Genomic DNA, 288,358 nt, shown 5'->3' with positions numbered 1-288,358 from the left:
GGCAAACATCCTACCACTAGCGCCACCGCTCTAACCCCTGCTTCTTTATTTCTTGAAGTGTTCTTTACATATTGAACTTCAAAATGCATATTTTCTACATTAGGATACAGAACATCTATTTGGCATAGTTCCAGAAAATGTGTAGCAAACAGTGTAAATGTTTTAAGCTCAGTAGAAATTCAATAACCGAATAACAAATTCTAATACCTTCTTCTGTATTAGTACTTCTGCCAAGTTCATCAATTAATATGAATGACTTGCCATTAGCATTATGTAGAATGTATGCTATCTCCATAAAAAAAAAAGAGGATGGAAACCTTATCAACTATATTCTCAGACCACGAGGTACTGAAAACAAGTTAATTACAAACAGAAATGGATAAATAACTCTAAATAACTCTAATATCTGGAAATTAAACAGCTCACTGTAAATGACGCTAGTGAAGTCAGATTCCAAGATGTACAAGTCACTGGTGAGGTTGGATCCCAGGCAAGTAGAGTACTCACAAAGAAGCATCCACCAGCCACTTCAGGAGAATAACTTCTGACATGTATATTTGGAGGGGCTCAAACTTTTGTATTTCTGTAATGGCTTTGAGAACATATGAATTATTGCTTACTAATTAAAAAAAGGAGAGACATGGAAGTGAGTTGTTCCTATTGAATGGCACACAAAGGACTTTGGAAATAGTTGCTTATTTTTGCTTGCCACAGCCCTGGGATCTTTTTGCTTTGTAGCAATAAGTGACAAATGAAATTATTTTACACCAGTCTCCCCAAACAGATGGAAAGACCCATCAAAAGTACACTTTCTTAGTTCACTGATGTATTCTTAGCACATTGTACAGAATGTGTGTAATGAATATGTTGAAAAAAGAAGTGATTAAATGGAATGGTATATGTGGAAACATTCAGCACATTACCAGCAAGTAGTTGGCATTCAGCAGATAGTTTATTAAAATGGGCTAGGTAACATTTATTAGAAGATGTCCCTAGCTCTTTTTTAGACTTTGGAATATCTGGACTTTATAATTCAAGTTTATGTGTATTAGAAATGCCCCACAACCTACACTCCACTGTGTATTGACTCTGCAATCTGATTCGTTTGCCTGTAGGAAATTTAAGATTATTAAGAAAAATAAAAAATAAAGTGCAAGTTCAGAAAGTTCTTTGCTTGTATTACTTTGTTTTCTAATTTTAAATCTTATTAGTTTAAAGTGATAATAAAAAAGCCATTTGGAGACAGGACAATATTATCACATCTGGAGAAACTTAATAAGATCAGGACAAAGGCTCTATTCTCTTCGTGATACACATATGCAGTTCTCATTAGCTTTCATACTATCTCGAGGAAAATATTAGAAAATGTCATGCATCATAAACATTCTGCACAAAGGGGGTCAATTAATAGGCATATGTAGTATTAATGCATATGTTAGCCATTAGATATGATAAGTGTTCCCTAACAGCTTATGTTCATGGATAATTAATGCTCACCAATTTCCATAACACTTAGAAAAAACATAAATACAAGCGCAAATGGTTAGAGAATTTTGAATAATCCCACATAAATTTGAAAATATTCTGAAAATTTATATATTCAATATTTTGTTGATTAAATAAATACTTAAACATAAACATGTAATTCTAGTCAAGAAAAGCTGTATGGATATAAACATTTTATATATATGAAACAATAGATATCGACTATTTCCTCAATTCTCTCCTCTCTCCTCTCTCCTTCAATCCTCTTCTCTCCCTTCCTCTTCCTTCTCCACTAATCTTCTCCCATCCCCTCTCCTCTTTTCTCCTTTTCTCTCCACTTTCTCTCCTCTTCTCCTCTCTCCTTTCCTTTCTTTTCCTCTCCTTCCCTTTCTCTCATTTTTTTTTTAATTTTGGGCTATATTCAGGAAGTCTCAGAGGCTATTCCTGACTATGTTTAGGAGTGAACCCTGTTGGTATATGGGCATATGTGTGCTGGGGATCTAACTGGAGTCTTCTATGTACATGAGAAGTGCTTTGCCTCCTGTATTATATCTACCATATTGTTGAGTATTTTCATGTTTTCCTAATACCAATGCTTATTTAATCCTTTCTATTAACACAGAAACAAACTAAACTCTGTTCTCTAATAAAACAGAAATTCATGCATAAAATATTCTGTTTTTCTCATCCATTCATTTTGGGTCACTTAATGCATTATCCACTGGGCTTCCAGTATTATCATTTTTCAATGCATATGTGAAGGAAATATGACCACAAACTTTGATTAGCCAGTGTACTTTTGGTGAAACTGGAGTAGTGTTATATATATAAGTAAATTATAATATATATTGTCAATATTCATGGTTTTTTTTTTGCTTTGAGTTTGTTTTTTGTGTCATATTCAGTGATGTTTCAGGATAGCTCCTGGTTTTGTGCTCAGGGCTAACCCCTGGTGGTATTCAAGGGATACATACAGTGCCTAAGATGGCAGCATCCAAGATAAACTGCTTTAACCCTTGACCTATCTCATGCATTTTGCATTTGATGTAGTGTTTAACTTTATTTGTCTTAAAATTACCTTTGCTTTTCTAACACTTTGCTCACTTGCCATTTATTTAAAGTACTACAAACTCCTATTGGCAGCAAGCACAAAAATGCAGCATTCCAAACCTCCAGGGCAGAGAATTGTCTGCCAAGCTGTGAAGAGTGTGGCTGGCAGGCATTTATTGTAGCTGATTCCTGGATCATTCACAACAGACTTTCCATTGAGGTTCTACTTTTTTTTTTTTTTTTTTTTCTGGGAGATTCACAGCCAATTCCATGAAAGATGTTGTTCTCCTGTCTTGGCCATTTCCAATCTAAGTAGTACTTTTTTTTTTTAGTAAAAAATCATCCTCTTGAGCAGAAAATGCTTTATAATGTCTGTGTCACCATCTGATAGCCTCACCAGCCTATTTCTTCCTCTTCCTTTTTTTTTTCTATCATGTAGGCCAACTTTCAATGAGCCTTTTCTTTTCAGTGTCTGCCTTCCAGAGAATCCAAATGGCACACCGAATTTCCCAGGACAAACACAAATAAACTTGGGATCCAATTAGAGATAAGAATGATTCATTATATTAGCAAACAGTGATAACTATACTCTGAGTTAGAGAGAAGGAAGAAAAAAAATGAGAAAGGGAAATTAGTTCATTTTTGAAGACATAAAAAATATGGTGTAAAGAAATCAACAGAGTAAAAATTAAGACAAACATTACTAACAATAAACAAAATATTTAAGTAAATGGTATTCCATGCACTGCTAAAAAAGTACCAAGATTGTAAATAGTGTGGTAATGTATATAATGCTCATATGTGTATTAAGAGGATATGCTTTTGTTAAATAAAATTAAATTGATATGCTATTTACGTGGAATTATTTAACAGGCATTTAGCTCTAGAGTAAAATTTGTCGTGTTCACATAAGTAAAACTACTAGTCTGTGTTTACATAAGGACCAGAGATATTGCTTCATTATTTTAAGTCAAGGTTTTGGAAATATTCATTAAAATGGAATTTTTTCTGAAAAAATTATGTAAAACTTATGAAAAACATTCTATAGGCCATATTTTGAGAAACACCACATACTTAATGCACATCTCTCTTATTTTGAGGAAGATATAGAAATGCAAAAATAGAATATCTAATGGTAACCTGGAAAGAGTAACAATGGATATAGAAAACATAATGGGAGAAAATGCAACAAACCAAGTTAGCACATGTTTGAAGTTACTTTAAATAGCTTCAAATATTTTCATACAAAATCTCTTTCTTGTCATGCATTTGCAATAGCTGGCACCATGTGGACTAATTTGAAACATGTACACCACCACAGTTCATGTGATGGAATAAGAAAAATAGTTGACTGATTAAATGTGCTGTTTTCAGAAAAATGCCAGAATGAAGCCTTAACCTAAAGGTTGCTGGGGTAGATTTCCAATAATCATTTTTTTCATGGCCAAATTACAAGAAAAGAGTGTGTGTGACCGTGTCTTTAAACATGTTTGTAGGTGACAGAAATAATTCCCGCACAGTTGAGCTTTGGAAAATATTTAAATTTGCTACTTATTTCAAAAGAAATAAGACTAGTGAGTTAGCTCAAAGAACTGAGCCCAGGCTTTGCATTCTGGATGCTGGTACCACATGGTTCTTCAAGTTACTGAAGGAATAACTCCCAAGTACAGAGTACTCCCATGAGCACTGCCTGGCATGGTTCCCCCAAATAAAGAAACAAAAACAAGTCTCCTAATTTATCATTAAGCAGAAATAAAAAAAAAAAAAACTTGCACCTACTTTGGTTTGCATTAAAGGTTTTTGCTCTAAAATTTATGAAATTCACTCATTTTTTTTTGTATTTATCTGATAGGATCTTAGAAAAGCATTTACTCATTTCTCATTCTTTCACTCTTACCCATCTCCTGTTTTCCACTGCTCTCTGCCCGTCCTGCTATGATAAACATAATAAACACTTTTTATTCTCAATTTATATGGGGTCCACATACAATTGTGCTCAGAAATTTATCCTTGTTCTATGTTCAGGGATTATTCATAGTGGAGTTTGGTTCCTGGAATGGAACCTAGCTTAGCCACATGCAAAGCAAGCCCCATAGTACTACTGCTGCAGCCCTTGATTTTTTTAAATTTTTTTCTGTTTCTCTTCCATTTTCAAAAGCTATACCCCTTTTTGAATAAAGTCTTACGTACTGAACTAACTTTTAAAAGATGTTTCTTTTGGGGCCGGAGAGATAGCGTGGAGGTAAGGCGTTTGCCTTTCATGCAGAAGGATGGTGGTTTGAATCCCAGCATCCCATATGGTCCCCTGAGCCTGCCAGGGGAGATTTCTGAGCATAGAGCCAGGAGTAACCCCTGAGCGGTGACTGGGTGTCACCCACCCCCCCCAAAAAACCCAAAACAAAAAGATGCTTCTCCTTTGGTTTCTATGTCTATGTTTTCACTACTCTTCCCTACTATTTTCAGGTGTGTGTTACCTGGATCGACAACATTTACTGAAAGTTACAATTATTTATTATTTCCTTATTTTAGTTCATCTTAAAGTTATTGGTGTGGGTTTATTCTATTCTTTTTTTGTTTGTTGTTGTTATTTTAGTTAGTTTGTTTTGTTTTTGAGCCACATCCTGTGACGCTCAGGGATTACTCCTGGCTCTGTACTCAGAAATTGCTCCTGACTTGAGGGACCATATGGGACGCTGGGGGATCAAACCATGCTGGGGATTGAACCATGTCCATCCTACGTCAGCTACGTGCAAAGCAAACATCCTACTGCTGTGCCACCACTCTGGCCCCTCTATTCTTGTTTTTTCTTTTAATTTAGAAATTTTAAAATTTTTACTCATACTGCATCCTCTCCCTCTACCCCTTCCTGAAGGAAAGGAAGAACAATGATCAATGGCAAAAGGCAGTTACAGAAGCAACACCTAGCGCCTGCTTCACGCTCAGGAGAGTATGCTCTAGCTCCTCCTTGTGGTTTCAGGTGCTCTACACACTCAGAGAAACTTCTCTAATAACATATAGAAATGATCCCTGAAAAGTATAGTCTTGGTTTATTCTATTCCGATGGTGTCCTCAACACCAAGTCCTGTGAGTAGTGGGTAACAACAAATGGTGGGTGAGCTCTCTGGTAGGTAATGCACTCAAATGATAACTTGGACCTTTAATGGCCAAGCCATATGCAGATGGTGGCCACTAATAAATAAATGACAGATGTGCAGACATTTTCAAATATGTCCTTGTGGAAAAAAGGGTGATCACTACTAACTGACCTATTTCTGAGAAGAGAATGTGCTATTTGTTAAGACAAAAGAGCTCAGATAGTGACTGGGGAGGGGGTTCCTCCAAAGAGGGGTATATAATATGTTGCTCAGGCATTAAACATGTTCAGTTCACAAAAGCACTGAGCCTAGAGAAGATAGATGAAAACTGTGGTAGGTGAACTAGAAGGAGAGATAACACAGAGAAAATACTGTCTGTATCTGGGTTGGGCAAAATTTTAGGAGTGATATAGTTCTGACCAAAAGAGGACACAGACAGTGGTTGGGAGTTGCAATCTTTTTTTTTTTTCTGCCTTAAATCTATTTATTTTTTGTTTAACACTTATTTATAATTTAAATTTTTTTTAGTTACAATTTTGGTAGCATGGTTTTACAATAATTCATGATTTTTATGAACAAAGTTATCACACCTTCATCACTAACAAAATGTGCCCAGGTCTTTACTCCTTCTCTTACATTCCTTCCAGTCCATCTCTCCTGCTCCAACTCCATTGCCTGGTAATCAATCTCAGGCTGGTCTTCTGGTCTTCAGACATCAAGCATTTGCCTTCATTTGATCTTGTCTATTCTTGGACTTTGCTTCTCTATAAAACAGGTGGGTGATCTCTTCTGGACTATAAGTGATCCATTCTATTCCACAGTTGGGTGTCTACCCAGTGCTGAAGTTCAAAAGGCACTACTGTGGTGACAGGCTAGGAAAGTTCTAACTTTCCACTAAGAATTCTAATAACTCTGCTATAGCATGTGAAAACTCAATGGTCTGTGACCCTCAGGACCCTCTGGAGTCTAGTGAGGAAGGTCTTTATTCCTGACTTTATCTCTATTAACATCTCTTAGATGAGGAGACCATGGGGTCACTCTCACAGTCTCACCAAGAGACCTCCTACAGTCCTGTCTGGCCCATTGACCTACAGATGGAGGAGCTTCAGTTTTGTGGGTTTTTTTTAGTTTTTTAGTTTTTTGTTTGTTTGTTTGTTTTATTTTGTTTTGTTTTTTGGCCACACCCGGTGATGCTCAGGGGTTACTCCCGACTATGAGCTCAGAAATCACCCCTGGCTTGGGGGACCATACGGGATGCCGGGGGATTAAACCGTTGTCCGTCCTAGGCTAGAATGCGCAAGGTAGATGCCTTATGCCCTGTGCCACCTCTCCGGCCCCTGTGGTTTTTTAAATTAAAACAATGAATGAAAGGCATTTAGATATGTTGTAAAGACATTTGTACAACTCAGGAGCCTACTCACAATAGTTGTCATCTGAAATGCCATCTGAAAATGAGAAAGATGCAGAAAATTCAAAGAAGCAAAGATTTGGGATTAAATAGACACAAAGATTATGAGTGGGTCCTAGAGATGGAGGGAGGTATAATCTTAACTCACACGTAAAAGGCTTTTGTTAGTTGAGAATACATCTTTGTAAGGCATAACTACTATGATACATGTAGGTGAGTATTTGTAACGTTTCTGATATATGAAACCTCTTTCTACAAATTAGGTCTACTGAAGGATTGGTGGGATGGAGTATGAAAAAAAGTAAATGTTCATAAAAATCTCAGTTTGGTTACTTTGAAACTTAAAAGGGTAATATAAGAACTGAAAATAGGGATCATCTAATTCCTTTGAGGAATAGCATAACTCTTATTGCCCAAAGGGTTTTTATATACTTCAAGGAATAATTAAACGTTTACTACTAGTGCTAGTACATTAGTAAAAGACTATAATTTAATCTGAAATTAACAGCTGGAACATGAAAAAAAAAGTCTGTGTACATTTTAACCCTTTCTTTCCCTTTGGGGATCTGTACTATGCCTATTTTCTACTTAAACTTGCCAGCTAACTCAGTTGGAGTTATTCAGTGCAAGCTTGAATCTGTTCTTGCATAAGTGTGTGCTGCTATGTGATACAAGGCTACAAGTAAAATTAGATAGTTACTTTTAGCACAGTATTGTAACACTGAATTAGTAGCTTTTCTTTTAAAAACAAAAAGTAATTGCAATCTGTTAAGTTTTCCCATTAGCTGCTCAGTAATAGCTATAGGGTGAAATGGATTTAGGGGTAAAGTATGATCCCATGCACTAATATTCATGAGCTTTGTAGGAATATTCACACTCTGCCCTTAGCAATAGGAAATTTTAATGAACACATTTGCAAAGTTGAAGTACCTGTGTCTTTGAGTAGGAAATGTCAAAGCAATTACATGACAAATGAATTCTGTAGTTCATCAATGTGTTGGAAAGTCTATCCAGTGACTGCAAATTACTACAGTAATTGCTTTTACACTAAAATTGAATCTGAGCTCTTAATTAATCAATCAATCATCTAATCAAGTTTTCTTTATTTTTATGGATGTGTGGGATAAGTTAGAGGAATCAAAAAGCCAGTTCAAACAAATGTACATAAGGCATTTTAAACTATTAGGTAACTTATTAAGGACTCACTAATTTTAGGTCTCAGATGAATTTTGTTTTAATTAAACCTACATATATTTCTGATTTTGTTTTTGTTGTTGTTTTTGGGCCATACTCAGCTGCACTTAGGATTAACTTCTGATTCTGTCTTGTATTAAATAATTAATGATGGTTCTGGATGGTGATGGATGGTGAAGGATGGAGGTGGATGGAGGCCTTTGTCCTTAGGCCCCGGCCACATGGCTTCATTCCCCATGAACTGGTGGGTCTGGGGTTCAGGAAAGCGACGGGTATTGAACTCAATCACTGTGCTATTGCTCTGGTTCCATTTCTGAATTTTAAGAGGCCTTGGAAATAGAGAATAAGATAAACACAAACACAGTCTTTAATATCAGATCTGATATTATTAATATCTAGATTCTTATTTTTTGTTCATCTTATATCAAGTCTTCCTGATTTTTCCTTGTTAAAATTCTTTTACTTGCCCATTTATTTTGCTAGCTTGGCTGCTAATTCCCCTTTCCTCAAAGACATGTTTCACTTTGAAACATGTGAAACATGTGAGCTTTTCATTGCTTTATTTCTTTATATAAGTTTGTGTATTGGTTCTATTCATACTGATCTCATCAGGACAGAAATATTAAATCAGAGTCACAGAAAACAGGAGTGTTTGGTATTGGAGTCACACTATGTGGTTAACCCCTGGTTAGCAAGAAAGTTCTAGATTCAAGTCTGATGAGGTCCCTAGTTTTTCTCATTCTATATCTCTGAGAACAGGTTTATCCACTTGCCTTCAAATTCCATGAGCCTTCAATATGTTTACAATTATTTGTTTGGATATATAATTTAGAATTGGTGCCTTTAAGAATAATAGTCACATTTTCAATAACACATAAAACCTTAAACAGGATTATTTTTACTTATTAAAAGCACTTTAATATGTGTATATAAAATATTATATTATATAATATATGAATATATGTTATATTAAATATATAATATATAACATATATAATTAATATATATTATACACCAGGTATTGCTCAGAGCGTTACTCCTGGCTCTGTGTTCAGAAATCACTCCTGGCAGGCACAGGGACCATATGGGATACCAGGGTTTGAACCACCATCTGTCCTGGATCTCCTGGATCGGCTGTGTGCAAGGCAAATGCCCTACCACTATGCTATCTCTCCAGCCCCTAAAAGTACTTTAATCTTATAAACATATACCAAAATGTTCCTCTCTTTGGAAAGATAAGGAAATTGGGCTAAAGTGATGACATATTATTACATATTATGTATCCTTGAGCAAATTTTTCATCTCTTTGAGTCTCATTTCTTTAATTGTTAAGAGGACCATAATAGAACTCTCAGGTTTTTCAGATTGCCAAAAGTCATATTGTGGGAAGATCCCAATCATCTTCTCAGTGGACCCAAAGCATTAAGACCAGCATGTCTCCATCTGAGGAATTCAGAATGAAATGGGTAACTGTGAGCACCACACATAGAATTTTTTTTACATTTTGGGAAATAAATCTTGATAATAGTATTTTATCCCTCAAAATTATAGTTAGAAAATTCAAATCAAAACAATGAGATATCATCACATGCCCGTGGTACATATCAAAAATTTAGAAATAATCAGTGTTTGCAGGGTTGTGGCAAGAAAAGAACACTCATTCTCTCTTGCTGAGACTGTCATCTGGTTAAACCTCCATAGAATTAAACATGAAAAATTAAAAAAAAATAGGTCTAGAACTACATTGTGATTCAGCCATAACACTTGTTGGCCTCTATTCTCAAAACATGAAGACATTAATTTCAAAATATTTATGTATTCCAAAAGATATATGTCTACCAAAAGATATATGTATATATGTTCATTTATGCACTTAGTACAGTAGACAAGGCATGGAAACAACCTAAATGCCGCAACTATAGATGAACATATCAAGAAGTTGGGTATCATATAAGTTTTGGCCTTATGGATAGAACTTGATATCAATCAGAATGAAGGGGACAGATATAGAACAATCTTTCTCATTTGTGTGACTTGGAGATACACAGTTATATGTCAACAAAGATTCAAAGGCAGCATAACATAATTCACACAATTGAATTTGGGGGAAGTGAAGGGTGTTGAGGTCCTGGAATGTACACTGGAAATTGGTATGGTGTTGGAAATATGCCCATGAGAAATCATTATTAATAGTATTGTAAACAAAAAAGGAAAGTCTAACATTAAATACATTTTCTAAACTTAGAGAATAGCTGTAATTAATTTGGTGATTTCTTTTTTTTAAAAAATTTTTATTGTGGTAGTTAATGTGAATTACATTTCTCTCACAGTAATATTTGAGGCATATAGTGACAATGAGTTAGGGGCATTCCCACCACCAATGCTGTCCTTCCTCCACCCCCTGTTCCCCACGATGCATCCCACATCTCCCTTCTTAACCCCCCATAATGCTAGTGCAATGAAGTGATTTCTTCGTTGGAATAATTAATTTAAAATTTAAACAATGTGCTTATAAAAATGCTAGCTTTTTGTGTGAGTGATGAAATGTGCTTGTGAGTAAATTCTTTGGTATCTGCTTTGATATTTGTTTTTGGGATTATACCTAATGATTCTTAGGTCTTACTTTGGCTCTGTGCTCAGGGATCACTCCTGAAAAAACTCTGGTCACAATATTTAGTACAGGCATTAGAACCATGGTTGGCCAAATGCAAGGCAATCACCTTAAGCTCTCATGACATCACCAGCCCTGGATCTGTTATTTTTTAAATAAATATGGATAATAAGAATAACAGGGTAATCTTAGTGATCACTCCTATTCTGCTCTATTATCTTTATACCATCTTTTCAGAAGATATTTTCTAAAATATTTTCATTGTTCTTAATACTTTCTTTACCTTTATTTAGAAAAGTTAAAAGATAAATATTAAGTGGTAATAAAACAAGGATATAATAACTATAAAGAGTAACACAGTGGATATTTCCATTCCCAATATTTCTTTTATGGTTGTTGGTATATGCTAAGCAAGTTTAAGGTAATGAAATTGTAATGAACTTACTAAATGAAGAAGTCTTTTCAGTCTGCTCATGAGAAAAAAATTGCAACTAATTTGACAGAATTGAGATTGGCTGTATTTCCCTCCTTTCCCCAATCTCTCTCAATTGCTCTTATTATTGGTGGCTCAATATCCTTTTGTTCCAAAACCACTATAAACATTAAAACCTAGGCCTATATAAAATGATAATATTGTCAAAATATATAATCTGTTTCTAGAATTATGAAAAGATCTGTCTTTCATCTTCACTTTATAGATTAAATAAAAAAGAAAGAGCGGGATTTTGAAAGAAATGAGTTAAAGGAGGATATGTTAAACACTTAAAGGGAAATCTTAAGTAGACTTTTTTGAGAAACTTTAGAGAAGGGTCAGAGTAGTCATGCATAATTCCAGATGAGAGATGGTTCTATTTCTTAGAAATCAAGGATCCCACAGTACCCAGGATGAAAATTACATGGTAAAGCAATGACTCCAATTTCCTCAAAAATGTACTTGAAGATGTTCCTTCTGAAAATGTGGACTAGATCTAGTGAACATGAATGTCTTATTTAATGCTTGAGGCCTTTGCTTATTCTGAAGAGATCATTTTTGAAACTTTGGAAGCTCTTACAGTTATATAGGCGAAAGCTCTAGAAGCTGGATGTAGAAAGGATAGTGATCTCTGCTAAAAAGCTCTGATATGGAACCTCAGCACAAATTAATTTTCTCCTCTGATTAGTAACATGATTTTTATGACCAATATCTTATACTACTCCCTAAACATTGACTGAAATCACTGCTGAAGCTGACAGAATTGGAAGTACAGAACTCCCACTCCTTACCTCAACAAAAATCTTTAGTCAGCTAGATTTGCTTAATATTAGTGTTTCCAAAAGTGGGTGATACTGCTCTGGGAGGCACATTATAACCATTTAGTGGTATGAGTAGTAGCCTGGGGTGCATCATGGAGGTGCCTTGTGTTTTCTCCTTACAAAGGGAGATAAATTTTGAAGTTAACTGAGAATTTTTGAACTTTTGCTAAGTTTTGTTACTAGATTCATATCTGATTTTACAAGGTCTCATATATAGGCATCAAGATCATGGTTCCCAGGCTAGTAAGGACATAGCATAGCAAGTAAGACACTTGTAAGTAAAGGTGAAGTTCAAAAAAATAAATAACCAGAACTAAAAGAAAAAAGGACAAAAATAAGAATAAAAATAATCATGAGAGTTGGAGGGATGCTACAGTGGTTCAAGTACTTGCCACACATGTTTTCCTGAGCCTTGCCAAAAGTGATTGCTGAATTCAGAGCCCGGAGTACTGCTGACTGCAGCTCCCCCCTAAAAAAATACTCAGTCAAACAAGAGTTTAAAGTTGGAAGACTACGAATGCCAAAAATCTATACATATTAAAATGATTATATTATGGAATATACAGTTTTCTGAAACATATACACTAGTCAATGCAATGAGCAATAACCTATGTTTTACTTCAGATATTCTTGGGAAAACGGCTATAGAAGGGCTGTGAAAGGTGAAAATATGAGAATGTCAATGAATAGAACAATGGATTAAGGAAAGATTTCATTGCCTAGTAATGAGAAGGCTGCCGGATGCTATATAAACTGGAATTGATTGACAGGAAATTTCACTTAAAACTTATAGAACATGTATATTTAACTTAGCTTGGTTATTGGCCAATAAAAGATGCATGTGGTCTCAATGTCCAGGAGTGTTTTGCCTACCTGTTGTTCTATATATATTATGGTTTCGGGTCTGATATCGAGGTCTTTAATCCATCTGGATTTTACCTTCATACATGATGTTAACTGGGGGTCTATGTTCGCTTTTTCGCAAGTGGCTAGCCCGTTGTGTCAATACCACTTGTTGAAGAGGCTTTCTTTGCTCCATTTACGATTTCTTGCTTCTTTATCAAAAATTAGGTGATTGTATGTCTGGGGAATATTCTTTGCATATTCAAGCCTATTCCACTGATCTGAGGGCCTGTCTTTATTCCAATACCATGCTGTTTTGATAACTACTGCTTTGTAGTAAAGTTTAAAGTTGGTTAAAGTAATGCCTCCCATATTCTTTTTCCCAGTGACTGCTTTTAGCTATTCTAGGGTGTTTATTGCTCCAAATGAATTTCAAAAGTGCCTGATCCACTTCTTTGAAGAATGCCATGGGTATCTTTAGAGGGATCGCATTAAATCTGCACAATGCTTTGGAGAGTATTGCCATTTTGATCATGTTTATCCTGCCAATTCATGAGCAGGGTATGTGTTTCCATTTCCGCGTGTCCTCTCTTTTTTTTTTTTTTTTGGTTTTTGGGCCACACCCGGTAACGCTCAGGGGTTACTCCTGGCTATGCGCTCAGAAGTTGCTCCTGGCTTGGGGGACCATATGGGACGCCGGGGGATTGAACCGCGGTTCGTCCAAGGCTAGCGCAGCCAAGGTAGGCACCTTACCTCTTGCGCCATCGCCCGGCCCCCGCGTGTCCTCTCTTATTTCTTTTTTTTTTTTTAACATTTCCCAATAAAATTGGGTATTATACTTTATTTTGAAATAGATCACATAATTACAACTCCCATATAATATTTAGAAGCCAATATTAATCAATGGTGTGATTTGAATAATTTAACATCTACTACATTTTTATTGAGACTGTAATTTACTATACTGTTGATAATGGTTTCTCATGCACATAATTCCAACACTACACACATTGCCACCTCTCTTATTTCTTAAAGAAGAGTTTTATAGTTTTCTTTTTATAGGCCCTTTACATTTTTAGTCAAGTTGATTCCAAGATATTTGAGTCTGTGTGACAGTATTGTGAATGGGGTTGTTTTCTTAATGTCCATTTCTTCCTTAATACTATTGGTGTATAGAAAGGCCATTGATTTTAGTGTGTTAATTTTGTAGCCTGCCACCTTGCTATATGAGTCTATTGTTTCTAGAAGCTTTTTGGTAGAATCTTTAGGGTATTCTAAGTAGAGGATCATGTCATTTGCAAACAGCGAGAGCTTGACATCTTCCTTTCCTATCTGGATTCCCTTGATATATTTTTCTTGCCTAATCACTATAGCAAGGACTTCCAGTGTTATGTTGAAAAGGAGAGGTGATAGAGGACAGCCTTGTCTTGTGCCAGAATTTAGAGGGAAGGCTTCTGGTTTTTCCACATTGAGGATAATATTTGCCACTGGCTTGTGGTAGATAGCCTTAACTATATTGTGAAAGCTTCCTTCCATTCTCATCTTGATGAGAGTTTTGATCAAGAATGTTTGTTGGACCTTATCAAAAGCTTTCTCTGCATCTATTGATATGATCATGTGATTTTTATATTTCTTGTTGTTGATGTTGTGTATTATGTTGATAGATTTACGGATGTTAAACCATCCTTGCATTCCTGGGATGAAACCTACTTGATCGTAGTGGATAATCTTCTTAATGAGGCATTGAATCCTGTTCGCCAGGATTTTGTTGAGGATCTTTGCATCTGTGTTCATCAGCGATATTGGTCTGTAATTTTCTTTTTTTGTAGCATCTCTGTCTGGTTTAGGTATCAAGGTGATTTTGGATTCATAAAAGCTATTTGGAAGTGTTCCTGTTTTTTTCGTTTTCATGAAAGTGTCTTGCCAGGATTGGTAGTAGTTCCTCTTGAAAAGTTTGAAAGAATTCATTAGTGAATCCATCTGGGCCTGGGCTTTTGTTTTTGGGCAGACATTTGATTACTGTCTTAATTTTATCAATAGTAATAGTTTTTTTTTTTTTTTTTTAGATATGGTACATCCTCTTCATTCAACCATGGAAGATTATATGAGTCCAAGAATTTATCCATTTTTTTCAGGTTCTCATTTTTAGTGGCATAGAGTTTCTCAAAGTAGTTTCTGATTACCCTTTGAAACTCTGCCATATCAGTAGTGATCTCTCCTTTGTCATTCCTAACAGGAGTTATCAAGTTTCTCTTTTTCTCTTTCTTTGTTAGTTTTGCCAGCAGTCTATCAATCTTGTTTATTTTTTCAAAGAACCAACTTCTGCTTTCATTGATCTTTCGAATTGTTTTTTGTGTTTCCACTTCATTGATTTCTTCTTTCAGCTTTGTTATTTCCTTCTGTCTCCCTATTTTTGCTTCCTTTTGTTGAGCACTTTCTAATTCTATGAGCTGCATCATTAAGCTATTCATGTATGCCCGTTCTTCTTTCCTGATGTGTGCTTGCAAAGCTATAAATTTTCCTCTTAGTACCGCTTTTTCTGTGTCCCATAGGTTCTGATAGTTTGTGTCTCTATTGTCATTTGTTTCCAGGAAGTTTTAATTTCCTCTTTGATTTTATCTTCGACCCCTGGTTCTTCAGTATTAGGCTTTTTAACTTCCAGTTATTAAAGTTTTTCTTCTGTGTCCCTTTGTAGTTCACATATAATTTCAGGGCCTTGTGGTCAGTGAAGGTAGTCTGCAAAATTTCTATCCTCTTGATATTATGGAGGTATGTTTTATGTGCTAGCATGTAGTCTATCCTGGAGAATGTCCATTAGAGAAGAGTGTTTCCATTTTTCTGGGGGTGGAGTGTCCTATATATATCTACTAGGCCTCTTTCTTCCATTTCTCTTTTCAGGTCTAGTATATTCTTGTTGAGTTTCAGTCTGGTTGATCTATCGAGTGTTCACAATGCCATGCAGAGGTCTCCCTCTGCATGTTATTGATATTATTTTTAATATTTGTCAACAATTGTATTGAATATTTTGCTGGCCCCTCATTCGGTGCATATATGTTTAGGAGAGTGATTTCTTCCTGCTGTACATATTCCTTGATTAATACAAAATGTCCATCTTTGTCCCTTATAACTTTCCTGAGTATAAAGTTTGCATCATCTGATGCATCTGATATTAATATGGCCACTCCAGCTTTTTTATGGATGTTGTTTGCTTGGATGATTTTTCTCCAGCCTTTGATTTTGAATCTATATTTGTTCTGACTATTCAGGTGCATTTCTTTTAGGCAGCAGAAGGTTGGATTGAGTTTTTGATCCATTTATCCACTCTGTGTCTCTTAACTGGTGCATTTAGTCCATTGACATTGAGAGAAAGAATTGTCCTGGGATTTAGTGCCATCTTTCTATCGAAGTTTGGTGTGTCTGTTGGTCAGTCTTGTCTTAAAGTAGGTCTTCAGTTTTTCTTTTAAGGGTGGTTTTGAGTCTGTAAAGTTTCTGAGTGGTTGTTTGTCTGTATTCTTCCTTAAAACCTGTAAGAGTGTTTTACTGGGTACAGTTTTCTAGATGAACCATTTATTTCATTGAGTTTTGTCACTGTCCCATCACTGCCTTCTCACCTTGAGTGTTTTGGTGACAGGTCTGAGGAAAATCTCAAGGATGTTTCCTTGAATGTAATTTCTCTTTTTGATCTTCCTGCTTTCAGAATTCTGTCTCTATCTGTGGGATTCGTCATTGTGACTAGGATGTGTCTTGGGATGTTTTTTCTGGGGTCTCTTTTACTTGGTACTCTTCGGGCATGCAGGATTTGATCACATATATTCTTTAGCTCTGGTAGTTTCTCTTTAATGATGTTCTTATTCATCTCATCTTCCAGCATACTAATTCTATTCTCATCTGCTGTTAACCTGTGGGGAAGCTCAACCATTTTTTTCTTCAATTCATCTACTGAGTAGTTTAGACCCGTCATTTGACCTAAAATTTCAATTTGGAGTTTTTTGATTTCTATCTTCATATTCTCTTGATTCTTTTTTTTTCTGTTTTTTTTTTTTAATTTTTATTTTGATCATAGTGGCTTACATATCTTTCACATTAGTATTTTAGGTACATATTGTCATTGAATCAGGGGAATACCCACCACAAAATTTGTCCTCCCCCATTACCTGCTCCTTTTCTGCAACCCATATCCCCCACCATCACCCCCCAGGCTGCTAGAGTAGGAGGTCCCCTCTTTGTCTAGCTTATTATCAGTGATCATACATCTGTTTGTTGCTGGTGCCCTCCCTTGTTTCTCCCTCTATTTGAGAGGCTAACCTAGATAAATCGAGTTATGTGGTTTTGTTTGAGGGAAAGAAAGGCAATAAAATGGGGTAAAAAAATGAAAAAAAATTAATTAATTAATTAAAAATATACTGAAAATGGGTGGAGTCCTTCTAGTGACTATCAGCCTCAGTTTGAGAGAGGATATAAAAAAGGTAACTGAAACACCATAACAATACAAAAATAAATGTCAAATTAAATATCCAGTGAGCCCTACAGCAATAAAGAGAAGCACCACACAATAATCTCAGTTCTGCATTTAAATCATACCAGAATGCAAAAAGAAAGAGAAAGATAAAATAATATAAAATAAAAAGGAGACATCAACTTCAATATCTATACCGAAATAAAGATGTCAAAAACAATCAATCAATCAATATATATGTGGAAAAATGATTATTTTGTGCTCTTTTTGCCCCTTTTCCCCCCTGCATAGGCACAGTAAGTATTGGGGATATTGTAGAGGAAATTACCTTGGCCTAGGAGATACAAGGTTTCTCCATCCCTGAAGTATACTGTCATGGGATTAACTATAGACTCCTTGCATGATCATTGACTCTTACCTCAGAGCTTTTGTGATGTATAGAAGACTTCTGCTTTGTCATGGATGGCAAAATCAGTCCTCTGTATCTAGAGATCTTGGTGACTGTGCAGCTCAAGGAATGGAGCTTATGATGAAGGCTTTCTTTGTGGTTATAGCAGTTCTGCTTCTTCAGTGTCGTTTTAATTCATCTTCTGTAGTTGGTGATCTTGGTCATTATGTTGCTCCTAGGATGGATCCTGGGACAGAGTCTTTCATTATGTTTCTGGAAGACCCGTTCACTTGCAGTTGTCTCAGTCAGACCTCTGGAATTGGAGATCTTGTTTGTTGAACAGATTGTGGACCAAAAGCTAGGCTAGAGCTTTTTGTTGTTGTTGTTAGTGGTAGTCCCAGGATGCGTACTGTCTAGTCCTGGTTGTAATAACCAGTCATCTGTATATAGCAATCTTGGTTTTTGCATAGATCAAAGGGTGACATGTCTTCTTATTTTATCTTATCATTGGCTGGTAAGGAAGGATAACTTGCTCCCATTTCCTCATTGTTGGGTTATCAAATTACAATTGGCATATGTTGACATCAGAGCATTATTATGAATGCCCTGGAGGGGACTTGATTCCTGTAGCTGTTGTGGAGAGCTCTGTCGTTTCTATGTTTGGGATCCAGGAGTCAAAGCTAGGCGGTTGGTGCCTATTTCCCTGGAGTCCAGGTTGGTTCCCCATGACATACATTCAGGGTGGGAGATGTCCCTGTGTTATAAAAAAAGTATAAGTTCTTTTTTTTTTACATTTATACATTTTTATTTATTAATTAATTTAATCATGGACACCACACTTATTCTACTTGGGAATAATGAAGTACCAAGTTTAGGGCCCCACCCACATCCTCACTAAGGAGCTGAATGGTGAATGGGGGAAAGCCTAGGGCAACCTTCAAGCTCTGCCGAGGGACCCACCTCGTTGGCTTGCCCAGGCATGTGGCCCGGGGAAGCCCTGGAGATCTGGAGCAAGGTGGTAGAGGGGTACTGGGGTCACCCAAGTCCTGCACCCCCGTAGGCCTGGTTAAGAAGGCCTTCGCCTTTGCAGGAAGAAGTGGTGCTACATTATATTGCTGGTTTATTTGGGGGTGAAGAGAGAAGAAAACAGACCCATGACAAAAACTAAAAATACATATGCTCAGACATATCTAAAGAAAAGAGTTTCTTAAGAGAAAAAAAAAGGATTAAATAAAAGACATAATTAAAGGAATAAAGTGGGGCCGGGAGGGATAGCACGGAGGCAAGGCATCTGTCCTTCCTGTAGAAGGACGGTGGCTCACATCCCAGCATCCCACATGGTCCCCCATGCCCACCAGGGGCAACCTCCGAGCACAGAGCCAGGAGCACCCTCTGAGTGCCACCAGCTGTGACCCAGAAGAAGCACAAAACAAATCAAATCAAAAAACAAAAAGTTGAACAAAAACAAAGAAAACAAAACAAACAAAAAAAAAACCGAACAAGAGGGAAAAAAAAAACAAAGTAAAAGGAGAAAGTGATACAGGAGATTACTTTATATTTGGGGAGAAACAGTATTAGAGGTATGCTATATAGGTCTATATTTATGATGATAGTATAGGCTTCCCCATTGTCTTTTGAGATTTCCTCATGAGGTGTGGGCTCCATGCAGGGAGGTGTTGGATAGAGTTCCTGCAATGAGAGGTTTCTTGGAGCTAATTCGGTATTAAGCCACAGTCCACAATAGGGAGAGGTGATTAGGAGGGCCACACTGCATGAATCAGTCGGGGTGTTGTTTGTATTTTCTTGCCGGGAATGAGATGTGAGTTTGAGTGGGTGTCTCTTCACTTGGGAACTGGGTGCTGCTTTTGTTGGTGTAGGAGGTTGGTCTTGATGCCTAATGGGTTAAGATATGAGGGTGAAGAGTTATAACATGGTGAGGATATTGGGGGTTAGATTAAGGGGTGAAGGGAAAGTCAGGTTTCTGAAGGAGGAGAGGGGATAGTACATGGGAGGGGTTATATAGGGTATAGGTATGGATTGTTTATGGTTTAGGTTTGTCTCTTAAGGAGGATTCCTATCTCTGTGTGCACCTAAACATATAGAATTCAGCTTAGGAATATATTAATGTAGAGAGGTGGGGAGGGCAAGTAATATGCTGAGTACAGAAAGATATGTAGGTATAGTACTTGTAAGGAAAGGAAACTAATATATCAACTTTTGGATAAGTATAGGTTTCGTGTCTCGAGTACTAACCATTGTGTTAGTGAGGTCTATCTATATAGGTGTTTACCCTTTGCAGTATTGTCCGCAGCACCCTTTATATCAGCTTTCTTTTCTTTCCTATAGAGGAGGTAACTGTGTGGTTTTTATTTGACCTGGATTGAATTGATGGTAATGAGGAGAAGAAGGTGGAAGTAGGGGGAGACAAAAAGACAGAAAAGGGAAAACAAAACAGAACAAAACAAACCAACAATTAAACAAAAACAACAACAAAAATATGAAGTAATGAGAAGAGAGGGTAAAAGGGCAAGGGCATGTTAGTTTGCTTGAATGTGTTCAATGCTTAAGCCCTGTCGTAAAAATCTGTAGGTCACGGTTGTTGCTTCGGTGGTCTGGCTGGTCATGCTTTCAGGTCCTAAAAGAAGGCATAATCTAGAGATAAAGGGTATGTTAAAGTGTTATATCCTGACATTTTCATGATGCAAGCTGAGTATGGTGCCTCGTGTGAGGTACCACCGTAGAATGTTTACCCTTTGTATCCAGGAACCCCCATGGACAGAAAAACTGAGAGGTTATTTTACATGTGGTAAGGTTAAGGCATTCACCATAATGTTTTGAAGTGTTTCCATTGGAGTCAATAATTTCCCATCCTAATCTTTATCTGTATTCCTTTATAAGATCCCTAGTAGTGTTCTCTTCTATACTTTTTTTTGAGTTCTGTGAACATCTTCCATATTGCCACTCTAAACTCCTTATCTGAGAGACTGACTAGTCGGTTTTCCATGTTCTGGTCCGCAGAGTTGCCATGTTCATTCTCTATGTCTGGCGCTGGCCTGCGTTGTTTCCCCATTGTCAAACTTGTATTGTGGATTTTTCTACATGTTGTGGTTGTATTCATTGGCTAAATGATGTGTGCGGTCGTGTATCAAAGGAGACCGGCTGCACTCCTCTGGCTCCCCCCTTTCTGGGCGTATCAACTCACCTCCAGGGAAGGCTCCAGGGAAGGCTAGCTATCTGCAGATGAAGCCACACACAAGATGAAATCAGGCCGAGAATGCAGCACAGCACTGGAGACAGGGAGAGGTGCTGGCATCAGAGTTCCAGCAGAGTTCAGCAGCTTCCCCTTTCTGGGCATATCCGACTGGAGATCTTTCATATTTGAGAAGCTAATCCTTTGGTGATATAAATGGAAGTAGTTTTTCTAGTAAAAAAATGTATGAAAATTCTTCTCTTTTTTACAGATACTATAAAAATTTTATTTAGGTATAAGTAGGAAGCAAATTTTTTTCTATAAATGGCTAAAAAATATTCGAATTCCATCTATTAAAAAGCCTATCTTTTCTCTATGGTATTAAAAATGTTAACTAATAATATTGTAAGTACTATCTGCCCAAACTCTTTTAAGTTATTAATGTTTGCTAACTTGTTTGATGTTTATAAAATTATTTTGGGAACATACATTTATTCCCTTTTAACATATTTAAAATAAGAGCATAAAAGAAGTAAGAAACTTATTCAAGGTCAGATAGACATGATTCCACAGTCCATACTGTTAATCAATACAACTTTCAGTCTCATATATTGAGTGATTCTCTTTAATTACCTTGACATTTTTTGCCTAAAATCTATGATAACTTCCTATTTATTTTAATATAAATTTTCTTTTTGTGGGTTATTTGTTGAGGCCATAACAACAAATAGGAGGTACTAGAGCTCACTCATAATTCTGTACTCAAGTATCTCTCCTGTTCAGTCTCAGGAGATTTGTGGTAGCAGGAAGAAAATTGGGGTGAGTTTTCTACAAGTTATACATTAAACCCTGTAATATCTCTATATCCCTAAAAGATATATATGTATTTATTCCTTTGTTTTTTTTGGTCACACCCAGAAATTCTCAAATGTTACTCTTGACTCTGCATTAAGAATCACTCCTGGCAGTGCTTGGAGGGTGATGTTGGTAAGGGATGCTGGAGATTGAATCCTGGTCAGCAAAGTTCCAGGCAACCATCTTAACAGCTATACTATCTCCCCAGTACCAATAGTTTTATTTTTGTATTTTTTGGGCCACACCTGGCTGTGCTCAGGGGTTTATTTTTGGCTCTGAGCTCAGAAATGACTCCTAGCAGGCTCTAGGGGTCATATGGGATGCTAACAATTGAACCTGGGTTGGCCCCATGCAAGGCAAACACCCTACCTGCAGGGGAATTGCTATGATCTCCCACTAGTTTTCTTTACTGCATTTTACAAAACTTAAAATGAAATCTATCTATATCTATCATCTATCTACCTACTATGTATTTATGTATGTATATATGTATGCATGTATGTATGTATCTATCTATCTATCATCTATGTTTTTGAACACCTAGGAGTGAGGGTGTTTAGGGCTTACTTTATGAATATGGTTTGGAATAAATTCTGGGAGTGCTCAGGGGACTATAATTGGATGTGGAGGATTGAACCGTAGCTGGCTTCAGCACCCTATATATTAATTTGAATAAAAGATTTTATGAAGATGCCTTTAGTTTCAACATCTTGGAGTGATTTACCTACGTGTAGTTCTATATACCTATAGTTTCAGGCCTAATATCAAGGTCTTTAATTCATTTGGATTTGACCTTTGTACATGCTATTAGATTGCAGTCTGAGTTCACTTTTTTGCAAGTGGCTAACCAGTTGTGCCAACACCACTTGTTGAAGAGGCTTTTCTTGCTTCATTTTAGATTTTTTACCTTTATCAAAAATGAATAGATTGTATGTCTGGGGAACATTCTCTGAATACTCAAGTCTATTCCACTGATCTGAGGATCTGTCTTTATTCCAATACCATGCTGTTTTAATAATTATTTCTTTGTAATATAGTTTAAAATTAGGAAAAGTAATAACTCTTATATTCCTTTTTCCAAAGATGGTTTTAGCTATTCACAGTTATTTATTGTTCCAGGTGAATTTCAGGAGTGTTTGATCCACTTCTTTGAAGAAAGTCATGGGTATCTTTAGAGGGATTGCATTAAAACTGTACAATGCCTTGGGGAGTATTTCCATTTTAATGATGTTAATCCTATCAAGCCATGAGCAGAATATGTGTTTCCATTTTCTTGTGTCGTCTCTTATTTCTTGAAACTGACTTTTGTAGTTTTCTTTGTGTAGGTCCTTCACTTCTTTATTTGACTCCAAGATATTTGAGTTGGTGTGACACTAATGTGAATAGTGTTGTTTTTATTAATATCCATTTTTTCTCTATCATTATTGGTGTATAAGAAGGCCATTTATTTTTTTGCATGTTAATTTTGTAGCCTACCACTTTGCTATATGAATTTGTTGTTTCTAGAAGCTTTTTGGTAGAGTCTTTAGCATTTTCTAAATATAGTATCATACAATCTGCAAACAGTGAGAGCTTAACTTGTTCCTTTTCTATCTGGATGCCCTTGATATCTTTTTTTTTTTTTTTTGCCAAATCACTATGGCAAGTACTTCTAGTACGTTGTTGAATAGGAGTGGTGAGAGAGGGCAGCCTTGTCTTGTACCAGATTTTAGAAGAGAGGCTTTTAGTTTATCTCCTTTGAGAACTATTTACCATTGGCTTGTGGTAGATGACCTTGACTAAAGGCATCTTCAAGGAGGAAACAAGTCAAAGCAGAGATAAACATGGGAATATATTAAGCTGAGAGTTTCTGTACTTCAAAGAAATAGTACCTAAGATAAAAAAAAGCCACCCACAGAGTGGGAGAAAGTATTTACTCAATACCCATCAGATAAGGAGCTAATATCTAAGATATACAAGGTACTTACAGAACTTAACAAGAAACAAACATCTAACCCCATCAAAAAATGGGAAGAAGAAATGAACAGATGCTTCCTCAAAGAAGAAATACAAATGGCCAAAAGACATGAAAAATGCTTCACATCACTAATCATCAGAGAGATGCAAATCAAAACAACAATGAGGTACCATCTCACACCACAGAGACTGACACACATCACAAAGATCAAAAACAATCAGTATTGGTGGGGATGTGGAGAGAAAGGAACTCGATTTCACTGCTGGTGGGAATGCCATCTAGTCCAGCCTTTATGGAAAACAATATGTAGATTCCTCCAAAGACTGGAAATTGAGCTTCCATATATGATCCAGCTATACCACTCCTAGGATAGACCCTAGAACCACAAAAATACAATTCAAAATTGCCTTCCTTACACCTAAATTCATTTCAGTGCTATTTACACAGATGAATGGCTAAAGAATGTTTGGTACATATACACAATAGAATATTATGCAGCCATTAGGAGAGATGAAATCATGAAATTCTCCTATACCTGGATGTACATGGAATCTATTATGCTGAGCAAAATAAGTCAGAGGGAGAGAGATAGGACAGAATAGTCTCATTTACCTATGGATTTAAAAAAAAAAAGACATTATTGTAATAATTTCCAGAGAGAATAGAGATGAGGGCTAGAAGAACTGGCTCACAACATGGAGCTAACCAGAAAGAGTGGTGAGTGCAGTTAGGGAAATAACTACACTAACAACTATCATTACAATGTTAATGAGTGAGAGAAGTAGAATGCCTGTCTGGAATACAAGATGAGGGTGGGGGAGGAGTGAGATGGGGGCCATTTGTGGTGGGGGCCATTTGTGGTGGGAATGTTGCACTGGTGAAGGGAGGTGTTCTTTTTATGACTGAAACCCAACTACAATCATGCTTGTAATCATGGTGCTTAAATAAACATTTTATATTAAAAAAAAAGAATAGATTTTATGAAGGGGCACATTGCAATATTTAATAGATCACTAATAAAAAGTAACGTGTTTATTATAAGTGAACAAGGAAGAAAGTAAAATTACATTAAATATAACATTATACAGCATAGCATTCAGAATATAAAAAGATATCAAGTCAGTAATATGGCCATGTTCTCAAACTGTGACTAATTACGAATAATGAGTTGCTTGGAAATTTAAAAGTTCACAAGCTGCTTTAGACTGGGAAGTCAGGAATAATTTTCTGGTAAGGCCAGGATTTAAATTTAAGATTCTAAGAGAATTATAGGATTTGTATAATGTCAGAAGAATCTAGTTTTGACTATCTGACATTAACTAATGAGCTCTGTTTTTGTAATGTATTGACTTTTAAAATTCCAAAATGGAAGTTACTAAAATGCCTTTAGATTTCTCAACCAAATAAGTATCATTTCAAAAGGCATGTTATCAAATTAAGGAGTAAAATGTATATAAGAAAAACAATTTAATAAGTGAAGGCTTGAAATAAATCTATGGCTTATTACTTTATACACAAAAGAATTGATCCAGGGAATATTAGAAGATAAGAGCATACTTCTACAGTCTTTAACTCTCAAGGGGATAAAGAAAGAAATTGTTTTGGGTTTTGATTGTTATACCACTTCCAACCTGTTTCTGAAAAGTTTAAGTTTCACTCCACTTTTGTAAAGTGAAGGTAGGTCAAAATCTAGCAAAGGTCCTTCCCCCAACTTCCTGTTTCCTTAACCTCTTCTATTGGTATGTAAAACCACACCTGGATTACAGGGCCTTCCCTCACCCAGGTGGGTGGGGTTCTAGATAATAAAGAAAAGTGCTGGCTTTGGGGGAAAGAGAAAAAGACATGGTTTAGGAGCAGAGGTTAGGGAGAACTCAGCAAAAAAATCATGTAACAGAGAGACTCATGCCAAGAGGATTAAAGCTGACTCCAATGAATATCTTTTCTGATTGTTGTATGTTATTTCTCTGCTGCTATTACCCTCTTTTATCAGACCTGTCCACCTAAGGAGTTACAAACATGGTGTCTGGGGTGGCCTCACCCAACTTGTGACTTTATATTTTATATTTTTATTTATGCACTTTGACTGTGAAAATAGAGTTAGTGTTACAAACAAAATCCTCTGAATGCATATAGGGAGTTACACCTTATAGTGCCAAGCCTAAGTGAATGTGCAGCAAGGCCTTAGTAGATACACTCAGGAAAAAACCTTTCTATGCAAGTGGAGAATACTGCGTGGGACATTTTCTCTGATAGATCACTGTTAGATCTGCAAGAATAAAAGCAGTCACCAGAGTTGTCCAATACACTGTAAAAGAAAAAGAAGGGCTGTAGAATTTCAGTTCTTCAAATTAGAATTTGCATCTAAAATTGGTGTTTACCTTCAAAGGAAATTAGTGGGAAAGGGAAAGGTTTTCTTTTCTAGTGCATGGTATATGTAGAGAAAATGCTTTAGATCAAAACTCTTTACTGAAAATGAATTAGGGGACGGATGAGAGATTTTCTGTTCCACTAAGGTTGGAAAGGAGTGAACAAGCACAACAAAACTGAGTGGAAAGGATGCAGTTCTGTTCTCTCATGTATTTGTTTTGCATTTATCTAGAGATTTTTGTAACTCTTCTGGTACTCTCTGTGACGCCCTTCAGTTTTATTTATTCAATAAACTAGATATTACTTAATGATCAAAGGGTGTTTAATCAACGATTCCTTTATCAGTTGTATGCCATCACAATTTATAAGAGGAAAAGAAAACACAACTCAGTAAAGAGAAAGCAATAGGCTCATTTGCTAAGTCTAGATGAATGCTGAACGAAAAACATATTTATAAAGAACATGTCAGAAATGTGCCACATCAAGAACTCAATTTGTACCAGTCCATGTTTTGATTTAGGGAGCAGTCAATTTGACATGTGTATGAAAAGTGCTGTACTATTCACTCTCAAATCCTACATGAACTTTCAGAACTTTCAAATGACCAGGTAAACAAAATAGTGTCTTGTGTTATTTTCTCAGTTGGAGTCTGTTTACAATAAAATTGAGCTATTTCCTCAATGCCTAAAAAATAGTCATTGAACATTATTCAAACAAGGAAGAGCACGTAGTCCCTCAACTAAAATTTATTAAGTCTCTATTTTCTTAAGAAGTTATTTAGCTTATGCTTAGATATATTCATTGCTCAAAACAAACTTGGGTAAATATAAGTAGTGCAGATTAACTTCCCATTAACAATGTCTTCATAAAGATTTTCAAATGATTTATTTTTATAACTGAACTTAACCAATTTAATTTTAATGACATAAATATATCTGACTTGCAGTAAGTACTTCTTGTTGTTCTGGGCAGTTGTCCTAATTCCTATTTCTTTTGGTTCCCTAACGATTTTTATTTAACGTTGAAAATGTATTTTTAAAAACATGTATGCATTTTTTTCTCAGCGTGTGTATATATGCCTAATTAGATGACTTTTCATCAAAGAAGCTTTAGAACTGTCTGAAGTAATGTCAAAATAAATAAAAAAAATATGAGCTTAGAGGTTGTTAAGTATCTTGTGGTCCTAACATCTCCCCCACCACACACACACAACCCCCGTAAGCAAAAACAAAACAAATCCCTAGATACTCAGATTTCTTTCTTTTTAGTTTATATTTTAGATACTTACATAGATAAAGTCTGGTATATTTCAGAATAAAATGAAATGAGCTGGTTAGACAATATGGACATGTAGTTTGTCTTTGTTTATAACTGATACTGTCTTCCCAATTAAACTCTGGATCTATATTGAATGTATGAAAGCCAAGGATTAACAGTGTGTAATAACAGTAACTTCCAGTTAGTAATTTATTTTATTAATCTCTACAAGTGGCCCTATACCAAAAAACCCTCTGTTATCTCTATTTTTATATAACAGGGCCCTATTACTAAAAGTTAAAGCATATTTTTCAAGAATGGTGTAGTATAGTCAAAAGCTAGAGTTAAAATATTGTACATTCTTTCTCACTCTTTCTGTAAGTGTCTCTAAATTATGTTTTGTCTTTGCACAACAGTTCTTGGACTTTTAGATCAAGAAAAAAGTAAATCTTCAAAAACCAAAATAAAAAGAAACTCAGATCTACTTTTATATGCCCAAATAAATTTAAAACATAAATAAAAGGGAATGATCACTACCAATCATTAATGCAATTTTTAAAAGATGGCTCTAATTGTATCTCTTATGTTTTAAAAAAGTCACATTATATCCTATTATTTTGTGTCTCAGAAGATTAGAAATCATGGGCATGTATGATTTCTTAACTGCAGGAAAGCTCTCTTTGAATATGTTGTTAGTTTCCTGAGATATTTAACCTGCAGAAAAACCAAAGATCATATTTTAGAACAAAGAACAGTCTTCCAGGGAAATATTTTGTAACCTTACACCAGTATAATTATATAAACACTAGTGGATTTTATCATTCATTTTTTTTTTAAAAAAAAAGTGTTCAAAACTACCATGCTTAGTGCAGTTCTGAAGACAAGTATGTGGAATCTATGCAGAACAAACAATACTTTTTTATTATGTGTTTTAATGATATGAACACAGAATGATAGCCAGTTATTTGATGTCACATTTTATCTTTATTTTTTCAATGTTCATCTTTTAGACCCTCTTTGTAAACTTGGGCTTTGTTCAATGGCTTATAGGGTCTATAATAGTCTTTTAGTATCTTTGACTAGTTTTTCCTGTTATCAGAAAACACAGACTTTTCCCTATTTCTAAAGGCAATAGACAGAATTAGGGTAGCCTTTCCTTTTTATTGTTTTCAAATGTTTGCCAGTGCCCAACTGACCATTTTCTTTCGCTGATAAATTTGAAGGAAATTATAGTCCCTACAGTCAGAGGACAGACTGTTGCTTTAAGTCTTTTGATAACAGAAAGAGCTGTTTTTCTAACTTTAGGATCAACTAAACAATTGGAAAAAAGCAGAAACAAAGTCAAAGATGGTAGATTAATCAGTAGGAGTTAGGATAATTTCATTGCTAGAAACAAACACTGTGAATATATAGTACATTTTTCTAAACATAAATAAAACAAACAACTGTTTTTCATACTGTCACTGTAATAAATTTAATGACATTGTTACTCACATATGTACAAACATAAATCTTTAATCAAATCTTGGTGTTTGTAGCTTTACTAAGTATAAAAAATGAAAATTTCAAATTGAAGAGTAAAAGTCTACAACCATTAAAATGCCAACTAACAACATTAGTTTTATGCGATAGATGTTTTCTTAAAATTGAATTGTTATTCACAGAATGAATGTGTTCCTGATTGCTGTGGTATGACAGCTCATCCCTCTGCATACATTGGAAAGCTTCCCATCCTTGCACCATTTCTATATTTGAAGTATTGAGAGACTTTTTTTTTTACCATGAACTTATACCTTTGGCATAAATACATCTTTTGTCTCAATAGTCTACCTCAAACTTATTTTTATTAGTTTGTCAATTAAAATACTATTAATGGCAAAATAATGTTAAAAAACAGAAACAATGAAATAAAGTCATTTGGAAAAGCTCAGTAGAAAGGCTATATCCATTTTAAAATTTTGTCTCTGCACCTTGGCTCTGGAAAACTAGGAGATTTCTATACTTCTTTGTGCCTCACCACTTAAAAATCATATTCTAGTATGTAGCAGGTCCACAGAAACATACAATGAAAAATAAGAAAAAGATAAATAGTTCTAGTTCTGCTAGAAGGAGGGGATGGCCTATACTAACTGCTATGGGATGAACTTCTAGTATAGAGAAGAAAAAAGTATCCCCCTTTTAACTATTTTAGTTAATATTGCAATAAAAGGGGAAAACATCAGGAGGGCTAACCAGTTACATAGTGAGTTCCCCTGAACCCCAGAGGAGGCAGATACACAGTCCACAGCCCAAAGGGACTCAGAGAGACCTGAGCATTGAGAAGAGCACTTGCTGCTCTGCTCTATTCTACAGCTGCATTCATATCCTCTAATTAATGAACCCTATCACAACATGTAGAAAACACCATACTGCGAAGATCAAATGGTAAAAATATAAAGAACACCACAATGCCTAGAAAATGAAGATGGTAGCTCTGCAGATCCAACAAATGCTGACCACCTATATAGCTGTTTGATAAAGACTTTAGAGAGTAAATCTGGAGAATGCTCAAAGAACTCAAATAAACCATTGAAAGAATCAAGAGCCACAAATAAAAATCAAGAAGATAAGAAAGTAGAAATAAGAAACAATTCAACTGAAATAACAGGACTAAAAAACTTTGTAGGAGAAATAAAAATCTCACTGGAAGCATCACCAACAGAGTAAAAGCAGCTGAGGACAGAATTAGTGAGCTGAAAGATGAGATACATAATCACTCCATACAACAGAAGAGGTTGGAAAAGAACCTTAAAACAAATGATGAGATGATGGAAAAAATCCACAAAGAATGTGAACAGAACAAAATATAAGTCTGGGATAAACTCAGCAGAAACAACATAAAAATCTTTGGAGACTTAGAGGCCCAGAAGAAAATGCCTATGAAGACTCAACAGTCAGAGCTAAAGACTGCTTGCAACCAAATCCTGCATACCCAAAGAGTACCAGATAAAAGAGACCTGAAGAAAAGCACCCCAATACATATCCTAGTCACAATGATGAATTCCACAGATAGGGATAAAATTCTGAAGACAGCAAGATCAAAAGAGAAAATAACATTCAAAAAATATTCTTTCTTTTTTTTTTTTCAAAAAATATTCTTAAGATTTGCAGCAAACCCACAAGACCCTCAAGGCCCAAAGGCAGTGGTAAAATATAATAACAAAGCTCAACAAAATAAATGCTTCATTTGAAATAATAAACACCCACGAATAGCTAAAGCAACCCTTAGGGATAAGAATACAGGGGGCATCACTTTCCCCAACTTTAAATTGTATTACAAAGGGGAACCTTTAGCAAATATATGCAAATCAATCAATGCAATCCACCACAGCAACAAGAGGAAAAAAAAAAATCAAATGACCATATCAATAGATGCAGACACAATATTTTATATGGCCCAACACCAGTTCATGGTAAAGCTCTCAATGAAGATGGGAATGGAAGGAAATTTTCTCAAAATAGTCAAGGTCATTTAGTATATGCCAGTGCAAATTTTGTCTTCAATAAGAAAAATGAAAGCCTTCTCTTTATAATATGGCACAAAACAGGTTTGTGCCCTCTTGACACTCCTATTCAAAATAGTACTGGAGGTGCTTGTTATAGCAATTAGGCAAGAAGAAGATATCAAGGGAATACAGATAGGGAAAGTAGAAGTCAACTTTTACTGATTGTAGAGGACATGTTACTATATTTAGAAAATACTAAATACTCTACTAAAAAGCTCATAGAAATAATAGATTTGTATAGCAAAGTGTCAGGTTACAAAATTAACTAGCAAAAAATCAATGGTTTTATTATATACAAATAATGCAAGAGAATAAATAGATATTAAAAAAAATCCAATTTAGGGCCCGGAGAGATAGCACAGTGGCGTTTACCTTGCAAGCAGCCGATCCAGCACCAAAGGTGGTTGGTTCGAATCCCGATGTCCCATATGGTCCCCCGTGCCTGCCAGGAGCTATTTCTGAGCAGACAGCCAGGAGTAACCCCTGAGCACCGCTGGGTGTGGCCCAAAAACCAAAAAAAAAAAAAAATCCAATTTACAATAGTACCACAGGGTGGGTTTATATGACACCCTGATGACTTGGCAACAACACACCTTGCTTTTGGGGCAGGTTTTTCTGCCTTGTAACCTAACAGTGAGATGAAACCAGAAGACATTCCATACACCCTGACTTTGACATAAGAACTGTGCAAAATCCAAGATTTCTAATTACTGATACCCGACTGTCATAGCCATGATTAAGAATAACTTTTCCTGAAACCATTAAGAAAGACTTTGGGATCAGACAATTAGTATGCTCAGAGCCTTTAGTTGGTCTTATGGAAGGATGCTTCATGGGTAGGGACACTTTGTATTAGGTTATAGTTTTTTTCTTTCTATTTCCCACAACTTTTTCTATGCCTATGGAAAAAACTGCTACCCCTCTTTTATCTCTGAGATAGGGGCTCCTGTCTTTTACATAGAACCTTGTGACATAATATTTTACTTAGTTTTACCTCATTTTTCTGCATAGAACATAGGGACATGAAGTTTTGCTTTGTTTTACTCATTTTTCTCCATTTTCCTATAAAATTAAGAAGGGGGGGGAAAAGAAAGGATGGGGGCCAGGGGCCAAATGGTCACACTGGTGGAGATAAAAAAGGATAGAACTAAATATTCAAGCCAAAGTCAACAAGAATATAAACTTTAACAATCTAAACTTAAAATGGGCCTGTTATATTGGCAGGCCATGGGGCAAAGGTTGGTGCTATAGGATGCACGCTGCGAACATTGGTGGAGAGAGGTTGACACAGGTGGTTGAATTGGCCCTGATTCATTGTATGTCTAAAATCCCACTATAAAAATGGTTTCAATAAAATAAAATTAAAAACAAACATGGTAAAGAGATGAATAGGAACTTACTTAGAGAAGACACACAAATGGCCAAAAGAGATGGAAAAAATGCACCTCTGTCTCTTAGTATATCATCTTAGGACATTACTATTGAGGGCCTATATTACCTTCTCCAGGGTATAAAAATAAGTGGGGCAGACAAAAATCTATATAAACATGGTATAGATAAAATAGTACAGCTGGTATGACACCTCTCTTCCACTCTGCCAATCTGGGTTCAATCACAGAAATCTCATTTTTCCCCAGTTCACTTGAAGTTGACTAAAACCCAACCTTACATGACAATTTTATTCTTTATTATCTGTTATTAGGGAGAATTTTAATTCTACTTATTTTTCCCTTTATTTTCTTCCTTAGGTGAGTATTAACATTTTTTACAAAGCAAAAATGACAAGCTTTCTGCATTGAGAAATACAGGCCTATGGGAGGAAGAATCAACAATAACACAGTGAAGGAAAGTGGCAGAGAAAAGATTGTTCTCTCCCTTCTGTTTTAATAGGCCACTCTTGTCTTTCTCTCTGAAGCTTTGATGGTGTAAAAAGGACTTTATCCTTGGTGCCTGGAAGTAGAACTTTTCCAGCTACTCTCCTTATTCCCATATGCCAGGAGCAGTCTCTGCTTCAGGCTTGTCAGGTGCCTTCTTTCGGCTGGTGAGGACCTGGTAACTCTGAGCCTTGTCTTCCAGCCAAAATTCTTCAGGCCAAAATTGTGACTGTCAAAGGCCTCTTCCAGACAGGGGTGGCCCCCTCTTGCCTGTGGGTAAATACTACTTTCTAGATAGAGCTCCTGAGACTTTACTAGCAACCATATGCATTCTCATATCATTCACAGATCTTACCAAAGTCGACCTTTCATTTTTGGAATATTTGCAAAAAGCAAATTTGATTCATCATAAATTTCCTTTCTTTGTCAACTAATAAGGGAAAAATCACTCCCTTTGTAGCTTATGCCAATCTTTGATCCTATTTGGTGTGGCAAGTCTCTCTGCATCTATAACTGTAACTCTTTACTGTCTAGGGTTAGTAAGCAATGGAGTTGTTCATTTATAAACCTAGGAATCATAGGAATGTACTTCAGATAAAACACAAAAACCTGGATGGAGTGAAATGTTCCAATATTCAGTCCTACTTCATCTCTACAAAGAGAAAGGCGGATCTTGAGAGAAGCTTCCATGCAATAGAAGGCCTCCCATTGCCCAAGGAAGAGTGGCATGTGGCAGAGCTCTCCTAATTGCTCTGCAAGTCAGACCAGATGGATGTGTGGATGTGTGGATGTGGACCAGGCATGGATCTGGAGTTGAAAGATTTAGACTGCTATCACCAGTCTGGGACTGCTTTACTTTTATACTGTAAGGCAACCAGGCAGCTGCAGTCTTTCAGGGAGTCTGAAGGTTTGTTTCATGTCCCTGAAATGGTATCAGGCTTCTTTCCTTTTCCAAAGTCAATGGTTTAAAGTGATTGTGAATTCCAACTAACAGAGAGGTTGGGTTCCCAACAGTGTCTTTCAAAGTCAGTTCTTTTGAACTTGAAAATAATTTTTCTATCAAAGAATAGTAAAACAAAAAAGCCCAGCCATACAAAGCTATTTACATTCAAAGAAATGACTGGCATTTGCCTAGAAAAGGAGTAAAACAATCAACTGCTGTTGTTTTAAAGATAAGATTATGTTGTTAACTAACATAAAATAGCTAATTTAATAAATATTTGTTTATTTTTTGCGATGACTTGGACAATTAGATGGCTTGGTGTAAAAAGAAGTTTGAAGACTTGTGAATATTATTATTATTATTATTATCATTATTACTACTACTATTATTATAGCTTTTTCTCTGATATTAGGGATTGAACCCCCACACCTCACCCACAGAAGGTAAGTGCACTTTCTAAGCCACACCCCCAGACTCTTATAGATGTTATCAAGGGGGAAATTCTTAAGACTTTTAATGCTAAAGGAGCATTTCATTCTAAAACTTTACCTGAACAATCAGGTTTTATTAGCAACAACTACCATCAGATTTATGTATTTTTATTTACTTCTTTTTCATGTTGCCAGGAAACAAATCCAGGGTATCACACATGTAAGGCATCACATATCCTCCGCTTGAAATCATGAAGTGAGGCAAAATAAAAGAGAAAGAAGGTCTTAGTTCTTTGGCAGTATGAGTCTGTGATAGAAATTCATGTTAGAGAAATTGATTGGAGTGCACATTCCTGAATGACCCGTGTGTGTGTGTGAAGGAAGCAGATTGGGAAAAGGGGAAATTGAGCTGAGTTGCAGGGATAAGAGGGTCTTAGTAGATGCCAGGTAACTGAAGGGAAGGCATACAAGATGCCTAATTTGGAGATAGAGAGCCCAAATTTGATCATTGGTCCTTGCATCTGATTCACTTCAGGGGAAAGGGCAACTTCCAAGGTGAGGGTGACTGATCCTGGAAAATAGCTACCTTGAGCCTAGATTACTCAGATTCCAAGCAGGAGATGAAAGGTGAAAAAGGAAGGACAGACAGAAGCAGGGAGAGGATTGAGGCTCAGTCCTGCAACCACAGATTTTGTTTGTAGACTCAGCTTTCTTTCTTTCCTCATTTTTTTTTTTTTTTTTTAGAAAACCAGATTTCACAAAAGGAAAGGCATGTTTATGTAGATGTGTTTTCTAGAAGAAAGAGAAAGTTGGTCTGTGCAGAAATTTGCCCAAATGTGAGCTGGACAATTTGGAGGAGAGTCAGGGGAAGAAAGGAGATAATGGAAGGTGCTGCTCAGCCACAGGCTGGTTCTAGAGCTGACTCCTCGTGTTAAATATAAGGGACTTAGAATGAAGTTAGAGGGGGGTTCCTATTTGGAAAATAAAAGCATAGGTCACCATGGTGGTTTCTAGTGTTTTAGAGGAAACAATGGAACAAACCAGTATTGGGGATAGGGTGTAGAACAAATCAGCATAGTTTCCAGTTTTTCTTTTCTTTTCTTTTCTTTTACTTTTTCTTTTTTTTGGGGGGGGGTGCACACCAAGTGATGCTCAGAGGTTACTTCTGGCTATGTGCTCAGAAATCACTCTTGGCTTGAGGGACCATATAGGATACCTGGGATTGAACCTAGGTCCATCCTGGGCAGCCATATACAAAGCAAACAAATGACCTACCACTGTGCTCCAGCCCCTTATAGTTTTCATTTTTGTGACTGTCTGTAGTTTCTATCAAATAGTGCTATATGGCAGGGAATTATTTTTGATATTAATATAAAACCAACTGTATCATTACTTATTTTGTTTGTTTTGGAATCATACAAGATTGTGCTCAGGGCTTGCTTATGACTCTGCATTCAGAGATCACTCCTGGTTGCATTAGTGCCAGAAATAGAATTTGGGTTGGTCTTGTGCAAGGCAAGAGCTTTATACATGGTACTATATCTCCAGCCCTATATTCTGTTTTCTATCTTATTTGTTTTTTTGTTTTTTTTTCTTTTTTTTTTGGAGGAGAGGGGCAGTGGGGGAGAGGGGAGAGGGGAAGAGGATGGGAGAGGGGAGAAAGGAGAGGAGAGAGGAGAGGAGGAAGAGGAGAGAAGGGGAGAGGAGAGGAGAGAGGGGAGAGGAGAGAGAAACAGAGGGTAGAGGATGGGAAGAAAGGAAGAGAATGGAGAAGGGGGGTAGGGGAGAGGAGAGAGAGGAGAGGGGAGAGGAGAGAGGAAGGGGAAGGGGAGAGAAGAGAGGGATGGAGGAAGAGGAGAGAAGGGGAAAAGAGAGAGGTGGGAGAGGGGAGAGGGGAAAGTCCTGTTTTCTTTCTTAACTACACTTGAAAGATTTGGTGTTATCACTTGAACCAACTAAATTGGCTGAGTATTGTTGCAAACCTGATTGGAAATTCTTGGCTTTACTTGCATAGATCTTGTAATTGGAGAGAAACAATAAAGTTAGAATAAAATGTCTATGGATTTTTTGGAGATTATGACAATTTTGAAGAAACAGAATGCAAAGTAATTGTTTCTACTTCAGAGATTTTGTTCTAGAAAAGCCTTCTCAAGTATGGAGAATACTCAAGGGGTTAGAAGTAAGGGCACCTAAGAGCTCTTCCATTCTCCTTGGGAAGTGTTTCTCAATTATTTTTTGTCTGTGATCCCTTTCTGACCTTGTTTCCTTTCTTTACCCCCTTTGTCCTAATGGTTGTCCCCTTGTCTCATGCTGTACCCCTTAATGCCTACCTGTGTTCCCCTTGGAATATACTATCATCCCCAGGTTATTCCAAGAAATATTGTTCTAGATTATGTGCATTTAGATAGTTTCAGTGAGTTAGCACACTATTTACACAAATATTAAGAAATATCAGGTTTTTAGTTATTGCTTTTTGTTAACTATTATTGTGGTACTATGGAATGTGCAAAACTTGGATGTTTCAAAGGCCTTCTTTAACCTAGATTTCAGACCTTGTCCCTACTCACTTTTCCAGCTGGTGAAACTATGATGGACAGCTGTGCTATGTTTGTTCAGGAAATAAAAAAAGAGGACTCTGCTTTGTGTTTTTTCTTCTATTTTATTTGAAAACAGAAACACTAGGCCACTTGTATGGTTTGTTTTCTTGAAACTTGCCTTACTAAATTCTTCTTACCTGACAAATCACATACTTGTAGTCCTAATTGCTGACCTCTTACCATCAGTACTTGGTGAGAACAACCAAGAGAAAACAGGACTGTGGTTGAGAGGAGTCTGTTTCTTTCTATCTCTAGTTCTGTTCTTCTCCAGGCTCCTAAGATATATCAGAAGGAACCCACTTCTTCCATTTTTCTATTCATTGTACCCATATGCTTTAACAGATGTTTATATTTTCATTCCTGGTGATAGTCAGTCTATGCTCATGATAAACAAATGATATGGAAAAACTTTATCTCTGAGTCTTCCATCACTCTTAAAGAAACATTTCTGTTCTTTCTGTCAGTCCTTCAACATATCTGGCACTAACACAACTTTCTCCTTTCCTTTCTTTCACAAAGCCTTCTGTTTCTCCCATCTCTGTGATTTAAACTTACTCTATAGTTCTCCTGGTCTTAGAACCTTCTTAAGCAGAGGTCAGTTCTTATACATCTTACAAATAATAGTTTATACAGCTTACAAATAATCCCTAAAATGCAATTCTTCACGAAAAAAGCCTATTTCCATTTTATTCTAACTGAAGCCTTTTATTCACTAAATTCTTCAGGCCTCCCACACTGGCTTGGTTTAGGGAAAAAAAAGTCAAGACAGTCAATTTTTTTGAATGCTTAAATGAGAATAAATAAAAATTCCTTTGGGAAAAAGTCCACATCATTCTTCATATTAAAGAAAAGTAAGAGATATATTATAGTAAAAGCCAAAATTCCCCATATTAAGAAATCTGATTGAGACAATAAGACATTTTTACTCTTGGTAAGCTTCTTTAGGCTAGGTCTCTGAATACTCTGAGATCTCTTTTCACTTCTTTTTCTCTCTAGGATTCTTGGACAATGAACTGAGAAGGAATGGCTTGAGCCAAAGGAGTTTCAAACAGTCAGATGCTCATCATTTTTGGAGTTCTGTGGGAAGGCTCTTTGTGACACATCTCTGATCATTTGCCCAGACCATTGGATATATTTGGTGGAGCATTCATGTGGGCAGGGATTCATTTCTCAAGCCTAAATACTTATATGTCTTTATAGCATTGAACTGCACTTTACAAAATTTTTTTTGGGAGCCACACTTGGCAGTGCTCAAGGGTTATTCCTGGATCTGCACTCAAATAACTTCTGCTAGGCTTGGGGGACCATATGGAATGCTGGGAATCAAACCCGGTCGTCCAAGGTTGGTCTCAAGCAAATACTCTACCACTATGCTATCACTCTGGCCCCTGGACTGCATTTTATTTTTTTTATAAATAATTTTTTATTGTGACCAACATGAATTACAAATCTTTTACATTAATATTTGCAGAACATAGTGACATTCAATCAGGGGTATCCCACCATCAGTTTTGTCCTCCTTTCACCCCAGTTCCAAGCATCCCCCACCTTTGCACCCCAGACTGCTAGGGTAACTGTCCCCTCTGTGTATAAGCATGATGAAGATTGGCTATCAATTCTGTTGTCATTGACTTTGGGTTTGATGTTTAAGTCTGATCCTTTTTTATTTCTACTCAATGTTTATACGACTGGTTCTGGTACCATCCATTTTTCTTTCCCCTCGATTTATGAGGCAGAACAAGATGATTCAAGTTATGTGGTTCTGTTTGGAAAAAAAAGAAAACAAGAAAGAAAAAAGCAACAAACAAACAAAAAAACTAAAACGGGAGTCATCTAGAGGTTATAAATATCAATTTAAAAAGAAAGAAAAAAAGAAAAACAGAAAAGACAGAAAAACAAACAAAACAAAAACAAAAAAGAAAAACAAAACAGACAAAACAAAACGAAAAGAAACAAAAAGAAACACCAAAGACTAAAACTAGCAATTACAAAAAAGCACCACAGCAACAAATCCATTAGCCAAACAATAAGGAGAACAAAAGAAAAAAAAAAGGAATGGAAAGAAAAAAGGGAGGAGGGCTGGTGTGGCAAGGCTTTCATTTTTTGTTGGTTTTGGTTTGGTTTTTGCATAGGCACAATAAATTGGGGACATTAGAAAGGGAATTCCCTTGGCCTAAAAGATAAAGGGTTTCTCCACCCTTTAAACATATTTCCATGGGAATAACTACAGGCTCCATACACTCTCCTTTTCACACCCCAGGGACCTTTTATGGTGCCAGAAAACTTTCCGCTCAGTTGTGGATGATAGAATCAGGCCTCTATCTTGATATCTTGGTATTTACACAAGTCTTAGGATGAAGCCTAGGTTAGCATCTTTCTTTATGGTTCTAGTAGTTCTGTTCCATCACTGTTGCTGTAATCAGTCTTCTGTAACTGGTGGTCTAAGATCCTAAGATGAAGCCTAGGGTAGTCTTTCATTGTGTTTTCTGGGCTGCATTTTTATCTGTGCTTTTGCAGATATTTTGGTAGGTTAGTTAGGAATCTGAATGATAATTTAGTGATAAAGATGGCTCAAAATTGTATTTTATTATTTTTTTAGGAAGTAGGGATTGAGGATGCACTCAAGGATACTGGGAGTATTCAAGGAGCTGGAAGCTACTCCTGACAATATTTGGTCAACTAAGTCAACGACTGAATGGGAGATCTAAGGATAAGTGTACTGCCTGGGCCCTGTGGGGCTGGGATCCTCCAGAGCTACACTTGGTGAAGTTCAGACACCATGACCAAATCAAGACATGAGACACTAATCTTTGTGCTAACTCAATCTCTGATGTTTTTAGTTCTGTAGTTTGTAGTGCAGTTAGTTCCTTTAATGTTCTATATGAAGAATATTTTAGAACTGTTGAAATATTTCTGTATTTCAAGTCTAAAATATAATAAAAGTTCATGTCAAACAAGAATCAATCTCAAGAAAACTTTGAAGATAAGCTTGAATTTTTAGATATGCAGGTGTGTTTTATCATGTGTAATAAATTATATTATTTAAAGGAAACTAAAATATTAATGAGTTAATTCATTAATATACTTTTAAAAACATCAGAATATTTCCTAGAAAGAAATTATTGTAGGTTTGGACAATAGTTTAAACCCTGGGCAATTATTTATACTTTGTTGCTTTCAAGTCTACTATGTCCAGCTGTGACTCATTGCTCATGTGCTTTTTCTACAAAGGGATCAAATTAACAGTAAAGTCAAAACATTAAGTCATTTCCTCTGAAGAAAGGTTTCCACTTTTATACTGTCTTGAGAAAATAACTTACTGTAACGATTGACTGGAAAATGCTGAGAAAAATGGTATATTTTATTATTCTGCAAACATGAGAGTCAGCATTTCCCTGGAGATTCTGAGGGCCTGGGGAAAGAACCTTTCTACAAAGAAGTTTTCATATTTTCATGCTTTTTCATAAAGAATGCTAGGAGATATTTATTGTTATTCCAGTTTAAGCAACTTTCTGTGAGGAATACCCCTTAAAACCATCCATTCATCCATCCCTCAATTACTTAAACCTGACTTCTAATTTATGTGTCAGCAGCACTGTCAGTTTTTGTTAAGAGCTTTTGTTGAAAATATCTATTGTCAAGTCAAAAAATGTTATTTCAATCACAACAATACTAAGGAAAATAAAAAATAATGTAATAGTACTGCTCAAACAGAAAAAAATTCACTTTTGTATTTTGCTTCCTGTCTTTGTCCATTTTTATCCACGTTTCTAATGTTGATGTAATTATGGTGATGACCCCTCTGTGTTAGCTGGGGAGGTATTACATATTGGTGGAGATTAGGGTTCTAGAAAAATACAAAGCAAAAATGTGACACCCACAGTAATTTTTTTTACTACAGCTATTCTCCATTCTTTTTGCTTTACAGTTCCTTCTATGTCATTCTTCACATATACCTTTTGTTTCCTTGGAAAAAGCAAATTCAAGTCATTATTATTTTTGGATTTGCATATGTTTTCAATTATTGGAGTTTTCACATTGTAATTTCAAATCAAACCATGGAATCTAGTTACCAACTTTTAAGCTTTCTCTATCTTTCCCAGCTCCTTTTTCTCCCCTTAATCCCTACTGTACCAACCAGCATATAACAATATACTCACTCCTGCCTTGTCTACAAGGCCAATGCCAGGATTCAGCCTGTGTTGCTGGTCCAGAGTGACTACAGGTATTAGCTTTTAAAAAATAATAAAAGTTTTTATTTTACTTTTATTTTTGGTGGGGAGCCAGAGATTAAATCCAGGCCTCACACATCTAGGGCATGCACTCAACCCCTGAACTATGTATCTGATTTGGGGCTACATTTTCCAAGGTGTGCACAGGAGCCTGGGGAACCAGATTCAGCCATACTTTGACTGTGAGACAATGATTGGGAGCTATATATTGCCGGAAAGAAAAGCTAGGACCTCATACTTTACAGACATACTCTATTTTTCAAGTCAGAGAAGAAGCAGAGCAGATGAAGCAGAAGAAGGAAGAGAAAAAAGGATAAGAAGGAGAAAAAGGTGAATAAGGAAAAGAGGAAAAAGAAAGGATAAGAAAAATGACAAGGATAAAAAGAAAAGGAGGAGAGGAGGAAGAAAAATAAATAGAAATTAAGAACAAAAGGAGTAAAAGAAGAAGGAAAAGAGGAAAAAGAAAGAAAGAAAGAAACAAGAAAGAAAAAAGAAAATGAAGAACAAGACAAATGCATTCCTTTCTACTTGGCAAGGAATGAAAAGATGAGTAACTCTTGGTGTCCATAATAAAGTCACAGAATAAAAGGTAAATAATGGCAATACTATAAAATAAAACCATATATTTAAAGACAATGAAAAGGGGCAGCTAAATTTGGAAAAGAATATTACAAAGGATACTGTAACAGCACAACGCAGAGGCCTTGAGTGTTCATTGTCAGCCTTTTCCTAATTTTGAGAGAGATCCAGAGAAGATACCAAAATGCCATTGAATACTTGGAGGCTATAAAAGAGGGACAGGCTATTTTGGGCCACACAAGAACCCCGAGATGTGAAAGGAAAAGATGCTTGGCTCTAGTTTAGATTTCAGGTTCAAAGCAAAGTTCAGGCCCATTGAGGGACTGAGTCATACAGATAAATGCGATGCATGTTCCATTGACAATAGGGTACCAAGAGTGTGGCCTGTGTCTGGGAGGGAGCAGGCTGACTCTAGTCCTAATCCATTCTACCAAGCTTGAAATGGGCCCCCTCTCCAGGCTTACCTCAGTTTCCTTCTGGGTTCCAGTGCCATTACTGAAACCCTCTTCCTTCCCCCTAGTCCTCCCTTTCTCAACCACAAGGATGCTAGTGCATCTGCACAAAGTCATTTTAATATATATCATAGACTTCCTGGCAGATTGGATCTAGCAATTCTTTCAACACCCTGATACTCCAGCTCTCCAAACCACTAAATGTAAAAATCAATGGGGAAGCTAAAGAAGACAGCTACTGTGGGGGATACAGAGAGAAAATCTGGCAAATTTCCAAGTCTACCCAAATGCCTGACCCTTATACTTGAGTATTTAAAATTAATACTTAATGGTTTAGTAATGGAAATCAAGGAGTCACTAGCCTTCAAAATTAAGAAATCTATAGATGAACAATTCAACCAACTCAAAGAACTCTTTCAGAAGATGAGAGGATCCATACAAATTAAACTGAAGAAACAAAAAAGCATGTTAGCAAGTCAGAATAGTAGGATTACATGGGTGGAGAATCACATAAACAAATTGAAGACAAAATACAAGCCAGTAGTGATTAAAAAGACAAAAAAGAAAGGAGAGACAAAACCCTTCAAGAAAATGTAAGGTATTTAATGAACAAAGATAAGAGAAATAATCTCCTAATTATAGGGATTCCAGAAGGGAAAGAAAACGGGAAAGGGAAAGAACAAGTAGTGAGGGAGATAATAGCAAAGAACTTCCCCACCCTTAAAAAAGAGGTTTCTCTACAAATTCAAGAGGTAAAAAGAATGCCAAACATAGACCATAACAGAACTGCACCAAGACATTTAGTAATCCAAATAGCAAAAAACAAAGAGAAAGGTCATCTCTTTACAGCAGTAAGGGAGCAAAAAACCCTCGAGTATAAAGAAAACAACATCAGAATCAAACCAGATCTTCCATTTGAAGCAATCCAGGCAAGAAAAGAGTGGAATGACATACTCAAACTATGGAATAAAAGAAATGTTCAACCTAGAGTCCACTACCCAGAAAAACTCTTATTTACATGGGTGGGAGGACTAAAAACATTATCAGACAAAGAACTCACAATATTTGCACTCACCAAACCAACCCTACATGAGCTACTCAAAGAGCAATTACAGAAACCAAATACCCAATTGTAGCAACAAACCTACACAATATAATGGAACAAGAGCCCTTTCTCTCAATAGTTTTCTTAAATGTCAATAGATTAAACTCTTCTGTCAAGAATGGATATAGCTGTTTAGATTGAGCAGGTGTCCAATCAACTGCTCTTTATAGATGTTATACTGTTCTAATAATTTTATACACAGAAATGCATCTTGAAGCCATGGATTTCCACTATAGTGCTTGCTATATGTACTTTTAATGTCTTAATTTTACATTATCTATAATAACTCCTTTATAAATTGGTCACCCCAGTTCCACATTGCAATGCTATATTATATTAGACTCAGAAGACAGGAATCATTATGATAATGTCATGACAAAAATTTTAATCTATTCACTTTCTATTTAATTTGCCTGCTAGTATAACTTAATATTTATGTCCATAGATAATGAAATATGCAACTATGTGCCATGAACTTCTGTTATAGAGTTAATTCATTGAATATGTTATTGTAATCTGTTTTCAATTGTAGGTAGTTTACCATTATACCATAATGCTCATAATTTTAGATTGCTTTTAGGAAAAGAACCTGGATGCTCAAGACCTGTTAGACAATATTTCATGATGTTGACACTCTTTACAGTGCTCAATGACAATAACTTAATTTTCTAGACTTAAAAATTATAATTGTTTTTAAGAATGCTCTATACACAATCTAACACATGAATCATTTCTTCAGTAAAGTTTACCCTCACTAATTATGGCTGGCCTAGAAGATGGAAAACCTATCTGATTTGCTGGCTTTATATGTTTTTTAAAATAATTTTTATTTTGACCAAAGTGAATTAAATCTTTCACAGTAATATTTTAGGTACTTAATGACATTGAATCAGGGGCATTTTAACCAGAAGTATTGTCCTCCCTCTAACCCTGTTCCCAGCATGCATCGCATAGCCCCCTCCTTTGCCCCTCTGGGCTGCTAGAATAAGTGGGCCCCTCTGTGTCTAGCTTGTTGTAGATTGGGTATCAATTCTGTTATTGTTGGCTTTGGATTTGGTGTTTAATTTTGATCATTTTTTTTATTTCTACTCAATGTTCACACTCCTGTTTGGTCTTGGTACCATCCATTATTTACCCCCTCAATTTATAAGTCTCTGGGTAGCCAATCACAGCAGGAATTGGCCCCACGTGTGTTGGGTGGGGACATCTTACTGGGTGTAGGTCCTGAAGAGGTTATAGTCCTTGGATGTAGGCAGGCTCAGCAGAGAAAAGGTAGAGAGCAAGGCCGCTGTGGTTTATATGTCTCGGGGTACCCAATCACGGCAGGAATTGGCCCCACGTGCGTTATGTGGGGACATCTTACTGGGTGTGGGTCCTGAAGAGGTTATAGTCCTTGGATGTAGGCAGGCTCAGCAGAGAAAAGTGGCAAAATTTTTTACTGGGACAACAGAGATTTTAGGGTTAGAAAACTTAGCATGCCTGAAACCTGTAGTTGGTCTAATGCCCGGATACTTCATCGGTAAGGTCTCCCTGTTTTTAGGCCAACGGTTTTTTTTTTTTATTTTCTCAAATTTTGCTGTGTTTATGCAAACAACTGCCATACACACACCTTTTTATTGTATTTATTTATCTTTTATCTTTAAAAAAAAGAGAACACTAAACCTTCTGCTATTGTTAGTAATTTTATTAGATTTGCAATAATTTCTAGAAATATACTTGCTAACTTTATTTTTTTAATTTAAACAACTTTATTACATACATGATTGTGTTTGGGTTTCAGTCATGTAAAGAACACCACCTATCACTAATGCAACATTCCCATCACCAATTTCCCAAATCTTCCTCCTCCCCACCGAACCCCAACCTGTACATGATGTTAACTGGGGGTCTAAGTTCAATTTTTTGCAAGTTGCTATCCAATTGTGCCAACACCACTTGTTGAAGAGGCTTTCCCTGCTCCATTTAGGATTTCCTGCTCCTTTATCAAAAATTAGGTGATTGTATGTCTGGGGAACATTTTCTGAGTATTCAAGCCTATTCCACTGATCTGAGGGCCTGTCCTTATTCCAATACCATGCTGTTTTGATAACTATTGCTTTGTAGTACAGTTTAAAGTTGGGGAAAGTAATTCCTCCCATATTCTTTTTCCCAATGATTGCTTTAGCTATTCGAGGGTTTTTATTGTTCCAAATTAATTTCAAAAGTGCCTGATCCACTTCTTTGAAGAATGTCATGGGTATCTTTAGAGGGATAGCACTAAATCTGTATAATGCCTTGGGGAGTATTGCCATTTTGATGATGTTAATCCTGCCAATCCATGAGCAGGGTATGCGTTTCCATTTCCGTGTGTCCTCTCTTATTTCTTGGAGCAGAGTTTTATAGGTTTCTTTGTATAGGTCCTTCACATTTTTAGTCAAGTTGATTCCAAGATATTTGAGTTTGTGTGGCACTATTGTGAATGGGGTTGTTTTCTTAATGTCCATTTCATCCTTATTACTATTGGCCATTGATTTTAGTGTGTTAATTTTGTAGCCTGCCACCTTGCTATATGAGTCTATTGTTTCTAGAAGCTTTTTGGTAGAGTCTTTAGGGTTTTCTAAGTAGAGTTTCATGTCATCTGCAAACAGTGAGAGCTTGACTTCTTCCTTTCCTATCTGGATTCCCTTGATATCTTTTTCTTGCCTAATCTCTATAGCACGTACTTCCAGTGCTATGTTGAATAGGAGTGGTGAGAGAGGACAGCCTTGTCTTGTGCCAGAATTTAGAGGGAAGGCTTTTAGATTTTCTCCATTGAGGACAATATTTGCCACTGGCTTGTGGTAGATGGCCTTAACTATATTGAGAAAGGTTCGTTCCATTCCCATCTTGCTGAGAGTTTTGATCAAGAATGGGTGTTGGACCTTATCAAATGCTTTCTCTGCATCTATTGATATGATCATGTGGTTTTTATTTTTCTTGTTATTGATGTTGTGTATTATGTTGATAGATTTTCGGATGTTAAACCATCCTTGCATTCCTGGGATGAAACCTACTTGATCGTAGTGGATGATCTTCTTAATGAGGCATTGAATCCTATTTGCCAGGATTTTGTTGAGGATCTTTGCATCTGTGTTCATCAGCGATATTGGTCTGTAATTTTCTTTTTTTGTAGCATCTCTGTCTGGTTTAGGTATCAAGGTGATGTTGGCTTCATAAAAGATATTTGGAAGTGTTTCCGTTTGTTCAATTTCATGAAAGAGTCTTGCCAGGATTGGTAGTAGTTCCTCTTGGAAAGTTTGAAAGAATTAATTAGTGAATCCATCTGGGCTTGGGCTTTTGTTTTTTGGCAGACATTTGATTAACGTTTTAATTTCATCAATGGTGATGGGGGTGTTTAGATATACTACATCCTCTTCCTTCAACCGTGGAAGATTATAAGAGTCCAAGAATTTATCCATTTCTTCCAGGTTCTTATTTTTGGTGGAGTAGAGTTTCTCAAAGTAGTTTTTGATTACCCTTTGAATCTCTGTCATATCAGTAGTGATCTCTCCTTTTTCATTCCTAATACGAGTTATCAAGTTTCTCTCTCTCTTTCTTTGTTAGGTTTGCCAGTGGTCTATCAATCTTGTTTATTTTTTCAAAGAACCAACTTCTAATTTCGTTGATCTTTCAGATTGATTTTTGGGTTTCCACTTCATTGATTTCTGCTCTCAGCTTTGTTATTTCCTTCTGTCTTCCTACTTTTGGGTCCTTTTGTTGAGCACTTTCTAGTTCTATGAGCTGTGTCATTAAGCTACTCAGGTAAGCTCCTTCTTCCTTCCTGATGTGTGCTTGCAAAGCTATATATTTTCCTCTCAGTACTGCTTTTGCTGTGTCCCAAAGGTTCTGATAGTTTGTGTCTTTATTGTCATTTGTTTCCAGAAACCTTTTGATTTCCTCCTTGATTTCATCTCGGACCACTGGTTATTGAGTATGAGGCTGTTTAACTTCCAGGTGTTTAATTTTTTTTTCTGAGTCCCTTTGGAATTCACAAATAATTTCAGAGCCTTGTGGTCAGCGAAGGTAGTCTGCAAAATTTCTATTCTCTTGATATTATGGAGGTATGTTTTATGTGCCAGCATGTAGTCTATCCTGGAGAATGTCCCATGTACATTGGAGAAGAATGTGTATCCAGGTTTCTGGGGATGGAGTGTCCTATATATATCCACAAGGCCTCATTCTTCCATTTCTCTCCTCAGGTATAGTATATTCTTGTTGGGTTTCAGTCTGGTTGACCTATCCAGTGTTGACAAAGCTGTGTTAAGGTCCCCCACAATTATTGTGTTGTTATTGATATTGTTTTTTAGATTTGTCAACAGTTGTATTAAATATTTTGCTGGCCCCTCATTCGGTGCATATATGTTTAGGAGAGTTATTTCTTCCTGCTCTACATACCCCTTGATTAATATAAAATGTCCATCTTTGTCCCTTACAACCTTCCTGAGTATAAAGTTTGCATTATCTGATATTAGTATGGCCACTCCAGCTTTTTTATGCGTGTTGTTTGCTTGAATAATTTTTCTCCAGCCTTTTATTTTGAATCTATGTTTGTTCTGACTATTCAGGTGCGTTTCTTGTAGGCAGCAGAAGGTTGGATTGAGTTTTTTGATCCATTTAGTGTCTCTTGACTGGTGCATTTAGTTCATTGACGTTGAGAGTAAGAATTGTCCTGGAATTTAATGCCATCTTTGTATCGAAATTTGGTGTGTCTTTTGGTTAGTTTTGTCTTAAATTAGGTCTTTCAATTTTTCTCTTAAGACTGGTTTTGTGTCTGCAAAGTTTCTGAGCTGTTTTTTTTTTTCTGTGAAACCATGTATTCTTCCGTCAAACCGGAAAGTGAGTTTTGCTGGGTATAGTATTTTGGGTGAAGCATTCATTTCATTCAGTCTTGTCACAATATCCCACCACTGCTTTCTGGCATTGAGTGTTTCTGGTGACAGGTCTGCTGTAAATCTCAAGGATGCTTGCTTGAACGTAATTTCCCCTTTTGATCTTGCTGTTTTCAGAATTCTGTCTCTATCTGTGAGATTTGTCATTGTGACTAGGATGTGTTTTGGGGTATTTTTTCTGGGGTCTCTCTTGGTTGGTACTCTTCAAGCATGCAGGATTTGATCACCTATATTCTTTAGCTCTGGAAGTTTCTCTTTAATGATGTTCTTGACCATTGATTATTCCTGGAAATTTTTTTCCTGGGTCTCCAGTGATTATTAAGTTGTTTCTGTTGAGCTTATCATAGATTTCTATTTTCATCTGTTCCCATTCTTTGACTAATTTTTCCATTGTCTTTTCATTTGCTTTAAGTTTTTTTTTTCCAATCTCTCCCACTGTATGGAATTGTTATTTATCTCATCTTTCACAGCACCAATTCTATTCTCAGCTTTTGATACCCTGTCCCAGAGCTTATCCATTTTGTCATTCACTTTGTTTACTGAGTTTTTCAGGCCTGTTGACATGTTATTTCAGTTTGGAATTTTGTGATTTCTTTCTTCATATTTTCTTGGTTCTTGTTAGTGTTTTGTTCAACAGGATCTATGGTTTCTTTGAGTTCTTTGGGCATCTTCCATATTGCTTGCCTAAAGTCCTTATCTGAGAGTTTTATTAGTTGGTTGGTCATTATCTGGTCATCAGAATTGTCATCTTCATTCTCTATGTCTGATGTTGGCCTGCGTTGTTTCCCCATTTTCACACTTGTATTGTGGTTTTTTTTTACATGCTGTGGTGGTATTCATTGGCTAAATGATGCAGACAGCCACACTCCTCTGGCTCCACCCTTTCTGGGTGGGTCATCATGCCTCCAAGGGAGGGGAGTCCTCCGTGGATGAAGCCTTTCACAGGATCAAATCTTAGGGCTGAGAACGCAGCAGAGAAGACAGTCTGGAGAGAAATGCTGGGCCTCAGTGATCCAGCACAGTTCTTAGTGTGATTTTTTTCTTTCTTGTTGCGATGGTCTTAGAAAGAGCATATAGCTGTGTAGTGAAGTGGAGTGGCTATGCTCTTCTGGAACCTCTTTTCGACCCACTCCCAAGAGTTTCATGTGACAGGACAGGAGATAGACACACACAGGTAGTACTCACTATTTTTTATAGTCAGGCTTCACTGGGCAGGCGTAGTTTCATAGATTTTCCCAGCCTGACGTTACAAGCAGGGGACCTGGCTTCTGCAAAGTACTGCTTATAGCCGGTTTTCACATTATGAAGCAGTTCCTTGGCATTCCCACTATAGAATGAGCTTCTGGGAGAGCGAGTTTTCTCGAGCCTCTTTTCAGCCCACTCCCAAGAGTGTCATGCGACATGACAGGAGATAGACACACACAGGCAGCACTCACAGTTTTTCACAGTCGAACCCCACTGGGCAGGCATACTTTCATCACTTGCTAACTTTATAAAAAACAAAAAACAAAAACAAAAAAATATATATATTTGCTACTGAGATTTCTCTTCTTTCGTTTTTCTTCTCTTCTATTTTATTTTTTAGTTTTTCTTTCTATTTTTCCTATTTTTCTCAATAACTTTGCTTTCCCTTATATTGAAACAAATGTATTATGATCAGCTATCTCAATTATGTGAAGCATTTTCTTTAAATAAATAAATAAATAAATTTTAGTAACAAAAAATAGGGTACCAAATAGAGATTTTGTATTGCTCTACTAATATGAAAATATCATGACAGAAATATAATCATTTTGCTTATATGTTCAATTTAATTTTTGTTTTGTCTTTGGGATATAGTTAGTCATCTCTACACCCAGAAATCACTCATGAAAGGCTTAGAGGACCATATGGGGTACCAGAATCAAATTAGCATTGGTTCAATATATGGCAAGCTCCCAACCTGCTGTAATATTGATCTAGATATTTTGGTTTATTTTATATAGTGAAGAAATAATTCTAGTGGATAAAGAATTGACTGGGTATTTGCGAATCTGTAAGAATGGACAGTAATCTTTAGCTTTATAATAACTTAATCATATTCTGTGGTTGGTGATCTTGGTCTTTGCACTGAACCCAGGATGGCACCTATGATAGCATCTTTTTTTGTGCTTCCAGAAGCCCCATTCCGTTATAATGGTCTCTGCCAGACCTTTGGAGCTGGGGATCATGTTTATTGTGCAGGTCGTAGTTCAAACCCTAGACTAGGGCTTTTTTATTGTTCCCAGGCTGTTTACAGTCTGGTCATGGTTCTAGCAGCCAGTCATCTGTAACTCGCGATCTTGGCTTTTGGACCTACCAAAGGGTGACAAGTCTTCTGATTTTGTCTTGTCGTTAGCTGGTAAGGTAGAATAACCTGCACTTAGGTCAAGTTGTTCCCATTTTCCTCGTTGTCAGGGTATCATATTAGAGCTGGCACTTGTTGGTGACCTGCAGTATTAAGGCTGTCCTGGATGGGATTTGTTTCCTGCAGCAGTTGTGAAGAACTGTGCCATTTCTATGTCTGGAATCCAGGGTTTAAGGCTGGATGGATGGTATCTAATCATCTGAGGTCTAAGTTGATTGCACATGACATATTTTCAAGGTAGGAGATATCCCTGTATTGTAAACAACTATGAGTTCCAATCTTTAGTAGATAAGAGCTCTTTTTTATATGTAAGATTTCCCCTTTTTTAGTGTGCCTTTGCAGGGGGAAATGGTGCTACATTATATTGTCGGTGCATTTGGGGATGGTCAAAGGGGAAAACAGAAACAGGTTACATACCCAAAAAAGATATAAAAAAAAAAAAGAAAGAAAAAAATCGGGAATAAAAATGTCTGTGCTTACATATGTATATGTAGGACAGACTTTAAAAAAAAAAAAAGACGAGAGCATAAAAACCGGCTATCCTTTGCAAAAGCTGGCTCCCTGTGTGTGACACCAGGCGGGGAAAATCCGCGAAAGTACACCGGCCCAGTGGGGCTCAGCTGTGAAAGACTGTGAGTGTGACCTGTCTATGTCTGTCTACTGTCCTCTTGCGTGAAACTCTTGCGAGTGGGGCAAAAAGAGCCTCCAGAAACCTCGCTCGCCCAGACGCCATTTTCAGGGAGGGACTTCAGAGCATAAAAGCCGGCTATCCTTTGCAAAAGCTGGCTCCCTGTGTGTGACACCAGGCGGGGAAAATCAGCGAAAGTACACCGGCCCAGTGGGGCTCAGCTGTGAAAGACTGTGAGTGTGACCTGTCTATGTCTGTCTACTGTCCTCTTGCGTGAAACTCTTGCGAGTGGGGCAAAAAGAGCCTCCAGAAACCTCGCTCGCCCAGACGCCATTTTCAGGGAGGGACTTCAGAGCATAAAAACGGCTCTACCTTTGCAAAAGCTGGCTCCCTGTGTGTGACACCAGGCGGGGAAAATCCGCGAAAGTACACCGGCCCAGTGGGGCTCAGCTGTGAAAGACTGTGAGTGTGACCTGTCTATGTCTGTCTACTGTCCTCTTGCGTGAAACTCTTGCGAGTGGGGCAAAAAGAGGCTCAGAGGAGCACGGCCGCTCCGCTTCGCTACGCGGCCGTGCACTCTTTCTAAGGAAAGAACTCCATTGCAACAAGAAGGAAAAATCACACTAAGAACGGCGCTATATCACAGAAGCAAACATTTCTCTCTGGACTGTCTTCTCTGTTACATGCTCGGGCCTAAGATTTGACCCAGTGTGAGGCTTCATCCACGGAGGACTCCCCTCCCTTAGAGGCAAGTCAGCCCATCCAGAAAGGGAGGAGCCAGAGGAGTGTGCTGCCTACATCATATAGACAATGAATACCACTACAACACGTAGAAAAACCCACAATACAAATGTGACAATGGGGAAACAGCGCAGGCCAGCATCAGACATAGAGAATGAAGATGACAATTCTGAGGACCAGATAATGACTGAACAACTAATCAACCTCTCAGATAAGGACTTTAGACTAGCAATATGGAAGGTGCTCAACAGACTCCAAGAAACCATGGATCGAGTTGAACAGAACATAATAAGAACCAAGAAAATATGAAGGCAGAAATGACAAAACTCCAAACTGAAATAACATGTCAACTAACAGGCCTGAAAAACTCAGTAAACGAAGTGAATGACAAAATGGATAAGCTCTGGGACAGGGTATCAGAAGCTGAGAATAGACTTGGTGCTGTGGAAGATGAGATACATAACAATTCCATACAGCAGGAGAGATTGGAAAAAAACTTAAAGCAAATGAGCAGACAATGGAAAAATTAGTCAAAGAATGGGAACAGACGAAAATAGAAGTCTATGATAAGATCAACAGAAACAACTTAAGAATCATTGGAGTCCCAGAGGACCCAGGAAGAAAATTTCCAGGAAGAATCAATGGTCAAGAACATCATTAAAGAGAAACTCCAGAGCTAAAGAATATATGTGATCAAATCCTGCATGCCCGAAGAGTACCAACCAAAGAGACCCAGAAAAACCACCCAAGGACACATCCTAGTCACAATGACAAATCCCACAGATAGAGACAGAATTCTGAAAACAGCAAGATCAAAAGGGGAAATCATGTTCAAGCAAGCTTCCCTGAGATTTACAGCAGACCTGTCACCAGAAACGCTCAATGCCAGAAAGCAGTGGTGGGATATTGTGACAAGACTGAATGAAATGAATGCTTCACCCAGAATACTATACCCAGCAAAACTCACTTTCCGGTTTGATGGAAGAATACATGGTTTCACAGACAAAAAACAGCTCAGAAACTTCACAGACACAAAACCAGTCTTAAGAGAAAACTGAAAGACCTAATCTAAGACAAGACTACCCAAAAGACACTCCAAATTTTGAAATAAAGATGGCGTTTAAATCCCAGGACAATTCTTTCTCTCAACGTCAATGGACTAAATGCACCAGTTAAGAGACACAGAGTGGCTAAATGGATCAAAAAACTCAATCCAACTTCTGCTGCCTACAAACGCACCTAGTCGAACAAACATAGACTAAAAGGCTGGAGAAAAGTTATCCAAGAAACAACACCAAAAAAGAACTAGTCTCCAGATGCAAATACTAGACTCAAATACATAGACTCAAAATAAAAGGCTGGAGAAAAGTTATCCAAGCAAACAACACCCATAAAAAAGCTGGAGTGGCCATACTAATATCAGATAATGCAAACTTTATACTCAGGAAGGTTGTAAGGGACAAAGACGGACATTTTATATTAATCAAGGGTACGTAGAGCAGGAAGAATTCACTCTCCTAAACATATATGCACCGAATGAGGGGCCAGCAAAATATTTAATACAACTGCTGACAAATCTGAAAAATAATATCACAACAACACAATAATTGTGGGGGACCTAAACACGGCTTTGTCAACACTGGACAGGTCAACCAGACTGAAACCCAACAAGAATATACTAGACCTGAGAGAGAGAAATGGAAGAAAGAGGCCTAGTGGATATATATAGGACACTCCATCCCCAGAAACCTGGATACACATTCTTCTCCAATGTACATGGGACATTCTCCAGGATAGACTACATGCTGGCACATAAAACATACCTCCATAAGATCAAGAGGATAGAAATTTTGCAGACTACCTTCGCTGACCACAAGGCTCTGAAATTATTTGTGAACTCCAAAGGGACTCAGAAGAAACACTTTAACACCTGGAAGTTAAACAGCCTCATGCTCAATAACCAGTGGGTCCGAGATGAAATCAAGGAGGAAATAAAAAGGTTCCTGGAAACAAATGACAATAAAGACACAAACTCTCAGAACTTATGGGACACAGCAAAAGCAGTACTGAGAGGAAAATTTATAGCTTTGCAAGCACACATCAGGAAGGAAGAAGGAGCTTACCTGAGTAGCTTAATGACACAGCTAATAGAACTAGAAAATGCTCAACAAAAGGACCCAAGAACAGGAAGACAGAAGGAAATAACAAAGCTGAGAGCAGAAATCAACGAAGTGGAAACTCAAAAAACAATCCGAAAGATCAACGAAAGCAGAAGTTGGTTCTTTGAAAAAATAAACAAGATTGATAGACCACTGGCAAACCTAACAAAGAAAGAGAGAGAGAGAAACTTGATAACTCGTATCAGGAATGAAAAAGGAGAGATCACTACTGATATGACAGAGATTCAAAGGGTAATCAGAAACTACTTTGAAAAACTCTACGCCACTAAAAATGAGAACCTGGAAGAAATGGATAAATTCTTGGACTCTTATAATCTTCCACGGTTGAAGGAAGAGGATGTAGCATATCTAAACACCCCCATCACCATTGATGAAATTAAAACAGTAATCAAATGTCTGCCGAAAAACAAAAGCCCAGGTCCAGATGGATTCACTAATGAATTCTATCAAACTTTCCAAGAGGAACTACTGCCAATCTTGGCAAGACTCTTTCATGAAATTGAACAAACAGAAACACTTCCAAATAGCTTTTATGAAGCCAACATCACCTTGATACCTAAACCAGACAGAGACGCTACCAAAAAAGAAAATTACAGACCAATATCACTGATGAATGCAGATGCAAAGATCCTCAACAAAATCCTGGCAAATAGGATTCAATGCCTCATTAAGAAGATCATCCACTACGATCAAGTAGGTTTCATCCCAGGAATGCAAGGCTGGTTTAACATCCGTAAATCTATCAACATAATACACAACATCAATAACAAGAAAAATAAAAACCACATGATCATATCAATAGATGCAGAGAAAGCATTTGATAAGGTCCAACACCCATTCTTGATCAAAACTCTCAGCAAGATGGGAATGGAGGGAACCTTTCTCAATATAGTGAAGGCCATCTACCACAAGCCAGTGGCAAATATTATCCTCAATGGAGAAAAACTGAAAGCCTTCCCTCTAAATTCTGGCACAAGACAAGGCTGTCCTCTCTCACCACTCCTATTCAACATAGCACTGGAAGTACTTGCTATAGCGATTAGGCAAGAAAAGGATATCAAGGGAATCCAGATAGGAAAGGAAGAAGTCAAGCTCTCACTGTTTGCAGATGACATGATACTACTTAGAAAACCCTAAAGACTCTATCAAAAAGCTTCTAGAAACAATAGACTCATATAGCAAGGTGGCAGGCTACAAAATTAACACACAAAAATCAATGGCCTTTCTATACACCAACAGTAATAAAGAAGAAATGGACATTAAGAAAACAACCCCATTCACAATAGTACCACACAAACTCAAATATCTTGGAATCAACTTGACTAAATATGTGAAGGACCTATACAAAGAAAACTATAAAACTCTGCTCCAAGAAATAAGAGAGGACACACGGAAATGGAAACACATACCCTGCTCATGGATTGGCAGGATTAACATCATCAAAATGTCAATACTCCCCAAGGCATTATACAGATTTAATGCCATCCCTCTAAAGATACCCATGACATTCTTCAAAGAAGTGGATCAGACACTTTTGAAATTCATTTGGAACAATAAACACCCTCGAATAGCTAAAGCAATCATTGGGAAAAAGAATATGGGAGGAATTACTTTTCCCAACTTTAAACTGTACTACAAAGCAACAGTTATCAAAACAGCATGGTATTGGAATAAGGATAGGTCCTCAGATCAGTGGAATAGGCTTGAATACTCAGAAAATGTTCCCCAGAGATACAACCATCTAATTTTTGATAAAGGAGCAGGAAATCCTAAATGGAGCAGGGAAAGCCTCTTCAACAAGTGGTGTTGGCACAATTGGATAGCCACTTGCAAAAAATTAAACTTAGACCCCCAGCTAACATCATGTACAAAGGTAAAATCCAAATGGATTAAAGACCTCGATATCAGCCCCAAAACCATAAGATATATAGAACAGCACATAGGCAAAACACTACAGGACATTACAGGCATCTTCAAGGAGGAAACTGCACTCTCCAAGCAAGTGAAAGCAGAGATTAACAGATGGGAATATATTAAGCTGAGAAGCTTCTGCACCTCAAAGGAAATAGTGCCCAGGATACAAGAGCCACCCACTGAGTGGGAGAAACTATTCACCCAATACCCATCAGATAAGGGGCTAATCTCCAAAATATACAAGGCACTGACAGAACTTTACAAGAAAAAAACATCTAACCCCATCAAAAAATGGGGAGAAGAAATGAACAGACACTTTGACAAAGAAGAAATACGCATGGCCAAAAGACACATGAAAAAATGTTCCACATCACTAATCATCAGGGAGATGCAAATCAAAACAACGATGAGATACCACCTCACACCCCAGAGAATGGCACACATCACAAAGAATGAGAATAAACAGTGTTGGGGGATGTGGAGAGAAAGGAACTCTTATCCACTGCTGGTGGGAATGCTGTCTAGTTCAACCTTTATGGAAAGCGATATGGAGATTCCTCCAAAAACTGGAAATCGAGCTCCCATACGATCCAGCTATACCACTCCTAGGAATATACCCTAGGAACACAAAAATACAATACAAAAACCCCTTCCTTACACCTATATTCATTGCAGCTCTATTTACCATAGCAAGACTCTGGAAACAACCAAGATGCCCTTCAACAGATGAATGGCTAAAGAAACTGTGGTACATATACACAATGGAATATTATGCAGCTGTCAGGAGAGATGAAGTCATGAAATTTTCCTATACATGGATGTACATGGAATCTATTATGCTGAGTGAAATAAGTCAGAGAGAGAGAGAAAAACGCAGAATGGTCTCACTCATCTATGGGTTTTAAGAAAAATGAAAGACACCCTTGTAATAATAATTTTCAGACACAAAAGAGAAAAGAGCTGGAATTTCCAGCTCACCTCAGGAAGCTCACCACAAAGAGTGATGAGTTTAGTTAGAGAAATAACTACATTTTGAACTGTCCTAATATTGAGAATGTATGAGGGAAATGTAGAGCCTGTTTAGGGTACAGGCGGGGGTTGGGTGGGGAGGAGGGTGATTTGGGACTTGGGTGATGGGAATGTTGCACTGGTGATGGGTGGTGTTCCTTTTATGACTGAAACCCAAACACAATCATGTATGTAATCAAGGTGTTTAAATAAAAAAAAAATTAAAAAAAAAAAAATTAAAAAAAAAAAATTAAAAAAAAAAAAAAAAAAGACATGAGTTAGCAAAGTATTTAAAGGACCAAAGTGATGCAAAAGACTACCTTACATTTGGGGAAAAACAGGTAAAGAGGTGGTGTAATACAGGTCTTATGCTTATGTTGGAAGTACAGGTTTTCCCATTGTCTTTTGGGTTTTTCTTGTGGTGTGTGGGTTCCCAGGCGTCTTTCCATCACATCCCCTGTGCAAAGACCAAGATCACCAACCACAGAAGATGGATTAAAATGACACTGAGTGAACAGAACTTCTAGAACCACAAAGACTGACTTCATCATAAGTCCCACCCCTGGATCTGCGCAGATACTGAGATCTCTAGACACAGAGGCCTGATTGTATCACCCAGGAGCAGAAGTCTTCCAAACACCACAAAAGCACCACCGGAAGAGTAAATGATCCTGAACAGAGTCTATAGTTAATCCCATGACAATATACTCCAAGGACGGAGAAATCCCATATCTCTTAGGCCAAGTGAATTCCTTTTCGAATGACCTCAATATTTACTGTGCCAGGGCAGGAGGGAAAAAGCAAAAACAAAAAGCACAAAACATTGTTTATTTTTATATATTATTTTATCTTCATTTATTATTATTATTTTTATTTACCTATCTATTTTTGGTCAATTTCTCTGTTTGGGTGTAATTATTGAAGTTGTCCCCAGTTATACTTATTTTTTCTCTCCCTTTCTGTTCTTTCTTTATGTGCTATGCCATGTTTCTTATATCAAGACCATGGCGTTTTTGGGTTGGTTTTTTTTTTTTTTTTTTTTTTGTGGTGCTTACGGATATTTGACACTTCTTTTTGTACTGGTGGAGTGTTTCACCTTTTTCTCCTTCGTCTCTCAAACCGATGATGAGAGTCTCTAGAAGAATTCCGCTTATTCTCGGCGTATATTTAATTAAAAAGAAAAAAAAGAGAAAAAATAATAACTTAATCATTATGTGGTAAGGTTCTGTGGCTTTTTTGGTTTGTTTGTTGTTTTTGGTCCATACCTGGCTCAATTCTAAGGGATCACACTGGTGGGCTCAGGGAATCATAGGGAGGTGCCAGGTATCAAACCTGAGTGGCAGTTTGCAAAACAAGAAGCACTATTCACTGTACTATTTTTTTGGCATTAAGGCTATGTGAATTATAGAAGATTCTTGGTAAATTCTATTGAAGGAACAAATAAATTAAAGCTGAATTATGAAAAACTATACATTTCTTTCAACACTAATCTTGAGTGTTGCTTTTTTGCACTTAACTATTCCTGTGATTTAGATAAACAACAAATATTGAGAATATTAGTTTAGTATTTTTACTCTAAACTTCCCCCATCTCCATTGCATCATGGACTGGTGGTTGGTAAAATAAAAATAGGATATTTAAAATTCATTTGAGGCAGGGCCCGGAGAGATAGCACAGCGGCGTTTGCCTTGCAAGCAGCCGATTCAGGTCCTAAGGTGGTTGGTTCAAATCTCGGTGTCCCATATGGTCCCCCGTGCCTGCCAGGAGTTATTTCTGAGCAGACAGCCGGGAGTAACCCGAGCACCACCGGGTGTGGCCCCCCCAAAAAAAAATTCATTTGAGGCAAACACCAGCCATCATTTTAAACTTTGGGCTCAATATACTTTGCTTTTAACTTCCATTTGAGTTCTGATTCTTTTTTGCTTTATTTTTAAATTTATATTTTTTATTTTAGACACCGCGGTTTACAGAGTTATTTAATATACAGTTATTCTGGCATTCAATATTCTACCACAAATGTAAAAGTCTCTCCAACCTGGTTATAAGTTTCTCAACCTCTTCAAAGCCTGTCCCTTGGTAGATAGGAATATCTTACATACTGTAAGAGTTTGTGTAATACAACTTGGAAATCAGAATCAAAATTATGGTTGTCACATGACCTCTCAGAAGTCATACACATGACCCACAACTTTGAGTGTCTGGGCTAGGCTGATATAAAATTGTCCCTGTCTTGGGGGGTGCTGGGAGGCTTGGCAGGCCTCCAGTCATTCCCCTATTTCCCCTGGACTCTAGGCCTGGCCTGTGTGCCACCTTGGGTGGTCTGCTGTGGGTTTCAGGTGGACTCCATATGGGGTCTCCAGGCTTCCCCCCCCCCTTTACAATAGGGAGGAAGAGCAAAGGGAGGGGCCGGGCAGATAGCTGGCTTCCAGTGCCTTGATCCTAGAGACCAGCTCTTCCCAGGTATGGGGTAAAGGGACACCCCATGCCGGATTGCATTCTCCCTAGCTTGGGGGGTGCTGGGAGGCTTGGCAAGCCTCCAGCCATTCCCCTATTTCCCCCTGGACTCTAGGCCTGGCCTGAGTGCCACCTCGGTGGCCTGCTGTGGATTCCAGGTGGACTTCATTAGGGGTCTCCAGACTTCCCCCCTCTCTACACTAGGGAGGAGGAGCATAGGGAGGGGCCAGGTAGATAGCTGGCTTCCAGTGCCTTGATCCTAGAGGCCAGCTCTTCCCAGGTATGGGGTTAGGGGACACCCCATGCTGGATGACATTCTCCATAGCTTGGGGGGTGCTGGGTGGCTAAGGGGGGACACATGAGGTGGATGGCGGGCTGATGCAGCACTGGTGTATGTCGGGACATTACGTCGTGACATTCACTGGTATTTTTTTTCCTTCTCATTGGTCTCCATTTAAAAAATCGCGCAGGGGCGCTACCATATATATTTAAAATAAAAATGAGAGGACTGACTCTCAGTTTAGGAAGAGACCAGTTCCAGGGTGGGGGTATACATATATTTTTAAAATAAAAATGAGAGGATGGACTCTCAGGCTGGGAAGAGGCCAGTATACTTTTCCTACTTGTTTACTCTCAGCGGCTGCTTGGTCTCTTCCTTCTTTCATTGTGTAATTGTGGTTGCTACCATACTAGGTTTCTGATTAGTTCCCATGAACGGTGACAATTGAGTCCACTGTCTTAAGTTAGATTGTTAATTTTCCCCACATTTATTTTTTCTTCTCTTTGTGAACTGTTTAATAAGGTATTTTGGTGAAAGAGTCCCTCTCTATCTTTCCTTCGCTTTGTTATTTGTTAAATAAGGAAGTTTGTAGAAGTTTCCTCCATTTAACGTTTATATAAGAACCAAGTCAATTGGATTGTTGGACTTGTTCTAGCATCCCCATAGGCACCAATCTCACTGTGAACTGTTCAATAAGGAATTTTGGTGATAGAGTCTCTCAGTTTAATTCTTATGTTTGAACCAGGTCATGGGGATTGTTGGACTTGTTCTTGTGCCCCCCCTTTATATGCTGATAATGCCAGGTGGCATTATTCCTTGTTTGCATGGGCACATTAAAATGGAAAATACTATACATACAAATAAGTTCTTATCTAATAGAGATAGGAACACACAAATCTTGTGGTGCAATGGAACTTTACAAACCCTGAACATTGACATGATGACCTGGCACAGGCCTCAGAGATTTAGGCATTTTCCAGTCTCCCCTAAACCAGGGAAGCCATCTATGAAACATCCAACGTTGTTTATGACATCACCTGGAAGCAGTCCTCTACCAGGGAAGACCCTACTGCTGCTCTGACATCGATTTACTCAAAAGAGTCTTCCCTTAACACTGAGAAGATTTAAACAACAGCCACGACCTGCATACTGGACAGGGCTTTCTGCATTGCCCGTTAATTGTGAGTTGAAATTAGACACCGCTCCTCCTCACCATCCTGACTTCAATGTAGGATATACAGATTCCAGGACCTGCAATACAGAAGTGTGAGATCAACAACAGAGACTGAAAAATATAACTGTGCGTGTACTATAGACAATGACCGTGATTGGACAAACTAGTTTGCCTGGAGCCTAGAAATAGTCTTATGTCAGGAAACTTCAGGGGTAGGGTCTCCTTGTACTTAGGCCAAAGTTTTTCCTTTCCATGACCCCCATACTTTGGTGGGCTCATGCAAATGATAATTGCCACACTAACATTTTTACAGTCCTCCTTTGACTCCAAACATTTAAGAAACCACTAGTAAAAATATCTGGAACTGCAAAAAAAATAAAAGGTTTACATTAGTGTTAACATATATGCTTTTAGATGCACTAGCATTCTGGGGGATGATGGAGGGAGAAAAGGATATATGCTTGGGAACAGGGATGAAGGGAGAATAACACTACTAGTGGAAAGGCCCTCATTTATTGTCACCATGTGCCTTAAATATCACTGTGTAAGATTTGCCATTATATATTCTAATAGATGTCTGTCATTTAAAAAAAAAGAAAAAGAAAGAATAAAATTGTAGCTGTCATTATCATTGCAAAAGGATCACAAAATGATGGTATTTAAATTAGATCATTTCACTTTCATTTATTAGGCTTGCCAATTGTTTGTTTATTTCAGCCAATTTGACTAGACAAGATTTGAAGATTTAATCCTTTAATTTGTTTTCAAAAAATATCTACTAATTAGCACCCTTCAAAGTCAATTCACTAACTTAAAAATCATTATTTCATAATTTGAAATTAGCACATTTGATATACTTTAAATTTACTGCTGCCATAATCCTTATGTTGCTAATATTTATTTGTATTTTATTAGAGAGAACCTCTTGGAGTTGTTTTCTGATTTTTATTTTAAGCAGTCCCAGTAATCCTTTAAAATGTACTGGTTTTATAGCATGAAAGCATTTTTTAGTTCATCTTCTAGATTTTCTTCTCAGACTTAGAGCTAACTCTTTTCCCAAAAGAATCTTATTCTATTTTTTGAGTTAGAAATTAACTATAAAGGTATATTGGGATCAAAGGTTGATTATTAAACATGGCTTGGAGAGTGTTTTTATATCCTTTTGGTGAACTGAGATTTAAAATATACTTTATAATGCATAATTAATTAATATATGTTGATATATTTGATCCAAATTTAAAATGACATGCTGTTAAGCCATAGAGTTTACATATGATTCTTTATTCCTCTATGGCAAAGAATCTGATTTTTGGTAACATCAAAACTATTACTCATTTTTTTCAGCTTTACAATGCATTTTTAAATATAGAATAAGATATTAAAAACAGGATTTCTGGGGCCTGTGAGGTGGCGCTAGACGTAAGGTGTCTGCCTTGCAAGCGCTAGCCAAAGAAGGACCACAGTTCTATCCCCCAGCGTCCCATATGGTCCCCCCAAGCCAGGGGCAATTTCTGAGTGCTTAGACAGGAGTAACCCCTGAGCATTAAATGGGCGTGGCCAACCCCCCAAAACAAACAAAGAAACAAACAAATAAAACAAAAAACAGGATTCCTGCAGTGTGCTTTGGTACACAGGAGACATTTTAAACATTCTATGCTCTGCTCCCTGCTCTGATCCATACTCTGCTTTATAAGGCAGCCATAAAACACTCTAACCAAAACATCTCCTGAGTGCAAGTCAGCAAGTTGGCTGTCTTTGCCCACAAGGGAGGAGCCTGATTCCTGCCATGTATTTGGCACAAAGGAGACATTTTAAATGGCCTCTTCTCTGCTCCATTCTGTGTTCCTTGCTATTATTCATGAGGCAGCCAAAACACCCAAGCCAAAACATCTGATGTTTTGACAGCAAGATAAGCTGTCTGAGCAAACAAAGGGAAGAGCCAGAGTAATGGGGCTGCTTTTCTTTGCAGCCACACACATTTTTCTCACCAATGAACCTCACCACAATAAATAGAAAGTAACACACTACAAGCATGACAATGGGGAAAATGCAGGCCAAAACCATGCATAGAGAATGAAGATGGTAGCTCAAATGACCAGAAAAATGCCAACCATTTAGCTTCTTATATAAGGAGTTAAAAGAAGAAATATGGAAACTCATAGAAAACAAAGTATTGATCAACCTGAATGAACCACAAATAAAATTAAAGAAGATATAAAAACAGAAATCAGAAAACTACAAACTAAAATAACAAGACTGAAAAACATGATAGACAAAATGAAAACCTCACTGGAAAGCCTCTACAGCAGAGTAAGAGCAGCTGAGAACCAAATCAGTGAGCTAGAAGCTGAAATATACAACAACTTCATGCAATAGAAGAGATTGGAAAAGAGCTTTAAAGCAAATGATAAGGTAATGAAAAAAGTACTCAAAGAATGTGAACAGATGAAAATAGAAGTCTTTTATAAATTCAACAGAAACAACATGAGAATCAGTGGAGCCCCAGAGACCTAGGAAGAAAATCCCCAGGAAGAATCAACAGTCAAGGATATTATAACAGATAAAGGTGGTATGCGACCAAATCCTGCATGCCTGAAGAGAGCAGCTAAAAGAAGGCAAGATAAATAAAGCACCCAAAGAAACATTCTAGAAACGATGAAGAATCCCACAGATAGGATTCTCACATAATACTGAAAGCAACATGATCAAAAACAAAAATTACATTAAAAAGAACATCCTTTGATTTACAACAGACCTGTTACAAGAAACCCTCAAGGAGAGAAGGCAGTTGTGGGATATAATGACAAACTCAATGAAATAAATGCTTTGCCTAGAATAATTCATCAGCCAGACTTATGTTCAGGTTTGAAAAATTATACATAGCTTCACAGATAAACAGCATCTCAGAAACTTTATAGACTGAAAACTAGCCTTAAATGAAAATCTGCAAGGTCTACTTTAGGACAAGTCAGACCAAAAGACAAACCAAACTCTACATTAAAAAAGATGGCACTAAATCCCATTATCATTATCAAGGTCAACGGTTTAAGTAAATCAGTTAAGAGTGGCAAAATGAATCAAAAAGCTGAATCAAACTTTCTGTTACTTACAAGAAGTAAATCTGAATAATCAAAACAAATATAAACTCAAAATCAAAGTTGGAGGACAATCATCCAAGAAATCAGCTCATTTAAAAAAAGCAGGAGTGCCCATATTAATTTTAGATGACGGGGCCCGACCATGAGAAATTGTGAGTGCTGCCTGTGTGTGTCTGTCTCCTGTCCTGTTGCCTGAACCTCTTGGGAGTGGGCCGAAAAGAGGCTCAAGCAAAGCACGGCTGCTCCACTTCACTATGCAGCTGTGTGCTCTTTCTAAGGAAAGAACACCATTGAAACAAGAAGAAAAAAATCACACTAAAAACTGTGCTGGATTACTGAAGCCCAGCATTTCTACCCAGACTGTCTTCTCTGCTGTATGCTTGGGTCTAAGATTTGATCCTGAGTGAGGCTTTATCCACAGAGGACAACCCTTCCTTGGAGGCAAGTCAACACACCAATAAAGGGCAGAGCCAGAGGAGCGTGTCCGCATATATCATTTAGCCAATGAATGCCACCAAAACACGTAGAAAAACCTACAATACAAGTGTGACAATGGGGAAACAAAACAAGACAGCATCAGACATAGAGAATGAAGATGGCAATTCTGATGACCAGAAAACGAAAAACCAACTAATCAATCTCTCAGATAAGGAGTTTAGACAAGCAATATGCTGGATGCTCAAAGAACTCAAAAAAACCATAGATCGAGTTGAAGAGAACACTAAGAAGAACCAAAAAAATATGAAGACAGAATTCACATAACTCCAAACTGAAATAACAGGTCAAATAACAGACCTGAAAAACTCAGTAAACGAAGTGAATGACAAAATGGATAAGCTCTACACCAGGGTAACAGAAGCTGAGAATAGAATTGGTGCTGTGGAAGATGAGATAAATAATGACTCAATACAGTGGGAGAGATTGGAAAAAAAAACTTAAGGCAAATGAAAAGACAATGGAAAAATTAGTCAAAGAATAGGAACAGATGGAAATAGAAGTTTATGATAAGCTCAACAGAAACAACTTAAAAATCATAGGAGTACCAGAATCCCAGGAAGAAAATTTCCAGGAATAATCAATGGTCAAGAACATCATTAAAGAGAAACTTCCAGAGCTAAAGAATATATGCGAACAAATCCTGCATGCCTGAAAAGTACCAACCAAAAGAGACCCCAGAAAAAATACCCCAAGACACATCCTAGTCACAATGACGAATCCCACAGATAGAGACAGAATTCTGAAAACAGCAAGATCAAAAAGGGAAATTACATTCAAGGGAGCATCCTTGAGATTTACAGCAGACCTGTCACCAGAAAAACTCAAGGCCAGTATGCAGTGGTGGACATAGTGACAAAACTCAATGAAATGAATGCTTCACCTAGAATACTGTACCCAGCAAAACTCACTTTACAGTTTGATAGAAGAATACATGGATTCACAGACAAACAATAGCTCAGAAACTTTGCAGTCTCAAAACCAGTCTTAAGAGAAAAACTGAAAGACCTAATTTAAGACAAGACTGACCAAAAGACACACCAAATTTCGATATAAAGATGGCATTAAATTCCAGAACAATTCTTTCTCTCAATGTCAATGGACTAAATGCACCAGTTAAGAGACACAGAGTGGCTAAATGGATCAAAAAACTCAATCCAACCTTCTGCTGCCTACAAGAAACGCACCTGAATAGTCAGAACAAACATAGACTCAAAATAAAAGGCTGCAGAAAAAATATCCAAGCAAACAACACCCATAAAAATGCTGGAGTGGCCATACTAATATCAGATAATGCAAACTTTATACTCAGGAAGATTGTAAGGGGCAAAGATTGACATTTTATATTAATCAAGGGGTATGTAGAGCTGGAAGAAATCACTCTCCTAAACATATATTCACCAAAAGAGGGTCCAAAAATATTTAATACAATTGTTGACAAATCTGAAAAATAATATCAATAACAACACAATAATTGTGGGGGACCTCACATGGCTTTGTCAACAGTCAACCAGACTGAAACCCAACAAGAATACACTAGAGCTGAGGAGAGAAATGGAAGAATGAGGCCTTGTGGATATATATAGGACACTACATTCCCAGAAACCTGGATACACATTCTTCTCCAATGTACATGGGATATTCTTCAGGATAGACTACATGTTTGGCACATAAAACATATCTCCATAATATCAAGAGGATAGAAATTTTGCAGGCTACCTTCACTGACCACAAGGCTCTGAAATTATATGTGAATTCTAAAGGGACACAGAATAAAAACTTTACCACATGGAACTTAAACACTCTCCTATTAATAACCAGTGGATCCAAGATGAAATCAAAGTGGAAATTCAAAGTTTCCTGGAAACAAATGACAATAAAAACACAAACTATCAGAACTTATGGGACACTGCAAATGCAGTACTGAGAGGAAAATTTATAGCTTTGCAAGCACACATCAGGAAGGAAGAAGGGACTTACCTGAGTAGCTTAATGACACAGCTCATAGAACTAGAAAGTGCTCAACAAAAGGATCCAAAAATAGGGAGACAGAAGGAAATAACAAAGCTGAGAGCAGAAATCAATGAAATGGAACCCCTCCCCCACCAAAAAAAACTGAAAGATCAATGAAAGCAGAAGTTGGTTCTTTGAAAAAATAAACAAGATTGATAGACCACTGACAAAACTAACAAAGAAAGAGAGAGAGAAACTTGATAACTCGTATTAGGAATGAAAAAGGAGAGATCACTACTGATTTGGCAGAGATTCAAAGGGTAATCAGAAACTACTTTGAGAAACTCTTTGCCACTAACATTGAGAACCTGAATAAATGGATAAATTCTTGGACTCTTATAATCTTTCACGATTGAATGAAGAGGACATAGCATATCTAAACACCCCCATCACTATTGATGAAGTTAAAATGGTAATCAAATGTCTGCCCAAAAATAAAAGCCCAGGCCCAGATGGATTCACTAATGAATTCTTTCAAACGTTCCAAGAGGAACTACTACCAATCCTGGCAAGACTCTTTCATAAAATCGAAAAAAGGGAAACACTTCCAAATAGCTTTTATGAAGCCAACATTACCTTGATCCCTAAGCCAGACAGAGATGCTACGAAAAAAGAAAATTACAGACCAATATCGCTGATAAATACAGATGCAAATATCCTCAACAAAATCCTGGCAAATAGGATTCAATGCCTCATTAAGAAGATCATCCACTACGATCAAGTAGGTTTCATCCAGGAATGCAAGGATGGTTTAACATCTGTAAATCTATCAACATAATACACAACATCAACAACAAGAAAGACAAAAATCACATCATCATATCAATAGATGAAGAGAAAGCATTTGATGAGGTCCAACACCCATTCTTAATCAAAACTTTCAGCAAGATGGGAATGGAAGGAACCTTTATCAATATAGTTAAGGCCATCTACCACAAGCCAGTGGCAAATATTGTCCTCAATGGAGAAAAACTTAAAGCCTTTCCTCTAAATTCTGGCACAAGACAAGGCTGTCCTCTCTCACCACTCCTATTCAACATAGCACTGGAAATACTTGCTATAGCGATTAGGCAAGTAAAAGATATCAAAAAAATCGAGATAAGAAAGGAAGATATCAAGCTCTTGCTGCTTGCAGATGACATGATACTCTACTTAGAAAACCCTAAAGATCTACCAAAAAGCTTCTAGAAACAATAGACTCATATAGCAAGGTGGCAGGCTACAAAATTAAAACACAAAAATCAATGGCCTTTCTATACACCAATAGTAGTAAGGAAGAAATAGACATTAAGAAAACAACCCCATTCACAATAGTGCCACACAAACTCAACTATCTTGGAATCAACTTGACTAAAAACGTGAAGAACCTATACAAAGTATAAAACTTTGCTCCAAGAAATAAGAGAAGACACATGGAAATGGAAACGCATACCCTGCTCATGGATTGGCAGGATTAACATCATCTAAATGGCAATACTCCCTAAGGCATTGTACAGATTTATTGTGATCCCTCTAAAGATAGCCATGACATTCTTAAAAGAAGTGGATCAGGCACTTTTGAAATTCATTTGGAACAATAAACTAGAATAGCTAAAGCAATCATTGGGTAAAAGAATATGGGAGGAATTACTTTCCCCAACTTTAAACTTTACTACAAAGCAATAGTTATCAAAATAGCATGGTATAGGAATAAAGAGAGTTCCTTATATCAGTGAAATAGGCTTGAATACTCAGAGAATATTTCCCAGACCTACAATCACCTAATTTTTGATAAAGGAGCAAGAAATCCTAAATGGAGCAAAGAAAGCCTCTTCAACAAGTGGTGTTGGCACAACTGGATAGCCACTTGCAATATATTGAACTTAGATCCCCAGCCAACATCATGCACGAAGGTAAAATTTATATGGATTAAAGACCTCGATATCAGACCCAAAACCATAAGATATATAGAACAACACATAGGCAAAACACTCCAGGACATTGAGACTACAGGCATTTTCAAGGAGGAAACTGCATTCTCCAAGCAAGTGAAAGCAGAGATTAACAGAAGGGAATATATTAAGCTGAGAACTTCTGCACCTCAAAGGAAATAGCGCCCAGGATACAAGAGCCACCCACCGAGTGGGAGAAACTATTCACCCAATACCCATCTGATAAGGGCCTAATCTCCAAAATATACAAGTTACTGACAGAACTTTACAAGATAAAAACATCTAATCCCATCATAAATTGGGGAGAAGAAATGGACAGACACTATGACAAAGAAGAGATACAAATGGCCAAAGGACACATGAAAAAATGATCCACATTACTAATCATCAGGGTGATGCAAATCAAAACAACTATGAGGTACCACCTCACACCACAGAGATTGGCAGACGTCACAAATAATGAGAACAAACAGTGTTGGCGGGGATGTGGAGAGAAAGGAACTCTTATCCACTGTTGGTGGGAATGCCACCTAGTTCAACCTTTATGGAGAGCGAAATGGAGCTTTCTCCCAAAACTGGAAATCGAGCTCCCATATGACCCAGCTATACCACTCCTAGGAATATACCCTAGGAACACAAAAATACAATACAAAAATCCGTGCCTTACACCTATATTCCTTACAGAACTATTTACTCTGGAAACAACCAGATGCCCTCCAACAGATGAATGGCTAAAGAAACTGTGGTACATATACACAATGGAATATTATGCAGCTGTCAGGAGAGATGAAGTCATAAAATTTTCCTATACATGGATGTACATGGAATCTATTTTGCTGAGTGAAATAAGTCAGAGAAAGAGAGAAAGACGCAGAATGGTCTCACTCATCTATGGGTTTTAAGAAAAATGAAGGACATTTTTCCAATAATAATTTTCAGACACAAAAGGGAAAAGAGCTGGAAATTCCAGCTCACCTCAGGGAGCTCACCACAAAGAGTGATGAATTTAGTTATAGAAATAACTACATTCTGAACTGTCCTTATAATGAGAATGTATGAGGGAAATGGAAAGCCTGTTTAGAGTACAGGTGGGGGTTGGGTGGGGAGGATGCAGAGTTGGTCACATTGGTGATGGGAATGTTGCACTGGTGATGTGTGGTGTTTTTTACATGACTGAAACCCAAACACAGTCACATATGTAATCAAGGTATTTAAATAAAATAAAATATATAAAAAATTTAGATCACACAAACTTTAGATATAAAAATGTTTTAAGGAGAAAATATGGACATTTTTATAATAATCAAGGGATATGTACAACAGGAATAAATCTTTCTCCTAAACATTTACAGAACCAATGACAGACCAGCACAATTTTTATATAGTTGTTGACAAATCTGAAAGGCATCAATAGCAGCACAGTAACAGTGGTAAATCTCAATACTGCCTTGCATATCCTTGATTGGTAAAGCAGAATGAAACCCAACAAGAATATATAATCTCTGAAAGGAGAAAAAAATAGAATGGCCTCAAATATATATATACAAGGGTCATTCTTCAGGTTATACCACATGCTGGCCCATAAAACATACCTCATACAATCAAGAGGATAGAAATTGTCCAGACTACCTTCTCAGAACCTAGTGCACTAAAATTAAAAGTGAACTACAAAGGGACACAGAAGAAAAACTTTAATACCTGGACATTAACAGCTCACTATGAATAGCCAGTTGGTCAGAGGTGAATTGAAAGAGAAAATCAAGATTCCAGAAAATAAATGCAAATGAAGTCACAAATTATCAGAGTTTTTGGGACAAAGAAAAAGCAGTACTAATAGGATAGTTTATAGCTTTGCAAACACAAATCAGGAAGGAAGAAGGGGGGCTACATAAATAACTAACCACACTATTTATAAAATTATAAAATGACTAACAAAATGAACCAAAGATTAGGTAGGCACAAGTAAATAACAAAGCTTAGAGCAGAAATCAGTGAAGTGGAAATCCAAAAACAATCCAAAAGATCAATAAAACAGAAGTTAGCTCTTTGGAAAAATAAACAAGATAGAGAAATTGAATAAACTGGATTAGAAATGAAAAGTAGATTACTATAGTTACTACAGAGATCCAAAGGGTAATCAGAGACTACTTTGAGAAACTCTATGCCACAAAACTTAAGAACTAGAAAGTAATTGATAAATTCTTGGACTCATAATCTCCCATGATTAATCTCTCAGGATGATCTAACATATCTTTTTTTTTTTTTTTTGGGTCACACCCTGCGGTGCTCAGGGGTTACTCCTGGCTGTCTGCTCAGAAATAACTCCTGGCAGGCACGGGGGACCATATGGGACACCGGGATTTGAACCAATCACCTTTGGTCCTGGATCGGCTGCTTGCAAGGCAAACGCAGCTGTGCTATCTCTCCAGGCCCAGGATGACCTAACATATCTAAACAAACCCATCACTATTGAGAAAATTAAAATGGTAATCAAAATCATCTCCAAAACAAAAGCCCAGGCCAAGATGGATTTACTAACTAATTCTTTCAAACATTTCAAGAGGAAATACTACCAATCATTTTCAGGCTATTTCAGGAAACTAAAAAAAAAAGAGAACATTCTCAAATAGTTTTTATGAATCTAACATCACCTTATGCCAAAGCCAAACAGAAATGCTTCAAAAAAAGAAAAACTACAGACCAATATTCCTAATGAACACAAATATAGATATACTCAACAACATCCTGGCAAATAGGATCCAATGCCTCCTCAAGAAAACTGTACAACCAAGTAGGTTTCATTCCATAAGTGTAAGGAGGACATAATATATGTAAATCAAAGAACATAATACACCATCAACAAAAAGAAAAAAAACATATAATTATATAAATAGATGTGGAGTAAGAATTTGATAATACCCAACATCCATTAATTAAAATATTCTCAAAAAGATGGGAATGGAATTTTCTCAGTATAGTCAAGGCCATGTACCACAAGGCAATGGCAAATATTATACCTAATAGGATAAACTAGAAACTTTTCCTCTAAAATCTGGTACAAGACAAGGATGTTCCTTTTCACCACTCGTGTTCAACATAGTACTAGAAGTACCTGCCATAGCAATTAGGGAAGAAAAGTTATCAAGGGCATATAAATAGAAAATGAAGAATTCAAGCTCTCACATTTTGCAGAAGACATGCTACTATATTTAGAAAACCCTAAAGACTCTACCAAAACACTTCTAGAATCAACAAATTTATAAAACAAAGCTACAAAATTAACATGCAAATATCAATGGTCTTTTTAGATACAAATAATGATAATGAAGTGGACATTAAAATATCAATCCAATTCACATTAGTGCCACAGAAACTCAGTGGCAGTCGACTTAGCTAAAGAAGTGAAGGACCTATACAAAGAAAACTATAAAACACTGCTTGAATAAATAAAAGAGGACAAAAGGAAATGGTTCGTGCTTTGGTAAGATTAACAATTAAAATGGGAATAATTTCTGAAGGATTGGGAAAGGAATTAATTAATTAACAAATTAACTAACATATTTAATAAAATTCTCTAAGAATATCCATAACATTCTTCAAAGTAGTGGATCAATCACACCTAAAATTCACTTGAAACAATAAACATCCATGAATACCTAAAGCAACACTTAGAAAAAAGAAGATAGAAGCCATCAATATTTTCAAATTTATATGGTACTACAAGACAAGTGTCATTAAAGCAGCATGGTATTGGAATAAAAACATATCCTCAGATCAGTGGAATAGACTTGAATATTCAGAGAATGTTCACAGACATACAATTAACTTTGATAAAGGGACAAGAAATGCAAAATGGAGCTAGGAAAGACTCTTCAACAAGTGGTGTTAGGACAACTGGTTAGCCACATGCAAAACAGCAAACTCAGACTCTATTTAACCATGCACAAAGGTCAAATCCTAATGAATTCCTTGATATCATACCCAGAACCATAAGGTATATAGAAGAACATGGAGGTATAACATTTCATTATCTTGCTACTAAATGCATCTTCAAGGAGCAAATAGCACTGTTTAAACAAGTGGTAACAGAGATAAACAAATGGGACCTTATTAGACGGAGAAGCTTCTGAATCTCAAAGAAAATAAAGAAGGTCACCTACAGAATGGTAGAAAGTATATACCCAATGCCCATCAGATAAGGGAATAATATCTAAGATATACAAGGTACAGGCAGAACTTAACAGGAAAAAGATATTTAACCCCATCAAAAAATTGGGAGTAGAAATGAACAGACACTGTAAAATGGCCAAAAGGCACATGAAATAATGATCCACATCACTAATCATAAGGGAGATGCAAATAAAAACAACTATAAGGTACCATCTTACACCACAGAGACTGGCACACATCACTAAGTATAAGAACAATCAGTGCTGGTGGGGATTTGGGGAGAAAGGAACTTTCCATTCATAGATGGTGGAAATGCCATTTAATACAGCCTTTCTGGAAAACAATATGGAGATTCCTCAAAAAACTGGAAATTGAGTTTCCATGTGATCCAGATATACCACTTCTAGTGTTTTACCCTAGGAACACAAAAACACAATATAAAATGCCTTCTTCACTTCTATATTTATTGTAGTGCTATTTACAATAGCCAGAATCTGGAAACAACCCATATGCCCTAGAACAGATGAGTCGCTAAAGACACTGTGGTTATGTATACACATTAAAATACTATGCTATATCAGAAAAAATGAAGTTATGAAATTTTCCTATATATGAATAGACATGAAAACTATTATGCTGAGTAAAATGAGTCAGAGGGAGAAAGATAGACACAAAATAGTCTCACTCATCTAAGAGATTTAAGAAAAATAAAAGACATTATTGTAATGATGCCCAGAGAGAACAGAGATGAGTGCTGGAAAGACCAGCCCATGATATGAAGCTTACCACAAACAGTGGTGAGTTTAGTTAGAGAAATAACTATACTGACAACTATCATGACAATGGCAGTGAGTGAAAGAAATAGAATGCTTGTCTAGAATACTGGAAGGGGGTGGGAGAGAAGGGATATGGGGGAATTGGTGGTGGAAATGCTGCACTGATGAAGGGGATGTTCTTTTTATTTTATCACTGAAATACATCTACCAATATGTTTGTAATTATGATGCTTAAATAAATATATTAAAATTATAGTTAAAAAGAAAGAGCTAAAATGTGAAAAAAAGATAAATTATCTACTACTAATATTGAAGTCTTTGAAAATAGTTTAAGATTTTTTTCAAAAGTCATTTGGAATAGTTTCTTGTAGTTTTGCTAGCTACTTGATAGTCTTTTATATATACATATATATATATGTATATACATACATATATACTGGTTTTTGGGCCACACCCGATGTTGCTAAGGGGTTACTCCTGACTGTCTGCTCAGAAATAGCTGCTGGCAGGCACGGGGGACCATGTGGGACACCGGGATTCGAACCAACAACCCTTGGTCCTGGATCGGCTGCTTGCAAGGCAAATGCCGTTGTGCTATCTCTACGGGCCCCTTTTTCATATATTTGATTAAAATTTCTCGCACTTTTAGAAATTACTTTTTTGTTTAATTATTATATCACTAATACCTATGAAGATTGGGTGTTATTCATAATACATGACACTCATATTACAAGTGGTAGAATTGGCTAAGAAGTAAATGTTATGCATTGTTGGTGGGAATATAGTTGGTTGCAGGTTAAAGATTGCTTAAAATATCAAAAGTATAAACTTCACATAATCCAGTAATTCTTCTTCTAGGTACTTACCCGTGAAATAGAGAACACATTTTAAAAAGGCATATGCATCCTCATATTTATTTTAGTATTAGTTACAATAGCCTAGAAGTAGATATATTTAAATACTTATTACTAAAAATGGATAAGAAAAGATGAGGTGATACACAAAATTAAACCCTATTCTATAAAATTATGTCAAATTTTAACATATGCATCAATATTGGCCTAAGGACATAATATTTTGTGAAAAGATATTTATCTTGTAAAAAAGATTTATTTTGTGAAAGATAAAGATTTTTTATTTCACACATAAATGAAGAAGACTTACTAGCTCAATAAAACAAAATAAATCTGACTATAAAATTAATTGGAAATTACAAGTTAAAGGGGGCAATGATGTGGGTAAATCTGGACAAAAACAATTGTATAATGAAACAGAAAATTGATCTTTTATTGTTAAAACTAATATAGATTATGCAAGTGCTGGATTTTAAAGATGCACACTAGAAACACATTATAATGCAAAGTTGATTTCAATAAATAAAAACATTTAAAATATTTACATTGTCACAAAGAACAAGAACAATCAGTGTGGCAGGGATGTGGAGAGAAAGGAACTCTTATTTACTGCTGGTGGGAATGCTGTCTAGTCCAGCTTTTAAGGAAAACAATATGGGGATTCCTCAAAAAAACTAGAAATTGAACTCCCATATGATCCAGCTATTCCACTCCTAGGGATATATCCTAGGAACACAAAAATACAATTCAAAAATACCTCCCTCACACCTATATTCATTGCAGCACTATTTACAATAGCCAGACTACAGAAACAACCAAGATGCCCTTTAACAGATAAATGGCTAAAGAAACTGTGGTACATATACACAATGGGATATTATGCAGCTGTCAGGAGATATGAAGTTATGAAATTTTTCTATACATGGATGTACATGGATTCTATTATGTTGAGTGTAATAAGTCATAGGGGGAGAGAGATAGACACAGACTAGTCTCATTCACCTATGGGTTTTAAGAATAATTAAAGACATTACTGTAATAATGCCCAAAGACAATAAAGTTAAGGGCTGAAAGGGCCGGAAGGACCAGCTCACAATTTGAAGCTCTCTACAAAAGAGGTGAATGCTGTTAGAGAAATAACTACACTAATAACTAGCATAACAATGTTAAATGAGAGAAGTAGAATGCTTGTCTTGAATACAAGCAGGGGTGGAGAGGAGGGGGGCATTGGTGGTGGGAATGTTGCACTGGTGAAGGAGGGTATTCTGTTTGTGACTGAAACCCAACTACAAACATGTTTATAATCATGGTGCTTAAATAAAGATTTATAAAAATATATTTACACTGTGCTAAACTTAAATCTGTAAAACAATTATATTCAAAGAGATTCTATGCTTGTATTTTTGGTAGATATTTCTTTTCATAGGTAGACATCTATGTAAGAATTATTTAAAATCTTATATTAATTAGAAAGATTTTCTTGTTACTTATTTATTCATCTTCCTAACAATACAGGTTTTTATAATTTTTCTCTTGAAGTAAAATTAGGTTTTATTTAAAGGTACTGAGGAAAGAAAAAGAAGAGATAAGAGAGGGTAATTCACTCAAGAGAATGCAGGTCTAGATTGGGGGAGTGCAGTTAGGATGAAGAAGACATCACTATGCCAATGATAGCTGAAAATTATTACTCTGCACAAGAACAGGTGTTGAAAGAAGGTGATGTCATATATATGATATTCCATAAATAAATATAGCAAACCAGAATGTCTAAAAGGTGAAAATGGAGGAAAGCAGAGTGAGAGAGAGAGAGAAGAAAAGTGTCTGCCACAGAAGCCAGCAGGGCAGGAGGAGGGAAGCTGGGACATTGGTGGCTGGAAATGTACACTGGTGAAGGGATAGGTGTTGGATATTTTATGAGAAACTCAATCATGAAAATCTTTGTAATTATATCTCATGGTAATTCAAATAAAAAATAAAATATCCTACTGAGAAAAAAGAAAGAGAACACAGGCTTTTCCAGAGGTGGAGATAGTCCTGACATAACACAGCATGAAAGTAGAAAAATACACATCTCAAGAGGGGAGATGCGAGTGTCTTGTGCATGCTGGGACCATGTTCATGGGTCCAAGGAACATGTATGCACCCACAATTATATTTCAGACCCAAGTATTTGACCAAAGATCACTTCCCTAGTAGTGTAGAGATGGTAATTCCCTTTTGATAGTTGACTTATACCTTTCTATGTTGCTATATCTTAGCTTATTTTAATTAATTTTCTATTGTGGACAATTAAGGTCACTCTCAATTTCTTTATTATTAAAAATAAGATCTCAAAGAATGGCTTCTGTTTTACTTTGATTTTCCAATGTTTCTTTTGGGTATAAGCATAGAAATACAGTTCCTGGGGGAATATTTAATAAGATGCTTTCAGAAGAGATCCACAATTTTTTTTGCCCAGAAAGGTATAATTTTCCTCTCCAGTCAGCAGAGTAAAAATGTCCATTTATCCAGCAATTTGCCAAGACTGTATATGTCAAACTTGAGATTTTTCTCAACCTGATAAACTTGAATTAGTATCTCAGTGAAACTTGATAGTATACTTGATTGTTTAATTTTATTTAAGAAAATGTATCACATAGTTGACATTGTTAACCATAATATATTTGGTTCCTATAAGTAATTATTAAAAAAAAGTGGTTATTGTGATTATTAAAAAAGAAATAAAAAAGAAAAAGGAAGATAAGGAGGAAATTTTAAAAAAAGTAAAAACGATGAAGTCCAATAGCAACCACATTTGTGAAAATTATTGTATCTCCAAGGAAGTCATTAATACAATGACACTGGTCTAGCAAACTCTTGTTAGCTGTCCATTCTGTTAAAATGATGTGTTCCTATAGAAATGATATGACCAGAAATTCAAAGCACTATTACTATTACTGGTAGTGTGGCTTTTAGGGTACACACACACACACACACACACACACACACACACACACACACACACACACACACACTTATTTTTTGATTTTTGGGTCACACCAGGCAGCGCTCAGGAGTTACTCCTGGCTCTATGTTCAGAAATTGCTCCTGGCAGGCTCAGGGGACCATATGGAATGCCAGGATTCTAAACACCGACCTTCTGCATACAAGGCAAACACCTTACCCCCATGCGATCTCTCCGGCCCCTATATTTTTAATCTTAGTAGTTACATACATTCATATGATCTGATTCCACTTGATATATTGACTTCTGTCTTATGGTTTAGACATAAATAAAATATTTATCTGGTTATATAAATGTCATGCAAAAATCCATTTTTTTCAAAGTCAACTTAAGATGCTGTTGTATTCACTGCAGGGTTTTGTACTGACTAAAATTGCCACTCAAGGTTTTTGCTAAAATTTAAGTTTAATTAAAAAATCAGCAGGTCCTGTATTTCTGAGAGGATAGATATAAAGTGCAATTAGTCATTGACTATGTAAGATAAGGCCTGTCACTGTCTATGCATGATAAACAATGATTTAATAGTGTGAGTAACTTATTAAAAATAAGTTAGAAAATGATTAATAGATATATTTGAAAGTTAATTTGAATAAAATAAGATGTATGTAAAATATCAGTCAGGAACACTGAAGTATAGACAGTATAATGACTGGAAAATTAATGAGAATTAAAATATATCTAATCATATAAAAACATATTTTCTCTACATTTTAAAATGTAAAATTCTGAGGACTTGTAGCACAATACAACTATATGATGTCAAATTTAGTCATGGCCATACTGTCATACTGCTATATGTAGAAGAAACAAATAATGAACCCTTTCACAAAGGTTCAAATTTCCTTTCAAATATAAATGTGCTTTAAATAAAATGTTTTAGCTTATATGTATGTATGTATATATATATGTTTTTGTTTTTGTTTTTGGGTCACACCTGGTGGTGCTCAGAGGTTACTCCTGGCTATCTGCTCAGAAATAGCTTCTGGCAGGCACGGGGGACCATATGATAAACTGGGATTTGCACCAACCACTTTAGGTCCTGGATCAGCTGCTTGCAAGGCAAATGCCTCTGTGCTATCTCTCAGGTCCCTGGTTCATATTTTGATGTGTAAAATTTTTATATTTTATAGTGAAGCACAATGACATAATATCAAAACAATATAACAAACTGACAAATTTACCATTTGAGAATGAAAGTAATAACATGAAAAACAGAATTAATCTAGGTTCCATTATAAAAGAATGGCAATCCTATAGACATTGTTGTCCAGAAGTCTTCAACATATAGCCCATTTAGTGTTTTCAATTTAGTTTTGAGAGAGGTGACAGAACACTAATGGTGTCAATCTTAATTTTCTTTTTTTTTTTTTTTTTTTTTGGTTTTTGGGCCACACCCCGAGGTGCTCAGGGGTTACTCCTGGCTATCTGCTCAGAAATAGCTCCTGGCAGGCACGGGGGACCATATGGGACACCGGGATTCGAACCAACCACCTTTGGTCCTGGATCGGCTGTTTGCAAGGCAAACACCGCTGTGCTATCTCTCCGGGCCCTCAATCTTATTTTTCAAGGATTTTTCACTACAGTTCAAAAGAAACTCTTGCCAACAATTTTGTTTTGTTTTGTATTTAAGTTTATAGCACTGCAAAGGATGTTAATTAGTAGTTTTTGTAAATTGCTTTAGTAGATGCATAGGGAGATTAAAGAACCTAGGAAGGGAAGAAAATCATTGAGAAAAAAAAGTGATAAAGCTGAGAAAAGTCTTCTCCATCTGGCTAAAAATTCAGGGCTCAAATTCGTTTTCCAAATACAATTGTGAAAGACTTGTAATTTACAATGGTCTTAATAAAATTAAAAAAAATTCCTGCTTCTGGAGCCTTGGAAGTCCTGGCAGCCGGTCACTCCTGGTGCTGCTGCTGCTGTTGCTTCTTTGTTTCTCCCACCCAGGGCAAGGCCTGCTCTGCTCTTGGTGGCTTTCTCCCAGGAATCAAACCGAACCCGCCTGGATGGGACCTCAGGAGAGTTGTGACAGCTAAATTCTCCAGTGAATCTTGAATTGGCAAGAAATTGGAGAAGTTGAAGTTTCCATTCCATGGATCCCTTGGGAGCACTTTCCCAGTTCGTGGATGTGGAAACATTACCAAGTTGGGGCAGCTCCTGTAAAGATGAATTAGATGCTTCTGACTCCGCAGCTGAAACACTTCAGGAAGACACAATTAGATATTAATGGATATTAATGAGAAAGTGGTTCTTTGGAAAGGAGATGTGGCCTTGCTGAACTGTACAGCCATTGTGAATACCAGCAATGAAAGTCTTACAGATAAGAACCCTATGTCAGAAAGTATCTTCATGCTTGCAGGGCCTGATTTGAAAGAGGACCTCCAGAAACTCAAGCATGTGCTGAAATTCTGAAGTGAAAGTCACTTCTGAAGAAAACCAAAATGCAAATGCTTCTGTGAAATGGAAGCAGGAAAAGTTCAGGATCTTATTTCCTTCCTTTCTTTGCACTTTCTTTCTTTTTTTTTTGGTTTTTGGGCCACACCCGGTTGACGCTCAGGGGTTACTCCTGGCTATGTGCTCAGAAATCGCCCCTGGCTTGGGGGGGACCATATGGGACGCCGGGGGATCGAACCACGGTCCTTCCTTGGCTAGCGCTTGCAAGGCAGACACCTTACCTCCAGCGCCACCTACCCGGCCCTCTTTGCACTTTCTTAAATGACAGCCTAGCAACCTTTTGCTGTTACTTAAACACAAGTGGAATATTGTGAAACTTAACTATTCCATTTCTAAGAAGTATGATGAGAAGTGCAATGCTTCTTAAAATGTATGCTGCAGGGGGCTTCCCCTGGCTTGCTTCAAGCTGGGAACTTTGATCTTCTAGGGCATTCATCCCCTGACGGCTTGCCTCAGCTGAGGTGAGTGTTTCCAGGCTGGAGTTGTGGATAAAGCTGACTGCTGGGCCCCTTAGGCTTGGCAGACATTTTGGGGCCTCCCCCAGCTTGCTTCAACCTGGGAACTTTGATCTTCTCTGGCATTAATCCCCTGGCGGCTTGCCTTGGCTGAGGTGAGTCTTTCCAGGCTGGAGGTGCAGATAAAGCTGACTCTGCTGGCCCCCTTAAGCCCTCCTATAAGGGGTAGAAGCAGAGGAATACAGCTGCTCCGCTTTGCAGCTGTGCACTCCACCTAGCCAATGAATACCACCACAACACATAGAAAAACGCACAGCATAAGCGTGACAATGGGGTAACTACGCAGACCAACTTCAGCCATAGAGAATGAAGATGGAAACTCTGATGACCCAACAATGGTCAACCACCTAAGCAGTCTTTCAGAAATGGAGTTTAGAGAAGAAATATGGAGGATGCTCACAGAACTCAAAGAAAGTATAGATCAGAACACTAATAAAAATCAAGAGAATATGAAGATAGAAATCAGAAAACTCCAAAATGAAATATTAGGTCAAATAACAGTTCTGAAAAACTCAGTAGATGAATTGAAGAACATAATGGATGAGCTTTTCAACAGGTTAAAAGCAGCTGAGGATAGAATTAGTGCGCTGGAAGATGCGATGCATAACAACTTTACACAGCAGAAGAGATTGAAAAAAAAAAGCCTTAAATCAAATGATCAGACAATGGAAAAATTACTCAAAGAATATGAGCAGATGAAAATAGAAGTCTTTGATAAGCTCAACAGAACCAACTTTAGAATCATTGGAGTCCCAGAGACCCAAGAAGAAAATCTCCAGGAAGAATCAATAGTCAAGAATATCATCACAGAGGAACTACCAGAGCTAAAGAAAACATGTGACCAAATCCTGCATGCCTGAAGAGTACCAGCTAAAAAAGACCCCAGGAGAAATACCCCAAGAAACATCCTAGTCAAAATGATGAATCCCACAGATAGAGATAGAATATTGCAAGCTGCAAGATCAAAAAGGGAAATTACATTCCAGGGAGCATCCTTGAAATTTACAGCAGACCTGTCACCAGAAACAGTCAAGGCCAGAAGGCAGTGGTGGGATATAGTGACAAAACTCAATGAAATAAATGCTTCGCCAAGAATATTGCACCCAGCAAAACTCACTTTCAGGTTTGAAGGAAGTATACATGGCTTCACAGATAACAGCTCAAAAACTTTACAGACTAAAAAACCAGCCTTAAAAGAAAAACTGAAAGATCTATTCTAAAGACAAGACAGAACAAAAAACACACCAAACTTCTACACAAAGATGCCAATAATCCCATGACATTTATTTCTCTCAATGTCAATGGACTAAATACACCGTTAAGAGGCACAGAGTGGCGAAATGGATCAAAACACTGAAGCCAACCTTCTGCTGCCTACAAGAAACACACCTGAATAGTCAGAATAAATATAGACTCAAAATTAAAGGCTGGAGGAAAATCATTCAAGCAAACAACACCCTTAAAAAGTGGGGGTGGCCATACTAATATTAGATGACACAAACTTTATACTCAGAAAAGTGGTAAGGGATAAAGATGGATATTATGTACTAATCAAGGGATATGCACAGCAGGAACAAATGACTCTCCCAAACATATACGCACCCAATGAGGAACCAGCAAAGTATTTAATACAATTGTTGATAAATCTAAAAAAGGATATCAATAATAACACAATAACTGTGGGAGACCTCAACACAAGCTTGTTAACACTTGATAGGTCAACCAAATGGAAACCCAACAAAAATATACTAGACCTGAAAAGAGAAATGGAAGAAAGAGGCGTAATATATATATATATATATATATATATATATATATATATATATATATATATATATATATATATAGGAAACTCCATTCTTAGAAACCTGGATACACATTCTTTTCCAACATACACTGGTCATTCTCCAGGATAGACTACATGCTGGCACATAAAAAATACCTCCATAAAATCAAGAAGATAGAAATTTTTCAGGCTACCTTTGCTGACCACAAGGCTCTGAAGTTAGATGTGAACTACAAAGGGACACAGAAGAAAAAATGTAACACCTGGAAATTAAACAGCCTACTACTGAACAACCAGTGGGTCCGAGATGAAATCAAAGAAGAAATCAAAAATTTCCTGGAAACAAACGACAATAAAAACACAAACTATCAGAACCTATGGGATACAGCAAAAGCGTTACTGAGAGAAAAATTTATAGCTTTGTAAGCACACTTCAGGAAGGAAGAAGGAGCATACATGAATAGCTTAATGACGCAGCTTATAGAATTAGAAAATGATCAACAAAAGAAACTAAAAATAGGGAGACAGAAGGAAATAACAAAGCTGAGAGCAGAAATCAATGAAATGGAAACCCAAAAAACAGTATGAAAGATTAACGAAAGCAGAAGTTGGTTCTTTGAAAAAATAAACAAGATTGATAGACCATTGGCAAAACTCACAAAGCAAATAGAGAGAGAAACTTGATAACGCGTATTAGAAATGAAAAGGGGGAGATTACTACAGATACTGCAGAGATTCAAAGGGTATTCAAAGAATACTTTGAGGAACTCTACGCCACTAAATATGAGAACCTGGATGAAATGGATACATTTTTGAACTCATATAACCTTCCATGGTTGAATAAAGAAGATGTAGCATATCTAAACACCCCCATCACTATTGAGGAAATTAAAACCGTAATAAAAATTTTGCCCAAAAACAAAAGCTCAGGCCCTGATGGATTCACAAATGAATTCTTTCAAACCTTTCAAGAGGAACTACTACCAATCTTGGCCAGGCTCTTTTATGAAATAAAAAAAAAGGAACACTTCCAAATAGCTTCTATGAAGCCAACATTACCTTAATACCAAAACCAGATAGAGATGCTGCCAAAAAAGAAAATTACAGACCAATATCCCTGATGAACACAAATGCAAAGATCCTCAACAAAATCCTGGCGAACAGGATCCAGTGCCTCATCAAGAAGATTATCCACTACGATCATTCCAGGTTTCATCCCAGGAATGGAAGGCTGGTTTAACATCCGTGAATCTATCAACATAATACACAACATAAACAATAAGAAAAATAAAAATCACATGGTCATATCAATAGATGCAGAAAAAGCATTTTATAAGGTTTAACACCTATTCTTGATGAAAACTTTCAGCAAGATAGGAATAAAAGGAACCTTTTTCAATATAGTTAAAGCCATCTACCACAAGCCAGTGGCAAATATTATCCTCAATGGAGAAAAACTAAAATCCTTCCCTCTAAATTCTGGTACAAGACAAGGCTGTCCTCTCTCACTACTCTTATTCAACATAGTACTCGAAATACTTGCTATAGCGATTAGGCAAGAAAAAGATATCAAGGGAATCCAGATAGAAAAGAAAGAAGTCAAGCTCTCACTGTTTGCAGATGACATGATACTCTACTTAGAAAACCCTAAAGACTACCAAAAAGCTTCTAGAAATAATAGATTCATATAGCAAGGTGGCAGGCTACAAAATTAACACACAAAAATCAATGGTCTTTTTATACACTAATAATGATAGGGAAGAAATGGACATTAAGAGAACAATCCCATTCACATTAGTGCCACACAAACTCAAATATCTTGGAGTCAACCTGACTAAAGATGTGAAGGATCTATACAAAGAAAACTATAAAACACTGCTCCAAGAAATAAGAGAGGACACGCGGAAATGAAAACACATACCCTTCTCATGGATTGGCAGGATCAACATCATTAAAATGGCAAAACTTCCAAAAGCATTGTACAGATTTAACGCGATTCCTATAAATATACCCATGACATTCTTCAAAGAAGTGGATCAAACACTTCTGACATTAATTTGGAACAATAAACAACCTTGAATAGCTAAAGCACTCCTTGGGAAAAGGAATATGGAAGGCATTACTTTTCGCAATTTTAAGCTGTATTACAAAGCATTAGTTATAAAAACAGCATGGTATTGCAATAAAGACAGACCCTCAGATCAGTGGAATAGGCTTGAGTACTCAGAGAATGTTCCTCAGACATATAACCACCTAGTTTTTGATAAAGGAGCAAGAAATCCTAAATGGAGCAAGGAAAGCCTATTCAACAAGTGATGTTGGCACAACTGGTTAGCCACTTGCAAAAAAGCGAACTCAGACCCCCAGCTAACACCATGTACACAGGTAAAAATCCAAATGGATTAAAGACCTTGGTATCAGATCTGAAACTATAAGGTATATAGAACAACATGTAGGTGAAACACTCCAGGACATTGAGACTAAAGGCATCTTTAAGGAGGAGACAGCACTCTCCAAACAAGTGGAAGCAGAGATAAACAAATGGGACTATATTAAACTGAGAAGCTTCTGCTTCTCAAAGGAGATAGTGCTCAGAATACAAAGGCCACCCACTGAGTGGGAGAAATTATTCACCCAATAATCATCAGATAAAGGACTAATATCCAAAATTTACAAGGTACTGACAGAACTATACAAGAAAAAAACAACTAACGCCATCAAAAAAATGGGGAGAAGAAATGAACAGACACTTTGAAAAAGAAGAAAGGCAAATGGCCAAAAGGCACATGAAAAGATGCTCAACATCACTAATCGTCAGGGAGATACTAATCAAAACTACTATGAGGTACCACCTCACGCCATTGAATTTGGCACACATTACAACAAAGGAAAACAAGCAGTGCTGGTGGGGATGTGGAGAGAAAGGAACTCTTTTTCACTGCTGGTAGGAATGCCATCTAGTACAACCTTTATGGAAAGTGATATGGAGATTCCTTCACAAACTGGAAATTGAGCTTCCATACGATCCATCTATACCACTCCTAGGAATATACCAGAGAAACACAAAAATACAATACAAAAAATCCCTTCCTTACCCCTATTTTCATTGCAGCGCTATTTACAATAGCCAGACTCTGGAAACAACCAAGATGCCCTTCAACAGATGAGTGGCTAAAGAAACTGTGATACATATACACAATGGAATACTATGTAGCCATCAGGAGAGATGAAGTCATGAAATTTTCCTGTACATGGATATTCATGGAATCTATTATGCTGAGTGAAGTAAGTCAGAGGGAGAGAGAAAGAGGCAGAATGGTTTCACTCATCTATGGGTTTTAAGAAAAATGAAAGACATTTTTAACAGTATCTCAGAGACAAGAGAGATGAGGGCTGGTAGGTGCAGCTCATGACATGAAGCTCATCACATAGAGTGATGAGTGCAGTTGGAGAGATGACTACACTGAAAACTATCATAACAATGTGAATGAATGAGGGAAGTAGAAAGCCTGTCTCAAGTACAGGTGAGAGGGGGTGGGGAGGAGGGATATCTGGGAAATTGGTGGTGTGAATGTTGCACTGGTGAAGGGGGGTGTTTTTTATATGATTGTAATCATACAACTATAATCATATTTGTAATCACGGTGTTTAAATAAAGATAATTATTAAAAAATTCCTTTTCCAGCCATGACTAGAGATTGTGTAGGGAAATGACAAAGCCAGTGCTATGCTTCTGGGTAGGAGAATGGCTGTTCACATAGTGTAGTATTACATTAGGTCATTGATTTTTCTTGTTTCAGGATGTCTAATGTATTGTAAGAATAGCTCCATTTGTATAATTTAAGCCCAAGAACTAGTATAGATGAATGACATGATAAATAGTTTGGGATGAGCAGCCTATTTTATTCCTAAAGTATTTTTGTTTTAATGAAAGGACAAAATTTGATTTGGTCCAACTCATATTTATGTGATTTTGCCACCCTTATTCAGTATATTTTACCTCTTTGTTGGCCATTTTCCATCTCTTGCATTTCATTGCCTTGAACTGACCTTAACCTTAACCAGGGCCATGAAAATAACTTGAAGCAAGTTTAACTCTAGAATGTACAGTAAATCTTTTTTAATTGGATACATTTGTCTATGTGACACTGTTAATCTGACTAAATGAAAGTTAAAATTTTTCTGAAGAGCATTTCCCTCCAACTATATCCACTCATAGCAAATGGATAAATAGGTTGATCAGAGTGCTATCTTTCCTTCTTCTTGCAGTTTGAGCTGTAATTTTAGTTCTTAAAAATAAAAAAATTGAAAATAGAAAATATTAGAAATTATAAATATAGAAATTAGAAAACAGAAAATTGAGATTAGAAATCATCTTTCTGCTTCTGGGCAAATTATTTATCATAAATATAAAATATCATTCCAGATATATAGGAATTAAATGACATCTGTATTCCATTTGTCTTTTTGTGTTGAATCAAAACTGAGCTGTATTGTAAGACTGCCAAAAAGAAAGTCAACAATCAAAGCAAGACAATGCAATATATTTTATTATGCTTCTCCAAAAATAATGTTGTAGAAGAAAGCTTTCTTAAGACTCCAATGCTTGGTATTGGAAAAAGACAGACTCTCAGATCAGTGGAATAGGCTTGAGTACTCAGAGAATGTTCCTCAGACACACAATCACCTAATTTTTGATAAAGGAGCAAGAAATCCTAAATGGAGCAAGGAAAGCCTCTTCAACAAGTGGTGTGGCACAACTGGTTAGCTACTTGCAAAAAAGCGAACTCAGACTCCCAGCTAACACTATGTACAAAGGTAAAATCCAAATGGATTAAAGACCTTGATATCAGACCTGAAACCATTCAGGTATATAGAACAACATGTAGGTAAAATACCCCATGACATTGAGACTAATTTATATTTAAGGAGGAAACAACACTCTCCAAACAAGTGGAAGCAGAGATAAACAGATGGGAATATATTAAGCTGAGAAGCTTCTGCACCTTGAAGTAAAGAGTGCTCATCCAGTGAGCCACCCACTGAGTGGGGGAGAAACTATTTACTCAATACCCAGCAGATAAGGGGTTAATATCCAAAATATACAAGGCACTGACAGAACTTTACAAGAAAAAATATCTAATTCCATCAAAAAATGGGAAGAAGAAATGAACAGACACTTTGATAAAGAAGAAATACAAACGGCCAAAGGGCACATAAAAAATGCTCCATATCACTAATCATGAGGGAGATGCAAATCAAAACAACTATGAGGTACCATCTCATGCCACAGAGATTGGCACACATCTCAAAGAATGGCAATAAGCAGTGCTGACGGGGATGTGGAGAAAAAGGAACTCCCATTTACTGCTGGTGAGAATGCTGTCTGGACCAACCTTTATGGAAAATATGGAGATTCCTCCAAAAGCTGGAAATTTGAGTTCCCATACGATCCAGCTATACCACTCCTAGGGATATACCCTAGAAACACAAAAATACAATTCAAAAATCCCTTCCTCATATGCACCCTATGTACACCTCAACCCAGACATGCACCCCATATATACCTCAACCCAGGCCCTTTGCCTGGTTTGTATTGTGAATTGGGGGACAAAAAAAAAAAAGAAAATTGTTTTCTTGTAAACTTGTTTAATGACTGACACTATGAATTCCTCTTATATTTCCTACATATACATATTTGCACATATTTTTGTTGTTTTTTTTTTTTTTTGGGCCACTGCTGTAGGCGGCTTCTGTCCTACAGCCACTAGTGAGATTTTGGTGAATCCACTTTAGAGAGAGTGGGTTGCACTGACGGCGACATATGAAATATAAAATAATGAAATCACAGAGTACGTGGGGTCAACACATCTTCTGACAGGAATGAACCAGTTTATTTTCCAAACAGGGGTAAGCCAGTCACAGGTGCACAGAAGGATGTTTACAATAACAAAACAAAGTTAATTGCAAAAGAAAAGGTCACACTCAGGGCAGCTTTTAACAACCAACCTCAAATGCAAAACAAGGGTTAGGAGAAAATAGGAAATATCTAGAAACTTGATCTTCACTGGGCAGGGCTCTATTGTTTTAGAGGTCAAGTAAAGGAAGGAGCCAAATCCCCTAAAATGTGTTTAGGTGTGGTTCCCTTTTTCTAAGGAGAGTCAGTAGCCCAGGGAGGGGTCTGCTCTCTGGCTTAGCCCTTGATTATGGTAACTACAGCTGCAAGGACATATTTGAAAAAGAGAAAAAACATAGTCTTAATTTATAGGTTCTAAATATCATCCAGAAAAAGGGGTTCTCTTAGTAAATCTTTGGTGCTGGGATTTCTGAGCCAAATTATTTGATAGAGGCCACAATTTTGCCTGAGATTTTACAAAGGAGAGATAGTCAAATAATGACCGAAAATGTAATGCCAAGCATCTCTTTGGAAATTCCTGAACCATCCATGCAGGGGGAAATGGCATCCACAATAGGCCTTTTGAGGAACCCCATGGGGGTTATTTCCATTTTTCCCACCAGGAAAATCTGAGGATATATCTGGTGGGCTGAACTCCCCTAGAAGTTTATGTATGCTGTAGCAGGCCACCCTCGGTGGTGCTCAGGGGTTACTCCTGGCTCTACATTCAGAAATCGCTCCTGGATCAGGACCATATGGGATGTCAGGGATTGAACCCACGCCTTCCTGGGTCAGCCACGTGCAAGGCAAATGCCCTACCACTGTGCTACCATTCCGACTCCTGCATATATTTCTTGAATATGAAAATTTAAACAATCATCATTCCTAGCTGACTATAGTGTGATAAAATAAAATATGCAATAGAAGTTCATAATATGTTTTTATATAAGATAGCAACAAATCCTTGAAGGTCTTAGAAGCACAATGAAGGTTTGTACTGGCCAAAGACTGACAATAAGACATGACAGCAAAGAATTGCAGTGTATCACTGCAATTATTAATTTTTAAATTAATAATTTTGTAATGATTCTTCAACTATAAAGTGCCATTGGTAAATTTTAGGAGAGGCTAGGACACATTACATGAAAAAGTCATAAACATGGGGAAAGACACCACTAGCACTGATCACTGAGGCAGAGCCAGAGTAAGTCCTGAGCCCCACTCATTGTGGTTTCACAATCCATATATATAATCAATTTGAAAACCCTTAAAATTAAGCATCCATTCATTAAAAAAAATGAACACATATAGTCATATATTCAAGAAAATGTATTCATCTATAACAATCTCAAACCTTCTCTTCATTAGATTGTGTGAAGAGAACCTGGCAAGTCTGGGCATATTATAACTTCCTGGAAAACTTGGTGCCATGGACATACTGAATACGTGTTTCAAATTTCCCATTGGGATCTGGAGGGCGCTGCACCCTCTTCAGCAGGTGGGACTCTGGAACTCCCAGGGACTGAGTGGCGGGGGGCATTGTCAGCACCAAGTCCCGAGTAGAGGACTTTGCAGCCCATACTCTGGAGGCTGAAGTCCCTGCCAGGTCCTCATGTCATTGTACTCTGGAAGGCCACCCTGTGCAGGCCCCAGTCGAGCCATGGAGGTGGCAACCCCAATGCACAACCCAAGTCCCAAGCTGTGGCTAATGCAGGAGGGGTTGGCCGCTGACCTCATCCCTGGACGTGATCTCTGGGCCCCTCGTGGCAGCTTTGGGTGCCCATGTGGTCCTTCCTATCTGACATGCCCAGGGATGTCACAGTCACTGTGTGCTTATATAGGCCAGTGCGGAGCCAGGGAGCCAGAGCTTTGGGCTAGTACAGCTCTAAAATTCTTGAAGTTTTTGGCTGAAGTTTGCCAGAGATGGGCAACTTTATTAGCCACGTTAGGAACGGCTTGACAGTTTCTGGCAACCGCAGTGGTCCTCCACCTCGTCCTTCTAGAGGTGACTCCAACCGGCCCATCCAGTGGCTGTGGTACCAAGGGGCCCAGTGGAGGTCAGTGGAGACACCCGGTCCCCGCCTGTCCAGCTCCCGCATGGCATTTCACACCAGGTTCTTTTCAGGGGGGCCTGCAGCGGTGGGGAGCCCCTCTGGACGAAGAGCAGGCCAGGTTCCTGCTGGTGCTGCACAAGACCCGCTGGGTCCTTCCATCACCAACTGTGCTTGGAGTATAGCGTAGAAGTAGTGGGTGGAGGGGTGCCCTGGGACAGCCTCTGGAGCGAGACCCTTGCCCCCAGCGATGCCAGCGGGTCAGCAGTGCCAGGGCTGCCCAAAGACCCGCAGCCCCTCACCTCTGGCATCCCGGGGAGCACTGTGGCCAGAGTAGGCCCAGAGCCCGAAGTGGGCCCCGAGGGGAGCAGCTCTGTCCCATCCCCTGCCCGCCTGTGGCTGGGCAGACACAAGCTGCCGATGCCCGCTGCCACATCATCTGTACCTGCACCTGGCCTGCGGCAGATTGGAGACTTCCCCCAATGCCAAGTTTCCCATCTCGATGTTGAGTCGAAGAGAAGCGTCTCCAGGCCCCGATGACCAGGCCGCCCACCAATTTCCCCAAGGCCCTGGGACAGCCTCTGGAGCGAGACCTTGCCCCCAGCGATGCCAGCGGGTCAGCAGTGCCAGGGCTGCCCAAAGACCCGCAGCCCCACACCTCTGGCATCCAGGGGAGCACTGTGGCTAGAGTAGGCCCAGAGCTCGAATTGGGCCCCGAGAAGAACATCACTTCAGCCTCTGCCAGACGCAAGCTGCCGATGCCCGCTGCCACATCATCTGTACCTGCACCTGGCCTGCGGCAGATTGGAGACTTCCCCCAATGCCAAGTTTCCTATCTTGACGTTGAGTCGAAGAGAAGCGTCTCCAGGCCCCGATGACCAGGCCGCCCACCAATTTCCCCAAGGCCCTGAGCCGCTACAGGTGTCAAACACCCCAGGGCAGTGCAGGGACACCCACCACTTGGGCCACCAGGCTGGCAGTGCAAGCCAGTCTCCTACTGCCACCTATGCCATCCTCCAGTTTGCAGAGGCCTTTGGCCATGACTTCATCAGACACACAAACACCCTGCCTGGCCAGCGCCAGGACTGAGCGAACTCCAATTACTGGGTGTATGGGTGTATGCCCTAAGAATATCAAACAGATTGCTTTCTTTGATTTTAGGCATCCCCAAGTTCGCCACCTGCTGATCAGGGGAACCATTGAAGATGGAAATGCCTGTGTTGGGTGTTTCAAAATCAGTTGGAAAGGAGCGAAGAGAACAAATTTCCTATTGGGATCTGGAGGGCGCTGCACCCTCCTTAGCAGGTGGGACTCTGCAACTCCCAGGGGCTGAGTGGGGGGAGCAGTGTCAGCACCAGGCCCCGAGTAGAGGACTTTGCAGCCCAGATTCTGGAGGCTGTAGTGCCAGGTCCTCATGCCGTTGTGCTCTGGAGGGCCAGCCTGTGCAGGGCCCAGTCGAGCCATGGAGGCGGCAAACCCGATGCACAACCCAAGTTCCAGGCTGTGGCTAGTGCAGGAAGGGTTGGCCTCTGACCTCATCCCTGGACGTGATCTCTGGGCCCCTCATGGCAGCCATGGGGGCCCATGCGGTCTTTCCTCTCTGACATGCCCAGGGATGTCACAGTCACTGTGTGCTTATATAGGCCAGTGCGGAGCCAGGAAGCCAGAGCTTTGGGCTAGCTCTATCAATGTTAGGGGACTCCCTTTTTAATTGTTTGCCCTGTTTTGCCCAACATGGGCAATATTATTTCCCAGGTGGGAAATTTTTTGAGGTGCCGTAGTCTGCCTGGCAGTTGCCATCTGCGGCGTAGGCGCTATTCCTCAGACTCCTCCATCTCGTCCTTCATGGGGGTCTGCAGTGGGGGAAGCTCTGGACGAGGAGCGGGCCAGATTCCTGCTGGCACTGCAGAACACCCACTGGGTCCTTCCACTAACATCTGTGCATATAGTTCCGTGCAGAGAGGAGCACCGGCAGGCCTGCCTTTCTGGCACCCTGGGGAGCACTAAGACTGAAGTGGGCCCCGAGGGGAGCAGCTCTGCCCCAGACCCTGCCCACCTGAGACTGGGCAAATGGAAGTTGCCGATGCCCGAGTTGCGTCAACTGTGAAAGCATTTGTACCTGCACCGCAGGAAGATGAGCCAACGGAAGAGAAAAAGAAGAGGAGCTGAAGGTGGAGGAGGATGCTCGCTTGGAGTTTCGAGTGGAGGAGGTCAGTAGTGCCAGGGTGTACCTGCAGCCTGTCCTGGAGCAGATTGGAGACGCCGCCCAATGCAAAGATGCCCCACCTGGACGTTCGGGTGAAGAAGAGCATCTACAAGCCCGACTACCGAAGTACTGGGACGCTATAGGAACAGACCACCCCAGGGCAGAGCAGTGGCACCCAGCGACACTCAGCCAACCAGGTTGGCGGCTCGATTCAGTCTCCAGCTGCAGCCAGTGCCATCCTCCGGTGTTCAGAGTGCCTGGGCCACTACATCACTAGACACACAACCACCCTGGCCCGACCAGCGCCAGGTCTGATTTGGCCTCTGGTTCCTGACCAAAGTCTGTACTGGCAGTTAGTACTAACTGTCAGTTAGTAACTGTACTAACAGCTGTCTGTACTAACGACCAACAGAAGCAGACAAAGCAGTATTCTAGGTAATATTCTCAGGAGAATGAACATTGGAGCTCCCCCAAGCAATGCATATATATATAAAAGAAATATATATATAAAAGAAATATATATATATAAAAGAAATACACACACACACACACACACACACACACACACACACACACACATATCCCTTCACTTTGCCCTGCAATCAGCTCCTGAACTGATTTCAGCTCAACTTAGCAGGCAAATGAAGCCAACCAGGGACCTCTTATGATATCTCCTTTAAGTACTTTAACTAGACAAATGCAATAAGCATTCATTGTTTTTTTTTCTGATATGTAAGGAACCAGATATCAGGAGATTATGCAACTCTAAAGCATAAACCACTAATAAATTTATGTAAACAAATAGCATATCTTTATGCTGTATGTCCAAAACCAATATGCTGTATGTCAATCATGTCTTAATTAAGTTAAAATATGCAAATATAAAAATCATCAACCTTATTTACACAATAGCAAATATGTTTCTAAGGCTTATACGGTATTGGTGCATGAGAGAATATATTTGCCTATAAAAAAAGCTTTATTTAAGTCAACTTCTTAACATAGGAATAAACTCAAGACTATAGAGCTGGTTTTTGTATCAGTTAAATGTCTATATACATTAGAAATTTAATCCAATTCTGCCTTTTTTTTTATTGCAAAAAAAGAAATCCCTTTCTCACAACTATATTCATTGTAGCACTATTTACAGTAGCCAGACTCTGGAAACAACCAAGATGATCTTCAACAGATGAATGGCTAAAGAAACTGGTACTTACACACAATGGAATATTATGCAGCCGTCAGAAGAGATGAAGTCATGAAGTTTTCTTACATATGGATGTACATGGAATCTATTATGCTGAGTGAAATAAGTCAGAGGTAGAGAGATAGACTCAGAATAGTCTCCCTCATCTATGCGTTTTAAGAAAAATAAAAGACATTTTTGCAATATTACTCAGAGACAAAGAGAGAAGGGCTGGAAGGTCCAGCTCATGACATGAAGCTTACCACAAAAAGTGGTGAATGCAGTTAGAGAAATAACTACACTGAGAACTATCATAACAATGTGAATGAATGAGGGAAGTAGAAAGCCTGTCTAGAGTACAGGTGGGAGTGGGGTGGGGAGGAGGGAGATTTGGGACATTGGTGATGGGAATGTTGCACTGGTGAAGGAGGTGTTCTTTATATGACTGAAAACTAACTACAATCATATTTGTAATCAAGGTGTTTAAGTAAAGATATTAATAAAAAAGAAAAAAAGACTCCAATGCTTCCTTTTTTTTAAAAATGGGATGGTACTCTGCTAGAGATTTTCCTGCAAATGGGGGAGAAAAAATTCTACTCAACTTGATGTCATGAACTGTTCAGTTGCAGTGTCTATATGAAGGCAAGGGACTAGGATATTTATATTCACTGGCTCCCAAAAGAACAAACAATGTTATTTTAAAGGACATAATTTATATGATTATTCTACCATGTGATTGAGTTTTCCATATATTTTAATTCATTATAAAAACAGGTCAAAAACTAAGCACTAGGGTAAAATCAAGAGGTATTTTGAAGATTTTTTTTTTTTTTTTGGTTTTTGGGCCACACCCGGCATTGCTCAGGGGTTACTCCTGGCTGTCTGCTCAGAAATAGCTCCTGGCAGGCATGGGGGACCATATGGGACACCGGGATTCGAACCAACCACCTTTGGTCCTGGATCGGCTGCTTGCAAGGCAAACACCGCTGTGCTATCTCTCCAGGCCCTATTTTGAAGATTTTTAAAGAAGAAAACTTGTGACCTAGTATTGGTCTAAAACCAAAGTTGGACAAAAAATAGCAATAAGTTTTAGAAGCCAGAGTAATAGCACAGTGGGGAGGGTGTTTGCCTTGATTGCGGCCAAACCAGGTTCAATCCTGCCATTCCATATAGTCCCCTGAGCCTGCCAGGAGTTATTTCTGAGTGTAAAGCCAGGAGTAACTCCTGAGAGCTGTCTGATATCCCCCTACACACACACACACACACACACACACACACACACACACACACACACACACACACACAAAAAGAGAGAAAAGAAAAGAAAAAAATTATAGCTAAATTTTAGACATACCATGTTTCAATATATTGGTAAATATTATAAAACATTTTTGGGACTAGATATTATAATTATCCTTATTTTATAGCTAAGGAAGCTGAGGCAGAGTATAAAGAATGTTTTTAAAATCCCACATCTGGCAAATGATTTAGTCAGAATTCAAACACATCCAACTGGCTCTTTGCCATTACACTACTTAAGGGACATTTTGGTGAGAGAAATTTGAGTGGCAAGAAGAGAATGAAATTGCAGTGAGAAATATTGCTCTTTGTTAATGATAGGTTTGGTTTCCTAAATCAGAAAAAAAATGGGAGGGGGTTTGGGCCACACCCAGTGATGCTCAGGGGTTACTCCTGACTATGCATTCATAAATCACTCCTGGCTTGGTGGAGCATATGGGACGCCAGGGGATTGAACTACAGTCCGTCTTAGGCCATCGCTCCAGCGCCACCTCCCAAAAAACAATTTTTGATTAAAATAATTTTTTATTTAAGCACCACAGATACAAACTTGTCTGTAATTGGGGTTCCATCCAAAAATGCACATCCAACTTCACCAGTGCAGTATTTCCACAACTAATGTTCCCCATTTCCTCCTTCCTCATTACCAGCATGTCTTCGGGACAGGTTTTTGCATTTCTCTCTATCATTGTCATGGTAGTTGTTAGTGTCGTTATTTCTCTAGCTGCATTTACCACTCTTTGTGGTAAACTTCATGTCACGGGCAGTCCTTCCAGCCCTCATCTCTATTGTTTCTGGGTATTATTACCATACTGTCTTTATTTTTCTTAAAATCACAGATGAGTGAGACTATTGTATTCATTTTTCTCCTTCTGACTTATTTTACTCAACAAAATAGTCTTCATGTCCATTCATGTATAGGCAAGTTTTGTGACTTCATTTTATTGGAGCAGCTGCCATTGTGTATAGGGACCAGTGTTTCTTTAGCCTCTTCTCTGTTGTCTGGCAACAGGGTTGTATACAGATTTTACTATTGTAAATAGTGCTGCTATGAACATAGAACTGCAGCTGACATTATTATATTGTGTTATGGTGTTCTTAGAGATTTACCACTGGGAGTGGTATTGCTGGATTATATGGGAGCTCAATTCCCAGTTTTTTGAGGAATCTGTATTATTTTTTAGAAAGGCTGGACTTGATGGCATTTCCATCAGCAGTGAATGAGAGTTCCTTTCACCCCAATCCATGCTAGCAGTAGTCGTTCTTTATGATGAGTGCCAGTTTCTGTGGCATGAGATGAAATATCATAGTTGCTTTCATTTTTATCTCCCTGATGATTAGTGATGTGGAGCATTTTTAATGTGCCTTTTGGACATTGTATTTTTTTTTTTGAAGAAGTGTCTATTCATTTTTTTCTCCCCATTTTTGGATGAGATTAGATGTTTTTCTCTTGTTAGTTCTTTCAGTACTTTGTATATCTTAGATATTAGCCCTTTCATTATCTAATGGATACTGGGTGAATAGTTTTTCACATTCCACGATTTACCTTTTTTATCCTAGTCACTGTTTCCTTTGAAGTGCAAAAGCTTCTCAGTTTGATATATTCTATTTGTATGTCTCTGCTTCCAATTCTTTGGAAAACTGTGTTTCCTCTTTGAAGATGCCTTCAGTCTCAATGTCATGGAGTGTTTCGCCTATGTTTTCTTCTATATACCACATAGTTTCAGGTCTGATATCAAGGTTTGTAATTTATTTTGACTTTATCTTTGTGCATTGTATTAGAGGGAGGACCGAGTTTACTTTTCTGCATGTGGCTGACCAGTTGTCCCAACACCAATTGTTGAAGAAGCTTTCCTTGCCCCATTTTGTGTTTTTGACTATTTATAAAAAGTTTATTGATTTTATGTTTGGGGGTGATTCTTTGAATATGTAAGTCTATTCCATTGATCTGAGGGTATGTCTTTATTCTAGCACCATACTGTTTAAATGATTATTTCTTTGAATACAATTTAAAGTACAATTTAAAGTTGGAGAAAATGATGTCTCATTTTTTTTCCATAGGGGTTGCTTCAGTTATTCTTGAGTGTTTATTGTTACAAATGAATTTCAGGAGTGTTTGATTCATTTCTTTGAAGAATGTTTTGGGTATTTTTAGAGGGATTGCATTTAATCTGTATAATGCTTTGGGGATTTTTGACATTTTGGTGATGTTAATACTCCCAATCCATGAACTGTGTATGTGTTGCCATTTCCTTATGTCATCTTTTATTTCTTTTTTTAATATTTTATTAAAAATCCTTGATTACAAACATGATTGTGGTTGGGTTTCAGTCATGTAAAGAACACCCCCCATCAACAGTGCAACATTCCCAACATGGTGAAGCAATGTTTTATAGTTTTCTTTTTATAGGTCCTTCACTTGTTTAGTTGACTCCAATGTATTTGAATTTTTGTGTTGCTATTGTGAATATTTTTAAAATGTTTATTTCTACTACATTATTATTTGTATATAAAAAGGTCATTGATTTCTATGTGTTAATTTTGAAGCCTGCCACTTTGCTGTATGAATCTATTGCTTCTAGGAACATTTTGGTAGTCTTTAGGATTTTCTTAGTATCATGTTATCCACAAACAGTGAGATCTTGACTTCTTCATTTTTATCTGGATACCCTTGATATCCTTTTGTGTCTAACTGCTATCACAAGTACTTCCAGTAATATGTTGAATAGAAATGGCTACAGGGGCAGTGATGATTTGTGCCGAATCTTAGGGAAAAGGCTTTTAGTTTTTCTCTGAGTATAATATGTGCTATGGGCAAATGGCTTTGACTATTTTGAGAAAAGTTTCTTCCATTTTTATCTTGTTGAAATTATTTTTATCATGAATGGATGTTGCATCTTATCAAATGCTTTCTCTACATTTATTGATTTGATTATGTGGTTTTTAATTTTTTTGTTGATGTGTTATATTACATTGATTGACTTGCACATATTAAACCATCCTCGCATCTTTAAAATGAATCCTACTTGATGAAGCATTGGATATTATTCTCTAGAATTTTGTTGAGGATCTTTGCATCTGTGTTCATCAGGGGTATTGGTCTGTAGTTCTCTGTCTGCGTTTGGTGTCAGGGTGATGATAGCTTCATAAAAACTATTTGGAAGTGTTTCTGTTTCTTTAATTTCCTGGAAGAACCTGGAAAGTATAGGCAGTAATTTTTCTTGAAATGTTTGAAAGAATTTATTAGTGAATTCACCTGGGCATGGGTTTTTGTTTTGCGGAAGATTTTTGATTACTGTTTTAATTTCTTCAATAGTCTATTCAAATATGCTAGATCATCTTGGTTCAACCATGGAAGGTTTTAAGAGTCCAATAATTTATCTATTTCTCCCTCATGTTGAAACTCCTTCAGTTTAGTGTTACTGGGTTTCACACACTTTAGCTTTAAGATATTTTTAATTTAAAATAAACACTTGACTGTGTATTAGAGACCATACATTCTGTTGTGGTTCTAGACATATCTCAAGCAGAGCTTTGGTCAGTGCACGGGTACCAAACTCATGGCTTCATAATCACAAGGCAGGCACCCTTAGGTATTGAGATTGACTCCTGTCATTTCATTCTTCCACAACTTTTTTGTAAAGCTGTCTTCCTTACTTATATCACACTAAGTTTTTAGCCTTCACCAGTTGTCAACTTATTTCTCTATAGTTCTTGCCAATACCTGGAGTATAACTTGCTCTGCAGTCAGATCTGATTAAAGTCAGATAGGAGTTATTTCTAAGACCAGTTTTTGAGATCTATTTTGACTATTTATATTTATGCCTTTCACTGGTATACTAACTACCTTGCCTGTATTTACTACCAAAATACTAATTGATTTGAGAACATCCTTAAATTTGAACTCACTACTTTTGGTTTATGGTAAGTTGCTTTTTTAAATGGAAGACTTGGAGTGATCTATTCTTATAGAATACCTCTCTCTACACACAATTTCTGAACTACTGCTTTGGGAGAAGGACATGGGTGCTTGCTTTACATATTCTTGTTTTACTTTCATTGTGAAATATTTGCATTCTTGGTGAGATAAGAAGGATAATTAGTGAATCCTTAAACTTCTGATTTGCTACTCCACAGTAGCACCTGTGCTCTCTGTGTGAGGTTTCAGTACAGGATAGAATACCCTCATCACTCAGTAACATTCACTAGGAATTTGCCTTTTGTGTTTGAAGTTGAAAGATATAAGAAATAAATGCTAATGTCCCGCTTTTCTCAGCAAAAAATATAATCTTTAGTGAGGAACTAAAGTGAGAGGGACTCACATTTGGGGATCCCATTCACATTGGAACTTGCCTGAAACTAAAATGGAAGGAAGTAAGAGCTAGTAGGTCATGGCTCATGAACCACAGTGTTACTGTTCTTACCAGGATGCAGAAGACTTTTTTAATGGAAATTACTTCACATTTTATATGCCCCTAGGATAATTTTTAACATAGCTTCTTCTTTACAAAGGCCCATAAAATGCTCTTAAATACAAAAGAAACATTTTAGGTTACAACTATATCCTGGGAAGTGGAAACAAATATATATATTATATATAATCCAGACAGAGAACGACGAGGTGTATGCAGTGGTCAGGCTCCTAGCAGGAAACAGATGGACTGCACAAAAGATCATATAAAGAGAATACCTTGAAAATTGTGTGGGAAAGTGAAGTCAACCACAAAAAGATGATAGAAACCAGAGGCAGCAGGAAGTGGTGTCATTCCCTGCCTTATCTGAGAGACAGCAGGGAGAAGTTATCAGACATCTATGTGAGCTGGAGCTGTCTGGTGAGAGGTCTCACAGATAGAAAATGTGTCTTTATGTCAAGTATACTTTTCATTCCACAACTGATCCCAGGAGGGAAGGAGAGAGGAGCTTGAAAAGAATGAAATTCCACTATGCTTAGTTTCTGAGCTCTTACCATTGTCTATTATTGGCCAAGACTGGTGTAAACCAAAGGGCAAGTAATGTCAACTAATGATTATAGCCCAGCAGGAAGGAAACAAACCAAGAGGAAATTTGGTCACTAAGAACAGAGACCCAGCTCAGGGGACTTTCTTACATAGAAATGTCAATGCCACTACTTTCAATGCTTGATGATAAGAAGAGAGGAATGAAGCACTGATTGAATAGCATAGTTCTGTTTCTAGCCTTTCAAAATGTGTCTTCACAAGCGTCCATCATGATTTACTGTCATAGTCTTCAGGACTCAAATATCACTCAAGTTAAAGTTGATGACGTACCACAGCATTTTAAGCCAAGGAAATAGATGCAAAGATGTCATTCGGGTTGGGAGAGTTCTGGGAAAGAAGTATGAAGATTATTATTTTTTCTCCTCAGGTGTAAAGGTAGAAGAAAGCGATTTTTTTCTTTTTAAATTTTTTGAATTATAATATTTTTATTTAAGCACCTTGATTACAGGCATGATTGTATTTGGGTATCAGTTATATAAAGAACAAACCCCTTTACCAGTGCAACATTTCCACCACAAATGCCCCCCCCCCATCTTATTCCTTCCCACCCCCAGCCTGTATTCAAGACAGGCTTTCTACTTCTCTCTCTCATTGATATTGTTATGATAGTTGTCAGTGTAGTTATTTCTCATACTATAGAAATGATCCCTGAATTTTTTCTCGAACTTCACTCACCACTCTTTGTGATGAGCTTCATATCATGAGTCGGTCCTTCTGGTCCTCCTCTCTATTGTCTCTGGGCATTATTACAATAATGTCTTTTATTTTTCTTAAAACCCATAGATGAGTGAGACTATTCTCTGTCTATCTCTCTCCCTCTGACTTATTTCACTCAGCATAATAGATTTCATGTACATGTACAAGAAAATTTCATGACTTCATCTCTCCTGACGGCTGCATACTATTCAACTATGTATATGTACCACAGTTGCTTTAGTTATTCATCTGTTGAAGGACATCTTGGTTGTTTCCAGAGTCTAGCTATTGTAAATAGCGCTACAAAGAATATAGGTGTAAGGAAAGCATTTTTGTATTGTGATTATTTTTTGTTCCTGGTGTATATCACTAGGAGTGGTATAGTTGGATCATATGGGAGCTCAATTTCCAGTTTTTGAAGAATCTCCATATTGTTTTCAATAAAGGATGAATTAGATGGCATTCACACCATATATGAATAAAAGTTCCTCTCTTTCCACATCCCCTCAAGCACTGATTGCTCTTCTTCTTTGTGATGTGTGCCAGTTTCTGTGGCATGAGATGGTACCTCAATGTTGTTTTGGAAAGCGATTTGTTTTCTGTGGCTGCTGTAAAATGTATTTTACAACTATTTGATTTCTAGAGGAAGGGCAAAGAGGACATTGCTGAATAATCTCATAATATTTATTAACAACAAAAGAATATTCTGCAATAAACCACTCTATCAGTAGGCATACAGATGCATGAATAACAGCCCATACTGTAATCTAAAATAGATAATTTAGGCTAGCTGTGAGTGTATGCTAGAGCAAATGCTGCTACATAGAACTGTCTGACTCTTTAGGTTTTCTCTTTAGCAAGATGAAAGTGAAATCCCTGAATTACAGAAAAGAGAGTGAACAATAACGTCAGCATACTGGCCTGGTTTTCTGCACTTGTGAGAGTTATGCCAGATATGACACAGATTTCCAAATTTCCACTTCCCCTCCCTCCTCTTCTATTTCTTGTTTCCTTAACTAGTTTCCCATTTTACATGTAATTTGACTCTCTTCTCTGCTTCTAATGCTAACAAAGATGTTATCATCTTTCCATGGACTCATAAAAATCTAATCCTGTCGTCTGGTCTTACTTCTTTGGCATCTATTCTCTTGACAACATACTCTTCCATAGGGTGCATAAGGGACCTCTATTGGCAACGAAATAACCAACTTGCCATTTTATGGTCCAATATGGAGCTACTATGCCTTTTTCTTCTAAGTTCAATTCTACAGCTCTGAAATGTTTTCATGCCAACATTAGTTTTCAGAAAAAGGAAGCCTTTTCTTTTTTTAAAAATTGAAAGGGATAAAAGTCTGTCATAGGCTGCTATGACAGTTGAGTCCCAGGTAGCATATTAGAATTTAATATGTGTCACTAAAACTGAGAGATAAAACTTGAAGATGATGGTGAAGATTTTGTTTTACAATTCACAAATTTCACAACCTGACTTGTTAAGGAAAACTGTACTCTGACACTGGTTAAAATGGTGAAGCAGTATTTATTCAGGACAACTATAATGGGTGTCAAGGAAGAAGACAGAAATTGGTCTTAATTCTGAATACAGCAAATCAATAGTAGAATTTGTAGCTAGTGAACAGAATGGGGTGCATGTAGGAAAAATTGTTAAGAGGAGATGTCAAGGAAAGAGGGATGTTCAAAAAACATAATGAATACTCTTAAATTTTGATACTATATTTTATATAATTTAACAAGTGTATTGATTTATAATAAACAATTGATCTTTACTATTCCTCTGTTTTCCTTTCCAGAAAACTTTTTTTAAAGAAATATTTAAGCACCAGGGTAACAAACATGTTTGTAGTTGCATTTCAGACATAAAATGTACACCCCCTCCCCTTCACCAGTGCAATCCTGCTGCCACTAATGTCCCTAATCTCCCACCTTCACCAACTCCTTCCTGTCTTTGAGACAGGCTTTATATTTCTCTCACTTATTATAATTATCATGATACTTAGTCTAGTTATTTCTCTAACTATGCTAACTACTATTTGTGGTAAGCAATATATTGTGGGCTGGCCCTTCTGAATCTCATCTCTATTGTCTTTAGGTATTTTTTTTTTTACCATATGTCTTATATTTTTCTTAAATTCCACAGATAAGTGAGACTATTCTGTGTCTAGCTCTCTTCCTTTGACTTATTTCACTCAGCATTATTATCTATGTCCATCATGTATAAATTTTTTATGACTGCATAGTATTCCATTGTGTATATGTACAATTTCTTTAGTCGCTCATTGGTTGTCAGTTCTCTGGATTGTTTCCAGAGTCTGGCTATCGCATATAGCACTGCAATCAAGATAGGCATGCAGATGGCATTAAAAATTTTTTATGTGTGCTCCTAGCATATATCCCTTGAAGTGGTATAGCTGGATCATATGGAAGCTCAATTTTCATATTTTTTGTGTGTCTTGAGGAATCTCAACATTATTTTCCAAAAGGCTGACTACTCAGCATTCCCACCAGCAGTGAATAAGAGTTCCTTTCTTTCCACACTCATGCCAGCAGTGGTTGATCTTGCTCTTTGTAATGTGTGTCAGTGTTTGTGGTGTGAGATGGTACCTTATTATTATTTTGATTTACATCTCCCTAATGACTAGTGGTGTGGAGCATTTTTTCATGTGCCATTTGGCTATCTGTATTTCTTCTTAGAAAAAGTGTCTGTTCATTTCTTCCCATTCTTTGATAGGGTTAGATGGTTTTTTTATTGTTAAGGTCTCTCAGTACCTTTATATTGTAAATGTTAGCCCCTTATCTAATGAGTATAGGGTGGATAGTTTCTCCCATTCTGTGGATCACATTTGTATCCAAGTTACTATTTCCTTTGAGGTTCAGAATCTTCTCAGCTTAATGTAGTCCCATTTGTTTATCTCTGCTTCCACACGCTTAAACAGTGGTGTTTCCTCCTTGAAGAAGCCTTTAGTAGCAAGGTAATAGAATTTAATACCTAAATGTTCTTCTATATACATTATAGTTGCAGGTCTGATATCAAGGTATTTAATTGATTTGGATTTGACTTTGTGCATGGTTAGACAGAGGTCCCTGCTTGCTGTTTTGCATGTGGCTGACCAATTGTCCCAACAACACCTGTTGAAGAAGCTTTCCTTGCTCCATTTTGCATTTCTTCCCCCTTTATTAAATATTAATTGATTGTATGACTGGGGGACATTATCTGAATAGTCAAGTCTATTCCATTTATCTTAGCGTCTGTCGTTATTCCAGTACCATGCTGTTTTAATGATTATTGGTTTGAACTACAACATAAAATTGGGGAAATTGATGGCTCCCATTTTCTTTTTTAAGGATTGTTTTAGCTATTTATGGGTGTTTATTATTCCAGATAAATTTTAGTAGTGTTTGATTTACTTTAAAGAATATCATTGGTATCCTGAGAGGGATTGGATCTAATATGTACAATGCTTTGGAAATCATTGCCATTCTAATTATGTTAATCTTTCCAATCCAGGAACAGGGTATGTGTGTCCATTTTCTTCTATCATCTTTTATTTCTTGAAGCAGTGTTTTGTAGTTTTCTTTGTATAGGTCCTTAATGTCTTTAGTTAAGTTGACTCCAAGGTCTTTGAGTTTCTGTGGCACTATTGGAATGGGATTGTTTTATCAATGCCCATTTCTTCTCTATCATTATATATATGTAAGAAGGTCATTGCTTGCTTTCTTGTTAGTTTTGTAGTCTGTCTCTTTACTATTGAATCTATTGTTTCTAGAAATGTTCTGGTAGTATCTTTAGGGTTTTCTAAATGTAATATCATGTCACATTTACATAGTGAGATCTTGACTTCTTCCCTTTCTATCTGAATGCCCTTGGTATTTTTTTCTCGCCTAATTGTTTTTGTGAGTAATTCTAGTAGTAGGAGAGGGGGCAGTCTTGTTTTGTACCAGTTTTTTTCTTTGATATTTAAAAAAATTTTATTGTGGCTAAAGTGAGTTACAAATCTTTCACAGTAATATTTAAGGTACATAGTGATAATGAGTAAGGGGAATTCCCACCACCAGTGTTATCCTTCTTCCATCCCTTTTCCCAGCATGCATCCCACTTCTCCCTCCTTTATCCCCAGGATGCTAGCATAACTGGTCCCCATTTGTACAGCTTGTTGTAGATTGGGTATTGATTCTGTTATTGTTGACTTTGGGTTTGGTGTTCAAGTCTGATCATTTTTATTTCCACTAAATGTTCATATGACTGTCTAGTCATGGTACCATCCACTTCCCCCTTCAAATTATGAAGGTGAGCAAGATGATTTAAGTAATGTGGTTCTGTTGAAAATATAAGAAATGAAAAAGATAAAAAAGACCTAAAAGAAATCATCTAGGTGTTATAAATATCAATTTAGAAGAAAAAAGGGGAAAAAGATAACAAAACAACACAAGAAAAAAAACAGACAAACAAACAACAGAGCAGTAACAACAAAAATATCAAAAATAGCAAGAAAGAACAAACAAAAATCCAAACCAGCAACTATGGAAGACAAGCAAAAAACAAAAACAAAAAAATAAAAACAGATCAAAAGAACAACAGCAACAAACCCCACAAACACTCACACATACAAAAAAGGGGAATAAGTATAAAGAACAACAAACCCAAAAACAAACAAAACAAAAAACAGTCAAAAAAAAAAAAAGAAAGAAAAAGCACCCTGGACCAGCAACTACTTAAAAAGCCTTTCTTCTTCTTCTTCTTCTCTTCTTCTTCTTCTTCTTCTTCTTCTTCTTCTTCTCTTCTTCTTCTTCTTCTTCTTCTCTTCTTCTTTTCTTCTTCTTCTTCTCTTCTTCTCTTCTTCTTCTTCTTCTTCTTCTTCTTCTTCTTCTTCTCTTCTTCTTCTTCTTCTTCTTCTCTTCTTCTTCTTCTTCTTCTTCTTCTTCTTCTTCTTCTTCTTCTTCTTCTTCTTCTTCTTCTTCTTCTTCTTCTCCTCCTCCTCCTCCTCCTCCTCCTCCTCATCCTCCTCCTCCTCCTTGTCCTTCTCCTTCTTCTCTCCTCCTCCGCTTCCTCCTCCTCCTCCCTCTCCTCCTCCCTCTCCTCCTCCTATTCCCCTCCTCCTCCTCCCTCTCCTCTCCTCCTCCCCTTCCTCCTCCTCCTTCTCCCTCTTCTATTCCTCCTTCTCCTCCTTTGGCCTAAGACAGAGGTCTGAAACTCGTGGCCTGCAGGCCGTTTGCGGCCCTTCTTACAACATTTTGTGGCCCGCGCAGGCCTTCAAATATCGCAGTATTCGTGATTATTCACTTACTGAATAATCACAATAAAAATCGCATTAGTAAAAAAAATATAGCATTAAACATTCACATACCCCAAGCAGTTCCATTCGGGGTATGCAAATGTTTAATATGATTTTTTGCGATTTTTTCCTTACTAATGCAATTTTTTATTGCGAACATTCGGTAAGCAAATAATCGCGAATACTTTGCACCTAGCGCAGACATCATTTCTGCTGCTCCTGCCCACTGTCCCTTGCATTATCGGAGGCCTAAGGGAGAGAAGTTTATTTCAGAATTAGATTTTGTCATACTTTCATCATGACTTCATCAAATCTGGCAGTGAAGAGAAAGATTGATGACGAGCACAGACAATTTCAGGAAAAGTGGGAGATGCAGTATTTCTTTGTTGAGCACAGGGGCATCCCCACATGTCTTATTTGCTCAGAGAAAGTTGCAGTGTACAAGGAATACAACTTGAAATGCCATTATTCAACTAAACATGCTGAGAAATGTGCAAAATATCAAGGAAAGGAGAGAGCCAAGGGGGTTGCCAGTCTTAAAGCATGTCTAATGAGGCAACAAGATTTCTTCAAGAAAGCAACCAAAGAGAATGTTGCATCAGTCAAAGCTAGTTACATGGTTAGTGAGATGATTGCTAAGGCAGGGAAACCATTCACAGGAGAGTTTGTTGAAAAATGCATGTTACAGGCTGCAAGTATTATCCGTCTGGAAAAGAAAGGTCAGTTTAGCAAAATCAGCCTTTCTGCCAACACTATGGCAGAGCGCATTTCTGACATGTCAAGTGACATTTATCAACAATTGTGTGAGAAAGCCAAATGTTCTGATGCATACTCAGTTGCTCTTGATGAGGGCACAGATATAACAGACACTGCACAGCTCACAATTTATGTCCGTGGTGTTGATTGCAATTTTGAATTGACAGAGGAGCTGCTCACAATAATTCCAATGCATGGCCAGACCACTGCTAATGAGATATTTTGGCATCTGTGTGATGCCATTGAGAATGCAGGTTTGCCATGGAAGAGGATTGTTGGAATAATAGCCGATGAAGTGTCATCGATGACGGAGGAAACATGGACTGGTGGCACTTGTTCAAAAAAACTTTGAAGAGGAGGGTGTAGAGAAGGCCACTGCTCTTCACTGCATTATCCATCAGCAGGTCTTTTGCAGTAAATGCCTGCCATGTGACAATGTGATGTCTGTTGTTGTGAAATGCATCAACCAAATCAGATCCAGGGGCTTAAAGCACAGGAGGTTCTGTGCTTTTTTAGAGGGAATGGAGTCAGAATATGGAGATGTGCTCTATTTTACTGAGGTACATTGGCTCAGCAGGGGAAATGTCCTGAAAAGATTTTTTGAGTTGAGAGAAGTGAAAGCCTTCATGGAGAAGGATGGGAATGCTGTTTCTGAGTTGAGTGATCACAAATGACTCATGGACTTAGCTTTTATTGTTGACATCACACATAAGCTGAATGTACTAAACAAGATGTAACAAGGCCTGGGGCAGCTTATCAGTGCTGCCTATGACAATGTGAGAGCATTCTCCACAAAACTTGTGTTATGGAAATCCCAGCTCTCTCAGACAAACCTTTGCCGTTTCCCAGCTTGCAAGGAACTTGTGGATGCAGGCATACCATTCAGTGGTGAGAAATATGTTGATGCTATTTTTAAGCTAGAGAAGGAATTTGATCACAGATTTGCAGACTTCAAAAAGCAGAGCCACTTTCCAAATTTTTGTGGACCCCCTTTCCTTTGATGTGCAAGATGCCCCTCCTGTGCTTCAAATGGAGCTCATTGATCTGCAATGCAACTCTGATCTCAAAGCCAAGTTCAAGGAGATTAGTGGAAAAGCAGACATGCATGGGCAATTTTTGAGAGAATTGCCCCCCAGCTTTCCCGAATGTTCAAGTGCATCATGTGCCTTTTTGGGAGCACATATTTGTGTGAAAAGTTATTCTCCACATTGAACTTTAATAAGTCAAAGTACAGGTCTAGACTTAATGATGATCATCTTCAAGCCATACTGATTTCTCAACTGCTTCCTCGCTAACGCCAAATGTGGTTCAGATTTGTGAGAAGAAGCACTGTCAAGTCTCTGGCAGCAAGGAGTAGGCAAAAGATGCCATATTCACAAGAACTGTTTATGGTCTTCACTCAATGTTCTATTCATGTTCAGAAGAAATAATTAAAACTGTTAATAGTGACGTTTGAGGAATTTTTTTTTGTGAAATCCCTTATGCGACCCTGCCTCACCCCGACTTTGCCTCCTGCGACCCCCAGGTAAATTGAGTTTGAGACCCCTGGCCTAAGAGATACAGGGTTTCTCACGGCCTTGAAACATACTGCCATGGGAACTACCACAGGCTCCATACACGGTCATTTTCACATCTAGAAATCTTTTTATGGTGCCAGGAAACTTTCAGCTTAGTTGTGGATGATAGATAGCATCAGGCCTCTGTAGCTAGAGATCTTGGTATTTGCGTAGGTCAATAGGACTAAGGCTAGGAGAGAGATTTTCTTTACGGTTCTAGAAGTTCTGTTCCATCATTGTTGTTGTGACCAGTTTTCTGCAATTAGTGGCTTGGTTTTTGCTCAGATCCTTGGATAAAGCCTTGGATAGAATCTTTCAGTGCGGTTCCAGAAGTTCTGCTCGGACACAGTTGTCATAGTCAGGCCTCTGGAATTACAGGTATTGTTTTTTGTATGAATCCTAGATAGAGGCCTAAGCTAGGACCTTTCTCATTGGTTCCACGATAGGTTTTGCCCAGACTTTGTTTGTCTAAGTCAGTCCTCTGTACTTGGCGATTTTGGTTTTTGCATAGAGCAAAGGCTGACATGTCTTATGGTTTCATCGTTGTACCAGATTTTAGAGGAAAAGATTTTAGTTCATCTCCATTGAGAATAATATTTGCCATTGAGTAGGTGGCCTTGTCTATACTGAATATAGTCCCTTCCAATCCCATCTTGTTGAGAATTCTTATCATGAATGAGGATTGGACCTTATCAAATGTTTTCTCTGCATCTATTGATATGATTATTTGGTTTTTATTTTTTTGTTGATATAGTGTATTACATTTATTGACTTGTATATGTTAAACTATCTTTGCATCTCTGGAATTAAAACTATTTGGTCATGGTGTATAACCTTCTTAATGAGACATTGGATCTCTCTGCTAATATTTTGTTGAGGATCTTCGCATCTGTGTTCATCAGGAATATTGTTCTGTAGTTTTCTTTCTTTTTTGTAGCATCTTTTTCTGCTTTTTTGTTTGTTTTCTTTTTGTATTTTCATCTTAACTTTTTTTCTGTTCCCATCTGCTTTTGCTATCAGGGTGATGTTAGCTTTGTAAAAATTATGTGACAATGTTTCTGTTTCTTCAATTTTCTGTAAGAGCCTGAAAAGGATTGGTAGTAAATCCTCTTGTAAGGTTTAAAGAATTCACTAGTTGAATCCTTGTGGGCCTGTGCTTTAGTTTTAGTTTTTGGGAAGACTTTTGATCACCATTTTAATTTCTTCAATAGTGATGATTTGTTCAGTTATGCTTGGTTCAACGGTGTAAGATTATAAGAGTTCAAGAATTTATTAATTTCTTCCAGTTTCTCTTGTTTTGTGGCATAGAATTTCTCAAAGTAGTTTCTGATTTCTTTGAATTTCTGTAGTATCTGTAGTCATCTTCCCTTTTATATTTCTAATTCAGTTTATTAATTTTCTCACTTTTCCTTTCTTTGTTAGTTTTGTTAGTGGTTTATCTATCTGGTTTATTTTTCAAAGAACCAACTTTGCCTATATTGATCTTTTGGATTATTTTTGAATTTTCAAAACACTAATTTCTGCTCTATATTTTGTTATTCTCTCCCACGTACCTATTTTTGTTTATTTTTTGATAACTTTGAAAATTTATAAGCTGTGTCATTAAGTTATTATCTAGATCCCTTTTTCCTGCCTGATAGTGCTTGCGAAGCTATACATTTTCTGCTTAGTATTGCTTGTGCTTTATTTCACAAAATATGATACTTTGTGTCTTTGTTATCATTTGTTTCCAGGAATCTTTTGATTTCCTCTTTAATTTCATCTCTGACCCACTGGTTGTTCAGTAGTGAGCTGTTTAATTCACAGGTGTTAAGTTTTTTTTTCCCCTCTGTGTCTGTTTGTAATTCACTTCTAATTTCAATGACTTATGATCTGAGAAGTTACTTTGTTTAATTTTTATCCTCTTGTTTTTTATGTATATATGTTTAAAGGGCTAGTATATGCTCTGTCCTGGAGAATTACACATGTGCAATGTCTATCGATTTTTCTGGGAGTGTCGAGCCTAGACTCCTTTCTTTCACTTCTTTCAGATCTAGTATATTCTTGTTAGTTTTCAGCTTGGTTGACCTATCAAGGGGTGATTGGGCAGTGTTGATGTCCCCTACATTTACTGTATTGCATTGATGTCTTCTTTCAAAATTGTCAATAACTTTTTAAAATATTTTATTGGTCCCTTATTTGGTAAGTATATGTTTAGGAGTGTGATTTCTTCATGTTGTACATATCCCTTGATTATTGTGAAGTATCCGTCTTTGTCCCTTTTAATATTTTTAAGTCTAAAGCCTGTGCCATCTGTAATTAATATAGCCATTCTGCCCTTTTAAAGAGAGTTGTTTGATTGGATAATTTTCCTCCAACCTTTAATTTTTAGTTTATGTTTATATTTTATAGTTTATATTTTTAGTTCTGACTATTCAGGTGTGTTTCGTATAGGCAGCAGAATGTTAGTTTTAGCTTTTGATCTATTTTCTCACTCTTTGTCTCTTATCAGGTGCATTTAGTCCATTTATGTTGAGAGAGATAATTGTCATGGGATTTATTATCATTTTTGTATAGGAGTTTGCTGTGTCTGTTGGTTTGTCTTGTCTTAAAATAGACCTTTCAGTTTGTCTTTTAAGGCTGGTTTTAAGTCTTTAAAGTTTATTAGTTGTTGAAGCTTATCTGTAGCTATGTATTCCTCCTTTGAACCTGAATTTAAGTCTATCTGGGCTAAGTATTCTTGTTGAATATCATTCAGTGTTGTCACTATATCCCACCATTGCCTTAGGACTTTGAGGTTTCTTGTAAAAGTTCTACTGTAAATCTTTTTATATATATATATATATATATATATATATATATATTTTCTGTTGTAAATCTTAAGGATGTTCCTTTGTATGTTATTTCCCTTTTTGATCTTGCTGCTTTCAGTATTCTATTCCTATCTGTGGGATTCAGCACTGTGACAAGAATGCCTTGGGTTTTTTTTTTCCCCCCTTTGGATCTCTTTTAGCTGGTACTCTCCAGGCATGCAGTCTTTGGTTACATGACTCTTTAGCTCTGGGAGTTTCTCTGCAATGATTTCCTTGATTGTTGATATTTCATGGAGATTTTCTTCCTGAGTTTCTGGGACTCCAATGATTCTTATGTTGTTTCTGTTAAGTTTATTAAAAACTTCTATTTTTGTTTGTTCACATATTTTGAGGATTTTATTTCACTGTTTCTGATCATTTGTTTTAAGACTCTTTACCAATCTTTTCTGTTGTATGGAGTTGTTTTGCCTCTCATCTTCCAATTCATTTATTCTGTCTTCAGCTACTTTTATTCTGTTTGAGAGACTTTCCAGTGACATTTTCATTTTCCCTACTGAGTTTTTCAGTCTTATTATATAAGTTTGGAATTTTCTCATTTCTGTTCCATATCTTTTGATTCTTATTTATGGTTTATTCAGTTTGTTTCACGCTTTCTTTGAGTTCCATTAAGATCCTCCATATTTCTTCTGCTAAAGTCATTATCTGACTGAGAGGCTAAATAAGTGATTGGCACATTTTGGGTCATCAGAGCTGCTCTCTTTATCCTCTATGCATGGTGGAGGGCTGTGCTGTTTCCTCATTGTGACATTTGTAGTGTGGTGTTTTCTATGTGTTATGGTTGGGTTCATTGACTAGGAGATGTGGGGTGTTAATTTGCTAAATTTTACATCTGCTTGCAGCTCTGTTCTTGTTCCAGTGACTATGTGGCCCCACTATATAAGCAAATATAGTCCTCATTAAAAAAAAAAAAGTCAGGCATTGGGAAAATAAAACCTACCACCTATTGATTAAACATATTCACTGGTTAAAAACATATAGTTTTTTACCAGCTACATATGCATTCTTATCTTTGCTTTGATGGAAGGAGGTTTCATTGTGGCATAAGTCTTAGTAGTTTGATATACGTACTGGGTAATGTGAAAACCACATTTGAGATAGATTTTAAGGGATTCAATCGCATCTTTGGAGACACATGTACACTTCATATAAAGCATGTTAGAAATTTTCTTGTAAACATAAACTTAATGATATGGTGTGGTTTGGAGTTAATCCAAACCCTAGTTGGAATGAGGTGGGGGAACTCTCATTTTAAATGTTTTTTTTTCTGTCTATCAGCCCCAAGTCACATCTCTACTAACCTTGGATGTCTAAATTTCAGTAGAAAGTAATAGAATCAACATGTATGTTTATATATTATTCCTACCTTATTGCTGTTTTGAACTCAAAATGCTCTGAAAGAAAGTGATTTTAAAAATAATTGTATAGGTAGAAATTTATTATTTGATTTTTTTTGCTTATTTTCAATTTGTACCCAACAGTGCACAAAGCTTGCATGTGGTTATCTTCTCAGGTATTCCTTCAAGTGTGTTTGGGGACCATATGAGATTCTAGGGATTAAATCTGGGTTAGCCATTTGAAAGGCAAGTACACCATCAGCTGTACTATTGCTCTAACTCCTATCATTTGATTTTCCAATACTAGTTTACAGGTTCATCTCAACAAACTTGATTTATTATTTTTCAAGTAGGATAAATAACTAAAAATTTAAAAACAAATTTTATGTAAGTTTTTATTATAAATTTTTTAATTTAAACATTATTTATTGAGTGATTGATAGGTTTTGGGCCACAACCAGTGGTGCTAAAGGGTTACTCCTCGCTCTGCACTCAGAAATCGCTCCTGGCAGACTGGGGGACCATATAGGATGCTGGGAATCAAACACAAGTTGGCTGTATGTGAGGCAAACACCCTACCACTGTGCTATCTCTTAGGCCTTTATTCTAAATTATTAAAAATTCATTCTGAGGTTCTACTTGGAAGCTTTTAGAGTATTATTTTATATTCAAATATTTATGTCATCAGAATTATAAGTTGTTTAATGTCAAGTCCAACTTCGTCATTTTCAAATAAATAAACTAAAAATTAAAAAAAAAAACTTTCTTGGGAATAGTAGTGAGGCAGTTGCCTTCTTTGTAGCCTAGCCAGATTTGATCTCAGGTCACTCCTATAGCCCAGCAAATCCACCAGAAATTATACATGAGCATAGGTATGAGCTTTGAGCACCCATGGATGTGGCTTCCAAACAAACAAAAATTTTTAGTTAGTTAGTGTTTTGTTTTCATGTTCTTTAAATTCAGGTGCTCATTTTGATATTAATATACCTTTCTGTTTTAATATAAGAATTATGACTAACATAACAGAATATTTTTCTCAGTTTTATTTAAGGGGTTTCTGGGAGTCATTCCTGGTGCTTTCAGGGCTTGCTCCTGGTTCAGTGACCAGGGATCAATCTGGGCTTTACCCTAGGTACTACTATATGGATAGTATTGGGGATATATCCTGGAAGGCCATGTGCAAGGCAAGTGTTTTATGCAAGTGGCCCCTGAAAATACCTCCTTTGACATAAAAAAAAAATCTCAGAAAAATAGTACATGAAAGTGTTGCCATTGGCTCAGTAAAGCGGGAAATCAGGGAGGTAACCTTGAGAAAAGAGTGATTCCATGTTTCTGCTTTATTCACTCAGGCAACCAGAAAAATGCTTGGCATGGATCAGGCCTAGTGAAGTAAGTTCTGAGCATCTACATAACACTCATGTCCTGTCAGCCCCATGAGGGAATGGTCAAGTTGTGCCTCTTCTTCTGCATTGTGTAGATGATCATTGTTATTTGATTTCTTAGCTTGCCATGTGGACTCAGGCTGGAGAGAAGAATAGCTTTTTGCTGGAAAAAAAGTTTTTTTTCTCCATCTGCACAGACATTCTGGGTTTGTCACCTCCCTTAAAGTAAAGAATTTCAAGAGGAGGTGAAATAGTGAAGCAAGATAGATTTTTTTTTATTGAGTGAAATTTACTTAGAAAGATCTGAGGGGAAAGAGGAATAAATCAAAATCATAAGATATATAGAGCAACATGTAGATAAAACATGACATTGAGAATAAAGGCATCTTCAAAGAAGAAACAGCACTCCCCAAACAAATGGAAGTAGAAATAAACAAATGGGACTATATTAAGCTGAGAAGCTATTATACCTCAAAGGAAATAGTGTCTAGGATACAAAAGCCACCCACAGAATGGGAAAAACTATTCACCCAATACCCATCAGATAAAGGGCTAATATCTAAGATATACAAGGTACTGACAGAACTTAACCAGAAAAAAACCATCTAACTCCATCAACAAATGGAGAGAAGAAATGAACAGACCCTTTCTCAAAGAAGAAATACAAAAGGCACATGTATTTCATGGCCAAAAGGCAATGAAAAAATGTTCCACATCACTAATCATCAGGGAGATGCAAATCAAAACAAATATGATGTACCATCTCACACCACAGAGACTGGCACATATCACAAAGAACAAGAACAGTAAGTGCTGGTGGGGATGAATTTTAGGAAAAATCTGGGTTTTGAAAAATGGGTTTAAAAAATGGGTTTTTAAAAAAATTAAATACATTATTGTAACAATGCCCAGAGACAACATAGATGAGGGCTGGAAGGACCAGCTCATGATATGAAGCGCACTACAAAAAGTGGTAACTGCAGTTAGAGAAATCAATGCAGTGTAGAGAAAACTACACTGACAACTATGGGTGACTTGTTAGAGGAGAGGGAGAATGTAGAATGCCTGGCTCAAAGATACAGGTGGGGGGGGGTGAGGAGAAAAATTGGGGACATCAGTGATGGGAATGTTGCACTGGTGAAGGTTTTTTTTTTTATGAACTGAAAACCAACTACAATCATGTTTGTAATTAAGGGTGTTAAATAAAGGTAATATTAAAAATAATAATAGAAAAAAGAAAAAGAAAATGTGTTAAGTGAATATAAGCTTCTCCAGAGTGAAAAAATCAGAGCAAACAAGGCAGAGGACTTAATTAAGAGCACACATTTTTAAAATTTATTAGGAAATGTTTATTTTTTATTAGTTAAGCAGCCATGATTACAAACATGATTGTAGTTGGGTTTTAGTCATAAAATGAACACCCCACTTCACTAGTGCAATATTCCCACCACCAATGCCCTCCATCTCTCTCCTTCCCCAACCCCTGCCTATATTTGAGACGGGCATTCTACTTCTCTTATTCATTAACATTGTCATGATAGTTAGTGTAGTCATCTCTCTATCTAAACTCACCACTCTATGGTGATAGCTTCATATCGAGAGTCGGTCCTTTCATTCCTCATCTCTGTTGTCTCTGGGGCATTATTAAAATGTTTTTTATTTTTCTTAAAACCCATAAGATGAGTGAAACTATCTGTGTCCATCTCTCTCTCTCTGACTTAATTCACTCAGCATAATAGATTCCAATGTATAGGGAAAATTCATGACTTCATCTTTCCTTATGGCTGATATAATATTCCATGGTGTATAGGAGACCTCAATTTCTTTAGCCATTCATCTGTTGAAGGGCATCATGGTGGTTCCAGAGTCTGGCTATTTTAAATATATTGCAATGGATATAGGGTATGAGGGAAGAGGGATTTTTGAATTATGTTTTTGTGTTACAAGGGTATATCCCTAGGATTGGTATAGCTGAATAATATGGGAGCTCAATTTCCAGTCTTTTGAGGATCTCCATATTGTTTTTCATAAAGGTTGGGCAAGACAGCATTACCACCAGCAGTGAATGAGAGTTCCTTTCTCTCCACATTCTAGCCAGCACTGATTGTTATTATTCTTTGTAATGTGTACCAGTCTCTGTAGTGTGAGATGGTACCTCATAGTTTTGATTTGGATATCCCTGATGATAAAGCACACATTTTCTAAAAGACAACTTGAGTTTGAAAGAGAAAGTCAGAGTGGCTTTCAGGAGGAGGTTATATACAGTTCCTTCAAATGTTTTTTTTTTTTTCCTGGAGATTTTGCTTATGTAAAAGTGCTTTGCCTATGTAAAAATCTGGGTGTTGTCATGGGAAAACCTTGCACAATTGATGATCTTCTCATAATCTCATCCCTTACAGGATTAATGATCTGTTCATAATCTCATCATGACTTTTAAATTCTTCTGTATATATATATATTTTAGAAGGAAACTGCCTTTCTTATATTTCTTGCTTATATTTCTGAGCTGCACTGTCCTCAGGTTTTGTTGTTGTTGTTTGTTTGTTTTTAATTTCCTAAAACTTTAGGATTTGCATGTCTAATGGGATGTGATCGCCATGGTTTTAGGATACATCAGGGTGAATCATCTCTTCTTAAGTTATATTGTTTCCCAGGAGTGCATAATATCCCCCACTACCACCACTGACATCCCCTCCATCTAACTGACTACAACAAAAGACTGAATTCCAGTTTATTTAATATTAGGATTACTAAAGGAATTTTCATCAATGACTTTGAATATCTCATATCTCTTAATGGTAACTTTCTGTTTGTTGGTTTTTAGGCTATGCAAAGATGTTGAGTGCTGAGGATGAGATTGTGTTTTATTGATGCCAGGATTAAATTAGGGACTTGTTCATGCCAGATCCTCTACATGTACTATCTCCAGGCCCTTGGTGATTATTGAAATTTTTTCTTATAATTAAATTTTTGAATTTAATTATAAAAGTAGCTTTCATAAAGTATTAAAGAAGGATACTAAATTATCTCACTTCATATAAGATTGGGCCTCAGGGCACATTAACAAGTGAATCATTTCTCTAAGGAGACAGAAAGTGATTACTTGTTAGACTATGACATTTGGTTATGATTTTTATTTTAAGAATAGGGCTATGCTCGTTATTTGTTACTCTTACACACTGCTGAGGTGATATATAAACCCCAATTTAAAGAGAAAATAGTACTTAGCTTCTGTCCTTCTAGACAGGGTGGGTTATATTACTAAGAATTGGCTTTAAGAATGTGAGAATTAGAAAACTGATGTGTTCTCCCCACTAATAGTCTTCCCCTAAAGCTTTGTTTTTTCAGTGACTATAAACTGACATTATAAATAAGGGAAAACAGACTGAAGAAGGCACCCAAGAGAACAGAGCTCTTGAGAATGAGAAATCAATTATATGTATTTGTTTTTCAGGAGAATTTAGAGTAAAATGCAGAAGGTCTTAGACTTCACACCTGTCATCTTCTTTGATCTGAATTGGGCTTGCTGGGAAAGTGGTTCAGCCAGCTCAGCTGAGTCTTGGCTTGAGGCATACCACAAGCCCACTGATTTAGGGTTGCTTTGTGAGAACTTGCATGCAAAGCTGTCATCTTACTGTGTATTGAAAGAGCAAAAGCCCAGGCCTCATGAGTTACTTATGTGCTTTAGGGTAGAAGTAGGTGATGGGGTGTTGCATCCATTGAGAAGTGCTTCTAATTTAGATGAAGGAGTCAACCTGCATAAAAAATTCAGCTTTGGCATCCTTAATTTGTAATAAATGTTCTAGTTCCTTAAAAAAGTTCTGAAGAATGAACTGAGTTTTTGGATGTTCAGGGGTCAGCAATGTAAGGAATTTTGATAGGGCAATGCCTTTAGACTAGATTTTGGGTTTTCAGTTTAGTTTGGCCAGACAGAATTGCATTCACTTTATTCATATCAACACGCTTAGGATCACGTCTTCCCTACTCAAAGCTAGTATATATAAAAATATGTAAAATTTTTATATAAAGTATATATTTATATATAAATATAAAGATATACAAAATATATATAATATAAATAAATTTTTATTTTATTTTAAAATGTATAATATAAAATATATAAATAAAATATATTTTAAAAATATAAAATTTATTATTTTATATAAATAAAAAATATAAAATATTATGGTTAGAAGAAAATCAGCAAAAGACTTTATGGGTTCTGTTAGCATGCAGGCTAATATTTAGTATGGATCATCTTCAGAAAATGTTAAACAAATTCCTTTTCTGATACTGAAGATGCATGGTTAACAGTACAAAGGTATACAATCTGAATATTTGAGCATGAAACATTTTTTCAAGATGACTACATGTTTCACTGTGAATTTACATTCTTCACACTCAGAAAAACAATGAGAGTAAAAAGTAAATTCAGAACAGCAAAACCAGGCCAACTCAACATACTGCTCTGCTTTCAGCTCTGATGCCCACAAGAAGAAATCTTTTTTTTTTTTTTTTTTTTTGAGTCAGAACTGGCAGCGCTCAGGGGCTACTCCTGGCTCTATGCTCAGAAATCGCTCCTGGCAGCCTCGGGGGACCATATGGGATGCCGGGATTCGAACCATCGACCTTCTGCATGACAGGCAAACGCCTTACCTCCATGCTTATCTCTCCGTCCCTAGAAGAAATCTTTAAATCCATCTGGTATCTCTAGGTCCTAGTGGTGGGCAACCTTTTTTTCAACTGAGCCAAATCTCACCAAAACCACAGTTGAAATTTATTTTGACAGCCACACAGGGCGTGCACTGACAGAGGCTAGGAGCGGAGTCCTGACTCCTGGAGCGGCAGCCCCGCACAAAGAAGAGCCACATTAAAAAAGTGTAAAAGAGCCGCATGTGGCTCGTGAGCCACAGCCTTGCTGACCACTGCGGCTAGGAAGTCAACAAGGTACTTTTTTTGTCAGTGGGAGAGGAACAACCCAAAAATGCCCAGGGTGTACTCCTAGTTGTGCACTGAGGAATTACTCCTTACCATGCTAGAGGGATCATATGGAATATCAGTCAGAGATCGAACCTGGGTTGGCCGTGTGCAAGGTTGCCCACTGTACTATCCTCCCTGCCCCTAAAGCAACAGGTTTTAACTAAAGAATAGTTCTTTGTCAATTTTCTTACCCAACCAAGCTGCCCAGAAAAGCTTTATGGCAACAGGAAAAAAAGCACTGTGCCATTCTTGGGCATTCTGTGGAGGGGGTGAGACTTAGACTGTCCTTTGCAAACACCAGGCTCTGGCAAATAATTTTAGATCCGGTTTGTTGGGCCTTTGTTTCACTGTTTTGGAAGGGTTAGATATATAGATGCTTTGAAGTTGGACAAACAGGAATTCATATTCTGACGCTGCTTCTTTCTCGGTGAAGTGGGAATTTCTTTATCTATGATGCCATCCTTCTAAGATTTGTGAGGATAAAATGTAACAATATGCAAAGCATCACTCAAGTAAGGAATCCCACCACATAAGGCTTCTGCTCCTAAGAAGGAAGGCAGTTTAGTGAAGGAAGACCAAAGAATGAGCCTCTGCTTTTCTCAGACTCCCTGCTTTTATTGACAAGAACCAGACCACACCCTAGTGTGGGAGAATAATACTAAGTAGGGAATAATCCAATAACCCCATCATCAGATTACACTCTAGGGTGGAGTGTGTATATTGAATATTGTGGGACCAGTAATCCAACAAGTGGGGATTTAGGAAGCTCACATAAACATTGTTTGTTAAGTATTGTAAAGAAAGTCATGCAGTGTTATAACCCACTCACCATCTCATCATCTTGGTATGGAAATGGAGCATGTATCATAAAGTAACCCAAAGATATTTTATGAAAGGCACTTTTCCAGTTAGCATAATCTGGAACTGAACTTTTGGTTCTAAGTTCAGTCTTTAATAGACAGTTACAAGTTACAAGGAAGATTCTTGACCATTGCAACCTTGCTTTCTATTAATATATGGAGCTTTGGAAATTTCCAAGGATTAAGATGAAGGCTTTAGTGCTTTTTTTTGATGCAAAATGAAATATGACCCAGGAGTTTCGGGAAAAACATTGAGAAGTGAGTCAAAGTGCTATTCAGGGTTGTTTGAATATATGGGCAAGCATATCATTAGACTGGATGGAGCTGTAAGACTCTAAACAGGTCAGTATGTAAATCTGAAAACTAAGGTTATAGAATGAAAACACTCAATGAAATCAACTTCAAGTAGCTAACTAGGTTATAACCACAACTAATTCAATAATTACCATTGTTTACTTCTACACCTTTTTTTATAGAAATTATTTGTTTGGTTCTTTTAATAGAAGTTTTATAACCATTTCTGGATTGTAACTTCTGATTTAAGTTGAGCGTAACTCAAATTAATTTTAAGATGCCTCAATTTATCTTTATTAAATTTTGGGTCACATCTGGTGATGCTCAGGGTTATTCCTATCTACAAGCACAGAGTTACTCCTGGCAGTGCTTAGGGGACCGAATGGGCAAATGCCTTACACAATAAACTATCTCTTTAGCCCCTTCATTTATTTTTTTAAATAAAGTTTTATTGTAACATGAGTGACATGCATATTACATATTTCTTATGGTTTACTTTCATACAACTACAGCAAAGTTGACAAAGTCACAATATCACTCTGGACAAGAAAATAAAATGGATATGCATGGTACCTCCCTTCAGTAAAAAAAATCTTGTAAACCAAAATGTCTAAGAAGAAAGAGAGAGAAAAAGAGAAAGGGAGAGAGAAAAAGAAAAATGTCTGCCTCAGAGACAGTGAGGTGGAGAGGACAGAGGATAGGAACAAAGGGAAACTGAGGACGTTAGTGTTGGTGGAGGGAAATGTGCTCTGGTGATAGATGTTGTACATTGTTTGACTGAAACTTAATTATGAAACAATTTTGTAACTGTGAAACAACTCAACTATTATGAGCAGCCTTGTTATGATGTTTAAACAATTTTTTAAAGTAACAATTTAAGTGTTTTTTAATTTAATCATTGTGAGATGAACAGCTACAAAGTGGTTCATGATTTTCAACACCTAGTCCTTTGTCAGCTCACATTTCCAATAGTCTATTTCCCTTTCAACCACCCCCACCCCAACCTGTCACTATGCAAGCATTTTTACTTTCATTCATTTCAGGCTTTTAGGAACACCTCATTTTAGATGCTGTGGAGTAAATGCTCACTAAAACGGTGCTTTTGCCATCAAAATGATTCTGTCTTTTACTGAACCTCAGATACTACTAGCTTCTTTTTCCTTTGTCTATTTGGGAATGAGGAGCATGTTGTGAGGTGCTCAAGAGTTGGAGCAAAACTCAATTCTTAGTATTCTCTTGAATGTAAAGCATGCATGCAAGACCTTTGAGCTACTTCTGGAGTCCTGATATATCACCATTTTAAAGTCAGATAGGCAGTTTCTTCCAATCTCACCCCTGGTGAATCTCTTTTGAGATTGCAGGGTCAAATGCAGTTTGACCTTTCTATTAGATGACATTACTCTGAAATGAATTCTTTTGGGGAGCAAACATAAATGAGTTTTTAGGGGTTCTCAGCTCTGTTGCCTAACAGTATTTCCTCAGAGGTGCTTTTAAAACACTCAGATGTGGATTCTGAAATACACTCCAGGTGTTTTTTTTTTTATCAGCTTAGTCAGGGCAATACTTATACTCTTCAATGGGAAAGGTGGGAGGGTTTTATATTACAGATCACAGACCTATGTGAACTCCAAAGACAGGTTCCATTAGAGATCCCAACACTGGAGAGAAGCAGAGAGAGAAAAATAAAACACAAACAAGTCTCACTTTAATATGATTCTGCCCTTCTTCAGAGCCTTCCTAGACACAGAAGAAGGGAACTATTATCAGAGGTAGGAGCTGTTGTCAAGGGAACAGGAGAGATGAGTACAGTGTGGAAGACCTTTTGTCTTTGCAAGCTGCAGATCTAGGGTTCTGATTTGAGGCACTCCGTATGGTCTCCTGAGTCTGCCAGGAATGATCCCTAACCACAGATATAGAAGTTAGCTCTGAGTATAGTCTGACATGAACCCTAAACAAAACAAAACAGTGTATCAGCATAAAATATTATTATCAAGATTCTTTAAGAATTGGAGGAAGTTTTTTCCTAGTCTAGGAAAATTCCAAAGTGACTTTTATCTACTTAGAGCTCTCTTCCAGCACATCCCCAAGAAAGACAGATGCACAACAGGATGATATGCTTCAACAGTTACTATCGGTATGTTAGATGGGGAAGTATCAGTAGCCCAAATCGCCTCATTTTTCAGTGACCTCTGGGTATCAGAGAAGCTCTAGTAGTATAGGAATTAGGAGCTTCTCTCAGCAATACAAGAAATGACAGTCAAGACAATTCATGTATTTATTCAACACATGTTTGTTAGATGAAAATTTTTTTTTGCCATTGATAAAATAGTTTTGTTGGAGGCATAGCAGAAAGTCCAGAGTGATCAACCACTTATTATTTATTTATTTATTTATTTATTTATTTATTTATTTATTTATTTATTTATTTCATTTAATTTTTTTATTTTTGGTTTGCTTTTGGTTTAATTTTTAAAATAATTTTTATTGTGATCAAAGTGAGTTACAAGTCTTTCACAGCAATATTTAAGGTACATAGTGACAGTGAATTAGGGCCATTCCCACCACCAGTGTTGTTCTCCCTCCACCCCTGTTCCCAGCATGTATCCCATTCCTCCCCCCTTTGCCCTATGGACTTCTAGTGTAACAGGTCTCCTTTGTACACAGCTTATTGTAGATTGGGTATTGATCCTGGTGTCATTGACTTGGGTTTGGTGCTTAAGTCTGATAATTTTTTATTTCTACTCATTGTTCATATGACTGGTTGCTCATAGTACCATTCATTTGTTTCCCCCCCCACCCCAATTTATGAGGGAAAACAAGATGTTCAAGTTCTGTGGTTCTGTTGGAAGAAGAAACGAAAGAAGAAAAAAGAAGCTGGCAGAATTATGTCCAGAGACTATAAATATCAATTCAAAAGAAGGAAGGAAAAAAATAAAACAAAAGCAAAAGCAACAAAACAAAACAAAACAAAAAACCCTCAAAAACAAACAAACAAAAAAAAGGAAAACAAGCAATGACAAAAAACCCACAACAGCAACAAAAAAATCACCACCAGAACAGCCACAAGAAATAAAAAAAAAAAAAGGGAAAAAAAAAAAAAAGGGCTGGTGGCTGGTGTGGCAAGGTTTTGTTTTTGTTTTGTTTTGTTTTGTTTTTTTTGCATAGGCATATTAAGTATTGGGGGAAGTTATAAAGGGATGTGTTCGGTTTAATTTTAATTAATAATGAACAGTATTACAACAGCACACCTATTAACAATGTACACATCTCCCTCCCAATGAGCCCCAATTCTCTTTTATATCCACACCCAGAACAATGTTTATCAATTATCCCATTATATTGTCTTTGGATCTTTGTTTGCTATGTTTAGGTCCCACATATCAGAGAGATAATTTTATATCTGTCCGATCTATCCTTCTGACTGATTTTCCTTAGCATGAGATCTAGTTCTATCCATCTGGCTAAAAATTGCTTGATTCTTATTTTTTTTAATAGAGTATCCTTTAAGTTTTCACGTGTAAATTTTTTTTGCTGTAAATGTTATTATTTTTTTTGAAACTTTTTTCTTTATTTAAATACCTTGATTACATATATGATTGTGATTAGGTTTTAGTCATGCAAAAACCACCCCCTTCACTAGTGCAACATTCCCACTATCAATGTCCCAAATCTCCCTTCTGTGCCACCATTGAACTTAAAACGTCGCTTAGAATTAATACCTTAAAAATAGCAAATTTATTTTCACACTAAAAGGGACCCAGAGAATTTCTATGGCTGCCTAATTTGTGAAAATAAAGGTAAGTCAAAATTCAATCATACAAAAGAGGAGGATTGGGTGGCATTTGCAAAGACCAGCCTATTCTCTAAGATGTCACCTGCCACTATGCCTCTCTCTGGTATCAGACTCAAACCAGATGCAGAAATGAGGAACTAAAAAGCCTCCTTCTTGAACTTTCACCTTCAAGTCTAATTTATGCATCTGTGAGCTTTGAAGTGGTAGGAATGCTTTGGCCCATTTGGAAGAGCTCTTTAAGAGATTGCACCCAGGCACCAATTCTGGAAACTAATACCTGCTTGTTGCAGACTTTGCTAGCCACTTACATGTCTGTAAAATGCTGCAGTTTCTTAGAATAAAAGATAGGTTTTATGCACTGCTATAGAAACAACAGTGAACAGAAAGTGCCACAAAATAAGACCTTCATTCTATTTCTTCAAAACAGACACATTATAAGTGTGTAGCTGCAGGCCTGTATGCACATGCTCATGGGCACACATACACTCACAGAATAATTTTAAAATGGAGCTAGCAGAATTTCAGAAATGAGCCCTGCTTCTGCCCCACTCAGGGTTAGCAGCTGATGCAAAAAGTTGAATGCAACTCCTTCCTTTGTAAGTGTTCCCGCTGGACCCCTTAGTGAGCTTCATTATACAAATAAACATTTGTAACATTTTGTAGTTAGTAATCATAATGACTAGCTGGGGTCACTAAGGATGGATCTAATGCATACTATCCGAATGGAAAATTAGAGAAAACTGGAAACTTTAGAACAACTGCCATTGTGTTTTCCTATATATTTGCAGAAACAAGATTTTTGCCTTATCTTGAAGTCCTTCTGTTATGTTATTCTAATGTTTAGGAATAAGCCTACCCTAGGTGTTGTTGGACAGAGAAAGAGGTTGAGGGACTGGAAGGAAGAACTTTTGGGGTCTCTGAAGACTGGAAAGAGTTTAGTGGTTGCAAACTAGCAGCTGCTCTATCCCTGTGGCTGACAAAGAGTGCTTAGGTGGTAAAAGGAAACTTTTGGAGATCTGGGCTAGCTGGTCAATGCTAAAGGCCTCCCACATCTAGGATGCCTGTTGTTCCTGCCCTGCTGAGAGGGAAGGCTGCCAGGATAGAGTTTGTGTACTCAGGTCCTTATCTTGCTGTGGATTTGGCACAACTTGATCAACAGACCTCTCCAAACCAGTATGCGAATCCCACACAATACAACCTCACAAAAGGATCTTGTGGTGTGAACTCTGAGCACATGTGTTGTGCACATTCAGACTTCACACGATGAGAATAATAAATCTTGGTCACTGGTGGGAGGGATAAGCTTCTCTGAGAACAATTACATTTTCTTCTCATGAGCACTATGCTCAAAGGTCTCAGAGGCAAATAACGTATACTTTATTAAAGTCTAGAGTAAATTCTAATGTGAGAACTCTCAGAGGTTAGTGATAGTTTACAGACTGTGGGATTACTATTGTCTGAAAGATGAGCTAATTTCTTTTCTTGAACTTCATTTTCATATAAAACGAGCATGTGTTACAAAGGGCCATGAGTTCAGCTCCAGGATTTTTTTTAGTAGATGGTACAAAAGACTCAAGTTGATAAGAGCAGGAAACCATAGAGTAGGGAAGCTACCTGTACCTCTATTTCCTCATTGTGATAACAGAGTAGATATGGGTTTTACTGTATATAGAAATATTTTCCTTTGAGGTTTTCCTCCCATTTCCATTTGGAGGAGTACTTGACTTTTCCTTATTCTTCTGAACTCCCTAATGCCTCTTCCAGACTATTTTTAAGGGTATAATTTCTTGGAAGAGTTAAATATCTTCATTTCCTGCACTTTTGGGGGCTGACCCTAAATGGGAATAAGAGTGTAAATCACTTATTCCAATTGTGGGACAGAAGCTCATAAAGTGCTTTGCCATCATTAAGTGTTTCAACAATATTTTAAAGAAAATACATTTTATGTCAGCTTTAAACACAAAATTTATGTCAACTAAGTTAGAAATATATTTCACAAAAAATTATTGAGGCTTAGTCAGAACTGATGAAAACTCAAAAGCAGAAATAAAAACCAAATATATTCACTAGCATTCTACCTGGAGCTACATAATATTTTTACCTCCAATAAAATTTTTTCTGATAGTTTTATTTTTTAAACTTTTTAAAAATAATTTATTTATTTAAGCACAATGTTTACAAACATGATTGTAATTGGGTTTCAGCCATAAAATGCACACCCCATTTACCAGAGCAACTTTTCCACTACCATTGTCCCCCCATTATTCTACCTTTTCCATCCCCTGAAAAACAGGCATTGTACTTCTCTCTCTATAATTGTCATGATAGCTTTTAGTTATTTCTCTAACTGCATTTGCCACTCTTTGTGATAAGATTGTTATCATGGGATGGTACTTCCAGCCCTCATTTTTATTGTCTTTGAGTATTATTATTATACAGTATTTTATTTTTCTTAAATCCCACAGAGTGAGACTATTTTGTGCTTATTTCTAGCCCTCTGACTTATTTCACTCAGCATAATAGTTTCCAAAACTATCCATGTATAGTCAAATTTTGTGACTTCATCTCTTCTAACAGCTGCATAGCATTCCATTGTATAAACATACCACAGTGTCTTTAGCCACTTATCTGTTGTTGGGCATCTGGGTTGTTTCCAGATTCTGGCTATTGTAAATAATGCTGCTATGAACATAAGAGTGAGAGGGCATTATTGTATTTTGTTTTTGTGGTCTTCGGGTATATCTCTAGGAGTGGTATTGCTGGACAATATGGGAGCTCAATGTTCAGTTTTTTTTTTAAGGAATATCTATATTGTTTTCCAAAAAGGCTGGATTAAATAGCATTTCCATCAGCAGTGAATGAGACTTCCTTTCTCCCTGCATCCAGGATAGCAGTGGTTGTTCTTGTTTATTATATAGCAGTATCTGTGATGTGAGATGATGATGTCTCATTGTTGTTTTGATTTGCATCCCCCTGATGACTAGTGATGTAGAGCATCTTTTTAATGTGCCTTTTGGTCATCTGTATTTCTTCTTTGAGGAAATTTCTGTTCATTTCTTCTCCCCCTTTTTATTTTTATTTTATTTTTTTTATTTTGGGTCACTCCTGGCAGCACTCAGAGGTTACTCCTGAACCTATGCTCAGAAATCACTCCTGGCAGGCTTGGGGGACCATATGAAATGCCAGGATTTGAACCACCATGTTTCTGCATATAAGGCCAAACACCCTACTTGCTGTGCTATTTCTCCATCCCCCTCTTCTTCCCATTTTTGATGGGTTTAGATATATTTTTCTTGCTAAGTCATGTCAGTACCTTGTATATCTTAGATGTTAGCCCCTTAATTGATGGGTATTTTGTGAATAGTTTCTTTCATTTCATGGGTGAACTTTTCACGCTAGTCACTGTTCTTTTGAAGTGCAGAAGTTTCTCAGTTTAATGTAATCTTATTTGTTTATCTATGCTTCCACTTGTTTGGACTGTGGTGTTTCCTTCCTCAAGATGCCTTTAGTCTCAATGTTAAGGAGTGTTTTGCTTACAGTTTCTTCTATATACATTATAGTTAAGGTCTAATATCAAGGTCTTTAATCCATTTTATTTGACCTTTGTGCATGGTGTTAGATAGAGGTCTGAGTTCACTTTTTTGCATATGGCTGACCAATTGTCCAACACCACTTGTTGAAGAGGCTTTCCTTGCTCCATTTTGCATTTCTTTTCTCTTTATTGAGATTAATTGATCTTATGTCTGGTCATTCTCTGAATATTTAAATCTAGTCCATTGGTCTGAGAAACTGTCTTTATTTCAGTACCATGCTTTTCTATGATTATAGCTTTGTAGTACAAATTGGCCTTGAGGGTTTCAGTGACAAGTCTGTGGTCAATCTAAAGGATACTCCTTTAAATGTAATTTCCCTTTTTGATCTTGCTGCTTTCAGTATTTCATCCCTATCTATGGGGTTCATCACTGTGATTAGGATTTATCTTGGGGTGTTTTGCTATGGATCTCTTTTGGCTTGTATTCTTTGGATATGTAGAATTTGGTTGGATGTACTCTTTAGCTCTGGGAGTTTCTCTGCAATGATGTCTTTGATTATCAAATCTTCATGGGGGTTTTCTTCCTATGTCTCTGGGACTCCCATGATTCTTATGTTGCTTCTGTTGAGTTTATCAAAAACTTCTATTTTTGTCTATTCCCATTCTTTGAGAACTTTTCCCATTGTCTGATCATTTGTTTTGAGGCTTTTTTCCAATCTCTTCTGTTGTATGGAGTAGTTATGTATTTCATCTTCAAGCTCACTGATTTTGTCTTCAGCAGCTGGTACTCTGTTGGAGAGGCTTTCTAGAGATGTTTTCATTCTGCCTACCAAGTTTTTCAACTCTGTTTTTTTAGTTTGAAGTTTTCTTAATTCTACTCTCATGTCCTCTTGATTCTTATTTGTGGTTTATTCAGTTTGTTCCATGCTTTCTTTGAGTTCTTTGAAGAGTCTCCAAATTTCATCTCTAAAGTCCTTATCTGAGAGGAAAATAGGTGGTTGGTATTTTTTTGGATCATCAGTTACCATCTTCATTCTCTAAGCATGATGGAGCACTGTGTTGTTTTCCCATAGTTGCGGTTGTAGCATGATGGATTTTTTTTTTATGTCCAGTGCAGGCACTTCTTGTCTAGGAGGAGTGCAAGGCCCTCCACTTTGCTCTGTTGCCATGCTCCACTGGCTCTTTGTCTTGGATTCTGTTTCTCACCTGGTCACTGCTGATGTGACTTCTTGCTTCAAAAGCCTCCAGGACCAAAAGCTTTCAGGTTTGCCTCCCGCACCCTTGTTGTTCTTAGTTCCTCACCTGGGCTTCCCAGTGATAGTTTTATAAGTTATTTTTCATTTAAGAAATATGTTACTTTGGAGCCAGGACACAGTGAAGAGTGTTTGTTTTGCACATGGCCGAACCAGGTTTTATCCCTGTTATCCCACATGGTCAGTGAGCCTGTCAGGAGCTATTTCAGAGCACAGAGTCAGGATTAACCCCTAGTTATTGAAATCTCTGTCAGTGTGGGGAATTGCAGATGACAGAGTTGCCAGGCTCAAATGACAGAAATACTAGGAGAGTGCTTTCTTCTCCTCTTTCCCTTTTCTCTCCAATAAAGAATTTCTTAATTCTGTTTCTACACTTACTACAAATCAGTATCTTTTATTTCCTAAGACTATCTGGAATAGACTATATTGGTTATAAATGCCTTTTCCTATAACTAAGATTAATATAAAATTGGTTTTAATAAATATTAATTAATCACTTTCACTTCTTCCAAATTCTGGATGCAACAATTTATTTTTGTTTGTTTGTTTGGGAACCACACCCAGAGATGCTCAGGAACATCTCCGGGCTCTTCACTCAGAAATTATTCCTGATGGCACTGAATGGACGATATTGGTGCAGAAGACAAACCTGGGTTAGCCACATGCAAGGTAAGTGCCCTGTTTGCTGTTGCTCTATTTCTATTATTCCAATCTCTCAACAGTTTTTTTTTCTTTTTTCTGATACACTAATTAGCTCATTGTGGCTATTGTCTTTAGTTTTCTCAGCTTTTTCCTCAGGGTTGCAAGATGACTGCTGTATTCCATCATCAGACTTTCTATTCAAAAGAAAATACTTATGAGGAATACTTATGAGGTTGTTTTGTGCTTTTGTTGATGTTACATATCAGTATTTTATTAAAAATAAAATATTAGAGGCTAGAGAGATAGTATAGTGTGTAGGTTGTATTTATTGCACATGGCTATACCTTTTGCATGTTTATGGACACTTCTTTCTCCCTACTTTTTTTGTTTGTTTTTGGATCACACCCGGCAGCGCTCAGGAGTTACTCCTGGCTCTATGCTCATAAATCGCTCCTGGCAGGCACAGGGGACCATAATGGGATGCTGGGATTCGAACCACCGTCCTTCTGCATGCAAGGCAAATGCCTTATCTCTGTGCTATCTCTCCAGCCCCTCTTTCCCCCTACTTAAGAAAATATTTGTTTATTTCTTTTACCCATTTTTAATTGAATTGTATTTCTATTTATTTTTCCATATTTATATTGGCTTTCTCTTCATTTTTATGAACAACTATATCAATTATGGCTAAGTTTTGTTAAATACACATGGTAAGTATATCAGTATTTAATCTTTCAAAATCTAATTTTTAATGACTGAAAAATAAAATTTTTGTTCAGTTGATTTTTGTTTTTAAATTTACATAGTATATTTTCTTTTAAAAACATTATTAGGTAATTTATAAATTGCATTTCAATGGGAATAATATAATTCTTTAAAAATCATTGGCTAGTACTTGTTAGGGTCTTTGGTTAACAGTGTTCTAGATTTTCCAAAAAGTAGCTGCAGACAAACCCCTCATTAATTTATTTTATTAGTCTTGATTTAAGATCTAGAATTAACTGGACCTCAAGAAAGTCAGTTTGTATGGCTAAGGAGTAATTAACAACATTTACTTATTTTTTTTACTTGAATATTTTTAATTTGGAACAAGAGAAAATCAAGAGAGAAACTTAGTTTCTCTTAGTTTCCTCCCAATCAACATATCCAGTTAGAAGCCAGAGACTAGAATTTTATTAATCCTGTGATCCTAACTGGTTGGAAGTACATGAAATATTTTACCCCAAAGATTGGATACCAAAGGTTTTGTTTGCATATTCATATTCTATTTTATTTACTTTTTCTTTTTCTTTTTTTTTTTTGTTTTTGTTTTTGTTTTTTTGTTTTTTCTTTTTTTGTTTTTGTTTTTGGGCCACACCTGGTAATGCTCAGGGGTTACTCATGGCTATGCATTCAGAAATCGCCCCTGGCTGGTGGGGGGCACCCTACGGGACACGGGGGATCTGCCATCTGTCCTAGGTCAGCCGCTTGCAAGGCAAATGCCCTACCGCGGCCTCTCATATTCTAAATATATTTTAACTCCTGTCCTATTGCTACAACCACTCTACTATTTTCATGTATTTGTACGTAAGACTAAAATATAAATTGTGAAGATGAAATTGATCATTGGCTTTAGTAACACTATATGTTACTAAGTGATTACTTATGGATCCCAGATATATCTAGCTCTGTGTAATAGAAACCATGTGATGTTTTAATCATATTGTTTACTTCCCTTGGTCACATAGGAAGACTAGTTTAACCATTTCCCTTACAGTTTTTCTGAACTCTTATGAACATTTGACCAATGAAATTTGAGCAGCACTAGTTATAGTTAACTATAAAGACTCTAAAAATGCCATGCTATTCTACAGCTGTTTATTATTCTCTAACAAGGGAGCATCTTATTTCAGATATATATCAAAATAATGAGGTCTGGTTTCTCAGAGAAAAATTGCATGAAATAGTTAACCAGGATCAAAATATGACAAAACAGTTGTGTCATGAGTTTAAAGGATGAATACAATAACATAGTAAGCAACTGATAAACTTCTCAGTCAGAATTTGAACAGAATTTTAAAGAGGACAAAAAATAAAATGAAATAGAGGAATGGCAGGGAAAGCAGTACCATTTTAAATTATAATTCGTTTGATTTTGGGGGAGATGTTAAGGCCAATATTTTTGGAGACTTAGATACACGATGCCTAGTACTCAGCACTCTCTCTACCTTTCTTTAGATTATTGCTGAAAACGTTATTTTGTTTTAAAGTCATCAAACCAGAACTAGCTGCCTCAAGTTAATATGCATGAACATACCATAGAGTATAAACCATTAGCTTTTTCCACTGCATATATTTAGTTTTATTTTAGGAATGCTAATTATGATAACAGATGAATCAAACAAAGCATTGCCCCATATATTGTTTTTGAAATGCGAGATATTTAAAACACTTTATTACTATTGCTTAAAAACATGAAATATATATGTATATACTATAATATACATATATATATTTGGTACCATGTTTTACAATATGGTTCCTAGAAGAGTTTCGTCTGGCACCACACACTCCGCTTGAGTGTTCATGTCCCTCCATCTTTGTTTTGTTATACTAGTCCCTTCCTGACTACTGTAACCCTTGTTCACAGGCTTTCTATTGAAGAGCAGTACTCAATTTTGGTTGCCTTTGGACATTTGTTATTACTCTACTAAATATAGTAGTTGATTCTTTATATTGTACATATGCGATCATATTGTGTCCCTCTCCTGACTAATTTTATTTAGCATGATACTCTACAGATCCATTGATAGAGTAGCAAATTGCATGATTTTCTTTGATTATAGCCAACTAGTATTCCATTGTGTATATAAACCAAAGTTTCTTTATCTAACCCTCTGTTCTTGGACACTTGGGTTGTTTAGATTTGGGGGCTATTATGATATAATAATTATAATGAACATAAAAGTATTATAATGAACATAAAAGTGAAATTTTATTTTATAAATAGTTATTTTGGCTCTTGGAACAAATGTTCAGGAGTGGAATTACTGGTTCATATAAAAATTCTGTTATCATTATTTTTATTTTTTGACAGTGAACATATTATTTTCCAAAACATTTCCAAAACATTTTGACTAGGTCACCCACCATGTTTATACTGGGCCAGCTCCACAGATTTACTATGTTCTCGAAAGAGAGTTAAACCAATATATGAAAAATCATGGATATACTGACCATGCAGATAAAAGCTGGTAATCTTGGGAGGAGAGGGCAGGCCAAGTCCCTGCACTATCAAAGTCATGTCCACATTGGTGTGTTGAGTCTCTAGTCTAAAATTTTTAATTTGGTCAGAACAAAAATTATTATTATAATAATAAAATAAAAAAGAAAATTAAAAATATTAAATTCTCATTCAGTTATTTCAATTTTAGTTTTTTTTTTTTTTTTTTTTTTTTTTTTTTTGGTTTTTGGGCCACACCCGGTGACGCTCAGGGGTTACTCCTGGCTATGCGCTCAGAAGTCGCTCCTGGCTTGGGGGACCATATGGGACGCCGGGGGATCGAACCGCGGTCCGTCCAAGGCTAGCGCAGGTAAGGCAGGCACCTTACCTCCAGCGCCACCGCCCGGCCCCCAATTTTAGTTTAAGATTAGCATTTTGGGACTGGAGCTATAGCACAGTGGGTAGAGCATTTGCTTTGCACATGGCTGATTCTGGATGGACCCCAGAATCCTATATGGCATCCTATATGGTCATCCGAGGCTACAGAGAGTGATTTCTGAGTTCGAGGCTGCTAGGAGTGATTTCTGAATCAGTAGTGACCCCTGAGTATCACTTGGTGTAACCTCAAAATCAAACAAAGCCAAAACAAAAAAATAAAAAACTCCACATAAAAAATAAGCAAAAACAAAGATTAGCAATTTTTGAATTCTTAGATATCCTCTAAATAAATATATTCCAGGGGATCCTAATATAGTCTTACTTTCCCAGAAAAATTTGGGTCTGCTCCAAATCATGTAGTTGCTAACTGAACAAATAGTAAAAATCCAATATGCCTACTCCTTATTAGTCAAAGTGGATACTATATTATCAGAAAACTTTCACATGGACTGAGATGGATCCAGAAAGAATAACTCAATAGTTTAGGAGTCAAGGTAGCCACTGTAATTCTTACTTTGACCTGGAGGGTATTTTAAGAGAATTTTTTCATAGCAAGTTGGCTTAATTAAAACGTAAGGATCAAAATCCTTACTCTGCTCACATTTAAACAGAGACACTGAAGAACATTATGAAATATCCAAAATGTTCTTTTTTTTTTTTTTAGGCTATTCACTGTTGCTCTTTCTGTTCACTCAGAATCTTAAAATGGAATTTTGTTGCAAGCCATTCTTTGCTAATTAAGGCCATTCAATTTTGTTCATTCTTTCTAAATTAAGTGTTAAGAGGCTTTGAAGGAGCAATTGTATTTGAGACTTGCAAAGTCATTTTAGGTGAATGGGAACGTATAGTAGATAGATCAAACAGAAGTCATTTGCAAAAAAAAGGGTGGGAGGCACAAGTAAAAATCTTAATTTTTACCACAATTTATAAAGTTATTCATAGGAGTTTCAGGCATTCAATGCTCCAACATCAATCTGAACTACTAGTGTCAGCTCCTATATCCCCAAGTTTCTTCATACCTTTTTCTATTTCCCACCCCTCACTTACCTCCTTATTAGAAATATTTTTTAATAAATCTTTATTTAAGCACCATGATTACAAGCATGTTTGTAGTTGGGTTTCAGTCATAAACAGAATATCCCCCCCTTCACCAGTGCAACATTCCCACCAAGTTTGCAAATATTTTAGAACAGCCATCCTTCAAGTTTCTGCTTTACATGAAGAAACATTTTGAATATCATTGAATATATGGTCAGGAAATTCAGAGCAACTATTTGAAGAAGGATTAAGAACCCATTAGAAGATCATCACAAAATAAATTTAAGAACATGAGTCAGCAACCATGGATAATAGCTTTTTATTAAAGGAACAACAGTATCCTGCTGACCAAAAAATACACAGCAAGACATTCCTGAGCTTTGTGTTTACTCTCTAACTGTACATATTTTATTAAACAGTCTACATTTTATTAAACTCTCAGCTCTGCTCTTGAGGCAGGCATTGTGCAGCTGGGTTTTCTGAGTACATAGATGAGTCAGTCACCCTTCTTTTGCCCTTAGCAATACAGGAATGAGTTGGCAGACGTGGGTTTTCTCACTGCTAAGGGACTATTTTATAACTCTGCTGTTTACAATGTCTTTCCTTAGGCTTCTTTTCTGTAAATTGGCACTGCCCTTCTTTTCTAATCATTTTAGAAAGACATTTTCTTTTCCCTTGAGCATATCTTTAGTCCTCCCTCTGGCAGCTACTATTTATTATTTAACATCTTTCTATATTTTACTCTCCTTTTCTTTTTAACTTTATATGAAATATAAGGGAAAAGCTTGCTGTATTTTCACCACATCTTGTTTTTGCTTGTCCTTGGTTTTTCTGTGTTTAGCACAGTGCTTTCTTATAGCTGGAAACCATTGAATTACTTACCATTGAACATTGGTAGATGAAAGGACAGGTAGATGGGTTAATGACTAAATCTACAGAGCCAATAATGTCAAAAGCAGAAGATACAAATCACAACAACCAAATTCAAAATTTGGCTTTCAAAGAGTCAGAAAGGGGGCGTTGGTTAGATGGGAGGTGGTGGGACTGGCATTGGAATATAGTATGCCTAAAAGATAACTATAAATAACCTTGTAAATCACAATGTCTTCAAAATATTTTAGTAATAAAAGATGAATAAATATTCATTTGGAAATTATTGAGTCCAATGAAAGGGCACCATGGAAATCAAAGAAATGACACTTTGCAGCATGTTAGAAGTTTAACTGAGATTTTGTAGACCATTCTCTGTGATATTGTAAGAATTTTCCTTCCTTCCTTCCTTCCTTCCTTCCTTCCTTCCTTCCTTCCTTCCTTCCTTCCTTCCTTCCTTCCTTCCTTCCTTCCTTCCTTCCTTCCTTCCTTCCTTCCTTCCTTTCTTTCTTTCTCTTTCTTTCTTCTCTTTCTTTCTTTCTTTCTTCTTCTTTCTTTCTTTCTTTCTTTCTTTCTTTCTTTCTTTCTTTCTTTTCTTTCTTTCTTTCTTTCTTTCTTTCTTTCTTTCTTTCTTTCTTTCTTTCTTTCTTTCTTTCTTTCTTTCTTTCTTTCTTTCTTTCTTTCTCTCTTTCTTTCTCTTTCTCTCTTTCTCTCTTTCTCTTTTTCTCTCTTTCTCTCTTTCTTTCTTTTTCGCTCTCTTTCTTTCTTCTATCTTTTTTTTCTTTCATTCTTCTTTCTTTCTTTCTTCCTTTCTTTCTTTCTTTTTTTCTTTCTTCTTTTTTCTTTCTTTATTTCTTTCTCTTTCTTTCTTCCTTTCTTTCTTTCTTCCTTCCTTCCTTCCTTCCTTCCTTCCTTCCTTCCTTTCTTTTTCTTCTTTCTTTCTTTTTATTTATTTCTTTCTTTCTTTCTTTCTTTCTTTCTTTCTTTCTTTCTTTCTTTCTTTCTTTCTTTCTTTCTTTCTTTCTTTCTTTCTTTCTTTCTTTCTTTCTTTCTTTCTTTCTTTCTTTCTTTCTTTCTTTCTTTCTTTCTTTCTTTCTTTCTTTCTTTCTTCTTATAATAATAATTTTTATTTTGACCAAAGTGGATTACATATCTTTCACAGTAATATTTCAGGTACACATTAACATTGAATCAGGGGATTTCCATCATCAAAGTTGTCCGCCCTCCTCCCCCATTCCCAACTTGCATCCCATATTCCCCTCCCTCACCCCCTCGGGCTACTAGTATAAGTGGTCCCCTCTGTGTATCGATTCTTTTGTCATTGACTTTGGATTTGGTGTTTAAGTCTGATCACTTTTATTACTACCTAGTGATCATACAGTTGTTTGGTCTTGGTACCCTCTGTTATTTCCCACTCTATTTGAGAGGCGGAGCAAGATGGTTCAAATTATATGATTTGTTTGAAGAGAAGAAAAGCAATAAAATGGGGTAAAAATCAAATAAGTCAAAAATGGGCGGAGTCCTTAGAGGCTCTCAACATCAGTTTGAGAGAAGAAAGGGAAAAAGGAAGAGAAACACCACAGAAATACAAAAAGAAAAATCAATCAAAAAATTCAGTGAGCATTACAGCAATAAAGACAGGCACAGCATAATAACAGTGGTCCTGAAATAAAAAGAGAGTATATACCCACATTTAATGTCAAACTTCCAGTTAATTATTTTAACCAATTGGATTCAAAGGCCACCTTTTTGTTGTGCTCTTGGATTTAAAAACACTAAAAGAAACACTTTAAACACTTAGATTTCAAAACACATAAGAACCCTATGAATATTTTTGGGTCAAATGAAGCAATCCAAATGATCTTAAGACAGAAAAAAAGGAGGCATACTATTATAAAGTAAACTCTGTAACCCAAAAACTTTTTGTTGCCTTCTGCATTTAGCACTCTTAAATTCTATGAATCTAATTTGTGGCAAATAATTTAGCCTCCCTAAATCTTAGTTTTCTAATCTGTCAAATGAGGTCCTGGTTTTGTTATACTTAGTGGTTGGGTGGAATTAATAAGTTTTAAGATGTGAAACAGTTGTCACAGTGTCTGGGCCATTTTGTGTTTACTGTACGTATTGTAGAATTTTTGTTGTTTTTATTGTTACCATCAAGAAAACCTCAAAGGATATTTTAGGGACACTTTATATATTTCCTGAAGAAAATATTTGACCTTTAAATTTCCATTTATTTACCTTTTCCATTTCTAGTCCGTTTTGGAAGATATTACTAATTCTTTTCTGTTTCTAACCTCAGGATTGACATGGGATCAAGGAATAAAGGAAAGGGCAGAATTTCAGAATTTCTGCCTCTTGTTTTTCCTTTGCAAACTTAGTGTCTTTATCAGGTCTATTGTAATTTTTAGAATTAATTTTTGTGACAAAGTTTGAGCTTGCTCCTGATAGTGTGCTCAGAAGTTGTTCCAAGCAGTGCTTGGAGGACTATGAGCTTTGCCAGGGATGGATGGATTATGTTTTAAGTAGAAACAAAAGGTCTTTGTATTCCCCTAGAATTTCCAACACCCTATTTAAACCTAGTTTCCCATAATTAACTACATTTTAACATTTCACTGGTCAATCTTTTTATCTTTGCCTTACACCAGCTCCTATTGCTGGACAGAAAATACTGTTAACCCATCTGAGTGCAGAAGATTCAGGTATCATCAGGATAGGACCAAATCTCTGTTTCTACTTAATATACTTTCATAGCCATAATTATACTAAGGGGTATTTTCTTATGCTTAAATTTCTGACTTTCAAGTGCATATATCTTAATTTTTCAGTTCAGCTTCTCATTGCTCTTTTCAACCTCCATATTGTTATGCTAGATTCAACAGACACTACTGATGATTTTTTTAAGCTAAAAGCTATGTTTTTATGTACAATTACACCTGCTTTTATTCCCATTCTCACAGGCTGTAGTCTTTATTTTTATTAGTTGACAAAATGCCCTAGATCTCCAGTTATTAAATTAAGTGCAAAAGAAAAAGACATTATACAGAATATTGCTGATCGACTAAAAAAGGCAATTACTATGAAGAGATTCTATATATTTTATGATGCCCTAGAACATTTTCTTGTTCAAGTTCCAAAAGTCACTTATTTAACATAACATGCCTCAAGCTTCAATTTTTATAAACAACAGCCACTTTTCTAAAATAATACATGACTGAGATGTTAAAAGGGAATTTGACATTATCAAATTGTTTGGCAATGTGTGTTAAATAAAGAAATAAGAAGATACAATGGCGAAGCATACTGGCTGCTTTTGGCATGCTGAAAACAGTTCTGCTTACTTATCAGCTCTCATTTGTCATATTTAAGGAGTTGAATATCTGAAAAGCTGCAATAACTTTAACGTGGAATCATCCTGGTAGATTACCAAAATGTATTGTTCTTCCAAAAAATTGTTGGATAGCTCTCTTTCTAAGGGAATTCTAAGCCCAGTAGCAAGGCCAGAGAAAAAAAAAGACTTGGACAGAAGTAAATGTTCTATTGAGCATGAAACAATCTTGCGTCACCAACTACTTCATTTGGATAAAATGAAAGTGTTTGAAGCAGGCAGTGACCAAAACTAGTTTGGTTGGACACTATGGGGATGGGAGAAGATAAATTCTGACTTGTGACTCAAAAGTTCTCTCATCTGTTGCAGTTTTAACTTATAAAAACTTCTGGGAAAACTAAAGCATTTTCTAACTGAAGAGGAGAAATAAGTATAAACTGCAGAAAGAAAATTTTATTTTATTTTATTTAGATATATGCTTGTATGTAAATAAAAACACTAAATTATTGAGGAAAGTAGAGGAATAGCCTAAGATATTTATGTGAGAGAACAGAGAGAATTTATCTAGAGTAGAAGGTAAAGATTAGGTTAGAAATTGGAACCATACATTTTCTTTGGATTTTTTACACTTTATTTGAATCACTTTCAATATACAAGAAAAATTTTTTTTTCTGAGGATAGGGCTCAGTGTCATAAGCAAGTTTCTTGCATGTATGAGGCCTTGGGTCTAAAACCCAGCCCATAAAATTAATTAAATAACATGTTAATTAATTTATATATGCAAGTAATAGTGGAAATAAATGGTAGAGTCTTTTTTCTTCTTTAATATAATTAAAGATCTTATATACATAGTTAATATAGTTTATCATATAAATTTGTTTCTAGATAAGTGGGAGTGAAATTATTAAAAAATGAAGAGAAAAGAAAGAAATTAAAGAAGTACAGCAACAAGAAAATTTGTGACAATCATTGTGTCTTGCACTGAGGTAATTAAGTCATTGTTAGAAGGTTTAGTAAGCTCTTGTTGCTAGTTGATCATTTTATTACTTCTTTTGTTTTAGATACACATTAGATTCTAAATTGGTGTTTTCCTATGGGGAATGACACTATTAAAAATATTGGAACAGTCCCACAACTGTGCTACCACGTGGTCCAGGAATTCCAAAGCGCTATTTCTGATACTGCAGTTTTTGTGGGACAGGTTTTCAGCTGCTAGGTCTTTTAGAAGGAAGTACAGGAAGGGGAGGGGAGGGTATCACACTCACTCAAAAGAAAGGCCTTGTGATGCTAGCTCATACCTTCATACCTGGGATTTTTTTTTTTATCAGTTTGATGCCTCTGAAGAGATCTGTAGAAGAGTGGTGATGCAGAGCCACTGGCAAAAAGGTGATTATAGATGATGGGTTCAATAGTTGTGGTTTTAGCAGGGCAGGGTGGGGACTTTGCCTACCCTGTCTTCCAAAGTATTCCCTTTCCAGCTGCCTGGCCAATGTACCCATTATTTTTTACAGCTTGATTAACATCTCTTTAGAGAACAGATTGAGCCTATGGAGCTGCTGAATGCAGACCTGGTGACAGTGCTTACTGCCCTTCTTTATCTTCCATATTTTTTCCCCAGAGAGAATTGTTATATTGAATTTGTTGTGTATTTATCTATAGATAGTCTATTTAAGCATGTATATTCGATTGTTACCATATTTTTCTACATATTCTCTGGCCTCCAGCTCTCTTTATACACAAATGGCAGCATCCATTACAATCCATCTTTTATTCTTATTGCTAGTCTGCATGTATGTTTTCTAGATTAATATATCCTGGCAATGGTTTAAGATCACAAATAAAAGGAGGGTAAGCTACAAAGATGTCTATATATCTTACAATTCATAGTCTCTTCAATTGTTAACACCTTCATTAGAATGAAATACTTATGTATTTATGTATTGATGAAATACTTATGATGAGTCTACGTAAGCATATAATAATAGTCTAAAGTTAATAGTTTGCATTAGATTTTATTCTCTTTGTATATTTAATGGGTTTTGACAAATGTGTAATACGATGTAGCTATTGTTATAGTATCATATTAATTCCACTATATAAATATCTCCTATTCCCCACCATTCAACCCTCTCTTGTTGGTTTTTAATGATGCCCACAACTTCTTTAGTAGACTTAAGCCTACCTCCACTCACGTTGTTTTCTTGGCAATCATTAGTGTATGGGGATGGCAGAGTTTTCCCAACAACTACTGTGACCTTGTTTGAGGACTTTCTCTAGCGCTTCATATGGACAAGTGTGAATTGTTAGGGACCTGAGGCAGGCAGAGGGGTTCTCATTAGTGATGAAAGGGAATAGAAAGCCAAGTATTCTTGTTTACTCACTCCAGTAGGACAGCTCTGAAATGCTATCCAACATGTATCCTAGAGATACACAGAGGATTAACCTTGCTTAGCAACAGTACTGGAACTATGTATCATATACTTTGCACTATGCATCATGTACTTTGTACTAAGTTCTGACAGTTAATATTTGTTCTATGTAAAGTGTACTTTGCACTGTATATTTTGTACTTATACTATGTATTTTTGATTGGTGCAATTTGTAATAGTGCTATGTACTCTTCAGTGTCTACTATGTATTTTGAATTATGATTATGTATTTCATACTATGTACTTTGTACTATGTGTTATAAATTTGTAGGGCATACCATGTTGTTTACATTGTGTAATTTGTATTTATTACAGTATACTTTATATAAGTACTTTAAAGTATGTACTCTGTACTTGTATATTATGTATTTTGCACCATGTACTATACTATATTCTTGGCACCATATATTAAGAACTTTGAGTATGTACTGTTTACTTTGAACTATGTACTTTGTACTATGTATTTTGTTCTATATACTTATATATATGTAGTATTTCAATATATAGTATTATCTATATATATTGTATTTTGTTCTATATACTTTGCAATATATATACTATACACTGTACTTTGTATTATATATTTCCTGTCTCCTTTGAGTTATGCACTTGTACTTTATGCTATGAACTTATTTTTATGTGCTTTGTACTATTTTTTGCACCGTATACTCTGTACTATGTACTATCATATAATATACTGGCTATATTTTCCCTGGTTCACATTCTCAGTTTTCTCTTCGTACTTCTAAGGAGCATGCCTCAATTAAGTACTTGTATTCTTGGGACCGGAGCAGTGGTGCAGCAGTAGGGCCTTTGCCTTGCATGCCACTGACCTAGGACAGACCTCGATTCAATCCCCATCCAATGTCTCATATGGTCCCTCAAGCCAGGAGCGATTTCTGAGCCCATAGCAAGAAGTAATCCCTGAGCGTCACAGGTTGTGTCCCAGAAACCAAAAAACAAAACAAAATAACAACAACAAAAAAACCCCAAAAACCCAACCAAAAAACAGTACTTGTATTCAAATGATTGTTTTTGGCTGTACTCTGGTTAAAAAAATTCTAGGTACCTGGATCCCTGTAATTCCATCTTTATGTCCCTTGACAAGCACGTGCCAGAATTTAGTGCTGGTGATGAATTTCATGTTTATAGATGAACTTAAGCCAAAAGAACTGTTTCAAATTCAATTAGATCTCTTATTTCTCTATTCCTTAAAATCCAAACTTGCCTACATTCCTCTTAATTTCCAGGGAAAAAACAATGAGAAACTCTGTTCTCTGTGGCCTGTGTACTGTTTTCCATTGAGCAAAGTCCTATGGGAATTGACTCATGCAGTTGATTCAAAGCAGTACCTTCCAGGGATTATATGAGGAAACAGCAAGAGTATTATGTCCAGCTTGATAATTCAGACAATACTTAGTTCAGGCATATTCTATGGATTTCCAGGCAAGTAAAGTCTATACCCTTTATGATTTTCTTGATCTTAGCTGTTTTACTTTTTATTTCAAAGATTATGAGGGCATAAGTTGATAAAGAAGCTTGGAAATGCAGGCAGAATTTGCTTATAGAGATTAATTAACTCCATATTGGGACTTTCAAAGTGTTCTGTTTGTAGCTAACCAAAAACATAGATTTATAGTCCTATGGGAGGACAAAAAGTGGATTTAACAAATCAATATGCTTTGACCAGAACTTTTCAATGCTTGCTTGACTAGTTTGTGGGTAATCAATATCCCTTTAATGCTATCATTGTACATACATTAATAAGATTTTATACTCAAAAAAAGTGATGGAGGACCTGGAGAGATAGCACAGCGGCGTTTGCCTTGCAAGTAGCCGATCCAGGACCAAAGGTGGTTGGTTCAAATCCCGGTGTCCCATATGGTCCCCCGTGCCTGCCAGGAGCTCTTTCTGAGCAGACAGCCAGGAGTAACCCCTGAGCACCGCCGCGTGTGAGCCAAAAACCAAAAACCAAAAAAAAAAAAAAAAGTAATGAAGACATAATAATTTTGATTTAGACACATTTAGATCTCTGCTTACTAACAAATCCATATTAAAGGAAAATTCTGGGACTTCTATGAGATGGTTCATCTAGTAGACTTCTGGAGTACTTTGCAAAGCTTCCTTTGTGTTATAAAGAATGAGCTGATTAGGGCCCGAGCAGTGGTGCAAGTGGTAGGGCATTCGCCTTGCACGCGCTAACCTAGGATGGACTTCGGTTAGATCCTGGTGTTCCATTGGTCCCCCGAGCCAGGAGCGATTTCTGAGCGCATAGCCAGGAGTAACCCCTGAGCATCACCGGGTGTGTCCCCTTCCCCCCCCCAAAAATAAGCTGATTACTCAAAGGCCTCACTTAGAGACTCAGAAGTTGGGAGAAACAACTGAATAGTGTCTCAGAACTATAAGGATTTCCACTTAAGCAGAAGTCTATTTCTAAAGAAGAACTGCATGGTCCAGAAAACAGTTCATTCCAAAGACAATTTGCCCTGTCCAAAGAGTTGTCATTTTGTGCTGATTATGAGAATCCTAGAATTTTCTGCCATGAAATGACATTTTTAATCATCTTTTCCATTTGAAGACGAGAGACTAGGGTGGAAAATGTTGGAACTAATTCAAGGTGACTAAGTTTAGACTAAATCTTGGCGCTTTCTCAATTTTTTAAACAAGTGGTTCTCAATGGAGTTTGAGAATAAGAACACATTATCCTCCCCTAGCCTCTAAACACACACCAAATGAAAAATAAAATTGCAACATCACCTCAAAAAGAGAGCAGTAATCAAAGGAGAAGTTTTTAATAGTCAATTTAAAAGAAATAAACTGTATCTGAGGATACTTCAGGAAAGCTCTGCTTCATGATGCATTGTGAGACACTGATCACTGCCTAGGATCACCTGGGCTTTTCCCCAAGCCTTTTCTATAGTTCCCTGTGAAAGTGTCAAACAAGGATTGGAGAATCTTCTTCTTTACTGTGATGTCTAATTAGTCATCAGTGCCATTAGCCCTTATGTTGAATAATTGCATTTTGGGGGAGTGTTACACCCAGTGATGCTCAGGGATTACTCCTGGCTCTTTGCTTAGAAATCTCTCCTGGCTGGGGGGGGGGGGGGGCATATATGAAGCCTGGATCAAACCTTACTTCATCCTAAGTTAGTGCTTGTGCCACCACTCTGGCCCCAAATAGTTGAATTCTGATGTGTTCATTTTCAGTTGTTCCTCGCCCTTTCACTTCCACTTTCTCTTGTTTATCCTTTTTGTTTTCTCCTAATGTTAGATTAAAAGTTCCCAAAAAAAGACCCCATTCTGTGTCTTTTGAATTTTGATTAGTCCTGAGCACCTTGGTAGGGCTTATCATTCTAAAACAGTAGCTTCATGTGACTGTCCTGAGAAATCTCCAGGGTAAAAAGCCTTTATGGTGTCTAATAAACCACTCCTCTACCCTAATTTGGCCTTTCAAATCCTATACAGTTGATATCCATTGTTGTGTGGAATTATTCTGTATTTGCTCTATTTGGTGTGCATTAATATTTATATGAACATTTAAATTCTTTTATTAAAGTTAAAAAATTAACAATTAAAAAGTGCTCTCAGTAGTATATTCTTCATGTTCCCATTCTTATTTACAGTGAATGACACAGAGATTAAAATTGAGTTCAAAACTATCTAACTTTCAGAATTGGTAGAATTAGGAATTATATATGTTTGCTAAATATATGCGCACTGATATCTTAATATATTAAACTATGTTTTATAACAAAATATATGATTTATATACTTGGCATTTATTGCCAAGTATATATTTATTACTTGTCTTTATTGCATTTTATATGCTTTTAGTATGTATGTTCTATTTTTATTGGTTTGTAATCATATGGAATTTTAGAGATTTGGCCTAATATACCTTTGAACAGGTATAATTATTACCACTCTCACCACAAATTTCCAGTGTTGACTATTCATTTCTTTACTGAAAATATCTGTCTGCTCATTTCTTGAATCCCTTATCTCCTTTTTCTTTAACAACCACTATAATTTCTACAGTTGTTTCTTAGTAATTTGTTTGCTTTATTAATTGATATTTCACATAGAGTGAAATATTGTTAATGCCTTGTACTTTTAACTTATGTTACTTAGCTTCATCATCTCATATTCTACCAATTTCCCCCATTTTTAAATGGCAGAGCAATATATACAGCATTTTATCTGATTATAAATTGATGGGCATTTAGGTTAGTTCTAATATTTAATTGTTTTGAATAATGCTGCACTGGACATATAAAAATAACCCTTTAAATGACTATTTTATATCCTGTAGTTAAATGCCTATGAGTGGTATTGCTGGATCATGTGGAATTCCCATTTTTATTTCCTGTCAGGAAATCTCCACATCCTTGACCTTTAGCTTCATGCAGTCCCAGACTGTACTGACTTCTAAATGTTCCAGGTTCTTTTTAGATTCTAAACTTTGATATATTGTCCTTTCTCATAGCGAATCTTTACTTTTATCTTCTTTTCTCTTTTATTTCTTTATTTTCCTCCTATATCTAACAAATTCTATTTTTTAGCATTTAGTTACAGGTCCAGTTGAAATTCAATCTCTCCTGAAAATCCTTTTTTGAGAGTCTCCTTGGTCTCTGTACTTTATACTTCCCCAGTAAAAAATACATAATAATTAATTATTCTATTGTCCAATATTTCTTTATATGGTAATTGTGGGAGACAACACATGTGAACATGGTTTCAAAACCACATGGATACTGAACCCTACACTACTGATGTAGATCTTCTCAATTTACCCACTAAGTCCATTTTCTAAACCATTCTACACAATAAGACATTTTAACTTTATTCAGCTTCACAGTTGTCAAAACTATCTGGATGCAGAACTGATTTTTTACTGTAAAACAAATCAAGGAGCATGCAGAAGAAACTGACATGATTTTTCTCTTGACATCAGAAGCTAATGCTTGTCTCCCACCTTTTTATATTTCCATGGCCTTTAGCACTGTGTTCGGCATCTTATAGGCACTCAATAAAGTGAAATAACGTTTGCAGTGTGGAGAGGTAGAGGATTTTTAAATTGCTCTTACTTGTTAGGTGTATGGGTTGAATATAATAAAAATGAGTATAGAAACTGGAATCTGATATCAAGTTTGGGAGATTGTAGGTTTTAAATAAGTAGACTCTGCATTTGTTTCATATACTTAAAGAGAGAAGATTGGTTAGATTATACCTATATATTCTCATTTAGCTTTCTTTTTAAATGAATGTTAAATATGCTGTTAAAATAGCTTTAAAAGCAAGTAAACATGAAGTTACAAGCTAGTGTATGCTAGTGTACATATTTGTGTCTATGCATGTAGGCTATCTCCAAAGATACCATATTCTAAGTTGAATTTATTTTAAAAGGAAATTAAATATTAGTTTTATTTAAAAATATATCTTAAGGTAAAATTATAAAGTATGGAGACCAAAAATAATATGACACCATAAAATTATTACTACCACATAATAGAATTTCCCCTGGTTATACTAAATTAAGTTTGATTTATTGGGATGCCTTTTAACCATACTCTTAATCCATTGCAGACATTTGGACTCTACATTGTTTTATTCTTATACTTGAGGTACAACTCAAATAATGTAGTGTGCCTGCATATCTGTTATTTTTATAAGACAAATTCTTTCATCTAAAATTTAGGAGTGTAAAAAAGAGGTGATTTTATTTTTTAGGAAAAAATCGAGATAAATAACCTTGTCCACACAATTTCAAAATTTATCAAAGTTAGAAATCCTAAAAACATCCTGTGTTTCTCTTTTGGTTGGTTTGGCTGGAGTAATGAAGATCTGTGGTTTTATATTCCTTGGTCATGCCTTTTAAAGAGGAAATGCAACTATTGGTGAAGCAAAGTGCAAACACTAGTAGAGCTGATGTTCATGTCGTGTTTAGCTTATGAACCCTTAAATGACCTTGTCTTAGTCATATCTCTCAGGGGTAGGCCTTCCTCCCATGCCCTGTGGGAGGGTAATACCTCCTCTGAGGTTCATGTCTAGATGAGTTGTCAACCACAAGAAGTACCTTCTTGATTATGTCCTTTGGATCCAGGAACAAAATAAGACAAGTGTCTATCATTTACATGTTTCCTCATCAATCTTTGCATGGGTGTGGTGCTTTTATTTCCTTACATTAGAGCAAAGGAATGGTTTCTGTTTTTCAAAACTTAAAAATATAAAAAGCATAAAAGGGCTAGTACTCAGACATATAAACTCTCCTTGTATAAAACACATTCAGATATACAATGCCCAGTATTTATTTAGCAGCCCTTAATATGTTAAGATACCTTTCAGTTCATAGACTTTGTGCATGAAATGGCCTGTAACTTACTACATGGAATCCTGATTGTGTAATTTAATGTATTGAGCTAAATCTTCTAAAATATTGATATTTGATCGCATTTCACTACAAAAAATTTCTCATGGCTTGATCTAGTGTGAGTGAGGAGTAAAACCTTCCCCAATAATTTTTTCCATTAACACATTAATATTTTCCTGCTGGTAAAGATTGTCCTGCCCTCCATTAATCAAGAGAGAGGAGGACTCAGTCTTGGAGTTGTTGACCAGGTCGTCATAGCTAACTAAGGCTCTGGCATGAGGATATCCAATCTTGGGCACAATTAATTCATCCATAGAAGGAAGAGGACATTGAGCAAAATATCTCAATGATGTAATGGATTTGTACTGTGTTGTAAACCTCTAAACAGTGTGGTAATTACTTCTACATCAAATGTGACATTTAGCATTGAGGGTAAGTTAGTTTAGTAAGAGAAAACAGACTCAACTCAGGATCTTATTTTGTGTTAAGACATTCTGATAAATAGTTTGATAAGGCCAACAGCCTTTGCCACATTAAATATCAGGAGAATAAAAATATGAAACCTTATTGGAAGTAAAGATGTAAGTAGCATTACTTTAATAAGTAGAAAGAGAGAAATGGAGGTTGGTGAATAATGAGAAAGAAAGTATAAGATTAAAGCAAGAGACTAGTGGAGAATTGGCAACTTGAAAAGTCAATGTGCTTAGTGCTAGTAGTTCTGGCAGGAGGTAAGAATGATAACAGAAAATGTTCCCATTTTTATTGTAGTTCTCTAAGTTCAAAAATGCTAATTAAACACCAGAAATATCCACATTATAAATTGTGTTACATTGGGCAGAAGAATATTTTATGAGTATGTGAAAAATTACCTACCTCAAAATCTAATTCATAACTGATATTACTTCTCATATAAAATTAGGCCAATGAAGCAGCTACCTACATTTTTTTTCTTTTTTTTTCAGAGTTGCATACTTATTTTATACTTATGGGTATAGAAGAGAAGAGCATTTATTTTTTTCTTAAAAATATTAAAATGGATCCAAAAATATCCTAGGCTTCGGCTTAGGGACTGAAGGAAAACAGGAAGCAAGTGTTACAGAAGACTGAATACAACAACAACAATGGATAGGAACCTCTAGAACCTAGAGACTCTATCCTAGACCCTGACCAATAACCCGCGAAAATACCAAGATTGCTAGCTACAGTGGCTTGATTTTCTCACACACAATCGAGAGGAAACTTTCCTGGCATCACAAAAAAGCCTTTGGGATGGGGTAATGAGTATAAATGGAGCCAGGGGTTGATCCCATGATGGTATGCTTCAAGGATGGAGAAACCCTGAATCTCTTAGGGAATTCCCTTTCTTCTCCAATGCTTACTGTGCCTATGGAAAAAAAAAGTGGGGGAACGCCAAACCCTGCCACTCCAGCACCCATATTTTTTCTTGTTTTGTTTTGATTTGTTAGTTTTTTACTTTATTTTCCTTCTCTTTTTTCTTCCACTTTTTCTTTTTCACTCTTGTGGTTATTGTTTAGAGATTTATTTATTTTTTTACTTTTTGCTTTTTCAGGCCACACCGTTTGATGCTCAGGGGTTACTCCTGGCTAAGTGCTCAGAAATTGCCCCTGGCTTGGGGGGACCATATGGGAGGCCGGGGAATGGAACCCCGGTCGCGATCTTTCCTTGGCTAGTGCTTGCAAGGCAGACAACTTACCTCTAGCGCCACCTTGCCAGCCCCATAGAGATTTATTTTTATTTTTATTTGCCGGGTCCATTTTTTTCCTTTTTTATTCCATTCTTTTTTTTTCTCTTTTTTTCTCTCTCTTCTTCCTTTTTTTTTGGTAGTTGTCACCAAATCCTTTTCTCCCTTTTTTTTTATCCTTTTTATCTCCAATGATGGTGGAATGAATGCTCAATCTACAAGCTGTAAAGTGGAGGCCAGTTGCACTAGCATTCTGGGGGATCAAGAAGGGAGATATGGGATGCATACTAGGAACAGGGGTGGAGGGAGGCAGCACTGGTGGTGGGAATGCTCCTTGTTCATTGTCACTGTGTACCATAAATGATGCAGTGAAATATTTGTAATGCACTTTGGTCACAATAAAAATAAAAATAAAAATAAAAAAAATATTAAAATGGGGGCTGGAGAGAGCATGGAGATAAGGTGTTTGCCTTGCATGCAGAAGGATGGTGGTTTGAATTCCGACATCCCATATGGTCCCTTGAGCCTGCCAGGAGCGATTCCTTTTATTGGGGGGGGGGGGCGGTCACACTCGGCAGTGCTCAGGGGTTACTCCTGGCTCCACGCTCAGAAATCACTCCTGGCAGGCTCGGGGGACCATATGGGACGCCTGGATTTGAACCAATGACCTTCTGCATGAAAGGCAATCACCTTACCTCCATGCTGTCTCTCCGGCCCCCAGGAGCGATTTCTGAACATAGAGCCAGGAGTAATTCCTGACTGTGGCCCAAAAACTGAAAAAAAAAAAAAAAAAGATTTTTTAAAATGTAATTGAAGAATCATGGTTTATAAAGTTATGGATAATTGAGGTTTAGGCATATAATATTTCAACAGCAGTCCCACCACCAGTGTCAATTTCCATCACCAATGTTCCCATACTCTGTAATCCTCCAACCTCCAACCCCCTCCCTCACCCCTGCCTGCCACCTTGGCAGGTACATTAAAATTTTTGATGGTTATAGCTCAGATCTCATATATTCAGTCTTGTTGAATCTATGCTTTAGATCCCACTCTCCCACACCTCCAATATAATCAAAGCTCTGTCTTCTCTTTCCCCAGTACTTTCTTTGAGAATTGTTTCAAACACATCTTGGCCCCAGAGTATATGAGCAGAATTTAAAAAACTAACTGGAGGAGGAGAAACATGAAAGGATGAAAGGATGGGGGCCAAGGGCCAAGCATTCGCAGTTTCATTGATGGAAATAAAAAAAAGGGGGGGACAGAATTAAATATCCAAGCCAAAGCCAATTACAATGGAATTGAAAGACCCACACTTTAAAAATCTAAAATGTAAAATGTAAAAATCTAACATCTAAAATGGGACTGCTGTACTGGCAGGCTGAGGGGCAAAAGGGTGAGGGATGCACTCTAGGAACCTGGTGTAGGGAGGTCAACATTGGAGGTGTGTACACCTGAAACCCAACTATAAAATTGCTGCGGACTGTTTTATCCTGATGAGATAAAAAGTTCCTAAGCAAAACCTTAGTGAGTTCATTTTCCCACTGGAAGTCAAGCGGGAGCACGAAGAGGCGAATATGAAATATGAATTATGAAATATGAAATGAATGAGACCACACAGAATGCATGGGGACTTGCGTCTAGAAAGACGAAGACAATTTTATTTTTTGAGCTGGGTAGCTTTTAAGGGTTGAGGTTTGGAATGCAGGGTGTAATTTTAGACATCAAAGAAAGTGGGAGATGGCTAGGGAAACAGAATGAAAGAGGTGGCTGAATTTGCATATTAAAGAACCAATACTGAAGTTGAAAGGGCAGTTTTGTTTTGGGTTTGCTTTGTTTTGGGTAAGTAGGAGAAACCAGGTGATTTTCAGGGAAGTGGGAAGAGAGAGAAATATTTTAGAGTTTTGGGGGAAAACTGAAAATTGCTTTACTATGAGCTAAGTTTTTGGGAAAAACATGATCTTGGCGCCAAAGTAGCAAAGATCACAAGAGTTGGTTAGTGGGAGACTTTTGGCGGGATTTGTACTGTCCTCCTTTGTTAGAAAGAATTACTAAGGCCTGATTTCTAATATTGGTCAAAAATAAAGAGAGAGATAGTTACAGCCACTTTAGAATTATGGCCAAACAATCCACGCAAAGGGTCAACTGATTTTGACTGCTCTAAGCGGGCCTTTTTGGCAAATAATTCTTTTTCAGGAGTGCAACACTTTTTTGATGTGTGCCCTTCCTGAGTGGGGCGCAACATAAAATACTTTGTAAATTATGATAGTTTCAATAAAATAAATTTTGAGATGAAAGAAAAATCAAAGTGGGAAGGAAGATGATGGATAAAAAAGGAAGTCTACATTTCTTTTAATTGGAATTTATCTTCCTTAGTCCTCTACTGAATTTCTGTATTGATTGTAAGCATGGCACTCAGTGAAATGGTTAAAATGATTTCTACCAAAAATAAAAATTTATGCTCAGTGTTCTTTATGGGCACATACTATTATACTAAAACATCTAACATATACTGGCTTTGAAATTGAGTATATTTGTATAATTATAAGGGTGAATTGGCTCTACTACTTCTATCTCAAATCAAGAAAAGATATGCTTACCAAGTTTGTGAATGTTAAAAGCTGGAGTCCTAAATTGCTGCAGTCTTTATGATATGTTCACTTTTTGGCTTCTGTCTCCTATGAAAGGACAATTGTCTGAATTATCATACTCTACTCATACCTCTCCTCCAATTGTTTTATCATTAAGTTGTTGCCTGCAAAAGTTAGTGGGAACCTCCAGTTTTGATCTATCTCTTCTCATGAAATGATCATGAAATGGTTCTTTTATTTGTGTTGTAAGTCTTCCTGAGCTTAATATGTAAGTTCTGATGCACAACACTGTTTAATGAAACATCTAAAATTAATCCTAAGGTACTTTTTCCTTTTAATTATAGGCACAAAGTCTAAAATCCAAAGGGAGAAAGAAAGGAAAGCTTGGAAGTTTGAGACCCTCTTTTAGGTCAGAAAGCTAAATCAGTTTCTTCAAATCTCACTGTACTAGCAACCTTCTGTTTTGGCTTAGAGCTAAACAATCAATCCTATTGTGGCTATGTGGAAAATAGATCAAAGCTTTGAAGGAAAGTGATGAGACTCAAGTCTGCTCCTTTCAACCTTCCTTTTTTTGTGTGTGGGGGAAAGACTACAGAGTCTCTGGCATTATATAGGAAAGAGCATTGGTGAACCGGGACTTTCAAATACTGTCTACCCTGGGAATTAAGATCTATTTAATTAATGTAAATTTTCACAGAGATAATATTTAAAGAGTATAAGTGTGGGGAAATACATTTAGATCAACAGGAAAATTTAGGAATTTTCCTGGTCCTCTGAGGATGGTGACCATAATAGACAGGTCATCCTCTCATTGAAGGAAGGGGGTGCTGGCTCATGCATGAGGAAAAGATCTGAAGAATTGTAATCTTCAATCCAAAACCCTTTTGAAGATATCTGGAAACTTTTTTTATGTCAGATGGAGTTTTCTCCTCTAAATTCTCACAGTTGATTTGGAAAACAACTCATAGAAAAAACAGCTATCAAGAGAAGGCAGTCTAGTGTAAACATTTGTGTGAGTGGCTGAGATACAGTTGAGAAGATTACTAGGGTGTTAATATAATCTAGATTAACCAGGGACATTGGTGAAGGGAGATGTTCATGGGTAAAAGGTGGTATATATTGTAAGACTGAAACTTAATCACAAAAACCTTGTAATTGTGTTGTTTAAGTAAAACAATAAAAAGGGCTGGAATGGTGGCGCAAGTGGTAAGGCTTGCTGGTGCTAGCCTAGGGCGGACCGTGGTTTAATCCCTGGCGTCCCATATGGTCTTCCAAGCCAGGAGCAATTTCTGAGTGCATAGCCAGGAGTAAATCCTGAGCATCACCGGGTGTGGCCCCCTAAAATCAAAAGAAAAAGTATAAAGATAGTCTATATTTCTCCTTAAAAATTCCTATGAGATGAGACCACAGTGATAGTTCAGTGGGTAGGGCATTAGTTTTGCACACAGCCTACATGGATTTAATCTCTAGTACCCCAGATAGTTCTCTAGCACCACCAGGAATAATCTCTGAGTGCAAAGCTAAGAGTAAGCCCTGAACACCATTGGCATGCACCTCCCAAACAATAACAACAAAAGTAATTGCTATGAAAATGGGAAGATGGCTCAAGTGGTACATGCTTAGCAATGAGGGTTTTGTTTTGTTTTTGTGCCAAGGATTGAATTCAGAACCTCAACCTGAAAGGCAAGTACTTTACCACGGAGACACCAGCCCTACTTATCATGAGTTTAATCATAATAAGTACAACATCATTGTACTTATAGAACAATTAGTCACTCAGAGACCAGTAGGTATTGCTGTGATGGCCTCTGTGCTTAAGGCCTGAGCACTCTCAGGAGTGGTCTAGTTTAAAAAAGTAATTCCAATGGGAAGATATGAAAACCTTGTTTTTTTTAAGGTAACCACGACTTCAGAAGTTAATACATGGACATAGAAATAAGGAATCTTAGCCATGTGTTCAGACCTCTTGACTGAGGCAGACACTGAATAAGAAAGATTTGTGGGAAAACAGGAAACATGGAATGGTCACATTTTATGATGATCTAGAAGCTCAAAACACCAGTCTTTCAACTCTACCAGGGGCAGTGATTCATGGAGGATCACTCTAGGGTTGGTCATTAACATGAGTCAGTCTTGCTATATTTACTTTTCCTTTCTGTAGCTAAATGCCCTCTTCTGTCTTCCATTCACAGCCAGAGGTCATATTGAAATGACCTTGGTGAAAAGCCTGCCCTACCCAATTAGTTGTAGTTAAGTACAGAGATAAAAGTACAAACACAGATAGAAGCACATCAACAAGTATGAAAGCTACTTCTTTTATTGTAAGCTCTCTCAGGGATTACAATCCCTAATATTATAGAAGGTGAAACAGCACTCCAAGATTTTTTTGGCAAGAGTACTTATGAGCTCTTGATCTTACTTTTATGATTTCAGATATAAAATATACTGTGTCTGGGAGTCGGAGCAGTGGCGCAAGCAATAAGGCATCTGCCTTGCCTGCGCTAGCCTAGGATGGACCACTGTTTGATGCCCTGGCATCCCATATGGTTCCTCCAAGCCAGGGGCGATTTCTGAGCACATAGCTAGGAGTAATCCCTGAGATCCACTGGGTGTGGCCCAAACAAAAAAATTAAAAAGAAATATGATGTGTCCTAAATATCCTTGTCATACACATTTGGGTCAGGAAATATCAGTCAATTAATTATTTTTAACTAATGAAATATTTTACATATTAGTCTTTTATATTTTTCTGAAAATATGCAACAGAATGCAAATATACATATGCATATATCCATATGTACTTATGATATACATATCAAAGCCACCTTTTACAAGATTGTCTTGATTTATTACAAAAAGAGGATTGATTTCATTGATATGCTAATACACTAAATCTATCTTTCAGTCTTCAAAGATCTTTCAGAAGTAACACAAAAGAGGAAGCCTACTTTCAGTTATCTAAATGGATTGTTATTAGATTAGTATAAAACATTCTCTGAGGGTGCCAGAAAGGCCTGGGAGAAATCTAAGCATTATAATGCTAATAGGAAAGTGGTAATTTAAAAAAACAGTCATGATTCTTCAAAGCCATCTTGTTTCACCTAGGGAAAATTTATGAAAGTCACCAACTACTACCTTGATGCTTGTTAAGGATGTCAAGACTACTTGAGACATTGAGATAAAAAAGAAATAAATGGAGTTGACTTTTTTTGAAAAGAGAGAGCTGATTAAAAGCATTTTGTGGAGAACATACTAAAATCCTTTTAAGGTATGAAAGGGAGCAGGAGAGGAAGATGAAACAATTATTTCATGATTTTTGAGTTTTCTGCATTAGCTATTCTGTGTCTCCTCCTCAGACTTTTAATTTATTGCCAATATTTTCTTCCCATTCCCTCTCAAGCTCTCTTCCTTATATTTTTAACTTGGGTTATTGTTTTTTGCCTTCTGTGAAATACCATTATATAAGCATAAAAAATTACTTTTAAACAACTCTAAAACTAAGACATTTTAGCCAGGGAGCAAATTTAATGTGAATTGAATTTGTCCTGAGTTTGATCCCTAAACACCACAAAGGGCCATTCTTCTTCCCTCCAGAACTGTCAGAGCTGAACTATGACATCTGTACCCCTGTTAAAAAAAAAAACAACAATAACAATAGCAATATAACTAAGACATGTTTTGGGACTTACACTATTTTAGTTTTCCCTTTACTCTCCTTACTCCCCATTGTGTCCAAATGCAATTGCTTTCCCTTTTATCATTTATTTGACAGGACCAATAGTATGGCTCCATAATACAAATACTAAACTTGTAGAATGAACCATAACTTCTACTCTCAATTTATTTTCTGTTTTTCTTTCAAGCTTTTTATAAACATCATCTCATTTTTATACCAAATAAACTACCTAGCTTTATTTTCTTAGTTATTATGGAATTTATGTAGTATGGGGACTATGTTGAGTTATTTGCTATATGCTTTCCAAATTATTTCTCATTTTGACTGCATAATATCTAGGTTCAGTAGTGATTCTTAGTTCAATTTCCACAGTTCAGTGAGAGAAAGATTCAGAGACTTTCTCACTTTGTTGATAAGAGCTGAAGTCTGGGTACAAATCTCATAAAATGTAGTTAAATCTATGCTCCCTAGATTTCACATAGAACTACTGTTTATAGTTCTTTATCGATGCCCAGCAATTTTGCACATATTCTTCTTGTGAGTGACCTAATGTCTCTGAGGACATAGGTAGCCACATAACTTACTAGTTGTGTGATTGCTAGTTAACACTCCTGAGCAATTTATTTACTTGTGGTATGACTCATAAAAATGGCCCAACTCTGTCACACAGACACAGTGAAAGTTTCATGAGACAGAATTAATAGAAAATCATGTTGCAACCATGAAGCATGAAGTAATGGTACATAATGTAAGCCACTGTTTTATAGTAAGCCTGGGTACTTTATTTAGTCTGCTATTAGACAACCTTACAGATGCAAAATCTTAGGAACAGTAAGGTGGATGGGAATTTAGTCCTGTGCCTACTGTTTGTCAAAAAAGATTTTCAGTACCATTGGAGTATTCAAGGGTTTGAGGGTTAATTAAGGCAGATCTTATTGGAGAGCTGAGTCTGTTGCTTTTAGATGAATAAAAGAGAGAACAGATGAATAGATGATGAATAGATGAATAGTGAAAGATGACTAGAAGAGAACTTGTGAAGATTTTTCTCTGCCCAGGAGTAAATATTAAATTAAATATTAATTATAGCCAGAGTTTCTGCTACATTCATGAACTGAATTAATTTCATGCTAACTTTCTCTCTTCATTAGCCTGGCTGCCTTTTACTGGATATTGTCTTAGTCTTGCATTATCATTTGTTATAATATGTTTTTTTCAATACAGTAGATAATATCCAGATTTCCTGCTATATAACACTACACTGTAAGTTTAAAAGATATTTTTTGGAGCTGAAGCAGTAGTATAGCAGATGGGATGTTTGCCTTTATGCAGCAGGCCTGAGTTAATTTTCATATGATCCCATTAGATCTCATATGAACTACTGAGCACTGCTGTAATTCCTGAGTAAAGAGCCTGAACATTGCCAGATGTGTCCCCCCCCAAATATATAAATGATCAAATGTTAATTCATTGGCTTATTTTTAAGTAAATACAAATAGAATTCATATGTTTGAAAACATTTATAGTTCAATTGTGCTGGTGACTAGGTGCTTCATAATATTTCATGGGATGATATTTGCACCAAAAGCAAGCTCTGACTACTAGGTGTTTTTTTTTTTAACATCACTTGTGTACTCTGTAGAGAAGTAGATGGTGTCCCCCATGACTACCAGATAATAAAACTGAATGCCCAGAGGACATAACAGCGTCAAAGCGGCACTAGATTCTCTTCCCTAACCCACTACTGATTCACACTCAGCTTTCAATTGGGGAAGGTCATTACACTGCATAAGACTGAAGAATTTTTGAAAGAAATGTGTCTGGCTTCAGTTCCCAGGTAGCATATATTTGAAATAATGATGAACAAAATTATATCAGGGAGATGAAGTTTTCCATTTTATTTATTTATTTATTTATTTATTTATTTATTTATTTATTTATTTATTTATTGCTGAACTTCAGGTTCCTGTCAAACAAACTCAAAACTGAGATGATCACAATTTTAAGAAATTATATAATGATATAATGAAATGAATAAAAGAGAGAACAGATGAATAGATGATGAATAGATGAATAGTGAAAGATGACTAGAAGAGAACTGGTGAAGATTTTTCTCTGCCCAGGAGTGAATATTAAATTAAATATTAATTATAGCCAGAGTTTCTGCTACATTCATGAATTGAATTAATTTCATGCTAACTTTCTCTCTCCATTAGCCTGGCTGCCTTTTACTGGATATTGTCTTAGTGGCCAATGATCCCAATAAATAGAAAAGGGATTGATAACTTTATGGGTTAAAGAAAAACTTAACCAAAAATATAAAAGCAAATTCCTATTAAAGAATATTCACTACAATGGTATTGAGTGAGAAAAATAAAATGTCTGTCTAGAATATAGGCAGAAGGTAGGGGAGAAGGGAAATGGGGACATGGTGGTAGGAATGCTTTACTGGTGAAGGGGTTGCTCTTTTTTATGAGTGAAATCCAACTACAAACATGTTTGTATTCATAGTCTTAAATAAAGATATTATAAAAATATTCTTATTGCCAAGTTATAGAAAGTTAATAACTTCCCTTGGGGGAAAATTAGCACTTTTTCTAGTGACAATATTTATAATTAGTTTGCAGGTGGTATGTATATGAGAAAAAAAAACATGACTCAATTTACTCATTCATTTCAAATTGTATAAAAGTTTATGTCATATAATTTCAGTAAGTTTTATTTAGAAAAGAATAATTGAAAAGAAATGACAATAATCATTATAATAATGGCAGTAATGACAACACAACAGTGCTATTTCTTTTTTTTTATTTTTTTGGGGGGGGCCACACCCTATGATGCTCAGGGGTTACTCCTGGCTATGTGCTCAGAAATAACTCCTGGCTCAGGGAACCATATGGGAATTGAACAAAGGTCCATCATGGATTGGCCACATACAAGGCAAATGTCCTACCACTGTGCTATTGCTCCGCCCTTCACAACAGTACTAGTTATATAGTACTTCTCAAAGCTCTCTGAGTATTTATGTTTTAACCACTAAAATTCTCTAGAGAAGAATGGAACTATGACTTAGTTAGGTCAGGCATTATTATTGCTATTTCTTGTGATAAATGAGCTATGTACTACTATAGTACTATAGTACTATAGTAGCTAAGGGAAATTAAATATTTTTATTGCTCTGTACCAGTGCAAGTATCTAAGGAAGATTAAATATTTTTCTTATCATAGTCATTTTATAGAAAAAGGTAAAATATTTTTAAATTGATAAAGCAAGTAGGATTTTTTTATGGAGAACAAAACATTCTCTTGGACAATACGACCCTAATTGTCAACATGTATTAAGTAAAAAGTTTACATGTCACTTTAAAAAGTCTGCCGTATGGTGGCTGCTCAAGTCAACTACTTTCTCTTCCATCCTTGGACAGTGCTTGAGATAGCACTGAGTCATTTAGGATTTGGGATCAGCTTTCATGATGTGAATGGTCTAAGAAGCTAGAATATGGTAAACTCTAATGTACTCTCCATGATAAGGAATTATTTAACTGTTAGGTACATACTGTGCTGTGGTCATGGGAGAAGTAAGACAACTGACAAACATGAAGAGTTATGGGGAGCAGCAGTAAAATCAAGAGAATAGACATCTGGTTCAATAGCTTCTGATATACATGGAATTAAGAAGTCTCTGCTAGAATATTCTCCAGACATACAATCAATTAATATTTGATAAAGGGTCAAAAAACACAAAATGGAGCAAGGAAAGCATCTTCAACAAGTGGAGCTGGGACAACTGGTCAGCCACATGCAAAAAAAATTGAACATGGACCTCCATCTAATACCATGCATAAAGGTTAAATACAAATAAATTAAATACCCTGATATTAGACCTGGAAAATAAAGTATATAGAAGAACAAGTAGATAAAAACAGTCCATGACAATGAGACTAAAGGCATCTTCAAGGAGGAAACAGCACTCTCCAAACAAGTGGAAGCTAGATAAACAGATGGGAATATATTAAGCTGAGAAGCTTCTAAATCACAAAGGACATAATGATTAGGATACAAAGGTCACCCACAGAATGGGAGAAATTATTTATCCAATACCCATCAGATAAGGAACTAATATCTAAGATATACAAGGAACAGACAGAACTTAACAAGAAAAAAATCTAACTCCATCAAAAATGGGAGAAGAAGGGGCCAGAGAGATAGCAAGGAGGTAATGCATTTGCCTTTCATGCAGAAGGTCATTGGTTCAAATCCCAGTGTCCCATATGGTTCCCCGTGCCTGCCAGGAGCAATTTCTGAGCATGAAGCCAGGAGTAACCCCTGAGCACTGCCGGGTGTGACTCAAAAACCACAAAAAAATGGGAGAAGAAATGAACAGACATTTTCTCAAAGAAGAAATACAAATGGTCAAAAGACACATGAAAAAATGTTCCACATCACTAATCACCAGGGAGATGCAAATCAAAACAACAATGAGGTACCATCTCGTGCCAGAGAGACTGGGACACATTACAAATTACAAGAACAATCAGTGCTGGTGGGGATGTGGGAGAAAGAGCTCTTATTGACTACTGGTGGGAATGCAGTAGTCCAGCCTTAACGGAAAACAATATGGAGATTCCTAAAAAAAAAAAAACCTGAAAATTGAGCTTCCTTGTGATCCAGCTATACCTCTTTTAGGAATATACCCTAGGAACACAAAAATGCAATACAAATATGGCTTGTGCACACATATATTCATTGTAGTACTGTTTACAATAGCCAGAATCTGAAAACAACCTAGATGCCTGACAACAGATAAGTGGTTAAAGAAACTGTGGCACATATTCACAATGGAATACTATGCAGCAATCAGGATAAATGAGGTCATGAAATTTTTCTATACATGGATGTACATGGAAACTATTATATTGAGTGAAATAAGTCAGAGGGAGAGAGATAGACACAGAATAGTCTCACTCATTGGTGGAATTTAAGAAAAATAAAATACATTATTATAATAATAACTCAGAGAAAACAGAGATAAGTGCTGGAAGATGAGGGCTCATGACTGAAGTTTAGCACAAAGAGTGGTGAGTTCAGTTAGAAAAATAACTACACTAACAACTACCATGATAATGGTAGTGTATGAGAGAAATAGAATGCCTATCTCAAGTACTGCAGAGGGTAGCAGGGAGATGGAAGCATTAGTGGTGGGAATGTTACACTCGTGAAGAGGGGTGTTCTTTTCATAACTGGAACCCAACTATAAACATGTTTCTAATTATGATGCTTAAATAAATATATTATTTAATTTAAAAATTTAGTAATTAAAATTGCTGCATTATAATTCAGCAGCAACACTCTACCTAGAATTAATACAATTAATATAATAAATTGGAGAAAAATAAGAAAATAAAAGAAGTCTCAGCTATCCAAAGTACTCTGTCTTACTCTCAACTCTGCTCTATCCAAGAGTAATCCAAGCATTCAATTTGTGAAATTTCTCCCCTTAAACAGAGTTATAAATGTTGGTAAAATATAGGTAGCATAGCTTAATTATACTTATTGTATATATTTAAAATACATTAACTTAAAAAACTGTGGGCAGTATTAAGGATTGAATCATAATTTGCACTATGGAGTTAATAGGGATGTTTGTACTAAAATAAAACAGTCAAGTCAACAGACAAACTCTGTATGTATGGAGGCAACTGAGTGATAAATTGTACATGTAGAGTTTGGCAAGGTTGAGACCATTCAGAAAAATGATCTCTGTGGGTTTTGGGTTAACATAAATCTTAATTCACCAGTCTCATAATGGCATCAAAATATGACTTGTGGTCTCCCCAAAATTATATTATCTTGCATATATATATATATATATATATATATATATATGTATACACACATATAACCTGGGTTTCATGCCTCACGTTCACCAATTTGGACTGATTAAAGTTATTTTATACTCTATTTCCTCAAATTATGTTCTTCTTAAAATTACATCCTTTGTTAAAAAAGAGGGGTGTCTTTGCATTAAAAATATTTTAGGGGGCCCGACTGTGAGAAACTGTGAGTGCTGCCTATGTGTGTTTGTCTCCTGTCCTATCTTCTAAATGTCTTGGGAGTGGGCTGAAAAAGGCCCAGAAAATTCACTCTCCAGAGGCTCATTTAAGGAGCCAGAACGCCAATGGAATGCTTCCTAAAGTGAAAACTGGCTATGAGCAGTACTTCACAGAAGGCAAGTCCCCTGTTTGTGATGTCAGGCTGGGAAAATCTACGCCAGTACAGTGGGTTCCGACTGTGAGAAACTGTGAGTGTGTGTTTGTCTTCTGTCCTGTCTCCTAAATCTCTTGGGAGTGGACCAAAAAGGGCCCAGAAAATTCACTCTCCCAAGAGGCTCTGGAAGAGCACTTTGCTCCGCTTCGCACAAGGCCTTGCACTCTTTCTAAGGAAAGAATGCCACTGCAACAAGAAGAAAAAAACATACTAAGAACTTAGCTGGATCACTGAAGCTCAGCATCTCTCCTCGGAATCTCTTCTCTGCTACGTGCTCCGGCCTAAGATTTGATCCTTTTTGAGGCTTCATCCATGGAGGGCTCCCCTTTTGTGGAGGCAGTCGACCCACTCTGGCATAGCCAGAAGAGCATGGCCGCTCACATCATTTAGCCAATGAATACCACCACAGCACGTAGAAAAACCCACAATACAAGTGTGACAATAGGGAAACAACGCAGGCCAGCATCAGACATAGAGAATGAAGATGACAATTCTGATGACCAGAAAATGGCCAACCAACTAATCAATCTCTCAGATAAGTGTTACACCCCACTCAGGAAGGGCACACATCAGAAGTGTTGCATTCCTGAAAAAGAAGTATTTGTCAAAAAGGCCCGCTTAGAGCAGTCAAATCAGTTGACCCTTCACGTGGATTGTTTGGCTGTAATTCTAAACGTGGCTGTAACTATCTCTCTCTTTATTTTTGACCTTTATTAGAAATCAGACCTCAATATTTCTTTCTAACAAAGAAGCACAGTATCAAATCCCGCCAAAAGTCTCCGAATGACCAGCTCTCTGTGATCTCTGCTACTTTGGTGCCAAGATCATGTTTTTTCTAAAACTTAGCTCATGAGTAAAGCAATTTTCAGTTTTCCCCAAAACTCTAAAACATTTCTCTCTCTTCCCACTTCCCTGAAAATTACCTGGTTGCTCCTGCTTACCCAAAACAAAGCTAACCCACAACAGAAACTTCTTTTCACCTTCAGTATCGGTTCTTTAATATGCAAATTTTAGCCATGGCCTTTTATTCTGTTTCCCTGACCATCTCCCACTTTCTTTGATCTCCAAAATTACACCCCGCATTCCAGAGCTCACCCCTTAAAAGTTACACAGCTCAAAAAATAAATTTGTCTTTGTCTTTCTAGACGCAAGTCCCCATGCATTGTGTGTGGTAATTCATTTCTACAATATTGTTCCGTTTTTCCATCCATTTCGTGTTTCCACTCTCTCCCCGTGAAGATTTTCCGGACTCCACGAAGAACCTGCTTAGAGGTGCTGGCGTCTGTAGCAGATAAGGAGTTTAGACAAGACATATGGAGATGCTCAAAGAACTCAAAGAAACCATGGATAAAGTTGAACAGAACAATAATAAGAACCAAGAAAATATGAAGACAAAATCACAAAACTCCAAACTGAAATAACAGGTCAAATAACAGGCCTGAAAAAATCAGTTAATGAATTGAATGGCAAAATGGATACACTCTCCAACAGGCTAACAGAAGCTGAAAATAGAATTGGTGCTGTGGAAGATGAGATAAATAACAACTCCATACAGTGGGAAAGAATGGAAAAAAAAACTTAAAGCAAATGAACAGACAATGGAAAAATTAGTCAAAGAATGGGAACAGATGAAAATAGAAATCTATGATAAGCTCAACAGAAACAACTTAAGAATCATTGGAGTCCCAGTAACACAGGAAAAAAATTTCCAGGAAGAATCAATGGTCAAGAATATCATTAAAGAGAAACTTCCAGAGCTAAAGAAAATATGCGATCAAATCCTGCATGCCCAAAGAGTACCAAAAAAGAGACTATAGAAAAAATACCCCTAGACACATTCTAGTCACAATGACAAATCCCACAGATAGAGACAGAATTCTGAAAGCAGCAAGATCAAAAATGAAAATTACATTCAAGGGAACATCCTAGAGATTTACAGCAGACCTGTCACCAGAAACACTCAAGGCCAGAAATCAGTGGTGGGACATAGTGACAACATTTAATGAAATAAATGCTTTGCCTAGAATACTGTACCCAGCTAAACTCACTTTCAGGGTTGATGGAAAAATACAAGGTTTCACAGACAAACAACAGCTCAGAAAGTTTACAGACTCAAAACCAGTCTTAAGAGAAAAACGGAAAGACCTAATTTAAGAGAAGACTGACCAAAAGACACACCATTATATCCCAGGACAATTCTTTCTCTCAATGTCAATGGACTAAATGCACCAGTTAAAAGACACAGAGTGGCTAAATGGATCAAAAACTCAATCCAACCTTCTGCTGCCTACAAGAAATGCACCTGAATAGTCAGAACAGATATAGACTCAAAATAAAAGGCTGGAGGAAAATTATCCAAGCAAACAGCACCCATAAAAATCTGGAGTGGCCATACTAATATCAGATGATGCAAACTTTATACTCAGAAAAGTTGTAAGGGACAAAGATAGACATTTTGTATTAATCAAAGTATATGTACAGCAGCAAGAAATAACTCTCCCAAACATGTATGCACTGAATGAGGGGCCAGCAAAATATTTAATACAATTGTTGACAAATCTGAAAAAAATATCAATAAAAACACAAAAATTGTGGGGAACCTCAACACAGCTTTGTCAACACTGGATAGGTCAACCACACTGAAACCCAACAAGAATATACTAGACCTGAGGAGAGAAATGGAAGAAAGAGGCCTAGTGGATATATATAGGACACTCCATCCTCAGAAAACTGGAAACACATTCTTCTCCAATGTACATGGGACATTCTCCAGGATAGACTACATGCTGGCACATAAAACATACCTCCATAAGATCAAGAAGATAGAAAATTTTCAGGCTGCCTTAGCTGACCACAAGGCTCTGAAATTATATGTGAATTTCAAAGGGACACAGAAGAAAAACTTTAATACATGGAAGTTAAACAACCTCATACTGAATAACCAGTGAGTCCAAGATAAAATCAAAGAGGAAAAAAACCTTTCCTGGAAACAAATGATAATAAAGACACAAACTATAAGAACTTATGGGACACAGCAAAAGCAGTACTGAGAGGAAAATTTATAGCTTTGCAAGCACACATCAGGAAGGAAGAAGGGGCATACTTGAATAGCTTAATGACACAACTCATAGATTTAGAAAGTGCTCAACAAAAGGACCCAAAAATAGGCAGAAAGAAGGAAATAACAAAGCTGAGAGCAGTAATCATTGAAGTGAAAAACCAAAAAACAATCCGAAAGATTAACAAAAGCGGAAGTTGGTTCTTTGAAAAATAAACAAGATTGATAGACCACTGGCAAAACTAACAAAGAAAGAGAAACTTGATAACTCGTATTAGGAATTAAAAAAGGAGAGATCACTACTGATAAGGCAGAGATTCAAAGGGTAATCACACACTAGTTTGAGAAACTGTATGCCACTAAAATGAGAACCTGGAAGAAATGCTAAATTCTTATATTCTTATATTCTTCCATGGTTGAATGAAGAAGATGTAGCATATCTGAAACCCCATCACTATTAATAAAATTAAAACGGTAAGCAAATATCTGCCCCAAAACAAAATCTCATGCCCAGATGAATTCTAATGAATTTTTTCAAACATTCCAAGAGAAACTACTACCAATCCTAGCAAGACTCTTTCATGAAATTGAACAAACGGAAACACTTCCAAATAGCTTTTATGAAGCCAACATCATCTTGATACCTAAACCAGACAGAGATGCTACAAAAAAAGAAAATTACAGACCAATATCGCTGATGAATACAAGTGCAAAGATCCTCAACAAAATCATGGCAAATAGAATTCAATGCCTCATTAAAAAGATCATCCACTACAATCAAGTAGGTTTCATCCCAGGAATGCAAGGATGGTTTAACATCCATAAATCTATCAATATAATACATAACATCAAAAACAAGAATAATAAAATCACATGATCATATCAATAGATGCAGAGAAAGCATTTGATAAGGTCCAACACCCATTCTTGATCAAAACTCTCAGCAAGATGGGAATGAAAGGAACCTTTCTCAATATAGTTAAGGCAAGCTACCACAAGCCAGTGGCAAATATTATCCTCAATGGAAAAAAACTAAAAGCCTTCCCTCTAAATTCTGGCACAAGACAAGGCTGTGCTCTCTCACCACTCCTATTCAACATAGCACTGGAAATACTCGCTATAGCGATTAGGCAAGTAAAAGATATCAAGAAAATCGAGATAGGAAAGGAAGATATCAAGCTCTCGCTGTTTGCAGATGACATGATACTCTATTTAGAAAACCCTAAAGACTCTAAGAAAAGCTTCTAGAAACAAAAGAATCATATAGCAAGATGGCAGGCTACAAAATTAACACACAAAAATCAATGGCCTTTCTATGAACGAATAAGGAAGTAATAAGTAATAATAAGTAATAAGGATATTAAGAAAACAACCCCATTCACAATAGTGCCACACAAACTCAAATATCTTGGAATCAACTTGACTAAAAATGTGAAGGACCTATACAAAGAAAACTATAAAACTCTGCTCCAAGAAATAAGAGAGGACAAGTGGAATTGGAAACACATACCCTGCTCATGGATTGGCAGAATTAACATCATCAAAATGGCAATAATCCCCAAAGCATTGTACAGATTTAATGTGATCCCTCTAAAGATACCCATGACATTCTTCCAAGAAGTTGGTTAAGCAATTTTGAAATTCATTTGGAACAATAAACAACCTAGAATAGCTAAAGCAATCATTGGGAAAAAGAATATGAGAGGAATTACCTTCCCCAACTTTAAACTTTTCTACAAAGCAATAGTTATCAAAACAGCATGGTATTGGAATAAAGATAGGCCCTCAGATCAGTGGAATAGACTTGAATACTCAGAGAATATTCCCCAGACAGACAATCACCTAATTTTTTTTTAATAAAGGAGCAAGAAATCCTAAGTGGAGCAAAGAAAGCCTCTTCAACAAGTGGTTTTGGCACAACTGGCTAGCCACTTGCAAAAAATTGAACTTAGACCCCCAGTTAACATCATGTATGAAGGTAAAATCCAAATGCATTAAAGACCTCGATATCAGACCTGAAAGCATAAGTTCATAGAACAACACGTATGCAAAACACTCCAGGACATTGAGACTACAGGCATCTTCAAGGAGGAAACTGCACTCTAAAATCAAGTGAAAGCAGATGGGAATATATTATGCTAAGAATTTTCTGCACCTCAAAGATAATAGTGCCCGGAATACAAGAGCCACCCACTGAGTGGGAGAAACTATTCACCCAATACCCATTAGATAAAGGGCTAATCTCTAAAATATATAAGGCACTGACAGAATTTTACAAAAAGAAAACATCTAATCCCACCAAAAAATTGGAGAGAAGAAATGGACAGAGACTTTGACAAAGAAGAAATACAAATGGCCAAAAGACACATGAAAAAATGCTCCACATCATTAGTCATCAGGGAGATGCAAATCAAAACAACGATGAGATACCACCTCACACTACAGAGATTGGCACACATCACAAAGAATGAGAACAAACAGTATTGGAGGGGATGGGGAGAGAAAGGAACTCTTATCCACTGCTGGTGGGAATGCTGTCTAGTTCAACCTTTATGGAAATCGATATGGAGTTTCCTCCAAAGACTGGAAATAGAGCTCCCATATGATCCAGCTATACCACTCCTAGGAATATACCCTAGGAACACAAAAATACAATACAAAAACCCCTTCCTTACACCTATCTTCATTGCAGCACTATTTACCATAGCAAGACTCTGGAAACAACCAGATGCCCTTCAACAGATGAATGGCTAAAGAAACAGTAGTACATATATACAATGGAATATTATGCAGCTGTCAGGAGAGATGAAGTCATGAAATTTTCCTATACATGGATGTACATGGAATCTATTATGCTGAGCAAAATAAGTCAGAGAGAGAGAGAGAGAGAGAGAGAGAGAGAGAGAGAGAGAGAGAGAGAGAGAGAGAGAGAGAGAGAGAGAGAGAGAGGGAAAAATACCTAATGGTCTTACTCATCTATGGGTTTTAAGAAAAATGAAAGGCATTCTTGCAATAATCATTTTCAGACACAAAAGAGAGGAGGGCTGGAAGTTACAACTCATCTCATGAAGCTCACCACAAACAGGGATGAGTTCAGTTTGAGAAGTAACTACGCTTTGAATTATCCTAATAATGAGAATGTATGAGGGAAATAGAAAGCCTGTCTAGAGTATAGGCGGGGGTTGGGTGGGGAGGAGGGAGATTGGGAAATTGGTGATGGGAATGTTGCACTGGTGATGGGTGGTGTTCTTTTTTTTTTTTTTTTTTTTTTTTTTTTTTTTTTTTTATTTTTTATCTTTATTTAAACACCGTGATTACAAACATGATTATAGTTGTATGATTACAGTCATGTAAAGAGCACCCCCCCTTCACCGGTGTAACATTCCCACCACCAATTTCCCAGATCTCCCTCCTCCCCACCCCCCTACACCTGTACTCGAGACAGGCTTTCTACTTCCCTCATTCATTCACATTTTATGATAGTTTTCAGTGTAGTCATCTCTGCAACTGCACTCATCACTCTATGTGATGAGCTGCATGTCCTGAGCTGCACCTACCAGCCCTCATCTCTCTTGTCTCTGAGATATTGTTAAAAATGTCCTTCATTTTTCTTAAAGCCCATAGATGAGTGAAACCATTCTGCGTCTTTCTCTCTCCCTCTGACTTACTTCACTCAGCATAATAGATTCCATGTACATCCATGTATTGGAAAATTTCATGACTTCATCTCTCCTGATGGCTGCATAGTATTCCATTGTGTATATGTACCACAGTTTCTTCAGCCACTCATCTGTTGAAGGGCATCTTGGTTGTTTCCAGAGTCTGGCTATTGTAAATAGCGCTGCAATGAATATAGGAGTAAGGAAGGGTTTTTTGTATTGTATTTTTGTGTTTCTTGGGTATATTCCTAGGAGTGGTATAGCTGGATCGTATGGAAGCTCAATTTCCAGTTTGTGAAGGAATCTCCATATCGCTTTCCATAAAGGTTGTACTAGACGGCATTCCCACCAGCAGTGAAAAAGAGTTCCTTTCTCTCCACATCCCCGCCAGCACTGCTTGTTTTCCTTTCTTGTGATGTGTGCCAATCTCAGTGGCGTGAGGTGGTACCTCATAGTAGTTTTGATTTGCATCTCCCTGACGATTAGTGATGTTGAACATCTTTTCATGTGCCTTTTGGCCATTTGCCTTTCTTCTTTTTCAAAGTGTCTGTTCATTTCTTCTCCCCATTTTTTGATGGGGTTAGTTGTTTTTTTCTTGTATAGTTCTGTCAGTACCTTGTAAATTTTGGATATTAGCCCTTTATCTGATGTGTATTGGGTGAATAATTTCTCCCACTCAGTGGGTGGCCTTTGTATTCTGGGCGCTATTTCCTTTGAGATGCAGAAGCTTTTCAGCTTAATATAGTCCCATCTGTTTATCTCTGCTTCCACTTGCTTGGAAAGTGCTGTCTCCTCCTTAAAGATGCCTTTAGTCTCAATGTCCTGGAGTGTTTCACCTACATGTTGTTCTATATACCTTATAGTTTCAGTTCTGATATCAAGGTCTTTAATCCATTTGGATTTTACCTTTGTATATGGTGTTAGCTGGGGGTCTGAGTTCGCTTTTTTGCAAGTGGTTAACCAGTTGTGCCAACACCACTTGTTGAATAGGCTTTCCCTGCTCCATTTAGGATTTTTTGCTCCTTTATCAAAAACAAGGTGGTTATATGTCTGAGGAACCTTCTCTGAGTACTCAAGCCTATTCCACTGATCTGAGGGTCTGTTTTTATTCCAATACCATGCTGTTTTTATAACTGTTGCTTTGTAATACAACTTAAAATTGGGGAAAGTAATGCCTCCCATATTCCTTTTCCCAAGGAGTGCTTTAGCTATTCGAGGTTGTTTGTTGTTCCAGATGAATTTCAGAAGTATTTGATCCACTTCTTTGAAAAATGTCATGGGTATCTTTAGAGGAATCGCGTTAAATCTGTACAATGCTTTTGGAAGTATTGCCATTTTAATGATGTTGATCCTGCCAATCCATGAGCATGGTATGTGTTTCCATTTCCGCGTGTCCTCTCTTATTTCTTGGAGCAGTGTTTTGTAGTTTTCTTTGTATAGATCCTTCACATCTTTAGTCAGGTTGACTCCAAGATATTTGAGTTTGTGTGGAACTAATGTGAATGGGATTGTTCTCTTAATGTCCATTTCTTCCCTATCATTATTCGTGTATAAAAAGGCCATTGATTTTTGTGTGTTAATTTTGTATCCTGCCACTTTGCTATACAAATCTATTATTTCTAGAAGCTTTTTGGTAGAGTCTTTAGGGTTTTCTAAGTAGAGTATCATGTCATCTGCAAACAGTGAGAGCTTGACTTCTTCCTTTCCTATCTGAATTCCCTTGATATCTTTTTCTTGCCTAATCGCTATAGCAAGTACTTCCAGTGCTATGTTGAATAGGAGTGGTGAGAGAGGACAGCCTTGTCTTGTACCAGAATTTAGAGGAAAGGATTTTAGTTTTTCTCCATTGAGGATAATATTTGCCACTGGCTTCTGGTAGATGGCTTTGACTATATTGAGAAAGGTTCCTTTTATTCCTATCTTGCTGAGAGTTTTAATCAAGAATGGGTGTTGAACCTTATCAAATGCTTTTTCTGCATCTATTGATATGACCATGTGATTTTTATTTTTGTTGTTGTTTATGTTGTGTATTATATTAATAGATTTACGGATGTTAAACCATCCTTGCATTCCTGGGATGAAACCTACTTGATCAAAGTGAATGATCTTCTTGATGAGGCACTGGATCCTGTTCGCCAGGATTTTGTTGAGGATCTTTGCATCTGTGTTCATCAGGGATATTGGTCTGTAATTTTCTTTTTTGGCAGCATCTCTATCAGGTTTTGGTATTAAGGTGATGTTGGCTTCATAAAAGCTATTTGGAAGTATTCCTGTTTTTTCGATTTCATAAAAGAGCCTGGCCAGAATTGGTAGTAGTTCCTCTTGAAAGGTTTGAAAGAATTCATTCGTGAATCCATCAGGGCCTGGGCTTTTGTTTTTGGGTAAATTTTTGATTACAGTTTTAATTTCCTCAATAGTGATGGGGGTGTTTAGATATGCTACCTCTTCTTTATTCAACCGTGGAAGGTTATATGAGTTCAGAAATTTATCCATTTCTTCCAGGTTCTCATATTTAGTGGCATAGAGTTTCTCAAAGTATTCTCTGAATACCCTTTGAATCTCTGCAGTATCTGTAGTGATCTCCCCCTTCTCATTTCTAATACGCGTTATCAAGTTTCTCTCTTTCTTTTGCTTTGTGAGTTTTGCCAATGGTCTATCAATCTTGTTTATTTTTTCAAAGAACCAACTTCTGCTTTCGTTGATCTTTCGGATTGTTTTTTGGGTTTCCACTTCGTTGATTTCTGCTCTCAGCTTTGTTATTTCCTTCTGTCTCCCTATTTTTGGGTCCTTTTGTTGAGCACTTTCTAGTTCTATTAGCTGTGTCATTAAGCTACTCAGGTAAGCTCCTTCTTCCTTCCTGATGTGTGCTTGCAAAGCTATAAATTTTCCTCTCAGTACTGCTTTTGCTGTGTCCCATAAGTTCTGATAGTTTGTGTCTTTATTGTCATTTGTTTCCAGGAACCTTTTGATTTCCTCCTTGATTTCATCTCGGACCCACTGGTTATTGAGTATGAGGCTGTTTAACTTCCAGGTGTTAAATTTTTTCTTCTGTGTCCCTTTGCAGTTCACATCTAACTTCAGAGCCTTGTGGTCAGCAAAGGCAGCCTGCAAAATGTCTATCTTTTTTATTTTATGGAGGTATGTTTTATGTGCCAGCACATGATCTATCCTGGAGAATGATCCATGTACATTGGAAAAGAATGTGTATCCAGGTTTCTGAGGATAGAGTGCCCTATATATATCTACTAGGCCTCTTTCATCCATTTCTTTTTGCAGGTCTAGTATATTTTTGTTGGGTTTCCATTTGGTTGACCTATCAAGTGTTGACAAGCCTGTGTTGAGGTCTCCCACAATTATTGTGTTATTATTGATATCCTTCTTCAGATTTGTCAACAATTGTATTAAATACTTTGCTGGACCCTCATTCGGTGCGTATATGTTTAGGAGAGTGATTTCTTCTTGCTGTACAAATCCCTTGATTAGTACATAATATCCATCTTTGTCCCTTACAATTTTTCTGAGTATAAAGTTTGTGTCATCTGATATTAGTATGGCCACCCCCGCTTTTTTAAGGGTGTTGTTTGCTTGAATGATTTTCCTCCAGCCTTTGATTTTGAGTCTATGTTTATTCTGACTATTCAGGTGTGTTTCTTGTAGACAGCAGAAGGTTGGCTTCAGTTTTTTGATCCATTTCGCCACTCTGTGCCTCTTAACTGGTGCATTTAGTCCATTGACATTGAGAGAAATAATTGTCATGGGATTTATTGCCATCTTTGTGTAGAAGTTTGGTGTGTTTTTTGTTCTGTCTTGTTTTTAGAGTAGATCTTTCAGTTTTTCTTTTAAGGCTGGTTTTGAGTCTGCAAAGATTTTGAGCTGTTGTTTATCTGTGAAGCCGTGTATACATCCGTCAAACCTGAAACTTAGTTTTGCTGGGTGCAATATTCTTGGCGAAGCATTTATTTCATTGAGTTTTGCCACTACGTCCCACCACTGCCTTCTGGCCTTGAGTGTTTCTGGTGACAGGTCTGCTGTAAATTTCAAGGATGCTCCGTGGAATGTAATTTCCCTTTTCGATCTTGCTGCTTGCAGTATTCTATCTCTATCGGTGGGTTTCATCATGGTGACTAGGATGTGTCTTGGGGTGTTTCTACTGGGGTCTTTTTTAGCTGGTACTCTTCGGGCATGCAGGATTTGGTCACATGTTTTCTTTAGCTCTGGTAGTTTCTCTGTGATGATGTTCTTAACCATTGATTCTTCCTGAAGATTTTCTTCTTGGGTCTCTGGAACTCCAATGATTCTGAAGTTGTTTCTGTTGAGCTTATCAAAGACTTCTATTTTCATCTTCTCATATTCTTTGAGTAAATTTTCCATTGTCTGATCATTTGATTTGAGGTTTTTTTCTAATCTCTTCTGCTGTGTAAAGTTGTTATGCATCTCATCTTCTAAAGCACTAATTCTATCCTCAGCTGCTGTTAACCTGTTGGAAAACTCATCCATTATGTTCTTCAATTCGTCTATTGAGTTTTTTCAGACCTGTTATCTGATCTGATATTTCAGTTTGGAGTTTTCTGATTTCTGTCTTCATATTCTCTTGATTTTTATTAGTGCTCTGATTTATACTTTCTTTGATATCTGATAGCAACCTCCATATTTCGTCTCTAAACTCCATTTCTGAAAGACTGCTTAGGTAGTTGGTCGTTGTTGGGTCATCAGAGTTTCCATCTTCATTCTCTATGGTTGAAGTTGGTCTGCGTAGTCTCCCCATTGTCTCGCTTACGCTGTGGGTTTTTCTACGTGTTGTGGTGGTACTCATTGGCGAGGTGGAGTGCGCGGCCGCGAAGCGCAGCGGAGCGGCCGCGCTCCGGCCCCCAAACACTCACCTCAGCCGAGGCAAGCCGTCAGGGGATGCCTGGGGAGGCCCCCAAGTGTCTGCCAAGCAAAGAAACCAGCACAATCCACAACTCCAACAGAAAACTCACAGCCCCAGCGAGACACGCCTTGAAGAGATTAATGCTGAATCAGGTCAAAGTTCCCAGGTTGATGCAGGCTGGGGGAGGTCCCAAAATGTCTGCCGGGCCTAGGGGTCCAGCAGTCAGCCTGATCTGCAACTCCGGCCCCCAAACACTCACCTCAGCCGAGGCAAGCCGTCAGGGGATGCCTGGGGAGGCCCCCAAGTGTCTGCCAAGCAAAGAAACCAGCACAATCCACAACTCCAACAGAAAACTCACAGCCCCAGCGAGACACGCCTTGAAGAGATTAATGCTGAATCAGGTCAAAGTTCCCAGGTTGATGCAGGCTGGGGGAGGTCCCAAAATGTCTGCCGGGCCTAGGGGTCCAGCAGTCAGCCTGATCTGCAACTCCGGCCCCCAAACACTCACCTCAGCCGAGGCAAGCCGTCAGGGGATGCCTGGGGAGGCCCCCAAGTGTCTGCCAAGCAAAGAAACCAGCACAATCCACAACTCCAACAGAAAACTCACAGCCCCAGCGAGACACGCCTTGAAGAGATTAATGCTGAATCAGGTCAAAGTTCCCAGGTTGATGCAGGCTGGGGGAGGTCCCAAAATGTCTGCCGGGCCTAGGGGTCCAGCAGTCAGCCTGATCTGCAACTCCGGCCCCCAAACACTCACCTCAGCCGAGGCAAGCCGTCAGGGGATGCCTGGGGAGGCCCCCAAGTGTCTGCCAAGCAAAGAAACCAGCACAATCCACAACTCCAACAGAAAACTCACAGCCCCAGCGAGACACGCCTTGAAGAGATTAATGCTGAATCAGGTCAAAGTTCCCAGGTTGATGCAGGCTGGGGGAGGTCCCAAAATGTCTGCCGGGCCTAGGGGTCCAGCAGTCAGCCTGATCTGCAACTCCGGCCCCCAAACACTCACCTCAGCCGAGGCAAGCCGTCAGGGGATGCCTGGGGAGGCCCCCAAGTGTCTGCCAAGCAAAGAAACCAGCACAATCCACAACTCCAACAGAAAACTCACAGCCCCAGCGAGACACGCCTTGAAGAGATTAATGCTGAATCAGGTCAAAGTTCCCAGGTTGATGCAGGCTGGGGGAGGTCCCAAAATGTCTGCCGGGCCTAGGGGTCCAGCAGTCAGCCTGATCTGCAACTCCGGCCCCCAAACACTCACCTCAGCCGAGGCAAGCCGTCAGGGGATGCCTGGGGAGGCCCCCAAGTGTCTGCCAAGCAAAGAAACCAGCACAATCCACAACTCCAACAGAAAACTCACAGCCCCAGCGAGACACGCCTTGAAGAGATTAATGCTGAATCAGGTCAAAGTTCCCAGGTTGATGCAGGCTGGGGGAGGTCCCAAAATGTCTGCCGGGCCTAGGGGTCCAGCAGTCAGCCTGATCTGCAACTCCGGCCCCCAAACACTCACCTCAGCCGAGGCAAGCCGTCAGGGGATGCCTGGGGAGGCCCCCAAGTGTCTGCCAAGCAAAGAAACCAGCACAATCCACAACTCCAACAGAAAACTCACAGCCCCAGCGAGACACGCCTTGAAGAGATTAATGCTGAATCAGGTCAAAGTTCCCAGGTTGATGCAGGCTGGGGGAGGTCCCAAAATGTCTGCCGGGCCTAGGGGTCCAGCAGTCAGCCTGATCTGCAACTCCGGCCCCCAAACACTCACCTCAGCCGAGGCAAGCCGTCAGGGGATGCCTGGGGAGGCCCCCAAGTGTCTGCCAAGCAAAGAAACCAGCACAATCCACAACTCCAACAGAAAACTCACAGCCCCAGCGAGACACGCCTTGAAGAGATTAATGCTGAATCAGGTCAAAGTTCCCAGGTTGATGCAGGCTGGGGGAGGTCCCAAAATGTCTGCCGGGCCTAGGGGTCCAGCAGTCAGCCTGATCTGCAACTCCGGCCCCCAAACACTCACCTCAGCCGAGGCAAGCCGTCAGGGGATGCCTGGGGAGGCCCCCAAGTGTCTGCCAAGCAAAGAAACCAGCACAATCCACAACTCCAACAGAAAACTCACAGCCCCAGCGAGACACGCCTTGAAGAGATTAATGCTGAATCAGGTCAAAGTTCCCAGGTTGATGCAGGCTGGGGGAGGTCCCAAAATGTCTGCCGGGCCTAGGGGTCCAGCAGTCAGCCTGATCTGCAACTCCGGCCCCCAAACACTCACCTCAGCCGAGGCAAGCCGTCAGGGGATGCCTGGGGAGGCCCCCAAGTGTCTGCCAAGCAAAGAAACCAGCACAATCCACAACTCCAACAGAAAACTCACAGCCCCAGCGAGACACGCCTTGAAGAGATTAATGCTGAATCAGGTCAAAGTTCCCAGGTTGATGCAGGCTGGGGGAGGTCCCAAAATGTCTGCCGGGCCTAGGGGTCCAGCAGTCAGCCTGATCTGCAACTCCGGCCCCCAAACACTCACCTCAGCCGAGGCAAGCCGTCAGGGGATGCCTGGGGAGGCCCCCAAGTGTCTGCCAAGCAAAGAAACCAGCACAATCCACAACTCCAACAGAAAACTCACAGCCCCAGTGAGACACGCCTTGAAGAGATTAATGCTGAATCAGGTCAAAGTTCCCAGGTTGATGCAGGCTGGGGGAGGTCCCAAAATGTCTGCCGGGCCTAGGGGTCCAGCAGTCAGCCTGATCTGCAACTCCGGCCCCCAAACACTCACCTCAGCCGAGGCAAGCCGTCAGGGGATGCCTGGGGAGGCCCCCAAGTGTCTGCCAAGCAAAGAAACCAGCACAATCCACAACTCCAACAGAAAACTCACAGCCCCAGCGAGACACGCCTTGAAGAGATTAATGCTGAATCAGGTCAAAGTTCCCAGGTTGATGCAGGCTGGGGGAGGTCCCAAAATGTCTGCCGGGCCTAGGGGTCCAGCAGTCAGCCTGATCTGCAACTCCGGCCCCCAAACACTCACCTCAGCCGAGGCAAGCCGTCAGGGGATGCCTGGGGAGGCCCCCAAGTGTCTGCCAAGCCGGGTGGTGTTCTTTACATGACTGAAACCCAAACGCAATCTTGTATGGATTCAAGGTGTTTAAATAAAATATATAAAAAAAAATATTTAAAAAAATGTGTTAAAATATAAATACTAGATCTTTAAAGATTATATCTGGATTGAAGTGTTTTCTTTGCATGTAGCTGACTCTTTTGCTCCCTGTATACTATTTATGTTCCCCTGTACATTACCAGGAGTGATCCCTGAACAAGTATTATGACAGTAGCACTGTGGAGTGTGGTTCAAATCCCCCACTGTAAAACATAACTACAAAACCATATGATATTGTGAAAAATGTCATATTGAAAAAAAAAAAAAGGAAAACCCTTCCTACTCCATTTTATTTCTTTCACAGAAGATTCACTTTTTGGTATACACAAGGATTTATTTTATACAATAAAGTTTTATTATGAGAATGTATTACATGTTTCATCGCTTCTTGGCCTTTTGGCTAAGATCAAGTGGAGAATGTATTACATGTTTCATTTTTATCAAAATTGGGCAGTTTGGGGAAAAAGTCTTTTATCCTGGTTCAAACCCTTCTCTGGTTTCAACCCAGTGCTTTATTACATGTTGCATATAATTAGGAGTTCATAAGGTCTAAACTTATTTGGCCTACTTTCTTCTTTACAAAAAAAGTCACTCATTGCATGTTCCCATCTAGAAATCCACCTTCTTTAAGCAAATAAACAGAAATTACCATTGCCCCTTGGACCCACCTTCCTCTGGATTAGTGACCCAGCCGTGGTATCTGCCATTTTATAGAACATCTGATGATGGAGGGATGAAAAATTTTCAGAATAGGATAAAAGTAATTTGTTAAGTTCTGTATATTATCTAATACATACCCTCTTGCTTTGAAAAGCATTACTCCTAAATTCAAATTGTATAACTAACCTACTATGGTTCTTGGCATGCTGTATGACTTACTTTTAAATAAGATTATACAACATTATCTTTTACACCATTATGGACACAAGATGTGTCCATAGTCTTATGCAGACCATCAAATTAGCCCTGGGCACCAAGGTGCTGGGCAGGACCGGATGGCCCGGATAGTACACACAGGTGAGTGTGGAATTTATGGACAACACAAGTCACTTCATTTTCCACAACGTGAAAGGCCCCATCTGAGAGGGTGATGTGCTGATCATGCTGGAGTCAGAGTGAGAGGCCCAGCAGCTGTGCTGAGCTCTGGCTAGTTGCTGGTGGGGCCCCGGGTGATCTTTCTTGACGTTTTTGTGCTCTTGTTGATGACCTGTCATGTTAATAATTCATTTCTACCACCTGGGGAAGAGAGGAGGAGGATTGCAATGGAGGAGATAGGATTACAATGTTATGTAAGGACCTCACAGAAGTCAATTTTCACTTCTAAACATTTTGCTCTTTTCTACATATATTTAAAGCATTTTAAAGCTTTATACACTTATCTTTTGAAGAAGTTAGTTTTTCATATTTATTCACACATTAACTAGTTCCAGTAGTCCTTTTCTTCTTTGAAGATGGGCTTTAGGCTAGTAGTGCTCAAGGTCTATTTCTGGCTTTGTTCTCTAAGGTTATTCCCTGTAGGTGCTTAGGAGACCACATGTGATGCCAGGGATTGGACCCAGGGTTGGCAAGATGCAAAATCAGCACCCTTTTGCCATCTCTCTGGTCCATAGTTTGTTTGTTTGTTTGTTTGTTTATCTTTTCACCCAACCCTCCATTTGGGAGTGCCTGGATATAATCTGCTGAGGCTTATATATAGCTGGTGTTTATAGGGGAGCAACCACATGCTTTAGATCCCAGAAGTAGTGCAGACATAAATTATCAAAGGCATTGTGGATTGAATGAGGCACAAAGCCTGGATAAGAAAGCACTGGGACTAAGATGGAAGGTAACAGCATTTTAAGCTAGATTTCAGTAGTTGGTACCTATTTATTATATAATTATATTATAAATTTTTTATTTTTCTTTGGTTTTTGGGCCACACCTGTTGACACTCAGGGGCAACTCCTGGCTATGCACTCAGAAATTACTCCTGGCTTGGGGGACCATATGGGAAGCTGCGGGATCAAAAGGCAGTCTATCCTAGGTTAGAGTGTGCAAGGCAGACACTCTATAACGTGTGCCACCACTTGGCCCCTATATTATAAATCTTGATAAAGATCATGTCCTTAAGTTTGGAGAGTGTGAGATTAACTCAGGTGTTAACAAAGGAACTGAACTGCATGTACAGAATGATTCCACAACTGGCTCAGAGGGAAGACCTATGACCAGAGGCTTTTTTTCCTCACCATTATGTTTATATGCCATCTCAGAAGGAGGAAAGAAATCCATTTGAAAAGTTAGTACTCCATTTGGGTGATCAATCTTTAAATGAATTACAAATTTGTCTTTTTAAATTGGAAAAATACTAAAGTTTTCAGAAAAATTCTTAAAAATAAATTTCATTAACAAGTTTGATCCTTTTTTTTGAATCATACAAACTGGGAGTTTTGAGATAGATTTTTATAGAAATTAAAGAAATCTGTTTCAGTCTTCCCTCTCTAAAATTTTATATTGTAGTGAATATATTAAAACTCTGCTAGAAATAGCTTATTTTGATCTTTTCTCACACTTACCCTGGAGTTTCCTTTTCTAAGAAGTATCTTGCCATAGTGACACATGTAGTTTTCCATTCTAGTTTTCAAACTTTCTGTCAGGTAGGCTGGCAGTGAAGCAGTCAGTTTCCACAAAATAGATGAATTAACTTTTAGTGATTCATCACTTTTCATGCATGTTGGTTTTGCTTATATTTTGGCTCTTAGGTCCAGTGCTTTATTACTGTGGGATTTTCTGTAGCTTATAAGATTTATTTAATCACTGATTGATTATATTAAATGCCAGGATGAAAATAATGAATAAAATCTCGGTGGGAAGTCCTTTTATATTTAAATAGCTTTTTAATTATTTTCCCAAGTGAAGTTTAAGCTTAGAAAAAAAAACCCAGGAAAATAAATAACAGGAGTCAAAAATTAAAATTAGGGGCTGGAGCAGTAGTGCAAGTGGTAGGGCGTTGGCCTTGCACAGGCTAACCTAGGACTGACCGTGGTTAAATCCCCTGGTGTCCCATATGGTCCCCCAAGCCAGGTGCAATTTCTAAGCACATAGCCAGGAGTAGTCCCTGAGTGTCAGCGGGTGTGGGCCAAGGAGGCAAAAAAAAAATTAAAATTATAATAGAATAATATTAGAAAGAAAAATGTTTCAGTAATAATCCCGTGCATTACTCCTCCCTTTTCTAGACCTGGCCAAGTGTTTTGAAAATATCCAGTGCTGATGAAAAAGTTGGCAAGGAGATTGCAGATAGAATTATTGATGGGAGAAAGCAACAAACACAATGATTATGGCTTGATTTGTGTTGATTTGGGCAAATTGAGCAAATGATCTCAGAGTTGCTAGAGTCACTAATGTTTTAAAGAGGCATTTGTCTCTTATATAAAAATGTCTTCTAATTCTTTTAATAGTATCTTTAGAAATTTTTTTTTGGTGTTCATTTGTTTCATTTGCTTACATTTATTTTGAGATACTTAATTTTCTATGAATTATTTTAAATGGATGTATCCCTGATTTCCTGCTGTTTTATTATTTTATTATATAGATATAATAAATTTTTGTATATTAATTTTAGTAGCTTGTTACTTTAAATCTGTTTTTTTGTTTTGTTACCTAATGACTTCATTCAGATTTTTGTTTGTTTGGGGGACATACCTCATGGTGGTTTGAGGCCATGTCTTAGGAGCTAGTTCTGACTGTGCTTAGGAGTGACTTCTGACAGTGCTCATGTATGGTACTGGGAAATAAAGTTGGACAAATGCTTTAGATCTTGTACTATCCTTTTATCTTCTATTAAGCCTATTAATTTCTTCATAATCAAGTCTTAGACTATTTTAAATTCCTTAGAATTTGTCAGTTTGTGGTCCTCCAAGCCAGGAGCGATTTCTGAGTACATAGCCAGGAGTAACATCCGAGCATCACTAGGTGTGGCCACAAAACAAACAAAAAAAGAATTAGTCAATTTGTCAGTTTCTTCTAGGTTGTTCGATCATATAAAAATTTCACAGTACTCTGAGGATCCTTTAAATTTCTTTTTATCAATTTTATTTTATTGAAACAATTGTGATCTACAGAATTCTTCATAATTGACAGAATTCTTCATAATTGAATTTCAGATACACAATGAGTCAGGGCCCTTCCCAACAACATTGTCAACCTCCCTCCATCATTGAACCCAGAGTGCATTCCTATACCACCACGGTTTGCCTTCTGGCCTGCCAGTATAATAGCTCCCTTTGAGCTTAGATTGTTAAAGTTTAGGTCCCTTGATTCCCTTGTCATTGACTTTGATTTGGATATTTAGTTCTGTCCTTATTTATTTCCCTGCCAATGCATCTGAGACCACTTTGTCCCTGGTCCCCAGCCTTTATTTATTCCTTTTCTTTTAATTTTATACAAAAATGAGAGAATATGTGGCAAAATAAAGTTATTTATTTAAAAGATTTAAAAGATAAAAGATAAAAAAAAATAAGTAATACAAAAAAGTTGTGTGCCAGGCAGGTTTTTTCCCATAGGCACTGCAAAATATGGAGAATATAGAAAAAAATCAACCCATGAAGAATCCTAGCATAAGACCAACTCAAACATACTAATTTGTATGACCCCAAAGTCTTTTTCTGTGGCCCCAGTAAAAGCTCTTCACAATCACGGTTGTTGCTGTCAGGTTTCTGTAGTTAGATAATCTGGTTTTTGTACAGATCCTATATTGAAGTCTGGGTGACACAGAGTGTCTTCTGGTTTCATACCATCATTAGGTGGCAATACAGAGAACCCTGCCCAGAATGCAGGTTGTTACTGTTACAAGTTATTAGGGTGTCATATAAACTCACTCTAGAACAAGTAAATGCCAGGACAGCATTAGGGCCTTCTCTGTTAGATGTCCGATTCCTGGTGTTGGTGTGAAAACCCGTGTTGGTTCCATAGATGGGATCCTGTGTTCAGAGGTGAATGGTAATGTCTGATCTTCTGAAGTCTAACCCAAATCACTATGACAATTGTTGAAGATGTAAGATCTCACTGCAATATAAAATTTATGTGTTCTTATCTCTTTCAGATAAGAACTTATTTTCATGCATAAAATTACCCTATGTTAATATGCCTATGTAAAAAAAAAGTAATGCCACATGGTATTACTGGTACATATGGGGGTAAATAATAACAAACTAAATGATCTTGATAATATGGTTCTAACATGAACTTGGAACACTAGATAAACTTATCTACTAGAATTTCCTACTAAATAGATCCATAAAAAGCAATGGGGAAAACTGCCGCTACATAAGAAGATAAACAATAAGAGTTATACCTATTAGGAAAATACATCTAAAGCAATATTCAATGGAGATTTACATGTCCCCTTTAAGTCTTTTGAAATAGTCTGGGAAGGGGGATAAAATTTGGAGCACAGGTTCAGCCTATGATATGGTCTTGTGGAGTCTGATAAATGGTTCCCAGCAGTCACATATCAGGAGATGTTCTTGAGCTGTAGGTTTCTCAGAAAACCAAACCTAGTAGCATGCAATAGTCTACATTTAAGGAGGTGGGTGGAAAGGGACCACCAAGAGTAAATCAACAGCAGTGACAGTGCAAATCAGCAGCAGTGGCAGTCATAGCTTCTTCTCAGGCTGAGACAAGGTTTACTGGGAATCAATTTTTTTTTTCACTTTGAGAACTGGTGGCAGCTGGTTGAGGTGGGGGGAATGTTCCACTTCCTGAAAAGTTGAGAAATGAGGGTAAAAGGGTTAAATGGGGGAAAATAACATATCATGGCTGAGAGAGTGAAGGGCTAGAAAAGAATTTGTAAGGTAGTAAGTGAAGTGGGGGAAGGAGGAATCATATGTAACAGGGTGAAGGATGGTATACAACAGAGACAGACATTATGTATATTACAGATGGATATTAGAAAGATATTGAGGTGGCCAACACATATACCCATGCACACACATAAATAGACACAGGGGGAAAACATCTATGGTTTAAAGTTGAAAAGCTGACTCAGGTGGAATGAGTCAGAAAACCTAAAAAAAAATATAAAGCCAGCAACTAAGATGTAAAAGTTTTCCTTTTTTTTTTTCTTTATTTGGTTTTTTGTTTTTGGGTCACATCTGGCAGCGCTCAGGGTTACTCCTGGCTCCATGCTCAGAAATCGCCCCAGGCAGGCATTGGGGACCATATGGGATGCTGGGATTTGAACCACCGTCCTTCTGCATGAAAGGCAAAAGCCGCCTTACCTCCATGCTATCTCTCCAGCACTGGTTTTCCATTTTCTAAGCCAATCATTGGATAGGGTAAACTTTACTGAAGAAAGGCTTCATGGGTTAGATTGTGTATACAACATTCTTAAAACACCATAATTTTTAAGTCTAGAAATCTAAGCGATATGATATTATGTACTGTAAGAGAAGTCTACACCAGAAGAATCATCTGGAGAGTTTGTGCATAAGGTATCCTTCCTAAAATCAAACTAAAATCATGAGCATTATGATATAATGGTAAACTAACTGAAATAGAAAACAAATTCCAATATATACTCAATGAGTGAGTCCTGTAGCAAGAGTTTTTTGCTTTCAGTTACATATTCCATTATTATCTGTCAACATAAACATTATATTATATTAGCAGGCATAATCAAGTAGAAAATGAATAGATTAGAATTTTTGTCAAGACATTATCTTAATGAGCACTGTCTTCTGAGTGTAATATAATATGCATTGCAATGTGGAACTAGGGCAACCAACCTATCTCTCCAGGTAGCACTGTAGGAAGAAAGATCAAGGAATTATAGACATAGTAAATTAGTACATTAAAACTTCTTATAGTGAGCACTGTAGTGGAAGTACATGGCTTCTAAATGCTTTTGGCACATGTTTTCGTATATAAAAGCAATAGAACATCATTATAGACATCTTAAAGAGCAGTTGATTGGACACCTGCTCATTTCTAACAGCTGTATCCATTGCTTTAGGTCTTTTTGAAGTATAGAAGAAAATACAAGTTATTGTGTTTCTCCTCTTGAACTCAGTTACTTCCCTTCTCACTATACTCTTATACATAAAAATCTATAATAAGATGAATGGCTAAAGAAACTATGGCACATATACACAATGGAATATTATGTAGCTGTCAGAAGAGATGAAGTCATAAAATTTTTTTATACATGGATGTACATGGAATCTATTATACTGAGTGAAATAAGTTAGAGAGAGAGAAAGATGAAGAATGGTCTCACTCATCTATGGGTTTTAAGAAAAAGGAAAGACATTTTTGCAATAATTTTTCCCCCTCACCCCTGCAACAATTTTTAAAGACAAAAGAGAGGAGGGCTGGAAGTTCCAGCTCACCTCATGAAGCTCACCACAAAGAGTGATGAGCTTACTTAGAGAAATAACTACATTGAGAACTATCCTAACAATGAAAATGTATGAGGGAAATAGAAAGCCTGTGTAGAGTACAGGTGGGGTGGGGTGGGGAGGAGGGAGAATTGGGACATTGGTGATGGGAATGCTGCACTGGTGATGGGGGATGCTTTTACATGACAGAAACCCAACCACAATCATGTTTGTAATCAAGGTGTTTAAATAAAATAAAAATAAATAAAAGATCTGTAATAGTATTTAACTTCTAAATTAGTTACAAAAAAAGAATAATTACAACAAAGTGTTGCAATATAAACTAAATGAATTTAACTTTTCTTTTCATTTTGGGGAAAGGAATCTCCTAAGCAGTGCTCAGGAACCCACTATCCCTCCCTACACTGATGATTCCAGTTCAACCTGAGGATTAGAAGAAGAAAAATTCTGTCCTCATATTTAACCAGATGAAGATATAAAATAGTTAGGACTATAATGGTTGTATTGGATGCACATTCTTTTTCATTATTTTACTAAAAAGTTTTGTTCAATAGCTATTTACATGGTATGTACATTGTTTTAGTATTATAATCAAGAGATTAAAGGAGATGGGAGGCTTCACGAGGTGTAGAAGATAAAGCAATGCCATTTTATATAATGAATATGAACTTATAAAATTTTGGTATATATAAGTGTCATGGAATCAGTTCCTCAAACTGGGGATGATACTGGAAATGACTGTTAATGATACTATCAATGTGTTGTGTCAGGCACACCCAGGCAGCTTGTAATGTATCCTTCTTTGTATAAGGAGCATGCTAAACTTTTAGTCATGTTTACAGAAGGTAAGCTATGTTGATTGACACAAAGGTGTGTACAAGAAATATAAAATAAAACAGAAGAAAGAGTAAATGTAAGGTAGATGTAAGAGTATTTTTCTCTAATGAAGCAGTTGTTTATGGGTGTGCTTGGTGAAAGGCATGCTCTGGGTTTCCAGTGGCTCATGTTAGAAAATATTGGGCAATAGTACATCTTGGCACGGAGGAAGAAGATCAGTCAAAGGGTCATGAATCTGTCTCTATCCAATGTGCATATTTAGTAACATTTTGGAGGAAATTAGGAAATCTTTCAAGTACTTCATTTTTATCTGTCTGTGGCTGAGTTTGTGGGTTGCCATGAAGAAATAGCAAACAAAGCACTTCACTTTTCAAACCCCAACAGGCTGCGACGTGCAGAATGAGCATGACTGACTGATGACAGTGGCCCTTCCTTCCCCCATGACTTGCTTCATCTTTCAAAGCTGCTCTTTCTTCTCGGAAGCTGGAGGCTGAGCAGAGTACTACTGTGTCATGGTAGAGAGGAAGTTGAGTGCACTTGATTCTTTATTCTGACCTTTGCCAGCAGCCTCAATTCCCCATGTCTCTCTGAGATCAAACATTTCCCTTGTATGGAACTCATTCAAGACTTTCCAGAATGTGATTCTGCATTCCTCCAGAATGAAGAATGCGGGTTCTGCTTTAAGTTCATTCCTCTGCTCTGATATGAGGTCCCAGTTCTGGTAATGAAACTTTTGGTTTCTTCTGTGACTCAATTGGATCATTGTCTTCTTATTCAAGACTTATCCCTTGCCCTAAGTCCCAGTCATCTAAGTCTAAGTTTATTCTTCTGAAGTTTAATTCCTTTGTTAAAATTCTTTTGTTAGCTAACAGGTCTTTCCACATTTTGCTGGTCATTGGCCACCATGTATTAACTAACATTATTTGGCTAGAAGTAAAGAAATAGACTGCTTATTTATATAAAAAAAGAAATTTAAGCCTTCCCCCTAGCTTGGGGGATGCTGGAAGGCCTGAGAGACCCCCAGCCATCCTCCTCTTCTTCCCCTGGGTCCTGGTCCAGGTGGTCAGAAAGGTGGTTGCTGGGAGGACTCTAAAGGGGACCCCAGGCTTTTCCCCACCTCTCACCCTGCACTAGAGGGGAGGGGTACGGGGAGGAGGAGGGCAGATGTCTGGCTTCTGATTCTATACTGAATCCTTTTCTGTTCTGGAGGCTAGCTCTTGCTGGCATGGTGTTTGGGGAGACTCCAGGCCAAAGGCCTTCTCCTTAGCTTGGAGGGTTCTGAGAGTTGCTGGGTTGTGCTGGATTGCGTTGGGGCAGAAACTGGCAACATTTTTTTTCACCAGTCTCCATTGTCAAAACTGAGAGGGGCGGTATATATTAATAGCATTCCCTATGATTAATGTATGTTTTGCATATGCAGAATGTCCATTTTGTATTCTGCCCTTGCCTACTGCCCTACAAGCTCATTTCTAGTTCTTTACTCCCTCACCCTGAATCAGAATTATCCCACATTTAATCCTTTTTACCTTCAGTTCTTTTCTCCTCAAGAGGCAGATCATTGTCCCCACACAAAGCCAGCTGCCCAACTGGCTTATCACCTTAAGTGATAAGATAGAACCTCAGCCCGAGAAGATCCCAATACACTATTGCTATTGATCTACTCTCAGAGGCCTCCATTCCTCCTTCCTTCATTGTGGATTTTTCCTTGCTAAGAGACTTCTAAGAAGTCATGGATCAGGCATCTTTCCTGATATGGGACTGTCGCCAGCTGGTTATCAGACCACACATGCCAAATCCCAGACCAAAGTGGTGCACCAGATTTAACACCCCCTCAACTATTTCAAAAGACATAAAAGAGACACATATATATCTTTTGAATATCATATATGTATTTCCTTAACAGCTATAACTCTTACTAAATATTCTCTTATACAGTGACTATTTTCCCCCACTGTTTTTTCTGTTCTTCTCTTTGTTCAACAAGGAATTCTGGTAGAAGAGTCCCTCAGTTTAGAGCTTATGTTAGAACCAAGTTATGAGGATTGTTGGACTTGTTCCAGCGACCCCCATATGCACCAATAACACCACGTGGCATTGTTTCTCTTTTGCATAGGCACATTAAAATGGGAAAATACTATACATACAAACAAGTTCTTATCTAATAAAGATAGGAGCACACAAATCTTGTAATGCAGCAGGACCTTACACTCTGAACATTGTCATAATGACCTGGCTCGGGCCTCACAAGAACGGGCATTGTCCATTCATCCCTGAACCAGAGATGCCATCTACGAAACAACCACAGTTATCTATAACATCACCTGGAAGCAATCTTCTACCAGGGAAGACCCTACCACGGCTCCGGCATCAACCTACTCAAAAGAGACTTCCCTTAACACACAGAAGACTTAACAACGACAACGACCTGCTTTCAGGACAGGGCTCTCTGCATTGCCCTCTAATGGTGAGGTGAAACTAGAGGAAGCTCCACATCATCCTGACTTCGATGTAGGATATGTACAGGTTCCAGGATCTTTAACTTCAGAAACCTGACACCACCACCAACGACTGTGTGAAAAAAAAAGTGTATTGGCACTACAGACAATGACTTGGATAGATAACCTAGTATGCCTGTAGCCTAGAGTTGGTCTTATGCCAGAAAACTTCAGGGGTAAGGTCTCCTTGTATTTATCCTTTCCATGTATGTATCCTTTCCATGCCCCCCATATTTTGCTGGGTCTGTGCAAACAACAATTGCCACTCTAACACCGTTCTTACTGTACTTCTTTAACTCATCCTTAAAAAGAGCGAGAGAAGAAGAAAATCTTATTAAACCTTCTGCTGGGCCTTTAATGAGTTAATTGGTCATTCAATGATTTTCAAAAATATACTTGCTACTGAACCTTGACCTTGAACCTTGAACTACTTTTGTTAGTCTATTTTTTATTGTTATTGTTATTTCTATTTTTGTTAGTCTTTCTATTGTTTAATAACTTTGCCTTTATTCTTCCTGAAACAAATGTATTATGATCAATTGTGTCAACTGTGTGATATATTTTCTTTAAATAAATCAAAAAACCTGTTAACATTTAAAAAAAAAAAGAAATTTATTGTGAAGACATGAATTTAAAAAGAAGAATGGTGAGAAGTAGGAAAAGTCTAAAGTATCTCAGCTGCAGTGATTTCTGGATCTCCAGATTTAAGTATACTTTGTTCTGTTCTATACCCTTCTGAAGATGTTTTTCTTTATATATCACTTTAGAGTTCCAGGAAAGATAATCAATTAGTTTAGCTTCATTCAGGCATTCATCTCTAATATTCTTACTTCTACTATTCTTACTTCATGTCATTGAGAAGAAACATGGTCTATAAGTCAAGGCCAAATTCCAAGGAAAGTCACTAATAAGAAATGGTTATTCTGCCTAAGTGTCACACCAGAACCTCTTTACTTTGTGTAGCACTCAGTCCCTATTGCCATGATCAGCATGCATCTTGAGCCTTCCAATACAGCAGGTATTGCATTAAAGACTGTTACTAAAAACTAGAATTAATCAAATGTCAGAAAGAAGATACAGATGTCAGAAAGGAAGAGGAAGATACAATGAAAAATCTCTGTAAATCTACTCTGTAAATCTGTGTGTCTTCTGTTTGTGTATCTTGCTAGGAGGCCTCTTCCCCATACTATGGCTGACTCCATGCATCACTTGTCATCCTAAAGAAGTGTCCCTAAGACCTGGACCTACTCAATATTCACAGGGAGACCCAAGAAAAGACTGGACATCTTCTTTGAGATTTGGCTAACTTGTGGTTCCAAAAGGCCATTCTCCTGACTTTTCAGGTTTTGCACAAGAACTAGTATCTTTTTCAGGAGTGATTCCTTGTTTTCTACATGATTATGATTTCCTGATATGGTTTCTCAAAGCACCATATAACCATCCAATCATGGAAAAATATATATAGTGCAGAAGATGTCTTCTGTTACTCAAGTGCTAGGACATTTGGGGTTATGATCCTGGCTTGGCCCAGTGATTTCCTGCCATGGCAGCTGTGCAGAAACCTGACTCAGAGTCAACACACATCGATTACATGTGGGTGAATCTATGGTAGGCTTTTGCACTTGCCATTATCTAACTAATTTAGCACTAATACCATGAATTCTATTATTGGAAAATAGTGCATTGGTTGAATAATGTTAGTTAGCTTTGGTAAATCTTCCTCTGTGGACCCAGGTTGTCAGTACTAACACTCTAGGGGAGATACATAATGGATACTTATTTAAGTCCATTGAGTCCACATTTAATCAAACTGAATGAGCAATAAAATTCTTTTATCATTTCACTTTCCATTTGGGAAATTTCTTCTTAACTTGTGAAAACATTTCATAGTAGGAAGCTTTCTTGTATTGTAGCTGTAAACCCCAGTCTGCATAAAATGAAAAGGTCTTGAAGACTGGGGCACTATTTATGAAAAAACATTTAATCACAATCATTTTGCCCTTTGATGTTGTTTTTGGACTCTACTGCTACTTAGTTGTTTTTAAACCCAAGATGTTGTAATGTTGATTTACAGAGAAAGTGTGTACTCTATCTGACATTATGAGAATCTGCCAACTGTCAATAACACAAATATGTGCAGAGAGTTCAGAGTTTGGTCAATAACACAAGGATGTGCAGAAAGTTCCCTGGGCTGTAATGCAACTGACCAGGTATCCTCATAGTTGCTCCACACTAGAGAGATGATGTTTGTAAAAGTTAAGCTTGGAATTATCTATAGTTTCTGCTTTCAAGAAGTTCCTGAGATATTAGAGTTTCTTTTCATTGGTTCTCAGGTAGATAAGACCAAGAGTGATATCAAGTGCAAAAGCCTGCAGACAAAATGAGTAGAGATGCTTCCTGAAGAAAGTTAAGTGTTTAGCTGTGCAAAACCCTCTGTACTAAGTAGATCTGTCTTGCAAGTACAGAAACAAACACTAGAATATCCAGTCATGTCAGATTCACATGGGCTTTCATGATTAATTTTGAAGAAGCTGATAAAAAATAGAGTATTGGTTTCATTTTTAAAGTAGATGGTTATTTCAAGAAACCAAGATATTTATTGTTTCTGGTATAACTGTACCCAGAATCTCACCCATAAACTTTTTTCCACATCACATTACTCAGGAAGCATAATTGGTAAACCTAAGTCTCTTTAGGAATATACTACCTTGAGATTGATTTCATCCATATTGTAGGGAGATCTCACAATAAACTTCTCTTTCTCAGTCTAGACTACCTATCTAGTGGCTAGAAGGCCTCACTGCCTTTGATTTGAACATTAATCTTTCCAGAGTATAGTTAGAAGCATATTATAAGTTTGATTTTCAGTATTTGGATTCCTGTGTTGGCCTTGCCCTTCTATTTTTACATGTTTTCTCTTTTATAAGATCCACTATCTACAACTTAGTTTCAAGAGGATCCAGTGACAAAGGTTGAATTACTCCACATTTTAGGGGGTGCTGGGAAGAGGCAGGAAAGGAGGTTAAAACTATTGGTAAGCTAATAACTTCTAATAAAAAATGGAAGTTTCACTGTTTTCTTAATGTATGGAGGCTGGGCTTCTTTTGGGTAAGTTAAATTCTCAAATTTTCAGAATATCAATTGGGAGAGTATTAAGTCAGCTACCTCACTGAAGACAGTAAGCCATGGTCAGCAGTATAAAGCATTATTCATCATGAATGGTCACAATGGATGAAAAATAAATGTATATGTAGAGGAGGTTGGGAGGATTAATCAACCACCTTGATTTTGCAATTCTTAAGACTTATATGTGAGGATATAGTTGCTAGGGCCTGGACAGAAAATATAAAGGAATATAGTATAAAAACTTTGAGGTTGGATTCTCCACCAGCCCTGGTATATGTGAAAAACCAAATTTAAACTTATTTAATAAATTAAAAGTAATTTAAATTTTTTTGCACTGTAGTGTCTAGAAGTAAACTCTTCTAAGAGTATTCACTATCATTGTCTAAGACATAATTGGTTGTGCCAGCGATTTGTGGACAGATATATACTGGAGCTCCCAAAAGACTATGTGTTAGTTCTCCCCTATAAATCAGCATCAAATCCATATGGTCTTCCTCTAGCTTCATGATTATAGGGCAAGTCATTAGATATGGTTTGTAGATCTATTGGGCTTTCTTTAAAGTAATCATTTTTAAGTTGGACTATATATCAAGGCCAATAAGGATTACTTGGAAAAATGTCTACACCTGGGCTTATCCCATACACAATGAATCAAAATCCTGAGGTGGAACCCATGTATGGAAGTTTTTCTAAAATTATCTATATCATTTTAATGTAAATTAGTGTACAGAATCCCACTGTAGACTGGAGTGTTATAATTCATAACTGGAAACTCTGCAAATATACTTAAAGTGCCACTAAGCTAAAAAGCAGATTCATGTAAAACTTAAAATTAACATTCTAAGATATAGGAGGTGAATGGGACATGGGGATTTGGCCTTTGAGAAAGAATACCAGGCAATGAGTAAAGGAGTGAGGGTAGCTTTGTTTAACAAGGAGGAAATGATAGAATCTTAGAGTCTTTTGGAATATGCTTACTACTTGAGATAATGTCTGAAGGTTGAGACTGATATGAATTATTTAGACCTTTAGGGAGTCTCTTTGCAATGGAATCAATTTTCTTTATTCTTTCTCTGCAGAGTAAGACAGAAATGGTCAAACCTCAGGAGTAAAACTGACTTAACAAACAGCAGCAAAGAGAAAGCTCTGATGTTTGCTACTGTGTTACTGATAAAACTAAAATTGATTGAGGTGCCCCTGGAGATGTTTCTAGAAAACCTAAATCTTGTTGGTATGAAGTGTTTAATAATTTCCTTTGTATGTCATATTCATGAAATGTGTGATATGCATTTAATTAGGACTCAGATAAGAAATTAGAGGCCGGAGTGGCAGAATAAAGATTTAGAAAATGTTTTGCAAACTTACTACATTTTCTTGTTTTCCTGGGAGATTTTGGCCTTCTGGCACAAAAAATGCATCTGACTCAAGAGACTTTCTACTATTAATAAAACTGAAATGACCATATGTCCTGGTTTGTCCCAAAGCTTCCAGGTTACACCCGTTGTCTTATATTAATTATCAAACTTGATGTCTTCTTCACATCTCAAGGGTCCTTATATAGATGTTGATTACATAGTCCCTCTTGTTATAGACCAGGTACCTCTGGACAAGGAAGAGAACTCATTAAAATACTATTCCTCTACTAACTAGCTGTTTTCAGAGCAAATGACATTTCTCTTCAAGAATGTTTTTTCTTTTTAAAATATAATTACTTTATTTAAGCTCTATAGTTATCAAATTGTTCATGATTGAGATTCAGTCATACAACATACACCAATCTTCACCAATCTTCATCTGCACATTTCCTGCTAACAATGTCCCCACTTTCCCTCCTGAAACTACCTTTAGAGCAGATATTTTACTTTTCTTTACTGTCCCCCCACTTTGACAGTGTAGTTTGCACTATTATTAATGAAGAGGTACCGTGCGTGTCATTATATCTCCTTTCATCACCCAGTTTCTTGTCTAGAGTGATAAGTTAAATTATCATTGTCATAGTAGACCCTACTTTACTCTAATTGCACTCACCACTCTTTATGGCAATCTTCCTACCATGGACTGATCCTCCTGGGCCTCATTTTTATTATTTCTGGATATTATTACTGTACTATCTTATTTTTCTTACATTCTACAAATGACTAAGATATTCTATGTCTATCTGTCTTTCCTCTGAGTCATTTCACCCAACATAATACTCTCAATACACATTCATGTATAAGCAAATTTCATGACTTCATTTACCTAACAGATGAATAGTATTCCATTGAGTAGATATACCACATTTTCTTTAGCCATTCATATATTCTCAGGCATTTGGGTTGTTTCCAGGTTCTGGTTATTGTAAATAGCACTGTGATGAATACAGGAATGCAAAGGGCTTTATTGCATCATATTTTTGGGTTTGTAGCCCTAGGAGTAGTATTGATGGATCATATGAAAGCTCAATTTCTAGTTTTCTGAGGAACATCAGAAAACTTTTTGTTTTCCAAAAAGACTGGCTCAGTCTACATTCCCACCAGCAGTGGATGGGAGTCCCTTACTACCCACCTCCACAACCAGCACTGGTTCTTTGCTCTTTGTGATCTGTGGAAGTCTCTGTAGTGTGAAATAGTATCTCATTGTTGTTTTGATTTGCATCTCTCTTATAATCAGTTATGTAGAACATTTTATCAAGGGCATCTGATAGGAAAGGATGAAGTCAAGCTCTCTCTGTTTGCATATGACATAATACTATATTATTTAGAAAATCCCGAAGACTCTACCGAAATTCTTCTAGAAACAATGAATTTGTATATTAAGGTGCCAGGATAAAAATATACAAAATTTCATGACTTTTTATATACAAATAATGCAAAAGAAGAAAGAGATATTTAAAGAGTAGTGTATTCATAATTATGCCTCAGAAAAATTAAGATGCTTGGAGTCAATTTAACTAAAAGGTGAAAGACCTATACAAATAAATCTACAAAATACTGCTTCAAGAAATAAAAGAGGATTCAAGGAAATGGAGACACATACCCTGTTTATAGATTATGAGAATTAACATAATTAAAATGACAATAATTCCCAAAGTACTGCACAGTGTAATGCTATCTCTATAAGACTATACATGGCATCTTCAAAGAAGTGGATTAAACATGCATGAAACTCACCTGGAACAATAAACATCCTTGAATAGCTTAAGAAATCCTTGGGGAAAAGAAGATGGGAGGCATCACTTTCCCCAATGTTGAAATGTATTATAAAGTAGAAGGTTTCAAAACAACATGGTATGGAATAAAGACAGATCCTCTGATCATTGAAATAGACTTGAGTATTCTGAGACTGACCCCCAGGTATACAATCAATTAATCTTTGATAAAGGGGTAAGGAATGGTTCAAAAAGTGGAGTAAAGAAAGCCTCTTAAACAAATGGTGCTGGGAAAACTGGTCAGCTACATACAAAAAGTGAGCCCAGATCTCCATGCACAAAGGTCAAATCTAAATGGATTAAAGGCCTTGATATCAGACCTGAAACCATAAAGTGCATACAGGAAAACATAGGCTCCATGACATTTAAGCTAAGGGCATCTTCCAGAAAGAAACACTATGGTCTAAGCACGTGGAAGAAAATATAAAGAAATGGGAATACATTAAACTCAGAAACTTCTTTTTCAAGGGAAACAATGACTAGGATACAAAGATTACCCACAAAATGAGGGTAACTTTTTGCCAGGTACACATCAGATAAGGGATTAATATTAAAGATATACAAGAACTTAGCAAGAAAAAATCTAACCCCATCCAAAAATGAGGAGAAGAAATAAACAGACGTTTTCTCAAAGAAGAAATACAGATGGTCAAAAGGCACATGAATAAATAAATTTTCTTCTGATTCAAGGAAAGGACATGACTGGGGCCAGAGAGATAGCATGGAGGTAGGGAGTTTGCCTAGAATGCAGAAGGATGGTGTTTCGAATCCCAGCATTCCATATGGTCCCCTTGAGCCTGCCAGGGGTGATTTCTGAATGTAGAACCAGGAGTAACCCCTGAGCACTGCCGAGTTTGACCCAAAAACCAAAAAAAAAAAAAAAAAAAAAATTAAAAAAAAAAATAAAAGAAAGGACATAACTAAATATCTATACTTTTAAAATAGAGCTTGGTTATTAAACATTAAACATTATTAAACAACATTAAAATATTGTTTGAGAAACTCTTCACAGTGAGAACTATTATTTTATCATTTATATTTCTTGTACCAAACAAATAAATGGAGTTTTAATTCTAGCACCATGAAATCCACATTATGCAATGATAAAAGAACCCTTGAAGGAGCCAAGGTGGAAACCCAACTGTGGGGTCAACAGAGCCTGTTACTTTGGGAGGAGAACAGGAAGGGAAAGAAGAACACCCATGGGAAGGCTGGGTCCTTGTGAAATAAGAATTCACAAGTCCACAAAAGAAATGTTTTGACCTTCTTATCTAAAACGGATAGGAAAGAGGATGGAAGATAAGTGGTTGAGGATGTAATCTTATGAGATACTGAAAGACTTAGTTCCTGAAATCTGTTTTCAGCTTTGTTCCTATATTGTAACCTGATGAGTCAGTTCTCTTGGCTGTAAGATCAGATAGGAAATAAATGATCTGGAGGAGCCCACACTTTTATTTCACTCCCCCTCACTCTTTCAATGACTATTCTTCACCCTTTAACCCCAGGAAATCTTTCTGCATCTCTCTCTCTCCCTCTCCCACCTCATAGAACTAATGCACTTGCCAAAAGTTTTTCCACTGACTTTTCTTTTGACAAATTTTGCCTTAATGAGAGTATTTGCCATTTCAATAAGGCAGATTTTGTTGTAGAGAGGAGATTTACTTTAAACTCGGGAACACTGATGTTCTAATACTTTTTTCTAGAATTTGTGTCTTGAACAACTTAACGTAGCCTTTTCCAGGTTGCTGAAGTGGCTACTGAAATTAAAAAATGACATGGGGAAAAATTTTTGGGGTAAGTGATCTTGAAAGTCACAGGTGATGGTGAAAGCCAACAATTGGTAGTAATCCATTTCCTTTAACAGTTTCATGATGGAACTCGGGGAAAAGAATTAGCTATTTACTTTGTGTATTTGAATGCTGCCCAATTCTCAGTAAGAGTTTTAGATACACTACTTATATTAAGAGACAATAAAAATTACATAAGTAGAAAATGTCAGTCATAATTTGGACAGTATGCTAGATAAATAGTTCTCCAGTGGAGATTATTGAACATTTCAGACAAATATTTTGATTTATTGATACATGAGAAAAAGAACAAACTTTCGGGGATGCTGCTTAAAGTTATTTGGATGTGTGGCTTTGCTATTAAGAACATTGAGGAAACCTCTGGTCTAAGGGATTAGTACATGCTAAGTGTTTGCATTGGGAGATAAATAGAAATGTGTTGCACTTGGGGGTTCAAAGCTATGGTATATTAGGATGCTTGCCCTGCAGGCAACAACCAGGTTTAATTTGTGGCATTTCACCTAGTCTTCTTCTTCACACCTGTCGACGTCCAGGAGTTACTCCTGGCTCTGCACTTAGAAATTGCTCCTGGCAGGCTCGAGGGACCATATGGGACCCAGGATTCGAACCAGAGTCCATCCTGTGTTGGCTGCATGCAAGGCATATGCCCTACCACTGTGCTTCACCCCTCACTTGGTCTTCTAAATCTTCCAGAAATGCTACCTGAGAACAGACAGGAGTAAGCCCTAAGCACTAATTGTGTGTGCTTTACCCTCCTCCTACTAAAAAAAAAAAAAGAAAGGCAATTTACTATGTTATAGCAATTAACAAAATTGAAAATTTTATAAGAAACTGAACTCTGGGTAATATGTATCTGAACATACTTGTCATTTGTCAAACAAATTTTAGTTTGATGAGCAATAATATCGTATTTGATGTAAAATCTGATAATATCAGGAAAAGAGGTTAAACTAGACAATTAATAGGTATTTGACTTCATTTGATACATATAAATATCTCATTTATCTCTCATTTATATTTAGAAAGAACAATCTAATTCTTAGATGATAGTCTCAATGATATATATTTATATATATCATCTCACATTATATATGTCATCCTGAGATAAGAGAGATAACTAATGAGATTTCATTCTTAGGATGAGAGTCTCATAATGCTATTAGACAAAGGTTACTGCAGATTTAGTAGAACTAGTCCACCTAGCCCACCAAAATTGAACTCTTTCCTCTCTGTTACTTCATTTATTAAGGAGCAGGCAAAATTATTTCAGGTTCATTTTTTTCATATCATTTATGTCAGTCATTCAAAGAAATAGTGTGTGGGCCTGAGAAATATAAGGGTTAACAAGAGCTAACCCACTTTGGTTTGATTGGTATTACCACATGGTCTTCATTATCACCAAATATAGCCACCCCCCTAAAATAAGTAAAGAAGAAAAATGAACAAATACTTATATAGAAAATAACTGAATTAAATTTAAGCATGATATATTATGTAACATAACTATATATTACATGTTTATGTATAATTATAAAAATCAAAATTAACCCCTAACATATGATAGTATAGCTCTGTCCTAGCTATTTATTAGGATAATGTGTGAGGCCAGAGAGATGTTCAGTGGGTAGAGAACATGTTTTCCATATGGCCTATTTGCTTTCAATCCCTGATACCATATAAGGTCCTGAGTCTTAGCAGGAGAGGACCACAGGGCATAGTCAGGAGTAAGCCTGGAATTTCACTGGGCATGGCCTCCAAAACCAAACCAAAACAACAAAATATAATCAATGGAGATGTTAAAAAATATATTCTCATGCTTGGTATCCAGCCTCCAAGAATTAAGCTGTTCGAATTAATTGTTTGAAGGAATCTGACATTATTGTTTCTAAATGATAATGGTAAAAATGTAAATAGATGTGGTGAGATAGATATGGTGATTCATATAGATAATGGTGATGCAATCGATAAGGCAGAACAGATTGAAAACTATCATACTAGGCAGTAATTCAACTATTATGTTCTGTGAGTCTGTAGATCAGCAAACAATTTCCTATGCTCAATTTCAATGAGAAACACTGAACAATATTTATTCTAGCACTCTTTTAGGAAGACATTTACTTCTATAAATATTACATATCCTATTCCATTAAGAACTGATGAAAGTAGGGACTGGGACTTCTATTACTTAAAAACTATATTTTAGAAAGCAAAAAATTTGACATTTGAAAGGAAAAAAATAATGATTATTTTCTGACTTAAGTTCCTCCTTTTCTCCTTGTTCATACTGGAGTATACACATTAACTTCTTTGTTCTGGTGATGCAGTTCAGAGAAGGAATGAATTATTTAATGCTGAGTGAACTTGAGAAAGGAAAAAAGAATAAACTATATAAATTGATCTGTCATTTTTCAAAGCAAATGGATGTCTGGATTTTTCTTTTAATTGTTTGTTGATTTTGGGGATGAGATATTGGGGTTGCTCAGACAGTCTCTTCAAATTGGACTATGCAGACATAACTAATCCATCATTCTACTTCCTCTTTGTGGAATAAACATATTCTTCTGAATCCTTTCATCTGATGATTTATGGAGTCATAGTATATTTGGAGGAAAGAAATGATTTCTAAAACAGTAACATAAAAATTTTAGGAAATTCCTTTTTTGGGGCTTATTTCTAGACACCTTGATGTGTGAAAAAGAGAACAAAAATTCAATGACCAGTATAAGAAAAAAGAGAGGACAAATTTTGATTAATTCTGATCACTCTTCAGCTCTCTCTCTATATATAAATGGCCTTTGTAGCATGTGAAGACAGGTAAATAAAAGAGAGCTTGACCCAGGTAGTTTAGTAAAGAGAATTTTCACACAGAATATATTTAATTTTTTTTAAAACAGTTTGGGGGATAAAAAGTAATTTAGAAATGGGTATTGACTCACTGACTAGTGGAACAAATCAGTCCTGGGAGTGAATGTGAAACTAGAAAGGTAAAATGGCACCTTTTCTCTAAAGTCCTTATAGTGATGTAATATAAATGTGGGGGTGAGGATTTCTAGTATAGAGTTTAAAGATCCAGCTTGGTTTGGAGAAATAGTGGGAGAGGTGTAATAGATAGTTAAGAGATAGTAAGGTCTTTTCTGCATGCTGTCAACTCCAGTTTGATCATTAGCTATACAGGGTTCCCTAATGCATCTCAGGTATAACTCAGGAGACCTCCAAGAACATTGCAGGGGTTGGGAGAGCTAGGTAATTCCAGTGTTGCAGAGTGTGGGGAGGCACTGCATTTTTTTGATCAAAACATTGTCAGCCCAGTGGCCAAAAATTTACCATGAAGGGTACCTGGTGTTTCCTGAGTACTGCTTGGAAGGCCCAAGAAACAACTGCAATAAAACTCAACCTCCTTATCTTGTGGTGTGAATATCTACAAATAATGCTCTGTGGTATGTTAATTTCTGTAGAAAACTTGTTATCTCAGCCCCCTTCCTCTCTGAAGAAAGAGGAGATAGTGCTAATAAAGGCAGATTCTGGGATTACTAGATACAAGCAGTACTATGTTAGAAAGATGGTAAATACTAACAGAGATGGAAGCAATGGAAGGGGTTGGATTGGTGGTTTGTTTTATTTTGCTAGATTGGAATCATGGAAGAAACAGAGAAAATAGTCTTTCTTCTTCCTTTCATTTGCCTCTCTATAAGCACCTTTCATTGGCTGAACTTAATATGAAGTCAGTTGTTTCTAATTGCTATAGTTTAGTATCAACACACATTGTCACATCATATTTATCTTGTTAATGTGCACTGTTTTGTGTGTGATAAATTTATTCTAATTTATAAACTTGTTTTGGAATTATAGTTGTTTGGCATAATGAGTTTATATCTAGTCTTACATTTGTATATATTTAAATAACATACTAATTAAAAGTAATTTGTTAACATTAATGGCTTATGAGAATATTTCTTCCTCCCCACAAAAGCATATATTACTCAAGTTTGACATAATGGTTTAAAATTTTGATAGCCAAATCATACTGAATTTAATTAAGGGAAACAGGGAAAGTGGATCTGTGAGTGGTCTAATATTTGAATTATAAGATGTAAGGAGTTTTCAATTTTCTTTGGACAACTCTTAAAAACATACTTAGAGAAATGCAGGTCATTTACCAAAACTCCAACCAATAGTCAGTTTCCTTTTATATCAGAAACATTAATGAAAATATTTTTAAGAGGGGTTAGTAAGAATGTGGTTAACCACAGAGTCCGCCCAAGTTTGATTCTGTATGTGGGTGTTTTCTCAATAAGTTCTCTTTTCAATTGATGGGCTTTGCAACCTTTTCTGCTCATCAGCACAAATTATTTTGACAACTTAAAGGTGACCTCAGAGTCCAGAGTGAGAACAGCTGGATTCAAGGTTTGGTGGTAATGAAACTTGGAAATTTTTTCAATGAATGAGGTGCCAAGATTAGGACGAATGCTTGAGTTCATTTTTGTCTAGGCACTGTCTCTTTCATACAGAAAACAACCTTCAAAAGAAACAATAAAACCCTGTCAGATTCTCTGTTTGTCTGAGTTATAAAAAAATATTTGTGTGAAGCAGAGAAAGTAGTTTTTATTTTAATATTAATCACAAATATTAAATATTCAAGCATTTGGAAAATAATGTAACTAGAATTCCTGTATGTAAACAAAGTTTAAGAAACTGTTGTCCTGCTCTATTTGTCTTTGACATATTTCTTAAAAAAAAAAAAATATATATATATATATATATATATATATATATAGGGGCTGGAGCAATAGCACAATAGAAGGGCATTTATCTTGCATGCGGCCAACCAGGGACAGACCAGGTTCGATTACCAGCATTCTATATGGTCCCCCGAGCCTGCCAGGAGCAATTTCTGAGCTTAAAACCAGGAGTAAACCCCTGGGTTACGCCACTGGGTGTGGTTTCAAAAAAACCTAAAAAGAAAAAAGATATAAATAAAGCTTCAAGGTTTATTATTTAATCATAATTTTGTTTTTATTTTCCATAAAAATTCCTCTTTGACATGTAAGTATTTTGGAAATTTCAAACTTTCTAAGTATTTTGGATCTTTTGAACTAACTTTGGGTTTCTCTGTGATCTAGAATGTACCTCATATGGTATCAATTATTTGATATTACTTGAAGATTTATTTTGTTACCTAGTCAATGTTATATTTTATTTGTTCCTGAAAGGAATGTTTATAATCTGTTTGGGGCAGATATCTTTTATACTTTTCTTAAAGCCATCATATTCACTATGGATTAAATATTATATAAATATGTATAATCTTTTATCCAACCAAGTTTTTTCTAAATAGCATTTAAAACATGCTAAGGTGGCTGTAGAATCATCCAATTTTTTTGTGTTTTAGTTATTGATTCTATTTATTTTTGTACTTAGCTGAGAAAAAACAAGTGAGATTATGTTATTTACCAGTATGATTACTCATTTCATTATTCAAAATTGGCCAATATTGTTTTTATAAGCTACTCATTTCTTCAAAAAGTGAAATTCAAAATGTATGATTAAGAAACATGTAATTTAAATTACATATTTGATTCTCTCTTCCTTTTTTTCCCTTTTAGACACTAATTTTCAATATGTTACTGAAGGATGATCATAACATTTTATCTCCTTGCAGCACCTTGTTCTTGTCAAGAGTGATCATTTCCAACTATCATTTTCCTAGTAATCCCTTTTTTGCCCTAGCTGTAATTCACCTGATATTTGTGGCAAGCTTCCTTCCAATACACTTCTGGTTTCCTCTGGCCCTCGTCTCTATTGTCTCTGGATACTATTATCATACTATCTTTTTTTATATTCCCAAAATGAGCACAATCATTCTATGTCTATCCCTCTCCCTCTAACTCCTTTCTTTCCACCATAATATTCTTTATATTCATCCATGTATAAAGCAATTTTTCTGTATAAAGAATTTTTACGGCTTAATTTTTCCAAGTATGGTATGGTAGTAATCCATTTGTTAGTAGATGTACCACCATTTTTTTTTTATTCACACATCTGCTCTTAGCCGTTTTGGGTTGTTTCAGATTCTGGCTATTGTGAATAGTGCTGTGATGACATAGGAATTCAGGAGGGCTTGTCTACCTGGTTTTGTTGACTCAGAGTTGTATTCCTAGGAGTGGTATTACTTGGTCATATTGAAGCTCAATTTCTAGGGTTTTTGGGGTGGGGGCACACCTGAAAACGCTCAGGGGTTACTCCTGGCTCTAATACTCAGAAATTGCTCCTGACCGGCTTGGGATATTATATGGGATGCCAGAGATTGAATTCTGATTGGCCACATACAAAGCAATACCCTACCTGCTGTGCGTATCTCTGTGGCCCCCAATTTCTAGTTTTGGGGAAAATATCTATATTGTTTATGTCTCAGTTTGACATTCTGACTAGTAGTGAATGGGAGTCTCTTTTTTCCCACATCTGTGCCAGCACTGATTGTTCTTGGGTTTTTTTTGTGTGTGTGAAGTGTGGCAGTCTTTGTGGTGTAAGATGATATTTTTATTGTTGTTTTGATATGCTTCTACCTGATGATTTGATGATTAATGATGTAGAGTAATTTTCACATGCCTTTTGGCCATCTGTATTTTTTAATTTGAGGAAATGTCTCAGTTATTCCATTTTTGATGGGGTAGCCATTATTTTCTTTTGGAGCTTGATGGAAGAGCAGCATACTTTTCTTCCAGGAAGATGTGCAAGGTGTGTGTGTGTGTGTGTGTGTGTGTGTGTGTGTGTGTGTGGGTGTGTGTGTGTATGTGAGAGAGAGAGAGAGAGAGATGAGAGAGAGGAGAGAGAGAGAGAGAGAGAGAGAGAGGTGGGTGGGGGAGACTTGGCTCAAACTGCTTACAAAAGGCATACCAGAGTTTTTAGCTCTGTAGTATGATTTTATTTGAGAAGATTTAGCTGTTTCAAATTATTTTTATTTTATCTCAGGAGCTGATTCTTTTTTTTCTTTTGGAGGATATATATTTGGTGTGGTATAAGATATCTAGCTGCCCATAGTTCATTCAGAAAAGGTGAAATCTGTCCCCACCACCTCTGTCATTTTTTAGAGAATGTGACAGAGCCAGTACTAGACTACCTGGGAAGTATCATTAACCATTATATCTTTTTTGTTTGATGTCATTTTTTAAGTTGCTTTGATCTGTTTGTTATATCTTTTTTTCTATCAATATTTTCTTTCTTTAGTTTTTTCAAAAGCTATGTTTTATGATCAGTCAGAGAAAATACTTGCTTTCAGAGGGACCCTCAGTCACACAGATCCTGACCCATATTTGGTGTACTGTTTTATGTGTAATTCATTAGGGAAGATACATTCAGTGAGACTTAAGGGCCACATCTCTGTGTTCAAGGACCATACTCAGTGGTGCTACGGACTTATATGCAATGCTAGAATTTGAACCTGGGTTTCTATACAACAGTGTATTAGGTAAGTCCTAATATATACTCTCTTCAACCTTTATCCTGGGACAACTGAAGCTAAATTTGTGTAGGAAAAGTTGAGATAAATGGAGTGGATACTTTCCTTTTTATTTTTGTGGGGAAAACCTCAACTTTTCCTTTATTTGGAGTCCTAACTATCTTTTTAAATTTTTTTTATTGAGACCAATGTGAATTACAAGTCTTCGACAGCTTGTTATAATTTTGAGTCTCTTGATTCTAATGGTCATTGACTTTGGTTCAGGTATTTATATCTGGACCAATTTTTATTTTCATTCAATGCTCCTAAGACCCACTTGGCCTTTGGTCCCATCCACTTTTTTTCCTTTTTTTCAATTTGTAGAAAGATGTAGAAATATTGAGGCATAACAAGATGATTCAATGTTTCTATGGTTCTTGTAAAAAATGGTGGGAACAAATATCTAGAAGCTTTAAAAATTAAATTAAAAGAAGAAAAATAAAGAGAAAAGGGGGGGGCAGATGTGGAAAGTTTTGTTTTGTTTTCTTTGTAAATGTTGGGGAGATTAGAAGGAATTTCCCTTGACCTAACAGATTACAGGTGTCCTCTGCCCTTAAAGCATAGCATTATAAGAACCAACTATAGGCTCCTGGCATGTTACTTGCTAAACTCCAAGGTCTATCTTTATGAACCCAGGAAAAATTCTGCTCAGTCGGGGTTGTTTTTGCACAGATTCCTAGACGAAGTGTCTTCTGATTTTATCTCACCATTAGGTAGTGAGATAGGGCAACTCACCCTTACATCAAGTTTTTACTGTTTCCTCACATTAGGGTGTCATATGAACCCACCCCTGGATAAAATTGGTGCCAGAGGAGTATTAGGGCCTTTCCCAGGGTGAATTTAATTCCTGGAGCTGTTTCTGGGAATTGTGCCAGTTTTGAGGTTGGGATCTAGGGTTTAGAGCGGGTCTCAAACTCAATTTACCCGGGGGGCGGCAGGAGGCAAAGTCGGGGTGAGGCAGGGCTGCATAAGGGATTTCGCTTACCGAATATTCACAATAAAAAATCACATTAGTAAAAAAAAATCGCAAAAAATCATATTAAACATTTGCATACCCTGAACGGAACTGCTCGGGGTATGCAAATAATGCGATTATTTTCTTACTAATGCGATTTTTATTACGATTTTTCGGTAAGTGAATAATCGCGAATACTACAATATTTGAAGGCTGGCCGCGGGCCACAAAATGTTGTACGGAGGGCAGCAAACGGCCCCGGGCCACGAGTTTCAGACTCCTGGTTTAGAGTCTACATCAATGTCTGATGAAATGAGGTTTGAGTCAAGTGTTCATGACAAATTTTGAGGTTGGAAAGTGTCCCTACATTATAAAAATTTATGAGTTCTTATTTCTACTAGATAATAATTTAGTTTCTATATTTAAGATTTTTCCATTTTAATGTGCCTATGCAAAAAAAAATGATGCCATATATTGGTGCATTTGGGGGGTAAAAATAACAAGTGATACAATCTCTTTGACCTTGTTTTGACCTGTGCTCTTATCCCAAGCAAACTTTTCTACTAAGTAGAACCAAAATAATCAAAAACGAAACAAAACACAAAACAAACAAAATAGAGAGGGAAAGGCTACCTCCTTCTACATATGAAAATAAGCACAAAGGGAAATGATGTCTATAGAAACATACAAAGAAAATATAGATATCCCCATTATGTATTTTGAGATAGTCGTAGGAAATAAGGTCCAGGGCATATTTTTATCCTGCATTGTGGTCTTGTGGAGTCTGGGAAATGGTTTACAGAAGTCAGAGATCAGGTTGTGTCCTTGAGCAGGGTTCCCTCTGGAGCTGAATTTGGTAGCAAGCAATAGTTCACATTGAAAGGAAGTGGGAGAAAAAGGGCTGGCTAGAATGAATCAGCAGGAGCAGTGGCTGCTTCTTTCTGGGGCAAGAGATTGGGGCTAAGAAGGAATTCTTTTTAGGGAGCTGAGTGGCAGCTTGCTGGGTCAGGGGAAAGGTCCCAATTACTCAGGAGCTAAGAACTGATGATAAAGGGGGTTAAATAGGAAGATATAATGAATCAGAGTTGAGGGGGTGAGAGGATAGAAGTAATTTTGTAAGGTGGTGAATGGGTGGGATGAAGTAATAATTTAAATAGGGACTATATACAGTATAGGCAGAAATTATGTACAATATAGATTAGACAAACGTAGAAAAGATCACCACATTATCACTTACACCCACTTATAGATAGACATTGGAGATCTATTAGTCGGTTATAGTTGGAGGCCTGACCCTTATGATGGGTCAGAGCACTTAAGAAACACATGGGTTTTTTTAATTTCTAGGTACTTCATTAGTGATGGGGGTAAACTTTGCTAAATAAAGCTTTTGGGGTTAGAGTGTGCATGGAGCATTTTAGGATAAACATAATTTTCAAGCCCAGAGTACTAAGCTATATGATAAAATACTATAAGATGAGTCTACCCCATGTAGTATCATGTACCATGCATTGAGGTTTCTTTTCTGAAAGGAAACTGATAGCATGGGTATTATGATATAATAGTAGTGTAGCTTGAATTGAAAAAAAAAAAGATAATAGTAATTTGCAGAAGCATACTCATCAATGAATGGGGCCTGTAACAAAAGCCTACGGTGTGCAATTGCCTATTTCAGTGGTCTCTATGGACATAATCATTAGATCTGAGTAGCAGATGTAATCAAGGGGAAATGGACATATTGATGTATTTTGCGAAGACATTGTCATAATGAGCACTGTATTTGAAAACTAAAATAATAGAGCATTGGAATGCAAAATTAGGGCATCCAACCTGTATCTCCAAGAACCACTGCTGCAGTATCTTTTCACAAAAATTTTTCTTTTCAACTTAAGCTAGTTAGACTTAGTCTGTCACCAGCCACTAAATCAGTCTGGTCACCTTAGAGCATGTTTTTCTATACATAAAATATATAATAGCAGGAGAATACATTTTGGTAGATTAAGTTCCATTTAATTTATATGAGGTGAACGGTGAAATTAGTTTAAAACAGTTATCTTTTGACATATTAATTTTGGAAGTTGGTTATTTCTCCCTCTTAAATTTTCTTTAAATGGATTTCACCTGAAATGTGTTTCAATTAGATTATTCTTTGATAGAGATAAGATGACTTGGGGGGTCTAATAAAAGTTATTATATATGTTGACTTCATTGTGGTTATACGTTGCTCATATATTATTTTGAGGTGTTGTTTTATTTTACTCTATAGTGTGTTCAAATAATGCAAATGGTGTTGTGTGTATGTTAGGCAAGAATTTTTTGTTTCCACTTTTGCTGAGTAGAACAGGTGGATTAGATTCTAGTTCCCTCTTTATTATTAGACTTTTATAAAAAAGAAAAAGTTGGGACCAGAGCAATGGCACAGCGATAGGGTGTTTGCCTTGCACTTGGCTGACCCAGGACAAACCGTGGTTTGAACCTCCAGCATCCCATATGGTCCCCCAAGTTAGGAGCGATTTCTGAGCACATAGCCAGGAGTAACTCCTGAGCATCACTGAGCACAAATTATAAAAACAAAGTTCTTAGTGTTTTATCATTTTGAACATTGCTACATATTATAGCATTGGGTCATTATGAAAATAAAGTAAAATTAGAATGTTGTTTTGTAAAAGCACATTGGCACTTGTTCTGTTCAGAATTGTGTAATTGCTCTCTGTGTGACTTGATTGAGCCTTTAAATATACATATGCAGCCTGATTTCACTTCTTTGTGGCTTGGATCAGAGTGTCTGGCGTTACTCTTTCACCTATTCAAGTCCTGTTCACTTCCCAAGGTCAGCCCAAACATAACTTTCCTCAAATTCACGCAGTGAAATGAGTCACTACGTCATTTGGACTTCCTTGTCCTTTAGTCCATTGGAGAGGCTGGTTCCTCAACTAACAGATTCTGAGCCATATTCAAAGGAAGGTAGCCTTGGCCTAGAGCTTTCTGTATAGTGTCTGCCTAATATAGGTAATAAAATTAAATTATTTCTTAAGTACTGGTTTTGATGCTTCTGCTTTTATATAAAATATCCCTTAATACAATATCCAGAGTATCTAATATGTGCGGTTTTGTCAAGAGATTACTATTATCTACAGAACAATTTTTATAATGCACATTTATATTACATGTTATTTTTAATTTTAATTTAACTTTTCACACTTCAAATTCTGAATAATATATTTTTGGGGAAAGAGAAAAATAGGATGAAAATCAAGATAATTTTATAGATAGTAATAACACTTACCTTGCATGTGCGTTTGATGCTGGGCACTTCATATAGTTACCCAAACCCCACCATGAGTGATCCTGAGCACAGATAGAGGAGCAAACCCTGAAACTGCAGGGTGGAAACCCCCCAAAAACAGGATGAAGTTTTCTATTTTTTAAATATTTTTTTACTTAAGCAGCATGGTTACAAACATGTCCATACTTGGATTTCAGCCATAATATGCACACTCCCCTTCACCAGTTTACCACCTCCCTGTTTCCCTGGCTGTCTTTAAGACAGGCATTGTTCTCTCTGTGTCGTTGTCATGGTAGCTGCTAGTGTAATTTATTCTCTAACTGCATTTACCACTCTTTGTGATAAGCTTGTTATCATAGACTTGTTTTTCCCAGCTCTCATCTCTATAGTCTCTGAGTGTTACTATTATACTGTCTTTTATTTTTCTTAAATCCTACACATGAGTGAAACTATTCTATGCTTATGTCACTCCCTCTGACTTATTTCAGTCATTATAATATCTCACTCTCTCTAACTCAACATAATAGTCCCCAAATCCATCCATATATAAGCAAATTTTGAGACTTTTTTCTTACAACTGCATAGTATTCCATTGTATAGATATGTCACCATTTCTTTAGCCACTCATCTGTTTTTGGGCATCTGAACTGTTTTTCTAGATTCTGACTATTGTCAATAGTGTTGCTATAAACATAAGAGTGCAGAGGGCATCATTATATTGTGTCTTAATGGTCCTAGGAAATAACCCCAGTTGTATTGCTGGATCATGTGGGAGCTCAATGTTCAGATTTTAAAGGAATATCCATATTTTTTTTTAAAAAGGCTGGACTAGCCAGCAGTGAATGAGAGTTCTTTCTTCACATATCCACACCAGAATTGGTTGATCTTTGTGATATGAGCCAGTCTTTGGTGTGAGATATCTCATTGTTGTTTTGATTTGCATCTCCCTAATGATTAGTGAAGTGGAGTATTTTTTCATGTGCCTTTTAGCCATTTTTTTCTTGTTAAGTTCTGTCAGTAATTTGTAAATCTTAGATATTAGCCCCTTATTTGAAGGGTGTTGTGTGAATTATTTATCCCATTCCATGGGTGAACCTTTAACACTAGTCATTGTTTTCTTTCAAATTCAAAATCTTCTCAGTTTAATGTAATCCCATTTGTTTATCTCTAATTCACTTGTTTGGAAAGTGGTGTTTTCTCCATTTAGTTTCAATGTCGTGGAATGTTTTCCCTATCTTTTCTTTTATATAATTTATAGATTCAGGTATAATATCAAGATAATTAATAATCAATTTTGATTTGATCTTTGTGAATGGTGTTAGATAGAGGACCAAGTTTGCTTTTTTGCATGTGGCTGATCAATTTTCCCAACACCAATTATTGAAGTAGCTTTGCTTGCTCCATTTTGTGATTCTGGCCCCTTTATCAAATATTAATTGATTGTATGTCTGAGGGACATTGTCTGAATATTCAAGTTTATTCCATTGGTCTCAGGGTCTGTCTTTATTCCAGTACCATGCTTTTTTTTTTTTATGATTATTGCTTTGTAGTACAATTTAAAGTTGGGGGGAATTGATGCCTCCCATTTTCTTTTCCCAAGGATTGCTTTAGTTATTCTTTTGTGTTTATTATTCCAGATGAATTTTAGAAATGCTTGATCCACTTCTTTGAAGAATGTCTTGAGTATCCTTAGAGAGATTGCATTAAATCTGTACAATAATTTGGGTAGTATTGCCATATTAAGATGTTAATCCTCCTGATCCATGAACAGGGTTTATGTCTCCATTTCCTTGTGTCCTCTTATTTCTTGAAGCAATGTTTTTTTTTTAATTTTTTTTTATTTAAACACCTTGATTACATACATGATTGTGTTTGGGTTTCAGTCATAAAAGGAACACCACCCATCACCAGTGCAACATTCCCATCACCCAAGTCCCAAATCTCCCTCCTCCCCACACAACCCCCGCCTGTACCCTAAACAGGCTCTACATTTCCCTCATACATTCTCAATATTAGGACAGTTCAAAATGTAGTTATTTCTCTAACTAAACTCATCACTCTTTGTGGTGAGCTTCCTGAGGTGAGCTGGAACTTCCAGCTCTTTTCTCTTTTGTGTCTGAAAATTATTATTACAAGGGTGTCTTTCATTTTTCTTAAAACCCATAGATGAGTGAGACCATTCTGCGTTTTTCTCTCTCTCTCTGACTTATTTCACTCAGCATAATAGATTCCATGTACATCCATGTATAGGAAAATTTCATGACTTCATCTCTCCTGACAGCTGCATAATATTCCATTGTGTATATGTACCACAGTTTCTTTAGCCATTCGTCTGTTGAAGGGCATCTTGGTTGTTTCCAGAGTCTTGCTATGGTAAATAGAGCTGCAATGAATATAGGTGTAAGGAAGGGGTTTTTGTATTGTATTTTTGTGTTCCTAGGGTATATTCCTAGGAGTGGTTATAGCTGGATCGTATGGGAGCTCGATTTCCAGTTTTTGGAGGAATCTCCATATCGCTTTCCATAAAGGTTGAACTAGACAGCATTCCCACCAGCAGTGGATAAGAGTTCCTTTCTCTCCACATCCCCGCCAACACTGTTTATTCTCATTCTTTGTGATGTGTGCCATTCTCTGGGGTGTGAGGTGGTATCTCATCGTTGTTTTGATTTGCATCTCCCTGATGATTAGTGATGTGGAACATTTTTTCATGTGTCTTTTGGCCATGCGTATTTCTTCTTTGTCAAAGTGTCTGTTCATTTCTTCTCCCCATTTTTTGATGGGGTTAGATGTTTTTTTCTTGTAAAGTTCTGTCAGTGCCTTGTATATTTTGGAGATTAGCCCCTTATCTGATGGGTATTGGGTGAATAGTTTCTCCCACTCAGTGGGTGGCTCTTGTATCCTGGGCACTATTTCCTTTGAGGTGCAGAAGCTTCTCAGCTTAATATATTCCCATCTGTTAATCTCTGCTTTCACTTGCTTGGAGAGTGCAGTTTCCTCCTTGAAGATGCCTGTAATGTCCTGTAGTGTTTTGCCTATGTGCTGTTCTATATATCTTATGGTTTTGGGGCTGATATCGAGGTCTTTAATCCATTTGGATTTTACCTTTGTACATGATGTTAGCTGGGGGTCTAAGTTTAATTTTTTGCAAGTGGCTATCCAATTGTGCCAACACCACTTGTTGAAGAGGCTTTCCCTGCTCCATTTAGGATTTCCTGCTCCTTTATCAAAAATTAGATGGTTGTATCTCTGGGGAACATTTTCTGAGTATTCAAGCCTATTCCACTGATCTGAGGACCTATCCTTATTCCAATACCATGCTGTTTTGATAACTGTTGCTTTGTAGTACAGTTTAAAGTTGGGAAAAGTAATTCCTCCATATTCTTTTTCCCAATGATTGCTTTAGCTATTCGAGGGTGTTTATTGTTCCAAATGAATTTCAAAAGTGTCTGATCCACTTCTTTGAAGAATGTCATGGGTATCTTTAGAGGGATGGCATTAAATCTGTATAATGCCTTGGGGAGTATTGACATTTTGATGATGTTAATCCTGCCAATCCATGAGCAGGGTATGTGTTTCCATTTCCGTGTGTCCTCTTATTTCTTGGAGCAGAGTTTTATAGTTTTCTTTGTATAGGTCCTTCACATATTTAGTCAAGTTGATTCCAAGATATTTGAGTTTGTGTGGTACTATTGTGAATGGGGTTGTTTTCTTAATGTCCATTTCACCTTATTACTATTGGTATATAGAAAGGCCATTGATTTTTGTGTGTTAATTTTGTAGCCTGCCACCTTGCTATATGAGTCTATTGTTTCTAGAAGCTTTTTGATAGAGTCTTTAGGGTTTTCTAAGTAGAGTATCATGTCATCTGCAAACAGTGAGAGCTTGACTTCTTCCTTTCCTATCTGGATTCCCTTGATATCCTTTTCTTGCCTAATTGCTATAGCAAGTACTTCCAGTGCTATGTTGAATAGGAGTGGTGAGAGAGGACAGCCTTGTCTTGTGCCAGAATTTAGAGGGAAGGCTTTCAGTTTTTCTCCATTGAGGATAATATTTGCCACTGGCTTGTGGTAGATGGCCTTCACTATATTGAGAAAGGTTCCCTCCATTCCCATCTTGCTGAGAGTTTTGATCAAGAATGGGTGTTGGACCTTATCAAATGCTTTCTCTGCATCTATTGATATGATCATGTGGTTTTTATTTTTCTTGTTATTGATGTTGTGTATTATGTTGATAGATTTACGGATGTTAAACCAGCCTTGAATTCCTGGGATGAAACCTACTTGATCGTAGTGGATGATCTTCTTAACGAGGCATTGAATCCTATTTGCCAGGATTTTGTTGAGGATCTTTGCATCTGCATTCATCAGTGATATTGGTCTGTAATTTTCTTTTTTGGTAGCGTCTCTGTCTGGTTTAGGTATCAAGGTGATGTTGGGTTCATAAAAGCTATTTGGAAGTGTTTCTGTTTGTTCAATTTCATGAAAGAGTCTTGCCAAGATTGGCAGTAGTTCCTCTTGGAAAGTTTGATAGAATTCATTAGTGAATCCATCTGGACCTGGGCTTTTGTTTTTCGGCAGACATTTGATTACTGTTTTAATTTCATCAATGGTGATGGGGGTGTTTAGATATGCTACATCCTCTTCCTTCAACCGTGGAAGATTATAAGAGTCCAAGAATTTATCCATTTCTTCCAGGTTCTCATTTTTTAGTGGCGTAGAGTTTTTCAAAGTAGTTTCTGATTACCCTTTGAATCTCTGTCATATCAGTAGTGATCTCTCCTTTTTCATTCCTGATACGAGTTATCAAGTTCTCTCTCTCTCTTTCTTTGTTAGGTTTGCCAGTGGTCTATCAATCTTGTTTATTTTTTCAAAGAACAACTTCTGCTTTCGTTGATCTTTCGGATTGTTTTTTGGGTTTCCACTTCGTTGATTTCTGCTCTCAGCTTTGTTATTTCCTTCTGTCTTCCTATTCTTGGGTCCTTTTGTTGAGCATTTTCTAGTTCTATTAGCTGTGTCATTAAGCTACTCAGGTAAGCTCCTTCTTCCTTCCTGATGTGTGCTTGCAAAGCTATAAATTTTCTCTCAGTACTGCTTTTGCTGTGTCCCATAAGTTCTGAGAGTTTGTGTCTTTATTGTCATTTGTTCCAGGAACCTTTTTATTTCCTCCTTGATTTCATCTCGGACCCACTGGTTATTGAGCATGAGGCTGTTTAACTTCCAGGTGTTAAAGTGTTTCTTCTGAGTCCCTTTGGAGTTCACAAATAATTTCAGAGCCTTGTGGTCAGCGAAGGTAGTCTGCAAAATTTCTATCCTCTTGATCTTATGGAGGTATGTTTTATGTGCCAGCATGTAGTCTATCCTGGAGAATGTCCCATGTACATTGGAGAAGAATGTGTATCCAGGTTTCTGGGGATGGAGTGTCCTATATATATCCACTAGGCCTCTTTCTTCCATTTCTCTCCTCAGGTCTAGTATATTCTTGTTGGGTTTCAGTCTGGTTGACCTGTCCAGTGTTGACAAAGCCGTGTTAAGGTCCCCCACAATTATTGTGTTGTTGTTGATATTATTTTTCAGATTTGTCAACAGTTGTATTAAATATTTTGCTGGCCCCTCATTCGGTGCATATATGTTTAGGAGAGTGAATTCTTCCTGCTCTACGTACCCCTTGATTAATATAAAATGTCCGTCTTTGTCCCTTACAACCTTCCTGAGTATAAAGTTTGCATTATCTGATATTAGTATGGCCACTCCAGCTTTTTTATGGGTGTTGTTTGCTTGGATAACTTTTCTCCAGCCTTTTATTTTGAGTCTATGTTTGTTCTGACTATTCAGGTGCGTTTCTTGTAGGCAACAGAAGGTTGGATTGAGTTTTTTGATCCATTTAGCCACTCTGTGTCTCTTAACTGGTGCATTTAGTCCATTGACGTTGAGAGAAAGAATTGTCCTGGGATTTAACGCCATCTTTATTTCAAAAATTTGTGTGTCTTTTGGGTAGTCTTGTCTTAGATTAGGTCTTTCAGTTTTTCTCTTAAGACTGGTTTTGTGTCTGTGAAGTTTCTGAGCTGTTTTTTGTCTGTGAAACCATGTATTCTTCCGTTAAACCGGAAAGTGAGTTTTGCTGGGTATAGTAGTCTGGGTGAAGCATTCATTTCATTCAGTCTTGTCACAATATCCCACCACTGCTTTCTGGCATTGAGCGTTTCTGGTGACAGGTCTGCTGTAAATCTCAGGGAAGCTTGCTTGAATGTGATTTCCCCTTTTGATCTTGCTGTTTTCAGAATTCTGTCTCTATCTGTGGGATTTGTCATTGTGACTAGGATGTGTCTTGGGGTGGTTTTTCTGGGGTCTCTTTTGGTTGGTACTCTTCGGGCATGCAGGATTTGATCACATATATTCTTTAGCTCTGGAAGTTTCTCTTAATGATGTTTTTGACCATTGATTCTTCCTGGAAATTTTCTTCCTGGGTCTCTGGGACTCCAATGATTCTTAAGTTGTTTCTGTTGATCTTATCATAGACTTCTATTTTCGTCTGTTCCCATTCTTTGACTAATTTTTCCATTGTCTGCTCATTTGCTTTAAGTTTTTTGTCCAATCTCTCCTGCAGTATGGAATTGTTATGTATCTCATCTTCCACAGCACCAAGTCTATTCTCAGCTTCTGATACCCTGTCCCAGAGCTTATCCATTTTGTCATTCACTTCGTTTACTGACTTTTTCAGTCCTGTTAGTTGACATGTTATTTCAGTTTGGAGTTTTGTCATTTCTGCCTTCATATTTTCTTGGTTCTTATTAGTGTTCTGTTCAACTCGATCCATGGTTTCTTGGAGTCTGTTGAGCACCTTCCATATTGCTAGTCTAAAGTCCTTATCTGAGAGGTTGATTAGTTGTTCAGTCATTATCTGGTCCTCAGAATTGTCATCTTCATTCTCTATGTCTGATGCTGGCCTGCGTTGTTTCCCATTGTCACACTTGTATTGTGGGTTTTTTCTACGTGTTGTAGTGGTATTCATTGTCTATATGATGTAGGCAGCACACTCCTCTGGCTCCTCCCTTTCTGGATGGGCTGACTTGCCTCTAAGGGAGGGGAGTCCTCCGTGGATGAAGCCTCACACTGGGTCAAATCTTAGGCCCGAGCATGCAACAGAGAAGGCAGTCCAGAGAGAAATGTTTGCTTCTGTGATATAGCGCCGTTCTTAGTGTGATTTTTCCTTCTTGTTGCAATGGAGTTCTTTCCTTAGAAAGAGTGCACGGCCGCGTAGCGAAGCGGAGCGGCCGTGCTCCTCTGAGCCTCTTTTTGCCCCACTCGCAAGAGTTTCACGCAAGAGGACAGTAGACAGACATAGACAGGTCACACTCACAGTCTTTCACAGCTGAGCCCCACTGGGCCGGTGTACTTTCGCGGATTTTCCCCGCCTGGTGTCACACACAGGGAGCCAGCTTTTGCAAAGGTTAGCCGGTTTTTATGCTCTCTTGAAGCAATGTTTTATAGACTTTTTTGTATAGGTCCTTAACTTCTTCAGTTAAGTTGACTCCAAGATATTTGAAATTCTTTTGGTATTATTGTGAATGGCATTGTTTCTTTAATGTCCATTTCTTCTCTATCATTATTTGTGTATAAGAAGGCTATTGATTAATGTGCATTAATTTTGTAGCCTGCTATTTTGCTATATGAACATATCGTTTCTAGAAGTTTCTTTCTTTCTTTCTTTCTTTTTCTTTCTTCTTTTTTCTTTCTTTCTTTCTTTCTTTCTTTCTTTCTTTCTTTCTTTCTTTCTTTCTTTCTTTCTTTTCTCTTCTTTTTCTTCTTTCTCTTTCTTTCTTTCTTTCTTTCTTTCTCTTTCTTTCTTTCTTCTTTCTTTCTTTCTTTCTTTCTTTTCTTTCTTCTTTCTTCTCTTTCTTCTCTTTCTTCCTTCTTTCTTTCTTTCTTCTTCCTTCTCTTCTTCTCTCTCTTTCCTCCTTCCTTCCCTCCCTCCTTCCCTCCTCCTTCCTTCCTTCGTCCCTCCTTCCCTCCTTCCTTCCCCCTCCTTCCCTCCTTCCTTCCCTCCTTTCCTCCCTCCCTCCCTCCTCTCCCTCCCTCCTTCCCTCCCTCCCTGCTTCCCTCCCTCCCTGCTTCCCTCCTTCCCTCCCTCCCTGCTCTCTTCCCTCCCTCCCCCCTCCCCCATCCCTTCCTTCCTTCCTTCCTTCCTTCCTTCCTTCCTTCCTTCCTTCCTTCCTTCCTTCCTTCCTTCCTTCCTTCCTTCCTTCCTTCCTTCCTTCCTTCCTTCCTTCCTTCCTTCCTTCCTTCCTTCCTTCCTTCCTTCCTTCCTCTGAATATATACTCCCAGAGATGTTAAGTCCTAATTCTTGGAATCTGTGACTATGCTACATAGCATGGTACTTATTTTTTTTAATCAACTAATGTTAAATGAGTTTGAAATGGAGAGATTTACCTGGATTATTAGGCAAACCTAAGGTATCTAGGGGCAGGAAGGTGGAAAAGAAGACAGAAGATAAGAACAGAGGTGGATATCTATCTTTATATGAGAGCAGAAAAGACAAGAGGTTGCTGGTTTTGAGAATCAAGGAAGGGGACTATGCATCAATGAATAATGACAGACTCTAGAAAGGCTAAGAAATAGTTTTTATTTTAGAGTCTCTAGGAAATAGACTCTTGCAAATCTATCTTGTACTTAATTTCTAGGTCTGTATGATAATTTCTCATCTACATTGTTTTAGTATAATTTCTTACAGCAAATTAGAAAACTAATGAGTTCCTTGTTATCCTTAAAATACTTTTGCTCCAAAATGTAGTTTCCTGTAGTGACTAAGATAATAAAATCTTGAGCCATAATGTAGGCCTTTGAGCTCTAGCTGCTATCTTATCTTAGACTGGCTACTCTATTTCTTGTCACTTTTGTGACAAGTCAGGCAGATGAGGGTAATCATAGCATTTACCTTAATGAAGTTAATACACTGCAAGTATTAAATAATGCCTGTGTCTACTCATGTTAGCTATTGTAATTATTTTGTGCCTTTATGCACGGCAAATTTAATATTTAAAATTATTGTTAGAGATTATTACATTCTTTTTTTGTTAACTAGGGGTATCTTAAAAGAAATTATCATATGGGCTATTTTTTAAAATGACTCACTTCATTTTTTCTTCTTATTAAAATAATGTGCTAAATTTAGAAAAATTGAAAAAAGCATTTCAAAGTTTAAAGAGAAAAGTGCTGCTTTTCTAGACTCCAGTTCAGGCAATATTTTAATATAATTTTATCTGCATTTTTTGAGTTTGAGGAAAATGGCTAAACTAACATCGTATATTTAATTTTCCATTTCTTTTCCTTCTCTGTCTATGTCATAGACACTTTTTTTGTTTGTTTGTTGTTTTGTTTTTGGGCCACACCCGGTTGACGCTCAGGGGTTACTCCTGGCTATGCACTCAGAAATCACTCCTGGCTTGGGGGGACCATGTTGGAGGCTGGGGGATTGAGCTGTGGTCTGCCCTAGGCTAGCATGGGCAAGGCAGACCCCTTACCCCTGGCACCACCGCTTCAGCCCCTATTGTAGATACTTTTGAAGAAAAGCCAAAATGTAGCAATAACACTAATGTTGAAATTTGGCTGTTTATAATCTTATGTCATAAATAATGGTAAAACAATATATTATACATATTTTATTGTGATAAAATGCACATTTCAAACATATAAGAGTGAAATTCAGTGGCATTAGTATACACAATATTGCACAATCATCACCATTATCCAGCTTCTGAAATGCATACATATTTTCCTGAATGTCAGATTGTGTTCACATACTATATTCACAAAGAGAAAGATGTTGAATTAAAGAGAATAAGACTTTAAAGTAAACCTAGAAAGTTATTTTTACTTAGTTTTCCAGTTTATAAGAACCTCTTTCTTACCATATTCTCATTTTGTACTGATTATCATCTAAAAGTCTTGGTTAATTAAACAAGAAAAAAATCTTTATTTTGTTTGCATTTGTTTGATTGCTTTGAGACAGAAGAGTTTATGATATGTTAATTAACTATTTGCATAATACAATATATATTAACCATCCATTTAGCTATTGGAGTGTTTTTATTTTCTAATGAAAGGAATTATATTTGTTTCGATTGAATAGAATATATTTATATTTAGCATTCATGTAGGAAGCATGGAAAAGATAGAATGCTTCTCAATAAAATATACAAATAAACACTAGTTTTTGATTATGAGAAAAGTAGAGGCTTCAAGAGACAGAAATGAAGGGACAGAAAAGAGACATAGTCATCATCAGTTTGTGGTCTGAGAAGGGCCTACTCTTATTTGCTCCTTATCTTAGTTTCTATAGAGTGTTTAATTGAAAGCTAGGATCCTTAGTTAATATATTTACATTTTTTGCTGAAATTCTATAGTTTTCAATGTTATTAATGGTTGTTCCTCATGCACATCATTTCAATATCACATCCATCACCAGTGTACTACCTTCTCTCCCAATCACACCCTCCTTTTCAAATTTGCCCTCCCCAACTCAATTGTGTGGATCAGTTCTCCCATTATTTTGCCTTTGGACCTTTGTTCTTTCCTTTCTTTCCTATTTAATACTAAAATGAGATATCCTTTATCTTCAGATTGACTTCACATAACTTGGGACATTGGTGATGGGAATGTTGCACTGGTGATGGGTGGTGTTCTTTACATGACTGAAACCCAAACACAATCATGAATGTAATCAAGGTGTTTAAATAACAAACAAACAAACAAACAAAAAACAAGCAAGAAATCTGTGGCCTGAGTGATAGTATAGTGGGCATAACACTTGCCTTGCACATGACTGATCCAGTTAGCTCTCTAAAACCCAAAAGGATCCCTGAATATGCCCGAAATGACCCCACAGGGCAGAGTCAGGAGTAAGCCCTGATAACCGCAGAGTGTAGTTCCCCCAAAAAAAAACAAAACAAAATTTTTGACTTTGTGGTTAGGGAGATAGTAGAGGATTTAAAGCACTTACCTTGCTTGCACCAACTCTTGTGTGATCCATCATCACATGATTCTCCAAGCAGGGCTGTGATCTACATTCAAGCTACATTCAAGCATAGAGTCAATAGTCCCTGAGCAACCAGAAGTGGTCCACAAGTCTCCGGAACAAAAGGAAATATGGCTTTCAAATATTTAAATCTATTGGTATCAGATGTGATACTTGTTGAACACGTTCCTAGGACAAGAGACAGAAAGAGCTCAATGGGCTAAGCACATCTAAAGCATGTAGGAGGCCCTGATTCTATCTCAAGCATGGTATATTCATTTACATATTAGGTGTAATGCCTGAGCAATGTTGGACATGTCCCCAAATCAAAACCAAAAATAAAAAATTCATATTTTCAAATCCAGAATATTCTATGAATGAAGCCATAGAGATTTGAATTTTGTTTATTTCTGCTATATACTTTACCCCAATCCTACCCCACCAAATATTGATAAACACAGTTACATCCTACTTCTCAAAGGATAGATTTTTTAAGAGAATTCTAAGGAGTCAAAATAATCCCAAATAGAATTAAGTAAAATTGCCACTACATTAGATAATGTGCAATATCACAAAGTGAGAGATTTTCTTTCCCCATTCTCTTTCAATCTACTGAATGTATCAAGGGGAAGTCTTAGTTGGTGTTGATGTTTCTTTAACACCTCTCACACATATTAATTTGTCTTTTAACTAGGTAGATATTAGACTCATAGCTCTTAACAGGACAGAGATCTAGTTATATATTAATGACATAATTTTATTTGTGTGATTATAAACATTGTATTGGAATATAATTGCAAAATTATAATTATGCCATGACTGTAAAATATGGGAAATAATTGAAGCTATGTCCCGAGAAAGAACAGTGAGGACGGAAATAAAATAAATCAAACTATATATCACCACTTTAGAATATGAACCTCTATCTAGAAAGAGCAGATAAAGATCTGGGCCGGGGTGGTGATGGTTCTGAATACTAGTAGAAAAAGTTAAGAGACTTTAGGATGTCACTAGACATCGCTTTCTTGGTGGAGATGAAAGAGAAAGCATCTACATCTTTACAATTTATTCCTGGTTGACAACAATAGTGGTAATTTTGACAGTTTATTCCTGCAGATGATTCAGGTTAAAGCAGAACAATTTATGTCAAATTTCAGGGACACATGCATATTTCTTTGCAAGACTAGTGAGTAATAGGACTTGCCAGGTGGCAACTTAATATTTGCCAGAGGGCTAAAGATACTGTCTTGAGCAATTTAAGACAATTTCAGCCTCTAACAGTTTGGAATTACAAAAACAGCCCTGACTCACCATGCCATATAAGGCATAAAGAAGACTCTATGAGAGTTTCCCAATGGATTCCCTTTTAAAGCATGATAGAGACTGAGTTATTATGGACTAAAAGAGTGTCAGTTACAAAACAACTCATCAACTACTATGGATTTTAAAAAGCCATTTCTAAACCAATAGTCATGGAAATTCTCTGATTGAGTATTCCTTATCCCTACAGAAGATATTACCTACAAGGCTGGCGATCTCCTGGTACAAAACCCATTACTAACTGGTCTGCCCTATTATCTAATTTACTGAAAAGATCTTAATTTTAAGGATTAAATTATTTTCCATAGTGAAATCATAAATATAGGATACTTGCCTCTTAAACTAATAATGAAATTATTGGACTACTCTTATTTTTATGTATAGATAAGAGTTAGAAGGAAAAATAATCATTATAATCTTATGTAAGGTTGTCCCTACTATTATGGCTAAAGCTAAAGGAACATAACTGTATTCTTTGAGTTGGTATTTGGGCCATTCCTAGATATGTTCAGAGATTACCCCTGGTTGTGTGTACAGGAATCACTTTTGGTGGTATTTGGGGAATCATCTGCAGAGCTGGAGATATAACTGGGGTCAGATACATTCAAGAAAAATTCATTACCTCGTGTATTAAAATTATATATTTAATTCACATCCCCATTATATTTCTTCTCTTCTGAGGGCCATTCTATTGGAAGCTTGCGCCCCTTGAAACTCTATACTGTTAACCTTTTTACTGAGGGAATTGGAGATCTCAACTTAGGTAATGCTTTCGAATAATATTCCCTACAACACTGGTATACCTCCTTTTGTAGCACTTTGCTTTGCAAGTTTCAGATACGTTTTTTTAAAAGACATTTTTTGATAGCAAATATATGACTTGATGAAGGCTCAGATGATGGTTAAATTTAAAGTATTCTTTTAAGTTAAAATATATGCATTTAGACACTTAATAGATGACAAGATAGTGTAAACAAAGCTTTTATAAAGACCAGGATATTAAAAAAATTGTGGCTCTGTTATACTTGTAGCTTTATTGCAGCACTCCAGAACCAAGTTATACATCAAGGGTATACCTATGTTTTCTTAAACTCTCTTCTTTCAACTCTTAAAATAACATATTTTGCATAGAAAGTTTAGCATACTTGCTTCTCCACTTTTTCTTTCATTGTGAGATGTGTACTGTGCCAGTTCTATCATACTTCATTTACTTAAGTCTCAGTAAAGTTGTACTCAGTGCTTACTCTTGTCTCTGCACTCAGAGGGACATTGGGGAGCATTTGGGGTGCTGGATATTGAACCCAGGACAGCAGTTTTCAATACAAGTATTCTCTACTTACACTCTGGTCCCAACCTTCAGAGATTTTTAACTTTAGAATTTGAGTAGGTAGAAGAGAAAATTTTTTAGCTACTGAGTATTGTGAAAATTAATTATTGTGTAACTGTTTTTGAGTAACACATTTGTGATGGGATGTGTATCAATACTATGAAATTTCCTTTCTAGTGGACAAATGTTCCCTCCAGGTGTGTGCATGTGGTCAAGCAATGGAAAACTAATATTTAGGATTCTCTAGAAATAAAAACATGTCTCCTGTTCTACAAAGTGGTAGATAGAATAACAGGAAGAAGTAGTCTTATACTTTATGAGCTACTTTGTTCTGCATCACATATATCCTTAGAAATAAGGATCTGGTGACATTGAATAATAGGAGAAACAAGATGGCAAGATGAGGTAGGATCCATCTATGGAATGTTTTTATCAAAATTGTTGCAAAATCTTTCCACTGCTGACTAAGAGGACAAATCTCCAGACAACCCTGAGTATTTCTGCTATTTCTGCCTCTCATGACTCTGAGTAGTTGAACTGAAATAGATGGATTCATTTGAAGTTTTATACTGTACTTGCTTTCTATATCCTTAAGGGTGTGGACACATCTTAGGTTCTCCTTTCTACACTCATTACCATTCCTCCTATTAAGACATAGAACACTATATTCAGCAGGTAATGTCATTTCACACTAATTTTTAACAGAAGAGAGCCTCCTGTCATAGAGAAATCCTGCTTCAAGTATAGGTAGTTGTAAGTCTGAAGAGAAATGTCAGGATAGCATTTCAGCACATTTAGTAGATGTCCTAAAAGGTCACATAAATAATATAGCAAGATGATAAGTCACTGATATTTTCTTGAAATATAATCTAAGCAGATGATTATGTTCTCTCAGATGAGAGATAAAGTTCTGTCTCAAGTTGTCATAGTTAAAATGAGGGAAAGCTTGTGAGCAGTGAGGCTTGAGAAAACTATTCTGAATGTCATTATGAGAAAGAGCAGACTTCCAAGTAAGTCCTTCTATAGAAGCAAAGGCAAAGGTTGTAGTTGCAGTAGTTGCAAAACATAGCTAAATTTGGATTCTTTTCTTAGGAATGATCTGGACCCATACTCACAAAATAATATTCATGAGGAATACAGATGTAATTACATGTAATAATCATGTGACAGACCATGTGAAATTCCCATATTAAAGTATATCTTGAAAGCTTTGAGAATTCTAAGTATTTATGAGACTGTAGTGTGAATATGTCCATTTTAAATTTCCTTAGGTAATGTCAAAATGGTGTGCAGTCTTGGGAAATGTGACACAGAAGGAAGAATGAAAATTTGCTAAGATTAAAACTTTAAGGAAGACAAATTGTGACAAAAATTAAGTGGCTAAAATATTAATTTTTGACTGACTCTTTAAACCTATCTTCTTTTACCTTAAACATATATTTCTTATCTTGCTTGTTTTAACCTATGTCTATCTTTGGTTAATATATTGCTTATTTCTTTTAAGCTCATTTCTCTTTTGAACATATATCCTTTCCTTCAATCTCTCCTTGCATCTTTCTGAATAAGTTTTGTCAAGCTAGTAACAATGATTGATCATAGGTTCACATGCCTGGCATGGAACTATTCAAAGTTAGATCCCTGGCATTCTATATGGTCCCGCAGGACACCTGAACAGAGAGCCAGAAATAATACCTGGATACAATTGGTATAGCTTCACAAAATTATTGATCATGATGAACTGATTAGAATTGAATTTATATCCTGTAACTTGTATAGTTTACCACTCTTTCATTTGACCTCCAACTTTGATCAGTGTTTTCTTCTAACTATATGGCCAGAAAAATTAGTTTTCTAATTCACTTCTTGGTTGGTGTTTGAAAAACAGTGGCCAGTTTAAATTGATTTGTTTTTATCTTTGTTATTTACTTGATATTTGATATTTACCTGATACTTGAGCCACTCAACTATATTCTTCTAAAATCCTAAGGCTTAAAAATATTTCTGGAGTCAGTAATATTATAATGAAACTATGATTTTTAATAAGAAATATGTTTGATCTTCCTCACATTTCCAGTGGAACTCTGAACACCCTGAATTTTTTTTCCTGAGTTAGGAAGACCATAAAGGCATTTGCTAATGGAGTAACCTTTGAAAACACTGATAGGTGGGGGTTGGTTCCTGGCAGAGACAATCATTTTATTTGGGCTTTGAAATTTTCAGTCCACTTATGGATTTCCAGAGGGGCAAAAGGGGTTTTAAGTTGAGTTCAATTGCCAGTGGTCCGTGATTTACTCAAGCATGCTATAATAACAAAGTCTCCATAAAAAACTCTAGGAGAGGATTTAGAAAATTTCCAAGATGGTTACTTAACACATTCATATTTGAAGAGGTGGTATTCCAGAAGTGGGCATATCAGTTCTTTATAACTTGGTTTATGTAACTCTTTCATCCAGATATTCCTAAATCTCTATAAATAAACTGATAACATAGTAAGTACAATATTTTCTAAATTCTTTGATGCTTTCTAGTTAATAAATCTAAGGAGAAGATGTGGAATATCTGATTTACACGAGTTTTTCAAAAATTCCAAGTAACAAACTGGAATTCTGTAAGGAGCATCTAAAATCTAAGCAAAAAATTTTAGGAGCCTTCAAACTGAAAAGCAATATTAGCTTTACAAGTTTTACACATTTTTAAACCAAAAGAATTACAAATTCTTTTTATTATGTTTCTGGGGCTTCTTTGAAATTTCATAGGAAAGCACTTAAAAAAAACTTGCTGGACAGCCAAGAGCTCCAGCTGATTTCAGCTGCTATTTGCTGAGTAAAGAAAAAAATTCCTTTTTCCAAAGAATTTTGTTATCAGTAATGCTATGCAGCCTGGTCTTACAGTGTTGACAACATCAAAGAAGATGGTATCAACATAAATATAATACAAGGAGCAAAATGCACTTCTGTTTCATAATTTAGCCAGAAAAAGAAAAACTACTTATAGTGACCTGAGGCAACCTGGCTTCATCAGACCTTGGGTCCTTATAACATTACAATTTTGACCCAGTATAGAGATTATTGTTTTTTAAAAGGTTATTGGAACTCTCAGAAAAGAGACCCTATCTTTTTCAATTACATCTGATTTATGAACTGTTTAAACTGATTTCCAAATTATGTCTAAACAACCTCTAGCCTCTCTGATAAACACAGCACAAAAATTCCTCTGGTTTACAAAATCTGACTCTTTCTTCTCTGAAGTCCCCTTTGTACCCTGGCAGGAAGGAACTCCAAAGAGCTGCTAGTGACAAATGTCTACTGTAATTCCTGATGGCAGGGAACAAAAGAAATTTGAAAGAGAAAACTCACAGGGATTGAATTCTTGCTCCTTCTTTGGATCCAAATGCTGACAGATCAGATTTTTAAATGTCCACCCCCTCAGATGTCCTTCTCATGTTGTGGTCTGCTGTCTAGATACCTTTCGGTATTAAAGTATTCTAAAAACAAACTACTAATTCCCAGTCTCACCGTTTTTCTCAGGGTCAGGAAGGGAGTAGACTATAGGAACTCAGTCATTCTCTTACCCACCCCCAATTTCCCCACTTTCACAAAAGCATGTTCTTTAAAAAAAAACAGGGAGAGCGAAACTCAGTAGTTCTCCTACAATGGCTAATTATAAGTTCTTTTAAAATAATATGATGCCAAGCCCTGGTGAAAGAGGAAACCTCTCTTTTTGTTCAGGAGATCCTAGAGTACAGATAAATTCCTCTCAAGGAATAAATACAAAGACTATTGTGTGTGTGTGTGTGTCTGTGTGTGTGTCTGTGTGTGTGTGTGTGTGTGTGTTTAGAATGGGGCCATTAGTATGGCTAGACTTATAGGCAGGCATAATTAAACTGTTACTTTCAATGGGCCAATTTCTCTTCCAAAGCAATGCTTTTTTCTCCAGCACTGAATTGAATCCCAGTTCAGAATAGTTTGGGCAGCTCTAAGCTCATTGGTTCTTTTCCAATTCATTTCTGATAGTGATCTTGTAACGTCTTTTCAATTTTAAACACACACACTTTAAAGGTGTGTGTGTGTGTGTGTGTGTGTGTGTGTGTGTGTGTGTGTGTGTGTGATCCTCTCCAACAAGAAAAGGCTCTTCTATCTGAATCAGTTAAGGATAGTTTATCAGCCTCTTGGCACAAAAACTTTGGGTGTGAAAAGCTTGATTCTCTGGTTGGAAGATCTTGGTTTGAATCCCTCAGACCTAATATATTGGTCTTAAAAGACATTTGGTGGGGTCATTTTAGGTCACCTGTACAAGTCATAAACCAGTATCACTGCAGTTTTAGGGTGTTGGCTCAAGAAGATATTCTTCAGAAATGATGATAACATCATCTGAGAATTACGATCATGTTTATGAGTAACATGCTCGGTAGACCCATGAGCTCAGACTTCTTTTAGGGTCTCACCACCACTGAGGAGCTGGAAATGGATGGACGGGGTGAGGCGGTATGGTATGGCAATTGGAAAACCAACTGGAAATAGTCAACTTGTACATAAATGAACATTATTTGCCATTCCATGTGGGGGAGTATCCCAGTGTTTGGTATGCAAGGGCACTTATCCCATGCCAAACTTGGCTTCCTGTTTATACAAAAAACACTTCTATAAGCAAGACTCAGAAGTCTCTTTGGTAATCAACTAAAAGTTAGACAAACAACATATTGATGATTAAAAAAATGAATCAGAGGAATATGACATTTATTTTGCTAGAATGTGTGAAGAAGATTTAGTATCAAGAAGAAGCAAAATATTGGACACAGAATCATTTTTTTGTATGATAACTACCAATCTGTTAAAGGAAATTTATTTCCCTGGATTAGTGATTGAGAAGGTCAAGTTTTAATAATTTCTTAGAAAATGCACAAGACTGAATTCTTTTATTCAACTATCCAGGGTCAAGTATCTTATGTCAGAAGCAGTTTGCCGAATGTCAGGAGCCAAACATTAGGCTAAGGTTTTTGCCTAATCGCTTTATAATAGTGTTATTAGACCCCTTAAGTCTTTATTTTTTATTAGTTTTATTTTTTTGGTTGTTGAGCCACACCAGGAAGTGCTCAGGGGTTATTCCTTGCCTCTTCACTCAGAATTCTCCTGGTGGTTTCTGAAGACCATATGGGATTGCTGGGGATTGAACCCTGGTCAACTGCATGCCCTACCTGCTGTACTGTCACGTCTGCCTGCCTTCCCATACCAGTCCTCAGTCTTTATTACTCTAGGCTATAAGTTATAAGTTAGAAATAATGGGACTCACAATGACTACACTTACTGAGTTCTCGGAAAAGTAATTATGCTGGCAAAGTGGGTTCTCACAAGAGTACTCTGGCATTCACCCTCCTCAAATGTCATAGATGCAAAGTGTGATCATAACTGTGTGTGTGTGTGTGTGTGTGTGTGTGTGTATGTGTGTGTGGTGGGTTGCTAGAAATACTTGCCGTACCTACATACAGGTAGCCACACATAAAACAAGAGCTCTACCCATTGTACTATTTCTCTGGATCAGCAAGTTGCATTTCATTCTTTTCTTTAGAAGCTTACTTTTTCCAAATCTAAGAGGTAGGTGGTCCAGGCTTTCACTAAAATACAGACGTAAGTCATTTTCAACTATCTTACTGGGTTTTCAACCAAAAAAAAAAATCCCTTCTCTCAGTGCCCATTGTCCTCTGATATTGTGAATCTATTAAGAGAAGAAAAAGATGATACTGATGTTAAACTTATTTGGTAAAAGAATATCCTGAAAAAGGGATGACAAATATATAACAACTGGTTTTTAAAACTCTGATCAATTCACAGTGGCTGCTGAAGAATTGTTTGGAAGATTTGGCAGTGAACACAGACTAGTTACATTGAGATGTCTCAAGATTAATGTAACAGTTGTGGGAGGGTAAGTCACAGCCTTGTGACTGCTATTATAGAACATACATGAAGTAACCTAAATAGATAGATTTAGCTTCAGATTCACCATGGGACAGTTGCATGACAGCAATATTTTAGCCTAAGTTCACTAAACCCTTTAGAAATGGGGATATCTTTCTTGTGGGTTTGTGTGAGTGTTTGGCTTAAGCTAAATAATGTATGTGATCACTTTTAATTACATATTATTATAATATATATTATATATCATATAAATTATATATTATTTTAAATATATTATATATCGCAGCCATAACATAATTTAAAGTTATAATATAATATAAAATCACAATATAAAAGTCACAATAATAAGAACTTATAATTTATAAATATATAACTTATACTATTAACTGGTCAATGAGGATAAAACAAACTGGATAAAATTCTATTAACAAAAGAATGCAGAATTTTTAGGTATAAATGGAATCACAAATAGTAAAAAAGATTGCATTATGAGGATGGGTTGAGGATGGTATGAGGGTATGGTGGGAGAAATCCAACTTATTCCAGGATACTTCCTATTACAGTGTCCCCCAACACAGTGCAATATCTCTTGTTCTTAGTCTGAATTCCATTTCTATTAATGATGAGGAAGACAGGCTTCCCAGAAAACGCTACATTTGTTAAAAATATTTTTATAATGATATGTTTAGGTTATATTCTCCTCTTCATTACCATAATCACTGAGGTGGGAATAATCTTTTCTGAATTTCTCTTAATATGTATATTTTGCCTATTAGTCTAAAAGATACTTGAATTTCCCCTTCACCATTCTGTTGCTTACTTGCAAACTTGTACTCTCTTGATACTGAGTGAGATGAAGGATTTTATTCATATTCCAGCAGAAGCAAAAGATTCCACCTGGTCTTTTGTTCAGACTGCATTCTCTGGGGGCTTGAGCGATAAGCACAACTGTAGAGCGTTTTCCTTGCATGCGGCCAACACAAGATAGACCCCAGTTCGATTTCCTACATCCCATATGGTCCCCCAAACCTGCCAGGAGGGAGTTCAGCGTGCAGGGCAGCGGTAACACCTGAGCGCCACCAGGTGATACCCAATCCCTCTTCCCACCAAAAAAGCATTCTCTACTTAATCAGAACTATGATTGTGTTTTCAACCGTTTAACTCCTGTTTGTTATTCCCAATCTGTTTCTCTGCAACAATTGATAAGGCCCTAAAAAGAAGGAAAATTTGAGGATAAGTGAGGGATATAAAATGAAGGTAGAAAACAGGGAGAAGATGGCCATCTGTTCTTTCAGAACTATATCGGATGGATAAATCACAAAGCAAATTCCTCCAAAGCCAAGGATAACATAACCCATAAGTCATATTAAAAGGGTATAAAATGGCATATTAGGGCAGAGAAATTTGGGGGAGAAGCTTCTTAATAAAGGGTTATGGTGATCACCACAGAAATCTGTTTTTCCTTATAGAATCAAATAAGATACATTTTACAAAATGTTCTGAGCCTAAGGGTGTAGAAATAGTACACTGAGTAGCATGCTTGCCTTGAATATGGCTAACCCATGTTCAATCCTCAACACTCATATTGAGCCTGCCAAGAGTGATCCTGAAGCATTGTTTAGTGTGTTTCTCCCTCAAAAAAAAAATGTTCTTGAATTACCACTCATTCCATCAACCAACTTCTAGTTCCACAGTTTTCTCTTGCCCTTGCTGTTTTATGGAACTCTCACTTAAAGAGCTTTCTGCTCACCACTTCAATGTGAACATTCTGAGGGAGAATTTTTGAAATGCTTTGTTTTCAAATATATTTTGGCTTACAAGTTTTCTTTTTTTGTTGTTATTGCTGTGTGTGTGTGTGTGTGTGTGTGTGTGTGTGTGTGTGTGTGTGTTTGGGCTACATCCCTTGGTGCTCAGGGGTTACTCCTGGCTCTGTGCTCAGAAATTACTTCTATCAGGCTTGGGGAACTATATGTGGATGCCAGGGATCGAACTGGGATTATCCATGTAGTATGTACATACTTTTCTATTACACCAGTCCTCACAAGTTACATTTTTACATTAAGTTTGTCTACTTCCAAAATGTACCAAATGACTTTTTTACTATAAGTGTGGACTATGAGTTTCCCCTTCTTATGTTCCCCTTTCTTCTTTTCTTTCTCCCTTCTTATCTTTTTTCTTTTGATTTTATTGAGAGAAGATTAGCTCAGTTAGCATGGCATAGTAGCATTAAAATGTTCTTTTTATAATGTAAAATATAATACAAATATAAAATACAATTTTTTTAATTTTAAATAATTTTTATTTTATTTTGACCAAAGTGGATTACAAATTACTGTGAAAGCACGACAATATTTTAGGTACTAAAATACCATTTTTATCAAAGCCCTATGATAGGTATTGTGAAATTCTATTTAGAAAATCTTCCTAAAGTTTTAAAATATTCAACTAATCAACATGACAAGCACTGTAATGTATATATGGGATTAAAACGTTCCTATTTCCATTTGGGCTTTGCTTTTCAAATTCTCAAGAGATAAGATGATAAATGAGTTAATATTTGTTTAAGTATTTTAAGATTTAAAGAAAATCAACATCTTAATATCAGAGCTATTTTTCACCTTAAACTTCACTCCTACTGAAATCCCTTTAAATGAGAAAAAGGAGACAATAATAGAATTGACGTAAAGCAATTTTATCCATTTTCCTCAAACCATTCATAATTCTGTGGTGAAGTATAGGAAGTATTCTTTGATGATGGTTTTTATTATAAAGGACCATTCTCAGAAGAGCTCTGCTTAATGTGTTAACAGCCACCAGTGACACTCTCAGGATTTCTTGATGGATGATGCAGTTCTGAGGGATTGAACACAGTATCTCTTCCATGTTAGAAAACTCCTCTACCACTTGAACTTCTTTCTGGCCTCCAGAGTAATTCTAGTCTATGTCTTTACCTAAGTAAAGAATGTATGTTATCTACAGATCTCTCTATTTACTTTTTTTTCTTCTTTTCTCTTCTTCCTCTTTGTGCCTTGTCATATTTCCTATCTCAAGACCATGGCAACTATGTGGTGCATACTTTTATTGCTGCAGTGCTCACTGGATATCTTAATTGATTCCTCTTTTTGAACTGTTCTGGTGTTTCACCTTCTTTTCCCCTTCGTTCCTCAAACCAAGGATGAGATCCTCTAGAATGACTCTGCTCATAGTTGGCGTAGTCGATTTTTACCCCATTATATTACCTTTTTCTTCCTCAAACAAAACCACATAACTTGAACTTTCTAGTCCCGCCTCCCAATTAGAGGGGGCAGTAATGGAGGCACCAAGACCAAACAGTTATAAAACCACTAAGTAATAAACTAGACACAGAAGGGACCACACATTCTAGCAGCCCCTGGGGGGAGAGTGGAGGATATGGGAGGCAGGATGGAAGCGGATGTGGGAGGACAATTCGGTGGTGGGAATTCCCCTGATTCAATGTAAATATGTACTTGGAATATTACTGTGAATGATATGTAAACCACTATAATTAAAATAAAAATTATATTTAAAAAATTAAGTGACTACTAACAATTTTTGGATGAATCTTCTTTAACTTTGCACCTAGAAAATGTCTTTTATTGTTGTTTTTTGTTTTTAGGCCACACCCGGTAATACTCAGAGGTTATTCCTGGCTATGTGCTTAGAAGTCGTTCCTGGCTTGGGGTACCATATGGGATGCCAGGGGATCGAACCGCGGTCTGTCCTAGGCTAGCGCTGGCAAAGCAGACACCTTACCTCTAGTGCCACCACGCTGGCCCCTAGAAAATTTCTTGACCACTTGGGTGACTTTCACTTATGACTTTTTGATCCAAGTTTACAACACAGTGCCCAAATCTTTGTCTTTATTCCTTTATTCAAGAGTCTAGATTGATGATCAAATAATAATTCTGCTGAAGCAATTTGATCCATGGTATTAATCAGGGTTAATATCTCAGCAAAAATTTTTTAATAGTTAGTGAGAGAAAATACAACAATCAGAATAAAAAGCAATATTGTTATTATTTGTCAAGTCTTTACCATAGGTAAAGATATGCATAAATTTTAGTCATTATTTAATTTTCATAGCTGTTATGTAAATTGGAATTATGGATATTCTTATTTTATATATGGGAAAAAAACAACAGAATGGTCTATGAATTTGAATCTTGTCACATACTTGGAAGCAACTGAACTAGGAAAAACATCACACCTCATTTGCAGGTTATAAACGCAAGGTTACCAACTCAAAAATATTGTATGTGTCTTATAATTAGAAGGGAATAAGCAAATATTTATAAACTAAATTGAATGAAGTTGTTAGATGATTCAGGTAGGTTTCAATTTTCCAGTGAAACATTTTGCATTTAACAAGTGAGAAATAGGTAAAGATCATTTATATTTTAAATTAAAAGTTTGGATTAAGGTGAAGATATTGAGAATTTGGGATTGAGGACTTCGTCCATTCACTCTACCAAAAGTGGTTAAATAATCTTATTATTACCTCTTCTCAGTATTCTTTATGTGATAAAATTGGTATTGCCTTTGAAATGATGTCACATAAACAAATACCTACTTCACTGACAAATATCTTGGAAAATCTTATCAGCACCCATCAAATGATCCATAATTTACTAAGCACTCAGATTTAGACAGTCTTAAGCAGAAATATAGATCATATTTTCAAAGAAAGCACAATCTAATTTAGAAAAGGAGGACCTCAGTTATCTTCCTACATGAGGAAATTCTGGAAGTGAATTGTAAGAGTATTTAAGTTAGTTTTATGATAGCCTTTTTAACATTTTTATTTTATTGAAGCAATTGTTATTTACAGAGTCCTTCATAGCTGAATTTTAGATATAGAATGAGTCAGGGCCCTTCCCAACACCATTGTCAACCTCACTCCACCAATGGACCCAGAGTGCATCCAATACCATCACACTTTGCCTCCTGGCCTTCCAGTGTTACAGGCTCTCAAGCAGAGAGCTGAGGAAAGGCAGATTGAGCTGGTTGGCAGCTTGCTGAGGTGGGGGTGGGGACATTCTAGTTCCGGAGGAGTTAAGAACTGAGGGGAAAAAAGAGTTAAATAGGGGAAAGTAACAGATGGGGGTGACTGTGTGAAGGGCTAGAAAAGGATTGGTAGTCAGTGGGGGTGGGAAAGGTGGGGTTATACATAACAAGGGGAAGGACAATATACAACATAGACAGACATTATGTATATTACAGAGGAAATTAGACATTGAGTTGGCCAACACATACACTCACCCACACATGTAGAGAGACCTGAGGATTGATCCATGGGTAATTTTAAGAGATGGATTTTCTGTTTCTATGGGTAAATTTCCTATTATTCCCTACTTCCTCTTAACCCATATGTCAAGAAAGTGAGGTAATTCTGAAAGAATGTGGTACTGGAATCCATGCAGCAGGAAACTCATATAAACGGCTCCTTTTCCACCCAGAGAGGAAGATTAAATAAAAAGCTGAAATAGTTGCAACACAAAGTTCAAATTGGTGCTTTGCAAGCAGATACTGATTTATGAGATTGACTTGGTTATGGCCTCATGGCACATAGATACTTCCAGTCCCATAAATTCTTTATCAACACAGTAGCTTCTTTTCTTTTGAACTTGCTAGGAATTAACTCAAATTGAAAAATACTTTTGGGGAAGACCCCAAAAAAGACCCATAAAGCAGGCTTTATGTAGATATAGGTAATGCAAATATTTAAACTTATGTAACTTGCATAACAGTGAAAATGCTTTCAATGAATTAGGAGAGACATCAATTGTGTTGGCTAGAGAAGGAAAAGCAGAAAGAGTGAGGGACACTAAGAAAATGGCTGGAGTCATGTCTCAGAGAACTTTGTCCCATAATCTGTATTTTGTTTACTCTCTAAAAATCTATAGACTTCATGTGTTCTAGTGCTTGAAGATAACAGTTCTGATTAACTAGAAGAAATGGACTGATAAGAATAAAAGACCAAATAGAAGAGTGTGTCTAAGAGAAAGAAAAGTAAAGAGAAGAATGTTAAAAACATAACCTTTTCTCTCACTCATATTTTAAATCAATAACAAATCTTTTTTCAAGCCAGAGTTTTGAATTTTTTTAAATTTTATTTAAGTATCATCATTATGATTACAGCTATGTTTGTAGATGGGTTTCAGCGGTGGAAAAATTGCCCTGGTAAAGGGGGAATGTTCTTTTTATAATTAATTTTCTTAATTTTTACAATAATTCCAATGCTATTATTTTATACATGCAATATTATGACCAAAAACCAGAATCTTAGGATCCTCCCATGGTTATTCAAGATCCCTTTCTTCTCCCTTAGCCACCTCAGATCATAATTCTGTTGACTCTACTTCAGAATTTATTTCTATGGACATCATCAAATTCCAATATACACTTCTTTTCTTTTTTTGAAAAAAATGTATACATCTTCTTTGGTTTTTGAGCCACATACTGCTGTGCTCAGAGCTTACTTTTGGATCTGCACTCAGGTATATGTCCTAGCAGGTATGATGGCTCATAAAAGATGCTGGGAATTGAACTCAGGTTGGCTGTATGCAAGGCAAATACCTACATACTGTACTATATTTTTAGTCCCTAAAATATATAAATTTATCATTACTTTTAACATTTAAATAACATGATAACCATACTGTAAATTTTCATGATCTTGATGTACAATACTTGGTTCATCTTTGATGCCACCAAAGCTTTTGCTCCTGACCCTTCATCACTGTCATCACACTCACCACCACTTCCTATTCTCTTTCCCTTGCTTTATATGTATTAAACTTGGGTGACTTAGGTTCGATTCCCAGAACTATATATGGTTCCCTGGGTGCCACTAATTGTGCACCTTGAATACACAACAGGCAATAGTCCATAAACAGCACAAAAATTACCTTCAATACTATCTAGTCTCTATTTTTTGCCTTAAACCACAGATGAGTAAGATTTATAATTTGTCTTCCTTTTTCTGACTTACTTTATTTAATATGGTCCATTTCTGTGTATTCAAGATGCAGCATACTAATTTTTATCTTTTCTTATTATTACATAGTATTACATTGTTTGTATATACTATAATTTTTATTCATTTATTTGCTATTGAATTTATCCTGGCTACTATAAGAAACATAGATATGAATATGTTTTTTGTTTTGTTTTGTTTTAGTTTTCGGTTATACCCGGTGGCGCTCAGGGGTTACTCCTGGCTCTCATCTCAGAAATTGCTCCTGGTAGGCTTGGTGGACCATATGGCATACCAGGATCAGAACCAACATCAGTCCTGGATCAACTGCATGCAAGGCAAATGCCTACCACTGTGCTATCTCTCCAGCCCCTGAATGCACTTTTTTGAATAAATCTTTTTTATATTCTTGGTATTGACAATAGCAAATGGGATCAAAGTCTTTATTTTTAGTTTATATACATATTTTTAATTATGACTCTATGCTCAGTGCTCAGGGATCACTCCTGGTACAGTAGGGGGAACCATATAAGGTGCTAAAGACAAAATTCAGGTAAGCTGTATGCAAGACAAATGTACTACCCATTGTAATCTTTCTCTAGACCTTCTATTATTAATTGTTTTAAAATCTTCATACTGTTTTATGTAGAGGCTGAACTACATATGATTCTTATAGTCAGTGAGAGAGTTTCTTTGTCAACACAGCTCAGCCAATATTGTTTTTTCCAATCTTCTTGATATATCAATATATGTCATTCATATGCAAAGATCTCATTGTCAATTTGATTTTCATTTTTATGATAAAATGTGGTAACATACACTTTTCATATGCCAACTGAACATATGGGACAGTGTCGGTTTATCTCTTCTCCCTACTAATAAGTACTTAGGATAGTGATACTCTAAGCAATATATCTGCAAACCAGATTATGAGGATTTGTTCCAAAGTAGAATTAGAGTGAATGAAAGCTAATTCAATTTTGGATCTCAAGATATCAAAAAAGATGACAGCTTCATTCAAGAGCAGAAGTAAAAGAAAAGGAGGAAATATGAAAAATATAAAACCCTTAAAGTCTTTAAAACCTAATGTTCAACGCCCTGAGCATGTTTAAGATTCTAGTTTAATTCCTAGCACTGTCATCCTAAAGACCCAGACTTAGTTTCCAACATATTTTTCCAATTCTACCTACAGGTCTCCATTGATCTACCGTATTTTCCCGCGTATGAGACAACTTTTGAAAAAAATAAAGTCAACCAAAAATCGGGGGTCGTCTTATATGCTGAATATATCTCGAAAAATGTTTCAATATGCCGCTAAACAAAAATTGTCTGAATATTGCCACAAAACAATTTTTCCAACTCGATCCTGCACCAATCACTGCAAGGCTGCTCGGACCACCTCTCTAACTCAGCCAATCCAAGCAGGCTTTTTATGCATGCAAATTAAACAATGTTCTGGACCTGAATCTACACTGTCAAAAGCCTGCTCAGATTGGCCAGAGTCAGAGAGGAAGTCTATTACAGTATAACCTTTGAACCTTTGCTTGTTGTGATTGGTTCACTGTGGTACATGAGCACAGGAACACATGCAGCACAGAAACGTTCTGTCTGATACAGCAAATATAGACCTAAACCTATGTTTTAACTGCAAAATTAGGGGGCCGTCTTATAATCCCAGTCATTTTATATGCCGGAAAATACGATACATGCACCCATTAATCAAATTACCTTAATTTATTTATATTCCTCTTGACAAAAGCTTGAGGAATATAATGATTCCTCTCCACCTAAAATGTATCAACCATGTTTGTCCAGGTAAGTCCCATTTTCTCCTTTAATATATAGCCACCAGGGAGCCTTCCCTGGAGGTGAGTTGATATGCCCGGAAAGGAGGAATCCGCTGAACTCTGCTGAAACTCAGATGCCAGCACCTATCTCTGTCTCCTGTGCTGTGCTACATTCTTGGCCTGATTTCTTCTTGTGTGTGGCTTCATCTGTGCATGGCTAGCCTTTCATAGAGCCTGATTTCATCCAGTGTGTGGATTCATCTGCACGGCTAGTCTTCCCTGGAGCCTTCCCTGGAGGTGAGTTGATACGCCCAGAGAGGGAGGAGCCAGAGGAGCGCAGCCGCTCCGCTTCTCTACATGGTCACACACATCATTTAGCCAATGAATACAACTACAACACGTAGAAAACCCACAATACAAGTGTGAAAATGGGGAAACAATGCAGGCCAGTGCCAGACATAGAGAATGAAGACGGCAACTCAGATGACCAGAACATGGCCAACCAACTAGTCAATCTCTCAGATAAGGAGTTTAGAGTTGAAATATGGAAGATGTTCAAAGAACTGAAAGTATACAAGAGAACACTAATAAGAATCAAGAGAATATGAAGATAGAAATGGAAAATTCCAAACTGAAATATTAGGTCAAATAACAGGTCTGAAAAACTCAGTAGATGAATTGAAGAAAAACATAGATGAGCTTAACAGCAGCTGAGGATAGAATTAGTACACTGGAACATGAGATGAATAACAACTCCATACAGCAGAAGAGATTGGAAAAAAAAGCCTTAAACCAAATGATCAAACAATGAAAAAATTACTCAAAGAATGGAAATAAATGAAAATAGAAGTCTATGTTAAGCTCAACAAAAACAACTTAAGAATCATTGAAATCCCAGAGACCCAGGAAGAAAATCTCCACAAAGAATCAACGGTCAAGAACATCATTAAAGAGAAACTACCAGAGCTAAAAAATACATGCGATCAAATTCTGCATGCCCGAAGAGTACCAACTAAAAGAGACCCGAGAAAAAACACCCCAAGACACATCGTAGTCACAATGACGAATCCCACAGATAGAGACAGAATTCTGAAAGCAGCAAGATTGAAAAGAGAAATTACATTTAAGGGAACATCCTTGAGATTTATTGCAGACCTGTCACCTGAAACACTCAAGGTCAGAAAGCAGTGGTGGGACATAGTTACAAAACTGAATGAAATAAATGCTTTGCCTAGAATACTGCACCCAGAAAAAGTCACTTTCAGGTTTGAAGAAACAATACATGGTTTCACAAACAAACAATGGCTCAGAAACTTCACAGACTCAAAACCATCTTTAAAGAAAAACTGAAAGACCTACTTTAAGACAAAACTGACCAACAGACACACCAAACTTTGATATAAAGATGGAACTAACTCTCAGGACAATTCTTTCTCTCAATGTCAATGGACTAAATGCACCAGTTAAGAGACACAGAGTGGCTAAATGGATCAAAAAACTCAATCCTACCTTCTGCTGCCTACAAGAAATGTACCTGAATAGTCAGAACAAAGACTCAAAATAAAAGGCGGGAGGAAAATCATCCAAACAAACAACACTCATAAAAAAGCTGGAGTGGCCATAATAATATCAGATGATGCAAACATTATATTCAGGAAAGTTGTAAGGAACAAAGATAGACATTTTGTATTAATCAACGGATCTGTACAGCAGGAAGAAATCACTCTCCTAAACATATATGCACCGAATGAGGGACCAGCAAAATATTTAATACAAATGTTAACGAATCTGAAAAATAATATCAATAACAACACAATAATTGTGGGAGACCTCAAAATGGCATTATCAACACTTGATAGGTCAACCACACTGAAACCCAACAAGAATATACTAGACCTGAAAAGAGAAATGGAATAAAGAAGCCTAGTAGATATATATAGGACACTCCACCCCCAGAAACCAGGATATACATTATTCTCTAATGTACATGGGACATTCTTCAGGATAGACTACAGGCTAGCACATAAAACATACCTCCATAATATCAAGAGGATAGAAATTTTGCAGGCTACCTTCGCTGACCACAAGGTCTTAAAATTATATGTGAACTACAAAAGGACACAGAAGGAAAACTTTAATACATGGAAGTTAAACAGCCTAATACTGAATAAGCAGTAGGCCTGAGATGAAATCAAAGAGGAAATAAAAACCTTCCTAAAAACTAATGACAATGGAGACACAAACTATCAAAACCTATGGGATACAGCAAAAGCGGTACTGAGAGGAAAATTTATAGCTTTGCAAGCACACATCAGGAAAGAAGAAGGGACATACCTGAACAGCTTAATGATGCAGCTCATAGAATTAGAAAGTGCTCAACAAAAGGAACCAAAAATAAGGAGACAGAAGGAAATAACAAAGCTGAGAGCAGAAATCAATGAAGTGGAAACCCGAAAAACAACCCGAAAGATCAATAAAAGCAGAAGTTGGTTCTTAGAAAAACTAAAAAAATTGATAGACCACTGGCAAAACTAACAAAGAAAGAGAGAAACTTGATAACTTGTATTAGGAATGAAAAAGGAGAGATCACTACTGATATGACAGAGATTCAAAGGGTAATCAGAACTACTTTGAGAAACTCTATGCCACTAAAAATGAGAACCTGGAAGAAATGGATAATTCTTGGACTCTTATAGTCTTCCATGGTTGAATGAAAAGGATGTAGCATATCTAAACACCCCCATCACTATTGAGGAAATTAAGACAGTAATCAAATGTCTGCCCAAAAACAAAAGCCCAGGCCCAGATGGATTCACTAATGAATTCTTTCAAACTTTCGAGAGGAACTACTACCAATCCTGGCAAAACTCTTTCATGAAATCAAAAAAACAGGAACATTTCCAAGTAGCTTTTATAAAGCCAACATCACTTGATGCCTAAACCAGACAGATATGCTACAAAAGAATTACAGACCAATATCGCTGATGAATGCAGATGCAAAGATCCTCAACAAAATAATGGCAAATAGGATTAATTGCCCCATTAAGAAGATCATCCACTGCAATCAACAAGGTTTCATCCCAGGAATGCAAGGCTGGTTTGAAATCCGTAAATCTATCAACATAATACACAACATCAACAACAAGAAAAATAAAAATCACATGATCATATCAATAGACGCAGAGAAAATATTTGAAAAGGTCCAACACTCATTGTTGATCAAAGCTCTCAGCAAGATGGGAAAGGAAGGAACATTTCTCAATATAGTTAAGGCCATCTACCACAAGCCAGAGGCAAATATTATCCTCAATGGAGAAAAACTAAACGCCTTCCATCTAAATTCTGGCACAAGACAAGGCTGTCCTCTCTCACCACCCTATTCAACATAGCACTGGAAGTACTTGCTATAGCAATTAGGCAAGAAAAAGATATCAAGGGAATGCAGATAGGAAAGGAAGAAGTCAAGCTCTCACTGTTTGCAGATGACATGACACTCTACTTAGAAAACCCTAAAGACTCTATCAAAAAACTTCTAGAAATAATAAACTCATATAGCGATGTGGTAGGTTACAAAACTAACACATAAAAATCAATGGCTTTCTATACACCAATAATAATAGGGAAGAAATGGACATTAAGAAAACAACCCCATTCACAAAAATGCCACACAAACTCAAATATCTTGGAATCAACTTGAATAAAAATGTGAAGGAACTATATAAAAAAACTATAAAACTGCCACAAGAAATAAGAGAGGATGTGCAGAAATGGAAGCACATACACTGCTCATGGATTAGCAGGATTAACATAATCAAAATGGCAATACACCCAAAGCATTGTACAGATTTAATGTGATCCCTCTAAAGATATCTATGCCATTCTTCAAAGAAGTGGAGCAGGCACTTTTGAAATTCATTTGAAACAATAAACACCCTAGAATAGCTAAAGCAATCATTGGGAAAAAGAATATGGGAGGAATTACTTTCCCCAACTTTAAACTGTACTACAAAGCAATAGTTATCAAAACAGCATGGTATTGGAATAAGGAAGGCCCTCAGATCAGTGGAATAGGCTTGAATACTCAGACAATGTTCTCCAGACATACAATCACCTAATTTTTTATAAAGGAGCAAGAAATCCTAAATGGAGCAAAGAAAGCCTCTTCAACAAGTGGTGTTGGCACAACTGGCTAGTCACTTGCAAAAAGTTGAACTAGATCCCCAGTTAACATCATGTACAAAGGTAAAATCCAAATGGATCAAAGACCTCTATATCTACCTGAAACCATAAGATATATAGAACAACATATAGGCAAAACACTTTAGGACATTGAGACTACAGGCATCTTCAAGGAGAAAACTGCACTCTCCAAGCAAGTGAGAGCAGAGATTAACAGTTGGAAGTATATTAAATTGAGAAGCTTCTGCACCTCAAAGGAAATAGCTCCCAGGATACAAGAGCACCCCCACTGAGTGGGAGAAACTATTCACCCAATACCCATCAGATAAGGGGTTAATCTCCAAAATATACAAGCCACTGACAGAACTTTACAAGATAAAAAACCTAATCCCATCAAAAAATTTTATTTAGATGTAAACCTGTAATATTATTGTCAGCAATATGTAAACCACTACAATCAAAATAAAAATTATATTAAAAAATCACCAAATCCTAAAAAAAAATGGGGAGAAGTAATGGACAGACACTTTGACAAAGAAGAAATACAAATGATCAAAAGACATATGAAAAAATGCTCCACATTACCAATCATCAGGGAGATGCAAATCAAAACAACAATGAGGTACCACCTCACACCACAGAGATTGGCACACTTCACAAAGAATGAGAACAAGCAGTGTTGGCGGGAATGTGGACAGAAAGGGACTCTTATCCACTGCTGGCAGTAGTGGTGTCTAGTTCAACCTTTATGGAAAGCAATATGGAGATTCCTCCAATGACTGGAAATCGAGCTCCTATATATGATCCAGGTATGCCACTCCTAGGAATATACACTAGGAACTCAAAAATACAATACAAAAATCCCTTCCTTACACCTATATTCATTGCAGAACTATTTACCATAGGAAGACTGTGGAAACAACCAAGATGCCCCTCAACAGAGGAATGGCTAAAGAAACGTGGTACATATACACAATGGAATATTATGCAGCTGTCAGGAGAGATGAAGTCATAAAATTTTCCTACACATGGATGTACATGGAATTTATTATGCTGAGTGAAATAAGTCAGAGAGGGAGAAAGACACAGAATGGTCTCACTCATTTATGGGTTTTAAGAAAAATGAAAGACATTCTTGCAATAATAATTTTCAGACACAAAAGAGAGGAGGGCTGAAAATTTCAGCCCACCTCATGAAGCTCACCATAAACAGAAATGAGTTTAGTTAGAGAAATAGCTACATTGTGAACTATCCTAACAATGAGAACATATGAGGGAAATAGTAAGTCTGTCTAGAGTACAGGTGGGGGTAGGGTGGGGAGGAGGGAGATTTGGGACTTGTAGATGGGAATGTTGCACTGTGATGGCTGGTGTTCTTTATATTGCTGAAACCTAAACACAATTATGTATGGAATTAAGTTGTTTAAATAAAATATATTTTAAATATATATATATATATATAGCCACCAGAAATCCAACTCCTGTCTGACTGTTACAATACCCCAGGGGCAACTCCTATTTGTAACTGCATTATTTTCTCTAATGGCTCTGTAAGAGTCTTGTAAAAAAAAAATGCTGTGCATTTTATGTATCTTTGGCTCTAAGGATCCATAGCACCATGCGCCACACTTAAGGAATGTGCACTGGTTTATTAACTGGGATAAGTTGATAAAGCTACTTTATTTTAAAAGCCATTTATTATATTACAGTAGACATAGGTTGAAACTGCTTTGGAACTTGGATCCTCAGTTTCATTTGAATGCACTGATTCTTTATGGATATTTGTAACTCTGACTTTGAAAATAACCTTCAGACACAGCATTGTGCTTATCAGCAATCCTACACTACAAGCTTCTTAGATAAGGACATTACTTATTCCTTGCTTTAGTGTTTAAAGATATATTTCACTAGATTCTGCTATCACTTTTTAAAATTAAGATTTCTTTTTCAGACACAACAGACAAAGTTGAAAACAAGTGAGTTATGTATTCTTCCCATTTGATAGCCTAATGTTTTAAATGTGATATCTCTTAATAAAATTATTCAATATTCATAAAGAAAAACTGTCTTAGATGACCTCAAACAGCGAAGAATTGTCTTTATACATTTAGCTGATGTCTGAACCATTAAAAATAACATGTCTTTGTGAACATGAGTTTAAAAATTAATTGCAACTGAGAAGAAAATCCAAAGCAATTTAAACTTTTAATTTTAAGTGCTGTATTGGATGTCAAGTGCCAAAAAGAAAATTGGTTTTGTGGCTTTCAGGGAAATTATAGAACATATTACATATTTAAGTGTTTTTAAGCCCCAAGAAAAGTATTTTTATTAATGTATTGATTTGTATTTATTTATTAAAATTAATAGAGAATAAACTAAAGTAGCTGAAGAGCACATATTCAAGATATAAATGTTCATTGTATTTTATAAGTAAAATTCTTTTATATGTTTTGTATATATATGTGTGTGTATGTGTTGTGAATTTCTTAAATACATGATTTGCATTTATACCAGTTTGCTCAACATCGAGATATAAAAAGAATTATACATTTATAAAATATGTCATAATAGCTTTCTCCTTTTGATATAGAACCCCTATTTTTCGACTTTTGTAAAGTTCAACAGCTTTAGGGATGATAAATTCAACAAAAGATGGAAACCTTACATGGAATGAATGCTATTTGAAAAGATACACATTATGTTTTTAATATTTTATAACTTATACATATATATATATACATTTATACTTAGCCTGATTGGTATGTACATAAATACTAAAGGCTATTACCTTTACATTTGCAGGTTCTTAACTAAATGTTTTATAATAAAACCTAAAAATGTCCAAAACAGTATTTTAGAACTGTTGGGAATCATCACATATTTTATACTTTTATGTTTTCTTCTTATTCCAAAATCTTGCTTATGCTGCTGATTTTCTATTTGGAAAATATTTCCACTATGATTAGATTGTCCCTGTTTCAAAACAACACAATGGAGGTATGAATTCAGACCCCCTTTCTTTTTAAAATTTTTTATTTATTTTTTATTGTTTTTAAAATATCTTTATTTAAGCACCATAATTACAAACATGTTTGAAGTTGGGTTTTAGTTCTAAGAAATAACATTTCATCAGTGCACCCTTCACCAGTGTGAAGAACCTTTACCAGTACAATATACCCACCACCAATGCCTTCCATCTCCTTCCTCTCCACCCCTTGCCTGTATTTGAGATAGGCATTGGTTTTCTTTCACTCACTACCATTGTCATGATAGTTTTCAGTGTAGTTATTTCTCTAATTGAACTCACCACTCTTTGTGGTAAGCTTCATATCATGGGCTGGTCCTTCCAGCCCTCATTTCTATTCTCTCTAGGCATTATTACAATAGTTTCTTTTATTTTTCTTAAAACCTATAGATGAGTGAGACTATTTTGAGTCTAACTCTCTCCCTCTGACTTGTTTTACTGAGCATAATAGTTTCCATGTCCATCCATGTATAGGAAAATTTTATGACTTCGTTTATTCTGACGGCTGCATAGTATTTCATTGTGTATATGTACCACAGTTTCTTTAATCACTCATCTGTTGTCGGGCATCTGGACTGTTTTTAGATTCTGGCCATTGTAAATAGTGCTGCAATGAATATATCAAATCCCTTTTCTTGATTTATGTTTTCATCATACCCAGAAATATATTTGTGTTAATCAGAGTTTGAGAGATTGGTCACCTATTTCTCAAGAATACAAAAAACTTAAGATGCAAGGCTGCTGCTATTTTGAGAAAACTTCTGAGCATTTTACCCCAAGAAGTTTGCCCCAGTAAAACACCTATGCAAGATTTTCATGTTTTCTACACAGTGTTGGCTCATTTGTATTAATTTCCTTATTCTTCCCTCCCAGACTGCCCTTAAAGACTCAAAATTTATGCTCTATTATAAAAATTCATGTTGGTGTTTCCAATATTGATTCCAGATATTACATTATATGCATTAAATAAGTGTTGGTCAAATTATAATGTAAAACTTGATTTCTTGTTAATTTGTCTTGTATAAAAATTACCACTATGTAGGCTCAAAATGTCTGTTACATAAACAACAAAAGCCTTGAAAAAAAGCCTGACATTTCTTTTTATAGGTGCTATGCCCTGAAGAAGAAATTGCATTTTTAAGTATTCATTTTTATTAGATCCATTATATGTAGTAAATTGTGAATCCATTAAGAAGTTTTTAACTACTTATGATATGGGCCATATATGTACAATAAAGTTTCAAGTAAATAGAAGAGGAGAAAAACTGTAAGAAGCTGGAGGAGGAAATCATTGCTGTCATTTAGGGAATTAGAAAAAGATAGCTTAGGAGGTTATTTTTATTAGGTCTTTAAATAAGAATTTGACTTAATTTACCAGTGATACCAGAGCATACAAAGCTTGAAAATATATGAGCAAAGGAAAGGAACAAGATTAAGTTTATTTTTAGGACATATTCATTTGCAAGTCCATAAACAACTGGTTAAAAGTGAGATAACTTGATGTGTGTTTATGCATGTATGTGTGCAGGTATTTGACACAGTTGTGCTTTATAGGGGAGTATAATTATAAATGATATTTTAGTTATATGTAGTATATTGTATTTCCTCTAAATCCAACATTTAAGTCCTTACTACTAAGTACTTTATAATGGTATTTTGAAGATAGGATATTAGGATATACAGGAGATGCTAGGGATACAAGTGCATAGCTCAAAGAATAAAGAATCATGTAAAGAAACAGCAAAAGTCATAAGCCAAGGAGAAAAGTAGCAGAGAAATACAAAACTGCCAGAATCACATGGTTTACTCTTGACTTTTTGTTCAAGAATAACTCCTGGTGACACTCAAGTGATCTGATGTGGTGCCCTAGACAAAATATGGGGTGGTTGTATGCAAACACCTTATCCACTATATTGTCTATTAGGATCCAGAGTTGATGGATCAGACTACACAATTAAAATAAAATAAAGCAAGACTTTATTCCATCTACCAACAAGCCCTGACCTCCTGTAGGGTGATTCCACCCAGTGGTCCCAAGCCAGGTTATATAGGGAGGGGATGAGGAGGTTATAACTTCTGCTAATTTTTAAAATGATAGGCTTCTGTCTATAGAGTTCCTTCCTATTGATCCCTTGTGTCTTTTCCAGATAGGCTATCAAGTATGGCCAGATATCACCCGGCAGTGTTAAATGGAAATTTAAGCTTGAGAAAGAGAAGAGGTTTACAACATGGACCCCTTTATAATGGTTTCCCTCATTTCAACTTGGTTTTACCCCCAAACAAAGATTGTCTTACATGTAAATGTTGGTGGGACTAGCTTCGGGTAGCCTGATTTATCTGTCCTTACTCCTCCACCTGAAGGTGGTCTCTGGACTCAATAAAAATGACCATCTGGCAGGCAACTGGATCTACATACAAGGTAGATTCAGTGTGTGGGGTGATTTTATACTAGTGGAGAAAACCATATAGGGCCCTAGAATCTAGTCATCAGGAAAGATGAGTTGTGAGGGTAGTTACCCTTCCTGCACTCGGTCAGACAGAAAAACCTATTAACCTGGTTCTAATTCTTAATCCTTACTCTTAAATATTAAAGTCCAGTTTATTCTTTTCACTTGCTCTGACCTCTGAGATAGATGGATACAGTGTAATTTCCAATTGTTGCAAATGGCCTTAGCTAGTTGAGTTCCTGTGGCCTCCTTGCCCTTGGAAGCTTTCCTGATGACCTCCTGTTTTCACAGTTTTTCCTAAAGATTTCCCCACCTTAAAAGTCATTAAGGGGAATGTGGGCAAAGTTCCATCTTATTCAAAAGGACTGCAGAATCTACCTTTAAGAAGGGATGAACTCTCATGCTACCTTAGCTCTTAATGAGTGTCTAGGGAATTGACTGGTTCAAATTTGAAGTTATCAACATCTTCAAAAGATCTGATCAATCAGACAGAGAAATATCATTTAAAACAATCAGGCTCTGAAACAATGAATGGTCTTCTCTATCCTTAGGAGGACAAAGCAGCAGATGATAACATAGATGTTAAGCAACAGACACCAAAGCAGCATAGCTCTTTACCTGTTTCCCTGAGAATTTTAGGCATCTGATGAGGTCATAGTGCCAGTCTTCCTCAAGATAAGCTCTCTTCTGTTATACAGGTGTTGCCTTGAGAGGAGGCCCAGGACTTCCAATAAGTTCAGTAACAGCACATTACAAACATCTCTAAGTTACTTCCTCTACTATACTGTTCAGCCAGTTTTCCTTAGCAAAGTTTGACTTCTACTATACTAGTTAGACTAATGATAACATGCATAGCTTCTAGTTTCTTCATGATCAATCTATTACACTAATAAGCACACTTTCATTTGGGTTATCCAAGATGATTAGGCTTTAACTTAAGCTGCTAGAATGCATTTAATTCAGTCAGATACAGAAAAATAGTTTTTCGCTCCAACTTTACCTTGAATTGACCCTTTCCAGATGGATGAATAAACTTGGCTGCATAAACCCAGCAAAAACCCTCTGTATAAACCCAGCAAAATTGGAGAAATATCCATTTGGGTCACCCCATTATTTACAGAAAATTTCTGGACATTGTCCAAGTACAAAAAAGGTGGCTTAGCAAAAAAGGTTTTAATACTTAACTTGTCATGTCAGGGTTACCCAGGCATGGCCGATATAAAAAAGTCAGTTCAGCATGATGAGCTGGAGGTGGCTTTGGGTCTCATCTTCTGTAGGACTGTAGGAGTGTCCTGATAAGAGAGGTTCTTTCCCATTCTTTTCTAGTGTTGGGAGAGATTCTGATTTCCAGAATTTTCTAATGTTGAGAGGAGGGCCCAGGCTGCGGTAGTCCTTGTAGATCAAGATATTCCTAGATAATTTATGATATCCTTAGGCTAGTCTGCCTCTATGATCTCACTGAGGTTATCAGAATACTTGAAATAGTATTCTTTATCACTAGGCCCACTCCTGTCATTTAACCTCAACCCCTTTCAACTCTGTTTCCCTGAAAGAGGGCTCTGGGTTCCCCTAACTGACTTTTAAGATTTTCTGTCTGCATGCGGAGTAATCCCCATTACAGAGTAAAAAACTTCCTGCTTGTATTTATGCAAATGAACAAAGTGTCATGAAGAATCCAACCCCCCCAAAAAACAATTGAAGGTGCTAGAGAAAAAGCAATGTTTCTCAATTCACAGAACAACCATTATGCATATTATTTTAAATTCCATTTGAAAATATTGATTTCCTGTAATTTTTTTTTGTTTTGGGGATTTTCTGTAATTTCTAAAGGTCTAATTTTCTAAGAGCACTGTAATGTGAGTCTAGAGAATCTAAGCACTTTTTTCGATAGAATTCTCTATACAAAAATATTAGATCATTTATAATTTAGAGACATACTAATAACAATCCAGTTTGATCATACAGTTTCTCTTTTTCATTCAAATTTGCAAACAACTGATTACACTCACAAAATTTCCTCCTTTTTTCATTCCTAAATCCATCTATTTTCTTTCTTCATGCTTTGCCCCTGCAGTTCTGCCACTCTGGCTGCCACTGGCACCCACATGTACCCAGCTCAGAGCATGGAGGGGATCTTCTTGGCTCTGTGTAATGGCCTTTTTTCATGCCTCTTTCTGTATCCTTCTTCCCACCAGGGTTCACCAGCTTCTCATATTAGCAGCCTAGAAGCCATTGCTGCAGCTACAGGAGGAAAACTTGAAGCTGCCCTCTGTCAATCTGGAAACAAATTGCTGGACATTCTTATATATATATATATATATATATATATATATATATATATATATATATATATATATATATAATGTCCTTTATGACATTTATTTTATTTTATTAAATCCATTGTGTTCTACAAAGTCCTTCATAGTTGAATTTTTAGATGTACAGTGAGTAGGGGCAATTCCAACACCAGTGTTGAACTCTCTCCACCAATGAACCCAAAGTGAATCCTATACCACCATCCTTTGTCCCTGGCCTGCCAGAATAACAGGCCAATTTAAGTTTAAATTGTTAGTTTAGGTCTCTTGATTCTATTGTCTAGTTTAGGTCTCTTGATTCTATTTTCATTAACTTTGGCTTGGTTATTTAATTCTGTCCTTATTTCTTTCTCCACCAATGCATCTGAGAATACTTGGGCCCTAGCTTCAAGCCTTTCTTTTTACCTTTCTTCTTAGTTTTATAGAAAAAAAAAGCAAAAATATGTGGTTAAACAAAGTAATCAGTATCCCAAATTCTATGAAAAAGGTGTCAGCCCCTATTTAAAAGACAGAAATAAAATAAGAAAAGAAACAAAAAGAAGGGGCCAGAGCAGAGACTCAGCAGAAGGACTCTTGCCTTGCTGACCTAGGATGAACTGTGGTTCTAACCCCTGAGTATCACAGGGGAGGCCCAATAAAACAAAAGAAAATAAACAAAATAAAAAAAAATGATGTGTCTGTGGCATTTTTGGGGGGGTTTGTCTTGCATAGGTACAGCAAAGATGGAGAAAAGAGAAAGAAAAAACCTTTGGCCTAAAAACAGAGACTACTCATAAAGCATCCTGGCATAAGACCAATCACAGGCTTCAGGCATACTAAATTGCCCAATCCCTAAGTTTTTCTTTGTGATCTCAGTAAAAGTTCTTCTCAATCACGGTTGTCACAGTCAGGTTTCTGTAGTTAGAAATCTTGGTCTTTGCACAGACTCTATGTCAGGAAGCATCTTTGGTTTTATATCACAGTTAGGATGCACTGCAGAGAACTCTTCCCTCAAAGTAAATTGTTGATGTTTCTAAGTTGTCAGCATGTTATATGAACCCACTCTGTAGCAATTCAATTCCAGGATAGCATTAAGGCATTCCTTGGTAGAAGTTTGATTGCTGTTGCTGGTTCAGAAAACCTTGCCAGTTCCAAAAATGGGATCAAAGTTTCTGGTGAATGGCCGATGTCCAATTAACTGAAGCCTAAGTCACTATGACAAATATTCAGAGTAAAAATTCCCACACCCTGCAATATAAAATTAGGATTTCTATCCTTATTAGATAAATCTTCTTGCTATATATAAGATTTCCCCTATTTTATTGTGCCTATTCAAAAAGAATTAATGCCACATGATATTACTGGAGTATAAGGAGGTAAAAATAGCATGACTATGGCATGTATTAAAGAACTTTAAACCCATTCTATAGATGTCCCATGTTTTAGATATTTACAACTGAGTACCATTACATTTAGAAAGTCTTTACTAATATCAGCATGAATCATTGAGTTTTTTTACAATTAAATAAATCTATCTTAAGCTCAACATTAAGTTTGATGTGGCAAAATTGATATGGAATTGAGTTATCTTAATATCATGCACTCATATAAAGTGGGAAAATAAATTAATAATTTGTCTGAAAGAAAAATAAAACTGAACACAATAATCTGCAACATTTTCCACCTAATTTTTCACTCTTAGAAACCTCTAAAGTTAGAGACAGATGCTCTCCACTTTAAAGTTAGTGGACCATTTTTTTCTTCAGTCGGTTTTCAGCAGTCTAATCATTAACATACATAAATTCTGTAGGTTGCCTAGTGGTAAGGGACTAGAAATAGTTTTCCGTGCTCAGACAATTGGGGCAAATTCTTTTTTTGTTGTTGTTATTGTTTTTTGTTTGTTTGTTTTATTTTTCTGTCACACCCGACAGCGCTCAGGGGTCACTCCTGGTTTGATGCTCAGAAATCATTCCTAGCAGGCTCAGGGGACCACATGGGATGCCGGGATATAAACCACCGACCTTCTGCATGCAAGGCAAACACCTTATCTCCATGCTTTATCTTTGGCCCCTGGGGAAAATTTTCAGCCTTAATCACTGATGATATCAATTCACAATATTTCAAAATTACATACACTAAAAGAAACCATGAAAGTTAAAGCTGCTCTTTGCCATAGCTGGTTGGTCTACACACAGAGAATTTTTGGGGTCTCTCAGTAAGTAGATGCACAGGAGTCAGCTAAATGAAAACAGAACCACATTCAGAAGTGGGGTGAATCTGAATCTACTTTACTGAAGATTATATATAGCAGGCTATATAAGCAAGATTCTTTTCAAGTCATAATTTTTGTGGTATGTAAAATTTCACATTTGTTTTTCTGCAGAGTTAAACATATAGTTTCTTGTTAACACAAAGCTTAGATAACTGTCAGTAAATTCTGCTTTGTCTAAAAACTACTTTACAATAGACAGTTCACAGGCTTTTTACTTTAGGGCTTCAATAAATAACGAAAATTCCTAAGATCCTCTAAAGTCTGACTAAAAGATAGTTTTTAGTAAAAGGGGAAAAGTCTGACTAAAAAGACAAGCTTAACTAAAATGGACAAATCTAAAGAAAAACTTTCTTAACAACCCAGTTACTTTCAGGCCAAACCTTGGATGCTATTTTCAAGATAAAAAGAGTAGCAAGTCACTGGAAGTTCCTTATGCATCAGATATGTTCCCAAACAAACATTCCTTTCATCTAAGAGGACAGGGTGGCCGATCAGTAAGGCACAGAACATTCTTAAATACATGATTTGCACCTATACCAGTCTGCTCAACAATGAGATATAAAAAGGATTATAAATTTATAAAATATATGTCATAATAGCTTTCTCCTTTTGATATAGATGACTGATTTAAACCCTATTTTTTTACTTCTGGAAAGTTCAACAGCTTCAGGGATGATGAAATTCAAACAAAAGATAGAGATCTTATATGGAATGTTATTTGAAAAATACACATAATGTTTATAATATATTTATAATAACTGTTTTCTCTTGATCATAAGCTTTCCAGGTAAAGAGGTAAAATGTTCAGGGCTGGAGAGATAGCATGGAGGTAGGACGTTTGCATTGCATGCAGAAGGACAGTGGTTCAAATCCCGGCATCCCATATGGTTCCCTGAGCTTTTCAGGAGCAATTTCTGAGCTTAGAGCTAGGAGTAACCCTTGATTGCTGCCGGATGTGACCCAAAGACCAAAGGGGGGAAAAAAAAGAGGTAAATGTTCAAATATGTATAAACATAGCACAGCAAATGGAACATTCGTATTTAGGTCAAATAAATGTTTGCAACTATCAATGAGCTAAGTTTGACATATACAATAACTACTTTTTAGGGACTCAATCTCTCTTTGAGATCTGGTCTCAGTTAGCCATGTCCAGACCAGAGCAGGGCTACTGGTTTCCAGCTTCCTCTAAAGCTTAGCTTTGTAGATACTTGGATTGGGTTTTAAAATAGTGAATCTTTTGGAGAGGCAGCATGGGGACTGATCCTGGCTCCTTGAAACTTCTTTTCTTCATTTTGTCTTGCTCCCTTCCCCTTTCTCTATAAACATACAGATAATATCAATTGATGTTCCTCTGTCTCCACCTAAGAATGGCAGGATGACAGCTGAGGGAGGTCAAGAAAGACAGGACACCTCCAAAATAAGTTTGAGTACTATTAGCAAATTGAGACTGTCCAGTGTTTCTCGACCCTCCCCTGCTTCTCCTGGGCTTTTTCTTGGGGAGTATATGCTCCTCTGGTACCAACTTGAAGATTAAGCTAAACAACAAAGACAGGCACAAGACTGAACCACAGTCATACAACACTGCACACAATTTTTGCTGAGCTCAAACTAAATTCCACCAATACTAAGGGGATGGTATTATCTCTAGAATTTTCTTTGCCCATGTTCTGACCAGACAAGACAGTGACACAGATAGCATAATGGACACAGAGTGACACAGAGTAACTAGGACGCCCATGAGTTCCCAGTTGGGATTTGAACACATGTAGCACCCCAGTGGCAAATCTAGTGCACCTCCTACTAGGACTTGAGCCCAAGAGGCATCTAGTAGGACTTGAACCCACATCTGATCACCTCTGGAGATATCAGTGGTCAAACTGCCTTCCCTGGTGGGAGGTGTCAAGTGTTCACACAATTTCTGGCCCTGAGAAGCAATACATCCAGTTTCTTCTCTTTGGGCCACCACTGGAGCTCTTTTCCCCTTAGGCCTTCTTCTACCTTGAGGGGATCCCAGATCATGTCCGCAGGACATAGTTAGCTATGTTGGTGACTAAGTCATTGTCATTCAATCTCAGAAAATCCCTCAAATGTTAGGGTCTGGAGTCAAAATACAAGACTTCACAATTTAAACAAAATAAAACAAGGCTATACTATACTGTCTACCAACAATTCCTAAGCTGACCAGTTAGTGCCACCTTTTGCAGGAGGTGATCAACCCAGTGGTCCATAACCAGGTTATATAGGGAGAGGATGAAGAGGTTTTAGCTTTTTCTGATCTTTAAAATGATTTAATTTTGTCTACAGTACTTTCTTACCACTCCCTCATGTCCTTTCTAGATAGGCTATCTGGTATGGCCAGAGATTTCAGGGCTGTGTTAAATGCAAACTTAGCTTGAGAAAGTGAAGCCTGAGGTTTATAACATTGACTGCTTTACAGAATGACTATCCTCCTATTCAGAACCTAGGGATCCACAGTCTTTTCAGCCCCAGTCTGTGGCATTTATTATGGCAGTCACAGATTTTAAAATGTAGGTTCCTGGAGTAGGAGGATGGAACAGGATACAAATAGAACAATAGTCTTTGTTAAAACTAAAAGGTGCTGTTGATGTTGTGTATTATGTTGATAGATTTACGGATGTTAAACCAGCCTTGCATTCCTGGGATGAAACCTACTTGATCATAGTGGATGATCTTCTTAATGAGACATTGACTCCTATTTGCCAGGATTTTGTTGAGGATCTTTGCATCTGTGTTCATCAGCGATATTGGTCTGTAATTTTCTTTTTTAGTAGCATATCTGTCTGGTTTAGGTATCAAGGTGATGTTGGCTTCATAAAAGCTATTTGGAAGTGTTCCTGTTTTTCAATTTCATGAAACAGTCTTGCCAGAATTGGTAGTAGTTCCTCTTGAAAGGTTTGAAATAATTCATTAGTAAATCCATCTGGGCCTGGGCTTTTGTTTTTGGGCAGACATTTGATTACTGTCTTAATTTCCTCAATAGTGATGGGGGGTGTTTAGATATGCTACATCCTCTTCATTCAACATTGGAAGATTATAAGAGTCCAAGAATTTATCCATTTTTTCCAGGTTCTCATTTTTAGTGGCATAGAGTTTCTCAAGGTAGTTTCTGATTACCCTTTGAATCTCTGGCATATCAGTAGTGATCTCTCCTTTTTCATTCCTAATACGAGTACAAGAAAAATTAAAATCACATAATCATAACAATAGATGCAGAGAAAGCATTTGATAAGGTCCAACACCCATTCTTGATCAAAACTCTCAGCAAGATGGGAATGGAAGGAACCTTTCTCAATATAGTTAAGGCCATCTAACAAGCCAGAGGCAAATATTGTCCTCAATGGAGAAAAACTAAAAGTGTTCCCTCTAAATTCTGGCACAAGACAAGGCTGTCCTCTTTCACCACTCCTATTCAACATAGCACTGGAAGTACTCGGTATAGCAGTTAGGCAAGAAAAAGATATAAAGGGAATCCAGATAGGAAAGAAAGAAGTCAAGCTCTCGCTGTTTGCAGATGACATGATACTCTACTTAGAAAGCCCTAAAGAATCTACCAAAAAGCTTCTAGAAATAATAAACTCATATAGCAATGTGGCAGATTACAAAATTAACACACAAAAATCAATAGCCTTTCTATACACCAATAATAATAGGGAAGAAACTGACATTAAGAAAACAACCTCGGCTCGAGCCTCTGAGCCGTGCTGCTGGCCGTCGAATGGGTGCGGAGCCCACACTCCTTCACTCCCTTTCGTTCTCTGGAGTCGCTGAAGTCCGCCCGTAGGATTTTTGGATTTGGGAAAGAAAAAAGAAGAAAAAGGACATTCTTGGAATTGTTGTGTCTTGTGAGGAAGGCAGAAACGGACCAGCTGGAAAATAAGAAACTTTCTGGGAAAAAGTGACATAAAGGTCTGCAATGCTATTTCCTAACTAGAAGTTGATACTAGAGAAGAAAAGGAGATCAACCAACTAAGACCAATTACAAGAAGAATTTCAAATAGCCAGGATTTTGTATTTATCATCTCTAACTTCAGACTAATGTTGCCTACTTTAAATCTGAGATAACTCATCAGAGCCCAGATGGCAAAAGGATATTTTTCTTCTGTGTATTTTGGGATAAAAGAAACTGCAATGTCTAGGAAACAAAACCAGAAGGATTCATCAGGATTTATTTTTGATTTGCAGTCCAATACCGTATTGGCCCAGGGAGGAACTTTTGAGAACATGAAAGAAAAGATAAATGCTGTGCGTGCAATAGTTCCCAATAAGAGCAATAATGAAATCATCCTGGCTTTACAGCACTTTGACAATTGTGTGGACAGAACAGTACAAGCATTCATGGAAGGTAGTGTCAATGAAGTACTCAAAGAATGGACAGTAACAGGCAGAAAAAGAATAAAAAGAAGAAAAACAAACCCAAACCTGTAGTGGACACAAGTAACAGACTTCCAGTTTTCAGTCAAACAGTTTCTGCTCAAGAGGAACAGTCAGCATCTTCCTCAGAGAAAGGTGGTATCAACGGTTATCATGTCAACGGTACAGTCAATGACACTGAGTCTATGGACTCATTCAGTGAAGGTATTGAGACCCTTTCAATAGATGTTAGAGAATCAGAGGATCTGGAGTTTGCCCAACAAGATGTGGTGGATAGAGCAGGATCTATGCTGGAGAATGGTATCTCTGGTTTGGAGTCCAAGATTTTGCTGCCTCAGAATTCTCAACATAATAGGAATGCTGCCAAATCTCTTTCAAGGCCTACCACAGGATCTCAGGTTTCAAATCTGGGCATGGAAGCTATGCCAGTCTTCTCCACCAGCAAGAAACTAGGTTCCAATATTGAAAAATCTGTGAAAGACCTCTAGCGCTGCACAGTGTCTCTTGCAAGATATCGCTTTGTAGTTAAAGAAGAAATGGATACTTCCATAAAGAAAATGAAGCAAGCTTTTGCAGAATTGCAGAACTGTTTAATGGATCGAGAAGTAGCACTGCTTGCTGAAATGGACAAGGTGAAAGCTGAAGCAATGGAAATCTTGATCAGTCGACAAAAGAAAGCAGAACTTCTGAAGAAAATGACTGATGTGTCTGTACGAATGTCAGAGGAGCCGTTACTTGAGCTCCGAGCTGATATCAAGCATTTTGTTAGTGAACGTAAATATGATGAGGATCTAGGTCGAGTTGCTCGGTTCACTTGTGACATGGAGACCCTAAAGAAGAACATTGAGTCATTTGGACAAGTGTCCCATCCAAAGAATAGTTACTCAACAAGGTCTCGATGTAGCTATGTCTCATCTGTGTCCTTGACTAGCCCACGTGATGCCTCTGCTGCTTCATCTTTCTCCTGTCCCTCTACTTCCATCCTCACAAGTGCTAACAAGAGAAACTCAGCACCAGGAGAGACTGCTGCTGCTGTCCTACATTCCAGTGTCCGATCCAGCCAGCCTCAGCGAGAGGTATTTTCAGGAAATAGACGAGGAGGCCAAGGCAACAGGCCACAAAGAAAAAAGTTTAGTGACCCCACGAATCAAGTGCACCATGACAATGCAGTTCGTTATAGAAATAGCTCCTGGTATTCATCTGAGTCCAGCTATCCAAGCATTACACCACAGACACCGGGAAGCTCTAGTGATCCAGGCCAAGCTCACTTCATAGGGACCAATGGAACTGGAGTCAGCATGGAGCATGGCCCTCCTCAGCCCTCATTCAAAAAGCCCCCCCCCCCCCACAAGCCCAGGACCACTCAGATGAAGGTGTCAACTCTTGAGGGAAATGCCAGGTCACTCCCTCCTCTCCGCATAATTTGACTTGATAATTGGACTTTAGGAAACGCATAGTTAGATTTAATAACAAGTTTACGCACATCACTTTTTATGCCATTCTAAATATTTTTTATTTCTTGTCTCCTCATTTCCTCTCTGGAGAGGAAGCTGTTTTTTTTCTTGACTTTCCCAACTATAAGGATTCCTTCTGATTGGTCATTTTCACCAAGAATCATAGGCCACTGTTGCCAAGTTTCCCCCAGGGAAGCACCTGTTGCTTACTTCACAGGCCTGCTGGGGCCTGATAACTGTTCCAGAGGAAACTGGTCATAGCTCTGCCTGGCACCTTTCCTGTGCCTATGAGGCCCCCTCAAGCAAGTAACCAGGAGAGGCAAAGAGGATTGTCTGCAGCTCTGAATTACCCAGAGGAGTGTAAGTGTAAGAGGAAAGAACACTTAAGAAATGTTGGAGTCTGCTGTTTCCAAAACGCATATGAGGTTTCAGTCTCCTGTCCAGCACAGCAGTTTACTCTGCAGCTTCTTCACAGGGCCCAGGGCTGTGCTTCCTCACACCTTAGACTGCAGATCAGCTAAGGGAGGTTCATGGAAAAGTAGCATTGAATTAAAGTAATGAAAAGAAAACCAAGAATTTCTTTGTTTCTATGTTTAAAGATTGTTTTCTTGTTATATTTCCTGGATCATATTCTGATTCTGATTCAAATTTATAGCAATATAATTAGTGTTAATCTAAGGTGTAAACTATTAAAAATTTCCATTTAAACTTTATAGTTGAAAAAATAAAAACAACTGCAAAAGTTTAAAAAAAAAGAAAAGAAAAGAAAACAACCTCATTCACAATAGTGCCACACAAAGTCAAATATCTTGGAATCAACTTGACTAAAAATGTGAAGGACCTATACAAAGAAAACTATAAAACTCTGCTACAAGAAATAAGAGAGGACATGCAGAAATGGAAACACATACCTGCTCATGGATTGGCAGGATTTACATAATCAAAATGGCAATACTCCCCTAAGCATTGTACAGATTTAATGCGATCCCTATAAAGATACCTATGCCATTCTTCAAAGAAGTGGAGCAGGCACTTTTAAAATTCATTTGGAACAATAAACACCCTAGAATAGCTAAAGCAATCATTGGGAAAAAGAATATGGGAGGAATTACTTTCCCCAACTTTAAACTGTACTACAAAGCAATAGTTATCAAAATAGCATGGTATTGGAATAAAGACAGGATCTCAGACATACATTACCTAATTTTTGATAAAGAAGCAAGAAATCCTAAATGGAGCAAAGAAAGCCTATTCAACAAGTGGTGTTGGCACAACTGGATAGCCACTTGCAAAAAATTGAACTTAGACCCCCAGTTAACATCATGTACAAAGGTAAAATCCAAATAGATTAATGACCATGATATCAAACCCGAAACCATAAGATATATAGAACAACACGTAGGCAAAACACTCCATGACATTGAGACTACAGGCATATTCAAGGAGAAAACTGCACTCTCCAAGCAAGTGAAAGCAGAGATTAACAGATGGGAATATATTAAACTGAGAAGCTTCTGCACCTCAAAGGAAGTAGCACCCAAAATACAAGAGCCCCCCACTGAGTGGGAGAAACTATTCACCCAATACTCATCAGACAGGGGGCTAATTGCCAAAATATACAAGGCACTGACAGAATTTTACAAGAAAATAATATCTAATCCCATCAAAAAATGGGGAGAAGACATGGACAGACAGTTTGACAAAGAAGAAATACAAATGGCCAAAAGACACATGAAAAAATGCTCCACATCACTAATCATCAGGGAGATGCAAATCAAAAAAACCACAGAGATTGGCACACATCACAAAGAATGAAAACAAGCAGTGTTGGCGGGGGTGTGGAGAGAAAGGAACTCTTATCCACTGCTGGTGGGAATGCCGTCTAGTTTATCCTTTATGGAAAGCAATGGAGATTCCTCCAAAGACTGGTAATAGAGCTCCCATACGATTCAGCTAAAACAAGCCTAGGAATATACCCTAGGAACACAAAAATACAATACAATACAATATAGGTGCCTTATACCTATATTCATTGCAGCACTATTTACCACAGCAAGACTGGAAACAGCCAAGATAACCTCAACAGATGAATGGCTAAAGAAACGTGGTACATATACACCATGTAATATTATGCAGCTGTCAGGAGAGATAAAGTCATGAAACTTTCCTATACATGGATGTACATGAAATCTATTATCCTGAGTGAAATAAGTCAGAGAGAGAGAAAGACACAGAATGATTGCACTCATTTATGTTTTTTAAGAAAAATGAAAGACATTCTTGCAATAATAATTTTCAGACACAAAAGAGAGGAGGGCTGGAAGTTACAGCTCACCTCATGAAGCTCACCACAAACAGGGATGAGTTTAGTTAGAGAAATAACTACATTTTGAACTATCCTAATAATGAGAATGTATGAGGGAAATAGAAAGCCTGTCTAGAATACATGTGGGGGTAGGGTGGGGAGGAGGGAGATTTGGGACATTGGAGATGGGAATGTTGCACTGGTAATGGGTGGTGTTCTTTACATGACTGAAACCTAAACACAATTATGTACGTAATCAAGTTGTTTAAATTAAAAATATATATTAAAAAACTAAAAAGTGCATATTTTTCTGAGAGACTGTAATCTTGTTTAAATAAAATGAGGGAATCAACACCAGCTAATTAATTCTATTTAATTATATTATTTAGTGTGGTGATGATCAGCAAGAATTAAACTGGAGTATTAAAGAGTTTCATCAGAAGAAGAAACTTTGGACTCTGATAATAGAAAGAAATAAGCTGGGGTTAGAGGTATAGCACAGCAGGTAAGATGCTTTCCTTGCATACAGCTGACTCAGATTTTATTCTTGGAGTATCCCCAATGATCCCCTGACTTCCCCCATGTATTCCAAGACTGATTCATATATACAGAGGCAGAAGTAGTCCATTAGCAATGTCAGGTTCTCACACCTGTACTCAAAAAAAGAAGAAATCAGAGCAGAGAAATAATAGAGGGAATAAGGTACCTGACCTGCACATACACAGAGCTCCCTGTGTACCGTCAGAAGTAATACCTGAACACAGAAATAGGAGTAAGCCCTGGTCCCACCCTCTAAAAAAAAAAAAAAGAGTCCTAGAGGAAAGAAATAAACTATTGCTTTGTAATCTCTACTAGGAAATTATTTCTTTTATTCTAGGAGAGAAATATTTTATTGAATTTCTAGATACTTAGGAATGTTTTTTAGCATTTTGCTTTTATTAATTTGTAGTTGTGTTCTCTTATAGGTTGGGGGAATACTTTGTGTGAATTAAATTCTTAAGACACTTTAAAAATCTATATATGTTTCAGAAAGATGCAGTACTCACAAAGGGCAATCATATAATTAGATTTACTTTTAAATCTTTAAATAAATTTTTTGAAAGGTCAGATGCTTTTCATTTTCCTAAACCCCAAGCCTGGTTTTAGATTTCAGAGACTTTTCTATAAGCTCTCTTTCTAACTTAAATCTTACCTCCAGATTGATTTTACTTTAAACCTTTCTGATTGGTCTTGAAACTATAACAAAATAAAGAAACACACGAAAAAAAAAAAAACAACCAATGCTTTCACTAAACTCAACTCAGATATCCTAATTTGGGTGTACCCTCTGTTTGCTGCTGAGATTCTTACAAAACAAGACCATAAAATGCCAACATCCTGGTGTTCTGCGTATTCATATTTCTCTAATGATTCAGTATCTGGCAGCTTAGATGGACTTCTGTTATTTTTTTCCCACACAAGTGGTATAAATCATAAATTTTCTTCTCTATTCCTTTAAAGGAACCCTCTTCCTAATAGGCCAGAAGGGAGGAATATACTTTTCTTTGTTGACTGATGTGACTCCTAGGATTACAGAATCCTCTTGCTATGCCAAAAGAAAGATTTTGCTGACCTACAACGAATGGTAGGGCAAGACTAAGGGAAAGCCCTGGAGTTTTCGGTAACAACACTAAATAATTTATTCATCCTGGATATTGCTCTATTGTTAGTTTTCTTGTTAACTCGGAGAACTTCTGATTCATTGGCCATTCGCAGTTCACTTCTCTCTTATCTTCAGCAGAAAATACTGTAACTTCCTTCCTTCTTTTCTTGGACTTTACATTCTTTGACTATATGCATGGTTGAGTTAAAGGTCACATTCTCTTATTCATGAAGACTACATTTGTTTCATTTCATGCAGGAGTTACATGATTCTACTGTGCCTCTTTAAGATTTAGCTTCTGGATCTTTGGAGCTGGAATTGGCTTAGAATGTCTTTTATTTATTTATTTATTTATTTATCTATTTATTTATTTATTCACTTATTTATTATTATTTTAAACTTCAAGCCATCACATACAGAAATGTGTGTGCATTTAAATTATGCTTTATTTGTTTAAGCTTCTGAGTAAGATTTAATTTACACGAAGGATTTTTCTGGCCAAGATCAAATCAAAACAAAACAATATGCAAAATGAGACATTGGAAATCATGACTTCCAGTCCCATTTCATTTCCATGACTTTGCAGTTAAATCTCACTATTTTTTGGTTCCAAAAATACTTTTTAACTATTAAATATTATATGATTTGTTTCTTTGCTCTAGTTATTAATCAATTGTTCTGAATATTTACTATTTTCTTAGAATTGCACTGGGTCTTGAAGTAAAGGCTAAAAATCTTATTCAGGAGAGAGACACAACATATATTTCATTGAATAAAGCAGACATTCTATAGCAACAGCTAACACAGTAATAACACAGTAATAATAACGGCCCTTCAAAATAAACTATTTTTTGATACAAGTTACTTTGATTGAATGAAACTTATGTACAGGCTTAAAAGGTAAGTCATGAATGAATTCTTATAATGAATAAACTTCTATCAAGCCTTTTATATATACATATTATTTTATTTGGAAACTAGCTACTTTGAGAACTTTAACAAGAACTTAAGCATAATATTATTTATCCAAAACAAAATTCATGAAGTTCCAAATTCGTTGAACTACATGTGTACTGAAAACATTAAGAATTCATAACCTAAAAAAAGCTATGGTATGCAAATGATCATTTCCAAGAATATGATGCTTTGATATAAAATATGTGAAAAATGCTCATAAGACTAATTTACATAATTATTTTTCTGTCTATAAATTAAAAATTTTAAATTAGCTAGATTACAGTTAACACACAATGTATAGATCAATAAATTTTAACACATCCATTGATTTGTTTAATTCTCACCACAATCAGTAAGTAGAATAAATCAATACTCCTTTGTGGTTGTACTTTTCCTTCATCGTGACCTTTGAAACCACTTACCTATTTTTGTCAATGTAATTCTAGTTTTTTTGAGAATATAATTTAAATAGAACCACACAGTGCATACTTTTTCTGAGCTATCTTTTTTAAGTACATGATCCTTGAGATTAATCAGATTAATCAATTAATTAATAATTCATATTTGTGGATCATTATGTCACTATTTTTTAACCACTGTATGTGTGTCCTGAAGTATAACCATTCACCAACTGAGGAACATTTAGATTATTTCTATTTTTGAAAAAACTGCTATAAATAAATAAGATAGGGGGAGAACATAAGCTTAAATTTCTTATAGTATGTGCTTATGCAGTAGGAATCCTGGGATATATGACTTGTATATGTTTAACTTGTCCAATTGCTTTTCACAGCTTTGCAATAAGAAATTACTTTTGCTTTTCATCTTCACCAGTACTTTTAATAGTCAGCATTTTAATCGTGGCCATTCTGTAAGGTGTGTAAATTTATCTCTTTGTAGTTTTTATTTAAAATGTCTACTAATAATGTTGTACATCTTTCATGGACTTAGTTGTTTTCTTTTATCTTCTTTAAAAATGAACTATTCTGTTTAGTCTATGACTTATTTTTATTGATTTGTTTTCTTTTATTAATTATTACTTTATTTAAGCGCTGTGGTTACAAATTTTTTTATGATTGAGTTTCACTCACACATAATGTACACCACCTTTTACCAATGCACATTTCCCACCTCCCTTGTTTCCCTCTCACCCACCCCCTGCCTGCCTCTGGGAAATAAATTGTATTCTTCTTTCTCTCTCTATCTTTATCTCTCTTTCATTCTTATTTTTATATTTGATATTGTGGTTTGAGCTATTTTTAATAAAGAGGTACCATGCATATCACTTTATTACCTTTATCGCCAGTTCTTATACAGAGTGATCAGCTCCAACTATTATTGTAAGAGTGAACCCTTCTCTACATTAACTGCATTCACAATTATTTGTGGCAAGCTTCCTACCATGGACTGGTTCTTCTGGCCCTCATCTCTATTGTTACTGGATGCTATTAATTTACTATTTTTATTTTTTATAACCCACAAATGAATAAGATTATACTTTGTCTTTCACTGGCCCTCTGACTCATTTCACTATAAAAATCATACTTTTCATTTACATCCATATAAACAAATTTATGCTTCCTAATAGCTACAGTGTATTCCATTTTGTAGATACACCATAGTTCATTTAGCCACTCCTTGATTCTCAGGTACTTGGTTTGTTTCCAGATTCTTGTTATTGTAAATAGTGCTGTGATGAACATAGAAGGCAGAGAGGGTTTTTCTGCTTGGTGTTTTTGGGCTCATAGGCCGTATCCTTAAAAGTGTTATTGCTGGATCATAGAGAAACTCAATTTCTAGTTCTTTGTGGAATATAACTATTGTTTTCTAAAAATGCTGGACCAGTTTACTATTCCACCAGCAGTAAATGAGAATCACTTTCTCCCTGCATTTGCATCAGCAATAGTTGTTTCTGTTCTTTGTGGTATGTGTCAGTTTCTGTGGTGTTTGATGATATTTCATTGTTGCTTTGATTTGCATCTCCCTGATGATTAGTGATGTAGAATATTTTTTCTTTTTTTAATTAATATTTTTAAATTTTTAATTGAGATTGTTGTGAGTTACAAGTCTTTCACAGTTATAGTTTAGGCATTTAGTAACAATGAGTTAGGGTCATTTTCATTAACTGTATTGACCATACTCCACCATGGTTCCCCACATAAATCCCATACCTCCACCCTTAGCCCCAAGACTACTGGTGTGACAGGTCCATTTTTTGTTTAGTTTGTTATAGTTTGGGTCTCTTGAATCTGTTGTCATCCACTTTGGCTTGGGCCTGATCATTTTATTCTCACTTAACGCTCTTGAGTCTGCTTGGCCCCTGGGTTCCGTTCACTCTTTTTTACTTTTCTCAATTTGTAACAAGACATAGAAATATAAAGCAGAAAGTTCTAAGTTTCTATGGAAAAGATGGGATCCCCTCTCTAGAATATAAGTAAAATTAAAAGAAAAGAGAAAGGGGAGAGGGACTGATGCGGCATGTGGCTTTTTTTTTCCATAGGTACAGCAAACATTGGGGAAATTAGAAAGAAAATTAAATTGGTGTAAGAGATACAGGTTATCTCCACTCACGAGGGTCAAAAGACCTACTACAGTCTCCAGGCATGTTGGTTGTCCAACCCCAATATCTCTCTTTAGGATCCCAGAGAAAGTTCTGCTGAGTTGCAGTTGTCAAAGTCAGTCTTTTGTAGTTAGAGACCTTGGCTTTTGCACAGGTCCTAGAATGAAGCCTAGGATAAAGTCTTTCTTTGTGGTCCCAGAACAAATTCTGCTTAGTCACAGTTGTTATATTAAGTCTTGTGTACTTAGAGATATTGGTTCTTGCACATATCTCACAATTAGATGGTGAGGCAGGGCAACCAGTCCTCAGATCAAGTTGTTGCTGTTTCTTCACTGACAGGGTGTCTTATTGACCTACCTTGGAGCAGGTTGGTGCTAGGGTAGCATTAGGGCCTCCCCAGGGGGAGTTTGATTCCTGGTGCTGTGCTATAATGTGTGCCAGTACCAATGTTGGAATACGAGGTTTGTGAGGGGGGCTCGATCAATTCTTCTGAGTAATCTCTAGTTTTTAATAATGTAGACGCATCATTTTTCTCTTCATTCTTTCTTTCTTTCTTTCTTTCTTTCTTTCTTTCTTTCTTTCTTTCATTTTTCTTTCTTTCTTTCTTTTCTTTTCTTTCTTTCTCTTCTTTCTTCTCTTTCTTTCTTTCTTTCTTCTCTTCTTTCTTCTTTCTTTCCTTTCTTTTTCTTTCTTCTTTCTTTCTTTCTTTCTTTCTCTTCTTTCTTCTTCTTTCTTTCTTTCTTTCTTTCTTTCTTTCTTTCTTTCATTCTTTCTTTCTTTCTTTCTTTCTTCTTTCTTCTTTTCCTTTCTTTCTTTCCTCTTTCTTTCTTCTCTTTCTTTCTTTCTTTCTTTCTTTCTTTCTTCTTCTTTCTTTCTTTCTTTTTCTTTCTCTTCTTTCTTTCTTTCTTTCTTTCTTTCTTTCTTTCTTTCTTTCTTTCTTTCTTTCTTTCTTTCTTCTTTCTTTCTTTCTTTCTTTCTTCTTTCTTTTTGTTTTTGGGCCACATCCGGCAGTGCTCAGGGGTTACTCCTGGCTGTCTGCTCAGAAATAGCGCCTGGCAGGCACGGGTGACCATATGGGACACCGGGATTCGAACCAACCACCTTTGGTCCTGGATTGGCTGCTTGCAAGGCAAACGCCACTGTGCTATTTCTCCGGGCCCGCATCATTTTTCTTTAAATAATTTCATGTTTTAATTTTGTCTGTAAATTTTTATCAGTTTGGATATTATGGTTATAGTTTGGAAAGTCTATTCTGTTCGGGGTTTTTTGAGGTTATTGAATCAGTGTGTTTGTGCCTTTGCCAAGTTTTTAAGTTTCCAGCCATCATTTTCTCCTTCTATTCTTTTGGGAATCTGATGAGATATGAGTTAAATCATTTTATTATCTCACAGGTCACTGGAGATTATCTGCTTTTTCCTTTTATCTGTTTATCAGCTTAGATAATTTCTATTTTTATCTGTGTTCTATTTCTATCTATGCTAGAGTTCACACTTTACTCTTATATCTTCACCATGCTGAGTTTATCTGTAAGTTTTAGTTTTATTTATTTTAGTTGATATATTAGATAATAAAAATTTTCACTCAGTTATTTTATGTCTTTTATATTTACTTGCTGACTTTTACTATTTTTCCTTTATTTGAAGAATATTCAACTCTTTATTGAAAGATTTCATAATTATTGTTTAAAATCATCTTTGGGAAGTTGAACACTGGTGCCACTTTGGAATTCATATCTTTTAAGCTGTTTTTGCAGTAAATTGAGATTTTCATGGTTCTTCATAGAAATTAAATTTTGAACTGTATTATTTTACTCAGCATAATAGATTCTATGTGCATCCATGTACAGAAGAATTTCATGACTTCATCTTTCCTGATGGCTGCATAATATTCTGTTGTGTATATGTATCACAGTTTAGCTTTTCATCTGTTGAAGGGCATCTTGGTTGTTTCCAGAGTCTGGCTTTTGTAAATAGTTCTAAATGAATATAGGTGCGAGGAAGGGAATTTTGAATTGTATTTTTGTGGTCCTAGTAGTGGTATAGCTAAATCATATGGGAGCTCAATTTCCAGTTTTTTGAGGAATTTCCATATCGTTTTCCATAAAGGCTGGACTAGATGGCATTCCCACCAGCAGTGAATGAAAGCTTCTTTCTCTCCACATCCCCGGCAGCACTGATTGTTATTATTCTTTGTGATGTGTGTTAGTCTCTCTGTGGCATGAGATGGTACCTCTTAGATATTTGATTTGATCTCCCTGATGATTAGTGATGTGGAGCAATTTATTCATGTGTCTTTTGGCCATTTGTATTTCTTCTTTGAGGAAGTATCTGTTCAGTTCTTTTCCCATTATATGATGGGGTTAAATGTTTTTTTTTTTCTTGTTGAGTTCTGTCAGTACCTTGTATCTTTTCTATATTAGCCCCTTATGTGATGGATATTGGGTGAATAGTTTCTCCCATTCTGAGGATGGCTTTGTATCCTAGGCACCATTTCTGTTTGAGGTGCGAAAGCTTCTCAGCTTAATCTGTTATCTGTTATCTCTATTTCCACTTATTTGGAGAGTGCTGTTTCCTCCTTGAAGATGCCTTTTGTTTCAATGTCATGCAGTGTTTGAGTTATGTGTTGTTCTAGATACCTTATGGTTTTGGGTCTGATATCAAGGTATTTAATCCTTGCCACATCAGTTCCTCCCTTTTGTTTCTTTTTCTTTTAATTTTATTTATATTTATAGCTCCTTGACAAGGACTCTTGTCCACTTTTTTAAAAACAGAATAATAGAATATGAATAATCTTTTCTGGATCATATATCTATGTCTTCCTACAAATTGAGAAAAAAAAGTGGATGGTACTCAGGGACCAAGCGCCTCAGAAGCTTTGAGTGGAAATAAAAAATAGGTTTAAATAACCAACCCAAAGACAATGACAATAGAATCAAAAGACCCAAACAACAACAGGCTATACGCAAAAGGGACCTGTTACACTAGTGTTTCAGGGGACTGAGAGTGGAGGTATGGAATGCATGCTGAAAACACTGACAGAGGGAGGTCACATTAGTGGTGGGAATTGCCCTAATCACTATGAACCTTAAATACAACTGTGAAAAAATTGTAATTCACATTGTTCTCAATAAAAAAATTATTAAAATAAAAGCCAAAGTAAAGAAGAAAAAATATTATTTAGAATAATGTTATTTTTTCAATGATAGATCCATTTTCAAACATTTTAACTCCTTCGTTAAAATACTTCCTCAAACTCATTAAAATGCAATAACTAAATGAAAACTAAGTATTGAAATCTTCAGAAATTAAAAACAAAGCAAAAGACTCTTTATTCTCTATGTGTTTTAATGGTCTATTTGTAGGAGAGGGATGGACTTGTATATTGGTTATCTCCATATATGTTCTCCAGGCACTGCTGAGGGTGATTCCTTAGGGCAGAAACCAGGAGTAACCCTTGCCAAATGTAGACCTTAAATTATCAAACAAAATATGTATCTTGCTTATTCTTTTGAAAAATCAACTCCTAATCTTATTGATTTTTATATTTTTTATTTAGTTTCTATGTTGTTTATGTCTGCTCTGGTCTTTATTATTTCTTATCTTCTGGTTGTGTTTGGGTTTCTTTGCTGCTGTTTTTCCAGATCCTTAAGGTGTCCCTGCAAACTATTGATTTCGTCATTTTCTTCTTTCCTGACATAGGCTTGTATTTTTTTTTTGCATTTTTTTATTTAAACATCTTGATTACAAATATGATTGTGATTAGGTTTCAGTCATGTAAAGAACACCCCCCTTCACCAGTGAAACATTCCCACCACCAATGTCCCAAATCTCCCTCCATCCCACCCCACCCCACCCCCACCTGTACTCTAGACAGGCTTTCCAGTTCCCTCATTATTCACATGATTATGGTAGTTCTCAGTGTAGTTATTTCTAGAACTGCACTCACCACTCTTAGTGGTGAGCTTCATGAAGTGAGCTGGAAGTTCCAGCCCTCCTCCCATTGTCTCTGAGGATTGTTGCAAAGATGACTTTTATTTTTCTTAAAACCCATAGATGAGTGAGACTATTCTGTGCCTCTCTCTCTTCCTCTGACTTATTTCACTCAGCATGATAGACTCCATGTACATCTATGTATAGGAAAATTTCATGACTTCATCTCTCCTGACGGCTGCACAATATTCCATTGTGTATATGTACCACAGTTTCTTTAGCCATTCGTCTGTTGAAGGGCATCTTGGTTGTTTCCAGAGCCTGGCTATTGTGAATAGTGCTGCAATAAATATAGGTGTGAGAAAGGGGTTTTTGTATTGTATTCTTATGTTCTTAGGGTATATCCCTAGGAGTGGAATAGCTGGATCGAAAGGGAGCTCAATTTCCAGTTTTTGGAGGAATCTTCATATAGCTTTCCATAGAGGTTGGACTAGACGGCATTCCCACCACAGTGGATAAGAGTTCCTTTCTCTCCACATCCCCGCCAGCACTGATTGTTCTCGTTCTTTGTGATGTGTGCCAATCTCTGTGGTGTGAGATGGTATCTCATTGTTGTTTTGATTTGCATCTCCCTGATAATCAGTGATGGGGAGCATTTTTTTACATGATGGACTTGCATTGCTATGAGTTTCCCCCTAATTACTGCTTTTGCTGTGTCCCGCAGATTTTGACAATTTGTCTCTTCATTATCATTTGTCTCAAGAAAACTTTTTATTTCTTTCTTGAGTTCCTCTTTGATCCAGCTGTTGCTAAGCAGCATGATTCTTAATAACCAGGTGTTGGATTTTTCTCCATAGCTTCTTTTTACAGTCATTCTTGATCTCTGTTGCATAGTGAGAAGATAGTGTGCTTCTAATAATCTTTATATTTGTGACTTTGTGCAAGTTATATTTATGTCCTAAGGCATGGTGTATTCTGGAAAAGATTCCATGTGCACTTGAGAAGAATGTGTATTCTGCTATTTGGGGGTGAAGGGCTCTATGTAAGTCCATTAGTCCTAGTTCTTCTAGAATCTCATTTAGGGATTTTATGTCTTTGCTAGTTTTCTGCCTGGTGGAACTGTCCAATGGTGATAATGGTGTGTTGTAGTCTCCTACTACTATCATATTTCCTTCCATATGTTTCTCCAGGTTTGTGAATAAATGCCTTACATATTTTTATGGTTCTGCATTTGGTGCATAAATGTTGAACAGAGTTAGTACTTCTTGGTCTAGTGTTCCTCTGATCAGTGAGTAGTGACCCTTTTTGTCTCTGATCACTTTCTTGAGGTTTAATGCATTTTGGTCTGATATAAGAATGGCTGTCTTCACTTTTTTTTTTTTTTTTTGCTTTTTATTGGCTTGAATAATTAAGTTCTATCCTTTTATTCTAAGCCTGTGTCTATCCTGTACTTTTAGCTATGTTTCCTGCAGGCAGCAGAAATCTGGCTTTTGTTTTCTGATCCAACTCTCTACTATGTGTCTTTTAATGGAGAGTTTAATCTATTGACATTTAAGGAGATTGACAGATAGGGCTGTTGTGCAGTTGTATTGTGTCGGGTGTTTGTTGTTACAATTGGGTGTTTGGATTGTATTATTCATTTCTGAGTAGATAATTTAGAATCAATCTTGTTTGTGCAAATATTGTGAGTTCATTTTTGTCTGAGAATGTTTTTCATCCTCCCTCCCATAGGAATGAGAGTTTTGCCAGGTAGTAGACTCTAGGTTGGAAGTTTCTTTCATTCAGTGGTTTAAATATGTTATTCTACTGTCTTGCTTGAATTGTTTCAAATGGGAGATATGGTTTTATTCTTATGTTCTTTTCTTTGTACTTAAGTTTTTTCCCCCTTATTGCTTTAAGAAATTTCTCTTTCTCTTTTTTTTTTTTGCCATTTGGATTACTATATGTCTTGGTGTTGATTTATTAGGATTTATTTTATTAGGAATTCTTTTTCAGCTCTTGAATTTGCAACAAAACCTCTTTCCAGAGGGTAGGAAAGATTTCCGCTATTATTTTCCTCACCATTTGTTCTTCCCCTTTCCCTATTTCCTTCTTTCCTGATATTCTTACAGTCTGTTGCATGATGTGGGATGAAAATGTGCCCTGGAGTTCACCACCTACAAGAATCTTTTAAAAGACTTAATGGGGATGCCTTTATTTTATCTGTATGTTTAATAATACATAATACCTCATAATTCATTTATTCTCAAATGTAAAGGTAGCTTCCCCCCACTTATTCTTTGTAATTACTTTTTTCAAATTTATTTTTATTAATTTCTTATATATTTATCCTCGGATAAAAGCTCAGGTCAAAATCAGGGCACAGAGATTTTGTAGTCTATTATTCTTACCCATAAATGTACCAGCAATATATATATGGCACCATCCCCTTTTGCATAGGAATTCTAAAAAGGGAAAATCCTATGCATAGAAACAAGATCTTATCTACTCGGGATAAAAACCCATACATTTTATAATTCAGGGGCACCTCCCACCCTGAGCATTTGTCATGTGGACTCAACTTAGACTCCATGTGATATGATCATCCAATCCAGAACCTGAGATAGCAGACGTAGAACCAACACAGTTCCCAGCAACAGTACCAGGAACCAAACTCTTCACTGAGAAATTCTTAATACCACTCTGGCACCAACTTACACCAGTTTTGATATGACATCCTGACATGGGGAAATGGCAACAACTTGATCTAAGAGAGGGTTGCCCTATTTTATTTCATCACCTAATAGTCTGATGAAATCAGAAGACATGTCATGCTTTCCTTTGTGCAAAAACCAAGATTGCTAACTTCAGAAGACTGACTTTGACAAACATGACTGGGCAGAATCTATCAGGGGACCAATAAGAAAGATCCTAGTCTATATTTGGTGTAGGATTTGTACAAAAACCAAGATCTTTAATTGCAGAGATCTGAGTTTGACAACTGTGACTGAACAGAACTTCTGGAACCATTCTGAAAGACTCTACTCTAGGCTTTGTCCTAGGATCTGAGCTAAAACTAAGACACTAATTACAAAAGACAGATTACAACAACAGTGATGGAACAGAACTTCTAGAAATGTAAAGAAAGACTCTATCCTAGCCTTCAGGCTAAGACCTACACAAATAACAAGATCTTTAGCTTCAGAGGCCTGATGCTACCTTTCACAACTGAGTGGAAAGTTTCCTGGCACCATAAAAAGATCTTGGGGTGTGAAAATGAGCGTATATGAATCCTGTAGTAGTTTCCATAGCAGTATGCTTCAAGGGTGGAGAAACTGTGTATCTCTTAGGCCAAGGAAAATTCCTGTCTAATTTCCCCAATACTTACTGTGCATATGAAAAATAAATAAATAAATAAATAAATAAATAAGCACAAAGCCTTGCCACACCATTTTTTCTCTTTCTTATCTTTTCTATTTTTTTTCTTCTTTATTATTTCAATTTTTAATTACTTTTATTCTCTTGATTACTATATGATGGTAGTTGTTTTTATTAGCTGGGTGCCTATTTTTCTCTTTTTAGTAGATGCTGATTTTTTATCTTTGTTTAGTTTTTTCTTTTTTTATTTCTTCTTTTAAATCGATATTTATAAATTCTAGAAGGAATCCTCCCAGTTTTTGTTGTTGTTATTGTTCTTGTAGTTTTTCCCAATAGAACCATATAACATGAACCATCTTGTTCTGTCTCATGAATTGAGGGGAGAAAATGGAGGGTACCAAGACCAAATAGTCATATGAATATTGAATGGAAATAAAAAATGATCCAACTCAAACCACCAAATTCAAAGTCAATGTCAACAGAATCGATAACCCAATGCACAACAAACTATACACATAGAGGAGTAGTTAACACTAGCAGATGGCGGGGGGGGGGAAGAGAAGGAGCTATGGGATGCATGCTGGGAAGGGGGATAGAGAGAGGATAACACTGGTGGTGGGAATAGCCCTGATTTATTGTAAGCATGTACCTTGAATATTACTGTTCTGTGAATGATTTGTAATTCACTTTGGTCACAATAAAATTATTAAAAATATATATGAGACCTGGTTGAAGTAAAATATAGGCATCTATTAGTATTGCAGTGCTGGAGACTAAAGCTCTTGTATTGGGACAAGATCTTTATTTTCTGTAAATAAGGTGGAATGCTTTTTGACTATTGAATGAATGGAAAATGGTATGTCTTTATAGTATAACATAAGGTACCTCATAACTGACAGTTAGAATATGTTATTGAATTTTATTATAAATATTTATTAAAGTGTTCATTAAAATTTTGTGGCTCATGTTATAATCAATACTCACAATTTTTGCCATTTTTAAGTGTTTAGATAATTTTATTTATTAGAAAGATATATACAAATAATCTTCACTTTAAATATTATGCAAAATAAAAATTCTAGATTTAATGATCTGGTCATTGCAAACTCTACTTTGGTGGTTCTGTTTGACATAGTCACAGTTATACTTAAATGAAAGATAATTATAAAGTTCGACCTAAATAGTCAATATAATAATGAAACATCTTGGTATATTGGGGACATGTATCCATTTTTGATTCTTGTTCTTAAAAAAATGAGAGAACAACTAAATAGAATAATTATATGCAAGATATAGATATTATTTAATATGCTTTTAAATGATTTATCAGTCTCTTTCTTAAAGCATGTTATCTACAACATTATTCATAGTTAAGTTTAAGACGTACAATGTTTTCAGCATCAATCCCACCCACACCAGTGTCGATCTCTCTCCACTAATGTTCTCAGAGTCCATGCCACACCTCTGCTTCATTCCAAACTGCTGTCATAATAAACAAACTTTTTAAGTTTGGTTTTTAAAACCTAATCATTTTAGTATCTGGTGTGGTCCCTGGCTTTGCTGAAAGTTACCGAAGTATCACTGACTTTTGGCTGTTGCACCTGAAAAGCCTTCTGGTAGAGCTTTCTAAACACTATTAGGAGCTGTACCAGTCCCTCAAACTACTTATAGCATGTTATAAATAATTTTAGTTGGATAAACATAAGATACCCAGTTTATAAAGTTGTTCATGAATTGAGGTTTGTTTTCAGTCATGCAATGTCCATACCATCCCTTCACCAGGCACATTTCTCATAGACAATGTTCCCAGTTTCGTTCCTGCCCATCTTCCCTGTTCAACCCAAACTTCTACCTGCCTCTATGGCAGACATGTTCTTCTCCTCTCTCTCTCTCTCTCTCATCTCTCTCTCTCTTCTCTTCCTCTCTCTCTTCTTTCCTCTCTCTCTCTCCTTCTCTCCCACTCCCTCTCCCTCTCCTACTCTCCACTTCCTCTCTCTCTCTCTCAATATACATATGTACTAGTATTAGTCTTCCTTTTAGACACGTATAGTTTTGCAATATTGTTACTGAAGATGTATTATGCATATTATTTTATATTCTTTCTGAACCCATTTCTTGCCTAGAATGATCATTACAACTTTCATTGTCATAGTTGTCCTCTTTTCTGCCCTAAATGAATTCCCCTCCTGTTTGTGACAAACTTCCAACCATGGACCACCCTCTCTGGACCTTTATTGTCTTTGGATATTATTACTATACTATTTTTTATTTATTCCACTTATATTAATAATGTATAGATGTCTATGTCTATATAATATGTCTATACCTCTAGACTCATTTCTCTCAGCATATTTTTCATATTTATCTATTTTGAAGAAAATTTTATGACTTCATTTTTTCTTTCAGCCAAGTAGTATTCTATTGTGTATACTAAAGTTTCTTTAACCACTCATTGGCTCTTGTCACTTGTGTTGTTTCCAGATTCTGGCTATTGTAAATAGTTCTGCAATGAACATAGGATTGCAAATACTTTTTCTCTGTTTTGGAATTCCTAGGATAATTCCCAGGAGCAGTGTTGCTGATTTTTTGGCGAATGTCCATATTGTTTTCTAAAAAGGCTATACCAGTCTACATTCCTCCTAGCAGTGAATAAGAGATACGTTCTCTCTCCACTAGCACTGGTTGTCTCGTATTCCTTTATGGTGTGTGTCATTCTTTTTGATTGTGATGATATTTCGTTGTTTTGGCTTATATATTCCTGATGACAAATGATATGGAGAATCTTTTCATGTGCCTTTTTAACCATCTGTATTTTTCTTTGAGGATGTTTCTGTTCAATTCTTATGCCTGTTTTTGTTGGGATTAGATAGACTTTTATTGTTAAGTTATACCAGTGCATTATATATCTTAGATATTAACTCCTAATCAGCCTCATTCTTTGGTCTTGCTCAACTAACCTGCATACCTTCTTAATAGAAAAAGCTTGTTTGGTTGGATTCCTTGCTTGAGTGCTGGATTTCCTGAACCCATCCTTGTGCCTTTTCTTGGTAAGGATTATTTACATGACAATGTTTCCTTCTAAACCTGCATCTCACTAGATCCTTCTTTTGAAGCACTGGGCTCCACTAGCAGATGTCATCCAAATAAGAATGAAGAAAATATGAAAATAGAAATCAGAAAACTTCAAACTGAAATAACAGAACTGAAAAACATTGTAGGTGAAATGAAAATCTCACTGGAAAGCCTCTCCAACAAAGAAACAGCAGCTGAGGACTGAAACTATGTTATAAAAAAAATGAAATATATAACAACTTCATACAACTAAAGAGATTGGAAAAAGCCTTAAAACAATGATCAGACAATGGAAAAGATCCTCAAATAATGTGAACAGGTAAAAATAGAAGTCTTTCATAACTCAACAGAAATAACATGAAAATTAGTGAAGTCCCAGAGACCCAGGAAAAAATATTCCCAGGAAAATCAACAGTCAAGGACTTCGCTGCAGAAAAACTCTCAGAGCTAAAGAGTACATGCAACCAAATTCTGCATGTATAAAAAAATACCAGCTAAAAGAGATCTTTAAAAAAGCACCCCAAAATAGTCTCACTCATCTGTAGGTTTTAAGAAAAATAAAAGAAATTTTTGCAATAATTCTCAGAGACTAAAGAGAGAAGGGCTGGAAGGTCCAGCACACAACACGAGCTTAACACAAAGAGTGATGAATGCACTTAGAGAAATAACTATATTGAGAACTATCATAAAATGTGAATGAATGAGGGAAGTAGAAAGCCTGTCTAGAATACAGGTGAGAGTGGGGGAGGTAGAGGGGAGATTTGGGACATTGGTAATGGGAATGTTGCACTGGTGAAAGGTGTGTTCTTTTCATGACTGAAACCTAACTATGATCATATTTGCAATCAAGGTGTTTAAATAAAGATATTAATAAAATGTACCCAAGATACATCCTAGTCTCAATGATGAATACCAGAGATAGGAAAAGAATATGGAAAAGCAGCAACTTCAAAAGGAAATTATATTCAAAGGAGCATCCTTAGATATATCAGACTTGTCACAAGAACCCTTCAGGGCCGAGTTAGTGGTGGGATATAGTGACAAAACCCAATGAAATGAATGCTTCATCTAGATACTGTACCCCACAGACTCACTTTCAGGTGTGAAGGAAGTATTCCATAGCTTCATGGATAAACAACATCTCAGAAACTTTATAGGACTCAAACCAGCCATAAAAGAAAAACGGAAAGATATACTTTAAGTCAAGACAGACCAAAAGACAGACCAAACTGCTACTTAAAGATGACACTAAATCCATGACAATTATCTTTCCAATGTCAATGGGACTAAAATGCACAAGTTAAGGGACACAGAATGGCAAAGTGGATCAAAAAGCTGAATTGCACATTCTGGCTGCCTACAAGAACACATCTGAATAGTCATAAAAAACCTAGATTCAAAATCAAAGGTAGGAGGACACTCATCCAAGCAGCAACTCCCTTAAAAAAGCTGGAATGGCCATATTAATATCACATGACACAAATTTTAGACCCTAGAAAGTTATAAAAACAAAGATGGACATTTTCATAATAATCAAAGGATATGTATGTACAACAGGAAGAAATTACACTCCTAAACATATATGCACCCAACGAAGGACCAGCAAAATATTTAATACAGTTATTGCCAAATTTGAAAGAAGATATTATTAGCAACACAATAATAGTGGAGATCAACATGTTCCTGTGACTCCTAGGTAAGTCAACCAGACTGAAACCCAACAAGAATATACTAGCTCTGAAAGAACATGGAAACTATTATGCTGACTGAAATGAGTCACGGGGAGAGAAATAGAGAATAAACTCACTCATTTGTTGTATTTAAGAAAAATAAAATAGGGGCTGGAGAGATAGCATGGAGGTAAGGCATTTATTTGCCTTTCATGCAGAAGGTTATTGGTTTGAATTCCCGGCATCCCATATGCTCCCCCGAGCGCTCGCAAGGAGCAATTTCTGAGCTTGGAGCCAGAGTAACCCCTGAGCTCTGCCAGTGTGATCCCCAAAACCAAATACACACACACACACACACACACACACACATATTGTTTCATAGTAATATCCAGAGGCAATAGAGATGAGGTTGAACAAAACTAGCCCATGATATGAAGATGATCACAAAAAAATCGGTGAGTGCAATTAGAGAAATAACTACACCAACAACTATCATGACAATGGCAGTGAGAGAAATACAATGCTTGCTTTGAAGACAGGTAGGGGTGGAGGAGGAGAGAGATGAGGGGCCTTGGTGGTGGGACAGTTGCACTGGTAAAGGGGTGTGTGTACTATTTTATGACTGAAACCCAACTAAAAACATTTTTGTAATCATAGTGCTTAAGTAAATATTTAAAATAAAAAACAATATATATCTTTTTTTTTAAAAAAAGTAGACCAAACACTATTTAAATTTATATGAAACAAGAAACCTCCACTAATAGCTAAAAATATCCTTCAGAGGAGAAGATGGGAGGCATCATTTCTCCCAATTTCAAACTGTACTATAATTTGGTAGTCATTAAATACTGGAATTATTAAGTATTAATTATTAAATATTGAAATATAGACACACCCTCACATCAATGAAATAGAATTGAATATTCTCAGATAAATCTTCACGTATATAGCCATTTTTTTAAAATAAAGGAACAAATAGAGCAAGGCAAGTCTCTTCAACAAGTGGTGCTGGGTGTACTGGCATCTATAAGTAAATATATGAACTTGGACTTCTTTTTTTAAAATAATTTTTATTGTGGCCAAAGTGAATTACGAAATTCCACAGTAATATTTAAGGTACAGGGGCAGGAGCTGTGGTGTGGAGTGGGTAAGGTGTTTGGCTTGCAGGCACAAGCCAAGGTCAGATCGTGGTTTGATCCCCTGGTGTCCCATATGGTTCCCCAAGCCAGGAGCGATTTCTGAGCTCATAGCTAGGAGTAACCCCTGAGTGACACTGGTTTTGGCCCTTCCCCCCCCCCAAAAAAAAAGCAAAGCTCAAAAAATAAATTTAAGGTACATAGTGACAATGAATCAGGGCCATTCCCACCACCAGCATTGTCCTCCCTCCACCCCTGTTCCCAGCATGCATCCCATATCTCCCTGATTCGTCCCCCGGACTGCTAGTGTAACTGCTCCCCTCTGTGTATAGCTTGTTGTAGATAGGTTATCGATTCTGTTGTTGTTGACTTTGGGTTTGGTGTTTAGGTCTGTTCACTTTTTATTTCCACTCAATGTTGATACAACTGTTTGGTCCTGGTACCCTCCAACTTTTTTCTCCTTCAATTCATGAGGCAGAACAAGATGATTTAAGTTATGTGGCTCTGTTGGGGTAAAAAGAAAAAAGAAAAAAACAAACAACAAAAATAACCCCCAAACTGGGAGGATTCCCAGTTATAAATATAACTAGTTATATTTACATCCCAGTTATAAATATATAAACTAATTTAAAAGGAAGAAAGAAGAAAACCAAAACAAACAAAAAAGTGCAAGCAACTACAAAAAAAAGCACCAGCTCCTAAAAAAACCACCATCATATAATAACCATGAGAGTAAAAGAAAATAAAAAGAAAAATATAAAAACATAAAAAAGAAGAAGAAAGGAAAGAAAATATAGAAAAGAGAAGAAAAAGAAAAAAAATAAGAAAAAGAAAACCAAGGAAGGAGGGTTGGTGTGGCAAGGTTATTTGCTTTTGTTTGTTTGTTTGTTTTGCATAGGCACAGTAAGTATTTGGGAAATTAGAAAGGGAATTCCCTTGGCCTAAGAGATACAGAATTTCTCTGCCCTTGAAGCATACTGCCATGGGAACTACTACAGGCTCCATACAAGCTCATTTTCACACCCTAAGGTCTTTTTATGGTGCCAGGAAACTTTCCGCTCAGATGTGGATGATAGCATCAGGACTCTGTAGCTAGAGACCTTGGTATTTGTCCCGTTCATAGAATGAAGACTAGGATAGAGTTTTTCTTTATGGTTCTAGAAGTTCTGTTTCATCACTGTTGTAATCAGTCTTCTGGTAATTAGTGGTTGGACCTCTTTTTAACACCATGTACAAAGTCAAATAAAAATGGATTAAATGACATATTAGATTTGAAACCATAAACTACATAGTGGATAATGTAGGAAGAACTCTTTATGACATTAAAACATCAATGATAAAACACCTTTGGCCTATCTTTATTTTAAAAAGGGCCAGCTTTGTAAAGGATGGTCAGAAATTATCAAGTTCTGATTGGTGGCTTATTATGCAAATTAGACTAAAAGTCATTTTATGTTATCTTGTGTTTAAATTAAGTAAATAGTAAATTAAATAAAAATTGGATTATTGTCAACCTCTATAGCAGGTAGGCTTTTCAACAACTTACCAGAAGTAGAAATTGATGCTTAGTTGTGCCCAAGATGTAATTCTTAATTTCTTGTCATTGACATGAAAGGAATCTATAATTTGATTTTCTACATAAATATAAAAATTTTTGTCTGAATCTCTACAATATAGTGCACTTGAGATTAACTGAATTTATATTTTTTCTCATAGCTTAAAATATTTGCTCTTATTTTTTCTTGCATGGATCAGACACTATTTCCTTCAATAAGCAACTACCTATTCTACAAGCTTTTGAGTAGACATAGCTTTCACCAGTAAGCCTTCTCTGATTTTCTTGGTCTGAAGTGATGCTCTCTCCAGATGTCTATGGTCTGAGATATTTAGTGATTGTTGTCTAGCTTGCTTTTGCTTTCAATCAGAATTATAACTTACTAGCACTACAACATTGGCAAATGTATTTAACTATTCTTTATTGTCTCAGATAAATGTTAGCCAAATACTGTTATCACCTCTAACCCCCTACAGTGTAAAGGTATACAGTGCCAACTATCTCCAGGAATCTCTGGGAAAATCTTATAGAGACTGTATTACGTTCTAGATGGATTATTATTTTCAAATTCAACAAATTCATCATTCTTAAAAACACTTCCTTAGTTTTCTAAGGACTGTGGGAAGGTGGATGGATTTATTTTCCCACCTAACCACTCTTCACTCCCACCCCCTATTCTTTGCTCTCAGGGTTTGTATCCAGAGAGGGTCTTTTTCTCTTCTCCATGGGGAGAACTGATAACTTCATTTGTTTATGTGACTTAAAATGTAATTCCTATAGAACATCGCTATTTGGACTTTTTATCTAAAATAACCAGAGAAACAAGTTAAAACATAAAATCAATTTGAATTGAGACCAAAGACTAAAAGAAAAATAAAACAAAACTGTGTAACAGTTACATAAATTGGATGTGTTGTAACGGCTGTCTAGCTGATTTTTTTTCTTAAAGTTTCTTTGAAAAACTCCCCTAAATAAATTCTCTAGTAGAAGGGGCTTAAAACAAATCTAAGATTTTATGTTCAAATCATAAGAAAGCCAGAACTATTGGAGACTGAACCTAGAAACTAAAACTCCCATTATGTCATTTAATCCTACTCTTGCCAGTATATAATGAATGTTCAGAGATATTTTCCACTCCTCAATCCAGATCCTTCTTTAGTTTTTTCAGGTCCATTTTAATGACTCTAATTATGGGATTTGGACAACTTTCTTTGGCAGTTATTTTCAGAATATAGTAGACTTCACCATTAGCCAACTTTTCCTGATATTTAAACTAATTGTTTTGTTTTGTTAGTGTCATGTTATTTTTCTGGGTCACATTGTACTAATGTATTCTGTGTTGATATATGAGATCTTCAGTCTGAAAACTCCATCATAATATCCTCTAAACTTATCAATTAAGTGATGATGATACATTAGTTCTCATTCTTAAATGTTTATTGCTAGTGTTAGATTTATTTATTTGAAAACTGAATTGATAATTCATTGCCTTGGTTTTAGAGATTTGATTCCTCTGAAAGTATCATTATATGTTAAGGGCCAACTATTTTAGTTGATTAACCAGATTCATCTGTCCTTTCTGCAAAGCCATTTTATTAGAAAAGGTCTGTAATATCTAATTACCTTACAATTAAAGTGTGTCTGTAGATTCTATCAGCAAGGGTTTGTTTGAGCAGAGGCATTATTGAATACCTAGCTGTTTGTTTTGCTTTGGAGAGGCACACCTGACTCTTCTCAGGACTTAACTCCTGAATTTAGGAATTACTTCCGGTGCTTTATGAGAAACTCTGGTAACAGGAATTAAAGCCATGTAGTTCATGTTTAAGCACCCTGCCTGCTATATTTTTCCTCTGGCCCTTGAATATCCCATTTGCATGTAAATTAGGTGTGTTATTTCTAATTTTCTATTTATCCCAAAATATTAGATCTCTTTTTATTAAAATAATTTAAATTAAATAACTATGAAATATACAGTTCCAAAGTTGTTCATGATTGAGTTTTAGTCATAGAATGACCAACACCCTTCACTAGTGTACTCTTCTTGCCTCCAATGTTTCTAGTTTACCTCACATCCATCCGACCTCCTGCTCTCCACTTTGTCTGCCTCTGTGGCAAAAATTTTTCTCTTTCACTTTGTCTCTACCTTCCATTTTTCCTATAGATACTTTAGTTTTGATAGAGCAAAATTGTTACTGAAGTGGCATCGTGAATATCATTGTATCTTCTTTCAGCACCCATTTCTTGTTTAGAGTAATGATTTCCAAATATCATTGTCATAGTTATTCTCTGTCCTAACTGCACTCTTACTATTTGTGGCAAGCTTCCTATCATAGATGTATTGTTATTTCCATACAAATGAGTGTGATAATTCTAGATTGTCATTCTCCCTATGACTCATTTTACATAGCATAATATTCTCCATACCATCCAACTGTATTATGACTTTATTTTTCTGACAGCTATGTAGTTGACTAGGACTCTTAATCTTCTATTTTTCAGTTTGTGGAAAAAGGCATTTCAGGATAAATAAATCTTTGAGAATATTTTATTTTATTTCTAACCATTTCATCAGCTATTGGTGTGTGAATAGTTTTATTAATACCTTGAATCTGTGTAATAACATTGCAGGGTACAAAATTCTGGGTTATTCTGTTTTTTTCTTTAATAATTTAGTACTTTTTATTATTGAATTCTATTAATTCTTTCATTGCTTGCAGAATTTTGAGAAGTTTTATGAGAATTTTATAGTTTTCTTTAAATTTGAGGCATTTCTTTGTTTTAGGCGCTTTAAGGAGTCTGTTTTTCTATTTTTTGCTATTTGGATTACAATGTAGTGGTGTTACTTTTTTTGGATTTGTTTTGTTTAGCACACTTTGGGTCTCCTCAGTCAGTGTAAAAGTCTCTATCCATAGACTGAGGAAATTCAAGGTTTGCTCCTGGCTTTGAAATTCTCCTGTCTTATCAGCCATTTTCACTTCCACTTCCACCAGCCACTTTTTTTTTTTAAAGAATAATAGGAAGACACATATTTTTTCTTGTTTTGTTTGCTTTGGGGACACATTGGATGATGCTTGGGGATTTCTACTGGCTCTGTACTCAGGAATTACTCCTGGAAGTTCTTGAGGATTGAGGATACAGGATTTGGGGAACCCAACCCAGGTTGATCACATGCTAGGCATATAACTTACACACTGTACTATTTTTCTGTGTCTAAGAAAATACTTCTTGTTTCTATAAGCTTAAATTTTTTATGTAAGTGATTAAATTCTTAGTTTTTGGAAAAATACCTACTTATCTGGACAATAAGTAGATTAAACCCTTATTTTAAAACAAATGTGGCCAGACAGTAAGTTTTGGCTGTTTGCTCAGTAAGATACATACAACAGTATTGTTTAGTTACTATAAGGAGTCCTTAAAAACAAACTCTATTTTTCTTCTCTTAGCTCTTGTGACTGGAACATAACATAATACCTTGGCAATGGGTTCTGAATAGCAGGCATCATTGGAATGAATATCTGGCTTTTATACTTATAAAAGTTAAAAGGAATCTTGCTCCCTGACATGCAATGCTGCACGGTCATCTCTAGACTCACATATAAAATAAAAATTTAGTCCTGTAGAAATGACTGTTTTAGTTTTCTGTAAGTTGAAAGTCTAATCTTAACATAAATTTTGTATACAATTTAAATAAAATATAGTATTTTAAATATATTAAATGATCGTAACTATGGTTCTTATTATACATAGAAGTCATCAAAATTTGGAAGTCTCTTGTTACATTTTAAGTAATCCTCACTCTTGGAAGAAATGGTCTTTATAGTATATTATAGACAGGGTAGACCCCAATGAACCTACTTTGAAAATATAGATTTTTGCATTAAAATATTTTTGTTTTATTTTTTATTATTAGTAGCTTTAATATTATTTTCTAGAATAAATTTTGTACTAGAAAAAGAAGCACTTAATCTTAAAAAGATCTAATAAATTTTCTATCTGATTACTAATCTGGAAACCCAGAGCCTTAGCAACTTATAAAACTAATATAAAAAATTTGAAATTATTATCATTTCAATAATTCTTCCATTTTAATTATTATCTTAGACATTCACCATACAACTGAAAGTCAAAAAGTTTAATACTGATATTGGGCTCTCTTCTAGAACAAGTATACTAAAGTAAGAAAATGACATAATACATAATAAAATATAGTGTTTTTGGAAAAACTAACACTGCTTTTAAGAGTAGTTTTAAAATTCAAATAAAATTAAGAGAGAGATAAATTTCTCATAAGGTTCTTGTTCTCCTACGGCATCTTCTCACCAATTATGAGTTTTCATCTCCAGAGTAGTACATTTGTTACAACTGATGCACATATACTACTGTTTATCTTTTTATTAATATATGTTGGACAAATATATAGTTACTCAATGCATTCATTACAATATCCTGCAGAATAATTTCACTGTCCTAAATTTTTATTTTGTTCTCACTAGCCTGTGTCACCACTGATTTTCTTTGTTTATTTGTTTTGCTTGTCTGTGATGCAAGTAATCAAATCCAGTTTCACTGATGTGAATCAGATGCTCTACCACTGAACTATATCCCTAGCACTGATATTTGTGTTTTTTTCCATAATTTACCCAATTGTCACACTTTTGGAATCATAGTCTTTTCAAATTTGCTCTACTATGGTGTATTTAAACTTATTTTATGTCTTTCCATGAGTTGATAGTTCATTTATTTTCAACATAAGCAATATTCTGTTGTCTAACTGTATTTTACTTTATGTTTATCTACTTAAGGGCATTTCTGGCTGCTTTCAGGAGCTATACTTAAAATAAAATCTTCTATAACTTTATGTATGTTAAGTGAATAAATAAATTTTAGTTACTTTTGGTAGATGCCAAAAATTGCTGGCATATTTACACTTATAACATTCATAGTTTTATTTTAAAAATTACTATATCATCTTTTAAAAAGTCATTTCACATTCCTACCAGCAATGTTGAAAATGCCTATTGCTCCATATTCTTAAACAACTGGCATTGTTGTTGATGCTTCATATTTTATCTATAATAATAATAATAATAATAATTTTGGCAGTAAAGAAGTTTCTAAATAAAAATTTCAAATCAGAAAACATGTGTGAAAAAATATTGAAAACTATTTTATAATTATATGAACTTTTGATCTATCTTTCTTCAAGAATTGTAGATGTAGAATTCACTGATGTGATATTTTGGAAGCTACTGAAAGAAAAATATCACATGGATTGATATCTTCTTATTGAAGGTAGACCATTATGGAAGGGTTAGCTGCACTGATTTTAATTTGTTTAATGGTATAATCATAAAATGTGTTAACAAACCACTTACTGTAAGATAGATTAAAAATCATCTTGATGTTTGATTAAAGTATACATATTTTATTCTAGATAGTGCCATATTTTGTGATACGATAATTCACACAACCATCTCTTTAATTTGTGACAAGAATCATAATACACATACATGACAATTTATTATTTATACTATATTATATTATACATATGTAATAGCAACTTCTGTCCTTTACTCTAAATGGTGGAATTTCTGCCTTTTCCTGCTTAAGGAGTTTTATGGCCATATAAGGAAATTAGTGATTCATAGCTAGTTAAACATAGAAAGGATAAAGAAATACTGTGAGAATAAAACAAATATAGTTGTAAAGTGAATGGAATGAAGGGAGCGAGAGAAGCTATACAAATTGATTTGAAGGCAGAGTTCTGGGGATCTTCATAAAGGAGAGTTTATTGGGTGTTATTACTATATTTGGCTAGCAGTAATTGTGGTTAAATGGAAAAATCTATGTTGGAGATGCATAGGAAATATAATTTCCAAGAAAGAAAAATATTTTGGGGCCGGAGCAATAGCACAGCCATAGGGCGTTTGCCTTTCACGCGGCTGATTCAAGACAGACCGTGGTTTGATCCCCTGGTGTTCCATATGGTCCACCAAGCCAGGAGCGATTTCTAAGCACATAACCAGGAGTAAGTGAGCGTCACTGGGTGTGGCCTAAAACGAACGAACGAAAGAAAGAAAGAAAGAAAGAAAGAAAGAAAGAAAGAAAGAAAGAAAGAAAGAAAGAAAGAAAGAAAGAAAGAAAGAAAGAAAGAAAGAAAGAAAGAAAGAAAGAAAGAAAGAAAGAAAGAAAGAAAGAAAGAAAGAAAGAAAGACAGACAGACAGACAGACAGACAGACAGAAAGAAAGAAAGAAAGAAAGAAAGAAAGAAAGAAAGAAAGAAAGAGGAGAGAGAAAGAAAGAAAGAAAGAAAGAAAGAGGAGAGAGAGAAAGAAAGAGAGAGAAAGAAAGAAAAGAAAGAAGAGAAGAAAGAAAGAAAGAAGAAAAGAAAGAAAGAAGAAAGAGAGAGAGAGAAAGAAAGAAAGAAGAAAGAAAGAAAGAAAGAAAGAAAGAAAAAGAAGAAAGAAAGAAGAAAGAAAGAAATAAAGAAAGAAAGAAAGAAGAAAAGAAAGAGAGAGAAAGAAAGAAATAAAGAAAGAGAGAGAGAAAGAAAGAAAGAAAGAAGAAAGAAAGAAATAAAGAAAGAAAGAAAGAAAGAAAGAAGAAAGAAAGAAAGAAGAAAAGAAAGAGAGAGAAAGAAAGAAAGAAAGAGAGAGAAAGAAAGAAAGAGAGACAGAAAGAAAGAAAGAAAGAAAGAAAGAAAGAAAGAAAGAAAGAAAGAAAGAAAGAAAGAAAGAAAGAAAGAAAGAAAGAAAGAAAGAAAGAAAGAAAGAAAGAAAGAAAGAAAGAAAGAAAGAAAAAGAAAGAAAGAAAAATATGGTTTCATTCCTCTTGGATGTAAAACTGTATTGGCTAAAATTGGACCTTTATAAATTTTGGACTATGTTTTATTTATACAGTTTAATATTTTATATATATTTAACATTTCCTTTAAGGACTTCTGGATTCTATTTGGTGTCTAAGTTGTACTTTTTTTAGGTTTCTGGGTTATGCCCAGAGGTGCTACTGGCTATGCACTCAGAAATTACTCCAGGCAGTTTTGGGGACCATATGGGATGCCAGGGATCGAACCTGGGCTGGCCAACTACAAGGCAAATGCCCTATCGACTGTGCTATCTATTGCTTCGGCCCCTCTCAGCTGTATTTTAATGTTAGAATTACGTATACTTCTGGTATACTTTAAATTGAATAAATAAATGCCATCGTATATCTTTTATGTCAGGAATTCTGGGTGAATTATTAAAAGTGAAGATAATGTAATTCTATTTTTCATAATTGGTGACTATAAAACAAGCAGAGATCTTTTGTTAATTATTAAAAATCAACACACTGTCCACTGCACACACAGTAGCTCTCAGTCTCAAGACCGTTGCCAATCAATCAAAAAAAAAAAAAAAAACTTAAGAACCAATTAAGTTTAAAACTCGGGGATGCAGGTTCAGTCTACTTCTCAATTCTTTAAAATTACTCTTATCACACTTTGATTCTGATTCTTGGTTGTGGATTAATGACATGATTTTTATTCTTCAAAAAATACTTTCTTGGGGCCGGAGAGATTGCGTGGAGGTAGAGCATTGCCTTGCATGCAGAAGGACGGTGGTTTGAATCCCGGCATCCCATTTGGTCTCCTGAGCCTGCCAAGAGCAATTTCTGAGAGTAGAACCAGAAGTAATTCCTGAAAGCTGCCCGGGTGTGACCCAAACCAAACCAAACAAAAAACAACCCCCCAAGCCCCCCCCCAATAAGCCCTTTTTTAATTATATCAAATACATAATTTTATTTATAAGGTGATAACACTTTTTTCTCATTAGGAACAAATATTTCAGTTACCTATAGTGACTCCAGTATCAGCCCTGGATAGCCTGATTTAAGTAATTTTCTTGTCCTGAAAGAAAGTATGTAAAGAGAAATATAACGGGATTAATAAGATAATGGAATTCTATCTATTAAATATTTGGATACAAGTAAACAAAATCTATTATCATAAGTGAGATGAACAAATTTTTCTAGTGCCTCCTTTTCTATCAAATTCCTTATTTTTCTTACTCCAACAAAGCCATTTCAGAAGTCAGTATTTAAAGGAATTGTACATCTAAGTTAAACTGTAAATATAAAATAAAATATCAGTTTATTAATTATTAAGTGGTATTTTTGTATTATTTTGTTTTGGGGTCACACTCAGTGATGCTCAGAGGTTACTCCTGGGATATTTGTGAGACCACAGGAGACTAAATCATGACTGGCTTAGTGGGCATGGCAAGAGCTCTACCCACTCTGGCCCCTGATTTTTTTTAACTCTTCTAAAGGGAAAAAGGTTTTTTTTTTTAAATTAAATTAAATTTAGTATATTTAAAGATCATGCATCACATAGCTAGATAGCTAATAATAATAATACTTCCCCCCCCCAAAAGTGGAAATTACTAAAGAGAAAAGAAGGAAAAGAATAATGAAAAGGTGAAAAAGAGCACAGCAACAAAAAATTTTGTGAAAATTAGTTTATCCCCACTAAGGTCATTAAGTCATTGTCAGAAGGTTTTGTATCTTCTTACTGCTAGTTAACTATTTTGTTATTTAAACTTTAGATACATATTGGTGTCTAAATTCGTTGTGTTTCTACAGTATTAAACGGTTTGCTACGGCGCCGTCCATTAATTCCAAGCACCATAACTGATACTGTGGCTTTGTTTGTACTGTTTCTGGCTGTCAGGCTTCAGGAAGAATGGGGGGAGAGTGCCCACATTTCCTCAAAAAAGTGCTAGTGATGTCATCCCAAATATTGGCACACATGCATTTGAGCCAGTTTAGTGTTTCTGTGGCCGAGAGCCATAGAGGAGTGGTGAAATAGGGTCGTTGGCAAAGCAGTGATAGTGTATGATGGATAAAACAGGAATGGGCTTTACAGGGAAATGGAAAGGATTTTTAGAGGAAGTTTCTACATTTCAGTTTCAGTGATTTAGCTTAAAACCAAAACAAGAAAACTGTTGTAGCATATAAAAAGAGGAATTTGTTCAATTTGTTCTTGTTAAGTAATGGAGAAATCTTAATTCTTCTTGTGTAATACATTTTCTTTCTTTTTTTATTTTGATTTTTAACTGTCTATATTTGTTAAAATAGTAATTTAATATATGATTTTTAAAGAGAGATGTTTCTTAATGATTTTCACAATTTCATAGATAAGAACATTATTATAACACATGTAATTTATATTGCAAAATATAAATTAGTGGTGGTTTTTTAGAAGTGTGGTTGTACAATGATCCTTTCTATTCATTAAGAAACATCTGGTCATGATTGAAGATATTTCTAATTGTCTTAACTTAGGCAACCAGCAAACATTATGTGTAAATCAAGATTCTGTTCAAAATTTTATATGCACAAAATAGAATCCCTGGAGAGTTGCACAACTTGAAATAATGCTGAGATTAAGAAACTCAATGGTACTGAAGTTTAAAACACTATTCAGAGATTTTAAAAACTAATTCTGGATCTTCAATTTGGGCATAGAGGTTACAAAGTATATTGGGAGATTAAATATTTATATTAAACGTAACATGCTATGATGCACATAATATTTTAAGTAATTTTTATTTTAATAAAATTATATATAGCTGACAAAATTCACACAATTTTAAGTAATTTTTATTCTAATAATGATTATATAAAGCTGACACAATTCTATTTTACAGAAGATTTTTTGTAAAAACACTCAAATAGAATAAATTTTACTTCAGAAAACATTGTTAGTCTAGCAAACCCTAAATTTTTGGCTGCCATGATATTTTTGTTAAATAACAGGAACTCCAACTTTAATGAGAGTAGAAAGCATAGAGGGAGTCATACTAATAGAGTGTTTCTAGTAGAATTAGGAAAGTCACAACTAATTTTTATAAAATTTTCTTTCAGTACCATGGGTTACAAAGTTGATCATAATACAGTTATTTCTGGCATTCAGTGTTCCAATGCCAATTCTACTACCAGGTGACTTTCCCACCATCATTGTCCCCAGTTTTCCAATCTCTCATAAGCCTACAGGTATAAATAGTTTTCTAACTATTGCTTGTGCAACTTAATGGTAAAGAAATTATCCAAAAAATTTCATCAAAAGAAAATTTGTGGAATTTGTCATATCTCACAAAGAGATTATTGTGTCGTCTGAAGCTCTACTGAACTATATAGTAGTTGAGATTTTTGTTGTTGGTTTTGCTTGTTGAGTTTAGGTGGTGTCTATGATAATTTCAAATCTAATGCTGTGCATTACTAATGGGATGCCAGTATTGAAAATTATGGAAGTGTTTCACAGCCCTACATGTGGCCATTGCAGGCCAGGAAAGACAGATCTAATTCTAAGAATTATTTCCTTAGAAGAAAAATATTTTGCTTTAACCTTTTTTGTGTGGAAATATTAAGTTGTATATTGAGCCATGTTTTATTGCACAAATAATTTGTCAAAAGATAATTTAGTGATAAATACTATTTATATTTATTCATAGAAGAATATTTAAAATGAATGTGAATATTTTTCCCAACTCTTAAATTTTTACTATGGGAATGGAATTGACTCTTAAGTATGAATTCTTTTCTATTGTTATATATTATCCTTATAATAATTGCACAAAACCACAATGCACTTTTATTCCAATTTTATTAACTGTAAGACCCATGGGAAAAGAAAGAGAAATCTTTTTGAATCAGATGGATAACTCATTTTTCCCTAATATCTCTCTAAGGATTGTGCCATGTTTGTTTGGACAGGTGGCATCAAAAGGCCTGGTCTTGCCAAAAAAGAACAAATCCAAAATTTTTGGTTCAGTGTAAGAAAATGTGGATCCTTGATAATTAAACATATAAAAACTCTCAATTATGCAGTAGCTTGTTTTCCTAAAAGAAAGACAGTTTTGTTGTTCTTAAAAGAATTTTGGGGAAAAATAAAGAAATTATACCCTTAGGGATCAAAGAGTTGAGAAGGTGGACATGAGGTGGAGATATGAAATGGGATACGAGTGCCATAAAAGCCAATTCTGTCACAATTCCTACAAATTATGGAAAGAAATTATAGAAAGCAGTTCCAGTTATATTCAACAAGGCCCTGTAGAGAAAATCACTTGACACCAACCTCTCATTCTTAAAAAATATATTTCACATTACCATTGACTCATTTCTGCTTAAAATAACCAAGAATTTGATGAAAAGCAAAGATATATTTTCCTGAAATAGCACTTTAAAACCTGAAAAAAGTATATTCCATTCACTTTCCTTAGGCACTTTAAAAATAAATAATGCAACAAAAGCAAAACCCAACTCCCACCTCAAAATAACTACTGTAATATCCTCACATTAAATTGTTAAATTTGATCCTTAAGCTCAAAAAAGAAAAATGTAATTCTAGCTCATCAGATGTCTAAATCCTACTCATCAACAGCAGGATTTAGATCGGAAAAATCAACAACCAGGAAACTGTAGCTGTTTAATCGAATTGTAATCAAATTAGTCATTTCACAGCAAAGTCAAGTCATCTAGGTGACGGTAAATCTCCAGTTTCCTTCCTTGCTCACACAAACTCTAGGATCTCTTAGAGATAATAAGAAAGATATTTTCAGATAGTAGGCTTGGTGGAAACATATGGGCCTTTCTGAGACATGATTTTCATTAGATACATCTCAGAAGGATTAAAGTGAACTTCACTTAATTCAGATTTAACTTCCATTGATTCTTCTCCTCTTTCATTGCTATT

The 288,358-nt window shown here is 36.7% G+C and overlaps 1 non-coding gene and 1 pseudogene across 1 annotated transcript; one reads left to right on the top strand and one right to left on the bottom strand.

The window, feature by feature from the left end:
• Positions 1 to 5,369: 5,369 nt before the first annotated feature.
• On the bottom strand, positions 5,370 to 5,579 carry LOC125995201 (small nucleolar RNA U3). The gene has a single exon (XR_007490772.1). It is a non-coding gene; the product is annotated as a small nucleolar RNA U3 (small nucleolar RNA).
• A 170,801-nt stretch (positions 5,580 to 176,380) lies between these two features.
• Positions 176,381 to 176,602, top strand: LOC126001373 (40S ribosomal protein S28-like; annotated as a pseudogene).
• The last annotated feature ends 111,756 nt before the right edge of the window (positions 176,603 to 288,358 follow it).

Source organism: Suncus etruscus, chromosome 1 (assembly GCF_024139225.1).
Source record: "Suncus etruscus isolate mSunEtr1 chromosome 1, mSunEtr1.pri.cur, whole genome shotgun sequence".
NCBI classification, from domain to species: Eukaryota; Metazoa; Chordata; class Mammalia; order Eulipotyphla; family Soricidae; genus Suncus; species Suncus etruscus.
Note: the sequence above shows the minus strand (reverse complement) of the source record. Positions and strands in the feature narration are given on the sequence as shown.